This window comes from Pinus tabuliformis, chromosome 6 (assembly GCF_031772625.1).
Source record: "Pinus tabuliformis cultivar Carrire ecotype Pingquan chromosome 6, CPIR1, whole genome shotgun sequence".
Taxonomy (NCBI): Eukaryota; Viridiplantae; Streptophyta; class Pinopsida; order Pinales; family Pinaceae; genus Pinus; species Pinus tabuliformis.
This window is the reverse complement of record NC_142292.1, coordinates 102,785,215-103,073,572: the sequence shown is the minus strand read 5'-3', so window position 1 is coordinate 103,073,572 and position 288,358 is coordinate 102,785,215. Positions and strand designations below refer to the sequence as shown.

Below are 288,358 nucleotides of genomic sequence, written 5' to 3'. Positions count from 1 at the left end.
GTATCCTGTTAGAGAACTTCAGGAGCAGGGCCATTGTGGGACATTGGTACCCAGTAGTGTCCATTGATTTCCATGAGCATGCTATGACCGGTATGATGGTTTTAAGGCAGGGATATGCCTTGGTTTTTGTATCTTCCAATGCTAGGAAGCCTTGCCAAGGGATGGATGGCTCGAGATGGGGGTACCAACGGAACTTGGAAGGTGAGTAACTACACAGAAGGGGTTCAATGGATTGCCTGAGGGACTGTGTAGCAGAGAAGGGAAGACCGAGAAAGGATTTGTTTTGGTCATTATCATTTCCAGATGGAATCAGATACACATTGGGAGTGGCCATGGAACAATGAGTTGATAACTGTTTGCTGAGAGGAAAAGTGGCACTGGATTGTAGCGTTGCACACTGGATGTAGATTTGACTTTGCAGTGGATTCTAGACTTCCTGGGAAGGAGGTGAATCCTGGCATTACTTTGAGGGTGGAGGTGTGATCCTTTGGATTCTCTTATTGCGGATGCAAACATCGTATCCTTTTATTTGTTGGTTGAGAAAATTTGCATATGTGTATATGTGTGTATTATTGTAAATATTGTATCAAGCTGGTTTATAAAGCTCCACAGACAGTATGGTTATTTGTTGGTTAAAGAAAATTTGTATGTGTATATGTGGTTATTATTGTAAAATATCGTAATGAGTTGTGTTATAAAGCTCCAGTAAATGGTATGATTGTCATTTTTCAGCAGTGGTCATTGTAAATATTGCAACAAGCTGTGTTTTAAAGCTCCATGAGTAGTATGTTTTGTTTTCAGCAGTCTTGTTGGTTATAGGTGTCATTGAACACCAAGGACGGTGTTCCCCCAAGGGGGATGGTTCTATAACAACCCTGGTGAAAATTCCATGTAAAAATATATAAGGCCACAGATGATGGGACACGTATTCCAAGTTGAATGGTGGGGAAACATCCTAGTGGGTGTTGATTTGGTTTATTATGGCTAAGGAAATTGGAAAAGGAAATGGCTAAGGCTTTGGAAAGGCATGAGACATTAATTGGCATTTTATTTATGAAAATAATGGAAATTAGGAGAAAAGGAAGGTGAAAGGTCACAGGTTGCATGTGAGGAGCAAATTGAAGGAAAATGATGGAAAATGAAGAAAACATAGGCCTCATTGATAAAAGGGCTTCTGAGGATCAGTGAGTGAGCTTTTGACAGGTTTTGGTGGAGCTCTCTTTTATGCTCTCTCTCTCATATTATTGGAGACTTAGAGTTTCATTGGAACACTCTTGGAGGGTGTGGCATACTTGGATTCTTGGAGAAAAAAGGCAAAGGAAGAGAAGGAAAGCACAAGAGTACATCGGGATTAGCAGTTACAGAGGGATTTACTTGCAGGTACTGAGTTTCATGTATCTTTCCCTCACTAGTTTCGACATGCATGGAACATGCATGTGGTTTCTTGGTTATGATCTGTCATTGGCATGGAGGATTGCCTAGATTGACATTGGATTTCCTAGCCTTACCATTTCCTGGATAGCCATGGAGTTTGTGGGTTTATTTCCTTGTTTTGTTTTGGTTGGTTCTCATGATTCCATAGCTTGGGTTGACTTACTAGTCCTAGAAGTCTTGGTTGGATAAACGCTTTGGAAGCCCTGTAACAATTTGGGTTGAGTTACTAGTCCTGGAAGCCCTATAACAACTTGGATTGAGTTACTAGTCCTAGAAGCTCTGGTTGGAAAAAATCTCTGGAAGCCTTGTAACATCTTGGGTTGAGTTACTAGTCTTGGAAGCCTTGGTTGCACAAACGCTCTCAAAGCCCTTGGTGGGTTGAGTTACTAGTCCTGGAAGCCCTAGTTGGAGAAATTCTCTGGAAGCCCAGAAAATGTTATGGGTTAGGCAACTAGTCTTGGAAGCCTTGATTGGACAAACGCTCTGGAGCCCGGCGGCAGTTGTGGGTTAGGTTACTAGTCCTGGGAGTCGAGTTGGCACAAACACTCTGGAAGCCCTAGAAGGCTTGGATGGAGACCACTCTGACGATGGTTTTGTGATGTCTGACCGTGAGGTGGAATCACTATTTGATGGGTTGAGGTGGATGGCCTCTAGAAGCCCTAGATGAGTTTTGATTGATGTGTTCTATAAGATCCCACATTCATGCTTGGAATATGGCACGAGGGTGAATGGTTGAAGAGAGATTTGGCTCGACCAATCTACGGTCGGGTGGAATGTGGAAGTCTCATATCGGGTTTGGATTTTGCATCATTAATGAAAGGTTATTTCTCATTGTATTTCTATGAGTATTATACTAGATTATATGGCTATGATTTCATGGGTACTTTTGTCCCTATTATGTTGGTTATGTATGTGTTTTATGACAATAACTATGTATGGCTCTCATTACAATTTCACTTGTAAATGAATGTGTTATCACTCAGTAATTTCCCAAGGTTAAAGAAAGAAGTCACTGACGTAACCACAAACCACTTTTGGAGATCAGGACCTAGCCTTCTTGATGCTCAGAGAGGGCTCTCTCTATATGATTTAGCTTTGTTTGTTGAGATTTTAGGCTAGTTCTAAATGTTCAAGGGGTTTTTGATTTGTATTGAAGATTGGGTGGTGGGATTCTTTAAACATATGGATAGAATGATGTCTCTAGACCATTGGGATATGGAGTCAACAGAAGGGCAGCAGAACTGGATCAACTCACTAAAGGGAATGTTCAAAGGGCAAGATAGCAGAGTAGAGTGCAGGTCTTTGGGCCAGAGGGGTGAAATGGTTTGAACCGGGGTGAGAGAGCAATTAAGAATTCTCAGACCGGGATTTAAACAAGGAACAGAGGGTAAAACAAAGGGCAATTAAGAATCCTTTGCTATAGATTATAAAGAGACAACCTAAACTGAGGAGCAATTAAGAATTCCTTAACTTAGATATCAGTAGAAAACATGTATTTGCCTAGCTGTTAAAACAGAGTGTACTTAAACAAATTCTGAGATAATACTCCAGTTATAGCATTCAAATCTAGATATACATTGTGGAAAAACTTTAAGAAAGATAACAACCACGTGAGAAAATACTTGTCTTCACTTCGCTCAGCACATGAATCCTTTGAAATATCTGGTCTTTATTCATCAATCTAGCTTGGTGGCTCAGTCAGTGCTCCAATGGCTTTACAGTCTTTTGATCAAGAAGTCTATAGAAATGTCTAAGAATCCACCCTACATACTTCGAATTGTGAAGTATTTATACTAAGGTTTTATTACAAAATATCCCAAACTAACTTGAGATTTAATCTAGGAAATACAAATATCTTCTTGCAGGAGGATAGAGAAACCTAGTGAACTACTTTCATGTTGTCCCATTTATTGTGGTATTGTTGGCCTTTATGGTTTGGTTTTAGCTCTTTATGCTCTTTCTGTTTGAATTATCACGTTGGAGGCTTTATTTACTTTAGGCTTTCATCTGATACTCTCTGTCACTGATACTCTTTCACCTTGATGACCTTTCTTTATCCTTCACTGTGATTTTACTTTACTGTACATTTTAAATGTTTACTGTGTGTTTCAATGGTAAATTATTCAGTTTTTTATGTGTATCATCATCTAGTAGTGGATATTGGTCAAGTTTATGTGTGTTTTATCTGTTTGTCTTCTAACTGTATACTCTGTCTGGTTCCTCTGTTTTGACAGTCAATGCTCTGTGTGAATGTTTTCTTCTCGGCTCTGTGTGTAATTATCTTCTTCTCTGTTCCTTGGGTAATGGTCTTATTTTTCTAAATATAGGCTTTTTAATAGGTTTCTTGTCGAGTCTTGGAGTAAACAAGTTTCGTGACTAGTATCAAAATTGCTTATCTAAGCTCTAGTCTTCTACCAATTACCTGCAAAATTCAACAATTATTAAGAAAACACCGGTCAGCAGGAAAGGCAATTGATAGCTTTTATGGCACAGGGATGTCCGGGGAAGGAGTTGTGGCAGTGTTTTGAACGTAATCGGAGGTCGAATTACATTGCATAGGTTCAGGGTGGCGACGAAGGGTTTAATGGGTTTATACAGTGAAACGTGCAAAAGGAACGAAAACGAGGATTTTCAGTTTTTTAAGCTTTAACGGGAAATTTTGTAAACTTGGCATGGAAATTCATATTTATGAATAGTAGGCGGTTTATCGGGTTGGCGGGGAGGCGGTATTAGAGGTCGTCACACCGCTTGTGAGGTGAAGGTAGTATTTAGGAGGGGTCACCTGATATACTCCAGTGCTTGACACGTATCCTTCGGGGGGCCAGAGAAAACCACTTTATCAGGCAGGTAACGTTCGGCCATCGGGCGCGACCGATATGGTTGTGGACCGTTGGATGAGGGGGATGTTGATCTAACGATAGTCGGGCAAAGGAAGCACGCGGGTGATAAAAGCATGGGCATAGGGGGGGCCCAAAGCGTTAATCCTCGACGGTATGGGTTTATTTAAGAGGTTAATGACGGGTTAAAACAATCGGGCGGGGCTTAATGAAGGTTTAACTTCACCTTGGGTAAAGTTCGGGCATCGAGTGAGCCCGATATAGCTGCGCATCGTAGGATTTGGGCACAAATGATCGGACAGTGGTCAGGTGGTGAAATAGCACGGATGAAATGAACTAAGGTTTAGGGGGGGCTCGATGCTTTAATCATAAGTGATTTGCAGTTATTTAAGGTTAATGTGGGTTGCTTGTTTTGTCGGGATAAGGGGTAAATGAATAGTTTTCATTAAAACTAAGGGTTGGGGGTATTTACATAGGGATTTAATAAATATATGGGAAAAAGTTTTATCGGGGAATTATATAATAAAATTAGAAATTAATATGAAATGTGATGGGCGGAGTGGATATTCCCCTAAGTAAAAGGTAAAGTATAATAATATTTGCGCACTTCGCTTTATACTTAGGATAAAGTGTTTTTTGTGGGTTTTTGAGTGAAATAGGATTTACATGGGGATTTTTGCTTTTTCTAGGCAAATGGTGTTTAACCTTAGGAAAAGGGGTTTTATTGGGGTAATGAAGGGGGAATGGATTTTATGAAGGGGATTCCAGCACTTGATGTCCATAAGTCATTAAGCCGAGGGTCTGGTCCCACCAAAATTCAGAGAAATGTTCTAAGCCTCTTTGACTTGTAGGTTTTAAAGTACTGAACATGCTTGTAGATAGGAAATTAGTAAGTAAGGGGAAAATGAATGAGGGGAAGTTAATCACATTAACTTGTACACCTTTGCTTTTGCTTCCATAGTTGATCATACATATTGAAATGTGTCTAAGCATGATGCATGCGTTTTGATCCAATCAACTTTGTAGTTCGGCAGCCTTTCTTCTACTTACCCATTTCTTACCCTAACATGTTTTCTTCATTTCTTTGGGAGCATTTAGGCTAGCAAACCCTTATCTTATCTTTTCTTTTGTAAAAAAAAACTAACTATTTCTAACCTTATATCATCCAAGGGCTCAGATTAAGCTTATGAGCTCCTTTATTTCTCTACCTGTCTAATGATCTGCCAAGATTAAATTGTTTGATCAGATTTTATTATCTAACTATAAACATTAAATTCAAAGCATGAAATAACCAAGTTAAACAGTTTGATTACCATGGATTATGGCATGAATAATAAGTTGCACACATTCATTATTATGCATGAAAGTAAATAGTATTGGCAGTTAGACTTGCACACTTTCATGGTCTCTTTTTGTTTTTGGGGTTCATATATTTTCATTTTTTGACCTTCTCTTATTCTTTTGTCCTTTGATTTTTTTTTTAGGACATACCCTCTTTACATTTTTTTCTTTGTTAATATGGAAAACATTTGCAGAAAGCAAAGGTATGTACAATATTACAAGGCTTAACATTAGTCATTCAAAATTATGACTCCTATTGGTATAGGAACCTATCAGTGGCTCCACATGGGGAAGGCATCTCCTTGTGAGATGTCAAGAACATCGTCGACTAGTAGCCTGATCCATTGGGCCAATCCCAAACATTTATATGCTTTGTTGTATAATCTCTGTGACTAAAACTCTTGAACTGAAAATACACCTTTTTCTGCAAACTGAAATCTGATCTAACATAAACTTGCTATTGAAAAACTGAACTTATTCAAACTGAAATCCTACCTACTTACTCTAATCAGCTTTCCAACTGCTGGTTAGGTAAAATGAAACAGCGAATGCAACCATTCATGCATCATATACATTGGTGGATTTTGCTGCTTGGGCTTGTTTGTGATTAAAACTGAGATTCTAAAGCCAGTTGTAACCTTGTCAACCAATGAGGAGATAAGGAAATACTTGATTTCCTTTGAGGACTCTAAAAACTGTACAAAAGGATCGTCCAAAATATATACACTATTGTTCAACTGATTTAAGCAACTGTACAATTATTTTGGATGGCCTTCATGCCATGAAACTTAAATGTCATTTTTATCTTTAAAACCCTGCAGATTTTGTGATGATATTTCTATTGATTGAAATGTCTGTCTGGTGAAACCTTTATCATCTTGATTTTGACTCTCATAGTTGGTTAATGTAGAAAATTTTTGATTGCATTCATTATCCAACCTATCAGTTATTTGATCATAAACAACTTGAAAGGATTGTTGCAACTTATTGCATACAGGTTTGGATGGAACTTCATAGATTTCTAGAAGCTGCTCATCCTTTTCTTTAGAGATTTTATACCACATTTCCTTTAAAAACTGAAATGGTTCAAAATAAAGAGGTAAAGAAGCTCCACTTATTTCCAAATTTTCTGCACTTTCTTCCTCACTTTCATAGCTGATATGGATAGGATGATCATTATTTTCAAGTTTCTGAAACTGAATTTCCTTATTCCCCAAACTAGCTTCTGATTGCTCTGTACAGTTAGTTTGGATTTGAAGAACATAACTATCATCATACTGATCATATTTAGGCAAATCATTAAAAGAAGTAATGTCATCAAACATACACATTAGATCAGGAGATTGCTCCTCCACATATTGCTCTATGAATCTATTTTCTGATCTATGGTAGTTGGAATTAGCAGGAATTTGTTCATGGCTATCAAATTCTTCTTTTTGTGAAATAAATGTGTCATGGTGATTTTGAGCAAAAAAATTATCTTTCATGGTGATCTTTTGTATCCTTTCCTCTATTTTTCTTACCAAAATGTCGAGTTTTACCTCTGCGATGTTGTTTTCCTCTGCTTCTGCTTTCAACTTTTCTCTTCTAATTTGCAGATTAACTTCTACATCTACTGCAATGTTCTGCGTTTGTTCCAGTGTTGAAGGGTTTCTTTCTCTTAGTTGAAATTCTATCTCTAGATCAAATGCTTTTGGATAATGCAAGAGAGTTGAATCAGGAGGAGGTCTCATATTTGATGGCATTGAAAAATAGACTTGATAAAATCTGTCAGAAATTTGTTGTATTGTTTCATTTGGCTGTCTTTTCAGCTGATTATATTCTTCTATGATCACAAGAAGATTGATTTTGATTATCCATCTATCAAGGAAAATTTTGACAAATTGTTGGAAATTTGAGATGCTTGCAATAGGTAAATTATTGAACCAACTCTTTACTTTACTTTGCAAAGAAAGAGAAAAAAGCCTGATAATAACACCATCTTCATCAATTTCAAATAAGTCTAGATAATTCTCAAAACCTTGAATATGTTTTTGCGCAGTAATACCATTCTATCCATCAAACCTAGGGAGATACTTGTAATAATTGTTAGGGAAAGCATGGAATGTAGAAGGTAAGATGAGTGGCTTATATCCATCAGGAACTTTACAAGGTACAGGAATATGTACAGGGATTGTATGATAGGTCTTGATTGTTTGATGCTCCTCAATTGGAAAATGATCTTCATAAGAGTTAGAAGAATGCTGCTCAAATGTGTAAGGAGACTTTATATCTACAATTTTCAAAGGGAAATAATCTAAAATTAATGTAAAATCTTCTCTAAAATACAATATACATTGAAAAACTTTATTGATGAGAAAGAACATAATGTCTTGGATAACAATCCAAGTTAAAAGTCTGATCTTTTAATATTTTTCTTTCAGGTTCATTCCTCCAGTGAAGTCTTGATTGTGAGATTGATTTGGAGTCACTAGGTGGATGATTTTAACCTTTGTGTGTCTGATCATTGTACACCATCATAGATCAGATCTAAACCTATAAAAGATTTCTGAAGAAAATGTTAGTCTTCCCCAGCAGAGTCGCCACTATGTTATCACTCAGTAATTTCCCAAGGTTAAAGAAAGAAGTCACCGAGGTAACCACAAACCACTTTTGGAGATCAAGACCTAGCCTTCCTGATGCTCAGAGAGGGCTCTCTATATGATTTAGCTTTGTTTGTTGAGATTTTAGGCTAGTTATGAATGTTCAAGGGGTTTTTGATTTGTATTGAACATTGGGTGGTGGGATTCTTTAAACAGATGGATAGAATGATGTCTCTATACCATTGGGATATGGAGTCAACAGAAGGGTAGCAAAACTAGATCAACTCACTAAAGGGAATGTTCAAAGAGCAAGATAGCATAGTAGAGTGCACGTCTTTGGGCCAGAGGGGTGAAATGGTTTGAACCATGGTGAGAGAGCAATTAAGAATTCTCAGACCGGGATTTAAACGTGGAACAGAGGGTAATCAGAAACAAAGGGCAAATAAAAATCCTTTGCTATAGATTATAAAGAGACAACCTAAACTAAGGAGCAATTAAGAATTCCTTAACTTAGATATCAGTAGAAAACATGTATTTTCCTAACTGTTAAAACAGAGTGTAATTAAACAAATTCTGAGATAATACTCCAGTTATAGCATTCAGATTTAGATATACATTGTGGAAAAACTTTAAGAAAGATAACAACAACGTGAGAAAATACTTTTCTGCACTTCGCTCAACACATGAATCCTTTGAAATATCTGGTCTTTATTCATCAATCCATCTTGTTGGCTCAGTTAGTGCTCCAATGGCTTTACAGTCTTTTGATCAAGAAGTCTATAGAAATGTCTAAGAATCCACCCTACATACTTCGAATTGTGAAGTATTTATACTAAGGTTTTATTACAAAATATCCCAAACTAACTTGAGATTTAATCTATGAAATACAAATATCTTCTTGCAGGAAGATAGAGACAACTAGTGAATTGCTTTCATGTTGTCCCATTTATTGTGGTATTGTTGGCCTTTATGGTTTGGTTTTCACTCTTTATGCTCTTAGTTGTTTGAATTATCACATTGGAGGCTTTATTTACTTCAGGCTTTCATCTGATACCCTCTGCCACTGATACTCTTTCACCTTAATGACCTATCTTTAACCTTCACAGTGATTTTACTTTTACTATACATTTTAACTATTTACTGTGTGTTTCAACAGTAAATTATTCATTTTTTATGTGTATTATCATCTGGTAGTGGATATTGGTCAAGTTTCTTTGTGTTTTATCTGTTTGACTTCTTACTATATGCTCTGTCTGGTTCCTCTGTTTTTACAGTCAATGCTCTGTGTGAATGTTTTCTTCTCGGCTCTGTGTGTAATTGTCTTCTTCTTTGTTCCTTGGGTAATGGTCTTCTTCTTCGTATTATAGGATTTTTAATAGGTTTCTTGTCGAGTCTTGGAGTAAACAAGTTTCGTGACTAGTATTGAAATTTCTTATCTAAGCTCTAGTCTTCTGCCAATTACCTGCAAAATTCAACAATTATTAAGAAAACATCGGTCGGCAGGAAAGGCGATTGATAGCTTTTATGGCACAGGGATGTCTGGGGAAGGAGTCGTGGTAGTGTTTTAAATGTAATTGTAGGTCGAATTACGTTGCAGAGGTTCAGGGTGGCGCCGAAGGGTTTAATGGGTTTATACTGTGAAACGGGCAAAAGGAACGAAAAAGAGGGTTTTCGGTTTTCAAGCTTTAACAAGCAATTTCTTAAACTTGGTGCGGAAATTCATATTTATGAATAGTAGGCAGTTTATCGGGTTGGCGAGGAGGTAGTATTAGAGGTCGTCGCACCGCTTGTGAGGTGAAGGCAGTATTTAGGAGGGGTCACTCGATATATTCCAACACTTGACACGTAGCCTTCGGGGGGTCGGGGAAAACCACTTTATCGGGTGGGTAACGTTCGGATATTGGGAGCGGCCAATATGGCTGTGGACCATTGGATGAGGGGGATGTTGATCGGATGGTAGTCGAGCAAAGGAAGCGCGCGGGTGATAAAAGCATGGGCTTAGGGGAGGGCCATAGCTTTAATCCTCGGCGGTATGGGTTTATTTAAAAGGTTAATGATGGGTTAAAACAATCGGGCGGGGCTTAATGAAGGTTTAACTTCACTTTGGGTAAAGGTCGGGCATCGAGTGAGCCCGATATAGCTGCACATCGTAGGATTTGGACGCAAATGATCAGACGGTGGTCGAGTGCTGAAATAACACGGATGAAATGAACTGAGGTTTAGGGGGGCTCGATGCTTTAATCATAAGTGATTTGCAGTTATTTAAGGTTAATGAGGGGATTTGCTTGTTTTGTTGGGATAAGGGGTAAACATATAGTTTTCATTAAAACTAAGGGTTGGAGGTATTTACATAGGGATTTAATAAATATATGGGAAAAGTTTTTATCAAGTAATTATATAATAAAATTAGAAATTAATATGAAATGTGATGGGCGGAGTGGATATTCCCCTAAGTAAAAGGTAAAGTGTAATATTTGCGCACTTTGCTTTATACTTAGGATAAAGTGTTTTTTTGTGGTTTTTTGGGTAAAATAGGATTTACATGGGGATTTTCGCTTTTTCTAGGCAAATGGTGTTTAACCTTAGCAAAAGGGGTTTTATTAGGGTAATGAAGGGGGAATGGATTTTATGAAGGGGATTCCAACACTTGACGTCCATAAGTCATTAAGCCGAGGGTCCGGTCCCACCAAAAGTCAAAGAAATGCTTTGAGCCTCTTTGACTTGTAGGTTTTAAAGTATTAGAACATGATCGTAGATAGGAAATTAGTAAGTAAGGGGAAAATGAATGAGGGGTAGTTAATCACATTAACTTGTACACCTTTGCTTTTGCTTCCATAGTTGATCATACATATTGAAATATGTGTCTAAGCATGATGCATGTGTTTTGATCCAATCAACTTTGTAGTTCAGCAACCTTTCTTCTACTTACCCTAACATGTTTTCTTCATTTCTTTGGGTGCATTTAGGCTAGCAAACCCTTATCTTATCTTTTCTTTTGTAAAACAAACTAACTATTTCTAACCTTATATCATCTAAGGGCTCAGATTAAGCTTATGAGCTCCTTTATTTCTCTACCTATCTAATGATCTTCCAAGATTAAATTGTTTGGTCATATTTTATTATCTAATTATAAACATAAAATTCAAAGCATGAAATAACCAAGATTAAACAGTTTGATTACCATGGATTGTGGCATGAATAACAAGTTACACACAATCATTATTATGCATAAAAGTAAATAGTAGTGGCATTTAGACTTGCACACTTTCATTGTCTCTTTTTGTTTTTGGGGTTCATATATTTTAATTTTTTGACCTTCTCTTACTTTTGTCCTTTGATTTTTGTTTTAGGACACACCCTCTTTACATTTTTTACTTTTTTAATATGGAAAACATTTGCAGAAAGCAAAGGTATGTACAATATTACAAGGCTTAACCTTAGTCATTCAAAATTATGACTCCTATTGGTATACGAACCTAACAGAATGAACAATGTATCTATGGTCCAATGGATGGAATGACAGTTAATGTGTTGAGGGATCAATGCTTCATGGCAAATCTCAGATAAGGATGAGACTCCTATGCTCATATCTGTTATTTTTTTAGGTCCATATACTACTAGTGTAGCCCCTTATTGTTATTAGTGCAACCACATTATTATATTTTTTTTGTCCATGTAGTCCCTATATTGTTATTATTACAACCAATTATTGTAGTGTTGTGCCCATGTAGTCCCCATATTGTTATTATTGTGCACCATAGAAGCCCACTATTGTTATTGTTGTGCCCTTACATTATTATTGTCATGTCGGCTTTGATTATATTGTGACCCCTTAGACTCCTATATATAGAAAGGAGGTCTTGTTATTTGTATCATCCAAGAACTGTTCATTTGTGTAATGTAAAGGAGGTCATGTTATTTGTATCATCCAAGAACTGTTCATTTGTTTAATGTAAAGGAGGTTTCCCCCTTGAATAGTCTTGTTTTGAAGTTGTTTATCTATCTCTTATTATATTTTGTGAGTTGGTTTCATAACATTTGGTATCAGAGCTTTGGATTCCAGGGTTTTTCTGCTTCAAACATGTCATCATGGAATTTTCCCTATAACTTTTTTTCTACGAAGTTTCAGAAGCAGAAATTAAAACCCATTTGAACAAAATCTTTATAAGCCTCATGTCCAATTTTTAGATCTTGCATCACTATATTTTTGGATATATAAGTTGAGGAAGTTAGGGTTTTTGCAGGATCCAAAATTCTGTCTCAAACAAGTGATCCTGGAATTTTCGCTATAAACTTTTTTCAACAAAAATTCAGAAGCAGAAATTAAAACCCATTTGAGAAGAAATCATTATGAACCTTTTTTACAAATTTCAGATCTTGATTCGCTATATTTTCAGATATAGGATCCAAGGAAGTTAGGGTTTGTGCAGGATCCTGAATTTAATCGTAAACAGACGACCTTGGAAAAATCGTCATAACTTTCTCTTTGAGCATCGGATTCAAATTTTGTAAAAAGTGATAGAAAGAGGATGGACTTTAGTTTTCTAGATATCATTTTTAGGGCTGAAATTCGAAACAGTGAGACGTGGCACTTCGTACAAGTTCGCTCTACTGAACCGTCTATAATCAAGTCATCGTGGGAGATTGGGCATAACTCTTTTTTGAAGAATCCAATTTCAATAAGAACTATGGGGATGGAAAGAGGACTCAGAGGGATACCTTAGAACATAAGTTCTAAACTTGGAGATCCCAAATTACATAGTTGCAATCATTTCAAAATTGAGCTCCTAAAAGCAAGAAAAAGAGATATGAGGAAGTTTGATGGAAAGGATCTAGTAACTTGGATACTACAGATGGAACAATATGTTGATCTACATGATGTGAAACTATTACAAAAGTTACATATTGCATATTTATATTTAAAACTGAATCATTTTATATGGTATAGAGGGCTTTGTTCTTGTAAACCACTTGTCACTTGGTCAATTTCCACGAAGGAAATGATAGCACATTATGAGGATACAAATAACAACACCTTCTTTAGCTAATTGTATAGAAATTCCCACTGTAGATCAACAGATTATGCAATATACTAAAGCAAAATACAATATCTACTTCTACAACAAACTTTGCGAAAGCTTAATCGAATATGAGCAAGATCAATGAGAACACATATAACTGAGAATGAGAAATCAATCACACATAACACAGAAGAAAACTTGCTACTACCCTACGTGGTATGAGACCAGCACTTAGCACCATTTTTTGTATAATCATGGTGACAAAAGGATGTATTATCTCACAGACATGGCTACAAGCCAATACTGCATATGCTTCTAGCATCTACTATATGTAATTTTTCAAATATTAATGAAAGATTATGATTTTTCTTGGGGGAAAAACACAGAAGAAATAACCCAGGGAAAGCCTCGGCCTAAAACCCCAATCTCTGTATTATCATACAAGTGGAAATATGTTCGAGTTACAAAAAGAATCATTTCACAAACTATCTTTCTCTCTCTGCAATCAAACAATACAACTCACAGACTGAATAGACACAGTATATGTCCTCCTCAAGCCCTCTAAGCCTCCTATTTCCTTGCGCAGTTTTTCTTAGCGTCCAGTGATGCCACATGTGTGAATTGGCCTCATCACACTCATAAAAACTGAAGAAGTAACTAAGCAATCCTCAAGGAAAGAATTCCTTCTGCATGCAAGATATATTCACAATGGAATATTCTAGCAACTGATAGTACACTGTCCCTCCATCTTATCTCAAATGGGTCTCTGTCTGAACTGACATGCATGAGTTATTTATGAGAGAATATTAGTTTATATGAAGTGCAACAGTTACATGCATGCATGCATTATTTTGAATTAATCTAACTGGACTTGACTCTGTTAACTGAGCCAACTAATTACAACTCATCCTTATCTCTTTAACTGATGGATAAATTCCTCAATTAATGGAGAAATTGTTGCATGTCCCCACATAGACTTCATGTTTGATTTTCTACAACTAATTAACTCATGGTGAATTAATTAATTATTTTAAAAACAGCTGCTAAGATCAAATTCAAATTTTTACTTCTCTATTTTAGTTCAGGGACTAACTAAAATAGGAAGGTATCCCGAAATGCTATTTATAGTAGTACTAAATTTAGCACTTCTATATTTAGCATTTCTTGTTGATATTTTCAACACTCCCTCTCAACAAGAAAGGGATTATCAGTAACCCCAATCCTGTCTCTGTGGAACTCGAACTTGCATTTTGACAATGCCTTAGTCAAAATATTTGCATCATGTTCCTCGGTCGAAACATACAGCAACAACATGATCCTCTTGACCACACAGTCTCGAAGATGGTGATACCGGATATCAATGTGCTTGGACCTGTCATGAAAAACTGGATTCTCAGAGAGTTTGATACAACTCTGGTTATCGCAGTAGATCACGGTTGGATCCATCCTCTGACCAAACAATCCCACTAGAATCTTCCGCATCCAAATGGCCTCACATGCAGCCTGACTAGCAGCCATGTATTCAGCCTCTGCTGAGCTAAGTGCAACTGATCTATGTTTCCTGTTGTACCAGGAAACTGCAACTGAACCAAGGTTGAAGATTCCTCCAGAAGTTCTCTTCCGGTCTGATGGACTCCCTGCCCAATCCACATCTGTGAAGCCTTGAAGCTTCACTCCCTCTGTCCATCTGTACCACAATCCGAACTAAGATGTGCCTCTAAGGTATCTCAACACATGCTTCACTGCCTTCCAAAACAGCTTGGTAGGTTGAACCATAGCTTGACTCAGCTGGTTCACCGTAAAGCATAAGTCAGGTCATGTGTTCACCAGATACATAAGTGAACCCACCAGCTACCGATAAACAGTAATAGCTACTACCTCACCTGAAGTAGCATCCTCCTTCCTCCAGTTCCCAGCTAGAGGAGTTTGCATGGGCTTGCACTTCTCCATGTGAAAGCACCTGAGTATCTCATTGGCATACTTGCCTTGAGACACAAATACTTCACCATATTTTTGCCACACCTCCATGCCTAGAAAGTAGTTCATAAAACCCATGTCTTTCATTTCGAACACTCTTGCAAGGTCCTCCTTGCAACACTGTATCAGCTGATCATCACCTGTCAAAATCAGATCATCGACATAAAGAACAATGATCAATGGTCTACCTTCTACCATGATGTGGTAAAGGTTCGCATTTGCTTCACTCTTGGTGAAGCCCAACCCGGTGAAATAGTTGTCGATCCTAGTGTACCAAGCACGAGGTGCTTGCTTCAGCCCATACAAAGCCCTCTTGAGACGGCACACATGTGACTCACGATCGAAGGTCTAGAAACCCTCTGGTTGTTTAATGTACACCTCCTCCCCAATCTTCCCATTGAGGAATGTTGTCTTCACGTCCATGTGGTGGATCTTCCACCCCATCTGAGCTGATAGTTCCAACATTGATCTAATCGATGAGTACCTTGCTACGAGAGCAAAAGTATCATCGTAGTCGATCCCCTTGACCTGTGAGAAACCACGGGCAATAAACCTTGCCTTATGTTTCTCAACACTGCCATCAGCTGCCTGCTTTACTTTGTAAAGCCATTTGGAACTCACCACTGATTTACCCTGAGGTCTTGGGACAACATCCCACGCACTGTTCCGAATGATAGAGTCGTACTCCTCTACCATTGCATCAACCCAGACTAGTTGCTGCATTGCCTCCTCAAATGAAGAAGATTCAGTATCTACACACTCCCCAACCAGGGCCATGTACCCAGTGTACTGCTCGGGCGACCTCCTCTATCTGCACTGAGAAGATGGTTGTCCCACATTCTCTCGCACATCCAGCATCAACCTGTCAGCTTCCCTTGAGCATTTCCGCCCATCTCTGGAAGTCTCAGAATGAGTGGATGTCTCGACTCTCGGCTCCTTTGCATTCAGCTGCTCTGCATCAATCTAAGGCTCCTCCTCCTTAGGAACTGAAAGTTCCTCCTCTGCATGTAACTTGAGCTCCCTCTCAAGTGATAATCGCATGGCTTTCTACTCGTCGAACTTCAAATCCCTGTGTACCACTATCCTCTGACTGGTAGGCAGGTACACTCGATAGTTGTGGAATGTATCTGCGTACCCCACAAGTATTCCCAACTCAGTTGCTGGATCCAGCTTCTTTTGGGCATCTTTGGTCACATGACAGTAAACTGATGATCCAAAGATTCGGAAGTGACTCACATCTAGTCGCTTCCCGGAAAAGGCCTCCATAGGTGTCTTCATTCCCAGTATATGGTGCGAGCTTCTGTTCTGCAAGTATACTATTGTATTGCATGCCTCAGCCCACAAATGCAGTGGTAGGCTTTAGTCATGCAACATCGCTCGAGCTTCTCCCACAATCGATCTGTTCTTCCTTTCGGCCACCCCATTCTGCTGTGGGTTATGGGGTGCCGTCAATTCCCGTTTAATTCTTTATGCAGCGCAGAAGTCTCTAAACTATTGGGAGACATACTCTCCACCATTGTCACTATGCAAGGTTTTTATTTTATTTCCAGATTCTTTCTCTGCCAAGGCTTTAAACTCACAAAACCTCAAGAAGGTTTGATCCTTCTTTTGGATAAAGTAGATCCAACATCTATGAGAAAAATCATCAATAAAAATAACATAATACCTTTGTTTAGCGGTGGAGGTTGTAGAGAAGGTTCCACAAACATCTGAGTGAACTCGCTCTAGGATTGCTCCAGCTCTGTTGTCTCGATCCGGAAAGGAAGATTTCGCATATTTGCCCAAGGTACAACCTTTGCATGTATTCGTCTGCTCCAGTTTTTCCTTGGGAAGTCCGGTAGAAATCTACTGCATGATCTTCAGGGCTCCATGGTGCAAGTGGCCCAGTCTTTTATGCCATAGCTCACTAACATCTTGGCTCTGCACCATCACAGCTTTGGAACTCAATGCAGCACAGTCGTCTACCTCCAGCTGGTAGAGATTATTTACTCGAATCCCAATTCACTTTGTCTGTCTAGTACCGATATGCCTCAGGACTACCTTTCCTTTACTAAAGACTACATCATAGCCTTTATCTTATAGCATAGCGACAGACACAAGATTCTTCTTCAGACCTAGTACATAATTTACATTAGTCAGGGTGAGGGGAGCTCCATGCTCCCTCTGAAACACAACCGTACCTTCACCTGAAACATGATACTTTCCATCATCGCCCATCTCGATCCGCATCTAGAGATCCTTCTCCTCCAAGGTACTGAAATGATTCCTGTCACCTGACATGTGGAATGAAGCTCCACTGTCCAGGTACCACACACATCCCACCATGGATGAAACCATGCATGCGATAAGCAAGAAATCAAACTCAAACTGTGAGGCAAATGCCTCACCATCAGCTCCCTTCGAGGAACCCTTCTTGGATTTCTTCTATGGACAATTCATAGCATAATGGCTCACTTCATGACAATGAAAGCATCGCACTTTTGATTTGTCAAACTTCTTCCCACCTGTTGAAGCCCCGAAAATCGGGTCTACAATAAGGGGGATACCCACCCAGTCTGGACCTTGAAAGCAGCTCCTTTTCCGTTTGGGATGGTGGGTCCGACTGGGGATAATGGGACCAGTTTCCCAATTTGTGTGTGTTGATTAATATTTCTGTTTTCTAAAGATTTCTAATTAAAATGCTTTTAATCTAAGTCTAATTTAAAACATGCAATTGTATTCTAATGAACAGAAATATTTAAGTCTAAAACTAACCCGAGATTCAAATTTTTACTTATGCGATCTAAAATAATTTCTAATAGCAATTGGTAATAAAGATCATTCAATTGCTACAAGAAAAGAATTCGATAAAAATGAATTGTTTCGTATAAAAAGTTAGCCGAAACAATTGTGAAAAGCATATCGCATAATAAGTCATTCATATATTGAGCATAAACAGAATAGTCATTACCGTACAAAAGTGCCAAATAATAACTCAAACATTCAAGCTTTCATATATAAATAACTGAGCATAAAATATTACTTGGGCACATAAGCAGAAATCATTAAGAGATAAAAGTACCATTGATAACAAGTCCTACTCATGAGCTTCAGTAATATAGATTTATCTCTTTCTAATTCAACATCTACTAAGAGTACAAAAGTGCATTTCAGTAGCAGATATTAAACACAGATATCGATAAATCTTGTTCCATTCATTCATCAAAACCTCCTTTGAGGGTGCAGAAGTGTATGTTCTGAGGAAATGTTTTTGACAAATTTCAGGACCCTTCTTTAAATGCATGAGAGGGGTTAAAATACTAGTTCCTAAATACTAAAAATAGTTTATTACAAAAAATATAGGAGGGGGTTTAAATGACTGTCCTCATCTAAGGAAAAAATAAATCAAAACTAAAACTAAAACTAAATCTGGAAATAACTATCTATGTATCTGTTCTCTGTGGTCACACGCATTCAGCATCGGCTTAAGGAGCGTCGGTTGGCCGACCTCCGATTTTAGTTGCCCTGTGAAAACAGAATCGGCAAGTGCTGGTGCTATCTTCTCGGCAGAGTTCGTAAGGCATTTGAGAGTCATGCATTGACTGTGCGGTTTAACCAAGTACTGCCAGTAAGTTTCCCAATTTAACTTGGTTAACTTCTTGATGGACTCTGCCCTTTCCTCAGCTTTCTGTCTCCAGCTTGTCTGTAGTTGTTGTGCCTTTGGGAGAAATCCTGGTGCGGTCTCTGAAATGAGATTTGCTCTGTGCAGGTTTTCATTGACACAGTCAATGACGTTGTTTTCCACTGTAGCTGCTTCTGCTGCCACACGTCGGGCACTGAATGGAATAGCTAGGTTCATTCAAATCCGCTTACCGCCCAAAGGTGCACCCGATAAATACCGTCGGTTTTGGAGCGTGGGTCCCGCCTTTAGCCTTTAGCGCTTTTTCCTCGTGGTTTTCCGGCTTACATACGACCGAATGCTTGCGGGCTTTCCTTCTCGAGGGGTTTTGCCCAGCGATTGCTAATCGCGCATCAGAAACTGCTTCCTTTTTCTGATCCGGGCTTCCCAGGTACTATTTTCGCCTCCTGCGCATTCTTGATGGGCCTTGGTTAGTGCGTTTTGCCTTTTTTCAATGGTTCTTCCCTTACCGACTAGTTTTTGGTGCGTTCCGCCAAATCTTCGTTTTCCTTGGCAAACTTTTCTACGAACTGCTTGTTGTAGGTTGCTTGCAATTCTGGTAGATGATACATAAACCTTAAATCTTGTGCAGTGAATGACCCAATGAGGTCTTGGCTTCGAGACTTGAATTGTCTATCTGTTATATCGGCACTGTCCAGTACCCACTTGACCATGTCTGTGTATGGAAGAATCTTCGGTCTTGTCGCTATTCGGTGCAAGGACGAACACGCAAATTTAGTGATTGATGCCTCAGACGACCCGTGTGAGTCTATTGTTGCTTTAACCTCCATAACTCTCGGCCTTTCTTCTTCGAGCAGACTGTACATGCCTTTCCAAGTAGTTATGCCGACATCTTTGTCACAGGTGGTGTCTGTGTATAAGGGCGTCATCTCTTTGTAATCTGCAACCGTAGCTTTTCCCTTCTTTCCCATTACGTTCTGCACACTGCTGTGTATATTACTTTGCTTGCCACTCCTGCAAATTTACAAGTAAGGAAAGAATAATGATAAGAGATAAAGTGACAGGAAAGCTCTTTAATTTTGAAATCATATCAAATATACCACCCTACGTGAAATAACCTTTCAATCAAATTTAAATCTTATCTCATAAGTTACCATCAACTAACCATTAAATTGACATTAATGCCCATAACTTGGTATCGGATTACAAGAAAAACTTTATTGAACGATGAGCCCTACAGATCTGCGATAAAACGATTTTGCGATTTGCTTCGCAATATCGCTATCCGTTTTGTCAACAATCATTTATCACCTTATGTGTCTGCGAGATGCGATTTGCGAGATGCCTTATCGCATATCGCCAAATCGGGATATTTTATCTTAGGTGATACTTGCGGCATATGAAAGCTGCGATGCGTGATGGGTCTTTAAGGCGCGCGATCTCGCATCACGTTTTCTCAATTTCGGAAGTTTTTTTATATGATTTCCTCCATTATCCTTTATGATGCGATGTTTTTTTGTTAAGAGAACGATTTTATTCGGAACTTATCATAAAACTTAAGTTTTTGGGTTTAGCGGGTGTTTTCCTAAGTTTATGATAGCATGTTTTATTCAAAGGGAAACATAAGTGCAAGTTTTTTATTTTTTAGAAGGGTCCCCATTTATTTAGCTTTATTACTAAAAATAAATAAAAGGGGGGTTGCTGCTGGCCACAAAAATTGGCAATTCACTAGGAAGAACCAGTTATCTCTGATTATCTTTTGAATTTTCTAAACTTCCAAAACAGAAATGTTTTCTGGAAAATCAAAATTTATTATAGAAATATAAAGTGCATCATGCTTTCAGCTGTCAATTGTAGTTTGTTTCTCCTATGTTAACTTTGATTATTTACTTCCCAAAGCTAGTCATTGTATTTACATCAGCCACTACTTAGTTTATAAAGATAAAAACAAAGACTTCTCTGTAGATCAGTTTTAAGTATGCTCATTTGTCATAGGTAGAGCCTCGTGCTAGTTTTTTATTTTTTAGAAGGGTCCCCATTTATTTAGCTTTATTACTAAAACTAAATAAAAGGGGGGTTGTTGCTGGCCACAAAAATTGGCGATTCACTAGGAAGAACCAGTTATCTCTTATTATTTTTTGAATTTTCTAAACTTCCAAAACAGAAATGTTTTATGGAAAATCAAACTTTATTATAGAAATATAAAGTGCATCATGCTTTCAGCTGTCAATGGTAGTTTGCTTCTCCTGTGTTAACTTTGATTATTTACTTCCCAAAGCTAGTCATTGTATTTACATCAGCCACTACTTAGCTTATAAAGATAAAAACAAAGACTTTTTTGTATATCAATTTTAAGTATGCTCATTTGTCATAGGTAGAGCCTCTACTTCCAGCAGTCGTTCATAGCCTCGATAGGTTACCTGTTACCCAGCAATGATCCTGTATCCTACTTAGAGAAATATACAATTTTCAAAGATAAATCCATATCCACACGTGTTGTTTTTTGTTTTCTTTTAATTCTTAGAGAACAATGTCTTGGTTTGGTAGCCAAATTATGACAGTGTCATTCACTTGATTTATAACTTTGCTAAACAAGTTGGCTCATGATGAGACCCCTTGTCTTTTGATTGCAACAATCTTGAGTCATTGCCCTGTTTTGGTATACAGTTTTTGGCAATGTCAGCAAGTCATAATATCTATGATCATGATAAGTCGGCTTGTGATGAGACCTCTTATTCTTTAAGCTTAGAGTGTATCATTGGATTATTCCTTGAAACTCGTAATTCCCTAGGTGGGGAGGAAGTCATTGGTTCCTTAAGAATAGCTCTGGACGACAATTATAGAGTTTTTGGAAACAACTTTTCTACAGAGAACCTTTGTTTTGTTATTGATGCTTTTCATTGACTGATATAAAACAAATTCCCACTAAAGGTTGTTTTTCATCAAAATTCGTAAGATGGAAACTAGTAACATTTTCAGGTTTGTGGAATTTGACTGTATCTTTCAATAATAATGATCGATTTTCCAAATCAGTTCTATTTATACAAGCGAAAAACAAAATCTAAAAGAAACACTAATCTTTTTTGTGAATTCCCAAAGTTAACCATTTACAACCTGTTTTATTATCAAAATAAAACTATAAACAATAATTTACAAAAATAGGAGAGTTCATCTTCTATGGAAAGTATTTTTTAAGGATCTGCCCATTAACAGGCAAAGATTCTTTTTTCCCTACTAAATCTTGCAACATGAAAGTGGATGGACCTATGATTTCAACAATTTGGAATGGGTTGAGCCACATTCGTTGGAATTTAGAATGTTTGCCTTTTTCCTCATGAGCCTTATCCCATTTCAAAACTAAATCTCCAATTTGAAAATCCTTCCTAGATACCATGCTTGAATCGAAGGAAGTCTTTACTAATGCTTGATGATGAGCGTGTGTGATTTTAGCCTATTCTCATTGCTCTTCTAGCTTAAGGATCTGCAATTGTCTTAGTTGTAAAGATGAAGTTGGTGTTTCGTCAATAAATTGAACTAAGGCAAAAGAAGGAATTGCTAGATGAGTTGGGAGAACTACTTCTTTCCCATAAACTAAATTAAAGGGAGAAGTGTCAATGGAAGCCTTTTGGGTTATTCGGTCTACCCATAAAGCATACATCAAAGATTTGTGCCAATTTTTATGATTTTGATCAATGGTTCGCTTAATGATTCTGATTAAGCTTTTATTTGTTAATTCGGCCAACCCGTTCCTTTGTGGGTAATAATTGGCAGATTATTTAAGCTTAAAACCTCTTTTAAGTGCAAATTCAATCATAGCATTGCCAAAAAAATATGATGCATTATCAAACATTAAAGCGGAGGGTAAACCAAACCTGGTGATTATGAACTGATCTATGAAATCAATGATATGTTCAGCATTGGCTGTCTTGAGTGGAACTGCTTCTACCCATTTAGTAAAATAATATGTAGCAGTAAGGATATACCTATGCTGTTTAGAAGTGTGAGGAACAATCTCACCTATTATATCCAATCCCCATTGATCAAAAGGTTGATCGATATTGACTGGTTGCAAAGGCAATGATGGTTTCTTTTGTCTTCCGGCAGCAGTTTGACAAACTTGACATTTCCTTACATAGCTATGCGCATCTTTAAATAGTGTAGGCTAATAGTATCCTGCGCGCAAGATTTTATGCGCTGTAGCGTCTTCCGCATAATGTCCACCTGCTGGTCCATCATGGAGTTCCTGCAACACCTTTTCAGCTTCAGATTTCTCAAGACATCGAAGGAGAACAGAATCATAATTCATCCTAAAAAGTACATCATTTACGAGTTGATACTGCTTAGCCTTCAATCTTAAAGCTCTTTTCTTTGTATAATCCAGATTTGAAGGAGCATACCTGTTCTTTAGATAAAATATGATATTAGCATATCTCGATTCAATATCATTTAGGCTTACCTCATACATTTGCACCTCTTGATTTGAAGATGATATTTCAGAAATAAGCAATCCTCCAGCCAACATCTTGCAAAAGCCTTGACCTTTTACAATATTTGTTGGCCTGATTTCAGCGTCATATTCTTGTAAGGCAGTGACCCAATTTGCTCTCTTTTCACCCACATCTTTCTGTACTAAAAGATTTCTTACCGCTGGAAACGGTACTATGATCTTTGTATGGGTTTTAAGAAGAAAGGGTCTAAAATATTTGATCGCTTTGAAAACAGCATAAGCTTGTTTCTCAATGTCAAAATAATTTAATTCGGCCCCTTACAGATTTTAACTAAAAAAGGAAATTGGAGCTTCCGCCTTGTCTTGATTGGCTTGAGTGAGTATCGCAGCATATGACTTATCAAAGGCAAATGTGTACAAAATAAAAGGATCGGAAAAATTTGGAGTCGCTAAGGATGGGGCATTAATAATCACTTGCTTAATCAGATTGAACGCTTCATATTCTTCTTGGCCCCATTTGAAAAGTGAATTCTTTTTTATCATTGCTTGTAATGGTGACACAATCCTTGAGAAGTCTGGAACAAATCTTTTAACAAAATTAATCTGGCCAAGGAAGGATTGCATGGCTTTCTTATTATGTGGCAAGGATATTTCGGAAATTTCCTTAATTCTATCAGGATCAATATGGATTCCAGATTTTGACACTATAAATCGAAGAAGTTTTCCTTCACTTAATGCAAAAAATGACTTTTTTGGGTTAAGTGAAATCCCATACCTTTGGCAACATTGGAAGATTTGCTTTAAGTCTCTAAGGTGATTACTGTGTTTTTTAGAATATATTGTTATGTCATCGAAGTAAATCACCACTGATTTGTTTATTAATCCCTTAAATGTGATATCCATGGCTCTTTGAAATGTGGCGCCAGCGTTGATCAGACCCAACGGCATTTTTTGATATGCATAAGTACCCCATTTGGTTCTAAACGTGGTTTTTAACTGATCCTCAAGATGGACTAGAACCTGGTTGTAGCTGGAGAAACCATCTAAAAAGGACATTAATTCTAATCCTGCAACTACTTGCAATATTTGTTCCATAGGAGGCAGGGGAAAATTATCCTTTTGGCAGGCTTTGTTAAGATTTCGAAAGTCAATACAAATCCTAATATCTCCATTTTTCTTTCTAACTGGGACCATATTGGAAACCCACCTAGAATGTCGAACGGGAAAAATAATTTTGGCTTTCAATAATTTATTAAGCTCAGACTTAATTTGACTTTCGAGATTAGGATGGATTTTTCTCAGCTTTTGCTAGACAGGTTTTTCATCAGCTATCATTGGGATAGTATGCTGAATAATCGAAGTGTCGTAAGTCTTAAGGTCATCGTAGTTCTAGGCAAAGACGTTTTTGTATTGTTTCAGGAGCCGAACATAGGCTAATTTTTCTTCTAGGGCTAGGCCAAGACCTAGGTTGATATTCTGTGGCTTGGTATCTGTTCCTACATTTACTAATTCATAGTTTAGAGTTGAACTCTGAAGTTTTGAATTGGTAGATCTTTAAAAACGGTCTTTCAAATCATATAGGTCTTCCAACTTGACTACAGATTTTAGTATAGCATTATTAGTGCCTTCTTGTTGTAACTACTAGTCATGTTGGTCCTCATCAATTATCTGATTAGTGTAAGATCCTTCTGATGTCAGGAAACTCACAATATCAGGATCATCGTTGAAAATTCTCCAGTTTGTAACACTATCAAGGATGGAAGGCCTAAAGATCAATTCGATTAAGAATTTATCTGGGCTATAGTCTTCTGATGGAATGAGCTTGGAAGCTACATTAGCCAGGAGGTCAGCACTAGCATTTTGGAGTTTGGGAATAGGTGAAATATTAAATTCTATAAAATGTTCAGTCAGATCTTGCACTAAAGATTGATAATGCTTCAAATGACCTGATACACAATGTATAGTATTTCGTACCTGTTTAATAACAATCTCAGAGTCTCTGAAGACTTGTAGATACTTGATATCTAATCTGATTGCCTTGTATAGTCCTTGGACTAGAGCTTTGTATTCTGCAGTGTTGTTTGTGCAATCAAACTCGAGTCTACATGTTAGCATAGTTTTGTTTCCCTCTGGACTAACTAATACACATCCTGCTCCTACTCCATCATTAGACTTAGAACCATCAAAAAATAATTTCCAAAATAAAGATTTATTTACAGGACTATCTATAAAATTAACACATTTAGAACTATTTGTTTGAGAAAAAATTTCCACTTGAGACAGAACAGAATGTTCTAGGTAAGGCGAAGTATGAGCATTAAAATTTCCTAAGAAAGAGTCAACAGAATAGTTGCCAATTATATTGTTGTTGTAGGATACAGGTTCATTTTCTCCTTCCAATTCCGTCACTATGTATTTTTGGTGTCTTTCTTGCTCAACCTTTATCTGATTTGGTTTACCATTGTAAGGGAGCCACATATGTGACCAGTCAGTCGCAAAGTATCCATGAAGATTTTCAGACCAATCCCTACTAAGAATTAAACCATAAAATTCGGGAATGTTTGCAACTAGAATATCAATAACTTGGCATACCTTTGGATTAGAAGACAGCCTTATGGTAACCTGATTTAGTTCACTGATTACCTTAACCTGCAATCAGTCCAGTTGAACTGTGTGTACTGCAGATTTTTGAGGTTGGACGTTTAACTTTGCACATATTGTTTTAGGTAGAATAATAGATGAAGCTCCTGAATCTACCAAACAATTATGCAAGTTTTTATTGAAGATTTCGTAAGTAAGAAGGAATGGTGGAGTATGGGATCTTGACCTACCTCCAATTAAAGCAATATCATTCGGATCAAATTTATTTGCCATATTATTTGGAGGTCTTCCCATTTCATGAGAAGCTTGCAAAATTACAGCGGCAGGGAGAGGCGCAACAGGAATTGCAAGTAACTCTTTCAAAAGTATCTTTTGTTGATGTTTCAATTTGCTCAATTGATGAAAAGTAATGTTAGCCCTAGTCTTCTTCATATCTTCAACGATATTATACTCCATCTCATCATAAACAATTAGTCTTTTTGATAGAGTTGAGGGATCGGATTGGACTCGGCTTGTTTGAGTCACTTTTGGTGATGATTTCTTACCTGTGACTTTATCTTTAGATGTCGAGCTTGCGCTCTTCTGTTTAGGACTAGGTTGTGGAGGATCGAGTTGATTTCTACTTCTTGTACTAACTGGTAATACCTCTTGATCCTCTTCGTCTGGAAGAATGAAGTCCCACATTCCATGTACTTCTACAACTTCATCTTCATCAGTAGGTTCTTCATTAGAAACTTCCTCTTCTTATTCTTCTGATTGTGTGTTTGTTATAGCGTTGGGAGGCTTTGAATCAGTTGAGGGATTTTTGCTATAAGGCTTGTAGGGCTTTTTCGAAGAAGTCTTTGCTACTTGTTTCTTAATGTCAACCATTTCGTTAGACATGGTTTTTAAGACTTTCTGTAATCCTTCTAAAGCAAATGGGTCTTTTGATTGGTTTTTCTTAGGATCATCTCTAAAAGTAACCTTCTTAGATTTTCTTTCATCGACAGCGTTTTTCTTTTCTAAAGCTAAGATACGTTTCTCTACCGTTATCGCTTCCTTCATGTTTTCAACTAATGTTGTCTTAGCAGCCCTATCAACGAAGATCGCTATGTTTGATGGTAAAGCAGATATGTACCATTCACTTCGAACTTCTTCGCTAGGCTTGGAAGCGGTCGAAATTTTGTTCAAAAGCTTGTTGAAACGCAAGTTAAAATCTTTGATAGGTTCGAGATTCGATAGATCATTGATCAATGCTGCTATAGATCTATCATCGCCAAACTTAGTCAAGAATTTCTCTTGGAAAATGTCCCAACTAGTGATGGATACTGATGGTAATGAAAAATACCAGGATCCGGCTGCTCCTTGTAAAGTGTAAGGGAAAATCTGAACAACAACATCTTCATTAGTAACACCATTTAAATTTATCGATAACATAAAGTTGTTTATGTGTTCTTCTGCTAGCATGCCTACTTCAGGATTAAACTTAGGTAGTCATTTTCCAGGATGGGCCGGTAATTGACTCAAGGGCGCAGGCATTAAGACTGCCCCTAGGTTATTACATGGGGTTTGGGCCATCGTTGAACTACTAACAGAGGAAAGCGCAGACGAAGTCGCTTGTGGAAGAGATGAGGATGTTAAAGTTCCAGTACTCTGATGGACAACAATCTGAAGTGGAGGGGTGGATGGTTGACTTTGCAATGGAGAAGTTGGAATCGATGTTGATGATGAAAGAGTCTCACTATCAGATCCTTGAGGTGATTTCCTTGCTCTTTTCCTTTTAGGTAGAGGTAATTCGATTGGTTTGATACCAAACTTTTCACTCTGCAATCTGGTTAAAGGATGAGAAGGATTGTATTGCGAAGTCACACTACCTTGAGATATTTCAGACTTTTGTGGTGATATGGAAAATCCTTGAAGTTTATGAATCAAAGATTCAACTTCAGGAGGTTCAATAGTAGATTTCTCTGAAATGTTTTGGTTTGTGGCAGTGGTTGTTGTTTTCTCAACTTCTCGCTTAGGATTTAAAGATTTGGAATGCGATGGAGAAGTCGGGGGCAATGTTGAGGGCGATTTACTCTCAGAATGGTATCTAGATTTGGATTTACAAGCCATTCACAGTTCGGAGCCCTCCTTCTAGCGCCAAATATGTTGAAGCCCCGAAAATCGGGTCTACAACAAAGGGGATACCCACCCGGTCCAGACCTTGAAAGCAGCTCCCTTTCCATTTGGGATGGTGGGTTCGACTGGGGATAATGGGACCAGTTTCCCAATTTGTGTGTGTTGATTAATATTTCTGTTTTCTAAAGATTTCTAAGTAAAATGCTTTTAATCTAAGTCTAATTTAAAACATGTAATTGTATTCTAATGAACAGAAATATTTAAGTCTAAAACTAACCCGGGATTCAACTTTTTACTTATGCGATCTAAAATAATTTCTAATAGCAATAGGTAATAAAGATCATTCAATCACTACAAGAAAAGAATTCGATAAAAATGAATTGTTTCGTATAAAAATTTATCCGAAACAATTGTGAAAAGCATATCGCATAATAAGTCATTCATATATTGAGCATAAACAGAATAGTCATGACTGTACAAAAGTGCCAAATAATAACTCAAACGTTCAAGCTTTCATATATAAATAACTGAGCATAAAATATTACTTGGACACATAAGCAGAAATCATTAAGAGATAAAAGTACCATTGATAACAAGTCCTATTCATGAGCTTCAGCAATATAGGTTTATCTCTTTCTAATTCAACATCTACTAAGAGTACAAAAGTGCATTTCAGTAGCATATATTAAACACAGATATCAATAAATCTTGTTCCATTCATTCATCAAAACCTCCTCTGAGGGTGCAGAAGTGCATGTTCTGAGGAAATGTTTTTGACAAATTTCAGGACCCTTCTCTAAATGCATGAGAGGGGTTAAAATACTAGTTCCTAAATACTAAAAATAGTTTATTACAAAAATATAGGAAGGGGTTTAAATGACTGTCCTCATCTAAGGAAAAAAAAATCAAAACTAAAACTAAAACTGAATCTGGAAATAACTATCTATGTATCTGTTCTCTGTGGTCGCACGCATTCAACATCGGCTTGAGGAGCGTCGGTTGGCCGACCTCCAGTTTTAGTTGCCCTGTAAAAACAGAATCGGCAAGTGCAAGTGCTGGTGCTATCTTCTCGGCAGAGTTCGTAAGGCATTTGAGAGTCATGCATTGATTGTGCGGTTTAACCAAGTACTGCTAGTAAGTTTTCCACTTTAACTTGGTTAACTTCTTGATGGACTCTACCATTTCCTTAGCTTTCTGTCTCCAGCTTGTCTGCAGTTGCTATGCCTTTGGGAGAAATCCTGGTGCGGTCTCTGAAATGAGATTTGCTCTGTGCAAGTTTTCATTGACACAGTCAATGACATTGTTTGCCGATGTAGCTACTTCTTTCGCTTCCACGCGTCGGGCGCTGAATGGAATCGCTAGGTTTCAGTAAAATCCACTTACCGCCCAAGAGTGCACCCGATAAATACCGTCAATTTTGGAGCGTGGGTCCCGCCTTTAGCCTTTAGCTCTTTTTCCCCGTGGTTTTCTAGCTTACATACGACCAAACACTCGAGAGCTTTCCTTCTCGAGGGGTTTTTCCAAGCGTTGCGCGATTAGCGCTCAGAAACTGCTTCTTTTTTCCGATCTAGGCTTCCCAGGTGCTATTTTCTCCTCCTACGTGTTCTTGATGGGCCTTGGTCAGCGCGCTTTGCCTTTTTTCAATGGTTCTTCCCTTACCGACCAATTATTGGTGCACTCCGCCAAATCTTCGTTTTCCTTAGCAAACTTTTCTACGAACTACTTGTTGTAGGTTGCCTGCAGTTCTGGTAGATGATACATAAGCCTTAAATCTTGTGCAGTGAATGACCCAATGAGGTCTTGGCTTCGAGACTTGAATTGTCTATCTGTTATATCAGCACTGTCCAGTACCCACTTGACCATGTCTGTGTATGGAAGAATCTTCAGTCTTGTCGCTATTCGATGCAAGAACAAACATGCAAGTTCAGTGATTGATGCCTCAGACGACCCGCGTGAGTCTGTTGTTGCTTTAACCTCCATAAATCTTGGATTTTCTTCTTCGAGCAGACTGTACATGCCTTCCCAAGTAATTATGCCAGCATCTTTGTTACAGGTGGTGTCTGTGTATAAGGGCGTCATCTCTTTGTACTCTGCAACCGGAGCTTTTCCCTTCTTTCCCATTACGTTCTGCACACTATTGTGTATATTACTCTGCTTCCTGCTCCTGCAAATTTTCAAGTAAGGAAAGAATAATGATAAGAGATAAAGTGACGAGAAAGCTCTTTAATTCTGAAATCATCTCAAATATACCACCTTATGTGAAATAACCTTTCGACCAGATTTAAATCTTATCTCATAAATGATCATCAACTAACCATTAAATTGACATTAATGCCCATAACTTGGTATCGGATTACGAGAAAAAATTTATTGAACGATGAGCCCTACAGAGCTACGATAAAGCGATTTTGCGATTTGCTTTGCAATATCTCAAATCGCAATATCGCTAATCCGTTTTGTCAACAATCATTTATCACCTTATGTGTCTACGAGATGTGATTTGCAAGATGCCTTATCACATATCGCCAGATTGGGATATTTTATCGTAGGTGATACTTGCGGCATATGAAAGCTGCGATGTGTGATGAGTCTTTAAGGCGCGCGATCTCGCATCACGTTTTCTCAATTTCAGAAGTTTGTTTATATGATGTCCTCCATTATCCTTTGCGATGCGATGTTTTGTTGTTAAGAGAACGATTTTATTTGGAACTTATCATAAAATTTATGTTTTTGGGTTTAGCGGGTATTTTCCTAAGTTTATGATAGCATGTTTTATTCAAAGGGAAACATAAGTGCTAGTTTTTTATTTTTTAGAAGGGTCCCCATTTATTTAGCTTTATTACTAAAACTAAATAAAAGGGGGTTGTTGTTGGCCACAACACCACCATGGGACGCCTTCCCTTTCCCTTTCCTTGCCTTAGTCGCTAAGGATAGATTTTCCTCATCATCTTGCTTCGATGAGGATCCATCTCTGGTGATTCTTCTTATCTCCTCCTGCATCAGATCCGACCAAAGTCATTCCCAATCTGGCAGTTTTTCTCTTCCATTAACCGAGTCTTTGTAGCTATTCCATCTCTTAGGAAGACCGAGGAGTGCAAGACTCACAATGTCATCATCAACAGTCGTGATCCCTACACTTGCAAGCTCATCCCTGCATGTGGTGAGCTTGTTCAGATATGTAGAGATCGTGTCGACCTTTTCACACTTGATTTTTCGAAGCTTGTCTTTCAACGCCAGCTTCCTCTTATCGTTGCTATTCTGATATACATCTTTCAATGTTTTCCACATCGAAAAGGGTGTCTCCTTCCCTTGGAGACTCGAGACTATGTGGTCTCAAACTCCCTCCAAAAGGATTCTCCTTGCTCTAGCCACACATTTCTTCCATTCCGCCAATTGAGTAGCATCAGTCGGCTTGGGGACTTCTTGATCAATGAAGTCCTTTAGATCGTTATCCTCTAATACTGCTTCCATGTGATCCTTCCAGGCTATATAATTCGAGCTGCCATCAAGGGCATACTCGAGTCTTAAACCGTTGAATGCCATTGGTGAAATTGAGATGTGATAAGAACTCGATTTCTATATTCAGGAACCTCAAACTTCAAACTTCTCCCTTCTTGTATACTATTCTTCACCTTGATCACCTTTGCTCTGATACCATGTAGAAATTCCCACTGTAGATCAATAGATTATGCAATATACTAAAGCAAAATACAAGATCTACTTCTACAACAAACTTTGCAGAAGCTTAATCGAATATGAGCAAGATCAATGAGAACACATATAACTGAGAATGAGAAATCAATCACACATAACACAGAAGAAATAACCCGGGAAAGCCTCAGCCTAAAACCCCAATCTCTGTATTATCATACAAGTGGAAATATGTTCGAGTTACAAAAAGAATCAGCTCACAAGCTATCATGCTCTCTCTACAATCAAACAATACAGCTCACAGACTGAATAGACACAGTATATGTCCTCCTCAAGCCCTCCAAGCCTCCTATTTCCTTGCACAGTTTTTCTTGGGGTCCAGTGATGCCACATGTGTGAATTGGCCTCATCACACTCACAAAAACTGAAGAAGTAACTGCGCAATCCTCAAGGAAAGAATTCCTTCTGCATGCAAGAGATATTCATAATGGAATATTCTAGCAACTAATATTACATTGTCCCTCCATCTAATCTCAAATGGGTCTCTATCTGAACTGACATGCATGAGTTATTTATGAGAGAATATTCAGTTATCTGAAGTGCAACAGCTACATGCATGCATGCATTAACTAACTGAACTGACAATTAATTCAACAAATTGTTTGAATTAATCTAACTGGACTTGACTCAATTAACTGAGCCAACTAATTACAACTCAATATTACAACTCATCCTTATCTCTTTAATTAATGGATAAATTCCTCAATTAATGGAGAAATTGTTGCATGTCCCCACATAGACTTCATGTTTGATTTTCTACAACTAATTAACTCATGGTGAATTAATTAATTATTTTACAAACAGCTGCTAAGATCAAATTCGAATTTTTACTTCTCTATTTTAGTTCAGGGACTAACTAAAATAGGAAGGTATCCCGAAATGCTATTTATAGCAGTACTAAATTTATCATTTCTTGTTGTTATTTTCAACAAATTGATAAATTCAAACAAAAGGGTTCAATGGCAGAGCACATTGAGGACATCCAAAAATTGAATATATGGGTAAATGATATTCCAGATAAGCAGAGGATTGATGTCTTCATAGTGACTTTAAGCGATAACATTCAACATGAGGTTCGTCTTTGGGAACCTGATTCATTGGAGAAGGCATTCAAGCTGGCAAGAAAAATTGAAAGAAAAATTATGGCAACAAGGCATCCTACCACTCACAACTATAAATATGGAAGTTTTGTTTCTCCTAGCCTTCCACAACCTACAAGGTTGACACCACAACAATTGGAAGAAAAAGGAGAAAAAGGGCTTTGTTACAATTGTGATAGAAAATACACTAAAGGTCATAAGTGTGCTGAGAAAAAATTATTTTACATAGATTGTGAACATGAGGAATAAAAGGATCAAGAAACATCAAAAGAATATGATATACACCAGGAAGCAGCCCCATAGAAAGAAGAAATGTATCTAAGCATATCTTGTAGTGCATTGGCAAGAATTACCACTCCTCAAACTCTCAAGATAGATGGACAAACGGAGATAGTGAAAAAATGTTTGGAAGGATATCTTCGTTGCTTTGTATCTGATAAACAAACACAATGGGTCAAGTGGTTACCTCTGGTTGAATGGTGGTATAACGCTTCAACAAAAATGACCCCATTTATGGCACTTTATGGATATCATACACCATCCATCACATCATCTTTAAGAGAAAATTATAATGTTCAAGAAATGGAAGATCACATCAAGCATCAACAACAAGTTCTCCAACTCTTAAAGGGTAACCTCGCTTTGGCGCAGAATCAAATGAAACAACATGCATATCAACATCGCAAAGAAAGAAGCTTTGACGTAGGTGACTGGGTAATTTTATGGCTACAACCATATAAACAAATGTCCCTCAAGCAAGCTAAGAAGGACAGTAAATTATCACCATAGTACTATGTTCCTTACAAGGTGTTGCAAAAGATTGGTACTATGGCATACAAATTGGAGCTTCTTGCATCTTCCCAAGTGCACCCAATTTTCCATGTTTCATGCTTAAAGAAGGTTATAAGTGATAAGCTCCCAGTTCAAACAATATTGTTGGAACTTTACGAGGAAGGAAAAATCATATTGGAATCTGAAGCAGTAATGGAAATAAGAACCTGATAGCTACGAAATTGATCAATTTTAGAGTATCTCATCAAGTGGAAGAACTTAACCGTTTTAGATTCCGCATGGGAGGATGAGAATTTTATACAGAAGCATACATAACTACTCAAGCGTTAAGAACAACACTTTTTGAAGGAGAGGGTAATGTTAGGTCCCTATACTACTAGTATAACCCCTTATTGGTATTAGTGCAACCCTGTTATTGTATTGTTGTGCCCATGTAGTCCCCATATTTTTATTGTTATGCCCCATAGAAGCCCACTATTGTTATTTGTTGTGACCTTACATTATTATTGTTATGTCGGCTCTGATTATATTGTGACCTCTTAAACTTCTATATATGGAAAGGAGGTCTTGTTATTTGTATCATCCAAGAATTGTTCATTTGTGTAATGTAAAGGAGGTTGCCCCCTCGAAGAGGCTTATTTTGAAGTCATTGATATATATCTTTTTCTATTTTGTGAGTTGGTTTCATAACATATTTACACCTATAGTTTACATATTCGTGATATGTTTGACAAAATGCTTGTCATGGCTAGTAGGGGTCCAGTCAAGGTCTTAAACAAGTATTTGCTTTAGTACTGTCATTTCCATGTTATTTTACTGTTCTGAAGGTATCATGAAATTTTAGGCAGTGAACTAGGCTCTGGGCCTGAAAAAGTGGCTCAAATCTCGAGGACGTTGGCATAACACTAAATTGGGTCTCTAGACACTAGCAAGCGAGCCTATGAGAGCGATTATGGATTTTTGGACATTGTCATTCCTATAGAATGAGAGTGAATGAGGCTTAAGTTATCCAAATGCTTAGTGGAACCCAAAAGCAAGTTATCTGAAGTGTTGGATTGGTTCCTAAGGGTCCTGAAGCTGATGTTGAATGTTTGTGTGGTGTGTTTCCATCAGTTCCACTTCATTAACGTGACTTAGGAGGTTGAGTCATATCATAGTGGCCTTTCGTCGCATGTTTACCCTGGCTAGCCAGTTGCTTGGGTAGATATGGGAAGAGGGTGTTACAGTGGGAATATTTTTTAATGCTAGGAAAAGTTGTGCCTTTGACTAAGTTTTTAATGAGCTATCACTAGTTCGATTTTAGGTTTGGTAGACTCATCCACTGATTGTGGTATGAATGATAAGTCTACTACTTTCCCTCTAGCAGCTTGAAGATTCAAGGCACGCTTATGAAGTCACCATAAGCAAGCAGTACCTTCTCGACTGAGCCAAGAGACACAAAGGGCGGTGGTACTTAGTTATATATGCAGGAAATGGGAGATACCAGGGGTATCACATTCATTTTTTCTTGCCCTAGTTTAGACAACAACATTGTGATCATACCAGTTCCTACTAAGAGCATTGGAATTACCTCAAGAGCTCATTCACAACTCAAACCCATTCACATTTCATTAACCCCTTTTTCCATCACACCAAGTTCTCTCATAATCTATAGTTATTCATGTTAGTTTCTAGACACAAGTTCATTGACTAGAGAATTATCACTCCATCTCTACTAGGAATATAGAGTTTGATTTCAAATCACTAGATTGAGTATTGATTATCGGGTGCTTTTCATTTTTCATTAAAACTACTTGTAGATTCCTTAGACCTTAGAGCCGACTTGGGGGTGGTCAATTACAAGAGAAAATGATGGTATAGCTAACCTATGATTGAGAGAGTGTCGAAGTCCCTCCCTTAATTTCTCATGAAACCATTCAGATAAGTAACTTGTTTCATTTTCCTTTATTTATGAACATCTAATGATGCCCATCTCTGATAACTAGCTTAGGTTTATACTTATGTAAGATTTACAATTAAATGCACATTCACGGTAGAAATTATTATGGTTATTTATGTGACACAAGCATGACAACTTATTGAGGCATATGTGAATAATTGACTATAAATGTTCTTGATGTTGATTATGTATATTCTCGTTAACTCGTTGTATGTGTTTGCTTAACTATACGTGAATTATGCCTCCTAATTTTTCAATTTTAGTTTGAAATATGTATTGGATAAAGGATGGGACTATATCAATTGTACTCAGTGTGACTAGGTGAAATTTTCATGGACAACTTACATACGTGTTACATACATATAACTTAAGTGTTTCACTCCCGGGTTAAAACTTGAATGGTTTGTGTAAATAACCACCATAGTTGGGAAACATTTCATGGGAAACCTACACCTATATACCTTAACAAAACTTATTATGACATGCCCTCTTCTCTAGTCTTGTTACTCTGTGTGTGTGTGTGTGTGTGTGTGTTTATACATACGCATATAGAGAGAGAGATCCACCCATATGAACAAGCACCATCTAGTGGAAAATTACAAAAACAGTTAAAATATGTATACAAATTACTTGGAACTGTGTCCCTTTCTCCTGTCTCAACAACTTGGTAGGGTGAATATCGTCACCTATTCACTTATGCACCATCGAATTGAAGAGATAGAGTCGGTCATGAATTTGAAATGAATAAATAACAATGTATGTTAACCTCAATCCATTTTAATTGTAGTATCAATTTATCAAAATAAATAGCTTCATTACATGCAAAACTCACTAAGTTTAATTATGTGTGTGTGTGTGTGTGTGTGTTTGGGGGTTTCACCTTTAGGTGGCTTCGATATTAATGTTTGGATGTTTACATCATTAAAAAAAAATCATGTATGATTGTGTTATGTATTGCTCGATAGTTGTACTTTGGCAAGATTGGATGGATCTGATCGATTATCAAGCATCTCTTAGTAGATATATTCTTCTTCCTCAAATATATTTTTGATAATTTTGTATCTGAGACATTTCTTCTTTATAAATAATTTGATGGTTGGCATTTTTAACAATGAGCTCTAGGTTTGGTTTGTGTAATAAATATTTTATGGTTGCTCTTGTGATGTGAGAGAGCATAATTTGGTGCCATTTATCTCAAGTTTCAAGACTTGATGTTTGATGTCATAACCTCACGCATCATGTTGTACTCATCTAGAGCTAATTTGAGTTTTTATTTGCAAATTTAATTAAGTAGCATGGGTGGGCGAATGTATGTGTGTGTGTGTGTGTTAATTTGGCATTAGGCCACTTATAATTTGTACATCACATTCAACACTAGCATCCCACGTGACTCCCATCAACACATTATGGACTGAGAAAATCGATATGCCAAAATAATATCTGATTATGCAAGTTTTTAGAAAATAATATTTTTGTAACCCGATTCATTGTTAGACATTAAGGAATTGAAGTTAAAATGTCAATAACACCTTTCATAACCCATATTATTACAAGGGGTTGGTAGGTAAAATTACAAAATCATATTAATTGATTTTATGAGATTGTGATTTCCCCCATGACTTTTTTTTATGGTCAAATAAGAGTGGATCTATCTATTAACCGAAACAATTACATTACATATTTTACAAGGTAAACCAAACTTCCTTGCGTTTACTAAAAAATGGCCCACATGACCGAACTAAAGCAAAATTGGATTGAACCTTTAACACTTGGAACCAACCCCACAATCAGTATATATGGCTAACCTAGGTAAAAAAATATAAAAAACACCCGACCCCGCTACCTAAAAGTTCGAAATTCAAAATAATTACATTTGCGACCATAAAAAGGCGGGTCCGCACTCTCGGTGCATTCGAACCTCGACCGTTGATCATCCCTTCGTGGATCCAATGGTCTACATATATTTCAGGTGGACATGTAGCTCGAGGAATACCCGCTCGGAAAGCGGTATCCTCTTCCTTCCCGCTGCTACATGTCGCTTGCCGAGTGGAATAGGAAGCCATCCTCTGAATACCAGTTCCCACTTATTTCCCTTCTGAAATACCACTTGTGGTATAAGAAACCACTTCCTCGCGAAAGGACTTTCGCGCTTTACCGCCAAGCGATGACCGTCGATCCCCCCTTCGGATGCTTCCTACTCCTTGGATGGATTTACGATGGATTTATGCTTAAACCCCATTTTCTCTACTTTTCACTGAATCACTGTGTATCCATTGATCCATTGAATTACTGTGACGAGCCTACCACACTTCCAGGATCTGTCCTTACGCCCCTGCTTCCTTCATTTTCCTCCTCTGATCTCGACCTTTCCCATTGTTCCATATCTTTGGCAGCCTGACCTAGGCAGTCCTCTAATAGTTTGTTTGGGGGTATCAGCTCCCAAACGTATTGGGTGTGCCTTTCCTTTTTAATCACACATTCGTTTGCCAAACGATCTGCTACCATGTTAGCTTTTCTTTTACCATAAGTAGACCTTTGTTATCTGTGTCATTCTTGAGAGCTGCTAATTCATCCTTGTACAAGTTGGGTTCCTGCTGCCAGTTATCCTCCCAAAATCATGCTAGGTTCCCAGCTCGAATTTCCCAGAAACTATGTTGCTGAACAATACTTTTATTGTCCCAGGCAAGGTTCCAAATGTGGGAGCCCTTTATGTGCCCAGACATTATGATGTGATCTTTCTCCTGCCAATTCTTTGCATATTTTTCCTTCCATAGCTTAGCCCAGGGAGTAGCCAATTCCTTGATCCATCTCCACCAAAGTTTGGCTCCCGAGACCTTGCTGATGGTTTCTGGATCATGAAGCCCCAAGCCACCGTGGCTCTTGGGTTTACAGATCTTGTCCCATGCTACTAAAGCCCATTTCTTTTTTACCTCTCCTTTGCCCCATAGAAAGTCCCTTTGTATGCTCCTGATCTACTGCTTGACTCCTTTAGGAGCAGGAAGAGTTGAGAACATAAATATGGGAATGGCCTACAGTACAGCTTGTGTGAGCACAAGGCGCCCCGCCAAATTTAAAGACCTGCATGTCCATTTTCGGATCTTGTCCTGCAATTTATTTACAATTGGCTCCCACACTTCCTTGCTGAGAGGTTTATCTGTGAGAGGTATGCCCAGATACTTCGAAGGTAGCTGGTCCCTTTGAAACCCAAGAATTCTGGTGATATTACGTTGAATAGCAATGTCAGTGTTAAAGAAAAAAACTTTTGATTTGTTGAGGCTTACCTCTGTGCCAGCAGCCATAGAAAAATCGTTCAAAATTTGTTTGATCGTTCTAGCTTCCCTGACAGTGGGTAAGCCCTGTAGCATTGTGTCATCCACAAATTGTTGATGTGTATTTGCCGCTCCATCCAAGGTGAGTTTGATGCCCTAGATTCTTCCTTCAGCATTAGTTGTTTTGAATGCTCTACCAAGCCCTTCCATCATGAGAACAAAGAGGAAGGCTGAGAGCGGATCCCCTTGCCTGAGACCTCTGGAGGGTGTGAAGAATCTTGAAGGAGCATCATTAAGCAGTATGGAGAAACTAGTCGTGGTGACTAGTGCCATAACTCATCTTATCCAATTGTGGTCGAAGCCATAGGATTTTAGAACTGCCCTTATATAAGACCAGCTTAGCTTGTCATAAGCTTTCGCTAGATCTAATTGAATGATCATACCAGCTTGTTTGTTGCTTTTGAGAGAGTGTACCACCTCATGAGCTTGGATAATATTATTGAGGATTTGTCTTCCTTCCACATCCTGTTTGCTCCTCTAAGATGAGAGCTGGTGAAAGTGGCTTGAGTCTATTGGCTATCACCTTGGAAATAATTTTATACACCACATTACATAAGGCTATGGGTCTAAATCCATCTGGAGTCATGGAATTTTCCTTTTTTGGGATCAAAGCTATGAAGGAAACATTAAACGCCCTCAGTACCTTCTTAGATCTTCTTGAGTCTTCCACCACCTCAAGGATATCCTATTTGACTTTTTTCCAACATGCCTTGAAGAAGTCTACATTAAACCCATCCAGGCCTGGAGATTTTCCATTTCACATTTCATTGATCACCTCATTGACCTCCTCTTTCGACACTGGCCTGTTAAGATTGTGGTTATCAACTCTGGTGTGTGAAATGGTTGATGAACCTGGATCTATCCTCCAAGGGCTCCTCTGCAATACTGAGGAAGTGTTGTACAAGGAGAGATTCCATGTCTTTGTGAGAGAAAATTTCTCTCCCTTGAGAGTCTTTGAGCTTTGTAATTCTGTTGTGTGCCCTGTGATCCATGGTGGATTTGTGGAAGAACTTTGTGTTTCTTTCTCCCTCTTTTATCCACTGTATCCTTGACTTCTGCCTCCAGAAAATCTCCTCTTGTAAGCACCGATCTTCCCATTCTTCCTGCAAAGTTTCAGCTAGCTTTTTCCGCTCCTCGGTAAAGCCCTCTACAATGTTGATCCTATTGATTTCCTGGAGTTTCTGCTCAGCTTCTCTTTTGGCTTTGAAGATATTTTGAAATTCCTTTTTGTTCCATATTTTAAGCTTGGCTTTGATATGTTTAAGTTTCTGTTGGAGCATGAACATTTTTGTGCCTTGAATGTTTAGATCCTCTTTCCACCATTTGTCAATATTACTGTTGAATTCAGGATGAGAGAGCCAGGCATTCTCAAACCTGAAAGGTCTGTTTTTTGGTATGCCCATAAAAGTGGCTTCTAGCTGAACAAGCCAATGATCTGAACCTCCAAAGGGAAGAATAGAAGTTGTCATGGCTGGGCCTGAGAGAAAGAGTTCCTCTGAGATAATAAATCTGTCTAATTTAGAGGCGACTTGTGAAGCCCCTCCCCTCTTGTTGTTCTAGGTGAAGGTCCCATTTATTGTTTCCATGTCCACTAACCCCATATTCATTATGAAGTTCTGGAAAGCCGTGGAGTCTCTACTTAGCTGCCTGTTGCCCCCTTTTTTCTCTGTAAGAGATTTTATCATATTGAAGTCTCCTGCAATGATCCAGGGCATATTAGGGTATCTTGCTCTTAGTTCCTCAAGGGAGGTAAGAAGCTTGAATTTATCTTCTTGCTTTTGAGGGCCATATACATTTGTGATCATGTATATCTCCTTATCCCCTAAAGGTTGACATACCAAAGAAAGATAGTTCCTAGATGCCTCAGCATCTAGTATTCCAAATTTTTGTGGATCCCACAGCGTGAGAATCCCCCCCACTGAGTTTTTTGCTTTAACCTCTAGATATTCATACTTGATTAGCCATTTATTATGTATTTCTCTAATCTTATCCATCCAGCGTTTTGTCTTCTGAATAAACACCATATCTGGTTTTTCTTCTTTCATTCTATTACTGAGATTTCTTTGTTTCCTTCTACTTCCTAAGCCTCTAATATTCCAAGTTGTGAGCTTCATTAAGAAATATTAGTAAAGGAGTAGCTGGTAAGCTCTTTCATCTTACCTAAGTTAATCAATAGTTTTCCACATTCGTTCAACAGCTCCTTCTGTCTTTTTCTTCCTCTTTTCCTGCCTGGGTTCTTCAGAGATAGTGCCTATGTCTCCTCCATCATTTTGACCCCTCTGTATTCCTGGCTTTCATGATTTCTTTTGATTCCATTTCCTTTCGATTGTGATCTCCATAGGAATAGTTGTTGAACCCTGTCATATTCCTCATTTGGCAGGGAGACCACTCCTTTGGTCATTCCTTGTTCCAGAAATTTTTCTAGATCTATATTTTCCCTCTCTAGAATCTCCCGCAGTTCATGGTCCTCGGTTCCCGCCTCACTTGGAGTCATCTCATGGTTCTTATTTATCTCCATCATGGTTTCTATGATTCCTTCCATGCTTTCATCTCTTTCCTTCTCAGTGATAGTGTTCTCCATTTCCTGGTTCGTTTCTTTGTTTCCTTCTTCTTCTTCTAGGATCTTAAAGCTATTGTGGCTCGGTTGTTTTTCCTCATTGATCTTCTTTTGCGGCCTCTTTCCGCCTTTCCCTTTACCCCCAACCTTGGTAAAACCCTCAGTATTTTTATCCATAGTGGTTTTCACATTTCTTTTGATGTTGTTTGTTGGGCAATCTCTATATAGATGCCCATGCTAATGGCATTTGAGGCACCTAAATGGGATGTTCTCATTGTCCACTACCTGTACCCATTCTTCATCATATACTTCTAAAATTATCGCGTCCAGGAGTGCTCCAGATAAGTCCATTTCCACACAGATCCGGGCGAAGGAGGTGTATTTTCCTTTCAGAGTCACATCTGAGATCTTTAGAAAATGCCCCAGTTTGTTGCCTATTGTTTTCAGTGATTCTGGTAACCAATAATCTAGAGGAAGGGAGTATAGTCTGATCCATACCAGTACCGATGAAAATGTCTCGCATTCCGGAACAAAGTTCATTATCTAAGGCCACATGTAGAGGCCTGCAGCAACGTAGAAATATGGTCCTCCTTCAAATACTATGTCTTTATCCTCTAGGCTTGTGAATACTACTGTGAAAAATCCCTTGGATCCCAGATGAAGGGTTATTTCCCCCTTTGGCTTCCAGTGGCTCCTTATCCAGACATGCAGTGCCCTCTCCGTCGGCCATATTCCCATGAATTTGCAGATAATCGCATGTTCCGTCATATGATCCCTATGCGCTTGTAGCGCAGGGTCACTCAAGATGACCCGAGGGATGGTGTTCGACTTAGGTTTGCAGACCCCAGATGTTCTTACAGAAGTAGGTTTTTGACTGCTATCCCCTTTCTCCTTTTCCTTCCTAGCTTCCTGCTACTCCTCTTCTTGTTCATGAGGTCTGTTTCCTCCCAACGTGTTCGTATTACTTGCTCATGTTGCCTTCTCTAGAGGCTTCTTGAAACGCTGCTTTCCCACGTCTTTGCTTCTATCTGTAACTACTTGACTGTAGGAGGGAGAAACACTCCCCCCTGCGCGTCCCACCATGGTGTCCAACGTCAAACCCTAACCCTAGTTCAAGTTGCAGAGCTGTTATGCAAAACCTTGGAAATCGCATGCTCTATTTTCCCTTTATAATTGCTTCCCCCCCCTGACTTTTATTAGTTTAGCTTCTTTATATAGTAAAAAGGAACATATAATGCCAAAATAGATAGCTCTACCAAGCCTCTTAATAACATTTTTGTTATGGCTACAAAGACATGACCATGTAAATCATAATTTGAATAATTCGTTTCTTATGAATTTGTCATGATTATAATCTAAGATTGGCCTTGACGACATTCTAGATTGTTTTCTAAACATAAAGCATTCGGATAAATGGCATGCATTCTTTTTCATCTTGTGTATTATTATGTTGAGATGCCCATAAATAAGATAGTGGGCTTCATAGAGTTCATTTGCCACCCATTTACGTAAGCAAGCCCTCTCTTCAACATCATTGGAGGATAAGCCTAACACATGCTCATCCAAATTCAACATAATCCACACCCACCTCTATGAAGGAACCATATCCTAGTCCATAATAAAAGAAGCACACCAAGGTGACAATAATCTCACCATCTCACCCTCCTTTGTGAACACAACCCAACATTTCTCCCTTCCCATAAACTCAAAAAACAAGATTCCAAATTGTTATCCTAGTCTTTCAAACCATGATTTTTCCAGAGGGGACAATGATGTCATTACCATTCCATAATGGCACCTTCAGTAAGAAATGGTAATGACGGTATCCATATTATCTACATTAATAATCTCTCCCAACATGGGCATGAGTTTGGATGCTGTCAAAGTAAATGGCATGTTTAGCGGATGCTTATAATAATCTTCCATTGTGTAAACCTTAGTATTTCTTTGGGTCTCCTCATGGAATCTTGGGGGTACTAATAACACAGGGACTATGCCCTCCTATTAACACCTTTAGATAAAGTGTTTTAGGAGGGGTGGACCACCTTCTCCCTAATGACCAATATTGTGGCTTATTTGGACTTGATATGCTAAATGCCATTTACTTGTTGGACAAAGACTTTTGGATTATATTTGGGTTATTATCTCATAAATCATTATGAACTACATAAACTTGACCATCATTAGAGTCATCAAATGGGGCATGAAGTGGGTTTGGCTTAATCATTAACAAAAAATCATAGATCTTATCTTTTGAGCTTTGACATTTAAAGCAAGTATTCAACTTATTGATATACTAAACTAGTTGTTTAATTATGCTATTCTTCGTCCACTACAGGATGCACTTCTTTAAATCTTTGGATGAGTCAATCTCAAGGAAAAATCCATAATGGGGTGGAGGGTTAAATACCCTATTTGATTAATGACATATGAAGCTTCCCAAAGGCTTATAAATGTGTTTGATGAAGGGCCAAAACTACATGGGAAGGTTGGGAAATTCTATCCACATAAGCTAACATAGTTGATTGCTTTGCTCTATAGAAATATCCTTGAATTGGTCGGAAAAATGACGAATGAATTTAAATAAGCCCACATAAGGTCACATAGTTTAGTTCTTTTCTCATCAAGAATGTCCATTGCCAACACCTCATAACAAACTTTTAGGGTGAACTTTTGGGGTTTCTTTGGGAATACCATGGTTCTCCTTATCTTCAATGATAATGATGTTGTGAATTATTAGATCTATATTTAGATTGAACAATCCATCATTAAATCATAACTGAGTTGAAAATGGCTATTAGAGCCCTTATGGTGGGAGGTGCACATAAAATCCCATGCATGCCAACTAATCAAATGTGATGGGAATTAACATCAACAAAAATAACATTGGACAAAAAAGTACATGCACATCAATTTCAAACACAAACACGAACTCGAGCAAAGCACTTCATTTGTAATTTGATCATACTAAATAATACTATACTTATATATCAATATGGTATTTTGCACAATAATTTCTTTTCCACCAAGGTTGATTTCCTCATCTCTATTTGACGTCTTTATTATCGTGATGCATGCTTTCTTCATTATTTAATTCTTTGTGAAAATGAAAAGAAGCCACCTTGACTATGTTAAAAGAAGAATTAGGTGGTGATCAAATTATTGTAAGATCAAAATTAACTTAAAGAAATATATTTTCTTCTTATAGATTATGTTCCTTGGCTTAGTGATGCAATCAACATGTCTTTACCAAGTTTTAAACTTCTAAAGATATGTTTACCATTTTGGGTTGTTTTGTTTGCGTAAATGGGTTATTAAGTTTGTTCCCTCGTGGGAAAACTAAGTGGTTGGCACAATGGGATGTTATCCCTTCCCCGCTATTTCAAATGTTGTGTGGGGACATCTTTGGCATGTTATGATGAGGCTCATGGAGTCTTGGCTCTTGCTAAGTCATAAATTCATGGTATATTTGGCTTATGGGTTGTTGTATATTATACTATTGGTGTTATAGTGACAACCACTAAATTTGATCTTGGGCCACACCCATATTACTCCAACGAGTTAATAATTCACCATGATTAAAAAAATAAAAATAAAATGGATTATTAAGTTAATATACATAAACCATTCTTTATCAACAAAGTTAAGTATAAATTATGAAAAATATTTGCAAAATAAAACACCAAATTGTGACGTTTCAACTAGAATACATTCTAACATGTAGAAAGTTCCTATCATATGATGACTACAATCCATTATAATGTTTTCACTGTGAAAAGGGCATGCCATGGTTATCTTCAAAAGCGTCCATGCAAGTGTTAATAGAATACAAAATAGATTTCAAAACTCAATGTTTTTAAGAAATAAATATTCCAAATTACAATGTTTCATTAAAATTCTTTTATATATAAAGAATGTTAAATATTATTAGTTTTTTCCATAGCAGAGAGTATAGAAATTGACTTTCAGACACAATGTTTTGACTTTTAATTGTGACAAAAAAATTATCTATTGTTTCAAATATATATATATATTGAAATTTAAAAATATTTTTCAAAAAAAAAAAATTGATTGGTTACAAAGTTTGATTGGACTAAAATTTGTGGTTGGTTGTGATATTTAGTAAAAATAATAATAATAATAAAATGGAATAAAAATAAAAATTTGACACCTAGCGTGACAACATTTTAGTACCAATCGTGCGCCTATCTAATTATCTTATCTCTTATATGCTACAATTGATGGTATACTATACTTGTGGACCCTCATATATGTCATTCGCGGGGGGATTACACAAAATTGGGCTATGAACCTAGCATGACACCATTCGAGTATCAACTGTGCACTTATCAAATATGGCATATTGTACATGTGGGCCCTCGTATACATAATTGGTGAATGGCTTAGACAAAATTGTATTGTGAATGAATTAGAGTTGGAGCAACAATTTTAGAAATTAGTGTTATTTTAAGCAACAACCTCTAAACTGGAGAAGCATTTCAAGTCATTATATTTTCAAGGGTTTTTAGTGCAATGGTAATTCAGGTCAAATTCCAATGAAACAAACAATCATTTATTACCTCTTCTTAATTGATTCGCTACAACTTTATTATTTATCATGTACACCTAAGTCTAAATACCCGGGTCGCTTTCCCAACACAATTATAAATTAAATATTTCCTTTTAGCCCCACCTTGTGCAAAGTAGTGGAACTTACCCTTTTACCTCCGCACATACTTTAATTTCGCACAAACTTTAGCTCTGCACATACCTTGCTTCCACAAACACTTTAGCTCTGCACATGCCTTGTCTCCACACATGAATCACTTCCACCAATTTTAGATGTAGTAAGATTTTTCAAGCGGGAAGATTTATGACGCATACCTATAAACATTAACATATGCACATACATATTTTCATTAATGGAATTAATAAATCTTGTTTCTAGAAATTAAAAGTTTATCTAGTAAGTATAGATTCATCTCCAATTCTTACCAAGTAAAAACACAAAAATTACATTTGGATGTAACATCTTCTTTCGTACAGGAAATAACTCTAGCCCACCAAAACTATAGGGGGGAAACGAAAGATTTCCACCAAATGAGGGAGAGTGTCATTACTCACTTTATGTTTGATTTTCATATAAATAACATTAGATATATTTCTGCATGGACTGTATCAAATTTAATAAATTCTTCCAATTTAACTAATTAATGTGAATTTAAACTAAATTTATGACTTTAAGCCCAATATTTGTATTCCATGTATGGAAGTAGCTTCCTTTATCTCCACATAACCAAAAAATGAATTCTACGACTAGAGAAATCATATAACCATGATATTTATTAATGCATTAACATATTCATAATATGTTTTAACTTCTTCTAATATAATAGTTGTGAGACCAAATCAAGTAAAATAAAACATTAAATATCTTGACTTCTTCATGCTTCTGGAATATTAAGAAATGAGTTAAATGATACACTTTTACCTCTGCAAATACTTTATCTCAACACATGCCTTGATTTTGCACAATCTTTAACTCCACATATGCCTTATCCCACTAGTTTTAGACTTAGTAAGATTTTTCAAGCAAACAAAGTTATCACACAGGCCTATAGATATTAGTTTGTGCACATACGTAATTTTGTTAATGGAATTAAATTAGAATTTTATCTCGTGTTTAAATTCCTCTTCAACTCTTACCAAGTAAAAACATGAAGATTACATTTTGGGCATACTATTTTCTTTCACACACAGAATAACTCTATCTCACCAAAAATATAGCAGAAAAAAGGAAATATTTCCACCAAATTAGGGAGAGTGTCATTATTCACTTTATACTTAGTATATAAACACCATTGGAAATCTTTTTGCATGGACTATATCAAATTTAATAAATTATTCTAATTAAATAATTAATGTGAAATTAAATCAAATTTATTACTTTAGGCTATATATTTATCTTCCATGCATCGAAGTAGTTTCATTTCTCTCCACTTAACCTAAAAAAGAATTTTGTAACTAGAGAAAGCATATAACCATGATATTATTAATTCCTTAACATATCCATAATATGCATTAACTTCTCTCAATATATTAGGTGTGAGACCAAATCAAGTAAAATAAAACTTAAAATATTATGATTTCTTAATGCTTCTGAAATATAATGGAATGAGTCAAATGATACTTACCCTTTTATCTATGCACATGCTTTACTCCACACATACTTTACTTCTACATAGACTTTAGCTCCACACATGTCTTACTTCTGCATAGTCTTTAACTCCACACATACCTTACTTCCACGAGTTTTAGAATTAGTAAAAATTTTCAACTTTAACTCCACACATGCCTTACTTCCTCGAGTTTTAGACTTAGTAAATTTTTTCAAGCATAAGGTTTGTTGAGATTAATATATGTACACACACATTTTCATTAATGGAATTCTAGAAATCAAAAGTTTACCTCTTGAATATAAATTCCTCTCTAATTCTTACCAAGTAAAAACGCCAAAATTACATTTTTTTTTTAGTATTTCATGTTTTTCATCCATATGTTATGTTTCTTTTTCCATGTTTTTAGGTGCATGAACTCTATAAATAAATTTCTAACTAGTCCATAGTGTTACGTGTCTTTGCTTGTGCAATGTATTTTTGTGTATTGTCTTACTCTTCTATCAAATTTTGAAATCTTATGATTGGTTTAACAAATTGTAACATCATTTTTTTCCCTCTTATTAAATTTAAAAACAAAATTATAAATCATGATCTAAAAACAGGAACTAGTTGCTTTGCAGCACTATTACCCTTATTTTCATATAATCACTATTATTCATTGTAATATTCCACCATGGAAAACATACCACAATTATATTTCGAAACCATATAACAAAAAATCTATAAATAATCAATAACAAAATTTGTTGGAAATCACAACTCAACATTATTAAAGAAGGTTCAATATTTTTGCTCATTGAAGAGGAGAATCCCCAATGGGTGAGGTGTTCAGAAGATGACAAAGTTAGCAATCATTTTGGAGAGGAGTTTCTTACACTATGTGGGGCTTTCAACTTATTTATTTGCAATGGTCTAGATAGATGGAAAAGGTCTAGGAACTTCACTTGCAACACATACAATGCGGCAAGTGTCATTGACTATGTGATGTGTTCACAAAGCTGGATAGAAAAGATAGACAAAGTTAATATTGGAGAGCATATTTGGGACTTAAAATCAGACCATAACCCAATTTATATAAGGTTATCATGGTTAGAAGAAAGGCAACATAGGAGGAAAACCCAATGCTCTCGACAATCACTATCAAGGGGCAAAATTCTTTTAACACAAGAAAATTGTACTATCTTCAAGGCAATGTTAGAGAGATTAATTCAGAATGAGAAAACTGGTTTCAAAAGCTTCAACGGGCATGAGTTAACAAATATAATTCAAAGTGCACTTAAGAAGTGCAAAAGAGAAAAAAAATAGGAAATCGGAATCAAATTGTTTTCTGTAAATGCTTGGTTTGATGAGGAATGCAAAATGGCAAGGAGAACCTTGAAAAAGGTAGGAAATGAGAAGATAAATGTAAAGTTATATAAGCAGATACTAAAAAGGAAAAAAATGAGTTCATGCAAACAAGGAGAGAAGAGTTAATATATTTAAGCAAGAATAATCCAAAGCTTTTCTGGCGGGAACTGCAACCAAGGAAGAAACAAATTGAAAATAATATTACAACCAATAAATGGTTCGAATATGCAAGGCAATTCTATGAGAAAGAATTTGAGGCAGAACCCCCCCTAGGATCAACACAACTTCAAAGCTCTTCACATTACAGGAGGTGGAGAAAGGAATTAAGAAGCTGAAATTCAGAAAGGCAAAGGACTTGGTTGAACTTCAAGTAGAGTATCTAATGGGGAATGAACACTCTTGCACTGCACATCATGGAAATATTCAACAACATCATTCAACAAGGATTCCCAAGAGACTCGACAACTAGCCTATCAATGCCCTTTTTTAAAAGTGGAGACATTAATAATCCATCCAACTATAGAACAATTATGATCAATCCTTTGTTTGCAAAGCTTTTCAACAACATGGTAGAAAACAGAATTAGTAAGTGGACAAAAGTAAAAGAAAAGAGGGCAAGAGGACAAGCGGGTTTTAAGCTGAAGCATTTTACAGTGGATCATGGTATCACGTTGAGACACATTATTGAAAAGGTTTGGGAGGAGAAAGAAGTATTTTGTTGCTTTGTTGACTTCAAAAAAGCATTTGACATAGTCCCTAGGGATAAGTTGTGGCGTACAATGGAAGAACTTGAAATTCCTGTGCATTATAGAGTCGTTGTCCATAGAATTTATAAAGAAATGAAAGTCAAAATTAGAACCTCATCAGGTATTTTAGAAAGCTTTAGAAGTGACATTAGAGTCAAGCAAGGTTGCCCTCTATCCCCTACTCTTTTTGGTTTATATATTGATAAATTGGAAGAGTGGCTAAATCTGCAAGGTGGAGATGGTGTTTGGTTGGGGGAGTTTGTGATAAATCTTCTTTTATATGTTGATGATATTGTATTGATTTCTAAATCAGTCCATGGATTGCAAATGCACTTATATTCCCTTGAGCATTTTTGTAGAGCAGTGGGGATGCAAGTCAATACTAGCAAGACCAAAATAATGATTTTCTCTAATAAAAGGAAGCAGAGCCAGCATACTTTCTTCTTTGAAGACAACATTCTTGAAGAAGTAAATGAGTACAAGTACCTTGGGATTGATTTCAACAACAAACTCAATTGGGAGGACTGCAGAAAGAAGAGAATTTTAGGAGGGTGGAAAGCATTATATGCTTTTCAAAACAGATGTAGAGAGGCAGATTTATGGGATTGGAAAACGATTAAAGTGATTTTTGGACTCCTAGTTTGTCCAGTGTTTGGGTGTGAATTGTGGGCTAGCAGCACCTCAGTCTCAAAATGGAAACAAATTGAGAAAATCCAAAAATGCTTGATCATGAGCAAGTTCAAAATAAAAAGTTCAGTACCTTATGAGATAATGTTGAGTGAAAAAGGAGCAACTCCCATTGAAGCAATTGCTATGGCGCGGCTCATAAGATATCTAAGAAGAATTGAGCAAATGAGAGTAGGTAGATGGCCTAATGATATCTTCAATGAAGGCATGAGTGAAAGAAAGAAAACATGGATGAAACAAAACTACACATGGATGCAAAAATGGAATATCTATCTCAATGCATGTCTCACAAATAACAAGGAGCTAAAGGATTTTGTTATGGAGAAGTTTCGTAAAAAAGTATGGGGAAAAGAGTTGGGTAGAAAGAAGAAATATTACATTGAGGAATTCAACCCTACATATGATTTATAACAAAAAGATTTCATTGGAGCTAGCATTTCGTGGAGGGCAAAGGTTCTTATTGCTCAATTAAGGACCAACTCGCATCAACTTCGGTGTGAAACAGGATAGTGGAAAAGGCCTAAAGAAGCTTGGGAAGAACGGGTGTGTACAATTTTCACGTCTGGGACTGTGGAATCGGAAAATATTTCATTTTGGAATGAGATGCACTCAAAGACATCAGAGAAAGTTATGAGAACATGTTAGCATCAATTCCTTGGTATTGTCTTTTTAGCGAGGGGATTGTCGGAAGGTTGGGCCAGCTCATCATCAATTTAAATTGAAAAAAGATTGAATTGCAAAAAAGGAAAAACAAGAAACTAATAGTCTCATAAACTATTTTTAATCTCATGAACCTTAAAATATCATTTCATTTCATTTTACAATCCGATACAATATTTTCAACCTTTAAAAACATTTTACAATTGTAAAATATATCATCACCATAATTCAATATAATATTTCCATCGAAAAAAAAGGCTATGGCATATTTCCATCGAGAAAAGAGATGGCATGGCAGGACATGATTATACTTTAAAAGCATCAATTCATTGTAACATTTCCATCACGAAAAGGGCATGACATGATTATACTTTAAAAGCAAATGCTAAATATGTTGATGGAATATAAAATAAATTCCACAATTCAACATTATTTGAGAGAATAAATACGAAAACAATGCTATGGTAAGAACGCTTTAAAAAATAAAGATAATGAATGTTACATATTTATGTCATATCACAACGATAATACTCGACAATAATTTGATTTAAAAAGAGTTAAAAATAATGTTTACTTGGTAAATTATAAAGTATGTTTTAATTACGATAAATACATCTAATTACAATATTTTACTGAAAAATAATAATAAATATTCATATTTATAAATTATATAATAATAATTAAGTGTATAGATATTTATAAACCAGCCTAGATTTATTTTAAGTTTAGATTTTGATGCAGGAGCATTAGCCCAAGAGAAAATCATTGTAAATAAGTAGACATAGGGGTCATGTATTTTTAGGAAATAGTTTTCCTAAGTCTCAAATCAATCTAATATCTAGACCTTTAAGTGATTTAATTAGATATGTGAAAGGAAATTGTAAGTACCCTCAAACAAATGAGGACATGAGTGGCAATAATAACAAAAGAGCCTAAAGTCAATTAGGACTCTTAGAACAATTCATGATTCTAGAAGCGAGAGAGAGTTTTTAGGCATTAAATGGAGAATAGACGTGGACCATTGAGTTGAATAAGGGGACTTTTCTATTTTAAAACAGAGAAAAAGATGGAATGGATAAGTCTCTCGAAGACTTATTAATCTGCCACATATGTATTTTGTAGCGAGCTTTAGGGCTTTAGTTGAGTGATTCAAGGAAAGGATTGATCAGATCCCTTCAGTGATCTGATCCAATGTATTCTTATAAATAGTGAACCTGTGCGTTCAATTAGAATATAGAGAGAGGGACAGATAGAATATATGTAAGCCTACGGGCAGAGTCAAAAGGGAGAGGCCACAACATTGAAGAACTGGCCTGTGCGAGACTCAGAGTCTCTGATATGTAAATTGTTGTTTATATTAATATATGGAGATGTTATTTCCTGACTGTGTCAGTATGTGAAGAGTATTTCATAAATGATTTACTGTGAATTCGTAGGTTCTGTAACTATGATTGTAGGCAGAATTCTGAAGGATGCAGAGGAACGGAGTTGAGCCAGAGGGATCGTAGAAGGGTCATTGAATCCAGCTGAAGGATCAGAGAATTCACTAAGGAGTTCAGCTCAAAGGAAGCTGAACAGTGGAAGCAGAAGGCAGAGTTTGAAGGATGTGCAGAGAAGAAGAACGATTTGGAGAAATCGTATTGATCCACTTGAAGGGCCAAGAGTTGCTTTGAAGTGACAGCAATTAGAGGGGCATGCGAAATGAAGCCAAGAGGAAGAGTCACAGCGAAACAACGAAGGAGGAAGAACCTCTAAAGAACCCAAAAGAACTGCAAAAACGATGGAAATGGCGTAAAAACTAAGAAAAGGGACAAGCGGAGAAGTGAAGTGTTAATCACTCAAGAGCCGCCGTTAGATCTGTGAGATCAATGGTCACGATTGAAATCGCAATCGCATTTCGGTGAAGATAAATGACAACGACAATGGAATAGAGCATAGCGATATCGCCGATAAGTGTCAGTCGGCGATCGAAGATATCATCTAATCGGAGATCGGGCCTTAATGTAGTGTCGCACTGTGGAGCGACTAAAGGAAGCGGACCCGACGCATTTATAAACGCGGGTTCAATGAATTTGAAGTCCGATATATATGTTTGGCAGAGTTTCCCTTTGTAAACAAAAAAGGTATGAATTAAGCGCGATAGTGTATTTCCTGATCCTAGAGGGAAATCGCGTATCGGGGAACAGGAGGTATATATATATATATGTATATGTATATGTATGTATATGTATATGTATATGTATGTATATGTATATGTATATGTATGCATGACTAAGGAAAGATGTGATGATCGATTGCGATGAGGTTTAACCTCAGGGACTGTGCAGAAGTCTGTACGGAAGGTGGAAAGAAGGTATGTTTGCGGGCATTTTCTTTGTAAATGGGTTTTATAAGTAAAAGCGTTGATAAAGCATTTATGCGATAGATATATATATGAAACAAAGGTTTGATATTTGATATAAGTCCCGATACGAGATTTGGCGGGGTGATTGGTTCCGATAACAAAGGAACTATGCATACTGTGGGTATGTGCAGGTGTTACCCTACACCATGTATGGTTAATGAAGATTTGACTCCATTGAAGAGTTAAATACCTGGGACAGTGGTGTTTATGCATATTGATGCATACTGTGGGAATGTGCAGGTGTTACTGTGCACCAGATTTATCAAGCAGAGAGGGATCAAATTTCTTTTCACTCTAAAAGAGGTATGTATCTCATAATATTTGACCCTCTCGACGCTTGGTAGATCTATAGTTAAGATGGACCTAGGCCAGTTTTATTATTAATTATAATTATAATTACAATTATTAATTTTATATTTTATTTTTATTTTTATTTTATTTTAACCAAGTCAAAATGTTTACCAAACATTATAACATCTCTACATATTGGGTTGGGTTGGAGAGCGTCTTTCTTGGCAATTACTTTTAACCTTTTATTATTTTTTAATTGACACCTTTATTATTTTTTAATTGACCCCACATGTAATACACCACTACAACATCTCTCCCATAACTTTTTTCTTTTAGATTTAATTTAAAAAATCTTATAAAATAAAATTAAAATAAAATATTTTGATTTTGAAATGATTTATTGTTATTGGTAAAGTGGTACTCATAAACCATGTTATTAGCCCATGGTATTGTAACAAGGTTTATTTACAAGTTAATAATATCTATGGTAAAATTGGGTTGAATATCCATGGTTAAGAATCTTGTTATATTGTATGTTTATTGTAAGTACCAAGTTTTAATATATATATATATATATATATATATATATATATATATATATATTTATTTATTTATTTATTTATTTATTTATTTGTAACTTTTTTTAAATGAATTATGGTTTTTGAGAATATGGTATTGATAAACCATGGTATTGACCCAAATCTTACTTAGAAGTTAATAATATTCATGGTAAAATGGGGGCGAATATTCATGGTTAATAATCTTGTTATATTGTAGATATTAATTCTTTATGTGCTTATTAGTTAATTTTAAATATGGTTATAGAATCATTATTATAATTTATATGATAAAATGGATATTAATTTATAGCCACCATTTATATATTATGTATTTTAATGTCATTTGTGTATTATGATTTTTTTTTTGTAATTTTATTAATAAAAACAAAATTACAATTAAAAAAATTAAATTTAAAAGATATTTATATCTAATGTTTAACATCTCACATCACACACCTACACATATACCCTATACTGGGTTGTTACATAATGATTATTTTAAAATAAAAAAGTGTATAAACATGTGTTAACATTTACCAAATGTATGTCTGTGTCGTATGTTTATTTTGGAATAAGGTTTTCAAAATTCTAATTTAGTTATCAATAATTATTAGGTGGATACTAAAAATATGAACTCTACCATACTAGGCTTGAGAGAACCAACACAACAAGTGCCATATGAAATAAGTTATGATTTTTTGGACATCTTATATTTATAAGCCATTGTATTGTAACAAAGTCTATATACAGATCAAGAATCGATAATAATAAAAAAGTTAAATTTCTATAATTAAAAAATAGTGTTATATATATATATATATGAATAAGCCATTGTATTGTAACAAAGTCTATATACAGATCAAGAATCGATAATAATAAAAAAATTAAATTTCTATAATTAAAAAATAGTGTTTATATATATATATATATAAAATGAGTTAGAAAGTAATTCTTATATTATTATTTTTATTTATATAATATTTAATAGTTATTTTTCAAAAAATTTACAATTTCCCAAACCAAGGAAATTGTTGTATTATAGCATTTTTATTACCTATTCGAGACTATGACTCAATTCGTATATTTGGTATAGAATTTTTAAGAGAACATCCTTATTCTGGTTATCTCTTTAATTTTTAAGAGAACATCCTTATTCTGGTTATCTCTTTAACGATTTATATATGTACTCTGTTCTTTTGATCGAATAGTATCAATTTTTATTTTAATAGGAAACAATCATTATTATCTTAATGAACCTTCACATAGAAACTTTTCTAAATTTTTTTACATTTTTACTTCAAAGGCTTTTATAGCATGACTAGTTATTATATTCTCACATGCTTTTGTTCTAGAGTTTTTCTTTTTCATTATTCTCTTAAAATACTAGAAGCAACTGCACCTTAGAATTATTATTCTTTTTCATTATTCTCTTAAAATACTAGAGGCAACTGCACCTTAGAATTATTATTCTCAGTAATATAGTTTGTAAATTGTACTTGAATTATTATTCTCAATAATATAATTTGTAAATTATACTTGAATTATTATTCTCAATAATATAGTTTGTAAATTGCACTAGAATTATTATTCTTAATAATATAGTTTATAAATTGTACTTAACCATATATGCAGGTATATATAATTGAAGATGAAATTTACCATGAGTTTATTTATAAAAAAAACTCTTATATGGTTATTATATCTTCGTATATTTCTTCGTATTATATATATATATATTCACAATTATAACCTGTTCTTTCCTTACATATATTAACAATTATAACATGCTCCTTCCTTAAGTGGAATTTATCAATATTTATTTACTGCGTTTAAAACAGTGTTCGTGTAATAAGCATTTTTTTTTTAACCGAAAAGTAAATAGTTACATATATTAACAATTATAACATGCTCCTTCCTTAAGTGGAATTTATCTATATTTATTTACTGCGTTTAAAACAGTGTTCGTGTAATAAGCATTAATTTTTTTAACGAAAAGTAAATATTTGGTTTGTTGTTTCTCACTAAAATTATTTCCACGAGCCAAGAGTTATAAATTTTTTAATTTGGCTTTTGGAACTCAAATCTGTCTTATTCAATTTACATGGAAGTTCACATCCTTTTCCAAGGCTCATAACTATTTCTTGACTCGTTTATTGAGAACTCATTACTGAGTCTTTTCTCGGTTTTGTCTCAATTTTATTTTGTTGGAGTAGAGATAGTTTATATGTTTAGGTTTTTAAAAAAAATTTATAAGGCTTCAAACCCACTGTAAAAATCTAAAGCTTTATTAATTAAAAATACATAATTTTTCTTAAATTAGTACACAAAGATTGTTTTTTCTCACTTTAATGTAATGCATTTTCAATCATTTCAGTTCTTCCATTTATTTATTTTCTTTGTAATTATTGATATCAATACTTTATTCTGCAATCAAATTATACAATTAGAATAGATATCATTTCTCTCTTTCACAAAAACATTAAAATCCATTCATAAAATATTATAGTTGAAATAGTCTTTTCAAAACACACTAAATTGTAAAGTGACAAAGAAGTAGAGAATTAGAAACAGACTTTTGTTCCTAACATAAAATAAAACAAAGTTAGAGAACACCGACTTGATAATAATTTTGGGAAATATATGGCTAATTACTTGGCTCCTCTCAACCTTGACATAACAAACAATGCTTGTCCCCCGAGCAAACCAGACCTGCAATTTCTTGTTGTTTATTCTTCTTTGCCTCTCTTCATTCTCTCACATTCTGTTCTCGGAATGATTGAGACAAAAGCAAGAGAATTCTCATACAATTTCCATCTATCACTCTTTGGGTGGTTCTTAACTGCCTCCGCCTCATCAACAGGTGGCAGTAGTTAACTTCTCATTAATGAGCTCTTGTTTCCCACTTTTGAAGACAACTCATTGCCTTCTATGAGACATTTAATTGGTCAATATCATCTAATCACCCATATTAGATGCCTAGGACTTACTGATGGATAATAATATTTTCTGTTGCAGTTTTTTTCCTCTTTTAGTCATCTATATTTAGCCATTTATTTCTCAGTTTGTCTCTATTCATAAAAAAAAAACATAATTACAATTTATCATAATTTAGAAATAAATCTAATCACCCAGATTAGATGCCTAGGACTTGTTGATGGATAATAATATTTTCTGTTGTTGTAGTCTTTTTCCTCTTTTAGTCATCTATATTTAGCCATTAATTTCTCAGTTTGTCTCTATTCATAAAATAAAAACATAATTACAATTTTGCAACAACAACTTTACATTAGGTATTATCAGCAAAGTCTATCTATCTTTTAGTGTACATACTAAATCAAAATTAAACTTATGCATATTTAAGTACATTGAATTCCTTAAGCCCAGTGATATCACAATATGATATTTATAAGCCATGATATTGTAACAAAGTCTATTTATAGATCAAGAATCTCCATGATATATATATATATATATATATATATATATATATATATATATATATATATATATATATATCTATATATATATATATATATATTATCAATAATAATAATAATACAATTATAATTTTATTTTTACCAACTTGGCTTTTTTTTCTTTTTTTGGTAAGTTAGAAGATTTTGTATTACAAGTATTGTACAAAAATTACATGCAACAAATCTCTTTGGCCCGACAAATACCAACCATAGTTAGGGGCCAAGAGACTGTAAGTCAAGAGAGTGAAAAAACAAGAGGAAACATCTGCCCAAAAAGGAGAAACGAGATGTCCTCCAAGAAAGTTCTTTGCATCATTACATAAAATATCGTAGGGAAAGGAACTCAAAAAGCATTGAGACATTATGTGGTGGTTGCATGAAAAACTACCTCGAGCTGCATGCCTCACCCAACTAGCGCTTTGGAGGGTCCTCCCAAAGCATTGGGGTAGGCTTGTACTGGTCTTCATCGTCGGGGAGGGGGTGCCCCATAGAGGGAGCTTGACTGGACATTGTTGGTTGCACTATCTACTGAGGGGTTTGTGCAGTACCATGGTTTTTGACGTGGGAACCCTTGCTGCTAAAGGGATCCAAGTCAACAGGAGAGGTCTTCATGTCTCCACGTGGTTGTTAATGCTTGGGAAATGGACTGCAAAGCCTCACATGGTGTGCGGCCATATGAATAGGGGAGTGTGAGGGACATTCGTTCACTATATCAATTGAAGGGGAAGAATAGATCTTAAGTTGCATTCCCAAGGTACCAACAACTCTTTGTACCGCAACTTTAACGTGATGCAAATGAAATTCGATATCCAGATCATTGCCCTCTAGCAAAAAATTCATGCCCTCTTGGTCCCTGAAGTGGCAGCCAAGAAGATTGCGCACAACTTGAAGGCTGTCTCCCGTGAATTGAAGCTCCTAAGCTTATGCATCAGCTATCATTCGAAAATGATGATAGGCGATGCTACTATCAAAATGCTTATCACCTTGTTCATGCTAGGGTGGGAGGGAAGGCTTGACCCTACCCCTACCACCTTTATAGGGGCGCCCATGATCACGCACTATGTTTGCAATAATTCCTACCACAATTCATGTTAACCCAATTCTACCACCATCTGTGAGCTGTTGTTTTGCCTAGAGCTATGCCTTTTATCATGGTACCCAACTCACTATGTTGCAGGACATGTGTGCCAGGCCATAAATGCTCAGGGAGGGTGGGCTTGCCACTGACTCCCTGTCTCGGACAATGAGCACGGTGGAGGGCATGCCAATGGTGTCGCCTGATAGAAATACTAAGGGGGTGAATTAGTATTTCCTTTCAATCAATTAACTTTTTATCTTCAAAGCATTAAATTAATGTTATCAATAGATCAAACATAAATCACATCACATGACCAATAAAAAAACACCATTCAACAATTCACGACATCAAGAAAGTACACAAGATATTTTTTAGGTGGAAACCCTTCTGGGAGAAAAACCACCAAATGCTTCTTAATATAGGTCTTCAAATTTTACATCAACAGGAAGCTCCAACTTCCAAATTTTTTAGCATCGACTGAAGGAGGCTCCAATCCCCTGGTTTACAAGCTCCAACCTGAAGAAGACTCCACTCTCCTGCATTGTACCACCCTGCCACCCTACTCAACAAGTTGTCACTTTCCCTGAAGGCTCCAACCTTCAGCTCACCATGGCAGACCACATTTGAAATATTTTCAAACTAGATCCTCCTCTGCTCCATATCAATACAAAATAAATTGCAATATAATCTCTACTAAATCAAATCTACTTCTACTTAATATGCATATTAATAACAAACCCTAAGAACTTACATCAATAGGAAATTCATTGCCCATCTCTATAATGGTCTTAATCATACATGTTAGCCAAGTAATTTGTCCTTTCAACAATACCCTCATATATACATCAACTTATGCATAAACCTTAGCATCTATGATCAACAAATCTTAATCTCAAGTCACATCGGCTTGTTAAACCCTAGCATCAACTTGTCAAACATTGTCATCCTTAATACATCAATCATACCAGCCTCTAAATATCAATAACGGTCTCAATAGTTTTGCTCACATTATATATGCCTTTGTCAGACAACTTTGTTCAAGGCTCAACCCTAGAACTTTTGGTCATATGTTGCAACAAACTCTAACTACCCAAACTGACATCATTAGCCATTACATTGTACTTTGTAGCCAAGTCTCCAAGTAGCAATATAACAACAAGCCTTATGGAAACCCTAGTTAGCAACAAAATGTTTTCAACAAGACATTATATGGATAACAACACTATAAATCCTAATACCATTAACCCATCAAATAACTGCATCAACACTTTAGATTATTTCTATCATGGACCTTTGTTGCTTCAACATTAATAATTTCAACAACTTCATTGTTTTTGTTCGATCATTTAATGTAGTCCTTCTCGAGACAATAAGAAACCATAATTCTGATGCAATGATGTCTTCAATTCGTTGATGCAAATTATATGAAACAAAAGATATTTTAGGATTACTACTACTTGTATACACTAATGTCTCTTCTCTCTGCTAAAGATGAGAACCCCTCATAATTTTTGAAGATTGACAGTGATGCAAATGCACAAATATACTAAAGTTGTTGATGTCATAAGTTTGTACTTAATGATTATATGCCTCCTTCAAAAACTTTCAATGTCAATATTGTACCCTTTAGGTCAAGGCTACTTTTGTCATATATGAAGGCACCTTTGTTCATTGTTGTTTATTGTAACATGCTTTAGAATACAATAAGTTCAAGATTGCTACTACCAATCAATCCTTCCACAAGTCTTTCTAGGACCGATATTCAGGGTGAATAACATGATTTAACACTTAGTGCATGCCTTCATAATTGATGTAATACACACATGGTAATTTCCTTTCCCTTATGTCAAATGGGATTGCACGTTCAACTATGATTCTGGTCTCAACAATTTATAGTGGCAAAACCCTAGTGTACACTTTAATCACTGGAAACTCCTTCAAAACTTGAAATTTCTTGAATTGATTATGCCACAAAATTGCTTAGGATCACAAGTTAAGGACAAATAAGTCACTAGATGCTCTTCCACAGTTCTCAATTTGACCATTGTAGTATTCAGTCTTAAGTTTCAGATCAAGGACAAAAGTGTTGAAAACTTGCTTTAGATTGAGGGCTAATTATACCCTTGAAAAAGGCCAAGTATAGATAAACAATTTAGGAATATTTGTGTTGGGCCAAAAATTATCCAATAGTTTCCTTTAACCTGTTTAGACTATGCTCGCAAAGAATCTCAAGAGAGTGTTGTAGGTGTGTGATTGATTGAGGGCCAAGTACACCCCATAACTGCCAATACAAGAGCCACCAAAATATGCCCTATGAGGGTCGAGTCAAGCTGCTCAAGAGTGATGTTTTACATAGAGTTTTAGTCTTAAATTACACCATAGATCAATGCCCTTGGAGGGACATATTGGCATAGAACTTTAGGCAACACACCAGTGCTCAAAACAACATTATTTGGAGCGTTGATGTTGAGCCTCCAAAATTGCCTTCTTTTGACAGTTTACCTCCCATTTTTCACCCATTTTGTCACTTATTCTCATATCATTATATCTCTACCATGATTTAAGAGTAATCTAAGCCATGAAAATACATTAATCAATTAAACTTCCATTGTTATCTCAAATTTCTATGTTGTGTTTTATAAAATTGGTTTGATTAGACATAAGCTATCGAATTGTGTACATTCTACAACTCCTCTAACATTCTGCAGCTGATTTGAATGTTCTTTATGATTTCATGAGTTGTAAATTAGCTGGAGCATATCCACATTTGCCAAAATATTGTCAAGATGGTGATCCACCTATTAGTTACATATGGAAGTCCTCATATTGATCATAGTATCAAGTTCAAACGCACAATCAATGTAATTATGAGTACACCTTTTGGAAAGCAGAATATCAAGTGAGTGAGATTTTGAACGAGATATAATGATCTGAGGGAAGTGTTGTGAACTAAAATTTGATGATATATTTTTTTTCATGATTCGCTTCTCTCATAGTGAATCATGAAAAGGAGGACTCCTATTTAAATTGAATGACATGAGATGTCAATTTAGTTTCCAAATGATTAGCCAATAGACTCAAAGTTGTTAATTAGAAACTCTATATAAATGCTTCACTTGGAAGCGAATGATACTTTGGAAGTTGATTTATATTTACAAACTTGTTGTATTTGAAACTTTGTTTTACACACTTCAATAATATAGTCTTTGTTATGGTGTTGTTATAATCTTTGGTGGTAGTTTTAAGTTCGTGATCTGAAGTTTGCACTCACTCATACATCTCAGAAGGGCCTCCTGTAGAAGTGCGAGCTAAATAATATAGTTGTCATTGGATTTCTTACTCTTTGTTTCATGTACAGGCTTTAGATTAATGCTTCATTCTAATTCAAGATTAGATGTTATGTTTCCTAGCTAGATTAATCATGTTTTTCACTCATTGGTTTATGTTTATTTTCTACAGGTCAAGTGCTTGAGTAAAACTAAAAACAACAAAAAATATTCGTATAATTGCTTCTTAAATTGCTTAATCTCATATTTATAATCATGTATGGCTCTAATTTGATATGCACACATCAATAATCTCATTACATTCATTTAATTCCTTATTGCTCTAAGAATAGGTTGCCTTTACATTTCATAGTATAGAATTCATTTCTTTTATGCTGTAGAATTTATTGCTTTGCTAGGAAAAGAATTTACTGTTTCGTGCTAATTGAATACTCATAGAATAGAACTTAGCATAAAATCACAATTATCTTTCCTAGAATAGACTCTCACTACTTTCTAGATTATTTGATTTTTCATAGAGTAAATTTGCTTTCATGATTCATAGGATATATTTACTTTCATTCTCAATAGAGTAGTTTTACTTTCATGTTCAATATAATAAGAATTAGATTTAAGGAATTTAAAAGGTTTTCATAGTGTAGAATTAGAATGGCATTGTCATTTCAATTCAATAGACTAAATGTTACTTTCCAAGTTCATAATTTGATGCTTTTTATTACCTTTTGAGAAAGAAAGTGTGTGCATACTCATCTTGGATATTTTCATGGATAGGTTTCATTCTAGCCTTGCAATCATTTTAATAGGTTAACTTCCTTTGAAATTGAGAGTCAAATCCCTAACATATATAGTGCAAGTGTGCTTCAAATGAATATGAATCTTGGATTGATATTTTAATGCACGTAGTTTAACCAACTAAAAAAATTACCCAGTAGCCAAAACAAGTAGAATTTTGGGCTTATACCAGACCTTGGAGGGACGAGAAAAGCACAGAGCTTAAGCCTCAGAACTAGTGTGAAATGCCTTAGTGAAAGTGCACAGAGAAGCCTCAGGGAGGTCGAATGAGAATCCCAATAAGGAGTTAATTTTACCCATAGTGAGTAGCCCAGAACCCAAGGACAAAACAAAAAATATGTGCCAAAAACCCACTTGAATAGCCTCAGACCAGTCCATAACACAATGACAAATGAACCTTTTATGCTTCAGCAAATACCACAGATAACTTGTGCCTTCGACAAGTAACTTGACAGAAGACAAGTAAAAATTTGCCATTGTAATTCAAGCCACGTGGCCAAATTTCTTATCTTAGATAATCACATAAGAAATAAACTAGATCAACGCTTGATGTGTTACATTGAGGACAAGGTGTGTCTTCTTTTTATATAAGTCAATAGGCCTTTAGGAGAGAGATTGACGTGGCCTTTTGGAGGGAGTCGACTTGGAGGGAAAAACATTTTAAATTTTAATTTGAAACTTCATTTTGGAGCCAAAAACCTCAAGCTATTTAAGGCCGACATTAATCAAAATATTTGATAATAAGATTATATTTTGACCTTGACTAAGATAGGCACATTTTAATTTAATTTACTTAGACAACCAAAAATTGCCTGCAACACCCTTTGGGGTTCCTTGACTACCAAATGGGGTTCGAACCTTTAAGAAGCCATATCTCCTCAACTAAGAAGGGTTACAAGACATGCCATATACCGTTAGAATCGACACAACGAGGAGCATTAATTGATGAAGGTATCCAAAGAAAATTCATTGATCTTCATCCTCAGAAACTTCAACAAGTGCATGGCTTCTAGGGTTTCCTTGATTCCTTCTAGGGCTTCTTGTCTATTGGAGTTTCCAACTGATGTAATCCATGACGTATATTAAGAGTGTTCAAGAACTGTCATTGGCATGAATGACAACACTATTCAACATTGATAAAATTATGGTTCATTCATTCTGGGGGTGGCATTCATGGAGGTAGTTAATGCCTTGTGTTGTCGTCCATTACCTAGATTCGGGGACCAAGTTGAGATGTATTAATTTTAAATAAATTTATAATTTACTTAAGTTATCGTTGTTTTTACCAAATCATGAATGATGAAATATGTGTTTTGATGCTTATTATGGATTGGTGCCTATCGACATTTACTAGTCATTTAATTTATATGGATACACTAATTTACAATTATATGAACAACATAGTATACACCCTAATATAATAGATACACAATAATAACCAATACATATCCATCTCAACTATAATCTACCAAGCGCCAAGAGGGATCAAATCTCTCGATATGCAAACTTCTTTTAGAGTGCAAAACTTGAAAAATGGTTTGCACCTCAAGAGATTTAATACCGCTTGACACTTAATAAGTCTCTCTCTATCTCTCTCTCTCTCCACACACACACAATGTGTAATTTTTTATTGTTTATTTTTTTTAATGCATAAATGGATACAATGCCTTAAATGTCCCCTTGAGCACTTTGATTGTGTACACAACTTAAATTTGCAATTCCAACAATTTTTTGCTAGATTTTAGACAAAATTAACTAAAAGATATACCAAGGCCAAAATATAAAAGAGTGAGAATATTGAAATGTTTTAGCGAAAACAATTTAAAATTTTTAATTGTTTTATATAATATATACATATATGCATAGTTGACATTGAAATATTTTACTTAATATGGACATTGACATATTTCATTTATAAATCACATTCTCCATATTAAAATATTATTCTTTTATTAATATCTTTTTAAATACATGGAAATATTATTTAACCTTCTTTTTTTCAGCATGAAAAAAACTTTATGTTGATATTATCAGCAAGGTGCCAAAACATAGACAGTAGTGCTATATTTTCCACACTATAAACATGGCAGAAGATATGAAGAGAATTCTGTGTGAACAGAGTAATGATGGAGATCAGCAAGGTGCCAAAACATAGAAATACAGTTTTCTCTGCTCGCTAGGAATACAGTTTTGTTTAACAGTTGAAGCTAATATGCTTCCAATCTCCATCATTACTATGTACACACAGAACTCTCTTCATATCTTCCGCCATGTTTATAGTGTGGAAAACATAGCACAACTGTCTATGTTTTGGCACCTTGCTGATTTCCATCATTACTCTGTTCACACAGAACTCTCTTCATATCTTCCGCCATGTTTATAGTGTGGAAAATATCGCACAACTGTCTATTATTTAACCTTACATGATGAATTTTTTAATTTATAGCTTACATTGAATATTTTTATTATCAGTACTATCTTTTTTAATTCCACATATCAATTTTATATTAAAAATTGAATGCATTACACATATCCTTTTATAAATAAAGAAACTAAATTATTTTGATTTTGATTTTTTTAGGCATTGAAATATTTTAATATATATATATATATGAATGAGAAGTTACTATGACAATGTATTAGTTAACATGAATATTCAAAATTGTTGAGCCGAGAGGCTCATTCTACAGCCCAGTATGATGTGTAACATTGTTTGTCCGTCATCAAAGTTAAAATTTTGCTCATGTGGGCCATTTTTTTTTTTAATCTAAAAATAATTTTTTTAAATAACTATACAAAACATTTAAATAATGTGGGATCATAAAAAAATTGTACGTGAATAAATTGGATCCCTCTCGGCTCATGTTAGATCCTTATTTAAAATGGATCTTATTTAAGTTTTATATTAAAATATTTATAAGGTAATTCTAATTTTATCTTCTTCTTTTTTTCTGGACGCAAGAGCGAAAGCCTGAGCCATGGCCGACTAGGCCGAGGGCCTAGACCCCTGCAGGTATGGGTACAGAGAATGATGACGGAGACTTTTCGGTACGTAACAGGACAGCGTGGTTGTTAACGAGGCAAGTGGCAGGCAAAAGGTATTGATGGAGACAGCTGGGAGGAAATACAAGGCAGTTTTTGGAAAGACGGTTTACCACTGTGAAGAAAATGTGAAAGAGAATGTTTTCTTGTTGAAAGCTAATGCGCTGGCACCAGATCCGGAATACCCGAGTTGCTACACCGTTCTGCGTTGGAGGAATCAAGCCGTTTGCGGTTTCTTTTGTCCCTGCCTGCAAAAATACTAACCATGGTTAATTCGAGAGAAGTTGTTGACCTGGATCCAGCTCCGAAGGACATCTTATCGGTGTGGGGAAAAGAACTAACCGCCCAGAACATCGAATGGTATTTTGGGCTTTCTGGCAGTCAAGGGAATGAGAAATGTCCATCGGGAGGGGTAGGGAGCAGCAGGTTTTCCAAAGGCTTGTTAGAAAGTAATACTGATCTGGCCGGTTTGAACAGCTACAGCACTAAGGGACTCCAGGAGGCGCGATTACAGGAGGAGAGTTTTCACCTAGCAGGAATCCCCCTCCATTCCCAGGCAGGCAAGGGGAAGCCATTTGCATCGGGTTCCCTCTTATCAGGAGGACTTGAAGACATCGTCAACTATGGATCGATTCGAGGGTTTCGGAATGGAGATGAGACAGAGAGGCCGCCGGCAGTCACTAGGGCAATCTCCGCCAAAAACCTGGTAAGCCCTAGTCGGATCTCAGGACCGGTTGACCTCGAAGTAGGAGGGACCTTGGAATCGAATAAAATAAATAACGAATCTGGAAAGGGGAGGCAGGAAGTGGTCTTTGATACCACTGAAGGGATAATCAAAGACCCAGGTAGTAAAACATGTTCAGATTCAATCGCTCCAAGGAACCCTATTTCGGATAAACAAGTGCATGAGCAGCAAGAGGAGGCAATTAAGAATGTCGCGAGCATTCAAACCAGGGAGGAGGGTTTTGAGATAAGGAGGACAGGGGAAAAAAGGAAAAAACTGAAATCAATCAAGAAGAAAGACATCGAAGCAAACTTAGTGTTGGGAATGGATGTACAGGTGGAAGAAGCCTTAGAAGTGGCTGAATGCACCCTGGTTGGAAGAGCGAGGGGTAAGAAACACACAACCCAATTCATTAAATCCTGGGGAGAGCAGCAATGGCAGACGGAACTAGTAAAAAGCTTCAAGGTCTCGGTCCTTGCCAGAGGATGGTTCATGGTGAGATTTGAAAACAAGGAAGCAGCGGACTGGGTAGTAGAGAGAAACTGGGCTTTTGGGAATTTCCCTGTGTTGTTTAAACGTTGGAGCCCGCTGTTTGATGCGTTGCATGAAAGGACCGATGAGTTTCCAGTATGGGTTCGGGCACCGGGACTGCCCTCTTTCCTTTGGGTGGAATCAGTGTTTAGATCCATAGGAAATTTTCTGGGCACTTATCTGGAGGCGGACATGTCATTCATCCAAACTCAGAACAAAGCGATGGCTAGAATCTTGGTCAATCTAAACCCTAGAGGCGGCCTTGCGGAGAACATAAAAATTCAGTACAGAGAATACGTATTCGAGCAGCCATTAGACTATGAACACCTCCCCTTCAGGTGTCATAGATGTCACGTCTACGGACATCTGGCTAAGGAATGCCCATTGGGGAAGCGTCGGAGAAGATACCAGAAGACAGTTGAATAGGAGGGGAAGGAAGCAGAACAGAATCATCCCATTCAGTCTTCAGGGACAGAGGAGATACAGGAGGAGGAGGCCATGGATGTGGACAAAATTTAGGAAGGGAAGCCAGTGGATCAGAACACACATATCTCTCCAGGCAGAAAGGGAGCGGCCGAAATCTCGCCCGGGAATGGAAGCTTGACCCAGGATCCAGCCATAGAACCAACATCTACGTCCACTGCACAACCCATCGAAGACCAAAAGGGTATGAAACTAGACTCAAGTAACCCATCTTTATCCCCTTCTGAAATTAAAGATGATTGCTTGATTGCTGGTTAATATGGCAAAAAATGTATGCTTTTTGATCAATCTCTTATTGAAAACCTCACGGCTGTTATCCCCTCATTAGACCTGAACCGTGGAACTGACCAAAATGAGGAAGTTAAAACTGATATCTCCCCTCCTACATGTCACTATAATCTTCGATCTTTAGACAAAAAACCTGTGACTTTAGAATCGGTTGGCGGAATAGGCTTGACCTCCCCTCAGAGCTTGAAAAGGAAAGTGAGGGGTAGGAAGTCTAACTTGTCAAAATCACAGGTAAAAGCGAAGTTTGATGTGGCAGAAGGCAAATAAATGTCAATCCTTGGGGTGCTTAGAGCAGTGCATCCCCATGAGAATGTGATAAAATGATCTTTGCATCCTGGAATTGCAGGGGTTTAGCCAGTAAACCCAAAAAACTGGCCCTAAAGGAGATGATTATGAGTTCTAATCCTGATATCCTTCTGCTACAAGAGACCCTAGGAAAGAGTATAGAAGTGGAATCAACCTTAAAATCTCTATTTCCGGGCTGGCATTTCACAGCAGTGGATTCAGTTGGCCATTCGGGAGGCCTGGCAATTGGTTTTAGAGAAGGGAGAGTGAAAATAGTAAACCAATGGGGTATGGATCATGCAATAGGAATGGAGATTCAATCTACAGAATTTGGTTTCCCTTTAACGATTATAAACATCTACGGGCCATGTCAGGGGAGAATGAATTTCTGGAATGATTTCCTGTCCAAATCAATTTTGAAAAGTCAAAATATGGTTATGGGTGGAGATTTAAATTTCTCTATTGGAACAGCCGAGGCCTGGGGACCTGCAGCCAGGGAGGATCCTCTATCAGATTTTTTCCTAAACTCATTAAACTCCCACAATCTGATAGATGTAGATCTCCTCAAGCTAAAACCCACTTGGAGGAATCGAAGAGCTGGTGAAGCTAGAATCGCTAAAAGATTGGATCGATTTCTCCTAAGCGAAGACCTGACTTCTAGAATCCCTATGTCTCGGCAATGGGTAGGAGAGGGAGGAAACTCAAACCATTTCCCAATATTCCTAGAACTCTCTAAACCTCCTCGGAAACCGACATCTCCTTTCAAGTTTAACGCTTCTTGGTTGCAAGACGAATCCTACAATAAACTGTTTAGAGAGACCTAGATTCACTCAGGCGGAAGCTCAACAAAAGGGAAAGGCTTCCTGTTCATGGAAAATTTTAAAAGGCTAAAGAAAGAAACCATGGAATGGGCAAAGATCAGGAAGCAAAAACAGAACGAGGAGTTAACCCAAATCAATGAAGAGCTCTGGGGGATGGAAAGCACTAAGTCGGATGGCTATGCAACTCAGGACTCGAAGGAGAGAATCTTACTGCTCGAAAAACACAGGGATCAAATCTTATTCGCTAGAGAAGAGGAATGGAGGTTGAAAAGCAGAGCGATATGGCTCAAATCTGGGGACGAAAACACGAAATTTTTCCATACCTATGTAAAAGGGAGGAAGAACGTGAATACAATATGGAAATTAAAGAATGAGGAGGGAAGGGAGGTCAATACATTTGAAGCTCTTTCGAACCTGGGGAGAAATCACTTTCAGAATTTGTTTGTTGATCAAGGTGAGATCACAATAGCAGAAGTAATCAGGACTGCCCAATGTTTCCCTCGGTATGTGGAGGAGGATGAAGTGGAGAACTTAATGAGCGAAGTCTCAAAGGAGGAAGTTGAGAGTTTTATTAAATCAATGGCAAAAGATAAGAGCCCAGGTCCGGATGGGTGGACCATAGAACTCTTTCAACATTTCTTTGACCAGATTGGAGCAGAATTAACAGAGGTGGTGGAAGAGTCCAGGAGAAAAGGAGAGGTGTACAGTCCTTTCAATGCAACATTCATAGCCCTCATCCCTAAGAAGGAAGCCCCCGAATCTTTTGAAGACTTCAGGCCAATTTCCCTTTGTAATTGTATATATAAAATCATTGCAAAAGTGGTTGTTGTCCGATTAAAACCGATCCTGTCAAGATGCATAACTAATGAACAATTCGGTTTTTTGGATGGTCGTTAGATCCACGAAGCTATAGGAGTGGCACAGGAAACAATTCATAGTGTCAAGCAGATGAACAGGAAGGGAGAAGTGATTAAAATAGACTTGTCAAAAGCGTATGATAGAATCAACTGGATTTATTTAAGGATGCTCCTAACTCACTTAGGCTTTAAACCTGATTTCATCAGCTGGATAATGGGATGCATCACCAGTGTCAGCTTTGCCATTCTTATAAACGGTGCAGCCTCACCTTTCTTCAAAGGGCGCAGGGGTTTAAGACAAGGATGCCCTCTGTCACCCCTGCTCTTCCTGCTGGTGGCAGAAGGACTGAGCCAACTGATACGGAAGGCCAAAAGGGAGGGTACTGTAAAAGGAATAGAAGTTGCAGTCAACTTGTTCATATCCCATCTTCTCTTTGTAGATGACATCTTACTGTTTTCCAATGGAAATTTGAATGAAATCAAGGAATTAAAAAATATTCTTGACCTCTTCATGAAAGCGACAGGGATGCAAATAAACTATAGGAAATCTCAGCTAATCATGGAAGGATTTGATAGGCACGAGAAAACCCTGATCACCTCAATCCTCCCTTTTGATGTGTTCAATATGGAGAATCCTTTCAAATATCTAGGATTTTGGCTGAAACCTAATGCATACAGGAAACAAGATTGGAATTGGCTGATTGCAAAGATAGAAGCCAGAATCTCACACTGGAGCTATAAATGGCTATCTAGAGCAGGGAGATTGACCTTAATCAAATCTGTGTTATTAGCCATGCCGGTATATTGGGCAGCATTAACATGGGTTCCAAAAGGGATTCTGGACAAAATAAGAAGAATCTGCAACAGATTTCTCTGGGCGGGATCAAAGGAGGACTCTGTACTTCCGTGGGTAGCTTGGGAAAAATTGGCAAGGCCAAAAGAATGGGGAGGATGGGGGATAAAAAACCTCATTGACTTCAGTCTCTCTTTAGCAGCCAAATCAAGATGGAGAATCATCAAGATGGAAAATCTTTGGATGAGAGTGGTGAAGAGGAAATACATAGACCCTGTACCTTTAGAAGATTGGATCAGGAACCCAATAAAGGAAAAAAAAAATGCTTCGGTGGTGTGGAAAGCAACTGTGGAGGCTTTCAAGGTAATTGAACAAGGTTTGGCATGGAAGATTGGTAACGGGGAAAAGCTGAAGGTAGGAAAAGATCCCTGGGTTGGATGTAATGAAAAATTTGCCCTTTCCCCTAGCTTAATTAGACATCTTGAATCTAAAGGCATTCTCCTTTTAAGTCAGGTTGAGAAAATTGGTTTCTCTACTATATGGGGTCAAGCATGGAAATCCGGAGAAGAGCTAGGCCTACGGCCTGTCTGGTGGAATGAGTGGAAAGTATACACCGAAGAACTAGCCAGATCCAACGTAAGACTAAAAGACAGATAGGATCAGCTGGTGTGGGCACATGTGGAATCTGGATCTTACTCTCCAAAATTCGGGTATAAATTCCTAATGACAAAAAAAGGATGGGGAGACCCGGAATGGTGGGAAAAGCTGCTATGGAAACTCAAATGCCCGGCAAAAGCCAGACTTTTCTTTTGGTGTATTCTAAAAAGGAAAATTCCTACCTGGGATACTCTCCAATCCAGGTATAAGCAGGGTCCGGGGAGATGTCCACTATGCAAATCTGATTCTGAAACCATTAACCATCTGTTTATAGATTGTCCATCTGTGAAAATAGTATGGGTGGAGGTCGGGAAACTCATCAACAAACAGGTAGTTTGGGAAGGGGAAAATTTTCATGATGTCTGGGACAAATGGTGGCGACAGTACCCTGAGGGGAACATGCGGAATCTACCTCCCATCATCTGTTGGGGGGTCTGGATCGCAAGGAATAGGTGTATATTCATGGAAAAGGAAACCTCAGTTGAATCAATAGTGATTCAATGCACTTCCATTCTCTCAAATATTCCTGAAGCAGAGGAAAGAAGAACTACCAGGCAGATAAGGGAAGAACAAATTAAAGAAGGAGTCCCATGGGCCTACATTGATGGCGCTTCTCAGAACAACAAAGCAGGAGTAGGGATGATAATCCATCTAAACGAAAACCAGTCTTTAAAAGCTTCAGTGGGTCTAGGCACGGGGTCAAATAACTTTGCAGAATTATCAGCTTTAAAACTTCTTCTTTGCTGGCTCATACGCGGGAACATTCACACGGTTCAGATCTTCGGAGACTCCTTAATTGTCATAAAATGGGTCAATGGTCAGAGTAGATGTCTAAATTATATGTTGAGACCTTTATTAGAAGAAATACAGGCTTTAAAACTCTCTTTTAATGTTTTCTCACTATTCCATATATACAGGGAGCGAAATGTTTCAGCAAACAGGCTTTCTAAGGAAGGTTTGCAGCAGGTTTTGGGCAGCTGGAAAGTAGCAGAAGAGACTCATGGACAGATCCGTGTGTCGGATCAGCCTCCCCACTTCTAGCTTTCTTGCATTTTGATGAAATTTTTACAACTGTTTTGGTCTTTTTACAATGTGTTTTATCATATTTGGACTACTGTTGTAAATTTAAAAACTAGCTTTTTAAAGTTTTGAATAGCACCTATTTCCTTTTGGGTTGTTTTCCTCCTAAGAGGAGACCCCGGAAATAGATCATGGAACTGATATCTCTTAGTGGATAATGTTTTTGGACTGATACTATTTGTTTTGATGCTGAAAACTTAAATTGTTTCATGAGGTCTACGTTTTCAGAGGATATACCTTTCAGCTGTTTGCACAGAAAAGACTGTCACTTTTCTGTTGTAGCTTTATGTTATCAGCGCACTGCAAAAGGAATGCCTGGGCATATGCAATGTAACTTTTTATACTGCTTATAAAAAGTTCACTTTTTTTCTTTGGAAAAAAAATTCTAATATTTATTTTTATTTTTTAATTTCAATTTTAATTTCTAATTACCTTATTTTTTTTAGAGTTGATATAAAATATAGACATCAAAATATTTTATTCGCGACTAAAAGTGACAATGAAATATTTTTACATCTCCTTCACACTAGATTGGAAAATAAACAACCAATCGAGTCAACACAATAAGAGTGAGATTATTAATGTATTATATTGTTTTTAATTAAATCTAACTAAACATGTATATTCACTCATGTTTTTATTAGTCTTTGTCTCGCCAGGGCCTATAACATTCGCCTTGTGATCCAAGTGCATTGACTCTACATTATTTCAATGTTTTTTTCAATTTTTAACCAAAGTTTCGAGAAAATGCTCAATATTTCTATTTTCCGTAAATTCAAAAATAATTTCCTAATTTTCTAGAAATCTTATTTCTAATTTGTGATTGGCTCAGCGAGCTCTAATGGGACATAATTCCCTTGGTGGAGGGCATTTTATTTTTGGTATTTGTCAGTGCCTGACAATTCATTAAAAAAAGAAGAAGTAAATTTGTGAGTGGTCATCCTATTGGTGAGTGCTCTATGACTGACACTGACATTGTTCGATGCCCTAACCAAAATTTAATACCCTAACCACAATTAAATCTTGTAAATTCTACTTAAATTTAAGAGATGTAATTTTAAACAGGAATTTATCAATTTGATACATAGATACATATATGGCTTCCGAGTTTGAAGTCAATCCCGCGTTGTTGTAGCAATCAATTTTCTCATGTTACGAAAAGACCAAAACCTCTCTGCCAAACTCGCACAATCTCGATACCTAGCTCCAACATACTTCAAAATTTGAAGTAATCTGGCCCCCATGCCCAAAACCTTAAAAAGAACTGCTCAAATTTCCTCTTTGTCTATGACTTTCTTCGTATTTCCTTCCCTGTTTCTGTAGGAAAAAAAGAACTCCCACTTTCTCTCTTCCTCTATTCTCTTATAACATCTCCTCTTTCATTGCCCTCCTCCACCATCTCCATATCCTAGTTTAAAATAAAGTTTTATGGCTTTGATTTGGTCACAGGTGGAGCGAACTCTTGCATCCAAGGGGCTCCTTCTGAATTTTAAAGTAAGATATTTATTTTATAAAGTGGCATTATAAATATTAAGTTCACACATTACTACCAATGCATTATTACTTTTGTTATGTTTTTAATTTAACTCATATTTCATAGTTTAATTTAATTTTATACTTTAATTAAAATACTTTAATTTAATTCTTATTTATTTATTAATTTAATAAATTTAATTCATTTATAAGTTTAATTTAATTTATATTTATATTTTAGTACCTTTATTATATCTATGTTTTTTATTTAAATGATATATATAGGTATATAAGAGTGGTACACATATCAAGGCCTTACTTTATTATTATTTTTTTCTAAGTTAGGCTAATTCTATTACTGAAAAAATATTGTACACTGAGGTCGTAGCCTGTGCCTAGCCATGCTTGAGAGTTGGCAGAAAACAGCAGAAATAGAGTCCAGACTGCCCAAAATGGGAAACCAGTCCAAATCAAAAAACGAGTGCATAGTTAACTTGCTGCCCACGCAGGGGAAACCAGCAATTGTGCATAATTGTTTAGTAGCTTTTTCAAAGTTAAACAAAAACCATCCAGGGAATCTGAAACTATCAGATTTTCCTAAACCCCATTAACAAAGCTAGAAAGCAAAATACCAATGAAAAACCTGAGAAGAAGCAAACACGTGGCAAGCAAGTGGCGGACCACGTGGCGAACACGTGGCAAGCAAAGTGGCTAACTAGGAGCGAGGCGGAGTGTTGAAAATGCAACAAGATGATGGAGCTTAGTTAAAAGAAGTCGCCTTCACTAAGTGGGCCCACAAGCTATTTTTGGTGCAAAGTCTATTTTTAGACTATGTCTATTTTTAGACATATGGATCATGGTCTATGAGTTGCAGGATGTTGTTTATGGATGATTGTTCATGTTGGTAAAAATAGATGGACTTCTATTTTTAGACATATGGGCAAAGTCCATTTTTAGACTGCCAAGCTAAAAATAGAACAGTCAAATATTATTAGCTCTTAATAATATTTGGACTATAAACATTATCTTATCCTCTTGGAGCACTTCAGTTCGAGCTACGGATGTGGCACATGCAACTGCCAGAAGGAAATATGCTTTTCTTATGGGTCAGTTGAGCTATTGCATGAAGGACTTCAGTTAGAACTCAAGTGGTTGAGTTTGGTGGAGTTGATTGAGGAGTTGATGGAGTTGTGTTCAATTTGACTTAGTTGAACTAGTTGTATTTAGTCTAACTGCAGAATACACTAGTGATGAGTGATGTGAATTAATTGTTAATTAATTCACTAATTATTAACTCATAAATCAACTAAAGAATACATCAGTTAACTCAGTGCATGGACAGTTCAGTGAGACAAGTGTTAAAGGTGAGTGAAAGGGCAAGACAGGTGTCAGTTGTGACTATAGTTGTGCATGAGATTTGCACAATCAATGGATTGAGCATTGCCAATGAGGATTGCGTGGTTTAGCCAAGGGAAATATGAGTTTGGTTCAGCCATTCTCATCATTCTCATGCAGGATTGCGCAGTAGAGGCAGGCAGACAGTGGAGGAGATTTGAACCTGTGATTGATTCAGATCTGAGCTAGTTTGTGTGTAACAGGTGGAGATAGTGCTGGGTACTTGTGAGGAGTATTGTACTATGTATTGTTACATATTCTCAATCAATATAATGTACAGATAGTTGGGGGTTTTCAGCTGTATGCTTTCCCCGGTTACATACTGTGTTGATATGTGTTATTGATGTGTTCCAATGTGCGCATGCGAATGTTTTGATTCTGCAAATTGATGATCAACGTAGAGGAGGTTATGTATTATGCATGCATTCCGAAAATAGTGTATAATCAGGATAATATCTGTGAATAAGTGTCATATTATTCAAAATTTCTACATGGTATCAGAGCAAAGTTGATCATCAGATCTATTATTCAGAAAGTGTTTACATTTTATTTCTTCAGGCAGAGTCTGTAATCGGGCCAGGTAGCCTCTGGATTCATCCTTCTTTTGGAAGGTGAGATATCCGGTGAATGCCCATACAGTCAATCTCTGTACGAGAAATACCTTGTTCTAACGAATTTTAGATCAGAAGCGGTTGAGTTTTGAGCTGGTGGAATTCGAATTTGCAGCAGTGTTTTCTTGGTGTCAAAGTTGAAATGTCTTGCAACAGATTGCGATTGGAGTATGCTCTTGAAGGCAGCTCGAATTATATTGCGTGGAAAGAAGGATGGAGGCAGTGTTAGATGACAATGGGTTGAAGGAGTTCATAGATGTTGAGGTCCCAAAGCCTACTGATGTTGCTCACGTTGAGGTTTGGCAAAAGAAGACAGCAAAGTGTCGAAGGATTCTGTTGGAGGGTGTGAAGGATCACATTGTGTCCAGCCTGCATGGAAAGGCTTCTCCATACTTGATGTGGAAAGAATTGACAGATCTATTCCAAAGCAAGAGCGACCAGAGGAAGTTGGCGCTCAAGGATACACTCAGAAACATTAAGTGTGAGAATGGAGACAACATGCCCAAGTATCTCACGAGGTTCACCCAATGCCGGGATGAGCTGGGAAGTGTGGGGGTGACTGTCGATGATGAGGACTTGGTGAGCTTGGCTCTTCTTGGTCTTCCGAAGAGTTGGCATTCCTATCAAGACTCTGTCAATGCTCAGGAGAAATTGCCAGGATGGGAGAGACTTTGGTCAGATCTTGTGCAAGAGGAGATCAAAAGGAATACCAGGGACGGATCTTCATCAAAGGAATCTGATGAAGAAAATTGCGCTTTGACTGCCAAAGCAAAGAAGGAGAAGGATAAGGTTTCTCTTTCCGAATCCAGTTCTTCCAATGATGGGAAGAAGGTTGACAAATCGAAAGTGCGATGCTTTCGTTGTCATGAGGTGGGCCATTATGCTGCAAATTGTCCACGGAGAAAATCCAAGAAGGGATCCGGGGAAGGATCTGAAGGAGAAGCACTTGCTTCACAGTTCGAGTTGGATTTCACACTCTTCGCATGCATGGTTTCATCCATGGTGGGAAGTGGTTGGTTTCTTGACAGTGGAGCTTCTTTCCAAATGACCGGTGACAAGAGTTTGTTCAATACTTTGGAGGAGAATGATCTCCAGATACTCATAGCGATGGGTAATGATGAGAAGTATAGTGTCTCAGGTGTAGGCACGGTTATTTTTCAGAGGGAGCATGGAGCTTGCCTTACCCTGGCCGATGTCAAGTATGTACCAGGACTGAAGAGAAACTTGGTGTTGATCGCGATGCTGGAAGACAGAGGCTATGATGTAGTCTTCAGTAAGGGAAAGGTTTTCCTTAGACACATCATCACTAGACAGGTGAAGCAGATTGGTTCACGGGTCAAGAACCTGTATGCTCTTGAGGTTCAAGATGCATGCAAAGCCTTGAGCTACGAGGCAACTGATGGAGACTTGGTGGTTGAGAGGGAGCGTATATTACCTCTCAACATGCAGAGCTAGAAGAAGTCTCAGACGATTGTGGAGGAGCCACGATTGGCGCAGCAGCTTCAGGAGGTTGTGGAGCAGCCACAACAGGGGAAGCTGAGAGGAGATCGAGTAGAGACATCTACTCATGCAGAGACCTCCAGTAGGGGGAAACTTCGATCCAGGTGGGCAGAGGGATCGCATGCAGCCATACCTCCAGGTAGGAGGTGGGGTGATGTGGATTGATCGTCCCAAGGAGGAGGGGCAGGATCCTTGAGGTACCCAACCTCTTGGATGAGACCTTGCTACAGGAGCCCCAATGTGGAGTAGCAAGAACTGGCTGATTGGGTAGAGACAGATGTGGATGGAGCGGCAGAGAGAGCGACAATGCAGGGAATCCCAGGACAGCGCATAGCTAGCAGGCTGCAGCAATGCGAGAGGCACAAGTGTTTTGCACAGTGCTAGGTGGCACAGAGAGGTGTGCAATGGTGCGAGATGCATGGAGATGTTGCAGTAGCGCAGATGTCAGAGAGGGAGCGCTTGTCAGTAGCAGGTAGAGCTTCAACATCAGAGTATGTTCCTAGCCCAACGGAGTGGTCAGTTGGGAGTGTTTTTTGTTCCAAGTGTTGTTGGAGCAAGTGGACCGGGCAAATGTGTTGCATGCAGAATATTCCAGAGTTTCAGGATAGGGGTTGTAGATAATCCATATCTTGTTGAGAGGGAGTGTTGAAAATGCAACAAGATGATGGAGCTTAGTGAAAAGAAGTCGCCTTCATCAAGTGGGCCCGCAGGCTATTTTTGGTGCAAAGTCTATTTTTAGACTATGTCTATTTTTAGACATATGGATCATGGTCTATGAGTTGCAGGATGATGTTTATGGATGATTGGTCATGTTGGTAAAAATAGATGGACTTCTATTTTTAGACATATGGGCGGAGTCTCTTTTTACACTGCCAGGCTAAAAATAGAACAGTTGAATATTATTAGCTCTTAATAATATTTGGACTATAAACATTATCTTATCCTCTTGGAGCACTTCAGTTCGAGCTACGGATGTGGCACATGCAACTGCCAGAAGGAAATACGCTTTTCTTATGGGTCAGTTGAGCTATTGCATGAAGGACTTCAGTTAGAGCTCAAGTGGTTGAGTTTGGTGGAGTTGATTGAGGAGTTGATGGAGTTGTGTTCAGTTTGACTTAGTTGAACTAGCTGTATTTAGTCTAACTGCAGAATACACTAGTGATGAGTGATGTGAATTAATTGTTAATTAATTCACTAATTATTAACTCATAAATCAACTAAAGAATACATCAGTTAACTCAATGCATGGACAGTTCAGTGGAGACAAGTGTTAGAGGTGAGTGAAAGGGCAAGACAGCTGTCAGTTGTGACTATAGTTGTGCATGAGATTTGCACAATCAATGGATTGAGTATTGCCAATGAGGATTGCGTGGTTCAGCCAAGGGAAATACTAGTTTGGATCAGCCGTTCTCATCATTCTCATGCAGGATTGCGCAGTAGAGGCAGGCAGACAGCGAAGGAGATTTGAACCGGTGATTGATTCAGATCTGAGCTAGTTTGTGTATAACAGGTGGAGATAGTGCTGAGTACTTGTGAGGAGTATTGTACTATGTATTGTTACATGTTTTCAATCAATATAATATACAGATAGTTTGGGTTTTTTAGTTGGGGGTTTTCAGTTGTATGCTTTCCCCAGTTACATACTATGTTGATATGTGTTATTGATGTGTTTCAATGTGCGCATGCGAATGTTTTGATTCTGCAAATTGATGATCAACGTAGAGGAGGTTATGTATTATGCATGCATTCCGCAAATAGTGTATAATCAGGATAATCTTTGTGAATAAGTGTCATATTCTTCAAAATTTCTACACAGAGGTGACGGGTGTTCCTCCACAATGAAGCACCTGTACTCCTCCATGTCGACATCTACTTGGTGGAAAGCCTCCGTTTCGTCAGGTTGCTGCGCCGATTATTCTTCCTCAATGAAACAGCTGTAAGGTTCCACCTCTTCTTCGGCCTTCTAGTCCTGGTGCGCCTCCTTCCCTGGTTGTCCCGTGCCCTTCTCACTTTTCCGCATCCTTGCTCCTTGAGTGCTTGTCTGAGCCATGTCCAAAGCTGCTCTGTTGTGGCCACCGCCAACCATGGCCGACTCCTTAATTTTGCTGGTTTGGCCACCACCTGCAACTGTCTGTCCTTCAATTGTGAATTATGTCTCATGAAAGCTAATGGAGATAGTGACAATAATGAGGGGCCTGTTCATGGAAGAACGGAAGGTGAATTGAGTGGTCTGGAGATGCGTTTGAGGATTTGAAGGGGTGGCCATGGGAGGTGAAGCAGGATTGGATGGACTATTGCTGGGAGGCGAGGCAGGGGGCGTCGGATGGTAGCTGTGAGGATGAGATTGGCCTCTGCCACTGCGGGTGTTTGGGTAGCCCCCTGTAAATTGTTGGGCTAGAGAAGAGGTAGACTCAGAGACCGGGGAGGGTGGGGGACGAGCCAAGCTTCCTCTACTTCCGCCCCGACGACTGCGCATACGATGACACGTTCTCATCATGTTGGCTTCAGAAATTTGTGAATTTCTTCAGGAATTGGGCTCAGGGTAATGCAGAGGCTCAATGAGATTTACTAGCGGCTCTGAGGAGGGACTAGCTGCAAAGGCCGAGTGAAAAACGTAATGGCAGGCCAAGCTCTGGGAGAAGTGAACTCCTAGGCCGAGTTCAATACAACAGAGGAGATGGTAGCACCTCCCGATGGAAGTGCAATGGCTAGGAGGAGCAGCAGCTTGAGGGCAGAGGCATTGCAGTGGCAGATGATGCTGAACAGGTGCAGTGGTAAGAGCATCACCGGTATTCATTTTCGCATGGAGCCAAGGTTGGTGGTTGCTGTCATGTTGGAGACGGCGTCCCCTTAATTGCCATTTATGGCTGTATTTAATGTCATGTTTAGACCAGTGTGCCAGATTACGGAGGTCCATGTGGTTTAGCAACATGCCATTCCGTTCGGCCGCCACCGCATTATCCCTACTGAGCACCCGCATCCGGGGGATATATTTATTATATTATGGTGAGTTAGGAATTTATTTTGATAATGGATTCGTCAACCTAAACTTAGACATTTTCCATATTAGTCAGTATGTATATTAGTGCAATACATGTGGTTTATGCTATCATATGGATGCGTCATTTGTATGCTAATATTTACATTATGTTTGTAATTGTAGGTGGGTCATTACACATTGATATTGTTATGCTACCGTTATGTCCAATGATATCAAAACGGACACAGTTGCAGGTCCTTTACGTAGGCGAAGGCAGTGAACAAATCTCTATTCAACTATTGCACAATCAACTTTTGAGTTGGTTGCAGGTCCTTTACGTAGGTGAGGGCAGTGAACAAATATCTAATCAACTTTTGCACAATCAACTTCTGAGTTGCAGGTCCTTTACGTAGATAGATGGATGAACAGTTCTCCAATCAACTTCCACACAAAGACCTCTGCACAATGAACATCTACATAATGATTTGGGGATTTGAATCTAAAATGTCAAAATGGCATTTATTAAGGGGTTTCATGGCAGTTTCTACCCCTAACATAAAGCATGAAACATGGTTTTTCTAGATTCTGATCATGTAAAGACATTCTGCTAGGTAAAATCAAGTTGATTGCTTGCAATTATGCACATGTATCATAAAGAAAGTATTATTTGCAATGATCGTGGAAAGGAAAAGAAATGTGTAAATTTTATTTACCATTTTGCATTCTTCCCATCACTATCCTTTGTAGCTTTCGATGTTGGTCGATCTTTGCCCGAGCAATCTAACTCATGGAAAATCAATTGTTTAGCTATAATAATCAATGAAGACATTTTCTGCGAAGGGACAATGTTGGTAGATACAGACAGGACAAGGCCAATATGATGGCCTAACTACAACCGTTATGGACGAGCGTTATCTTTGATAGTATATGCCCAACATTGTCGATAGCATATGCCCAACCTTATCGAGTCGTATGATTACATAAGGACAAAGGAGTTTAGTTCGAAGTCCCCATTAATTCAATAATGAATTAGAATTTTAGATTTTCAAGGAATGATAAAACAAATATTTATGATGATTCATTGAGAAATTGTCTTCCCTATCCTCAGGCCATGAGTCGCAAATGCCCACCGCTCATTTGATTTTAACAGTCCTTGAGGCAAGCACTTTTATCGCTTCCTTTCCATTATCAACCATTATGAATTCTCACAGCTTGCAGAAAAGAAGTTACACGGAAAACACCAACTCCGAAGCCATCGTGCGCTCGCTTTTTCACTGAAGTTTGACTCGTGGAGCACTTACAACTGCGTCAAACAAAATTGGCTTATGGCACTTCGAATCTAACGATCCCCAAAATTATCGAATAATGGATAGTTTGAATGCATTTTGTGATCTGTTGATTTGGGGTAGCTTCGGATGTGCTCTAGCCATGAAAATTGGTGGAGAGGCTAAAGCACATGAGATCTCCAATACCCAGAAATGGTTTGGGTAGAAGCTAACCAGTTTGGGAGATATTAAAATAATTAATATTTTTAATGGAATCCCTAAGTTTAAACTTAGGGAAAATAAAATACTAATGTGAATTAATATAAAACTGAGTTACAATGGTCCAAAATTCATGGATCAAACTAGATCTAATCTTAGTCGTTGATTAGGGACTTAGTATCAGCTCTTGAATTGTCAACAAGAAAAGTATAAGAGGAGGCTTAAGGGTCACTTGGAGAATACACCAAGAGATAAAGATTTCGACTTTCTGGGGCTAGGTTTACTAAGAAAGTTGAGAGAGTGATCAGAGTTGCAGCTAAGGGGCAATGAATAGAGAAGAAGAGAGGCAGAGATAGTACTGGGAGGATCAGCGCAGTAGCCGAAGAGAGGGACGCAGAACCAGCCAAGGGTTCATGGAGAGCCAGCCAGGGCTCATGCAGAGGCAACCAAGAGTTGCGCAGTGCCTCAGAGGGCCAGCATGAGTGACGCAGAGGGCCAGAGGACTAATGTGGTGCCTCCAGAGGCTGATGCAAGCCAAGCTAGAGTGACGTTGGGCCAAAGAGAGTTGACGCAGTCCCTGGAGGCTGACGCTAGGGTTTTGTGGGGCATATTGGAGCTGTGGAGCTGCCAGAGTGTTTATCCGAGGTTTCAGCCAGAATATCTGCTTCCAAGTAGAGAGGTACTTCTTCCGAGATTTTTCTCTGTTGGGTGAGCCAGATTTGGCACCCAGATTGTATTCTGAAACTGCTTAATAAATCAAACCCTCATATAGCTGCACCGGTTTTCCCGCATTAGGTTTTTCTGGGGACATTAATCCAAAAACAATGGTGTCACTTGTGTGCTTGTTTATGTTTCCTTCAGTTGATGATCTGTAATGTGTTGAGCATGTAATTATATTTATTTCCAGTATTTACATGGTAAATAACTTGTTAATTAACAGAACAAGTAGGTGGGAATAAATCAGTAAAATACATGAAGGGTTTCTAACGGGTTAGACTTAGAAATTCCAACATGGTATCAGAGTGTGGTTGTAGATCACAAGAGAACTGAGGACATCAACCGAGTAGAGCAACAACAGCAGAAAACAGTTGTCCTGAGTGACAGAAGTTGTTCCTAGCAGAGAAGCAGCAAGGAAAGGGTGACACAGTGCCTGCGTCATCAAGTTCGAGCCAAGAAGAGGCAGCGCAGAGGCTGAGGGAGGTAAAGACAGGCTCACGTAGAGCCACGCAGAGGCCAGGAGGGTTGACGTAGTTGCCTAAGGAAGTTGATTTGCCAATGTCAGGATTGCGCAAAGCCTAGGAGCTCTAACCTTCAGTTTGTTGGGGTTTAGGACGTTGTGGGTAAGTTGCAGAGTGGAGCTGGTGGGGTATTGTAATCAGAACAATACCTAACATGGCAAGGCCAAGGAAGAGGGAGTTGCTACCAAGGATTTCTAGCCGATAAATCTGGATCAATGGTGCAGCTTCAGTGACGATCGAAGTGGGGGCATCTCGACATTGGCAGAAGGGTTTCTAGGAGGGAAATCGAGGCTGAGAGGGAGTCTCACCAAGAACTTATAGGAGGGAAGTAGAGGAGCAGGGAGATGGCAGTGAACAGGGTAAGGGACCAGGACAGACTGGACGGAGCCTCAAACTTCGTAGTTTAGAAGGCCAGAATCCTATCCGTTCTAGACAGGAATCGTGTCAAGCACTTCGCCTTGAGGACGATAGCTATCCTAGTTGACCCAGCTGATAACGACAAGTATGAGGAGGCAAAGGCGAGGGCCAACAGCATCATTCTTGACGGGGTCAAGGACCATGTAGTACCACATATTGTAGAAAAGGACGCGCAAATGAGATGTGGGAGGCCCTAAAGAAATTGTACCAGCATACTTCTATGTAGAGAAGGATGTTACTAGAAAATCAACTGCGGTCATATCATATGCAAAAGGGAGAACAGATCGACCCCTTCCTCGGTCGATTGAAGGAGATCCGAGATCAACTAACTTCCATAGGGGCCACGCGTATCAAGAGTTGATGGTGAGAACATCCCTGAACGTAGTCTCAGAAGTCTGGGAGGTGTTTTTCCATAGCATATTGGGCAGGGCAACCCTTCCAGATTGGGAGGAAATGTGGGCGGCACTTTGCCAAGAAGATATTAGAAGGCTGAGCAAGGTGGGAAGCAGCAGCAATGGAATCAGAATCAAGAAGGAGGAGGAGGTGGATGTTACCCTAGCATCTGAGGGAAAACAGGAGAAACGGAAGAAGAATGACCTCTCCAAGGTCAAATGCTTCCACTGTGGGGAGCTAGGTCATTATGCGACCCAGTGTCCAAGGAAGAAGAGCAAGGGAGAGGCCTTTGATACCAAGGTTGCGCCAACAAGGGCAGAGAAGGAAGTGGAGACAAACGATGACTATGCCATGAGTACACACACACCACTTGAGCAGAAATGGGGAGACATCGAGCTGTAGTTAGACGAGCTACAGGTGATGAGGGGCAGGATCCTCAAGGTACCCAGCCTCTTGGATTAGACCTTGCTACAGGAGCCCCTAAAAGGAGTAACAGTTATGGCGGATGTCAGTATAGATGGATGCGGATGGAGCGATAGAGGGAGCTATAGTGCATGATTCTGAGGACAACGTGAGGCAGCAATGCAAGAAGCACGGGAGTGTTGCACTAGTACAGAATAGCACAGAGAGGTGTGCAACGGCGCGAGATGCAGGGAGTTGTTGCAGCAACGCAAAGGTCATAGAGGGAGCACTTGTCAGCGAGAGAAGGAGCTTCAACATCATGGTGTCTCTAGCTTGACAGAGATGTCAAAGTTGGGACATCAGTTACTTCTTAGTAACTCGGTTGCAGTGTAGCAGTTAGCAGTGACAGTGCTATAGTCAACACGTTGTAACAGGATGAGAGGGAGTTGCAGTACGGATGCAGCAGTGGCAGTGGCAGGGCAATGGGTAGCAGTGCAGGATGCAAAAGTGCAGATGATGAGCAGTAGGCTTAGCATCAGCACAGGGACTGATGGCAGATGATCAAGGTGATACTCAGTAAGGAGTATTACTAGAGCACAGTCCTTACTAAGAGGGAGTGTTGATTTGGGGTAGCATCGGATGTGTTCTAGCCACAAAAATTGGTGGATAGGCTAAAGCACATGAGATATCCAATACCCAGAAATGGTTTGGGCAGAATATAACCAGTTTGGGAGATATTAAAATAATTAATATTTTTAATGGAGTCCCTAAGTCTAAACTTAGGGAAAATAAAATATTAATGTGAATTAATATAAAACTGAGTTAGAATGGTCCAAAATTCATGGATCAAGCCAGATCTAATCTTAGACGTTGATTAGGGACTTAATCCCGGTAGTTGAATTGTCAACGAGAAAAGTATAAGAGGAGGCTTGAGGGTCACTTGGAGAACACACCAAGAGATCAAGATTTCGACTTTCTAGGGCTAGGTTTGCTGAGAAAATTGAGAAAGTGATCAGAGTTGCGGCTAAGGGGTCGTGAATAGAGAAGCAGAGAGACAGAGATAATACCGAGAGGATCAGTGCAGTAGCCGGAGAGAGGGACAGAGAACCAGCCAAGGGTTCACGCAGAGCCAGCCATTGCTCACACAAACACAGCCAAGAGCTACGCAGTGCCTCAAATGGCTAGCGTGAGTGACGCAGAGGGCCAGAGGACTGACGCAGGCCAAGCCAGAGTGACGTTGGGCTAATGTTGGGCCAGAGAGAGATGACGTAGTCCCTAGAGGCTGACGTTGGGGTTTTGTGGGGCAGATTACAGTTGTGGAGTTGCTGGAGTGTTTATCCGGGGTTTCAGCCAGAATATCTTCTTTCGAGTAGAGAGGTACTACTGCCGAGATTGTTTTCTATTAGGTGGGCCGAATTTGGCACCCAGATTGTATTCTGAAACTGCTTAATAAATCAAACCCTCAGATAGCTGCATTGGTTTTCTCGCATTGGGTTTTTCCGGGGACATTAGTCCAAAAACAACAGTGTCATTTGTGTGCTTATTTCTGTTTCCTTCAATTGATGATCTGTAATGTGTTAAGCATGTACTTGTATTTATTTCCAGTATTTACATGGTAAATAACTTGTTAATTAACATAACAAGTAGGTAGGAATAAATCAGTAAAGTACATCAAGGGTTTCTAACGAGTTAGACTTAGAAATTCCAACATGATCTGTGGGTACCATGGTGATGAGCATCATGCAAAGTGACAAAAACTCCTATACCATTGAGTAAATTAAGCTATTGATCTACTATTAGGTTATCAAGCCACTATCTCCAAGCATTTGCATATAGATCAAGGTGAACTTTGAAACGGGAATTGATAGCAAAAAAGTGACTTGATTTTGAAAATGGGTGATGCAGAACACACATGTTTTTTTTAGAGCATAGTTTTTGGCACTTTAATTTTTTTATGTACATTATGTTTTAGAATGGTAGTGATTCTCATGCTGATTTAAAAAAGTGGGTATTCTGCATCACACCCTTTTTTTAAAAGACCTATTTTTTTACTTTAAATTTTCTAATGTATGAAATGTAAATAATTATTTTGTAAATTTAATAATTTTTGAAATGGTCGCTTTCTTCATATTTTCTTGTTTTTTATTTTAATTTTAATTTTTTTTGTAATGAGGTTTTTATTGTTTTGCATTTTTAAATTAGAAGGTCGATATTTTGAATTTTCGATATTCCACATATTTATACATCCTTAATTAATAATTCAATCCATATGAAATAATTGTTTCTAAAAAACAATATTTTTTAACAATGGACATAAAAATAACCATTTTAAACATAAATATAACTAAAAAACTACACGTTTTGATAATTTTTTGCTAGAATTGACATGTCAAAATCACAGTTTTTATACAAAAATTTAACTAAAAATGGTTTAATAATAGTTTTTTTATGAATTTCATGTCAAAAAAATAATAATAATCATTTTTTTTTCAAAACATAATGATTAACTTAAAAATTAATGTGAAAATCACATATTATAAATATTGAACGCATAACAAACTTAATTGAGTGTTTATTCTTCTTATAAAATGTCAAAGTCAAAACATTGCAAAGCTTGATTTCCAATCATAACTTAAATTTAATCAACAATGTCACGTAATCCAAACTCTTCGTCCTCTAGAGTTTCATCATTGTCTTCTTCCACAATATTTTATGCTTCCTTTTACTCATTTTCCTCTTCTAATGGATCTTTGGTGTCTGCGAACTCTCCCAATGTATGTATTTCCAAACATTCTATGTAATGGTGGTTGGGGTTCCTTTGCCTTTTTTGCCACACATGATTCACTAAAGTCCCATTTCTTCAACCCAATTTCTTGCATTGCATCTGGAAGAAATTGAAGAGCATTAATTCTTTGTTGAATGGAATTGCACTGTATTGGATATTTTTCAATTGCAATGCAATTTTTTCCTTTTTGAAGGCAACACGCTAGTGTTGTACCTAATTATCAAGCACAAAAGAAATAATGAAGTAAATTAGTACAATGACATATAAATTAATAAATAACATATTGAAATTCAATTCGCTATAATAAAACTTACTTGAGCTAGAAAATAGATCCAAAACCCAATCTCCTTCATTTGACTGCCACAAAGACATGGCCAAATCAGGCTCCTAAATAACATTGGGTTACATTGTTTAAGTGCTCAAACGGCTCGATCGATCGCTTAAAAAGGGCTTAATTGAGCAATCATTTTTTCCACCCAAACATGCCATCTCTTGCCAAAAAGTGTAACCCAGCTCCATGCTTTCACCCTTACAGATTATGAATTTCTAACAATTTATATCCTAATTCTTATTATTATCCAATTTTAAGGTCATAGCCAAGCCAGACACCAAATTGGTGTATGAAACCCCCTTGTTTGTGGGACAAAAGACCCACCTCCATGCAACGATTTGATTATTGTCTACGAAGGCATACCTACTCTAACCCCTTCTGGTTTTTGAACCTATGACCTCTTAGGAGGAAACACATGCTCTTAACCATTAGGCACTTGACCTGAGATGCCTCATGTTTAACTCTAATGTTATAGGAGCATTTTCTCAAGAACTCTATCCAATAATTGGACCTCACACACTCTATTGACCTCTAATTTTAGTTCTATGGCATTTCAAAGTTTACCCTCCAAAACTCATTTAAGGCCATAAATCACACTTAATATTGGTTTACTATATTTGTGAAATTTCTAATTCTTTATAACTAATCATTTAGTTTGGGTTGTTGTTTCTAAAAGGGTATGGCCCAAAATAGTGACAATGCCTCTCATCAGCTAGTTGGAAAACATTGTTTACCTAAAAGTTGTCTATAGCCTTCATATTTCTATCTGAAACTAGGGTACTTACAATTCAAATTCCAGCAAAAAAAAATTAAGTGGATTTGGGTTGTTTTGGTGTTTCTTTTCAATTTTGTTTCCATTACCATATAGCATAAAATATAGAGCAGTACCATGTGTTACACTTTTCATGTGGGTTCTTTCAATTTGTGGTAGTTTGTATCTGAAGATATAAATATAGCATAAAAAGGAAACTAAACTTTTGTATTTGAAGGAAATACAAACTGAAATCTAAGGCCATCAGTTGTATTGATTTATATACCGATTGATGTTCATGTTTCAGGTTTCTAGCTGAGCTAAATCATTTGTATGGAATAAGGGTTCATCGCTTTTCTACTCCTATGATGTCCAAATGCAAGGTTCATAAGTTCAGCGTCATGCTTTCTAGCAGACAGTCTCTTTGTAAACAGTTTGAAGATGAGCCAATGGGATGCTCGTTTGGAACTATTAACCGATTGAAGGGGTGTCTAAAACTTTAGAGAGACACAGAATTGGATTATTTGGGAAGTGTTACACATCAATAGCTAAGCTATTATCCAGAGTACTTACTTTTCACCATTGTTTATTTCACACATTTTGAGATAAGCATTACGACTCCACTTTGGTGTCTAGATAGTTAATTGCTAGCAGGGACATATCCTAAACAATGACGGTAAAGAGATTTCATTGCATACACTCAGGCTCTTGTATTTGCAGTGCCAATGGCCACCTTAGCGAAACAGTGTTGCTGCTTGTATTTAAATCTCTTAATTGGAACCCTAGGGTCCTTTGTTCTATAGCTTGTGTTTGCAAATGGTTTGAAGACATAGCCAAACGGGTTCTCTGGAAGGAGTTTTGTAAGTCCCAGGCACCAAAAATGGTAGCTGATCTCCTTGATGGAGGTAGTCATGGCACCATTGATGGGAATTGGAGTGCTCTCAGAAAGCTTATGATCTATTGTTCAGGATGCTCTGATAGTAGCAATGTTTTCCAGTTGAAGCCTATAACAGGACACTTTGTATATAGAACAAGATTTTCACGGACATCTGGCAGGAGTTTTCTTGTACCACAGTGCAGAAGCGATACTCTGTATGCGACAGATCCTTGTGAGCATCTAGACCAAGGAGAGGACGGTGACGTGGGATTATTTCAAGGAGTATTTAAAGCTTTTGGGAAATCAAAGGTAAGGAAGACACTGATTTAAAAACATGTAGAATTGCATCCAAAAGAAATTTGCCCATATTGTCGTGCCAAGGTATGGAGCATGCTTCAAGCCAAAATGATCCCTAAAAGTGCGCACAAAAGATTGTGATCTTATGAAGACCAGATTGAGTATTTTGTATGCCTTAATGGGCACTTGCTTGGCGTCTGCACACTTTTACCACTCTTAGATTCTGAGATTGCATCAGAAGAAGATTAATGTCTGAAACAGATTCTCTCCAAACTTTTGCCTTTTGCTAGTAGTTGAATTTCTCCATTGGACATTTTCAACATATGACAGTTCCCGCTCTATTTGTTTCTCCATAGGCATCCTTCACATCATTGTATTCTGATAAGAGGGATCTAAAAATTTTCTGTTATCATCACATAGTGAAGAAGCAACTCACAAGGCATTGTGGAATTGGGAGGAGGCCTCCAAAACAGAAGAAAACTAAATTGAACATACTCATCTATTCTTGTATGGATGTAAGATGGTTGGCTTGAAGGGATGAATGGCATCGGACATCTTATGTTGACCCATATATTGATGTGGCCTGCAGCCCACCAGTTTATAAATAATTGAGGTAGTATTTAGCAGAGGGCATTTAAGGCCTATGGTCTCATCTAGATATTTGGATTTGTGGACATAACTGTACTAATAATTAGCTTCGTGAATCCTTTTTCAATTCAATAATATTTTCAAAAAATATTTTATGTGATGTTCATCGGAATATTTTCTAATTCATGAATGCTGGACAGAATTATGCTTGGTTCTGTAGATCTGGAATATGTTATGGCCCGTGTGATAAAAAGCAATTGGCCTGTAGCAGCTAATCTAATACGTAATTGCATACCCTAATTCTCTTTGCTGGATTAAAGTCAATGCTTAACTCTGGATATAATCCAATTCCATCTCAACTTTAAAAAATGAAAATTGGCTGTATAACTTACATGCATGAGTACACCAATCCGTAGTGTTCTCAGGAATCAAAAAATCATTTTTCGTTTACACAATGAAAATGCTATTGACATACGAACTCTTCACAGATATTTATATGAATGCTTTATCCGTGACACTATCATTTTCGTCAATGTCTTGAGTCCATTTCTACACTGAAGATAAATTAATTCCTTTTAATATTTTAAAATCTAAAAGATAGAGGGGATGAAGATTTCTGTCTAGCTGGACACATTAAGGACGATCACACTTTCCATTCAATCAGCATGACACCCACTTACTTTCACTAATTATAAAGTCGAGCTCGACAGAACCTTGGGATTTCACATTATTTGTTGTATAATCTGTCTATTCATCCTCGAGATTTGGCCACAGAGCCGGCACTAGCCATGATGATTCCAATTTACGTAAAACCTCAACAATTTTGACAAGTCACTAAACTCTGTAATGGTCCTAATTACTACATATCTCCAGCACAGGACATCGCGCAATACTATTCAGAGTAAGTATTTTTGTGCCCACAGAGCTCAGGATAGTTAAACTGAGAAACCAACGTCAAGGTATATGCCAGCGCTGGAAATTTAGCCGGTAGAATATTAGAACATATGCCCACTTGATGCCAATGAGAACACTATTGACATATGAACTCTTCACAGATATTTATATGAAGAGGGGAGATTCAAGGAATCGCCGAGAATCGCCTCGCCACTGGTGGTGGTGGTGGCGAGGCGATTCTGGGAATCGCCCCTCCACTCGGGGAGAATCGCCCTGCCACCGCCCCGCCACCGGTGGCGGTGGTGACGGGGCGGTGGCAGGGCGATTCTGGGAATCGCCCCTCCACCCGGGGATTCTCAAAATCGCCCCATGTGCGCATGACGTAGCAGCTTTTGCTCTGAAAGGTCGACAAGAAATAATCCATGTCCGAGATCTTATTACAGATGTACTATGGCACCCAGCGGCCCAGTTAAAAAACAGATTTGATCTCGTCCTTTTTCACAAAGAAATCTACTCCGAATACTTTCATTGGCTATGAAATACATGCAGCAAGCCTGCTTGCTAATATAAATATGTTAAAATGATGGCGGATCATACGCAGGTTCAGAGATGCGCCCAAGAACCCACAATTGGAGTATTCGCTAACATTGATTTGAGTGTATTGATTCGCAGATAAGCGTGTTGACCGGGATCTTTGTACCTGCAAATGAGCATAAAATTAAACAAAAATCGCGTTTAAAATAATTGTGATAACGCTGCTATTCATTACATTGATGGTCGATTTTGCAAGGATACAAAATTAAATGAAAATTGAAGCTGGCATGTGTTTTCCCACGGTAGAGGTAACCGAATCCATAATTGTGTGAATATTGATTTGGCACGTCATTCTGCAATTTCGGCGTTAAAATACGTAATGAGGTTTGCTGATGTGAAAACTTTAAATCAGGCATTGATCAAAAACGTTTTTTGGTTTTTCTTTGGCAATGCGCTCGGTCATGAGAGGTTTGAATATGTATTTGGGATCATTAAATAACATTTTATACAACAACTTTTTAATATTACAATGTTAAATGTTTAGTCTTACACTATAATGGTTTTTACAATGTTATTTTATTTTGTTTTTGTTTTAATTGTTAATGTGGAATGTTTTAATATGTATAGATTTTAACAATAACTTTGTTATTTTCTTTTTTATATTAAATTTGATTTAATATATATATTATATTACAACAAATTTAATTTATATTATTTACAAAAATCTCTAATTTATTTTATATTATATTTACAATTAAAAAAAAATTGTTTTTTGTTTTTTTTAGTTTTTGGATTTTGATATTTTAAATAAAGAAAAATATAATTAATCTAATGTTTTTACAAATCATTAAAGTTATGAAATTATTTATTTATTTATTTTTTAGGTTGTTATTATAATTGTGGGGTCTTGGGCGCATCTCTGAACTTGCGTATAATCCGCCATCATTTTAACATATTTATATTAGCAGGCAGGCTTGTTGCATGTATTTCATAGCTAATGAAAGTATTCGGATCAGATTTCTTTGTGAAAAAGGACGAGATCAAACTTGTTTTTTAACTGGGTAGCTGGACGCCATAGCACCTCTGTAATAAGATCTCGGACATGGATTATTTCTCGTCAACTTTTCAAAGCAAAAGCTGCTACGTCATGTGCACATGGGGCGATTCTGAGAATCACCGGGTGGAGGGGCGACTCTCAGAATCGCCCCACCACCAGTGGTGGGGTGATTCTGAGAATCGCCCTGCCACGTGGCGATTCTCAGAATCTCCCCATCTGCTACGAATCGCCCCAAACAATGCTTATTGGGCATCCAATACGGTATTAAGCGAAGAAATCCCAGAACAAGAATTCCTCTTCGTGAGGTAAAATTTGCAGCAATGCATGAAAATAAGATATTTATTAGGGTTTGATGCAAATAGAAATGCCGCACAAGAAATAAATAGGGTTTGATTTAAGCACTATTTTCACAACCCAAAGATCACTTACCTGATTGTTGAATCCAACACCGACGCCGAGAAGAATGCGGCCGACTATAAGCATGGCGAGATTCGCAGCTCCAACATTCAAGATCGCTCCTAGGAGGAAACTGAGGCCTCCGACGATTATGCTTACTCTTCGCCCCTTGCTTCGCGTTACATGTGAGGCCCCAAATGTGGCAACCAGGCCTGCAAGATAAAGAGACGAAGTGAACAGAGTGAGCAGTTGGTTGTCGTATTTGCACTATCAACCACCAACACTGCATATAAACATGACAAGTATCGAAAGGATTGGAGAGTTCCATTGCCTCCACGATGCCCCAAACGCGTTCTTCTTCGCAATGTAAAAGAAAATTGGGGAAGTTAAAGGCACCAACAAAGATGTCATGCCGAATGGATATATAACATTGCTTTTCTGACCATAATTCGAAAGGAAAATTGTCATTCTTTCGAACAATATAACGATGAGACTATTAGCATTATATTCAAATGCATTACCATTGTACCACCTGAATGCCTTGCAGACTTTGATACAATTGAAAGATTATTTAAATATGATGCTAGGGATCAGATGGGTGAACGAGCTCAGATGGCTTTGTTTGTTGGTAGAATAGCAATAAATGACCATGTAAGGACCATTTTAGCACTGAATTGGGGTGAAAGAAATTCCTAGGACATGGGAAAAATTAACAAAACGATTATATTCTCCGTCTGAGGATGTCTAAGAAAAATATCCATAGTGTTTGGAAATTTTAGCATCACGACATGTGCAATTGATACTAACCATCATTTTTCCTATTTCTTCAGGCCTCCAAATCCACGGAGAGAATAAACAACGTCGATGATTGTGTTTCCTGTTCGGTTGTTGGAATCGAATGTGGAAATGAGCGCCAACACCCTCATGCGATGAATGAAAAATGGTGCGATGTATTAGAAATGTTACAATAGAGAAATGCGCAGAGTGTAAGCAATAAAATAATATCAATGTCATCCATATATCATCACTGCCACTTTATATAACACTGATATGTTGAATGAATATAAATGTTGTTTCCACAATTGTATTGTCCATAGTATGTTTTGATTCTCGCACAAATTCAAAAGCGTTCTTGAAAGTTGTTTCCACAGACGACCCTATCAACGCATTGTAATGTATATACCACCGTACGATATATATCAAAGTTATAATGTCAACAAAACAACTCCAAAAACGTGAAGTTGCACTAAATATGAGAATATATAATGTATACCATAGTTACCAAATACGTCCGAATCAGGGAAAAAAATTCGGAAATTCGTCAATTCGATTCAGAGAGCGAATTATTCGAGGAAATTCGAGTCGGTTCATTTGCGGTTTTATTCATTTGAGCCTTCTCAAAGAAAGCAATACTTCATTGTGAGGAGAACTGGCTTCCGAAACGTTAGTGCTTTTTAAGGAGTCAAGAGTTAGTGTTAGTTTCTAGACGTTAGGATGGCTTTGCTCAAGATTCTTGGACATATACATATAATGTTAAGGTCTAAAGTTTGAATACATAATTGTGTTTATTTAAAAAAAAAAAAAAAAGGAAATGGAAAAAAATGTGTAAATTGGAAAAGTTTTTCTTTTCAATTTCAATCTGTTTTGTAGTGTTGGAAAAATAAGAAAAAAAACTTAGAGCTTGTTACTATTTATTTTCTAAATATATTTATATTTTGAAAGATTTTAAATAAATAAGTTTAGAATAGTGATTTTCTAAATATGTATTTATCTATTAGACTTTTTGGATTTAAGTTCTTATTGGGAAGAGGAAGTATGGGTATTTTATTTTTAATTGTATCTTAAAAGTGGTTAGATAATCTAGAATTATTCAAAATTATTTAAAATCTAAGATGAATTAGAAAAAAATAGTGGAAATATCTTATTATTACAAAAAATAAAGTATATATATTTAAATTTTTATGATGTATACTATCGAATTTTTTCCGAATTAGAAAATTTGCATTCAAATTTATATCGTATCGAATTCGAACTTGGTAACTATGATTTGCAGTAGTTTGTTTCACGCAGGTGACGCTGCTTTCGTCGGTAGACATGTGGAAAAAACTTCTCGAGGAAATCGTCCATGGATGTTACACCGCCTATTACACATTCAAAAACCCCTAATTAGTTTTCAAAATGTCAGCAAATTTATATATTTTTAAGCTCCACCTACATCCTAAAGCTACTTCTGCAGACATAAATCACAGTGAAATGTTTGTAGAGACAGTGAGATCTTTTGGAAGGAAGTAATTGTGCAAATATTGAGTCATTAAACATGAAATTGCCAGATTGAAATGTTCAAATTTTGAATCATTTCGCCTGAATTAAAATATTTGTGTTTGTCTCATCATAATCCAACAATTGTTGAAAGAAATTGCATGTACATTTAATACATAATGGGTACATTTAATACAGAATGGGGAATTCTGAGAATAGCAGACTTCCCTTTCAGAGCAAAAGTTGCTACGTCATGCGCACATGGGGCAATTCTCAAAATCGCCCCATTTGCTACGAATTGCCCCAAACAATGCTTATTGGACATCCAATACGATATTAAGCGGAGAAATCCCAGAACAGGAGTTCCTCTTCCTCCTCAGAGACTAATACCTATATATCGAACTGTGCATATAGATCAAAATCTATATTCATAATCGAACTGGTAATTAATAGCTGTTTGTTGCTGAGAGTGTTTTTACTAGTTGGTAGATCAAAATCTATATCCATAAGTGGGCTGCCAGAGCCCACAATAAGCTGACCTTCCTTCTCGCTCATTTTCAAGGTAGCTGAGCCATGTGGCTGCCTCCCAACATATTTATGTTGGCGTTAGCTCATCAGACAATATGGAGCCACCAAATTGTCCCGTTTGATGAAAATTTGCAGCAATGCATGAATCTAATCGTGAGGTAAACGCTCTAATTGTGGGCAGAATCTAATCGCAAGGCAAATTCGATTTTAAATTGGAGGAAGAGGCATCTCAAGTTTAGTGCGGCCACCTTTACCATGGTATGGAAGGTGTGGGTTTGATAATTGATGGTATGGACTAGAAGAAAACACTTTTACCACATTTTGTTCGCACACCCAAAAATTTACAGGAGGAAAATTTTATTCAGTTTCACTTGGTCGATTGTATGGTCTTCAATGGGAAAATCTTGCCAAGGGTGTACTTCACAGCTCCAAATATTCATAATGATGCAAATCTGACCATAACCATAATTCATGATGTGATTTCTCATTGGTCTGGTAATCTTCCTGAAGTTTTGTATCTATAATTGGGCCACAACACTTGTCGTGAAAACAAAAATCAGGTTGTTTTTGGATATCTAAACATGCTTGTTGAATTGAGAATTTTTCAAAAGGTAAAGGTTGGTTTCCTTCTTGTTGGGCACACTCATGACCATATTGATCAGATTTTCAGTCGTTTTTCAGTCACATTGAGGAGGAAGGAAGTTGGGATCTTGCCATCACTAATTGAATGTATTAAGAAATCATACATGCCAGAGCCTACTTTTGATGTGTTGGAAGAAACTGTTGACATGCGAAGGTTTATTCTGGGATCATATGGTGAAGGGAAATGCATTGAACAAATTAATGACATTAGCTTCCAACACTAATTTCGTATCAAAAAAATTGATGGGAAAATACTAATATGGGGCAAGAAGTATTCAACTACTGCAGAATGGGCACCGTCATCAGGTTTGCAATTTTTGAAGTTCATTCCAGATCATCATGTCATGGTTTTTTAATTTTATAGTTGAAAAAATTTCAATTTCTTTTGTATCTAGCATGTTATGGTTGAGAACATGTTGAATTTATACTTAGGAAAGAAAAATGATATTCTACCAAAAACATTAATGTGTTTTTTTCCTCATAAACAACTTTGTTTGGCACATAAAAATTTGGTTTTACTAGCATTTTTTAAAAAGTTTGAAAATTGACCCTAAAAAAAAATCATCATTCCAGTATCATCACTTTTTCGTTTTGAAGCTATATTTTACACGAAAATTTCGCAGTCACTGCCATTTTTAAAACATGTTCAAAATTAACCCCTAAAAAATAAAATCATCGTTCCAGTATACACACTTTTCGTTTTTAGCATTGTTTTTGATGTTTTTTCAAGGTTTTTTGGCCAGAGTTCCCGTTTTGAGTTTATAGTTCCCGTTTCAAAGTTTACATTGATATAGATTATATGAAATGTCAACATGATCCAGGTGGATGTTGGTGGCCACCCACCTATCCCACTTGGACCCCCACAACTGTCTCTTTCAGTTTTTCAGTTTCCGTAATTGTAGCACAATTTACTATTTTTAGCAGTTTTTTGGGTCCTAAACTTCTACAGCCATTTTGAGGCCCTAAACGACGTTTTTTGGGAAATCTTGGAGCAACATGGACCAATGTTGCTCTTCCCAAAGTTGTAGTACTCGGATAGATTTTTCTAACGAGCTATTGCATGCGTCAAACGAAGATCGGGTGCCAAAGTTACGACCCCGAGAAGTTGATGTACCAACTTACCCAAAAGGGGCCCACAATTTGGTGTTTCATCTTCTAGGGTTAGGTTTTGGGATGTTAAGGGTTTTCCATTGTTTCTCAACAATAAATAGGTCTTCGAGCTTCATTGTAACACAGTTCAGAGGCATGTAGCCACCACATCTCTTCTCAGAGATAGGTTACCATTGCCCTAGCTGGTTTATTTCCATTTATGTTTGTAAGCATATTTTAGTATTTTACATTAATGAAATGAAGTATTATTTCCGCTGCATCTCTGTGTTTATGGTTATCTCTGTAATTTGTTGCATTCCTATTTAAATCCTGATCACAACATAAGCTCATCTAACTAAAAAATGATTAAATATAAGGTCTATTAAATCCAACAGTGCAAGTAGACCTTCTTTACCAAACAATGCATGAAAAACTATAATCGGGTAATTCTTCTTCTCAGTAGACTGAAATTTTTCTAAATTGCAGCGATATTGTTTTCCTCAAATTCGAGTTAAATTCAGTTTCTCAAGTAGGTATCACTACCTGTTAGGTCTGCTAAAACAATATTTATAATAAAATCATACGTACACCATAAGAAACATATGAAGCTCCACAAGCACACATAAAAAAGAGCAATGAAAAAAAATGCTTTGAACTTTTTGCCTTTGATATAAGGGATGCAAGAAACATATTGCATGTGTTGTTGCTTCAACTGCAAGAAATATGTACATTGATTTGTTTTCATGGAGAATTTGACCTCAAGTTGCAAAAAGATATCTCTTGTCAAATATTTATCTTGTATTTCTATTGGACTGTAGTTTTAAGTCATTCTTGAACATTGAAATAATTTTGAGAAAATTTCGGCTATGTTTATCTTATCCCTCCTTTCTTTAGTGGATGCACAAACTAATGACATCAAGCAATTTGTAGCTCTTTTCCACACAAAGCGAGGGCCTTTTATGTTAGCCTTAACTTTCTCTAACTGAGCTACAAACGCTTTTGGAGAGGATATGGTAGGAACTATGATTCATGTTTGTGCTCCTCAATGCACTTTATAATAACCCTGTAAGCAGATAGGTCTTTTGTGTTTGCTTCATTTTGTACAACAATAGAGTTATTCCTACTTTTCAAACTTGATTGAGAAGATTTCTCAGCATCGTTTAGATATTCCTTCAATAAAGGAACAAGTGGAAACCTCTATGACAACCCGAATGCATGACCAAATTTGATTGCCTCAATTTGTCTTCCACTATTGATCGAGATTTTTACAACATCTAGCATTTTGTGTTCATGTCCAAGGGAACAACATAATTTAGGTGTCTCTTGTGACATGAAACTGCAAGAACAAGTTGTCATCCTTATCAAACTTTAACGCAATGCCAAAAGTGTCTAAAAATTGCAAGAAGACATCGGCCTCCAACGAATTTCCTGTAAGAATAATAATTTTCATCCTTTCATTGAGAAATAATCTCATCTCAATAGCAAATTAATATGCTTATAGCCTAAATGTGTAGAGCTTAAGATCTACTTGGCCTATACTTAGATACACATCAATACAGCACGAAATGAATTCGATTTTATGAACAAATAAATATAAAAACAATAATAAATAACTTAGTTGTTATCCCTATCGATTTCAATGTTGCGCATCCAATTATCTAGGTAAGTTTTATGCCTCGTATGCTTTGTAGGGACCACCACTCTGAAGTTCATTATGTGAAGGCCCTTGTGCACAATGAACTTCCGCACGAGGAACTTCCACACATAAATTCAATTAACGTAGACTTGTATGCTTTGTAGGGACCACCACTCTGAAGTTCATTGTGCGGAGGTCCTTGTGCACAATGAATTTGCGCACATCAATTCAATTAATGTGAACATGTATGTTTTGTAGGGACCACCACTTTGAAGTTCATTATGCCTAAGTCCTTATGCATAATGAACTTCCGCACATAAATTCAATTAACATGGACATGATCTCATCTAGATGCCTTGTTTGTTGATGGAGGCGTCTTACCTATTTGTGGACCAATTTATTTCTAGTTATTACATTTTAAATACGATTGAAATTGTTTTATTTGGTCCAGCTAAAGATATGCTAACCTCTAGTAAATATTTAAGATGTCCTTTGTCAAAACCATTCTCATTGACCGACATTTTTTTTCGCAAATGCAACTGTGATCCATCCATTTCTTTCTCTTTTGCAGTGCGCTTGCTCAAGTAAGGTGTTTTAAGACATTAAATCTGGTTGCAAACATGATATATTATGCTATATATGCTTTATCTTTGAGCCGAGTGGCTCATTCTATAACCCAGCATGACGTGTAACTCTGTCTGTCCGTCATTAACGCTGAAATTTTGCTCATGTCGGCCCAAAAAAAATAAATAATAATAATAAATAAATAACTATACAAATATTTAAATAATGTCGGTTCATAAAAAAATTTACACGTGAAAAAATTGGATCCCTCTCAGCTCATGTTAGATCCGTATTTAAGATGGATCTATGCTAGTATACAATGAAGCCAATATTTTTAGCTTATGGTCTATTAATCGCCAAAACCTAAACAATTCCTAATAACCATTTTGGGTAACATTTCTATGTTACCAATGTCGGAGCCCACTTCGTAGCCATCACGGTTACCAGAACTAGTGACATTCTATTAATCTTTCAGAGCGTCCACTGTAAGCTCCATTGCTTTCTGATCGTCCATCGTAGTTGCCATTACTTTCGAATCGTCCATTGTAGCCTAAAGTGTATTGATCACCACCTTGCCCATAACCACCGTTAGAGCCATGCCAGTCAGAGTCAGATCTAGATCCAGATTTCAAACCATAAGTGTGTCGCGGTAGCTAGAGTCTGTGCCCATTGTCAAAATTCTCTTTATATGCAACACTAATGACTTTACCGACATTGTTTTGTGAATAGTACTCAACAACTCTAATAGAATTAGAATGATAGCCACTCTCAGCTTCTCCATAGCGGACTCTCAACTAAACACATAATTTAAGGTTAAATGTCTAGTAAATGTAAGCTTCTCCATAGCTACCTACAAAAATACCTCTATAAAATGATGCCAATACAACCTTCTCCTGGTGCAAAACAATGCCAGTTATGGCTTGAGAAAGTGAACCCAAATGGTTATTGTTGTCATCTTTCATTGTTCTAATATATCCTTTGCTATTTAGACGAAATATCCATACAACATCATAAAAAAACCCTCCCACCAAATGGTTCAGCGACAATGTGAGGCACCTGCACGTTGTGTCGTTACCCTTGTTGTTGGAATCGCTGGAAACATCGTATTCAATTGCAATTTATAACCAAATATTATAATACTTGTATATTATAACTATATCCATTAACTTATAAATTAACCTAACCTAATAGGTATAATAGTTTTATATAAAATAAAGATCCGAGTTCTTATACTATATCTTTCATTCACAACTTAGGATTAACACAATGATTACTATGGCTTTTTATAAAACATACGATATGATTGGAATTGTTAAAATAGCTAATTACTCTCGCATGAAGAGTTAACTAAAATTAGAGATCCAGTTATTTGAGTCAAGTCGAATTTAGTGTGTGGTTGCATGTCAAGTTACTTTAGGCGAGTCTCTAGTCGGAAAAAGTTTACCGGGTTCATTGTAATCAACAAGTATTTGTGTGATCAATAGAAAAGACGAAGCTCATGTTATTGTGTGTGAATTATTTATGTTATTTTGTGCCTTACCTCCTCTGCCTTTTCAACAAATTGGTATCAGAGTCGAGGAAGGATCACAAGATCCGTGGAGCCAAAGAGCTAGTGAAGAAGAGGGCTAAGTGAAAAAAATCGATGATTTTCAGATTACAGAATTATCGAATAATCAAGATACGTTGGAGATTTGTTGCTTAATTAAATAAAGTTGACCACCACACTTCCTCTCTGTCGTAACCTGCGTTGTTTAAGGAAAACTTACGCGATTTTTAGAGCCTCAATGCTGCCGAAGCCTATAGAAAGGTGCACTGCGTCGATGGTTGAGTATTAATTCAAGTGGTTCGACGGGGAAAAGTCACGTGGGGAGTCGAAAGTCAAAGTTTTTGTTTGAAAATGTCACATAGAACCCGTGGGTCACTTATTAAGGCAGGCAAGTATTACGCATTCAATATGCGTTGACATTATATTAAACAAGTCAAACATTTTAAATATTTTTGAAATAACTAAAGTGAAACTTTAGGAAGTTATTTTTTTATTTTTCGTGAATTATTTAACTCGTATTTATCTTTGATGTTATTGGCTATTCATATGCAGATGCTATTGGAAAATACTTCGATTCGCACACCCTATGAGTACATAGTGCCAATCTCGTACTGTCCTATCTGACTTATCGGTCTTGTTTGACCCAGATCTTATGTCATTTCCTTTCTGCTTCTCTCTACTCAACATTTTCACAACTCTCTACTTAACGTCGACCTTTGGCTCATCCATATTGTATATTTTTTTAATATTATTTTCCCCATATATCTGTTAATATGCATTGCAACCTTCTCTACTCAACATTTTCACAACTCTCTACTTAACGTCGACCTTTGGCTCATCCATATTGTATATTTTTTTAATATTATTTTCCCCATATATCTCTTAATATGCATTGCAATCTTATGGTTTTTCTCATATATCTATACTAATTATCAAGCACTCTTATGGTTTTTCTCATATATCTATACTAATTATCAAACACCCTATATATGTTACAACCTTTTTAATAGAATTTTGTGTCAGTGGTAATTCTATACCTTCTTGGTTGTCTATAGTTTAATGGCCAATACAATTCAATCCTATGATAAGTATTATGTATTGATATTTTCTCTTCTAAATAAATAATGATTTTTTATAATTACCAATGTCTCTTGTAGTTTTGTCTTTATTTTATCTAGTATTTTGAAAATTCTTTGAATTAAGGTTGTATAATTTTTATTTCAAAAGTTATACCTTTAGAATCATTTACTTACTCTAAAATTTATGTTAAATATTAATTAATTGATATTTATATTTATGCCTAATATAATGGTTAATTAAACTATTTTAAATATTTTTTAACATAAATATTTATTTTTTATTTTTTATTTTTTAAATAATAAATATTATTATTTTTAATATTAACAAATTTAATTAAAATAAAATTTACAATAAATTAAATAATATAGCATTAATTTTCTCAAATGAATTTTGGTAGAGAATATCAACATGCCATTTGGCCAATCTCCGTATCTCAAATGCACCTTTCTTGGTGCAATTTATTATTGACTTATGTTTTAACAAACATAACTCTAATTGTGAAATTGACCATACTTATTTCTGCAAAGAACATACTCAATTATTTGCATGGAATAGCATTGATTCTCAACAAAAAAATTCTAAGTTAATGACCAGTTCAAGTGCTTTTATTATTTTGCTTTCTTGAAATCTGTAATATACCCACTCTCACTAAATTTACAACTACATTTACAAAGCATAGTAACTAATTCTTTTAATATATAACAACAATGATAAGATAATTTTTCTATTTTTTTACTAAGCGGCAAGGAAAAGCTACTATGTATAGAAAATTCTGTAGATTCACAAGCTAATGCAATTTGCTAAAGCAAGAGACAAGAATCTACTTCTACTCTTTACAGCGGAAGCCCATAAACATCGAGCAAACAATAATCAATAGAAGAAGAGAATCAAAAGTGCATAACACAATAAATATCCAAGGAAAGCCACAACTCAAAACCCCACTATCTGTTTTGCATTAATCCGGAAAATCAAGATGAAATTACAATGCTTTTTCTCTCTAGAACAATCCCAGCACTCAGCAAATTCCATCTCCAACTCATAAGCAAGATCAAGGCCAAAGCTTAGCCTCTTCACAAGCTCTCCAAGTCTCTATTCCAATGTGCAATTCCTATGGAGGATAACTTGTATTTAAAGGGAAATAAAGCCTCTAAATACTGCACAATCCCTCAAGGATCAATTCTTGGATGCATACACTATCAGTGCAACTCAGAAAAATCTAAAACAAATAGCACAATGTTCCTGCACTCTAGTCTCAATTGGGCCTTTCTGAGAATCGACATGCATGATTTTTTGATGAGTAAATATTCAGTTAACTAGAGTAGCACTCGTGGAGTTCATTAGTGACACCACTGACTCTTAACTCACTATTAGTTCTTTGACAACTAATTTATCTGAACTGACTCATGAAATAAAGTCTTCTATTTTACAACTCACAATTAACTCACACTGGACTCCTACAAAGTAGGGAGAACATACACATGACGACAAAAAGACTTCCAACTTGAATTTCCTAACTTAATTAACTAATTTTAAGTTTCTATGATAATATAATTCGAATTTAATTCACAGATTAATTCAAGGACAAATTAAACTGGAATTTCTTGTCGTCATTTCTCAACACTCCCTCTCAACAAGAAAGGGATTATCAACTACCCCGATCTTGCCTCTGTGAAACTCGAATTTACATCTTGACAATGCCTTTGTCAAAATGTCAGCATCTTGCTCCTCCGAGGGAATGTAATCTAACAACATGATCTGCCTCAATACACAATCTTTGAGATGATGATACTGGATATCAATATGCTTGGACCGATCACGAAAGACTGGATTTTCAGAGAGTTTGATACAACTTTGGTTATCACAATAAATTACTATTAGATCCATCTGCTGACCAAACAAACCAACCAGGATATTCCTCATTCAGATAGCCTCACATGCTGCCTAACTTGCAGCCATGTACTCTACCTCTACCGAACTGAGTGCAACTGATCTTTGTTTTTTGTTGTACTAAGAAACTATCGCTGACCCAATACTAAAGATCCCTCTTGATGTGCTCTTCTTGTCGGATGGACTCCCTGCCAAATCTGCATCGGTGAAGCCTTGAAGCTTCACTCCCTTTATTTGTTTGTACCATAACCCAAACTGAGTAGTGCCTCTAAGGTATCTCAATACATGCTTTGTCGCCTTCCAATACAGCTTGGTAGGCCTAACCATCGCTTGACTAAGTTGGTTAACTACATAGCACATATCCGGTCGTGTGTTCACCAAGTACATGAGTGAACCCACAAGCTACCTATAAATAGTAGCTTCCACTACTTCCCCTGAAGTAGCATCCTCCTTCCTCCAGTTACCAGCTAGAGGAGTCTCCATGGGTTTACTGCTCTCTGTGCGAAATCTCCTGAGTATCTCATTGAAATACTTGCCTTGAGATACAAACAACTCCCCATCTCTCAGCCATAACTCCATGCCAAGAAAGCAATGCATGAGCCCCATGTCCTTCATCTTAAACTCTCTTGCAAGGTCAGCCTTGCAAGATTTGATGAGCTTCTCATCACCCATCAGTATGAGATCATCTACATAAAGTACAATGATCAACATCTTACCTTCCAACACTATGTGATACAGGTTCACATCAACTTCACTCTTCGTGAAGCCCAACCCAGTGAAGTAGCTATTTATCCTGGTGTACCAAGCACAAGATGCTTGCTTCAGCCCATAAAATTCTCTCTTGAGTCGGCACACATACGACTCATAGTCCAAGGTTTCAAAACCTTTAGGCTGCTCTATGTACACCTCTTCCTCAATCATGCTATTGAGGAAGGCAGTCTTCACATCCATTTGATGGATCTTCCAACCCATCTGTGATGGTAGTGCCAAAATAGATTTGATTGATGAGTACCTTGCAACAGGAGCAAAGGTCTCATCATAGGCAATCCCCTCTACCTGTGAAAAGCCACGGGCCGCAAATCTGGCCTTATGCTTCTCCACACTACCATCTACAGCTTGGTTTACCTTGTAAAGCCAATAAGAGCTCATAATTGACTTGTCCTCCAGTCTCGGGACCACATCCCAAACATTGTTTCGAACTATGGAGTCATACTCCTCCACCATCGCACCAACCCAAACCGGCTACTGCACTGCTTCCTGAAAGGAAGATGGCTCTGTCACAATGTCTGTGCTGAGAAGAGGGTGCTCCCACATTCTCCCATGCATCATCCAACAATTTTTCAGCCTTTTTAGTGCGTTTTCTTCCCTCTCGGAAAGACTCTTCCTAAGTGGATGTCTCCACTCTCTGAACCTTTGCATGTGGTTGCTCCACATCAATCTAAGGCCACTTAACCTTAGGAGCTAAAAGCTCCTCATCCACATGCATCTCAAGCTCCCTCTCAAGGGATACTCGAATGGCCTTCTCCTCATCAAACCTGATATCCCTGCGAATCACTGTCATCTGACTGGTCGTCATGTACCCTCGATAGTTGTGGGGTGTATCAGCGTACCCCACAAATATCCCCAACTTTGTTGTTGGCTCAAGCTTCTTCAGTGCATCTTTGGTCACATGGCAATAAACCAATGATCCAAAAATCCTGAAGTGACCAACATCTAGCCTCTTACCGGAATAAGCCTCCTCTGGTGTCTTTATCTCAAGTATCCGATGTGGGCTACAATTATGAACATAAATCGTTGTGTTGCATGCCTCAACCCACAAGTGTAGTGGTAGGCCCTGATCATGCAACATTGCCCTTGTTGCCCCTACTATGCTTTTAATCTTCCTCTCGGCAACCCCATTCTGTTGAGGGTTATGGGGAGCCATTAATTCTTGTTTAATCCCTTCTGCTGCATAGAAGTTCTTAAACTCATTCGATACATACTCACCACCGCTATCACTCCGTAGAGCTTTAACCTTCTTGCCAAACTCTTTCTCTACCAATGTTTTGAACTCACAAAACTTTGTGAAAGTTTGACCATTTTTATAAATAAAAAATATCGAGCATTTACGAGAATAGTCGTCAACAAATATAACATAATACCTGTGTTTGGCCGTGGATGCTGTCGAGAATGGTCCACACACATCTGAATGGACTCTCTCTGTTGGCATTATGATTCTGGTATGGCTCTATGATACAGGTGTTGTACTTGATGGCAACTCACTCAAGTGGCAAAACTCTGTTCAGACTCTCAAAATGATGGAAATTAAGAGGTTCGCAGGTGAATGGTTCAAAAGGTGCGGACCCGCAGGTTCTCCTTCCAGGAAGTGCGGTCATACCCGCAGTTTATCCGTTCAGAAAGTGCGGTCCCCTAGTTCACTCACTTCAAGGCAGAGAAGTGCGCTCACGTGGGGTTTCTTATGTTTGGCCCGTGGTATTTAGCCCGTCGTTCATGATCCTATGGTTTTGGCCCGTGGTATAGGATCTAATTTAGCCCCGGTTTGGATCCCTTGTATTGGTTATTGATGGTTTTGTCCCATGGTGTGAATAAGGGCTTGACTATAAATAGGGAAGGAGATCACTTGGCTTTGACAGCTTTGAAATTTGAATATCATAAGAACTGAATTTTGGGTTATCAATTTTAAAAGCCAGATCTAAATCAAGGTAAAATTTAAAGGCGAATCTATTGTTGAGTCGTGCTTTCTCGGGCGCATGATCAGATCTGTGGATCTGACTGTCTGTGATACATTGGAGGACTGTTAATTTGGCCCTAATCAGAGGTTCGCAGGCGATTTGAAGGCGCAGTGCGGGGGTACGCAGTACAGAGGAAGGCACAGTGTGGGTATACGCAACATAGTTAAGGCGCAGTGTGGGGTACGCAGTACAGAGGAAGGCATAGTGCGGGTATACACAACGCAGCTGAAGGAGTAGTGCGGGGTATGCAGTACAAAGGAAGGCACAGTGCGGGTATACGCAGCGCAGCTGAAGGCGCAGTGCGGGGTACGCAGTACAGAAGAAGGCGCAGTGCGGGTATACGCAGTGCAGCTGAAGGTGAAGTGCGGGTATCCGCAGGTGTATATTGGTGAAGTTACGGACCTGTTTTGAAATATTTGTTGGCTGCCTGTTTTCTATTTGCTGCTGTGTTCTGGATTTAGGTTACTGGTGTTGTTTTTTCTGTTTACAGCATTCTGAGAAGTTTGGGTGGCTCATTGGATTGATTGTATAAGGAGATTGGTTGATTCACATGTACTTGATGTTTATTTAATGTTCTTGGATCCAGTCTGAAAATTAATGAAAAGCGGTCCTTGAAAGAAAAGAAGTAGGGGGTTGTAACTCCCTTCCAGGAGAGACTGGAAAACGAGAGAGAGTTGTAGCTCTCTGCAGGTTGTAGCCTGCGTACTGGTAAAGGACTGCACCAGTACAAAATCATTGTAAAAGGAGTTTCTAATTGAAATAAGATAGAGACATATTGCAGCAGGTGGTTTTCACCCACATTGGGTTTCCACCTTATATCTGGTGTTCTTTGGTGTGACTATCTGTTTTTCTTGTTCATGCTCATTATTTTATGGTACTGACATACAATAATTCAAAGTATAAATATATTGAAAAAGAATTTGATAATACTGATTCACCCCCCCCTCTCAGTATTATTTCCAACAATTGGTATCAGAGCAGGTCCTTCTGAAGGAGCTTGATCGCTTGAAGGAAGATCCATCATGAGCAACTACGAGAGGGAAGCATCAATCAGGCCACCGATTTTTGATGGGACAAACTTCGTGTATTGGAAGGTAAGAGTTACTGCCTATCTTCAATCTTTGGGTACAGAAGTCTGGGACATCATAGAAACAGGGTATACTTTTCCATCAGCTACTCCTACAGATCCAGCTGAGAAGAAGAAATATGAAACAAATGCAAAGGCAGTCAATACTCTTCTAGGATGTCTATCTCAATCAGAATTTATGAAAGATATGCAGTATAAATCCGCAAAAGAAATATGGGATAAGATTGTTCTGAGCTATGAAGGAGATGATCAGGTAAAACGTGCAAAACTTCAAACCCTCAGGATTCAATATGAAAATCTCAAGATGTATAATGATGAAAGTGTGGCTAACTATTTTCTTCGTGTGGATGAGATTGTTAATTGTATGAAAAATTTGGGTGAAGAAATAAAAGAGGCTGTTGTGGTTGAAAATGTTCTAAGATCCTTGTCACCTAGGTTTGAATCTAAAGTTTCTGCTATAGAAGAAAAGGAGAATCTACAACATCTTAAAATGTCACAACTGCTTGGAATTCTAACTGCTTATGAAATGAGGAAAGGAGGTCCATTTGACAGGAGAGAAGCTGCCTTCAAGGCTTCAGGCAAAGGAGAGTACTATGAATCAGGACGTGGGTCAGAAGAAGAAGAAGAATCAAATTTTGTCAGAAATATTCAACGGGGTGCTGGACGGTTCAGAGGTAAGTTACCCTTCAAATGCTTTGCTTGTGGAAGAGTAGGTCACTATGCTGCCAAATGTCCTCATAAGGATAAGATCGACAAGGGAAAGGAACCTATTAGATGGAACAAGAAACAAAATGCAAACAAGAAAAGCTACTACACTCATGAAGACAGTGATGGTCTATCAAATAGTGATGAAGATGAACGAGGTAATGACTATGAACTTTTAATGGCCTTTGAAGATGATGATTACATGGATGCTATAGATGTGGATAGCTTTTATGAAGAGATTTCTAGACTCAAGACATGTATAGAAGAAAAGAATGTGATCATTGGTACTCTACAATTTCAAATTGATGAAAAAGAAAAATTTCTTGAAAAGTTAGAATGTGAAATTGTTGGCCTTAGAAAAGAAATTGAGAAAACAAAGGCTATTAATCTTAAGTTTGTCAAAGGATCTGAAACTCTGGATAAGATCATCAATGTACAACGTTCTCCGCTAAACAAGACAAGTCTGGGGTATAATGGAGAAACATCTCAAGCATCCACCTCAAAGAGTTATCTTGATGCAGCAAGAAGGAATGAGCAAAAGCACAATGGAGATCACTAGGTAAAGCAGGGACGAATTACATCAAGAACAACAAAGACTACCAGGTAAACCAGGGGCAATCTGTATTAAGGGTGAACAAAAGCTACAACTAGCCACAGGTAAAATCTTCTCAATTTGCTTCAAGAATGGATGACAATAGAAATTACAATCATTTGGCTGGTAGATTTGATAACCGCAGAAGTTTCTTCAATGGCCAATGTTTCTCTTGCCATAACTTTGGTCACAAAGCAGCTCAATGTGTTGCATATAAAACAATCATGACTAGAGAAGCTCAAAAACAAAGAAGTATGACTGGTATTACAAAAAGGACCTATAACAACTTTTCGGCTCTTGAAAATGAAATTGAATGTTCTATTTGTAATAACTTCGGTCATGAAGATTCTGAATGCAGGAGCAGGTTTCAGCAGGCAAAGGAACAAGCCTCAAGCACCAGAACATGGAGAATAAAAGAACCACAATCAGAAAGATGTGGGATAGCCTTTTATGCAGAGGGACGGGAAAATCTATGGTACATCGATAGTGGATGTTCGAAGCATATGACAGGTGATAAAGAAAAACTTGAATCATATTCTGCTTTAGAAAAGGGAAAGAAAGTTTCTTTTGGAAATGATACTCCAGCAGCTATAAAAGGAAAAGGCACAGCTCAGTTGAAAGAAAAGGTCAAAGATGGAAATGTTTTGTATGTTGATGGCTTGAAGCATAATCTTCTGAGTGTCAGTCATATGTGCGATCAAGGAACCGAGGTAATATTTCGATCAAATGGATGTAGTGTTCGTGATCTTGATACAGGGAAAATAGTGATCAAAGGTAGAAGAACTCCAAATAATCTATACATATTTGAATAAGGACAACAACAATGCTATTTGAGCAAGGATGATGAACATTGGTTATGGCACCGGAGGTTGGGGCATCTAAGCTTTTCACAAATAAGGAAGGCATGCAAATATCAGGCAGTTTGTGGTCTTCCAGATATCAAAATTCCAGACAACACTATATGCAAATCATGTCAATTTGGTAAGCAAACCAGAACCAACTTCCCGGAGAAGGAAGGATCAGCCAGCAGGCCTCTTGAACTAGTCCATACAGATGTATGTGGTCCTTTCAGGACAAGGTCACCTCGAGGAGAAGAATACTTGATATTATTCATTGACGATTTCTCCAGGTTTGTTTGGTTAGGACTTTTGAAGCACAAAGATGAAGCATTCGAAAAATTCAAATCCTTCAAAGCCTTGGTTGAAAATGAATCAGGTTACAAAATTAAGTGCCTCAGGTCTAACAGAGGTGGGGAGTTTACCTCAAATGAATTTTTCGATTTCTGTGAAGAACATAGGATAAGAAGGGAATTCTCTACAGCTAGAACTCCTCAGCAAAATGGAGTGGTGGAAAGGATGAACAGAACAGTCCAGCAAATGGCTCGTGCTATGCTTGATGAGTCTGGAACTCCCGCAACTTTCTGGGGTGAAGCTGCATATGCTGCGGTTGTTATTCTCAACAAAACAAATGTCCGAGTGAACAGCACTCAAACTCCTCATGAGCTCTAGTATGGTGAGACTCCTTTGGTAAAACATTTCAAAATTTTTGGGAGCAAATGCTATATTGAGAATACTGATGGGCAACTTGGCAAACTTGAACCTAGAGCAGATGAAGGCATTCTTCTTGGTTATTCTCCACACAGCAAAGCATATAAGTGCTACAATAAAAGACTTGGAAAAATTGTTGACAGCATTGATGTAGTGGTTGATGAAAAAGGATACATTCCTAGGCAAGTAAATCATGAAAATATCGAAGAAAATGAAGACTACCCTCAAAGACAGAATGATGAAGAAGAAGAACCTCAAGGAGCACCAGAGGAACAGATAAGGATAGAAGAGAAGACTCCATCAAGGTATGTTCAGAAGAATCATCCAGAATCTCAGATTTTGAGGCAGAAAGAAGTAGGTGTACAAACAAGAAGAACGATTGTAGAAGCTTCAAGCTATTTGGCATTACTCTCCTCCACTGAACCACAAAATGTAAGAGAAGCATGCAAAGATGAATGTTGGGTCAAAGCAATGAATGAAGAACTTGAGCAGATCGAAAAGAATAACACTTGGAAGTTGGTTCCTAGACCAAAGGATAAGAATGTTATAAGGACAAAATGGATCTTCAAGAATAAGTTGAATGAAAATGGGGAAGTAATTAGAAACAAGGCCAGACTTGTTTGTAAAGGATATGCCCAGCAAGAAGGAATAGATTTTGAAGAAACTTTTGCTCCTGTTGCAAGACTTGAGGCCATTCGAATGTTCCTTGCTCTCTCAAGCTTTCAAAAGTTCAAAGTATTTCAAATGGACGTGAAATTAGCCTTTCTGAATGGAGACTTAGAAGAAGAAGTATACATTGAGCAGCCAGATGGTTTCATTCTTGGAAATCATCCAAATCTTGTATGCAGACTGAAAAAGGCTCTCTATGGTCTTAAACAAGCTCCAAGGGCTTGGTACTATCGTTTGGACAAATATCTTCATCAACAAGGTTTTTCAAAAGGATCAACAAATAGCAATCTTTATATAAAAATTGAAAATGACAAATTGCTAATACTTGTTGTGTATGTAGATGATATTATCCTTGGCAGCAATGAAGAAGCTATGAGTCAAAGCTTTGCCTTGGTGATGCAGAAAGAATTCGAAATGTCTTTTCTTGGAGAACTGACATATTTTCTTGGATTGCAAATCCAACAAAATGAAGGAGGGATCTTCTTGTCTCAAACCAAGTATCTCAAGCAGATTTTGAAGAAATATGGTATGGAAGAAGCAAAACCAGTATGTACACCCATGGTCACAGGATGTAACCTCAGTGCAAATGATGAATCAGCAGCAGTGCATCAACCAACCTACAGATCTATGATTGGAAGTCTACTTTATTTGACAGGTACCCGACCAGACATCATGCATGCAGTGGGAATAGTTGGAAGATTTTAGGCAAATCCAAAGGAAACTCATCTTCAGGCAGTGAAGAGAATTTTCAAATATCTTCGAGGGACTCAAAACTATGGCTTATGGTATCCTAGAGATAGAGATCTCACACTTCATGCTTATACAGATGCAGATTGGGCCAGAAGCGTGGATGACAGGAAGAGCACAAGTGGTGGTGCATTCTTTATGGGTTCTCGATTAGTATCTTGGTTCAGCAAGAAATAGAGTTCAATTGCTTTGTCTACAGCTGAAGCGGAATATGTGGCTGCTGCATCTTGCTGCACTCAACTCCTTTGGATGATGCAGACATTGCAGGATTTTCAAATCACTTGTACACCACCTATCTCCATCTTATGTGATAATACAAGTGCAATCAACATTTCAAAGAACCCAGTCATGCATTCAAAGACCAAGCACATACCAATCAAGTATCACTTTCTCCGAGAACAAGTGCTTGAACAAAAGGTCAAGTTGGAGTATGTTCCTTCTAAGGAACAAGTTGCTGATATACTCACCAAACCATTGCCTAAGGAGACCTTTGAATACCTCAGGCAAAAGCTGGGGGTTGTTGATGCATCATCTTGTTGTTGACTCTCTTCTGATTGTTGGTTGTACGCAAGGTTCATCTGGGGTATATGCGTACATTTGCTGAGTTGCGGATTGGTCGAAGATCGAATGGCACAGGTTCAGGGGGAGCATATAATGGATTGTTGGCATTATGGAGGAAGTACAGAAGAAATATTGTTGCGATATGTCTCTATCTCTTTCATGGTCATTTATGGTGTTTGGTGGATTATGGTTCTTCTTTGCAGATCTGGTTTATAGTCAGGGGGAGCATGGTCTTAGGGGGAGCATAACCCTTTGCCCTTGATGTCAAAGGGGGAGAATGACGTTGAGGATCTTGAGGTTGCCATCAAGTCCAAAGGGGGAGATTGTTGGCATTATGATTCTGGTATGGCTCTATGATACAGGTGTTTTACTTGATGGCAACTCACTCAAGTGGCAAAACACTATTCAAACTCTCAAAATGATGGAAATTAAAAGGTTCGCAGGTGAATGGTTCAAAAGGTGCGGACCCGCAGGTTCTCCTTCCAGGAAGTGCGGTCATACCCGCAGTTTATCCGTTCAGAAAGTGCGGTCCCCTAGTTCACTCACTTCAAGGCAGAGAAGTGTGCTCACATGGGGTTTCTTATGTTTGGCCCGTGGTATTTAGCCCGTCGTTCATGATCCTATGGTTTTGGCCCGTGGTATAGGATCTAATTTAGCCCCGGTTTGGATTCCTTGTATTGGTTATTGATGGTTTTGTCCCATGGTGTGAATAAGGGCTTGACTATAAATAGGGAAGGAGATCACTTGGCTTTAACAGCTTTGAAATTTGAATATCATAAGAACTGAATTTTGGGTTATCAATTTTAAAAGCCAGATCTAAATCAAGGTAAAATTTAAAGGCGAATCTATTACTGAGTCGTGATCTCTCGGGCGCATGATCAGATCTGTGGATCTGACTGTCTGTGGTACATTGGAGGACTGTTAATTTGGCCCTAATCAGAGGTTTACAGTCGATCTGATCGCGCAGTGCGGGGGTACGCAGTACAGAGGAAGGCACAGTGCGGGTATACGCAGCACCGCTGAAGGCGCAGTGCGGGGTACGCAGTACAGAGGAAGGCACAGTGCGGGTATACGCAGCGCAGCTGAAGGCGCAGTGCGGGGTACGCAATACAGAGGAAGGCACAGTGCGGGTATACGCAGCGCAGCTGAAGGCGCAGTGCGGGGTACGCAGTATAGAGGAAGGCACATTGCGGGTATACGCAGCGCAACTAAAGGCGCAGTGCGGGGTACGCAGTACGGAAGAAGGCGCAGTGCGGGTATACGCAGTGCAACTAAAGGTGAAGTGCGGGTATCCGCAGGTGTATATTGGTGAAGTTGCGAACCTGTTTTGAAATATTTGTTGGCTGCCTGTTTTCTATTTGCTGCTGTGTTCTGGGTTTAGGTTACTGGTGTTTTTTTTTTTTTTCTGTTTACAGCATTCTGAGAAGTTTGGGTGGCTCATTGGATTGATTGTATAAGGAGATTGGTTGATTCACATGTACTTGATGTTTATTTAATGTTCTTGGATCCAGTCTGAAAATTAATGAAAAGTGGTCCTTGAAAGAAAAGAAGTAGGGGGTTGTAACTCCCTTCCAAGAGAGATTGGAAAACGAGAGAGAGTTGTAGCTCTCTGCAGGTTGCAGCCTGTGTACTGGTAAAGGACTGCACCAGTACAAAATCATTGTAAAAGGAATTTCTAATTGAAAGAAGATAGAGACATATTGCAGCAGGTGGTTTTCACCCACATTGGGTTTCCACCTTATATCTGGTGTTCTTTGGTGTGACTATCTGTTTTTCTTGTTCATGCTCATTATTTTATGGTACTGACATACAATAATTCAAAGTATAAATATATTGAAAAAGAATTTGATAATACTGATTCACCCCCCCCTCTCAATATTATTTCCAACACTCTCCAGAATAGACTTTGCTCGATTGTCTCTGTCTCCAAAGGAAGACTTGGTGTATTTTTCCAAAGTACAACCCTTGCATGTATCAACTTGCTCAAACGTACCTTTGGGAAGACTGGTAGAGATTTGTTACAAATCTTCAAAGCCACATGATGCAAGTGGCCCAATTTCCTATGCCACAACTCACCGACGTCTGGACTCAACATCTTTTCTGCTTTTGAACTCAAAGAAACACAATCCCTTGCCTCTATCTTATAGAGATTCTGAACTTGAATCCCTATCTTCTTTACTTGACCCGTGGCTATGTGTCGAAGGAACGCATTTCCTTTCAAAAATATCACATCATAGCCTCTATCCTCAAGCATGGCAATAGATAGCAAGTTCTTAGTCGATCCAGGCATAACATCCTTCAAGGTGAGTCGAGCTGCATGCTCCCTCTGAAAAGTAATAGTACCCACACCAATAACACTATACCTACCATCATCACCCATCTCGATATGCATCTTAAGATCTTTCTCCTCCAATTCACTAAATAACTCTTTGTTGTCAGTCATGTGGAATGAAGCTCCACTGTTTAAGTACCAGACACTTCCCATCGTTGAAGACATCATGCATGCAATGAGGGAAAAGTCCAATTCGAATTGGGAGGCAAAAGCCTCACCTGCCGCTGCTCCTGAGGACTTCTTCAATGGACAATTTGTAGCAAAGTGTCCCATCTTGTGACAATGAAAGCATTTAACTTTCGTCATGTCCTTCTTCTTACCTCCATGATAAGAATCTAATTTGGAATGGGAAAGTTTACCTTTCCCCTTCCTCGCCTTAATCGCTAAGGCACAATTCTCTTCATCATCAGTCTTTGATGAAGAGCCATCCCTAGTGTTCCTCCTGATCTCATCCTGCATCAAATCCAACCATAGTCGTTCCCAGTATGGCAGATTCTCCTGACCATTGACAGAGTCCTAATAACTATGCAACTTTTTGGGAGTCCAAGAAGAGCAAGGCTCACCATAGCCTCCTCGACAACCGTGATTCCAACACTTCCAAGTTCATCCCGACATTGAGTGAACTTGGTTAAGTACTATGGAATCATCTCGCCTTTCTCCATCTTGATTTTATGAAGTTTATCTTTTAGTTCCAACTTCCTTTGATCATTTCTATTCTGATATAAGTTCATCAATGTTTTCCACGTAGCATGCGGGCTTTCCTTTCCATGGAGACTCGAGACAATATGATCTCGAACTCCCTCAAGGATTATCTGCCTTGCCTTCACCGCACACTTCTTCCACTCAGCCAAGTTCTATGCATCAGTAGTTGGCTTAAGAATTGCTTGTTCAACAAATTCCTTCAAGCCATTTTCCTCTAGCACAGCCTCCATCCTATCCCTCCAAGCAATGGAATTCGAGTTGCCTTCCAAGGCATACTCAAGCCTCAACCCATGGAATGCCATCTGTTGATCCTGAAGTATGTATTGCAAATTCGACTTTCACCTGTAACCCAGAAACTCAAAACTTTGAAATCTCCTCTAGTATATTGTTCTCAGCTCCAATAATATGTAGAAAATCATGTAGATTCACAAGCTAATGCAATTTGCTAAAGAAAGAGACAAGAATCTACTTCTACTCTTTATAGCGGAAGCCCATAAACATCGAGCAAACAATAATCAATAGAGGAAGAGAATCAAAGGCAGATAACACAGTAAATATCTGGGGAAATACACAACTCAAAACCCCACTATCTGTTTTCCAGAAAATCAAGATGAAATTACAATGCATGTTCTCTCTAGAACAATCCCAACACTTAGCGAATTCAATCTCCAACTCATAAGCAAGCTCAAGGCCAAACCTTAGCCTCTTCACAAGCTCTCCAAGTCTCTATTCCAATGTGTAGTTCCTATGGAGGATAGCTTGTATTTAAAGGGAAATAAAGCCTCTAAAAACTACGCAATCCCTCAAGGATTAGTTCCTAAATGCATGCACTATCAGTGCAACTCAAAAAAAATTAAAGCAAATAACACATTGTCTCTGCACTCTAGTCTCAACTGGGTCTTTCTCAGAATCGACATGCATGAGCTTCTGATGAGTAAAATTCAGTTAACTAGAGCAGCACTAGTGGAGTTCATTAGTGACACCACTGACTGTTGACTCACTATTTGTTCTCTCAATCAGTTTGAGAACTAATTTAACTGAACTGATTCATGAAACTGAGTCTTCTATTTTACAACTCACAATTAAATCACACCAGACTCCTACAAAGTAGGGAGAACATACACATGACGATAGAAAGACTTCCAACTCGAATTTCCTAAGTTAAGTAAGTTTAATAAACTTAATTAACTAATTTTAAGTTGCTATGAGAATAGAATTCGAATTTAATTTACAGTTTAATTGAAGGACAATTAAACTGGAATTTCTTGTTGCCATTTCTCAACACTACGTAGCACTTGTTTCTTACATCACCATTATTTTAACAAGGAACCTCTTATATGCAAGGAGGGTTTTCATAAAGTTTTTTAAAAAGGATTTTGGTTTTATGAAAACATTTTTTTAAAACCTTTTTATAATAACAGGGTTTTTTTATATAAAGAAACTTATGTAATTTTTTTATAAAAACTAATAAAGGAGTTTTGCAAAGTTTAAAAGGCAATTTTTTAAAGAATATTTTTTAGAGATGGCTTCATCTAGTTTCCAGCCCTAATTTCTTTCATTCACAGGGAAGGATTATGATGTGTGGGTCATTAAGATGGAGACAATGTTAAAGAATCATGATGTTTGAGATCTTGTCCAGTTTGGGTTTTCGAAACCTAAGGATGAAGCAGAAGAACAAGCTCTCACTAATGAAGAGAGGGAACTATGGAAGAAATACATAAAGAAGAATGCACAAGCGTTGCAACTTATTCAACAAGGAGTGGACAGAGCAGTGTTCTAGAAAATTATGATCACGTCATCAACAAAGACAACATGGGAGACCTTGGCAATAAGCTATAAATATATGGTCAAAGTCAATATTTTAAGTTGTAGAATACTAGGAGATATTTTGAAAGTCTGCAGATGAAAGAGACAAAGGACATTGATTCATTCATGAATCAGGTCATGACTGTCGTAAATCAATTAAAAATTTATGATGAAGATATTAAAGATCAAAAAATGGTTGAGAAGGTCCTAAGATCATTTTCTACCAAATTTGACGTTGTGGTGGCAACCATAACATAAGCCAAGGATTTGGAAACGCTAACAATTGATGAGTTCATGTGATCACTTCTATCCCATGAGGCAAGGATAGACATAAATACAGATTCCACTTTAGAAACCGCTTTCAAAATTCGGGTTTCTATTTCAAGAGACAGAGGTTGAGGCAGAAGTAGATCAAGAGGCAGAGGACAAGGAAGAAGACATGGTGGTCAGAGAGATGGCCGAGAAGAGCATGAACATGAAAGTGGAAGCAACAACAGAAGCTTCAACAATAATCAAAGAGTTCACAAATCAAAGGTGAGATGTTATTATTGCAATAAATTTGGTCACTATTCCCATGATTGCAGGAAGAGGATAATTGCTCAAGGAAACCAAAGAGATAATGCCACTACAGAGAATACGAACTCCATGTTCCTAGCTAGTCATACCATGCATGAACCTTCTGATAAAGTGTGGCTATTAAACAATGGTTGCAGTAACCACATGAAAGGAAACAAGAATTTGGTTGCAAATTTGGATCAATCTGTGAAGACAAAGGTAAAGTTGGGGATTGAAAAGACTGTGGATGTAGATGGAAAAGGAGTGGTCAACATTATGACCAAGCAGGGGGAGCTAAATACAATCTTAGAGTTATATTATATCCCTAGTATCAAACATAATATGATAAGTGTTGGTCAATTGATGCATAAAGGATACATAGTTACTTTTCAAGGACAAGAGTGTGTTATATATGACAAGCCCCCAAGCAAGCAGTTGATAGAAAAGGTGCAGATAACTAGGAACAAAATCTTTCCTCCATCATGAATTATAACGATCAGGTGAGTTCGTTTACAGTTGCATGTTCTAATGATTATTGGTTATGGGACTTTCGGTTTGGACACTTGCACTTCTCTGGTTTAAGATTGTTGCAACAGAAACAGATGGTTAGAGGATTACCTCCCATCAAAGAACCTACTAGTACTTGTGAGTGTTGCACCTTGGGAAAGCAACACTGTGAAAGTTTTCCAAAGGGAGTTGCAAACAGAGCACAACAATCTCTTGAGCTAGTGCATACAAACCCGTGTGGACCTATGAGGACATAATCAATTGGTGGAAGTTGTTAATTCCTCACTTTCATTGATGATTATAACAAAAATACTTGGGTTTACTTCTTGACGGAAAAGTCTGAAACTTCTGCAAAGTTCAAAGAATTTAAAGCGTTAGCAGATAACCATAGTGATCGTCAAATCAAGGTATTGAGGTCAGATCATGGTGGAGAATATGATTTGAATGCATTCCATGATTATTGCAAACAACATGGAATCAGAAGACATTTTACAACCAAGTACACACTGCAGCAGAATGGTGTAGTAGAGAGAAAGAACAAGACAATTATGAACATGGCAAGGAGCATGTTGAAAGGAAGAAATTTGTCTTATGAGTATTGGGCAGAAGTAGTTGCATGTGTTGTTTGTGTTGAAGAATCTAGGGCAAAGTAGTGTAGTGTGATTCTTCGTTAACTTGATAAAAATTTGTGGAGTCGTTTTACTTTTCTTGTTAGCTTTTTCTTCTTCTTCTTCTAATTAGTGTGTACTTCATCAAAATGCTATCAAAACATAAAAACAAGAACACAAGATATTGGATCTCTGCCAGGGCCAAAACCTCTCTTCTCTTGAGAGGAAAACCCTTTAGTGAATTACTCTTATTGAAGCTTCTATTGACCAATGCCAAATCCTAGACCCCTAACAAGAGTATCCTCCAAGCACAATTCAAGTCCTTCCTTCTTTCTGCACCCTATTCCCTGACACTTCTTCTGGAACTTTGTTCTCCAACACTTCATTCTCTTACGAATCTTGTCTACAGATAGACCTTCTTGAGTGAGTCTTCTAGGTGAGGTGTTCCTCTTCTATCCCTTGCACAAGTAGACTTCAATGTTGACCAATCGAGATCCTTATTGAGATATGAGAGTATGACAGTGTTGTTGTTCTGCTGCCCTAGTTTTTTTGCACGTGTGGGAGGATTGCTAGTTGTTATATGCTCTTCTCTCCTTCGCTTGAGTGTCTTCCTTCCACGTTGAGGTAGGAGGCCTTTGCAGGCATAGTTACTAGCCCAAACAATGAAGAATATATAACTTTGACCTCATTGTTGTTATAGTTGTAGACTATCCTTCATTTCCTCGCACATGTGACTATGTATACCCTAGAAAATAGTCATTTTCCTTCGCTATCCTTTTTCCTAACTTCGCTGTACTAGCAGACCCTTTTCCTCGACTTCCTTCGTTCTTCTTATCCTCTCCTTTTCTTGCGGATTTCAGAGCTTGAGTAGTGTGTTTTATTTGGAGTGGACAACCTTTATAAATAGAGGATTGTCCCTCCAATTAGGCCGACTTGATTGACTATTTGTAGGCCAACTTATCCTCTTAATTGTAGGCCAACTTTGAGGGCAGTTTGGTGGCTGATTTGTTGAGCAGACTTCAGATAGTTTCCCTGGTGGTGTAGCACGCTTGAAGGAGCTTCTTGATGGTCCCATAACATAGGAGTGGACTTGAATTTTCTTGGAGGTTTTCCCTTTGACTTTAATACATATTTATACATGGTGTAACATGCCCTTAAGGCCTTCAATATTTTCTCTTGACAATTTGACTCACCTATAACACTTTGACATGTGCTAGACCTACTTCCATGAGCAATAAACTCATTGACATATATTATAAAATAATATTTCTTTTCTTGAATAAGTACAAGTATGAAAAGTACATTTATGAAGACCGAACTTAGTTACACTTTCCTTCAACAGTTTATGTGATAAACCAATCCCCTACGAAGAGTGTGATGAACATAGCACCGAAAGAAGCATGGTCAGGTATGTCTTGCAGTGTATCTCATCTCAAAGTGTTTGAATGTGTAGCCTATGCACATGTGTCTAAAGAGCTAAGAGGTAAGTTGGATGATAAAAGTGAAAAATACATATTTACTGGTTATAGTGAGCAATCAAAAGTTTACAAATTGTATAACCTTGTCACCAAGAAGACCATAATTAGCAGAGATGATGTGTTCAAAGAACAAGAGTCATGGACTAGGAGTATAGACAAAAAATTTGATGCACACATGTCAGTAATGGAAGAAGATGATGTAGAAGAAAAGGAGCAACAAGAATCACAGGAGAAGACAGCAAACAAAGCCATGCCAGCAAGGGCTCCAAGATATTTTGAACAACTTGGATCTTCAAGCAGATCAATAGATCGAAATTCTCCTAGCAGTTAATCAGGTGATGAATCAAGCAATGGTAAGAGAAATATGAGAAGTTTGAAAGATATTTATGATGATTTATATGCTAGTTCAAATTTTGCATTGTTGTCATTCCAACCTTCTTTTTTTGAAGAAGCAATCAGAGATAAAAATTGGGTGCAAGCCATGGATGAAGAAGAAGCTACTGAAAAGAAGGATACATAGGATTTAGTTAATTTTCCAAAGTACAAAAATCTCATTGGTGTGAAATGGGTGTACAAGCCAAAGTTGAAAGAGAAAGGTGAAATTGATAGATTTAAAGTAAGACTTGTTGCAAAAGGATTCTCGCAACAACCAAGAATAGACTATGGAGAAACGTTTGCTCCCGTAGCCAGATTGGATACTGTAAGAGCAATTATAGCCACAATATCTTAGAACAAATGGAAAGTATATCAGATGGATGTGAAATCAAGCTTGTTGAATGAAATTTTAGAAGAAGAAATTTATGTGCAACAACCTCCAGATTATGAAGTTGAAGGTAAAGAAGATAAAGTTTACATGTTGAAGAAAGCGCTCTATGGACTCAAGCAAGTGCCTACAACTTGGTATAGCAGAATCAATAACTACATGATCAAGACTGGATTTTGCAGAAGTAGCATTAAGCCTACCTTGTACACAAAGGTTAATGAGCATGGACAAATTTTGATTGTTTTCTTATATGTTGATGACATGATTTATACTGGTGATCTTGAGTTAGATGAATTTAAAGCAACCATGATGAAAGAATTTGAGATGACAGATCTTGGTCTCATGAAACATTTTCTTGGCATATAAGTTGAGCAATCTGAAAAATGATTTTTTTATTTGCCAAAATAAATATGCTAGAGATTTGCTGAAAAGATTCAAGATGGATAATTGCAAAACTGTCCCTACACCAGTTGCAATAGGTACAAAGTAAAGCAAGGATGATGAAGGATTAGATGTCAATCCAACTCTATTCAAAAGATTGGTTGGAAACCTCATGTATCTCACAACTACAAGACAAGATATTATGTAAGGAGTGAGTTTGATTTCTAGATTTGTGGAGATTCCAAAAGACACACATTCGAGAGCAGGAAAAACAATTCTGAGATACATAGCAGGAACTAGAGATTGTGGCATAATGTAGGCAAGCACAGAGAAGAAGGATTTGATTGGATGATTTTGTAGGCAATTTGGACGATAGGACGAGCACTTCTATCTATGTGTTCCATCTTGGTTCAGGCGTGATTTCATGGGCATCTAAGAAGCATCCTATTGTGACACTTTCGTCAATAGAAGCAAAATATGTAGCAACAACATCAACAACATGTCAAGCAGTGTGGTTAAGAAGAGTATTGGATGGAATCAAGCAGAGTCAACAACAATATATTGTGACAACACCTCAACGATTACACTATCCAATAATAATGTGTTTCATCAAAAGAGAAAACATATTGATACTAGATATCACTTTATTAGAGAACTCGTGATCAATGGAGAAGTCCACTTGAAGCCTTATAAATCAAGTGATCAACTGGTTGATATATTTACTAAATCATTAGCAAAAGATGTGTTTGAGTTTCATAAAAGAAACTTGGGTGTTGTAAGCCTATCTAAGACATAGACCAACATGCATGTTTGAGTTGTCATGAGTCATGTCCTAGTTTAGTGGTCGCAATTAAGGGGGAGTGTTAAAATAACTAATTACTCCTGCATGAAGAGTCAGCTAAAATTAGAGAGTCAGCTAAAATTAGAGAGTCAACTAAGTGAGTCAAGTTGAGTTAAGTCAAAGACGAATTTAGTGTGTGGTTGCATGTCAAGTTATTTTAGCTGAGTCGCTAGTAGGAAAAAGTTTAAATACCCCTCACTGGGTTCATTGTAATCATCAAGTTTTTGTGTGATCAATAGAAGAGCCACAACTCGTGTTATTGTGTGTGAATTATTTGTGTTATTTTGTGCCTTACCTCCTCTGCCTTTATAACATGAATTTCATATTTTAACTTTGTTTTTCACTATTTTTTTTAAGACACCATGTTTTATATGGCATATGCTCATAACAACTCAACTATATCTGTAAAAGTGATTATATAAGACGTGTGTCAAGTTTTTACAACATGCTACATTGCTCTAGCATCGTTAACCATGAACAACCAGTCGTCCAACTCCGGAAGCAATTCCTCTTCCACCTCGACCACCTTTGTGCAACATCATCGCAATAACGGGACAACCCCAAAAGGAGCATATGAGATGTGGTGCGTTGTTAATTCCAAGTTAGATTTTAGTAAGCTCTAGGCGTCATTTGCAAGAGATTCAGCCCACGGTGCCTTGCTACAACCCTAACACCCTAAAATCCCATGCTTAATATGGTTTTAATAGCTTTTATCAAAAGAACCACAAGAACTTTTGTTCGAGCAACAATAATATTAATGTGATTTTTCTGTACGCATATACTAAATTTTTTGCTTGTAACGTAAATGACAAGCCATTTAAATACATAGGTTTACATATAACATCTTGTAGAGGTATCAACAGTAAAGCTCTGCGTAGACTAAGTACTGCAGTAGTGGCCATGTTTCTTCCTTTTAACGGTTGTAATTTTCGGTTATGAAGACGACTTTCAAATTTAGAAATACATAAAACTATATTTAATAAGACCTGTCACGAAAATTATATTATTATTAAATTTTCCAATGTGCAAAAACTTGTGCGAAACTTTCAGTATACATAAAGCTATACACAAACAAACCTCCACACATCGCTGATTCACACACGCAAAGCTCCACACTTACTATTGCCATACTCAAAACTAATCCTTCTAGAATGTTATGCACATCGACGGCTACCACCAATATACAAATTATACCTTAACCATTTAAATTCACTAATCAAATAATTTTTAATTAATTTTGACCAAAACTTGTAAAAAATACACCGAAGGCAAAACAAAAAAAACATTAAAAGTACACTTTAGATAATTATCTCAACATTGTTTTGAGAATGGGCGTTGGAACATTGAAAGTACGCTTTAGAGCGGTAAATAAAGCGTTGCACCATGATTGTGCAGAGATTTTGACATAATGAAAGCTCCGCAAATGTCTAGTTAAAGTTTCCAAAATCCGACACACCCAACTTCTCCACACTTCGGGTTTGATTTTACGTGCATTAAACTAATATTTCTATGTGTAAATGTGTCAGAGCCCAGTCAACAAATACCCCTACTTCTAAATTGTAAAACATTACGACGATAAGCAAATGTGTTAACTGATATGCTGCAAGCTAGTGTTGAACTTCCCAATAAGTGTTTTTTATAACCAATATCTGTTGTTGTTGTTTTTTGAAAGGATATGCGGAGAAGTTGATTGTGCATATGTGGTTGTGTAGAGAATAAATGTTTGTGTGGAGAGATTACAATGCGCTGAAAGATTTGTGTGGAGAGAAAAATAATTAATTAATTAATGATAAAGACAAATAATTATGTTGCATCACAATTATTAATTTTGTTATAATTATTTTTTAAGTTAGATTTTTTTTTTTCAAAAAATATAGTTAGCTCAAACAAAATAACACATCACCTTTCTACTGAGCTATAAAATGCATCTCTTGACGCAATGATTAAGCCAAAATATTTTAAATAAATATAAAACATATTTTGTAATTCAATCCAAAAACTTTAATAACAATATTTAAACAAAAAATCCAAAATATTTTGATAAATACCACACATATTGTAACTCAATGATTAAGCCAAAATATTTTAAATAAATATAAAACATATTTTATAATTCAATCCAAAAACCTTAATAACAATATTTAAACAAAAAATCCAAAATATTTTGATAAATATCACATATATTGTAACTCAATTCGAAATCGTTGGAAAAATTTGAAGTGATTGGAAAAATTTGAGGTGAAATCTTGATTCGTGTTATTTAAACTGGTTTTTCACTGTATATATGGATTCAACAACCTGAAAAACCCTTAACACACTTTGATTGTGCAGGGGTTACTCATCAAGCTTGTGATTTCAATAAATTCTTGCCAGATTTTAGAGAAATTAGACCAAAAAAACTTCCAAAATATTTAATTAAAAATAACTCAAATACCAAACATATTTTCCAACTCAACATAAACCCTAATAACAATGTTTAAGCCCGAACCCAATGTGAACCCAAAAATAAGTCGAAATTGTCGTATCCAAATCATACGCGTCCTTGCAATATTCCCATCGTAAAATGAACATGTGCAAAACATAATTCACAAAATTCATATGTGGCATGAGCCTATACCTTATTCCAATGGTGGACCCCAATATTTGACTATGCATGTAAGAGGGATTTCAATTCAATTCCATGAACCATGCGTTCAAGCATTCGACGATTATAGTCTAATTTAGCTATTTTAATATTTCAAGTGTCCAATCCATTGCGATCCATATCCCGTAGCTGGTTGCCAGTTGCTTAGCCGCCTCGTTTGTTGACCTTTCGTGTTTGTGCAGTCTGCTCAATCTACTTGCAAGACTGTTGATCAACCTAACTTATATTGGAAACGATTAGCCCTATCCCTACTATACATTTTTATACATCAAAATCTACGAAGCTATTCACAATTTTTTCCATAAATTTAAGGGGTACCCAAACTTCCATTTAGGAAAAAGCTCATTCGTTCTCTTCTGTCACAAATACAGACATGGAGACGCTCACTCCATGCTCAAGGCTTTTCGCTTCCTCGTCTGCAGCTGCCCAATCCTCTTTCAATGGTGTATTTGTACCAGATAACAACATACACCCAAACACATTCAGTGCCTGGTCTCTTCGTAGACATAGAACAATCATCAGAGCCTCTGCTGCGACACCTGAAAACAGGGCATTCCAGCAAGATCGAAATGTTCCATCCAAATCAACTGGTATTCCAAATAGGAGATTGGAGGAGAGCAGGGCTGTTGCCGATGGAGTTGGTTTTGGGGTTCTTGACGAAACATCGGACTCTGCAACAACCACTTCATCCAGGAACCCCATGCCATTGATGAAGGTATCGACAGAGTCTCTGCAATATGAACCAGGGTACCTTGGGGCCATTTCAGACAAGACGAATCCCCACAGCGATACCAACGGGAATGGAGGGCCAACCAATGTGTCTTATCTTACGAGTATTTTGTCCTCCAAAGTTTACGAGGTGGCCATTGAATCCCCACTGCAGTATGCACCCAAGATAAGTCAGAGGTCCGGGGTGAGGATTTTACTGAAGCGCGAGGATTTGCAGCCTGTAAGTATATGCGTTATGAATGAACATGTCATCTCGGTTTGTTTTTTGGTAATTGTCGAATGTGGATTTGTGGGTCTGTTTACTTTTAAATTTTTATGAAAAATGTTGACATACGAGTCAGTCTACATGTACATGTGTCTCGGCTGTGCAAAATAGTGATTATGCGTATGGGCTATGCATATTGGTGAAAGATGGACAAGAAACAGTTCTGTATTGCCCAGCACACAACAACATTTGTTCGAAGGGTACTGCGAAACTCTGGGTTCAAACTTAACTAATGTTTATTAGACACCCACGTTTTTATTGTGCCTTGGGAGATCCACCCTGGCTGCTCATAGTGGCCCTAGTGGCCCCAAAAGCAATCTCATCAGCCTTCCGAAGAAAATCCAACTAATTTGATCAAAAGAATGTGGGTTAAGTGAATAATAAAAACCCATTAGTCTGTCTTTGAGAGCCCTGAAAAGAGGGCAGGTCCTACCCATGTAACGTTATTACATAGAGAGTAACTGATTCATGTAAGCTCGTAGCAGAAACCATAGATGAAACAGCTTAAATTCAAAACCAGGAATGGATTGTAAGACCATCTCATAGATCCATGTAGCCTGAGTTGATGGTAAAATGAAGTAAAACCATGTGATATCATATTCTCTTTTATATATTCTCAGGAGGGAAGGTAAGCTCTTCTAGTTTACACTTAGAATGTTATAAAAATGCTAATAAATGATTCACATTCAAAGTGATAGGGTCAATTGCAAATTGGAAATGATTCATCAGAATAGGCAGAGGAGTTAATGGTGGCATGCCAGGTTGGTAGAAGCAGGGTGTTGTTATTGCCTTCTACCAGGGTTAAAGTCTATTCAATGATATGTGCTCTGTCTGTACTTCGTGCTTGTGATAGTGTCCGTGTTTGCAAAATTGGTTGGGGCCAAGGATAAGTCCTGAATGTCTTTGGCAGATTAGATATCCCCCACCTGCCACTTCGAGGCAAAGGAGCTTGAGTAGTTGAATGCTGTAAGCAGACTTTGCTCCATTCACCTGCCACTTCGAGGCAAAGGAGCTTGAGTAGTTGAATGTTGTAAGCAGACTTTGCTCCATTGAATATATCTTCATATTCGGAAGGTTCAGATTTGCCGCAGTGTTTCTAACTCTATTTCTCTCTTGTTTTTATACATCGTTTTAAATATGAGACTCATACCTTACCATGGCATCATAGCTAAATGCTTTTTGTTTAAAATTAACAGGTTTGCTTTTTTTAACTAATATTTTGTGTTTCCATCAAAACATAATTGCCCTCTAAAAATTAGGTATGTGAAAGAAAGTTGGTCTTTCAAACCCATTTGTCCAATGCGCTATTCGGGATGAAGTAAACCTCGATTGTGTTAAGTAAGATTTCTTTTTGGAAATATCTGCCAAATCACTATTTTTGATGCTAACTTAATCTTTTAAGCCATGATGAGTAAGCATTGAGATTAAATGTTTACGACCATGTTTGTAATAACATGTATAATCAATAATGATAACAATTAGTGTTAATGTAGGTTACTTGGTTAGACCACCTCAATCATCTTAGGGTACCATAAATGATGTAATACATGAGAGAGCGGTACATGTATTCTATATGTGGTTAGCCTACCTCGGATTAAACTTGTGGTGTTTTGCTGAAACATTATTATTGTTTTTTAAATAAAATGCTTCCTTTTGACAATTAATATAGACAAGTACACATTGAGCATTTTATACAAAAAAGAAGTGGGCTGCATAGCAACCACCACTAGCTAACTCAAAATTGGATAGGACTCGCTTATCAAAATTGCCTTAGAGCACTTTAATAATCAAAACTGCCAGTTGTACTTAAATTAATGTTATAAGCAGTCCAACTTTCATAAATCCATATACCATAATAAATTCCAACATTTTGTTCCACGTATCCAAAAGCACACATAACAAAGTTAATAACTTAGGCAGTCATAGTGATGAGGTTTGCATTAGCTGGGCGATTGTCATTGTCCTTAGAGGTGTGTCCCCAACCATCGTTAGTTGGTTTTGGATATGGGATTATGGGTACCCCATCCTGCATTCTCTTGTATAGGTTCCTCGAGAGGTTTCTCAACCTCGGAAATGGCAGAGTGAGCTGCAATAATTTATCATTTGTAGTGGTGTGGTAGATGGACCCAATGATGGTCGTGTTCTGTTTTCTAACAAATAACTCTACCAACTCTATATCATGGCTTTCCTTCAAACCTGTGCAATTGCTTGGATTCGGCCGAATGGGTTAGAGAGGCGGCAGGGGACTCTAGCAGGTGATTCTCTACTCATAGTGCAGGAAGCACCACCTATTATTCCAACAACTGGCATAGGTGCACCACATCTAGCTTAACTTTTTACACTGACACAATTTTTTGCATGTACAAATTGGCATAAATTAACGAAGTTTCATATTAGGAAAAATATTTAATAGGTTGTGCCTATTTAATCTTAACATCATTCAATTTATCCCAATTGAAATGATGCAAAGCACTTCAATTTTGATTTATCTACCATAATATGTAGAATTCAATGTCCAAAAGAAGCTTATCTCCATGAGGGTGAATTTCTGGAAGTAGGGAGGTTTTGAAGACATATTTATGGGAAAGTCAAAGCTAATGAATTCACCCCTTTAAAAGAAATGTGTGGCCAGCCCTTTGACTTGTAAGTAGGCTATGCCAAGCTGCATGTCAAGTTGCAAGGGTGATCTAGGTGGATATTGGTGGCCACCCACCAAGTCCACTTGGACCCTCACCATTATTTCTTTCATCTTTTCAGTTTCCTTAATTGTAGCACAATTTACTATTTTAGCGGTTTTTTGGGTCCTAAACTTCCAGAGTCGTTTTGAGGCCCTAAACAATGTTTTTTGGGAAAACTGGGAGCAACATGGGTCCATGGACCGAAGTTGCTCTTCCCAAAGTTGTGGTTCTCAGATAGATCTTTCTAACAAGATATTGTGCGTGTCAAACAGAGATCGTATGCCAAAGTTACGACCCCAAGAAGTTGATGTACCAATTTACCCAAACGGGGTCCACAGTTTGGCATTTCATCTTCTAGGGTTAGGTTTTTGGATGTTTAGGGTTTTCCATTGTTTCTCAACAATAAAATAGGCCTTCGAGCCTCATTGTAAGACAGTTTAGAGGCATGTAGCCGCCATATATCTTCTCAGAGATAAGCTACCATCACCCTAGCTGGTTTGTTTCCATTTCTGTTTGTAAGCATATTTCAGTATTTTACAGTAATGAAATGACGTATTATTTCTGCTGCATTCTGTATTTGTGGTTATCTCTGTAATTTGTTGCGTTCCTGTTTAAATCCGGATCAGTGGTATCAGAGCAGTTTGCTTTTTCTATGTTTTTCTTTGCATGTCCCCAACGAGGTCGAGATTTAAGGAGTTAGGGCTTGAACTGGTCGAACATTTGCAAGACCAGCCTCGCAAATCCCGATGGCCTCCCATGGTGGATGAAAAGAAATATGAGGGGACAGGAGATCCTATCAAAATCTTGCTCGAAGAAGCCCTCGAGTGGCAAAGGAACGCGATGATGGACAACTTTGCCCAGATCTTTTAGCGGCTACCCAGAGGTGACACATCGGCTTCCAATAGCTACTCTGGAAACGCCACACCCTTCAAGGTACAAGTTAATTTTGAAATCCCCATCTTCAAGGGTCAAATAGACGCAAATGCCGTAGATAAATGGTTAAATCTGTTAGGAGGGTATTTTTCTGTTCATGATTTTTCGAGTCGGGAAAAGATTATTTTCGCCCTTCTCAAAGTAGCCCCCCACGTCAAGAACTGGTGGGAAACCTACTGCGAGCAGAAGGATGAAAGTACGGGCTCACTATTTTCCGCCGCACCCACTTGAAATTAATTCTGGATTGCCATCAAGGAGCAGTACTACCCTGTCGGAAGCTATGAGGATCAATACATAAAGTGGACTACGCTACAACAGGGAAGGGACCAAGACGTGCCGGAGTTTATCAATATCTTCCATACCCTTCGCACAAAGTTGGGTATCAAGGATTCAGAGCAGCATTTGGTACTCAAATACCGCGGCTGCCTGCACAAGTACATCTAGGAAGAAATAGAATTCCTGAACATCTCCTCGCTCGTCATGGTATACCGATATGCCATCAAGGTCGAGCAAAAGTTTAAACAGAAGAAGCGAGACTTTAGATTTGCAAATCCGAAGTAAGGGAAAGGTGCCCCCAAACTGTAGAAAAAACGACAAAGCCAAGGCAGGGCGGCCCAAGACAACCTGCCAACGCTGCAAGCAAAGAACAATGTCGCGAAGCTGGAAAAGGACACGGGAAAGTGGTGTGAGTTCCATAAGAGCTCCACTCACAACACAAGTGAGTGTCGAGCCAAACAGTCACTGGTGGCCAGCTAAGGGTTTCAGAATCAGAGGCATGTTCCGACTCTGAGTCAGAACCCGACAAGGGGAATGACAAAGGGAAGCAGATTATCGATGCGGAGCCCAACGCCACCGTTACCACCACGAAGATCTAGAAGGAGGAAACCGAAGATCCAGAGGAGGAGGAACGTCTCTTCCACTCCCAGATGTGAGTAAAGGGGTCCCTGCTACAGTTCATTGTCGACAGCGGGAGCCAAAAGAACCTCATTTCGGCAGAGATCGTGAAGCGGCTGGGCTTGATGTTTGTGATGTATTATTAGGACAACCATACTTGTGGAAGCAACATGCTGTGTATGAATCAAGGCCCAGTGCTGTTATTGTTACTTTGGGAAATAAGTTGTACAGGATACCGAAGGTTGCACCGCCTACCGCCATCTCTTTGGTTACTGCAAAACAATGCAGTAAGCTCATTTCCAAAACCGGGAAATTTGTTTTCCTGATGATACGCCCTTAAGGAAAGAAGAAGACGGTGGCCATGAACTTCAGATAGGGCCCCTCCGCACGACAACTATAGATGGACAAGGTTGTGGAGGAGTACGAAGACATCTTCACCTCCCCCGCAGGGGTTACTCTGCACTGTCAGGTCAAGCACTCCATCGATCTGACCCCAGGTGCGCCGCTCCCCAATGGACCAATCTATCGGTGCTCCGTTTTGGAGAACGATGAAATCAAGAGGCAGATTCAGGAGTTGTTGTAGAAAGGTCACATCCGTCCGAGTTCATCGCCTTGTGGGAGCCCGATCGTGTTGGTACAGAAGAAGGATGGGACTTGGAGACTCTGTATTGACTATCGGGCGCTGAACAAGATCACTGTCCGTAATAGGTACCCGATCCCACAGATTGATGACCTCCTGGACCAACTGAAGGGGGCAAAATATTTCAGCAAGATCGATTTGAAGTCAGGATATCACTTGGTACCGATCGAACCCTCCGATGTGTGGAAGACTTCCTTTAAAGCTAAGGAGGGCCTTTTTGAATGGTTGGTTATGCCTTTTGGATTGGCGAATGCTCTTGCAACCTTCATGAGGCTAATGGATGACATCTTGCGACTATTCACCAACTCATTTGTAGTGGTATACTTGGATGACATTATGATCTTTAGCCAGAGTTGGGAAGAGCACCTCCATCACATCCGACAGGTTCTCCAAACATTGCGGCAACACAAGTTATGTGCCAATTTGGAGAAATGCACTTTTGGCATGACCCAGGTTCAGTATCTGGGATACATTATTGATGAACGGGGGGTGCATGTGGATCCAGCCAAGATCCAAGTCATTCGGGATTGGCCATCTCCAACCACTCTGACTGAGCTCCGCAACTTTCTAGGTCTTGCCAACTTCTACCGCATGTTCGTGTTGGGATTTTCTCATATCACTTGGCCCTTGAGTCAAGTCACCAAGGGAGGAGAGAAAACAAAATTCTTTTGGTCCAAGTTGAAAGATCGCCTCTACTTGGCACCAATGCTCGCATTACCAGACTTGCAACAACCATTGAGGTCGAGACAGATGCTTCTGTCTATGCTATTGGGGCAGTCCTTACTCAACATGGGCATCCAGTGGCATATCACAGTGAGACGCTTTCAGACACAGTTCGAAAGTATCCCACTTATGACAAAGAGATGTATTCCATTGTGCAGGCTTGCCGACAATGGAAGCATTACATTTTGGGGAAGGAAACGGTTATCCACACAGACCACCGACCCCTGCAGTTCATACAGACCCAAGGGAAATTGCAGAATGATCGCCATCAGAAGTGGTTCACATAGCTGCAACAGTTCCATTTAAATATCAAGTATAAGAAGGGCAGCACCAATAATGTTGCAGATTGCCTCAGTCGACCACTGATCATGGCATTAACCATCGTGCTCAACTCTTGTAGGCACGAGACTTCTGGTTGGCCACTTCTTTACAAAAGCGACCTAGAATTCGGCCACACATACCAGACACTCTTGGAGGGTCAGCATGTTCCAGATTTTCACCTCTAGGATGCCCTGTTATGCCACTTGGGTCACCTTTGTGTTCCTTCAAGCGAGCCTGCCAAGATGATTTGGGAAGCACACTACAGTTGGGCTGCTGGGCATTTTGGGGTCGAGAAAATGGTGGCAGTATTACAAAAGTATTTCTATTGGCCGAATCTTCGATAGGATGGCGGGAAGTACATCAGATCATGCACTGCCTGTGCCATTGCCAAACCGGCCATCAAGAAGCAAGGCCTTTATACCCCGCTGCCTACCCCTAGTCGACCTTGGGAATCCATCTCCATGGATTACATGTCGGGCCTTCCTTCTATTAAGCATGGAAACGACTGTCTTTGTGGTCGTTGACAGGTTCTCGAAGATGGCCATTATGGTGGCCTGCAAGAAGACTATCATAGCAGAAGCCATTGTTAAACTCTTCTTTGAACGAGTGTGGGTACACTTTGGGATCCCACAGTCTATCATCTCAGATCGGGACAACAGGTTCCTTAGTACATTTTGGTCCAGCCTCTGGTCGATGCTCGACACCAAACTCACTAAGTCCACAACCTTCCATCCTCAAACTGATGGCCAGACAGAGGTTGTGAACAGGATGATCGTACACATTTTGCACATGTACAACTCAAAGCATCCACGCACATGGGATGAGAGCCTCCCCTATGTTCAACACAGCTACAACCGGCTCTCCACAACTCGACTGGCCACAGCCCTTTTCAAGTGGGCTTGGGATTCCAGCCACTATGTCCCATTGATGTGGCCATGCCATTTGCAGCTACTCACGCAGATTCGGCTCATGTCCAGTCCGAAACAGATAAGGCAAACAACTTCATTGAGCACATCCAACATATTCGCCAGCAGGTCCACGACATTCTGGAGAAATCAAATGCCAAGTACAAGCAACGACATGATCAACATCGGGTGCCACACAAGTTTCAGGTGGGCGACAAAGTCTGGTTGCATTTGCAAAATGAATGCCTTACCAGAGCCTATCGAAAACTCAGACCACTCCGATATGGTCCTTACACCATTACCAAGGCTGTGGGAGACAATGCATTTGAGCTCAGCATTCCCCCATTCCTTGGCCTGCACCCAGTGTTCAATGTGGATAGCCTTCGGCCATACTTTCCACCATTGCTAGACACATCTGACATTGCAGAATAGTTCACACCCACCGAGTTAAATCCAAATTGCATGGAATAAGCTGCAACTAATCGGATCATGGACACACAGATCAAGCACACTCGCTAGCAGAATATCCAACTGTATCGAATTGTCAAAGCAAACCAGCTTTTTCACCAGGGCAAGTGGCTCACCAGGGACCAAGTTCAACAGAAGTTTCCTCATCTTATGGGGGAACTCAACGCAATGGGGACCATTGCTTTCTAAGGGGGGAGGAATGATCCAAGTGGATATTGGTGGCCACCCGCCAAGTCCACTTGGACCCCCACCATTGTTTCTTTCATCTTTTCAGTTTCCTTAATTGTAGCACAGTTTATTATTTTTAGCAGTTTTTTGGGTCCTGAACTTCCGGAGCCGTTTTGAGGCCCTAAACGACGTTTTTTGGGAAAACTGGGAGCAACATGGGTCCATGAACTGATGTTGCTCTTCCCAAAGTTGTGGTTCTCAGATAGATCTTTCTAACGAGATATTGTGCACGTCAAATGACTATCGTATGCCAAAGTTACAACCCGAGGAAGTTGATGTACCAATTTACCCAAACGGGGCCCACAGTTTGGCGTTTCATCTTTTAGGGTTAGGTTTTTGGATGTTTAGGGTTTTCCATTGTTTGTCAACAATAAAATAGGCCTTCGAGCCTCATTGTAAGACAGTTCAGAGGCATGTAGCCGCCACATATCTTCTCAGAGATAAGCTACCATCGCCCTAGCTGGTTTGTTTTCATTTCTGTTTGTAAGCATATTTAAGTATTTTATAGTAATGAAATGAAGTATTATTTCTGTTGCATTTTGTATTTGTGGCTATCTCTGTAATTTGTTGCGTTCCTGTTTAAATCCGGATCAAAGGGATCTACAAAGGAAGGGAAGTAAATCTCCTAGATTTCCGAAGGAAGGGAAGTAAATCTTCCATGTGGTTTGGGGTAATCTAGTTTTAAACTCATCAATTTGTGGTTTGGGGTAATTTGGTTCAATATTCTTCATAGTTACTTTGGGGTCTTAACATTTAGGGTTACCTTGGAGCATTCATGCGTTGGAGCCTTCCTTGTTGGACAACATCACCTTGGAGCTTGACATGTGTCTTTTGTAGTGGAGCGCTGCACCTTGGAGACAGGTTGTTTGTAAGGGTTTAAGCTCACTTCATATTGTTGACCTTGCTTACCTCTCATATCAATAAAGGAACGAGAGAGTCCTTTCATTGATTATTCATCATCATCGTGTGTAGAAGATGTTACAAGTGTTGCACACATGCCCGCCTCCCCCCTCTCCTTGTACTCTTCATTGTGTCATCTCTCTCTGTCTTGGGGTGCTATGGTTCTTGGAGAAGTTCAAGGTTTTTATAGGGTTAGGGTTTCACCATAAGGAGATAAAGAACCTAGGGCTTGTGATAAATTCTAGAGGAGCTTGATTGAGGAGGAGGAGAGTGAAAGTTTAAAACGTTTACAGTAAGCAATGCATACACATATTCTTTATAAAACGGAAAAGTAAACAATGGCAATCACACATAAGTATTGATGTTAGTTTGTTTTGGATCTTTGGTGGTGGCTAGGATTTTCATGATTTTCCCTCGCTAGGGTTTGAAGAGCTAGAGGTTGTACCAGCTTTGATATAAAGCTGTGTTATGTGCATGTGCTTCATTCTTCCATAAATATATTAAGTTTTGAGCTGTCCAAAACTTGTGTAATTACAGATTTGAATTTCAGCGTGCATTGTCTTTTTGATCTAGTAATTTCCAGCACTTGGTTATGCTGATTTGACATGGCATAGGGATGAAATTGTGAAGTAATTTAACATATAACTGGAAGGTAAGAGTGCAAATTCTCAGCTGTAATAAAATGTTTTAAAGGTCTGGTATATGCTTGTAAAAGTGTGCCCTGTTAACCTTACATGATGACATGAGTGGTGAATGCATATTTCAGGCATAACTTGTAGGGGCTAAGGGCCTACTGACACACACACACTCATTTTTTTGCTCGAGGATAGTGCATGATTAGATTGGGTGTGTTAATTCCTGTTGTTTTCTTCAGGATGACATGTGATGGATAGTGGTGAACATGTTGGTCTTTCTTGGTGAATCATATGGTTGGTTGTCTTGGTTGCTTGTTTGGTGGATTAGTTTTCTCTTCGTGATGCTTGAATTGTATGGTTCTGATGCTCCTTAGTGCTCCCTTTATGACTTTGCTCCTTGTACATTTGTATGAATCAATGAAATTGCAGAGCACCTTCCCCTTTTGCAATGATGTGTTCACCCAAGGTTTTGGATAGTGGATGATTTATTTTGAGCATTTGATTTAGGGATCAGCTGATAAATATGTCGGCTGAGAGTACACCTACCATAAGCCAGTTTTACAATTATGCTGTCCATGTATTGCCTGACCTCATTTTATCTCCAGATATAAGATGGTGACAACAAATTATTATTAGAATAATATTAATTAGTGTTTAATGCTTATTCTTATCAGCTGTTGCTATTTTTATCTTTTTAGCTGTTTCTTAGATGAAACTGGTTGTTTCTATTTCCTAATAGAAACTTGATGTTTCTATTACTGTAAATATCTCTGTATTATTATTGAGCTTCATTTTGCTCATTAATTCAATTCATTCATTGGAAATCCATATGCGTGTTTCGCACTGTTTTATGGTATCAGAGCACAGGTATCTTTCGAAATAATTTTTCATTACTTGAAAAATTCTGTAGTTCATTTCGAAATTGCTCTTGGAATCTGAATTTTTTTTGGCATCACCAATTTGCTGCTGCGGGTATAGCCTGTGGATCTGTCTGCACGCCGAGCGGCTGCATTCTATGCTGCGTGCTTAGGTTTCTTAAGCGCATCGCTGTTCTCTGCGTAAAACTTTTCTCTACGGCTGGGAGTCAACGTGGCAGCGAAAGCTGTTCCGGCTATCTTCAGTTCAGGCACGGAGGACATCATTGCGACTTTTCTCACCAGATCCGCACTCGTCAATTTTTCTTCCCTGTCCATTTAATTTGAAAATACTCAGGTAATAAAATATTATTACACAGTTGCATCTTTTAATCAGTTTGATGAGAGACGCGGGGAAGCGCTATTAAAGAAAGGCTGTTAAGGGGAAGACTCCCGAAGAGGTTTGGTCTGGCCGTAAGCCTAAGATCAGTCACCTCAAAGTATTTGGCTCAGTTGCATATGTTTGGATTCCAGCTGCTAAGCGCTCTAAGTTGGATTCCAAAAGCCAGAAACTCATGATGACAGGTTACAGTGATCATCACAAGGCCTATAGGCTGATAGATATAGTCACTGGTCGTCTTAGCTTCAGCCGGGATGTAGTATTTGATGAAGACAGAGGATTCTTTCAGTCTTCTCCTTCTGAGCAGTGTTCTGAGGATCAGCCTCACAGTGTTCTTCTTCCGGTAGGTCCACCTAATGGGAGGGATGATGCAGCATCAGTGTTTGATAATACACTACCTGAGCTTCCTCCGGAAAATAACCCTCCTCTTGCTGCTCCTATTGTTCTTGAGCCTTCTCCACCTCCTCCTGATATTGGTTCCTCTACTCTTCGGCCAAAATGGTGGGCTAAAACCATTGGTGATCTCCGGGATGATGAGCTCCTTGAAGGTAGAACTTCTAGACATAAGAGCAAACAGCAATCTACAGTAAATTTTGCTCTTATGGCTAACCTACACAGTATTTTTGAGCCTCAAACCTATTTAGAGGCTAAAGGTACATCTGAGTGGGAACAGGCTATGGAAGCTGAATTCCAGAGTCTTCAGAAGAATCACACGTGGACCCTTTCTGATCTTCCTGCAGAAAAAAAGCCCATCAGCTGCAAATGGGTGTATAAAGTGAAATACAAAGCTGACGGAACCCTAGATAAGTATAAAGCTCGTCTTGTGGCTCGAGGGTTCTCACAGAAGGAAGGCATCGACTATGAGGAGACTTTTGCTCCTACAGCCAAGATGAGTACCATACGGCTTGTCCTTGCCCTAGCAGCTCAGTTCAATTGGAAAGTTCATCAGATGGATGTAAAGAGTGCTTTCCTAAATGGTGACTTACAGGAAGAAGTCTACATGACGCAGCCTCCAGGATTCAAGGTTGCCGGTCAAGAACAGAAAGTGTGTAGATTAGCTAAAGCACTCTATGGATTGAAACAAGCTCCTTGGGCTTGGTACATGAAAATTGATCAGTACCTGACAGATCATGGCTTTCAGCGGAGCCCATCTGATGCAAACCTGTATATCAAGCATACTGGTGATGATATTTTGTTTGTGGTTGTCTATGTGGATGACCTTATCATTACTGGCAGCTCTGCACACTTGATCCATGGGATCAAACAAGACTTATGCAGCACCTTTGATATGACAGACTTGGGACTTCTTCATTACTGTCTGGGGGTTGAAGTCTGGCAGACTGAGAACAACATCTTTCTCTCTCAGTCCAAGTATGCCAAAAATCTTGTGGACAGGTTCAGAATGCAGGATTGCAAACCGGCCACGACTCCTATGGAACCAGGGCTCAAACTTTCAGCTCAGTCATCCTCCCCCCTTGTGGATGAAACTTTATTCAGGCAATTAGTGGGCAGCCTCATCTACCTTACTGCCACTAGACCTGACATCAGTTTTGCAGTGAGCTACATTTTCCGCTTCATGTCAGATCCTAAGGCTGATCATTGGATAGCAGCAAATCTTGTGCTACGATATGTGCGTGGCACTCCTGATTATGGACTCCTCTATACTCGAAGTTTCGATCCTATACTTAGTGGTTACACAGATTCTGACTGGGCCGGTTCGGTTGATGACAGTAAATCTACACTGTTTTAATTATGTATGGGTTTCAGAACTAAAATTTGTTACAACCAGACTTGCACAGTAGATCTGAACCTATCAAACCTTTAAAATGATCTCTACTGCTATAAGATGAGATTTTGAGTTAGAAAAATGTTTTCAAGACAAGACAAAGTGGCTCAAGCTGCTGCTTATTTCGGATTTCCTACTAAACCAAGAAATAATACATGTACCTAAACTGAAACAGTAATTGGAAGTGCTCATTTATGTTACATGTTACTGCATTTCCTACCTAATCTGAATCCACAAAACGATGAAGTAAAAGCTCATCATCTCCTGCATACCACATGCCATAATTAATAGTGCCCTTCAAATATCAGAGCACATGCTTAGGGGCTTTCCAATGTGACTGCTTGGGCTTCATCACGAGGAGATGACATTATATATATATGTGTGTGTGTATTTTTTACCCAGGAGAATATATTTATATTCCATATGAGGAATAAACATGTTTTGGTCCTCTAGTGAAGGCTCAAAGCCATTACAACAAAGCTCATCATGTCATTTGCAGAATTGAATCTAGGTGGGGAGGATAACAATCATTTGTCCCAACCATTCGAGATAAACCCAAATACATACACACACACATATATAGGTACATATATATTGTGTATGTGTGAAATGACAAATAGCAAATGCAAAAATAAAATATAGGCATAAAGATCCATTTTTTTTGGAAAATAGAACATTTACAAAATATTGACACTAGTTACTTCATCAATGATGATCTAACATGAGAAATTAGAGTTCAATACATGTAAGTTTAGAAATTAGAACCATAAACTATAATTTTCTCATCAAGTCATTTGTTGTCATCAAAATCAAAATGTATTACATAGATACTAAGCCACTAATACTATGAATGGCAATGGCAAATACAAAATAGAGTAGATACTAGAACCTAGATGGAAGAATCTCATAGCTCGTCATTGTCAGTGGTCTTCTTGTTAATTTTAGGCAACAATGGTATGTTCTATGCTGTAGAGCAATTTTATTTCAATTTCTTTATTAGCCCAGTATCAATATTCAGATTAGCAATCACATCAACATGATAGTAAAATGCAGATAGATCATAAACATAAACAGTAGAAGACAAGCCAAGACAAGAGGACACAAGATGTGGCACCAGCCTGGGTCAAACCCCAATGTGGGGAAACCCTTGACCAAATCTTCTTTTAGGCTTCAATAGTTCAGCAGAGAGAGATAATACAATTTACAAATCTGATAATTTATAACTGCAGCAAAAGAGCCCTAACCAGCAAGTCAATGTTGGTCAACAGGGCAGATTTGACCCTTAGCAAATCGGTCAACTTCAATCAACTTTCTCCTCCAAACAACAAGATAAAACAACCCTCAAAACAGTCAAATTCAACCCAGTCAAAGTCTGGTCAAACAACCCACCTGCGGTCAGCCCTAGCTGCAGTGAACGTTTAGCCTCGATTTCTGTGCCCATAAATACGACTTGCCCAAACAGAGATAGCCCTCACAAAAAAGAAGTCAAAGGAGGTCAATGCATGCCGGTCAACGCTTGGTCAAACTCTCCATAAATTTGGTCCCCTGAAATTTCAGCCTCCTAAAATTTTGTTCTCTTGAAATTTCGGCCTCCTGAAATTTCTCTATCCTGAAATTTTGCTCTCCTGAAATTTCAGACGTGTGTAGAGAGACAGGCTCAGAAATCCGTACTCAATCAATGAGGAGAGAGAGAGAGAAGTGTGAAGACGAGTGTGTCCAAATGAGGCTAAGTCACCTTCTATTTATATGCATCATTGAGGATGAATAGACGTGACTGTTGGGCTTCTGAGCCTACATAAGTTTGCTGGCCAACCTTGACAATTTGAACATAATCAAAATAAATTCATAACTTCATTTGTACATGTTAGAATCGGATGATCTTTGGATCAATCCTACACCTCTCGGAGAGAGGAATCCAAGAAAAATACCAGCTGTCGTAAATAAGATGACCCATGTGGAGTTTGGCACTAGTTGCGAATTTTAACACTCCCTCTCAACTAGGGAGAACTCCATTTGTTAATCCATTTGCCAATTTGTACTATCTCTGCCATCAATGCACTGCTCTGCTCTGCTGAACTATGAAGAAGAAGAAGTGATCGAGAATGTATCATACCATTCTCTACTGACCCGAAGTCAGTCCCAATCAAAGGAGAGTGTGTCATACCACTCTTACTGACCCGAAGTCAGTTCCAATCAAAAGAGAGTGTCTCATACCACTCTTACTGACCCGAAGTCAGTTCCAATTGATCCCAGATCAATATTGGTCATCCTAGCATAGGGAGTATGGTAGTACACGATGCGTCCATCGATAGTACTATGGTCCCTATCCTCATTTCCCTACTCATTGGCCAGATGAGAGGTACTTCCCATGAGTCCCATACTGCATGGGTAGGATGTGAAGGATGAACCACTCATCCTGCCCACATGTCGCCAAGGGGTATCGCAGGGGAAGCTTGAACCACTCACCTTGTACACAACAAACCACTAGGGGAAGGCTGAACCACTCACCCTGTACACAGCAAACCACTAGGGGAAGGCTGAACCACTCACCCTATTGTTGCTCATTGCTCCAAGAAGTTACCCAAGCCCCTCGGAGCTCCCAGAGCTCAATGTCCATCTCATACAGGACCCTCATAAGAGGGTCTCTCCACGACTCCAAGTCGTTCTTGGAAGGCCAAGAACTTAACCTTCTCAGGGGCTTTGTCAGAATATCGACGACCTGCTCATCAGTCCCAATGTGGTGGAGCCTTATTGCTCCTCGTTATACCATATCCCGGATAAAGTGGTACTTGATATTCATAATATATATGCTTGGAGCAATCATGAAACTTGGGATTCTCTCATAATTGGATCCCACTATAGTTGTAGCAGAGGATCACGGTGGTATCCAACACATGTCCAAACAACTCACTGAGGAGCTTCCTCAACTAGACAACTTCGCAGGAGGCCATACTAGTAGCTATGTATTCGGCCTCGGCATTGCTCAAGCCAACCGATTTCTGCTTCCTGCTCATCTAGGATATCGAAGCAGAACCCTAAGAAAAACAACATCCAGAAGTGCTCTTGTGATCCACCACACTGCCAGCCCAATCAACATCAGAATAACCATGCGGCCTCACATCTCCTACAATGTATCTCTGTCCATGAGTGATTGAGCCCCGAAGATATCTTAGAAGGTTCTTGGCACCAATCCAATGTATATGATGAGGCTCAACCATATATTGGCTCAATGTGTTAACTGCAAAACATATGTTCTGACAAGAGTTCACCAAGAACATCACTGCTAGTAGCATTTCCCAATTCAGTTCTAGTAGCACTACCACATAACTTCTTAAAGTTAAGTTCCATTGGAGTAGTCACAGGCTTGTAGTCCACCATCCCAAATCTTTCCAATATCTTCACAATATATTTTCCTTGAGAGAGGAAAATTTCACCTGGCTTTTGCCAGACCTCCAACCCTAGGAAATAGTGCATTGGTCCTAGGTCCTTCATCTCAAATTCAGAAGCCAACTCCCTCTTACATTTGTGAATGAGAGGGTCTGCACCTGTCAGAAAGAGGTCGTCCACATAAAGTACTAGATTGAGAGGTTTAGCTTTTTCAACCTTAAAGTAAAGGTTCGGATCGACTTCACTTTTAGTGAATCCCAGCTTCATCAGATAGCTATAGATCCTCTCATACCAAGCCCGAGGTGCTTGCTTCAATCTATAAAGAGCTTTCTTCAACTTGCATACATGAGATTCCCGATCATGAACCTCAAACCCCTCGGGTTGTTCCACATAGACTTCCTCTTTGATTGAACCATGCAAGAAAGCGGTCTTGACATCCATCTGATGTAGGTTCCATCCTTGCGAGGCAGCAAGGGCTATGATCGAGCAGATGGTGGTGTATCGGGCAACAGGTGCAAATATCTCATCGTAATCTACACCTTCCTTTTGAGAGAAGCCTCGAGCAACAAAGCGAGCCTTGAACTTTTCTGCACTTCCATCAACTCCATGCTTGATTTTGTAGAGCCACTTAGAGGTGACAACTAATTTGTCTTGGGGTCTAGGGACCACATCCCAAACATCATTCTTCATAATTGACTCGTATTCTTCGAATGATGAAGGTTCATTTTGAATGATAGTGCTCATGGCGGTCAAATATCCGTGATACCTGTTTGGCTTCTTGCTTTCACGGAAAGTCCCCATTGGTGCAATGTGTCTCTTGGCATCTTCGAGTCTCCCTAAGCCATGAGGGTCTCCTTTTGGAGGAGGAGGGCTCATGAGGAGGAGGATCAATAGGATCCATAGGTTCATCAACATCAAGCATGGTTTCGTCTTCTTTTGCACCCTAATTTTTAGTGTCAGCTTCTTTGTCCTTCCTTAGGATAAGAAGTTTGTTTATCTTCCTGAGGGCCATATATTCGTCGAAGGTGACATCATGACTTATCTCAAATTCCTTTTGACCAGCCACATAAATTCTATATCCCTTAGAATTTTCACTATAGCCCACAAAGATTCCTTCCTAGATGCACCCAATTTGCTTCTTTTCTCTTTTGGCACATGAAAATATACGAGACTTCCAAAAATTCTAAAATGAGAGACATCGGGTTTCTTACTAGTGAACATTTCTTCGGGAGTGTTGGAGTCTAATGCTTGATTAGGGCATTGGTTTTGAACATACACGACGGTATTTGCAGCTTTAGCCCATAGGAACTTCGAAAGGCCTTGATCACGAAGCATGGCATGTACTGCTTCTACAATAAAGCGATTCTTCCTTTCAGCCACACCATTATGCTTAGGAGTGTATGGCGTTGTAGTCTCCCTCTTAATGCCAACTTCTCTGCAACAATCTTGAAATTCATTGGATTCGTACTTGGTCCCATTATCAGTCCTCAATATCTTGATTTTCTTCTCGGATTGGTTTTCGATTAAGGCTTTGAAGTGTCGGAACCAGGTGAACACTTCATCCTTCTTCTTTAAGAAGTAGATCCAGCTCTTGTGAGAATAATCATACATAAAGGTGGAATAATATAAGTATCCTCCCAAAGAGTTTACGGGCATCATACCAGATATGTCGGAGTGGATCAATTGCAATATATCTGTGGTCTGGCTAGTACTTGAGGGGAATGGTCCCCTTGTAAGTTTTCCTTCGACACATCCCGGAGATACACCTTCATGCTCTACTTTGAACTCGGGCATACCTGTCACCATCTGTCTCACATCGGGTAGGGCCTAATAATTAAGATGGGCAAATCTCTGGTGCCATAGTTAAGATTGTAGAGATGTGTCGCAAGACATGGCTCCCAATGGACTTCCTCCAACTTGATACAAAATGTCAACCCTGAATCCAAGAGTAAAAGCATCTTTAAAATTTCTTTTCCAAACATGTACCTTTCCATCGATGAATGCCACCTTGAATCCTTTGTCCTCCATGGCTGAAATGGACACCAGGTTCTTCTTGAGATCAAGTACATATAGTACTTCTTGCAAATGAATAGTGTTACCTTGATTTAATTGAAGGGTAACATTCCCTACTCCCTTCACAGGATAGGTGGCATCGTCTCCAACGATGATCTCCAAGTTTGTCTCCTTTTCTATCTGATTAAAGAGGGTTTCCTTGTATTCGGTGAAGTGCCTTGAGGCACCACTATCAATTAGCCAATTTCCCAAAGTGTCTGGAGGAGAGGCAGTGGAGAGGGCCAATATAAGATAGTACTCTTTTTGCTTATTGTTAACAACATTTGATTCTTCATACCTGGAGTTCCTTGATTTCTTGGAGGGTCGACCATTTCCTTGATGTCCCGCATTCCTTTTTCCTTTGCCATTGGACTTGCCATTCCTTTGATCATTGTTGTTGAAGTTGCCCCTGGAATGATTGTGATCATCATCACGCGATGTGTCCCTGACTCCCTACTATTTGGACACTCCCTTGCATAGTGGCCAAACTTATTGCAAACAAAACACCTGCCCTTCCTTTCTCCCTTAGATCCAGGCTTTCCATGGAAATGACCTTTAGACCCTGCATTATTTCTCCTTTTGGCATGAGCGGAGAATGTAGTGGGGTTGCTTCTATTAGAAGGCATTTCTTGCTCCACAATTCTTGATTCTTCTTGAATGCATCTTGACATCAATTCTTCAAACCTTGGAATTCAATCATTATTGAGGACAGTGGTTCTAAATACATACCACTCAGGTGGGACTCTTCCAAGGGTGGTGAGAGTAAGTTCCCTGTTAGGAATGACTTCACCAATCGAGGGTAGATCATTCTTGATCTCAGTAATCCTCAAGAAATAGGATTGAATATCCTCGTCCTTTCCCTTCTTAATATCCTTCAATTTATTCTTGAGAAATAGAATTTGATTAGCATTACTAACCTTGAACATGTCGACCAACCTGTCGTAGATCTCCTTGGAGGTCTTCAATTCGAAGATGTAGGCCACCAAATGCTTGTGAATGGAATCCTTGATAATCTTTTTTGCTTTGACTTCAATCCTATTGTACTTGGTCTTTGCAGCAGCCGATGCATTTGAAGGAGGTTCAGGGATTTTACCCTGCACATAGTCCATCACTTCTTTTTCTTCCAAGGTCAAATCAAGAGACATCTTCCATCCATGATAGTTAGATTTATCATGGAGCTTGTCTTTAGCTGGGAAGTAGGATGAGGAACCCATTGAACCTTTTGTCCTTGTCCAACTGTCTTTGGTGATTGCTCTTTCACTCTTGCTTGGGCTTTGTCTTCACCTCACCTCTGATACCATGTTAATTTTAGGCAACAATGGTATGTTCTATGCTTTAGAGCAATTTTACTTCAATTTCTTTATTAGCCCAGTATCAATATTCAGATTAGCAATCACATCAACATGATAGTAAAATGTAGATAGAACATAAACATAAACAGTAGAAGACAAGCCAAGACAAGAGGACACAAGATGTGGCACCAGCCAGGGACAAACCCCAATGTGGGGAAACCCTTGATCAAATCTTCTTTTAGTCTTCAATAGTTCAACAGAGAGAGATAGTACAATTTACAAATCTGATAATTTATAACAGCAGCAAAAGAGCCCTAACCAAAAAAGTCAACATTGGTCAACAAGGCAGATTTGACCCTCAACAAATCTTCAACTTCGACCTCCAAACAACAAGATAAAACAACCCTCAAAACAGACAAATTCAACCCAGTCAAAGTCTGGTCAAATAGCCCACCTGCGGTCAGCCCTAGCTGCAGCCAACGCTAGTCAACAGTCAACGAATGCTGGTCAACGCTTGGTCAAACTATCCAGAAATTCGGTCTCCTGAAATTTCGGATGTGTGGAGAGAGAGAGGCCCAGAAATCCGTACCCAATCAATGAGGAGAGAGAGAGAGAAGTGTGAAGATGATTGTGTCCAAATGAGGCTAAGTATCCTTCTATTTGTATGCAACGTTGAGGATGAATAGACGTGACTGTTGGGCTTCTGAGTCTACATAAGTTTGCTTGCCGATCTTGACAATTTGACCATATTCAAAATAAATTCATAACTTCATTTGTACATGTCAGAATCAGATGATCTTTAGATAAATCCTACACCTCTCGAAGAGAGGAATCCAAGAAAAATATCAGCTGTCGTAAATAAGATGACCCATGTGGATTTTGGCCCTAGTTGCCAATTTTAACACCTCCTCCATGTCAAAATTATCCAATTCACCACCATTTCCGTTGCTTCCTCCTCCTCCTTTATATCCAATCCAAGATCTACATTTTTTGGTGTGGAGGATGACTCCAAGAGGATCAATATGAACTAGGGTACCTTGGGGCCATTTCAGACAAGACGAATCCCCATAGCGATACCAACGGGAATGGAGGGCCAACCAATGTGTCTTATCTTATGAGTATTTTGTCCTCCAAAGTTTACGAGGTGGCCAATGAATCCCCACTGCAGTATGCACCCAAGACAATTCAGAGGTCCGGGGTGAGGATTTTACTGAAGCGCGAGGGTTTGCAGCATGTAAGTATATTCGTTATGAATGAACATGTCATCTCGGTTTGTGTCTTGGTAATTGTCAAATGTGGATTTGTGGGTTTGTTTACTTTTGAATTTTTTTTACATACGAGCCATGTTGAAAATTTAATTCATGGATACATGGATCTGATTCCAAAGACTTAAACTTAAAAATTGAAACAATAAAGATGCTGAAACACCAATCAAAGCTTCATATTTAAAAACATAAAACCATAGGCTGATAGATTAGGGAAAGAGGATCTGCACATATAAACTTGAGATCAATGCAGCAAGTGCCAAGTAGTAGATTTGAGAAATGCACTTTCAGAAATTACAAATTGACAAACAAAAAATATGCAATAACACTCATGAAACTTCGATTAACTTTGAGAAGAATGACTACAAAACGGTCAAAGACAAGAGAGAAGCACTCTAGGTAGTTGGGTGCCCTCCTTACTTGTGTTCTCTTCAATTGACTTGCCCTCTAACCCACAAGCATGAATGTGGAAGATGAATGCAAATCAATAGATAAGATGGCAAAGGCTTGTTTTTAACTCTCCTTATGTAAATACTAACTACTCTAAGGAGGGCACACAACTTAGAAAAGAGACATACTAAATTTATGCTAACATGTATGGAGAGATCTTGAGTATATTTGAGTTTCTCTATAGGTGGAATGCACTAGTCTACATGAGAGGGTGCACTAAGAATTATGATTCTTTTCTGAAATAAAACACAGTCGTCCTTATTCATGCAAGCAACCATTGCTTAGTGCCGACTCTACTGACTAATCACTAGTTTACTTGTAGTGTAAAATCAGAAAAACCCTAAAAATTTAGGGAATTCCTAGAATATAGGAAGTGACATAAATGATGACTAATAACTACTTCATTGTCCATGTAAATATAGAAGCTCCTAAAATTTAGGAAACTCCTAAAATTTAAGAAGTGGAGAAAATGATTTGGAGAACATGCTTAGAGCAACAAACTTAAATTTTCGTGGTGGTTTGGGAGGACATTTAGATTACTGGATCAATTAAAGCTACAACTACTTCACCTACTTTGTATCCTTTGGTTGCGTTATCCATGATCAACTATATGAGTTTTTCCTTGATTTGGAATTGCAAATGGAGAGAGCATCTCTCTTGTGGTCAATACAATCTTTAGCCATGAGGGTCATTGAAGGATTGGAGTTGGGATCACAGACATCAGATTTTTGTTACTATTGAACAATGTCAGGTTCCTCGATTGCCTATTGTAGTGCAATAAGGAAAGCCTTGGCCCTTTTGTCCTATAAAACACAACATCATCATGGGAGTGACCATACCGCTTGTGTAAGAGAAAAAGTTTCTTATTCCCTCAACTATTGAGGCTAGTTCTCTCTTAATCAAAATGAAATGTGTTTCGGAGAGAAGCGAAAGACAGGTCCCTTCTTCCCAAGGGTTGTGAAAACTGCATAGCAAGCTGATTAGCCTTAGGCTACTTAGCCTCGATCTTGGAAGATGGTTGACAGGTGTGATCCCATGAAGAATTGGCAAGTGTTTTAGCTTTGTTTTTATAGAGAAAAGCAATCAAGGAATGAATTGAATGTGAAGGGTATTTTTAGGATCCCTTATCTCAAGTTTGATGGACAATTTGTTGAAGACCTCAATACACTATAAATTGCTCAAGGATCTGTCGAAGTTGCAATCACCTTGCCAACATCTCATCTGTTAAATCTCTTTATACCAACCCAGATTTATTTTATCGCAACAATTATTTTTCCCATCCATTTATTTTATTAACCATATAAATTTTGAATTATTGAAAAATAAATCATTGGTATTTAAACATCTAGAAATTTATGTGCAGTGGAAATAAAATCAAAGAGAGATCAATTACACATTGCACTAGATAAACACCCACACCAATTCTCTTTCATTAATTTAATATGGAAAATTAGGGTTTCGACCCACACAAAATTTACAAAGAAAAATATAGTGATTGGAACCTGCAACTCGGCCCCACTGGAATAATTTGGCCAACCAGAAACTAGCCACCAAAGAAATTCGGCCTGAAGAAAATCGACTCACCTCTAAATTTGGCCTGAAGAAAATCGACCCACCTCTAAATAGTAAATTGGCCCCTGCGCTTTGCCCTCGCTCAACCTCTACACACTCACAACTCGGCCCTGGCAAATCGACCACCCCAACAACTGCGCCTCGTCCTCGCTTCACTAAATCGACTTTTCCAATCTCCAACAAATCGATCTCCTAGAAACACTCCCTAAATTATCCCTATATTCTCCTTTCGTCTCCTTTGTCTAACTGAGCCTCCCACTCTAGAGAATTCACCCTCTCCTTGAGAAAATCACTTTACCAAAAATGTTGCAACTGCCTCTCTTCTTTATCTATGTCTTGACGTCTCCCTTAGGATTTCATTTATAATCTTCATTAAGCCCAGATCTCTAACCCTAATCTCCATTCTATAAGATCTAGGAGATCAATGGTTGAGATTATTTCTAAGTCACTAAAACAATTTTATTATTTATCCTTAGAAAATGACTTAATAGTCCACAATAATTAATTGACTTTAATTATTGTACTTTTCCTAAGTAGACTTAGGAAAGTAGACATAAATACCTAAAGAGGCAATAAATCTTCTCCTACATGCCAAGACACCAGGCCTATGCAAAAGGCATTCCGAAGCTATTACAAGCTTCAACATCATCCTTGTCCCTAATGCATTGAACTACTTGTAGATAATCAACCTTAAAGTCATCCTTATTGATAGTGTGATTGCAAGGCATTGAATGTGTACTAGGTGAGGCATTCTTGTTCATGTATACCTCAACTGTCAATTGATTCCTAGACTCTTTCACATTAGATAGGTCTTGAAGTAGGCCTCTAGATTATAGAGTTAAGAGCCATAGGTTGTCACTATTCAAGACTTTGTCAAATTTGAGGATGGAAAGGTTTGTGTACAACTTGAAGGGTTGATGGCCAATAGCAATACCTATAGGTATATTGGGTTGTCATTGGATAGCTTCCCATCAATACTTGGCTTGGATGCTGTTGGATGGCAAGTGTTTCCCTGATGCTACTACTCTAGCATGTGTTCGTCCTTGGGTGTTAGCTTTTGGGGTTCTCTGAAAGTGTTTACACCATGTTTAGGGGTATTTTATGAGATTCAAATTTTAGGGTACATGGTGTATGATCAGCCCCTTGATGATCCATAATGGATTTGCAAATGGGAGATGTGCTGTGATGGTTTGCAGCGTGCACATTATAGATAGCTTATTTAGTGATTGCTTGACCTCAAGTGGGTGATTGCATGATTTTTTTCCCTAGGGCATTGGAGATCTTTAGACAACTTGGTGATGTTCTACATGATGACCACATGGAGATAGTTGCTTGGAGAAAACCCTACATAGGAGGAGAAGGACTTCACATCTTGGAGGAGGGCATTGGGCCCTAGATAGCATCGGTAGCTTGGATGCATGTGTGGAGTCTTGGAGTTGACTCGGTGACACTTGGGTTGCTGTTGTGTTCATGCAAGGGGTGTGGACCCAATGAAGTACATGGGTTAGGAGGTTCATTAGACTCATGAAAGGCTTGTAGGAGGTTTGACACACCTCATGGAGCGCCCTTGCATTTGGAGCCTTGCTTATGGATGACATAACCTTGGAGCTCGACATGTGTACCCTTGGAGTGTAGCACTCTAATTGTGCGAGCCTATAGGTGTTATTATAGGTTTCTTTTAGGGACATAGTCCCACATATGCACTGTTGGCCTCCATTAACTCACTCATCATTCTTGTTCACACTTGTGTTAGGGATGTCGTCAAGAGGAGCCCACTACTGCTCTCTCTCCTAGATCTTCTTTTTCATTTTCTCTCTCTCTTGGAGTGGCCAGGGTTTCTTAAACTTCTTGGAGCATCTTGAAGATTAGGATTAGGGTTTCATCCCTTGGAGACTTAAGGATGATTTTTTAAAGTGATTTAACATTATAATTGTAGTAAGGGCAGATTTTCTGCTGTATTTACAGCTGTCCTAAGTGATTTTCAGATCAATTATATGCATAATAAGATTGCTCAAGAGGGCTGAAACTTAACAGAACAGTTGGTATCTTATCTCTTGAATTGCCTATTGAATTGGGGTTGTTAAGAGTTTAAACACTGTCCACTGTTGCGATATTTATATTTGATAAAACCCCTAGGGTAGAAAATTCAAGGGTTAAGATCTGGAAACCTTCAGTTAATAGGTGAAGTTTCTATTTTACATTAATTGGTGTTTATCAAGAAATTTCTACAAGAGTGAGGGTAGAGTCTTGAGAGCATTCTATGTCTCCAGAAGAGTTTCAGTGATCCATGTATTGAAGTTGACTTATGCAGATTTGGAACTTTCAAATAGAAAACTGTGGGTACCAGTCATGGCATGGGTCCCCCAATTAAAAAATTGCAATTGTGTTTTGAAGCTTTAGTTTAATTCATGGTTTTACAAGGCTATTACTTTTCAGCAGGTTGAACAACTGCATAGAGAGTTGTGGAACAAGTATTCTGGAAGTTGTGGTAAGGCATACAACTTATGGTACTATGAGTCACAAATAGATGGGAATCACAAATGTAGGAAAATTGCAGAATTTTGTCGAAAAATGTGGAAATGAGGAAAATCAATGAGAGAAGTCCAAGTGATAATGAGTTTCGTATTTTCTGATGGCTTGAAATCAGGAAAGGTTTGTGTCGATGTGCTTCTAAATCACCAACCATTGAGAGTTGAGAGCTTTATGGGAATTTTAGGCAGGAAAATTCCCCTAGAACTATCAATTCTTTGCATAGCGCTAAAGAAACCCTGATTTTTAGGCTCTGATACCAGTTGATATGAGCACAGTAACAACAGTTTGAAATACTCACATACAAGAAACCAAACAATAGAGCAAGTAGGCGAGTAAAAGAGGATATTGCTGAACTGTACACTCTATATTGCATTAGGTTATATGGGAGCACAAAACTTATGGTGTATGATCATCTTTGACCAAGTCCCCATAAAATACAATAAAGTAGGTAAGTAGAAATTTCGGATGAAATCGCCCGAAAAAGACATGACAATTGTACTAAAGTGCAGAGGAGATAAAGTACAAATACAGTACACGTGTGAACACATCCACTAGACTACACCTCATCAAGGACTGCAGCACTGCCTCTATAATGTGCAGACCATTGCAAAGCTTCCCAACATCACTGACAGCACAGAATGAATGATCTTCGGCACTTCAAGAATTTTCTTTTTAGATACATAATTAAAACCCTCCTTTGTGCAACAGTTGAGGAATTTTCCTAGTGGACACTGACTTCTCATCCTAGAGTGGTTTATTTATCTGAGCACTTTCTTATATTATTATATAAATATAGGTTATATTTGTTAAAAACATTATTACAACTTTTAGAATTAAAGCTGAAAAAGGGGGAAATATTGTTAATTTCTTATGGAAGTGATATTATTTATGCTTTTATTATTCTTTGTTCCTTTGTAGAACTCTCTGTTAACCTTTATATTGGACTAGAATCAGGTAACTACATCTACTCAGAGGCTGCCTTTCGTGATATTCTTTATGCTTTATTATTCTTTCCTCCATTGTAGAACTCACTGTTAACCTTTATATTGGACTAGAATCAGGTTACTACATCTACTGAAGCTGCCTTTTGGGCCTATGGGTGTTCAATATTGCAGGAATTCATATCTCGTACTTCACCAGTCTTTGCATTTCATGCAGGTTAAACTAATGTTGAAAATGGAAATGTTTGATACCTACACTGATTACTGTCAAGTAATCTGATCCTCTGCTGGCAATTCTTTGGTTCTTGAATACTGCATGAGAGTTATATGGAGATAATCATCTGAAATAATGTTGTAACTATTTATGCACAGGTTTTTTCATTCAAGTTGCGTGGGGCATACAACATGATGGCAAAACTACCAAAAGAGCTGCTAGAAAAAGGAGTTATTTGCTCATCAGCAGGTAACCATGCTCAAGGAGTCGCATTGGCAGCAGAAAGACTCAAGTGTAATGCAGTGATTGTAATGCCTGTAACTACACCTGAAATCAAGGTTCTAGTTGTTTCTTGCTTTACTTGGCGGGCCAAAGCATCTTTATGGTTGATAACTTTATTTTCTAGCCTTCTAATCAAGATCATTTCTTTGCTTAAATGGTTGGTCTGTCACTTAATTTTTTACCTGAATGAATTATTCAGCCCTCTGTTAGAGCATATAGGCCAGATATGGAATAACCAAAACTTGTAGAAGTTTTTATTTGGCCATTGGAATGGTTGACGTCGAAGTCATGTTAGTTGTTCAGCATCTTAGAGTAGACATTCACTAGTGTGGTTTTTTGCAGTGGAAATCAGTTGAACGTCTAGGTGCAACTGTAGTACTTATTGGAGATTCCTATGATGAAGCCCAAACTTATGCGAAGCGACGAAGTGAAGAAGAGGGCCGCATTTTTATACCTCCTTTTGATCATCCGGATGTCATCATAGGCCAAGGGACGATTGGAATGGAAATTGTACACCAAAATCCAGGCCCACTACATGCTGTATTTGTCCCTGTAGGTGGGGGCGGTCTAATTGCCGGTATTGCTGCTTATATGAAGCAAGTTCGACCAGAGGTCAGTCCAGATCCACTACTTCACATTTAACCACCCAGTGCAGAAAAATTGATGAAATGACATAACAAATAATATAGATAGATGCATCTTCTTTCTGTTGTTTCTTTAACTCTGGCATGTTTTTGTTTTTTATTGGTAGGGTATGGTGTAGGAGTTCTATGAGGTAAAAAGACATTAAGTGGGTAGACTGCAGTCTTTTGGTTTTTAATAGATATGGAAACTTAGATCATTAGAACCAGAGCCATCCTTTTTTACTAGGTTCTTTTTGTTTGCAACCTTTATACAACTCAGAGGTGTGAATCGAGATACGTCCCCGAGTATTGAACTTGTCTATTGGCTGAGGTGTGAACCTGTACTCATCACTTGATCAACTGATGACACTTTGTTTCTACAAGTCGTTATGTGAGAATTGAAATATAACTTGCTTGGGTTAGTATCTTGGCTCGGCATAGATATAAATTCAAACACGATTAAGGTTACTTGATTTGTTTCACATAAAAGGACAATGTTTTGAGATCACCTTTATTTTTATGCTTTATCTTCACACTATAAATGAGATTCGGAGATATTACATTATGGATTGGGCTCTTTGTCATCGTCTAACCACAACTTCATCAAAATGAGCATCTATATTGGAGTGCAATGCAACCTGCTTGGACTCTAGAGGTAGGTGGTGACCCATAAAACTGTATGAGTAAGGGGAGGAAACATGGCCAAACCAGACCTCCAAGATGGCAAAAGTTACACAGGGTCCATGCTTACTAATTTGTTCCTTCATTCAGTAACCGTTATCAATTGTAATCTAGGTAATAAAATAATATAGCACCTTAAGGTGAAAATGGCATCTGAAGGTGAAGAATAACATTCAGAGGTGGAACATACCCCTGAAAGTGGACAAAAGTTATCAGAGTTAATGTGGTGTCAAAGCTAGTATAAAGTTTAAACTTACTGTCATCTATCCTAAAGCCAAGTCTATGGCTCATGATTATGCAACCTAGTATAATTAATGTGTTTGTGTGTGTGTGTGAGAGAGAGAGAGAGAGGCAATCGTTTCATGTATAAACATACCTAGATTAAGGAGGAATTACCAAGTTACCAAGATACAGATGCAAAGAGGGATACAAATAACTATGCAGATATGGCATGCATTTTTTTGTAAGTAAAAAATTATTACTTCCATTAATAGTACAATATAATACAAAAATGGAGAAGTGAACTTGCTCCCCAGAAACTGATATGGCTTGTTAATTATTTTGATAGTTTCTGGTCATTACTTATTTTCCTTAGAAAGAAGTAATAATTTCTATTTAAGTTGAACAGAAAATACATACAGCAGATGCTTATAGCATTCGAGAAAAATATTGAAAATTTTACCAAAAATATATGAAGGTGGTCATGGTCTTGTATGGGGATGATAATAATTTTTTTTGTGATACTTTGATAATTAGACAATTTCTTCGTACTCTGCAGAGTTTTTTTGTCTACTCTGAAGAGCTTAATCTGTTTTATTAACAAAACCAAGAAACTGGAAAGGTCTCCTTCAGCAACTGAGTAAAACAAGGCTGTAAAAAGCTATAAGCATATGGACTGTGATGTTCTGAGTTTCAAAACCCAAACACTGAAACGATGCTTTCAGTCAGAACTTATCCATCCTTGATTTCCTTTACATGATACAAACTAAGTGTCAGCGGCTAACTGGATCCATCCTTGATTTCCTTTACATGATACAAACTAAGTGTCAGCGGCTAACTGGATGCCCTCCTTTGAAAGGGAATTGGCCTCAGAATTGACGCCTTTATAGACATGAAAGATAGAAATATTGTTAAAAGCTGAAACCATTTTATTCCCCGTTCAAATATAGGAATCAGTAACAGATTGACCATCTTGGATTTCCCATTTATTCAATTAATAAGCACCAAGGAATGTCCAAAAACCTGAAGCTTGGACAAACTGTTATCTCCTATCAATTTCAAAAGCAACTTTAGAAATTTTGAGAATTGGGCAATCAATGTATCTCTGAAATTTTACCCCATTTAGTTCAGGTTTCCCAGATCTAATCCCTGTGAACTTTCAGCCTTAGGGATTCTCTGAAATATTGAATTACAGCAGTAATATTTCACTTACCTTAAAGGCAAATTTTCTCGGCAGTTGAAGAGAATAAATATCTTAGAAGAGTACTTCAATGATACAGTGTTACGGTGCTTAGGGCACACTTTTCAAGGCATATAACTGATCTCAAATATCTCATTACAGAAGATTATAACAGCAGCAAATCTACTCCTTTATTTTCAAGATATGTATGAAATCACTTAACCAACTCAGCTATATGTTATGTGAAATCAATATGAACAGAAAACAATAAATTCTACTCACATTAAGATAACATATGCTGAAAATGAAATCTGCAAGTACATAATATTTGGACAGCTGGAACCTTATATATATATATATATATACATGAAAGATGAAGGACAAATACATACCCCAGTTTTATGACGAAGTTGGTACAAGTCAAATTTCCAAACCCTAGATAGGGGAACCTTAAGAAAACCCTAGCCACCAACTCCTAGTGAGGAATCACTCCAAACCAAAGTTGTTTATTCCACCAAAGATCGCCTACATGCACCATCAAGAGTGTCAAGTCCTCCTTGGCACATATAACAAGCTTGTGTCACACAAACTCTCTACACTAGCATCTTTGTCTGCCTTGTGGTTTACAAACCTTAGCCATTTTACATCACACAATTACATGTTAAGACAATTCTAGTCTAGCTGCCAAGTCTACATGTCCATCCCAGGGTTTGAGTTCTCAAACCCTAAGCCTTTAGTTTTTGCATCAACACAAGCACCAAAATCTCCATGGAATATCGAGAAGACAATAGTCTAGTTTTCTTCCAAGCAAGGGGCATCACGCCAAACTCAAGACTCATGAAGCTAGTCTTTACATGATCTTGCCATAGCCTCACATCCCAAAAGAACAAGGCTCCAAAACCATGCAAGGCATGAGCTCCACTCTCCATGCCTTCTATCGGAGCAGAAACCATAACACTACAAAAAGAACAATAATAACCTATTTATGGTCACTCGTTGGACATTAATAAAATTATCTTATCTTATTTGTGATTTACATGCTTGGCATAAACCCTAGCATCACACAAGAGCAACCTCTCCAAGAACATCCGAGACGTCTTTCACTTTCCTTGTCTTCTTGTAGGGTTTCCTCATGAACTCTAATGTCATGCTCCTAGGGTTTACTCATGAATCCTAGCATCTTGCTCCTTAAATACTTCAAGACAATACAAAGAGTAGAGTAAAATGATGACAATGAATACATGAGTCCTCCACTTATACATAAAGTTGGTGAAGGAGGACATAAAACAAGTCTATACAAAAGCAACAAGGCAACCCCACATGGAGCACTTTACAATACAAGGATGACATGTGTCAAATGAGCTCTTGCTGTACTAGGTATGTACCTCCCCTAATCATGCAATCGACTTACCCATTGTGTGCATCCAATGGGTTAGTGATCGTGTTGATTATGGTAACTTCTTCTTAGGTAAGAACACCATCCTAGCACAAAAGCTAAGGTCAAGCATCCACCCAAACTAAGCCATCCATATGTTTGTGAAACATTGCCAAGGGGCTAGGAGACATAGTGCTCTCTTGGTAAGGTGAAAACACTTTTGGAGTAACCCAAAAAGCAAACCAAAACTTCAACATTAACAATTAACATACTTGTTTGATCCCCCTCCTACTCTTCCTTTGAAGCTTATGGAATGTGCTTCATTTAAGAAAATGATGCCTCCAACCCAAAAAATAGGTGTAGTGTGAGGCACCATCAAAGTACCTCCATGCTCCTATTTTATCAATAGGCTAATGAATCCACTATGTTAGAGGCTTAAACTTTCTACTGGCCTTAGAAATTTCAAATATTGTTCTTGTTTGAGAAGCACATTGAAATGGATGAATGAATCTATCCTCAAAGATGTTAGCATGTTTGGCAGGCTAGATGCCCTAAGATACAACTAGAGGAAGTGCATTGTACTTTTTTAACTCTTGTTTATGTTGCTAAATCTTAAACATTACACAATAGTTTTGCCTTTCTAACTTCCTTTTGACTCCTATCATTGCATCCATCTTTGCCCATGCGCTACAAGTGTATGTATTGGATATTAACAAGTGATTGATAGTTTCTACCTCCACTTTACATAGGTTACATTTGTTAGGGCCTTGATGATTCCTTTTTTGTAGAACTTCCCACATCAAGATTTAATTCATAATGGCCAACCACATAAAGACCTCGACTTCAAAGGAAACCTCGTCTTTGATTCAAAACAAGGTTTACGAAACGGGTACGAGTTTCTGAAACGAGAAGCGATACGAAACGTGACCTCCCCAAATTTTGGAAATGGGGAAACATGAATATATATATATATATATATATATATAGATATTAGGACATTTAAGAAATATGTGCGATCATAAAGCATATATGATACATTCTAATTTATTACATTATGATAAAATTGTCAATTGTCAATGCATAAACTATAAGTCTCTAAATTTACATCACATTTACTCATGAATGATCACATAATGAAAATAGAAATATCCAAAATCAGCCACGAGAAATTTCTAATTTCTTGTCTCGTGCTTGATTGGGAGTCCCCTCCTACATAGTCGAATGACCTTAGTGCTCTTGATTAAATACAAGTTTCATACCTTAGTACCCTACATGCTCTTGATTATTGGGAGTCTCCCCTGCATAGATGGCTTGGTTCTCTTGATTAAATACAAGTTCCATACCCTAGTACATGATAAAATCCAATGGAAACATTGCAATCCCTCCAATCCTGAAATCCTGAAAAACAGATAAGTCTGCTGGATTTTGAGTGAGATCTAAAATTCTACTTTCTCCGTATGAAATCTAATGAGGGCGAAACCACTCTCAAACATCCTGAGTCATTTCATGGTAATGTTAAAAATTTAAGCAAATGAAAAATAAAGGAGAATATCACTTTTACTTTAAGAATTTAACGTTACCATGAACTGCATATGCCTCAAACTACCTGATGAACTGCACATCAACACTAGGGCAAAAGTTCACTTTTATAACTTTAGACAGGGATCTAGAAGCAACTAGAAGTCACTAGGATAACCTAACAACAAAAAAAAAACATAAGTAAAACGCTGAAACGTGAGTCGTACGGCCGTGAAACGCGTTTCACAGCCGTACCACACGCGTTTCAGCGTTTTATACTCGTTTCCGTACGGAAACGGCCTCCTGCCCTACGTTTCCTGCAACTTAGATTCAAAATGATTCATTATATAAATTATCATCTATTTTGATACTTTCCAGGTGAAAAACTTGGAGTTATTGGCTTGTAGGGCCCATTTTAGGGCAAGTCTTTTGGGTTCAATTTGAGGCCTTAAACGATTATTTTTGTGGTCAAAACATTATGAAAAAAGTTCCTAGCCTCTTGACGCTATTCTACACATTGAGACCTTTCCAACGATGCAAGAATCACTTCAATTAATGTTTGTATGCATAAGTTATGCCTCCCACAAGTTGACCTATCTTGTTGATCACCATGATATCGAATGGGTACCATGTCAACTCACATTACTCTACATGGAGCTAGTCATGCATGGACTTTCAAAAGGATTCTAAAGGGTCAAACCCTAACATTTATTGGGGGTTGAGGCATGCAAAAACCTTAAACCTAACCCTAGAAAACTATCATTTTTGTTAAGGACTATGCCCCTAGGAAAGGAAGGGTTTGCATTCTTATTTTACTATTTGTTGTTCTATGGTTGAGCAAAGTATCCAGGAGTAGGATATTGAAGGATAATAGAGGAATTGAGAGATCCTGTAGTTTCCATTTAGGCCACAATGTCGATGGCAACTCCATAGTGAGTGCACTTTCTTTGTACTTGAATTTTATAATTGAGAAGATAAGAGCAAGAGCATAGGCCTCACCTTCTAGCTCTAATTCAATAGCTCTCAGTTATGGTTGAACCATGCAAAACCCCCAAACCTAGCCCTAGAAGGCTATCAACCAATGTTAAATACTGGGTCACTGGGAAAGGAAGAGGGTTCCATTCTCATTGTACTCTCTATTGTCCCAGAGTTGAGTAGAGCATCTAGGAGTGGGATATTGAAGCATAACAAAGAAAGTAGAAAATATTGTAGCAGCCATTTAGGGCATAGTGTCCATGATAACTCCATAATGAATGCCGTTTCTTTGTACTTGCATTTCATAACTGAGAAGAAACGTGTCATGTTTTTGTTTTGATCTCCTGACAAATTATAATTAATTCTATTTTGCAATGTATTATTTTGGCACAAATACTTCATTGTTGTGCCAAGTTGAACTAGATAAGTCACAAAGATTGTATATGTTACTTTATTTTTATTAATGATTAATAGATACATGAGCACCTACAGGGACCATGATACTACGAGTGTTGTTAGGGGGCCAAGAAGGGGTTCAATATGCCTAATAATTCCTAGCCAACCTTGCCACATTTCCCTTGCTAACTTGGCAAGCCAATCATTGTATGCAGTGGGTGGTGTTGAAAAGTGTAGCGAGAGAAGGTCTTCTCTGGCTTGTGCCTTAGCCAGAAACACTGAGTTTGTCTTTCCTTTGACCATGGATGAGTTCCTGGTGATGGTGAATTCATGCATATAGTGTTGGAGGACTAGTTACGTGGACCTTCTTCAGTTTGATTGTAGACGAGTGGCAATTATAAATTTAGAATAGGATGAGTGGACCTTCAGTCCTTGAATGAAGGAAACACAAGTTGTAACAATAAGTTATGATTGGAGAGGGAAGAACCAGTTCGACTCAGTTAACTTGTTAACCATAAATTCTAAATTTGTAACTTACCACCAATTTTAGCATGGATCGAATCAATAAAAGGAGGGCGAAGGCACATGTATTCACAAGTTTTTTTGTGCACAAGGTTGCGAGACAAAGCAAGCCTCAGGAGTTAGTGAGAGAGAGAGGTCTTTGCTTGTGGTGTGTGTGGGCTTGAGGAGCAAGAATGCATAGGTTATTGAGCTGATTTGCGCATAGATTTAGGAGCTGCATCCTATATAATAGGAGAGCCCTGGTGTGCACAGAAATAGGGTCCTGTTGTGCTACAAAATAGGAGTTTTTGTGCACACAGATTTAGGCCCTAATGCGCTAGGAAATAGGGCTGCTGATGTGCAAGGTTTAGGAGTGGATTCAAGTGTTTTGCAGGGAGTTTAAGCTAGTACAACAAAGAACAAGGTTGTTCTCAGATTATGTTGTAAGAGATTTCATTGCTCAAGTTTTATCAATAAAATACTACAACAAAGAATAGGGTTTTCCCAAGAAAAATTATTGTGTAAATTGTGTGACTGTTTTTATTTCTGTGTTTATTTTGCTGCTTAAAAGTGTTAAGAAATTCTTCATCTTGGTGAAAGAAAGTAGTTTCAGATTATTCATCTGAGCAGTTGTAGAATATCATGGAAAATTAACAGGTGGAAGAACCACCTTCCACAACTATGAGAAGAATGGGCTAAGTATCATGATGAGAGGATGTTAAATTTATGAACCCAACACCTCCCAATTTATTACCTAGCAGGGTATCTGAGATCTACTAAATAAAAGCACAAATGGTTTTTTAACGTAATTAAAAATATTCAACAAAAGCACAATAAATCAACCAATCTCAATCACATGAGCACATGCACAAACATTTTGCCCAATCAAATCAATTCTTCAATAATAATGATTAGAACCTACTTGGGCTCCCTGACTAGGATAATGGACCAAACCAAGGAAAATACATACAACAAATTTGGATCTGATCCCAACTGTTCAAGCCCTACTCTAGGCTGATCTCGATCTTCTTGCTTCACCCTAGCACCTTCCTTGGACCCAACACACTTGAGTAGAAGTCCTTCTCCACCCACCACTGAGATGCCTCTCTCAATACCTTGTGTGTGTTATGTCTTCTCCATTGGAAAAGCCTTTCTTTTATGAGCTTGAGTTATGACCTAATCTCTAACCCTAATCTCCAAAGCGATAAATGACTAAGATTAGATCTCACCTCACTTGAGATTGATGGTTGAGATTCATTTTATTCACTAAGGTGATAACCTTTGTAGTTCATTAGATTAACTCACTCTATCTTACAAAAAGAAATTACCTTAATTACAAAAATAATTGCTAAGGTATAAGGGTGTATTGGGCGACTTTTGTAGATTTGCACACCTAGACACTTCGACCTGTGCAAAAGTACTTGCTCGAGCTACAAACGTCAACACTCCCTCTTAGTGAGGGAGGTACTTCCACCATATGCAACTGTGTTTACCTTCGGTCTTGGTACAATGTACCACACCTCATCCGATCCATGGCTTCTCCCTTTCAACTCGAAGCCTTCCTTGCCACCTCGTTCAAAATCTTCTTCAAAGGCTTGCTCCCTTTGAACTTGCTCCTAGAATCCTCCTGCTCCTAAACATCTTGCAAAATCATCTCATACCATGAGACCTTCTTGACAAACTTGGAAAGATTTACTTACTGCTCCTACCCACCTGAACTTGAAGGATGACTCCCTTTACTTTGTCATTGTCTTGTTGCTTGCCATTTCTCGAATAGGTTGAACCTTTAGCATATATAAGCTTCCCTTTCTAATTCGAATGACTTGACCATCATTAAAGCTAGATGCCATGGGTCTAATTAATGCCCGTCCATCTTGCAATGCTGCAACAAACCCCTTATTCTATGTCAAAGACACTGAGAGAAAACTTCTCTTGAGTTATGGCACCCATAACACATCCTTTACTTTCAACATGCCTTTTGACTCAAGTTAGAATAACACTATACCTACTCCCTTTACTACATGTTTGGTATCAACACCAAACTCCATATGCATCTTTGAGTCCCACTCTGTTAGGCTGTTAAATAACTGCCATGCTCTTGTCATGTGATGGCACCCATAACACATCCTTTACTTTCAACATGCCTTTTGACTTAAGTTAGAATAACACTATACCTACTCCATTTACCGCATGTCTGGTATCAACACCAAACTCCATATGCATCTTTGAGTCCCACTCTGCTAGGCTGTTAAATAACTGCCATGCTCTTGTCATGTGATGGCTGGTTCCACTATCCAGTAACCATGCACCAACTGGTATGGTGCTCGAGGAAATATAGGAAGCAAGTGTGAATTCCATCTCAAATTTCCTAGCAAACTCTTTTTCCTGAGATTCTATCGACACAACTACAATGAGATGTGTACCTTTTCTACCCTTCTTCTTCTCTGGACATTGTGATTCATAGTGCCCATTCTACAGGGAATTGAAGCACTTGATTGTACTCAAGTCCTTCTTCCCTGTTTGAGAGGCTGCCTTGTGACTTTGACCTTTGGAACCCTTCCCTATGCCATTCTTGGCCATAATGGCCAAGGCCAAGTTCTCCTCTTCATCTTATTGTTTGCTTAACCGATTCCTCTCGAGTCTCTTCTTGGATGCAGTCTTCCCAAAGTCTCTCCTAATTTGGAAGGTGCTTCCGAGCACAAATTCCTTTGAGAAATAGTTCCCATGACTTGGGACGCACATTCAATATCACATGCATGAGCTCTGCATCTTCTACCTTCTCCCTAATGGTTGCAAGTTGATCCTGTGTTTGGGTGATCCTCATGAAGAAATTGATAACATTATTAGATTTTGACATCTGAATGGGTTTGAGTTTATTCTTTAAGATCATCTTCTTGTTCATGTTGTTGTTCTAGAACAAGTCCACTAGAGCCTTGTACATCTCCTTAGCTGTCTTTGTTTTTGCCAAGTGAGGAATTAGGTGATCCTTCATGGCATCCATGATGACATGATGAGCTCTAATGTCCTTTACGTGGGCTGCAAATTATGGTCGATCTGTTGGACATTGGGTCTCCTTATCCACAATCTGTCGAACGTCATTCTCCCTAAGTAGCAAGGTGACCCTTGCCTTCTGGGACAGACAATTTGATGTTCCATCTAACTGCCCCTCAAATTTGAGACTAGTCGATGCAATATTTGATAATTAGCCCTGTGCTTAGTCCTTTAAACACCCATAAGGAAACTATTGGTTTATAGGTATGCAAATATCTTCCTTGTGGATCTTCCTTGGTCCTTTGAGACACCCACTGGAATTAACTTGCTGCCAATCCCCTACTTATTATTGTCTCCCTCTCTCCCTTTGAAGGTTGACTTCTGCCAATCCTATTGGCAAATATAGTACTGCTTCTTTTGTAGAACCGTATGGACTCTTGTAATGGCTCGGATCCTTGTTTTTTCACCTAGCACCTAACACCTTTGGCTGCGATTTCTTGTAGATACTTTGCAACTAGCTTCTGTGCGTTGGCCTGATCTGTCCTCAGAGCTTGTTCCTCTTGCATGAGTGGCTTTGTCTTAGCGGTTGGGCTATTTCTCTGCTATGCACTGTTAACATTGACAACTTCAGTAGCTTCCTCACCTTTCCTTAGGTTTTGATCCCATCCACCCACAACACCTTACAACCTAGCTGCGGCTTGATTGACAGTTGGTGACTCCTTTCTGTGGTTGGTTTGCTTGCCACGACTGTGAGTCATTGTTAGTGGCTGCGGCTATGACTGTATCCTGTGGCGTGTTGGTTTCTCTTGCTTGTGCCCTTGCCTACAACGCTGCTCTTGCCTGTGCCCCTTCCTATGGCCCTATGGCTAGTGTTTGTGGGCTTTGTTTTGCTGCTCCCTGCCTATGCCCCTGGTGGGCTACCTTGTTTGGTTGCCACTGCAAAGTCCCTGGATGACTCTGTGTTTGATGGTGACAACTCAATTTTTTTTGTTTGAAATATTATACTTAGCTAATTTTTTTTTATGTTGGCTATATTGTTCTATACAACCATTCCTTCTTTATCCGTTTTTGCAGCTTGCAATATCTTTATTGATTTCCACCTCATATGATCATTGGTCAAACTTGGCCCTTGTAATGCCTGTACTATCCTGGCACCTATGCCCAATATTTGAGATCCTTTGTCAGAGTTTATGCTCTTATACCAATTTTAAATTTCTGAACCCATCACCTAACAATTTTTTAACCTAGCAAAATATCTCAGATCTATTGAATAAAAGTATGATTGGGTTTTTAATGTAAATAAAAATATTTTGCAGAAGCACAAAAATCAACCAATCTCAATCACATAATGTTGATTTTCCACGACCGTGGGTCTAGGTTAGAGTCTTAAAATCACTGACTGTACCAAACCAGGAATCTCAACCATAAGCTACTTTGCACAATGGAAATATACACGGTGTTTAACAAAATTATACAATATTGTACGATCCCAACCTTTGTTATATTAAACCAAATCTGAATAATACAACAGTCTATGGTATACAAGATACAATGACAAACTTCGTTGCAACTTCGATGTCATATCTTGTCCTGCCGGTCCTTCACTTTCGTACTGCTCACTAGTAGTGCCTTAGTCCATCAAGGCCACTACACATCGAGACTCCAAGAGGGCTGCCACCTAACAATGTTGCATGTCACTTCTGCTGCATGTACACGGGCTCATAAATCTGCTCTTTGGGTAGGCCTAATTCCCGAGCTCCAATCTGCCTTCTAGTAACCTCTTTCGTCCATCAAAGAGCTACTCATTAGGCTGCAAACTTCACCCAATCACACACCATCCAATGTCCTTCTTGTATGCTGCTCTAGGGCAACTTTGGGTAGCCAACACACTGCCCTCCAATCAGATCAATGGCACCCAATCCTTCACTATAAGTTCTGCTCCTAATTGAGGTTTCCAACTGCTCACGTTGACCTCAATACATGGCACTTATAGACTGCAATAATTCTGTCCACTCTAGGACTGATCCTCTAGCACCCAAATCAACATAAATACATACCTCTGCTTCTTCAAGGGCTGGTGATTATTCTCTGCACTTAGGTCACTTGTTAGGGCTTCCTTGCTGCCTGTTACAACCCACTTTTCTTGACTTCCAGACCTCCCAAATAGTGCGGCCTTCTCCCACACATATATCTTCTCCTATGCCGTTGTTAAGTCCACCTTCTAGGCCTCCAAACGCTGCCCTACAGCCTCCTGTTCACACAGCAACCTGTCTGTGTCTTTCTGCTATACTTTGGCCTCCTGAACAGTGCCTTTTAGGCCTGCGGCTGAGCTGTAGCAGCTCCTCCTAGCTATGGATCACTTGTGGGAGGAAGATACCACAAGGAGAAGCTTATCCACCACCCAGAACTACCCTGCATGGCTGCGGCCTCCTGCTGTTGAATTCTGTGGCCTTGTAAGGGACAAATTAACCCAAAAACAGTCCCCTACAAGCTTCTCCTTCTCTCTTAGCAAATTCGGCTATTTCATATGTGTATTACTCATGAATGGATGCACTTTTATATGCATAAGTGGGCTCCATGAATTAGTGAAGAGACACATCTATTGGAGTAATTTACATCAAGCCTACATGACTTGAAAACCAATAATTAATTTGTCAACTTCAAAAATTCATTTCTCCACTTCTACAACTTGGAATTCGACGATTCTCGAAGCGTTAGATTCATCTTTCCACCCTCTATCGTCTCATGCCATCACATGTAGAAATGTGCTTCCGGAATTTCCCCAAACATGATTGGGTGCAAAACCCCATCCTTGGGTTCCAAGCCCACAAGTGACCCTTGTGGTGCTTTTTCCTCCAAACCTTGAACCCTAGGGCTTGGAGCTACACAAATCAACACTCCCTCTTAGCGAGGGAGGTACTTCCAAGACTAGGAAGTCTCTCGTCATCATCATCACTGCTCGCAACACTTGCCCAACTCCTGGCGCTCACAATCACAACAATCCCTATATGGTGAACTACGCCCTTCTCGGAAGTGTCGCTGTCACTGCTGGAAGCACCCTACTTCTTCTTCTTATCTTGTAACGTCTTCCACTCTCTCCATGATTCCTTCTTGCCAGTTGTAGAAGCACCCTTGCTCCCCACTGACCACACGCTCTTCTTGGGCTGCAGAGTCTCCCTCTGAATTTGCAAGCTCCCTCTCGAACTAGACTCCTTCTGAGTCTCTGGAACCTAGACCTTCTCAGGAAGGTGTACCTTCTTCTCAGGAACTTGTACTTGCTCCTCTGAAGCCTGCACTTGCACTTGCTCCTGCTTCTTTGGAACTTGCACCTGCTCCACTTGCTTCTTTCCATGATCCACATGCTTGCCTGTCAACCTGTAGAGACCATGCTCTATAACTTTGAGTACAATCCCATCGGACTTAGAGCCTCTAGGCCTGAGTCTTGCCTTCCCATCCTAGAACAAGACCTCAAACCCCTTCCTCTCGATCATTGAGACGAAAATCACGCTATATCTGAGTTCTGGTACAAACAATACATCCTGGACCCACATCACACGTCTTGTCTCCATCCTGAATGGCACAACACTCGACCCTCATATCTCCAACTAACTCTTGTCGCCCAATACCATGTGCAACTTTGAGTCCCATTCAGTTAGAGCCTCAAAAACTTGTTGTGACCCTGTCATATGCTTCGTCACACCACTGTCCACGTACCATCCATCCTCATTGACAATACCTTGCGAGAAATGAGAAATCATAGCAAAGTCCTCCTCTTCCAATCTCCTGGAGAGATCATCTATCTTAGCTGAAGTGGAAACACCAACGACCTACTTTCCTTTCATCTTCTCATCATCTCCCTTCTTCTTCATTGGACACCTCGACGGATAATGACCCATCTCGCCACAATGGAAACACTTGACTTTACCCAAGTCCTTCTTTTGCTTATCCTTCATTCGCGATGCAAGTGCCTTGTCATCATTTGAAGCCTTCTTCTTTAGATGAAGATCCTTGTCTTGCAACTCTTCCTGAATGAAGTCATCCCATAACCTATCCCAGTCTGGCAGCTTCTCCCTGGCAACGATTCCTTTGATGAAGGGCTTCCAATCCTCGGTGAACCCTTTCAAGGCAATCCTTACCATATCTCCATCTGAGGTAGACACATCGATCACAACAAGCTCATCTTTGACCTGAGATAATCTCGTCAGATACGAGGTCACACTTTCACCCTTTATCATCTTGGTGGACTTCAACTTATACTCCAATACCATTACTTGGTTCTCGTTCGTACTTTGGAACAAATTTTGAAGAGCCATCCACATCTCATGTGCATTGTTCTTCCCAGACAAATGAGGTATTAGGGCATCCTTCACACCATCTAGGATGATCAATCTCGTCCTCGCATCCAAATCTTCATATATTTCCAGCTCCTTAGGGTCGGTTGGCTTCTTGATCTCTTTCTCGGCGAACTCCCAGAGCCTGTTGACTTGTAAGACCAACTTGATCCTTTCCTTCCAAGGACTATAATTGGACAACTCCTCCAACCTGTCCTCATATCGGAGGCCTGCTTGCAACTTCGACATTGTAGTGAGCCCTTCACTTACAATGTGATCAACTCCCTCTCACGCTGTACTTCGCTGCGCACAACTTTGATTTAGTTACTTCCAAAGTAGCTCAGACACGCTCTGATACCATGTTGATTTTCCACGACCTTGAGTCTAGGTTAGAGTCTTAAAATCACTGATGCTACCAAACCAAGAATCTCAACCATAAACTACTTTGCACAGCGGAAATATAAAGCAGTAAATCACATATGCACAAATATACACGGTTCTTAACAAAATTGTACAATCCCAATCTTTGTTATATTAAACCACATCTGAATAATACAAGATACAATGACAAACTTCGTTGCAACTTTGATGTCGTATCTTGTTCTGTCGGTCTTTCGCTCCTGTACTGCTCACTAGTAGTGCCTTAGTCCATCAAGGCCACTACACATTGAGACTCCAAGAGGGCTGCTACCTAACAATGTTGCATGTCACTTCTGCTGCATGTACACAGGCTTATAAATATTCTCTTTGGGTAGGCCTAATTCCCGAGCTCCAATCTGCCTTCTAGTAGCCTCTTTTGTCCATCAAAGAGCTACTCATTAGACTGCAAACTTCACCCAATCACGCACCGTCCAACGTCCTTTTTGTGTGTTGCTCTAGGGCTACTTTGGGTACCCAACACACTGCCCTCCAATTAGATCAATGGTATCCAAGATTCCAAACCTTCACTATAAATTCTGCTCCTAATTGAGGTCTTCAACTGCCCACGTTGACATCAATACATGGCACTTATAGGCTGCAATAATTCTGTCCACTCTAGGATTGATACTCTGGCACCCAAATCAACATAAATACATACCTCTGCTTCTTCAAGGGCTGGTGATTATTCTTTGCACTTAGGTCACTGGTTATGGCTTCCTTGCTGCCTGCTACAACCCACTTTTCTTCACTTCCAGACCTCCCAAATAGTGCGGCCTTCTCCCAAATATATATCTTCTACTACGCTGCTGTTAAGTCCACCTTCTAGGCCTCCAAACGCTGCCCTACAACCTCCTGTTCACAGAACAACCTGCCTGTGTCTTTCTGCTATACTTTGGCCTCTTGAACAGTGCCTTTTAGGCCTGTGGCTGAGCTGTAGTAACTCCTCATAGCTACGACTCACTTGTGGGAGGAAGATACCACAAGGAGTTATCCACCACCCAGAACTACCCTACAGGGCTGCGGCCCCCTGCTGTTGAGATCTGTGGCCTTGTAAGGGACAAATTAACCCAAAAACAGTCTCCTATAAGCTTATCTTTCTCCCTTAGCAAATTCAGGTATTTTATTGGTGTATTACTCATGAATGGATGCACTTTGGATGAGAGAAATGACTCTCACACACCTCTTATTTACACACATAAGTGGGCTCCATGAATTAGTGAAGAGACACATCTATTGGAGTAATTTACATCAAGCCTAGATGACTTGAAAACTAATAATTAATTTGTCAACTTCAAAAATTCATTTCTCCACTTCTACAACTCGAAATTCGACGATTCTTGAAGCATTAGATTCGTCTTTCCGCCCTCTATCGTCGCATGTAGAAATGTGCTTCCGGAATTGCCCCAAACATGATTGGGTGCAAAACCCCATCCTTGGGTTCCAAGCCCACAAGTGACCCTTGTGGCACTTTGTACTCCAAACCTTGAACCCTAGGGCTTGGAGTACCTCCCAAGCTACACAAATCAACACATAAGTGCACACAAATTTTCTGCCCAATCAAATCAATTCTTCATTATTAATGATCATAACCTACTTGGGCTCCCTTACTGGCATAATGGCTCAAACTGAATAAAATAGTTACAACAAATTTGGATCTAATCTAGCTGATCAAGCCCTTGTCTTGGCTAATTTAGATCTCCTTACTTCACCCTAACACCTTCCTTAGATCTGACATACTTTAGTAGAAGTCCTTTTCTACCCACCACTGAGATGACTCTCTCAATGCCTTGTGCCCTTATGTGTCGTGTCTTCTCCCTTGGCCTAGCCTTTCTTTTAGAAGATCGAATTATGAGCAAATCCTTAACCCTAACCTCTAAAGTGATTGACTATTGAGATTAGATCTCATCTCACTTGATATTCATTTCATTCTCTAATGCAAGAACCATTGCATTTCATTATATTAAGTCACTTTATCTATAAAAATAAATTACTTTAATTACTAAAGTAATTGCCAAGGTCTAAAGGTGTATTAGGCAACTTATGTACATGTAGACACATAAGCCTATGCAAAAGTACCTGCTCGTGCTACAAACCTCAATAGAGGATTGTTGAAAGGAAGGGTCAAATTACTTTCTAGAGTTTCTCCCTTGGAAAATGTGTCGACCATTGAAAAGGGTGAATTGCATGAGAGGTGGGTGTTCATTTGATGTGAAAGAGCCCTGCACATGTATGTGCATGAGCAGGGGAGCACTGGAGAAGATTGTGCATGAACAAGGGTGTGCACGAGCTAAGCAATATTCCATTGGCATGTAAAGTGAGCATAAAAATGAGAGGGAGCACAAATAGGGTGATTGCTAGTGAGGAGACTAGTCAAAATTCCTTGGTTTGACACCTTGAATCACATGGGGAAATCCTTTGCGAGTGTTGGAGCAAGGGAAAGCGATTTATTAGGGCCTTGTTGGGAACATGAGAAGGGACTAGGAGGAGGAGCTGCTTAAGGGGCTTGTAACAATGAAGAGGGTTTGCTCTTGTGTTGTGTAGAACCAACATAGTGGCGCATAGAATTCATGGGGGCCTTGGAAGTTCAACAAGGGGTTTCCTTACAATGTTACCCTCTGAGAAGTTGTTATTTGCCAAAAAATATATCTAAGAATGTTCAAAGTTTTCCCTTGTGGTATCATGGTTTGGCTAGGGAGTGTCTAGTTGTAGAAAGATGAGGTGCAATTGGGCCTATGGTTGGGTGGAAAATTGCTCACACACTCAACTAGTCAGCTTGGTCAACACTTTTGAATTAGATAAGTCTTGTCTTTGTTTGTAGCTAGCAAATGAACTTGTATTCCCACTTCTGAAATGATGGCATGCATGTATTGCTAAATTAGGAAGTTTTGTTGTCTATGAGATATCCTTGAGAACGAATAATTATAGGGAAGTTCTTGAAAAAAATTACAGTAAGGAACAAGCCTTTCAATTTATTGCATTTAGGAATTTTAGTGTAATTTCCTAAGCTTGTACTCTGAGGAATATTGTCCTAGGTAGTACTATATTATGTTTTCTCTAAGAGATATAAGTTCAACTTTTGTGGTAATACTTATCATTTGAACGATCAATATGTTGCCTGATAGTGATAGACTATATGGTCATTACAAATAAAGTAAGTAAAGTCAATAGTGAAAGGTACAAGATTCTAGTGATGTTGTAGTTAAAATTCGAATATATAAAGTGAGTCAAGTTTAGTTCATTGTGTAAAGCTTGAAAATGCTTAGGGTGGGTTGTTGCAAGTTTAAGACTTGAAGGAATTAAGTTTGGTTACTATCATAATTGACATCTGAGAAACTAAGGTTGGAGGGCATTTAAGTCTTTGAAATCCATTGTAAGCTAAGTGCCTAATTTGGTTGTTTGCTGGATGATTGTGACTAGGCTTGAGAGCCAGTCTAAGAATATTTATGTTATAAGATAGAGATCGTAATTTAAATATTTGTAAAGAAGATATAAGACTCAAGAAGGCTCCTTGGGTCTGGGGAGCCTTGGCATTCTAGGCCTGCCTTAGAACGATATCTATATCTATGCTTATAGAGTTAGATCCTTGGAGCAAGGCCACACTCTTCTTAAATGCAAATCCATAGCATGGTCTTAGCCCTTTACTCCTAATGTTGAGTAAGTATAAAGTTGAAATTTTAGGGCCTCTTTCCCTACATTGGAGAAGCCAAAAGAGGGTTTCAAGGGAGTGTTTTGTCCTTGTGGAACTGTTACCACCAAACTAGCAAGGTTGCCAAGGTCCTTATGAACTTTTAATATGGTACACGGAGGACAATTGTCCATTGTCAACTTGACACAAGTCCCCACTCTTTAAGCCCAATTCTTGCTAGAATGGCTCTGGGAGGATTATTCGAAAACAAGTGCTTCAACCCAAAATTAGAAGACTATTGCCTTGAATGGGGTCTTGGGTGAAGAGTGGAGTTAGTTATGATTGTAGAAAATCCATGAAATTTTGCAACTGCTCTAATGAACAATCCAAAAAGTAGTTTCTTTTCAATACGACACGTAATTTTTGTACTTTTTTGCAGCGGAATAGGAACATAATAAACACAATCACACAATGAAAAAAACACAATATTTTCTAGGGAAGCCAACTGAGAAAATCCTCTGCTTGTTTGAGAATTTTATTGATAGAGTTTTGAGCAATAGATCTCTTACAATACAACCTTGTTTCAATAGAAAAATAGTCCTGTTCTCCCTGCTTGTCCTAAGCTGAAACAACTTGCAAGAACCCTGATCTTGCTTCCCTATTTCCTTGCACAAGCCCTATGGAAAAACTCCTCTATCAACTATGCACATGTTTCTCCTTAGTATGCCCTTCTCACACACAAGCTTCTGCACACAAACTCGTGCTCTCTATTGCCATGGCTCACCAACTCGTGCTGACAAAACATTGATACAATGAGTGCCTTCGTCCTCCTTATAAGCAAATTGAATAGGCTAAATCTGGCTAGTTTTATTTTTGGAAGTCAAACTAGTGATCGATTAGTTAACTGAGTCAAACTGACTCATGTAACTCGTCTAGTCTCAATTTAGAACTGAGACTCTTCACATGTCAGTTCCCAAAACTAACTCGCACTATGAGACAACAAACTAAGGCTCCCACTTCAGTGCATCAGTGAAACTGCTTCATGAACTGTCCTGATTTATAGGAACTCGCCCTAACTTTTAGGAACTCGTGCATGCTAAGGAAAAAGTACTTGCGGTCTCTTTGATTGAGGCACAAGTCAAAAAAGGACTTTTCTTGCTACTATTTTCAACAATGATTGATAAAATTGGTCTAGAAATGTGATTTGTGCAATAAATAAATGCAGAACAACAATACAATTCACTGAAAATTTAAGATAGTCAACATGTAAATAGCCCAACAGATTGAAAATTTAATATGATTACCAAATCTATAAATGTTTATAATATATAGTTTTGGTAAGAGGGGTTTGTGTGTAAATTTGCTTGCTATCTTGTGACTGCAGATGTGAAATCTCTATAGAAAAATGCCGAAGACAACAAATTCCCCTTTAGAACACAACCCAGTAGTGCCCACACACTCTAGATTGATAATCTAGGGGTGGAGAAGCTAGGACAACAAATATAAATCACTTTAGACCCTTCCTAAGTTTCCAACCTTCAACATAAATGAATTTTGGAAACTCTGTTGCAGAGGTTTTGGGATCCAATCCCACTGGGTAGCAACCCAAAAAATTATTCCAGCCTATAAATAAGACTCCTAACTTCTGGAATGGGCTAAAGATCGTATCAAATTGAAGATATAACAATGAGGAATAGATTTGGTAGCTATTACAAGGGCTTATGAGATGAAACGTTTTTGTATAGCATCGGTGTACCTCTATATTTGCAAAATCTGAAATGTGCGGCTGTAATAAAACACAAATCTGCAAAGACAACTCAATATACCCGGGAAAAAATGTGTATTTGAAATTTCAAAACATAGGTATATTGATCCCTTGAATAGATATTAAATTTGATTGTCAAAACCCCAAGGTTTACTAGCTAATCTTGAGATGGAACTTTAAAAATGCAACATAGTAAATGTTTAATTAAACAGAAAATAAAAATAATTTTGGATTTTTATATATATAGTGGTTATTGACAATTGCTTTGGCCCCAATTTTAAATACTGGGTTGCAATCACATTCTGTTATGATCCTTGTGCCTTACAAATGATAAGAAACCAATAATTACAGTCTTCTTCAAGGGGGAAACCTCCTTTTACAATAAATACAATGAACAAAACAATAATTGATGATCCTAAGATTAGGTGTGTTTGTATATATATAGGAGACAATGGGTACAATTATAATAAAATGGAACCATGAGGGGTTCTTTCCTACATAACAATATAACAATAGAAATGTAATCACTCAATATCTAGGGCTCAATAAGGGGTTTTTGGGTTAACATGGGGCTGATATAGGGCTTAAGACCCCTCCCATTCAAAGAAGTGTTGTCCTCAACGCTTGACTATTTGTGGGTGTTTTTGCATGAACAACTCATCTTCCCATGTTGCTTCTTCCACTGTTAGGTTCTTCCATTTGGTGAGGTACTTTGTAATTTCTCTATTTGTAAGCCATACTTCCAATCCTCTGCAACACCTTGTAGGGGCCATAATACGTAGAGTTAATTTATTGTCCTTCTTTTGTTGCTCAAGGTACATTTGTTTATATGGTTGTAGTCTCACAAATACTCAGTCCCCCACTTCAAATTCCCTTTGATGGTGATGTTGATCTGCTTCTTGTTTCATCATATTTTGTGCTTGTCACCCACGAAAATGGGTAACCCCATAAGAGGAAAATTTTCTCCTACATTTGACACCTAGCCAACAACCAACGCCCCATGCTAGCCACCTTTAGACGATGATATGCCATGTGCCTCCACCACTTGTATCAACCATGTACTTCTCACCCATATGGCATTAGCACTTGGATGAAGGTGGTATACTATTCAAAAGGTACATTGATCATTTTGCAATCAGGTGCTTATACTTGTTTGTTTTGGGCATTTAGTATGGATAACCGGGGGATTTGGAAGATTGACAGACCTTGACCGTAATTTTGTTCTCTCACCTTACCATGATGGTTAATCTTTGAACCTAGTCCATTGGGACCTCCCTTAAGGCCCTTTGGGTTATAAGAGGGGCACTACTTGGAAAGCCATGATTGAGATAGTGTGTTCCATCTTCCCTATGCGATACTTTCCATGCCACATTACAAGCCCTATTACTCACAATCATTCTTTGTGTTCAACGTGTCATTGGTTCTTGGGGATTCAACACTCGTATATTTACATATCTTGAGTGGGTATACCTTGAAACTTTGTCTTGGGAGGTTGATGCAACTAAAAGAAAAGAAAAAAAACATATCATGGCCAAAATAAAACAGAAGAAAGAAAAATCAGAATGCAAAAGATGGCCAGGGACATAAAATTAACACGTGAGCAAAAACCTAGCATGAGCTCTACCTATCTCATATGGTCATCACTTGGTTCTCGAGCACATGATGCTCCACTACATCAAAAAGGAATGCTTGCATGTCCTAACCTTGATGAGTGATAAATTGACTTATCTTAAAGGGGTAATACAACTGCTACATCATACAAAGCAAGTTTTGACCCTTAAGCTATAAGCAGTAATACAAGGAAAAATCAAGGCCGAGCTGGTAACTCATGCATCCACAAATGCTCCCTCCTCACATTGATGTGGACACCATCATTAGTTGGTCCATTTGACCATGAAGTCTTCTCCTCATCGTTACCATATTATCATTCACTAACACCTATCAATCTGTGTTGCACGGGTACCTGCACCCGGGGGTGGGGTTCTCGAACCCGTCCCGGGTTCCCGCACCCAAGTACCGGATTCGGGTACGGGTTCTTCCCAGACGAACCCAGAAGAACCGGGTTCTTCAAAAAAAAATTTGGGTTCTTTTCCTTTAACGGGTTCTTGGGTTCTTCGGGTGCTTGGGTTCTTGGGTTCTTTGGGTTCTTCAGGTTCTTCGGGTTCTTTGGGTTCTTCATAAAAAACTATATTTAAAATTTAATTTTCAAATAATTTTTTTTATTGAAATTTAAAAAATGATATGCCATAAACGAATGATATGCCATAGAATATAGAATATATGCCATAAACGAATGATATCATTTTTGGAGTCATTGATGGTCATTGGTCTGGATTGTTCTTCAGAGATGGTTGTAAGGTCTTCTGAATGTTTCTCAAGGAAATTTTCTGCCATCATTTCCAAAGATTACAGTTTCCAAAGACTGTCTTTGTTCACATGCCTTAGCATTGCTCTGTGGGCATGACGTGCTGCTCAAGGGTAATGAATCATTGTAAAAATTTATCAACAGTGATAAGTTTTTCAAAACTTATGAGCGACACAGTATTCTAAAATCATATATGATTATGATGTCTCAATATTATAAAAGGAACATTATGGGTGTACAATCCCACAAGCAGAATATCATATCATATTGGCTGTAGCTTTGTGGAAATATTTAATAAGGTGATGACCATAGTTGGAAAAAAAAGGGTAGCTGTTTGCGCATTCATGAGTCCCTTCCTACCGCAGGAGACTCTTATGATCAGTCTCTCCATTAGTCTTATGCTATAAATTTATAAAAACAATTTCAAAACTTATGCCCAAGGTTTGTTAGAGTCTCAATGTAAATTATGAATCTCCTGTATTTGTGGATCTTCAATGCCTTTAATATTATATGGCATCGAAACCAGAACTGGAAAAGAGACCTCTTACTCTGTAATTTGAGCCTGCAGATTCTTGTAAATCAATTTGGAATGAATTTATGAAACATTCATTCCCGAGCCAAATAAGTTAATAACCATCAAATTATAAACTGTAAATTCACACATACAAGTTCAGACATTTTCGGTCAAATAGAAAGTAGGATTGAGACCAGCCATAAGCTGTAATCAGCTGATGCTGTTAAATGGCGAAGGGCTATTTTGGAAAATGGCTAAATTAAGTATCAAAATCTGCCAATTTCTCACAGCATTCTGATAACATCATGTTAAGATTAAAACTAGGAAAATATGCCTAAAAGAATAAGCGTGTTTTGTGGAAGGGTAAGGCTGCCACTGTTTTAACTTTTTGGGATTGCTTTACCACAGAGCACACCATGCATGGGGCAGGTGGATGATTAGACATCAAGAAAAGTCTAGACCACTATCAGGTTGAGAAGAATCTCCTATGAAAAAATTGTGTTTTTATATGGGAGAGACTAAACATGTTTAAATGATTATCATTAAAGTTTTCTTGTTTAAAGTTGAAAAAATATACAAATTCAAATTTAATATATATTATTAATTATAAATTTATAATTTATAAAATATAATTATTAAAATTTAATATTATTATATTACCCGACGAACCCACGCACCCTGTTTCCAAAAATGTCGTCCCCGTCCCCGCACCCACGTTCCCTGGCAACATAGCTATCAATTGAAGGGTGGACTAGGGAATTGTACTTCCCCTTAGGGGCTAAAAGCACCTAATAGGGTTGACCTTTAGCCACCCCTACCTAGGGAGGAAACACCTTTTTCGAGATCTTGGTCCTCATTTTGGAAAGATATCCTTGTTTGAAGTATTAAATTGCCCTTAACATTCAAGTTTTGTTCACTTAGATGCATTATTGGTCTTAGTCTTTGATGGATGGTTGCTTTCACTAGAATCCTTGCTGTTTTCTGTCAGATGGTTTAGCAGCCCATGCCTTGGGCACCCACTCCACAGGTACCCAAGCCCTTTAGACAAGTACATTGGTTAAAGAAGGTGCAACATTGAGAGACTAGAGCCTCCTAGCAACACTAGCATATGACACATGCTCCAGAGTACCTCTAGGAACCGGGACGTTGGTCACCTTTGACCTAGTTTTGAGGATTCTTCAGGATGACACCATTAGACCTAGTATGCACCCAGGTTGGCTTTGACACAACTTGATGGGAAGGCGCTGATTCAGAGCCCAAAGGAGGATGGTCTCCCATTGAGAGACTAGCGAGAGATTATTGGACTATAGGAAGCCCTAATGCTGGAGAGGAAGAGGCCATATTTGACAGATGGAGACCCATGGAGACCACTTTATGGCACCCTGGCGGGATCTTAGGACCCAACATGAGATATTGTGGTGAATTTGAGGACCATCCCTCCAATTTTAGACCTACCAAGCATCTACATTTTCTCTGACACCTCATCACCCTTGGACATGGCGTTTGGAGCATGTATTATGGATGACATCATCTTTATAGTGTCCTAGGGTAATTTATTTTTTTCCTAGGGTTTCAATTCAATTTAGTGCCGTCAATAAAATAGCAATAGAAACTATGTATTCATACAATAACAATTTCATCTACACATAAGATTAGTAAACAATAGACATGTAAGGTTGATAATAGACGATACCACCACAAAACAATATGTGTTGTCCAAATTTCAACGCTGTTCACAACCAATACTTCATCATAGACAAATAATGGATGTTACTAATCCACTATCCAACAATTCCACTGAATCCTGTTAATAGCTAATTCTATTCTTCTACAAAACTTGGCAATGACTCAACTTGGAAAGATCTTTGTAACAGTATGTGAATAGATCTATTTTATATGTAACAGACTGAACTTCTGTCTTGGAAGAACCAAATCTATGGTAGGCCGCAACCCTAGAGGTGAGGGCTGAATCTCTTGCACCAAAAAGTCTCGATTTACTGCCTCAAAAAATCATAGAAATCATCCATAGGAACCCCCGAACTCTGCTTCAGGATGCGTTAGATACCACCAAAATTATTCCTCAGGAACCATTGAATTTTGATTTAGGATGCCACAGAGACCATCCAAATTATTCCTTAGAAACCACTAGAAATTTGCCTAGAGACTAGGCTGCAGGGCCGAACTATGCTTCAATGAATTTTCCTTAGAGTAACCGATCTTGCCTCAGAAATGGGCTGCAATGCTTAAAAAATGGGTTACAGTGCCTTAGGAATGGGCCGCAGTGCCTTAGGATGTGCCGCAGTGCCTCAGAGGTGCTGAGTTTGCCTTAGAGGTGGCTCCAGTTGTTTCAGGGGTGGCCCAAAATTGCCTCAGAATTTAGAAATGCTGAGTTTGCTTTAGAAATGTCACGATCTTCCCCAAAATTTTCCAAGATTAGTGTTTGATCAGCAGATGTCAGTGCCACGATTTCTAAACAAAGAGTAACAAAGATAAACGAAAAAAGATTACTAACTAGGGTGGAATCTTTTACCACTGCAATTAGTAGAAGAAATGGGGTCTTAAAACCCTTAGAGCTACAATTCAAGAAATCATATGTATTTGATCCAAATTGATGATGATGATTTGATTTCAACTCTTCCCTATTTATAGATTTCACCATTGGCTCCAAAATGTAAGGGGTTGTGGGTGCAACCCCTAATTTTGGGTTTTTTGTCCCAATTGACCCAACTTTTGCATAATGTTGTCCCGACTTTGGAAAAATTAGGATTTTACCCCTTATCAAGACTATAGTTTACGAGGTCGGATAGGGTATTTCATCTTCCTTAGCCCATCAATTTGGAGTGGACATTACAAGCTTTTTGGAGGCTACGACTCACACGTGTGGGCAAAATGTTGATTTTTGTGTAGCATTGGGAGTTATTGCCGAATGCCAAAAGGTCTCCCAAGTTTTTGTGTAGCATCGGGAGTTATTGCCGCATGCCAAAAGGTCTCCCAAGTCGGCCAAAGAAAATTATGGAAATGAAATATTAAAATTATGTATTTTTGAACTTCATGTAGGCCCCGAATGGTTAAGTCAGTCCCACCATGAAGGTGTGTGACTTTGATCAAAAGGGCACCCTTTGAAAAATATAAATACTTAAGTTGACTTCCTCATTTGACCAATTCGAAACAAAATTCTTTTATTTTCTGATCCACACGTGCAAAGTCACGAGGAGGAGATTTGAAGTTTGATCGAGATAAAGAAGCCACCATTTGGCTGAATTTGATCTGTTGTGTTTGACCGAGAAGCTGCTGTGTTTGATCGAGAGTTTGATTGAATTGACCGCAGAGAAAGGGGTAAGTTTGACTGCAAAAGAGGAAGAATTTGACCACAGTCAACCACAGTTGACCACAGACCCTTTGACCAAATGACTGAGCCTAACCTCACACAAAAATTTAGACTGTTGACTAGAATTGATTTGTCTGATTTTACAGAGGCTAGAGAGATATTAAGTTGTTTTGCAAAGGACAACTCAAGGATCCATATTGAGCTTAACAATGTTGCCAAGTATGCAGTGAAGGGATGAGACAATTCAGTTCCAACTTGAGTCTGGAGGGTCCTTTGATGCACAGAGGTACTTTATGTACCTAGCCTAAAGAAGAACCTTTTGTCTATCTCAGTCACGGAGGACAAAGATTATGAGGTTAACTTCCAGATGGGGCAAGTGTTCAACTGCCCATAGGGAGCCAATCTAGAGACTGCAGTGAGGATTGCAGTTCAAGAGGGGAACTTGTATAGACTTTAGGGTTAGCTTTCTTAGGCACTAGTGCACACGAGTGAGAGCATGTGCGAGCTTTGGTACTGTTACCACTCAAACTAGCAGGGGACCTAAAGGGGATCCCTAAAGGGTAAGTGCTAGACCAAGGGTAACAAATGGAGACTTAACCCATTGTCACCTTTAGCTAAGGCTCCCTACTATTTACGAACTTTCACTGATGGAAGGAGACCCGGTATATTATGGAGTCACCAATGAAGGATAAATCAATGAGTAGATGTGGAGTGACCCCAAATGATCCCTTTCCAGAAGAGGTTGAAGGATAGAGCTTGCTTGCTTTCTTAACAAGGTACAATGTCTTCTAGGAGAGGAATGAGAGGATTTGAGGGTTAGGTTTAGGGGATATGATTTGTGAATGAGTTTCCTAATCCCTAAAATCCTTATTGAAATTGGTATCTTGGATTGTTCTTGAAGAATTGTCTTTTTCAAAGGAATGAGACCACACGGGACCAAGTGGACCCAACTTAGGTTCTTAGGTGAGAGATTAGCAACCAATGATATACTTAACCGAGACAAGGTGGGGGAAAGGATCAAAGAAAGAATATTCACTCAAAGGTGTTGAATTGATCCGATGAGGCACTGGCCTTAGGGATCCTAGGGCAAAGTTTGATCTCGGAGCTAGGGCTTGTATTTTCTCACAACTCCATAATCAGAATGGCTTTAAAATTGGAGATGGCCTTGAGGGGTCACCAACACAAGAGGGGTTAGGAGATCAAACTTTTTGGAGGGCTATCTTGTCAGCAAAACTGATGCCCTAGGTGACCCAACTGGGCTAGACCTAGGTAAAGGTGACAAAGAGTTGATTTTAGGTGACAACCTCTTGGTATATCAGTGCCTTAGTCTTGGGAGAATGGAGTTTATGATAAATATGAATGAGGACCTTTGGTTCTTGGTCAAGGAGGCCTGAAGACCACTTCGCTAGTCTTCTGGGTCAAAGGGATGCAATCTCGCAACTTTTATACGTCGATGTGCAAATGGTGATGGCTTATCAAGATGAATTTGTTGATAGAATTACCCCTAGGAGATTTCATTTAAATTACATGGCCTATACATTGGGAGATGCTATATAGAAACAAAATTCCACAATTTAAGCAGTGAATGCATGCAACGATTAGCTCTAAAAATAGCCAAAATCCCAGTACAATGTATATGACAAAGTAAAACAAGAATAACATTATAAGAATGTACTTGCATGTAATAGAGTATATCCAACCATCCACAATTTGAAAATAGAGAAGCTCCAACACAAGATAAACCAAATCCACACATCAAAATTCATCCATAAAGCTCTAATTCATCCTCCAAGAAAAAGTGCAAAATTCTCAAGAGAGAGAAGAGATCCAGTCCAAAGTGATGATGAGCAAATGAACTCATCTCACTTGTATTTATACACTAATGAAGAGTTTGAATTAGTCTCCTTGGCCTACATAAGCCCCAAAATTAAAACAATGTGCTAATAATCTAACTTTTGGTGACAAGCCCACCAAATTAGCTTACAAATGAAAGAATAAGCCTCTCAAGAGGTCAAATAATAATCTATGCATGTCGTAGAGCCCTCTAAGAGGCCTGATGAAGTCCATGGGTGCCATAATGAAGAGTAGGACCCTCAAAAGTGATGGCTAAGGGGTTGGCCCCTTGTTCTCCAAACAATAAACATGTGGTGCTCCCAATGGGTGTGGGGGCACAATAATAACCTCATGGGTCTCCAAATGAGTCAAAGATGCCTGTAGATCATCTGCAAGGGCTCTGATGATGGTGTAGGGGATGCCACATCGTCCTACAAGTCCTGGGTCAGTTGCCAAGTGCATGGTACATCTGTGGGGCTGACTGGGCATAGGTGAACCAGGTGCATCTTCCTCATCCAATGGGAGTATCTCGAGCATCTTTGACCATTTTTGGGGATCCATGGTGTGCTGTCTACTGCTGTGGAGGCCCATGGCTCTCAACACACACACTCTACATGTGCCAATGTAGCCCTCTGGAGGATTAGGACCCTGTATAGGGAGACCAAACCCAAGGTGGAGACCATCTACAATCCTGCATAAGATCCAATGCGTCTCCTTGTCTTCCAGTACAACAAGTCATTAGGGAAATTGAGTAAATGTGCTTACCAACCATGGACCGCAGGTGGGGACTTCATAATGGCCTGCCCTTCCATAATGGCTTTCGTCATGTGCCAATGTCTCTTAAACTCCAAATGGGGTTAACCTAGTATCCTATTAGGTGGTTTCTACTTCTAAAGGGGGTAACATGTTCCAGGTACATCCTTCAAAAGGTGGTGGCATGTGACAAATAGGTGAATGGAGTAGGGGATGAGAAGGGACAACCCTGGGCCACATGCTGGGGTACAAGGGTAACTAATAACAATGAAGCCCACACTTGGGTTTATAATGTATAGGAGGGAACAATCGTGGTACATGAGGTGCCCCGACCTTGATTTTTCCGCCCTTCTTTATATGCCTTTTGCCTTTTTATGATTTTTGTTGATTAATTGCTCGGGCCTCAAGGGGTAAGAGCATGATGCATAAGATATAGCAGTGGATACCCCCTTTCAAGGTAGGGCGGTTCATTTCTCACGAGGAGTTGGGACAATCATGGGTTCTTATATGATGAAGGAGGCTCATAGAACCTGTAGGAACCAGGGTGATGGCCATGATGATGGGGTAGAGGTCATGTATTGGATTTTTTCCACGTGCTAAATGTGTTTGTCCTGACCATCTTTTGCATTTTCTGGTACATTTTTCTGTTGAATGTGGCCAACTATGTTGTTGTCTTTCTTTTTAGCTACATCAACCTCTAGGCATCATTCCAGGCCTAACCCAAGGTGTGGGCAAGGGGAAGGGGCGAGCTAACCTTATGTGGACCCAATGGAGGAATGTGGACCCAAGTGGGAGAAATGATGAATGGGGTAATAATGTGTGAAAAGGGGGGTAATATAAGCAGATAAGGGAGCGGGACCACACAACCAAAATCGAGGTTTCCTGTGAAATACCATCCCTAAAGCCAAATGGTCAGTAAAAGAGATCCCACAGGACTAGAATCCAAGGTTAATATCCAAAAGGGGTCTAGGGAAGAAGAGCACAGACCTAACCCATTCTTTTCGATGAATCCCCCCATTAATCCATGCTTAGAAGTGTCTATGATAAGCAAACTACAATACTCAATTACCAAATGACAAGGCATACCTTTAGGTTCGGGAGGCCCAACCAGTGTTGCAGGAACCCCCCCCCCCCCAAAGGATCCAAAGGCAGATCTGCGCCCCGTACAGATCTGCCATCGATCCTTCGGCGGAACCGCGGATGGGAAAATTGGATCCGCGGTTCCTCTATTTTTTGGCGATTCCTGCAAATTTGGATTCGTGGGGGCCCGATTCGCGACTCCTATTGCTTGATCCGCAGTTCCTATTTCCCGATCCGTGGATCCGAAAAGGATCAAGTGCGGATCTGAGGAGGTTCGGGCGTGTATCCACCGCGGATTGCGAGCAGATCCAAGAGAAGGTGGATGGTTCCGCGGGGTTTTTTTTGTTTTTTGTTTTTGGAAATTTTGAATTGTTCTGTGAGGAACTACACTTTCCAAATACTCCCAAGGTACCCCTTGATGCTCCTTAGATGCTTCCTAGATGCTCCCTAATGGTAATGTTAAATTCTTAAAGTAAAAGTGACATTCTCCTTTATCTTTCATTTCCATCCTTTTACTTAAATTTTTAACATTACCATGAAATGACTCGGGATGTTTGAGAGTGGTTCCAACCTCATCAGACTTCATATGGAGAAAATAGAATTTCATATCCCATTCAAAATTCAACAGACTTAATAGTTTTCAGGATCAATGGGATTGTGGCGTTTCATTGGATTATATCATGTATGAGGGCATGTGATTGGCATTTAATCAAGAGCAACAAGCCCTATATGTACCCCAGTGTTGGTGTTATTGATTGTTGAACTCCTTTGTCATGGCCTTATCAATTATGTACCCTTCACTCAAGTCAAAATCATTGATCAGGCATGTAAGCTTTCTGTACCATATTATAAAGCTTGGATTAGGCTGTTTGATCAAAATTAGGCAATGTTGACTAAAATCCCTATAGAATTGAAGTAGAGGCAAAGGCTAGACAAGAGAAGAGGAATCTAGATTGTAGATGGTTGATGCTGGAATAATTAATCATTGATGTACAATGGATGCCATATCTATCTTGATTTATGTAAAAATATGCATGTTTTCATGTCTTCTACAACTAATTTGGTATTTTGGATTTTTTTTAATATAAATGCAAAAAAATATAAAAAATTATATATATATATATATATAGTAGATGCTTCTGAGACGCTTCGCTTCCAAGATTTTTGGAAAATGACGCTTCCACGTCCCTGCTTCCAAAAAACGTCCTCATTTCGTCCCCGCTTCGTGCAACATTGGGCCCAACTTCAAACATACGATCATGGCAAATGAGTGAGGGACCACATCACTGGCTCAGGTTGTGGATAAATGGCACAATGAGCTAGCTAGTGGCTGCAAGGGGCTGCCAGCTGAGGACGATCTTGGAGATTTTTTTTTCTCCTAGGGATATAACCCACAAAATAGTGGTTAACATCTGGCACCAACTAGGACATGATCTCTCTCGAAGTGGGCGAAGCTACTCGAATGTGAGGTCACGAGAACTCTAGCAATTTCTTGGTTACCGTAGACCTATCACCTGCACATATAATAGATAGAAAACCACGAGGCAGCATGCTTTTGTGACGTCTCATGATCACACATGCTCTATGTTAGACCATAAAATCAACAGAAAAATAAAACATGCAGATATGCACCTATCTACCATGAGAAATATCATATGACGTTAATTCTAATGCAAAAATCATCATGCAATGCATCCTACTCTACCATGCATATGATACAATGTCAAGTCTCAAGGAAGGAGGTGATACGACTTAATTTGACTGGCTCAGGCCAAAGTTCGTCGTTAAGTTTGGCAATGTAGTAATAATCATCCCCAACCTTTCCATGAATCCTGACAGGTATGGGATCTTTATCAACCAAGACTAAATCCCCAACCTTATATTCTTTCTTAGGCTTCCACTTTTTACTCGTTTGAGAGATTGGTCGCTTGAGGATACAAACTTCTTGAGTTGGGAGAATAGGGGAAGGCTTCTCGATCTCACATGTCTCATAGTAAGGTCCAGGCTTGATCACATGAGGTAAGTAGGTTCCCTATAAAGGATAAAAGGGGTGCCATCGGATTGCAGAATGGTTGCATATGATAAGTCCATTTGAACATGCCCCCCAATGGTAGCTCCCCATTTCCTAGATAATAGCATCCCCCACACATCAGGAATATCAATAACAATAACATCCATGAGGAGGGATATATCGAGATTCCTAGCTAAAGAAACCTTAAGGTCTTTGACGATACCTTCGACTTCCACAGGTTTGGAATTAAAAACACACACCTTTTTGTACGGTTGACTGATGCTAAGACCCAATTGCTTCATAACAGTCAAAGGCATGATATTTGCAGAAGCCCCTGAGTTTGACATACAATTGTGTAAGAAGAGGCCATTGATAGCCAAAGTAAGCAAGAAAGGTTCATGCCTAGGGTTTCTGTCAGGGATATGAATGTTTTGTAATTCATCAGGGAGTTCTTTTTCCTGAATTCCCAGGGACTTCTTAATTTGTTGTTGTTGTTCAGGAAGCTTAGCGATCTCTTTTAGAGGAACGAGTATAGTCATCCTTCCTATGACAGTCCCTATGTCGATGTCAAGTTTAATCTCTTTCCCCTTTTCTTTCTTCTTGATGTATTCTTTCCTTGGCGGATCCTTCTTGTGATGAATTTTGGGGATGGATTCTTTGAGAGGGGCTTGCTTAGGTAATGGATCTTCTTTAGGTGGTTCCTCAGGAGTCGAGGGGTCTTTGCCCTTTTCTTTTCGTGAATATTGGACCCCTTTGAATCTTCCTTTGCTATCATAGTTAAGAATGGATTCTTCCTTTTCCTCTTTAAGGGTGACCTCGCTAATGGGAGGATGTGTGTATGACCCCCCCAACAAAATGTTGAAGATGTCAGATTCCACAAGGTTGGCTTGCTCACCAGTTTGTTCATCCTCACTTTCTTCCCCTTCACTTTCCTCATCCTCGGATGAAGAGTCTGGCTCAACGACATTAGTTGGAGCCAAAGTGTTTGGGATTTGGGAAGAGCTTGGCCTATCTTCTTCACTTTTCTTTTTGGGAAAAGGCTTTCCTTTAGGGATATAACTTGATTTTTGGGCCCTTTCCAAGGCGGTGATTTTGTTCATGATAACCCTGTCACATGCATTGGCTTCTTCGGTGAACTTTTCCATCCTTTTGAGAATGGTAAGGATAGTTTCCTCATGTTGATCTTTGGACTTCTTCTTCTTGATATCAACTTTAGCTCTAGGGTGGTCATTGATATCAACCTTCGAGATTCATATGTTTTCTTCAACTTCCATTGCCATCTCTTTGGCTTCGAACAAAGTGGAAGGTTTCGTATCCCTTAACACATAGGTGAGATAGCCACCCACCGCCTTTATGAATTTATCAAGGATGTTGGCTTTAGATGGCTTCAAATGTTTAGGTATGTCTTTGACTACCCTATTGAACTTTTGAATGAACTCTCGCACATCCTCCCTTCCCTTGGTTTTTTCCCAAGGAAAAATCGTAATTTTATTAATGAAAACAAAATTACTTGTTGTAGATGCTTGCAAGAATTCCATCATCCAGTCAAATACTGATGATCATAAGTTCATACAAAATAATCAACTAACAGATGAAGAGAAAAGGTTAACCTTTTCTCCATTTCTTCTTTTCAACCTTCCGCCATTCTCCTTGAGTTGGCGTGGATGAGACAATAGCTAGTTGATTTCCTTCTTCTATTCTTGTAATTTCCTTGTCTGAATTAGAATTATCTGAGACATGGTGACGTTTGTATCCGCCAGAGTCCTTTGCTTCAGGTATCCTCACCAGGGACCTGTATTTCTGTCGCTTCTTGAGAGGCTTTCCCCTTTCCTTCTTTTTCTTGTGTATTCTGGTTTTCCACATTGGAAATGGGATCCTTTTCTGCTTCATCCTCTTCCTCTGCTGGCATATTAGAGGGAAATTGCCATCCTTTGGGTTGCTTTCCTGGTTTCTTCTTCCTTCGCAACTCTTTCTTGGTATCGGGGCACGTGTTTTGTAGATGTCCTGTCTGTCGGCATATTCGACATCTGAAGGCTGTGTTCTCAAAATCTAGGAACTGAGTCCAGCTCTACTTGTGTGACAAGTGAATGCGATCTGGCAAGCCTTTATTGAGGTCCACCTCCACACATATTCATGCAAATGTATAGATTCGTTCTTCCATTCTTTGTGTGTCTGTCTTTATGAATCGTCCTAAGAGATTCCCAATGCCTTCTAGAGCTTGGGGATGCCAAAAATGAAGGGGAAGGTTATGTAGCCTAACCCAAACCGACATTCTTGATACAATCATGGTGTTTGCATCAAAATCTGGGAACCATGGGGTAATGAAAAGTCCCGTCGATCCCCAAAACCATGGACCTTCCTGAAGGACAAATTCTCGATCCTCCGATGATGCAAACTTTACTATGAAGAATCCCTTGGAGCAGAGGTGTATTTCATAGTTTGTTGTCCAATTTGAGAAGATCCAATGGAAGAGGTCCATTGGTTTTGGCCAAAAACTATTAAATCTGCAGATGATGGCTTGAGCTTCATAAGTTGTGCAGAGATCGTTTGTTTCCGGAAGATCTATAATCAGTTCTAGGACATGATTCAGTTGCTCCACTATATAGGGACTGGGGATATTGTGTGTTTGTTCTGGGTTTGTTGTAGCTGTTGGTTCCCCTTGGAGGATGTCTTTGAAGGAGAGACCACCATTTATATGTTCTTGATTCGGTTCTGTACCTTTGGGTAAGCTAGAGCCAGCAACACCTCCTGCTCCCTTTGATTTACTTGATCCAGCTGCTCCGCCTCTCAATCTCAGATTTAGGATGATGGTGGTTGCATGAAGAATGTTGTATTCATGTAGACTTTGATCATCCTGCATAGATTTGCCACCACAGGTCAGGTTTTGCTGATGTGAGATTTTGCACGATACTTTGCTTCATTTGAGAAACCTTATCAGATGTCGACACGCAAACTAATGATGATTTACCATCAGGGGTTTTTAATTTTTTTTTGGAAAAAGTTTTGTTCTTCCTGATCCAAGGAGTCATGCGATTCGGACTTCGGTTCAGTGCCATATGACGATTCTGTTGCCTATAGTGGACACTGATATGAGGGCATAATTGTCGATTGCGAGTTCCTTAATACTTTGGGATCTATTATGTATGAGAGTAGATCTGAAGAAAAGGGTTCCAAAAACCTCGGTTTTGATCTCGATCTGTCTTGACTGATACTTATTGCTCATAAGATGGGTGGAGATCCTAGATCCAACAAGGGTGATTCAAGATTTATTGGATACACCGCCTCAGTGATGGAGATCGATGCGCTGATTTCGGTCCATCGATTGAGTTCTTTTGGCAGATCTTCTGTGACAAGAGACAGAGGCAGAGAGGATCTATTCCATCTTGCCTCTTATGTGAATCCAGATCTGGCTTGTACCTGCACACCCTTGAACAGACTTTCCGTCCTTCTTGTAAGGTATGGGCAATTTGGGGCTCAGCTTCCAAAATCTGTGCACCCCCAACATTTTGTTCAGAGCTCCTGAAGTGTGATATCACTGATGCGGAGATCCACCCACATAGATCACTGTAGGAATGTCCATAGGAGTGCTTTTGCGTTTCTGCTGGTGCAGATTTGGCCCAAAACAATAAATCATAAAAAGAAAAAGACTCCCATCCCTTTCGCAATCGGTAGATGATTCAGAACTGGGTATCGAATGTGATCGAAGAGAGATCCCAAAGAGTTGTATCCCATTCGACACAGTACAGTGGTTCTGGAGCTGTCCTCCAATGCAGTGGTCGAGTAATGCAACCCCAACTTTGGTCGTTGTGTCGACGATCTCTTCAACAACAGAGAACAAAGAAACCCTAGTGCACACCACGTTCCTTCGCTCCCTTCCCATGGTTATTTGGTAGAATTTTTCGATATTGAAGGGTCCTTGTGCATTGCATGACCACCTTTTCATGAATAAGTCTTCAAATTCATTGGAGTCTTGTATGCATGCAGGGGGAAGGCTAAGGTACCAATCCCTTACTTGTACCTCAAGTGATAAAGCGAAAAGCATCATGAGCCTATCTTCATCAAAGATCATTCTGGGGGACATTTGTGGATAAAATCCTTCAATAAAACCATGGGCAGTCCAAGTAGCATCCCCTTTGAATTTGGGTAACCATTGGTTATATTTTTCAGGTAGTGGCTTGGGATCGTCACTTAATTTCAAAGGGGCAAAGACACTAACCAAGTGTCTTTTACTCTTGGTCATCTTGGGTTGATCTTGCGTGGGGTCAGTGTTTGAACTAGATGGAATCTTTGGAGATGGATCATTGACCTTCTCAAATTCAGGGAAAAGGGCGGTTCCAACAGGTGATGGAGTTCTCTCTCCCCTTTTTGTCGCAACGCTAGTTAAAGGAGGAATGTTGTCGCCTTCAAGTAAACTAGGGGTTTGGACAATGAGTGGAGTCGCTAGAGGAATGCTTTATAGATGTCGTCAATGAATCAATTCCTCAATGATTCACTAGGGAGGTAGACTTGCTTCCTTCCCGACAACGACGCCAAAATGTTACCACTCAAACTAGCAGGGGACCTAAAGGGAAAATGCTAGACCAAAGGCAACAAGTGGAGACTTAGCCCACTGTCACCTCAGCCCACTGTCACCTCAGCTAAGGCTCCCTACTGTTTATGGACTTTAACCGATGGGAGGAGTCTCGATATATTATGGAGTCACCAATGAAGGATAAATTAATGAGTGGATGTGGGGTGACCCCAAATGATCCCTTTCCAGAAGAGGTTGAAGGATAGAGCTTGCTTGCTTTCTAAGCAAGGTACAATGTCTTCTAGGAAAGGAATGGGAGGGTTAGGTTTAGGGGAGATGATTTGTGAACGAGTTTCCTAATACCTAAAATCCTTATTAAAATTGGTATCCCAGATGGTTCTTGAAGAATTCCTTTTTAAAGGAATGGGACCACATGGGACCAAGTGGACTTAGCCTAGGTTAGGAGGTAAGAGTTTAGCAACCAATGATGTTCTTAACCTAGACAAGGTGGGGGAAAGGATCAAAGAAAGAATATTCACTCAAAGGTGTTGAATTGATCCTATGAGGCACTAGCCTTGGGGATACTAGGGCAAAGTTTGATCTCGGAGCTAGGGCTTGGCTTTTCTCACAACTCCACTGTCGGAATGGCTTCAAAATTGGAGGAGGCCTTGAGGGGACTCCAGCGCAGGAGGGCCTAGGAGATCGAAATTTTTGGAGGGATATCTTGTCGGGAAAATGATGCCCTAGGTGACCCAATTTGGCTAGATCTAGGAAAAAGTGAAAAAGAGTTGATTTTAGGTGCTCACCTCTTGGTAGATCAGTGCCTTAGTCTTGGGAGAATGGAGTTTATGATAAATATGAATGAGGACCTTTGGTTCTTGGTTAAGGAGGCCTGAAGACCACTTTGCTAGTCTTACCCGTTAGAAATTTCCTAGTCTTACCCTTTAGAAATTTTCCTGCACTATTTGGTTTATTTCTCCTACTTGTTTAATTACTTAACAAGTTATTTAACCATATAAATACTGAAATAAACACAATGCAGTCTCAACCATCTACAGATCATCAACTGAAAGAAATAGACAAACACACAAGGGACACTGTTATTTTTGGACAAACGTCCCTGGAAAAACCCAACTTGGGAAAACCGGTGCAACAGTTTTGAGGGTTTTATTATTAAGCAAATTTTCTTGAGTACAATTGGGTGCCAAACTGGCTCACCTGACAGAGAAATCTATCTGGCAGTAATACCTCTCTTCAGAAGCAGATATTCTAAAAGTCTGCTCCACGAAACTCTCTCCAGCACCTCTCTAAGGCTCAGTGTTAGCCCTCCTGGCCTCTGCGTCAGCCTGAAACCCTCTACGTCAGCCCTCTGAGTTTTTGCGCAGCCTCTATGGCCCTCTGTGTCACTTCTGTAGCCTCTGCGTCACTCACGCAGGCCCTCTGGCTCTCTGCGCAATCACTGCTGGCCTTTGTGTGGCTCCTTTTGGCTCTGCGTCTGCCTCTCTGCCTTTGCGTTGGTCTTCCGACACTATCTCTGCCTCTCTACTATGCACTCACTGCCCCTCGTTGCAACTCTGATCACTGGTTCGATTTCTCTTAGCAAACCCCACTCTAGAAAATCGAACTGATTGATCACTCTGGTGTATCTCCAACTGACCCTCAAGCCTCCTCTTATACTTTTTCTGTTGAGTCTTCAACGACCGAGATTACATCTCTAATCAACGACTAAGATTAGATTTGGCTTGATCCATGTCATTTAGAACCTTCTAACCCAATTTTATATTAATACCCATTAATATTTTTATTTTCCTAAGTTTAGACTTAGGAACCCATTAAAAATATTAATTATTTTAATATCTGCTTCATCAGGCAGAAGTTCCCCAAACCATTTTTGGGTCTTAGAGATCTCATGTACTTTAGCCTCTCCACCAATTTTCATGGCTAGAGCACATCTGATGCTACCCCAAATCAACATCTTGGTTCTGCCTTACATTACCAGATCCGACAAAGGGAGGGGCAAGATCTGCAGACCTAATCCGAATTCGGATCCGCCGAAATACAGTGAAAATACAATAGGTGGCGTTTCTGATTTTTTGGGAAATAGACCCTGGTCACAAGAGACGGATCCAATGAATTTTATCGGAACCCGCAGAAATTAAAAGCCCTTTGCCGAAACCGCGAAAGTGAAAAGCTTGGAAATTTAGGGTTTTGACTATTCGATAAAGTTAAAAGCCCGGTGGTCCCTCTTTGTCGACAGTGCACCCTACACAAGCAAAATTCACAAGGAATTGTTTAGCGTTATTCGGTGTTCGACGTTATTCAATGTTTAGCTCACTGCTCGACAACCTACATAGCTCGCTGCTCGACTGTTCGGCGTTCGGACCAAGGTATAACCCTGTCGTATTATTACCATTATTTTCAGATTTCCACGGATACGAATATGTGTGCCATCGTTAACCTCTCGTGGGCCGTGTGCCGTCATTAACCTCTCGGTGCTCACTTGTTGGTTGTTCCTTCTTTCGCCGCACCTGCCTTTCGCAAAGTTTGAAATGGTCACTATCGAAATGGTCATTGCCATGGCATTCCATTGCCTCTCGAGTTTGTCTCTATTGCCGCTACTTAATATATATTATAAAATGGTCACTATAATAGTGTAATTTGCGTATGGCATATGATCCTAAATAGTAAAATGTGTGTGTATATCGAGACATAGCAAACTTTTGTAAATGGTATTATGTATATTTACAAATACATTTAAATATATATTTTCAACATTTAAATTTACCAATTAAATTTATGAACATTTAAGTATATTGACAATGTTATGTATGAACCCTTGTCTAAACCTTGGCTAACCCTATTTTTATTAAGTATCAAACCCTATGTGAAACTCCTATTCTTATTAAGTATCACACTCTATTTTTATTAAGTTTCATTGTATCAATTTGGACTCCTATTAGACATTCCCAACAGTGACAGATACATCGTGGTTTTTCATCATAAATGCAGAGAACGTTTTGTGTATTAGATGAAGTGTATTTTAATTTTTAAATGTGTATTGATAATATATTATAATTTGAATTTTATATGCAGTAAGGTAACCTATAGACCATTATCATTATGGAACCATCACAACATGAGTAGAGTAAAGGGGGAATCATCAAAACAAACCCAAAATCTCCTCTATCGCAGAATGTGGAGATTATTGGAAAAAATCCTAGAGGTGGTTCATTTAAATGTAAGTGCAATGAATGCCAAGATATCAAAAATGGCTCATATACTAGAGTGAAGGCCCATCTCACTGGTCAAACTGACACAGGGGTGCAAGCATGCATCGGGCAAAAGATGCAAATGGAAAACTTGGCCAAGGTTTGAGTCTGGGAAAAATGAAATTCTATGCATCTTTGCAAGAAGCTGCTGATAGGAAGCTTGCAAAGGGAAAACACCCTGTGCAAAACTCTACAACTAGGTCTCCATTGCCATCTAAGCCTGTTGCTACAACTAATAAAAGACCCACTCTAGGCCCTCTTGAAGAAACTTTCAATAATCAAGGTAGATGCATAGCCGATGAACATGTAGCTCGTTGTATCTGTGCAAATGGGCTAGCATTCAATTTGGTGCATTCTCCTTATTGGCAACAAATGATTAAGGCAATTAATGAAGGGCTGAAAGGGTACAAAAGCCCTGGATATGAAAAGGTCTGCACTTCTTTGTTGGCATCAGAGAGACAATCTGTGGATAGTCAGCTATAGGCAATCCAGGATACATGGGCAGAAAGTTGAAATAGGGTGTCCATCATTTTTGATGGATGGAGAGACCAAAGAAACTGTCTATTAATTAATGTTGTTGCAGTATGCCCCTAAGGGGCAATGTTTTTGAAGGTTGTTGATTGCGGTGGAATAGAGAAAGATGCATCTTTCATATCCACAATTCTTATTGATGCAATAGAAAGTGTGGGGTCACAAAATGTTGTCCAAGTCATTACGGACAACGCACAAGTTTATAAAGTTGTAGGTTTGATTGTGAAAGGTTGATATGATCACATCTTTTGGACTCCATGTGCAGTGCATTCATTGAACCTTATGCTTGCCAAGATTGGTGAGATTGAATGGATTAATGAAATATATGTAACAAAAAAAGAAATCCAAATGTTCATAACCAATCATTCAATGTCCCAGGCCATATATCAAGGTTTTGCAAAGTTGGAGCTACTGAAGATACTCTTTTTTTAATCAATATTATTTGTATTGGAAATTCTTAATTTTAATTACAAATTTATATATGATTTCTCATTTGAGATTTGACTTTTTGAAACTTGTAGGTTACTGAAACTCGTTTTGCCTCCCACACTCTTGTCATAAAGAGGCTTGTGGAGGTGACATAAGCATTACAAGCAATGGTCATTGACCCTCTTTGGGAATCATGGAAGACTTCCACTTCTGATAGAGGGCAAAAAATCAAGTCCATCATTCTTGATGATGCATGGTGGGACAAGGTCCAATACCTTGTGCGGTTTACTGAACCAATTTTGACATTGATCAGGGCATTTGGCACAGATACACCTTGCTTGGGGGAAGTTTATGAAAACATTGATAGTATGTTGGAGAGGGTAAGGGAAATTATCAGGGCAAGTGAAATTATCAGGGCCTATGCATTGCACCCTAAATATTATCATTCTAAAATTTTGTCTTTACCCAGTAGAACAATGCCAAAGAATGATTCTAAAGTCGTACAAGGATACAAGACAACTTTGAGGAAAATTTATAGAGATATGGGAGTTGCAATGGAAGTACGCCAAGAATTTGGAGGATTTGTACAATCTACTGGTAGCTTTGCAGATCCAGTAGCTATGGATGATCGAGGGCATCTTGATCCTATTACATGGTGGGGCTTCCATGGTGGGGATAACATTCATCTTTCCAGTCTAGCCACCAGGTTGTTATCACAGGTTGCTAGTTCCTCATTAGTTGAGAGGAATTGGAGTTCATATGGCTTCATCCATTCAGTGAAGCGAAACAGGCTAGGAGCGGCAAAGGCTGAGGATCTTGTGTATGTTCATTCCAACCTTTGTCTTCTATCACATGTTGAACCAGAGTATAAAAAAGGTCCGGGCAGGATGTGGGATGTGGAGCCTGAGATCTCTGACTTGAACCTGACACTGAACGCCATGACTCACCTCAACCTACTTGAGGATATTGTTTTACCACCAGTCCAACCTAATGATGCAACTTCCTACATTCCAGGACCCCCATCAGCTATTCGTGATGTAGAGTTGCAATATGCAAAAGATATGCAAATCCATTTGAGGATATGTAAATGTATTTACTATTATCATTTATGATATTATGTTTTTTGATACTTTGTATGAGGGAGGTTGCATCATTTCAGTGTTTAAGTGTTTCATATTTATAATATATCTAATGGTTTCAGTTCTAAAAGTGTTTGATGGTTCCAAGGAGTAATTGATTTTTGAACTCTAAAGTATTTTTAAAAAATTAAAAAAATTATTATATTTTAATTTTTTTGTACTTGGACATATCCGGATCCCGTATTTTCAAAAAACTAGCAGATCAGGATCGGGATCAGGATCTGTATCCGAATCCTGGTAACTTAGGTTTTGCCTCAGTTGTGGGGTTTCGGTGCTTAAGGGGTCTTGGCTGTAACAGGTTTGAACTTACAATATTTTGGCCTTAGGAAGTTCACTGTCCAATGCCATCATTTGGCCACAATAACTCTGTCTAGTCCAGGCATCCTTTGCTCTTATTAACCACAAAGGGTGCGCTCTGCTTCAAACGAGTTTCCACAGGGGATCTGACCACCAATACAACAAATCATCCAGTAATTAGCTTCTGAGGAATACGTCTAACCTTGGCCTTGAGATACCTTGCTGTTCCTTAGGCGAAAAATTTCCCTGTGCCAAAACAAGTAGAAAAGGAGGAAAAATAAAGTGAATATAAGTTTATCAACCAGGGTGGAATCTTTCACCACTGAAATTTATAGGAGAAAAAGGAGTTTTAAAACCCTCAGAGCCTCAGGCTCAAGAAAAACAGAGATAAATGATCCAATCCAATGGTGATCCAAATGAATTCAACCCTCTTGTATTTATAGATTTCCTTGAGGGGATTCCTTCCTCAATTAATTGAGTGAAATTCACATCAAACCCCAACTTTGTGTTTTCTGCCTCAGGTTCTCCATACTTGCCCAAACATAGGGTATTTTTGGGTTCCCCCCCCGTCCTTTATCAAGGATTATAGCCTACGGGGATTGATAGACTACTTTGTCTCTTGGATAATTAATTTCTCCGGAACATTACAGAATGCAAGTAAAACGGCATCAAAACTTAATTTTCCCCAGAGCCAAAACCCCCTTATTTCCATATTTCTCTAATGATTACCTTTAACTGCCAAATTATACATTAAAAATGTAAAAGGAGTGAGAAGACTGCATTCCATCTGTGTGCAGATTTAGTTCTTTCCGTTTTGTATATGTTCTCTCAGAGAATAAAGACAGACGTCTAACTTTTTCCTCTTGGTCTATGCTAATAAGTTTGAAGATTCTTCAAAATCTTTTGTAAAATCTGGAACATCTGAAGATTTCAAAATGTCTCAAGGTTGCAAAACAAAAGTTTACAAAATTTCAGAACTGCAGCAATGACTATTTTTATTAAACTTTGTACGTTGTATTTAGCACTTGCATATGTGTGTGATAATTAGCAGTTTACAAAATTTTAGGACTGAAGCAATGACTATTTGTATTAATCTTTGTACGTATATATTTAGCACTTACATACGTATGTGACAAATACACTATTCATTCCTTCATTTTTTAATTTGGTCACAGGAAAATTGGCAGCATGTATAAGTTTCTGTGCACTGTCTTCCTTGGTCAAAACTATTTTCTAGCTGTAAATCAGAGATATCTTTAGAGCAATTTTGGCTTGTTATCAGGCTGCTTAAGAATGGGTCAAGGATTTTCAAAGTTCAGTGTTGCTTGAGTTTTATAATGTATCTGAATCATTTATTGAGGAATGAAATATTAGGTTTCATTCAGGCATGTACTTATCTTATATGAGCTTGTTCAGGTCTCATATGATCTTGTTTTCTTGAGATTTTTCACGATATCTTCTAAGAGAGGCAACATGGACTTCCCTCTTTATTATCTGGCTTCAGTTTGAGTTTGTCATTTATCCTTAAACATATGGACCTAAGGGCGCTGAACTTATCTTGTAGACATAGCAAGGAAGATTACATGCTACTCAAGGAGAAGCAGTTCAGTTGTAATCAGAGTGATTAATTCATTACCTTTCCTGATGGTATGGGAACATTTTCTACAAATATCAAAATAAAAAACTAATTGTTTCAAAATACTGGCCAATTCTATCTGCTACTCTAACAAACTATGCCTCCACTAGGCTGTAGCACTTACCGTTGCTTTCTTCTTCAAAAGCTTCAAGGTTAAAGTAGTTTTATGCATGAAAATCTTATGACATATTTATGTTGCTCTATTCTACTATAATAAGAAATGCAATTTTGTTTGCAGGTACGGATTATTGGTGTGGAGCCAGCAGATGCAAATGCGATGGCACTTTCTTTGTATCATGGGCAGCGAGTAATGTTGGATCAGGTCGGAGGTTTTGCGGATGGGGTAGCAGTGAAGGTAATAGGAGAAGAAACATTTCGGTTGTGCAGGGAGCTGGTGGATGGGATAGTTCTTGTCACTCGTGATGCTATCTGTGCATCAATAAAGGTGAGAAAACTCCTAGTGCTAAGGACAAATATGAGGCTTACAATTCCAGTCAGTAGTTACAATTTTCCTTTTTTTGCTTAATGTATGGTTGAAACTTACTTTCTGGCAATACTTAAATGTCACAACCTTCATACATTTGTATAGATGGGTCCATTGGAAAATAAAGTTTGAAGGTTTGAAAATATTTAATAACATGCATTTCATCACAATGATAAATATAAATGTTTTCAATATCAGAGGTCATACCATAATAATAATGCAGAAGGGCTTCTTGATGCATCCTCTCATAACAAGGGCAGATAGGTCCAGGACAAAGGAAGGAATAGCCACTGAATATGCCTTTGGTACTGCAGGAAGTATGATAGGCTCAGCATGGAATAGAGGCTTTCTAACCAGTTTATTTCCTTGTTACATTACAATCATTGTTGTAAACATTGGCATCAGGATAAAACCGTAAGTGTCCAGAAAACCAAAAAATTGTAAAAATGGGAAAATGTCGGTAAAAATCGGCAAACATCGGCAAAATTAAGATACCACCAAAATACCGATAAAATTTGACAAACGTTGGCTAGGCCAAATGTTGGATTTTTGTAGCTATGGCCGGTCTTCATATTTAATAATTTAGCCCTTGAAATAGATGAAACAATAAATATGAGACATGTTCTTCATGTTGCCTTCAAAAGAGAAAAAAATTGAATATTTGGCTCCGAATGTTTAGTTGTCCCTCCAAAAGATGAAGTCAGCCTGACCCTTCAGTGACACCAATTCGGGCCCTTGAATGACTATATAAAGTCATTTCATCCTCCTCTTCTAACAAGAGATTCGGATCACTTGTATTCTCTATTCACACATGGGAATTTATCTTGGGTAGAAGGCCGAATCTGGGTAGATCATCTCTGAGGCACAGCAAATCGAGTTTATGGGCAGACTATCTCTGGCAGACCAAACCCTGGCAGAATGAATCTCTTCTGAGCAGACCGAATTTGTGAGACTACTTAACTCTGTTTGACCAGGCTTGACCTGGATTTGTTTATGGTCAGTTTGACCTTGGTTTTTGACTGAAAATATTAGATGTATCTCTTGTTGAACTGAATAATTTATCTGAGGAAAAGGTTGTTGGGCTTTTCCTCCATGTGGGTTTTCCCAGGGTAAAATATTTGCGTCTCTTGTTTGGCTGTCTCTTTTTGATCCTACTGTCATGAATGTTTCTACTGTTGATGTCTTCTGTATAATCGCTTAATGATGAATGAAGATATGAAAAATGATTAAATCATTAGAAGTAATTATCAGTTTAGAAGACCTTTGAAAAATCAACATAGTATAAAAGCCAAGGATGATAGAACAACCATGGGAAAAAGAAGCCCTAGACATAATTCTATAGCCCTAATCTAAACTTTGTCTATGATTGAATGAAGGCTGTTACGAATAAATATATAAAATAATATAAATATAAATATTGAGGATAATTGTAATAACGACTAGTTAATTAGTATAATTAATACTGAAGAGGCATGTCTAAATGGGATATGACCTTCCATGAAGAGGCACCGCCTAGTATATAAGCAGATCCCTTACTTTCATTTGTATCATCATTTTTATTCATATTTTCTAATATATATTCTTGTATCTCAAAGGAGATCTTTATATTCCAAGTTTTCTGGAGTATTCACGGGAAGTACATACTTTGTTCGTTCCATTTGGTATTAGAGCAGTTCGATCCTTTGGTTGCTTCACGGCAACACAGAGCTCGTTCTCCAACCAAGGTCTTTGGCCATAAAAATTGTCAACCTTGTTGCCGTCATGATTGAAGCATTCGCTACACAAGTTGGAGTTTTGCCATTTTCACTAATAGGCCCTTGGCCATAAATGAAAAAAAAATTAAAAATAATAATAATAATAAGAAAATTAAAAATAATGAAAAAAAGAAAGACCATAGAAAAAAAAGAGACAAATAAAAAGATTATATATATATATATATATTGTAAGAAAAAATTGTAAAAAAATAAAAATAAAAATAAAACATAATAAAAAAAAGAGTTGAAGAAAATACATAAAAAAAGGGAATTAAAAAAAATTTAAATTAAATAAAAAAATTATTAATTTTTTTTTAAAAACAAATATAAATTATAAATTATTAAAAAAATTCAAACTACCTAAGGCCACAACCGCCACTGCCCTACCGTCAGGCCTCACGCCGTCGCTGACTATCCGTTGGCCACCCTCTTGTATGCAGCTCCAATGGCTCTCCCTTGCTCAATCTGTGACCAACCATTAATACGTTCTGCCTTCCACAATCTTCTGCCCATCTGCAACCAACCATTAATCCGTCGAACGTCCCGATCCTTCAGGCTCTCCTCTACCCTTCCGCTCTATAGTACCGTGCCACAATCCTTCATTACACTGTAACACAATACCGCCGCCTTTCAACGTCCAACGCCGCCAAAGAATTTGCAGCCACCACATTTTTCTATCGCTATCCCTGTGCACGTGGTCGACTGTTTCCACGCCACCACCAGATCGACAACCAAGTTCAACTTCCTACCACCGCTAGCGCTATGTACTAAGCCGCTGCCTTGCATCACTGCCAACACCAACAATTTGAAGTTGCCAACACTGCAACCCATTCAGTTAGCCACCACGTCTGACTTGGAAAAAAAAAGAAAAAAAGCAATAATCATTTGCCATCTACTGCCCCTGCCAACAGTCGGATGTCTGTCAAAACTCAACACAGAACCCAACAACAACCAATGTTGCACGAAGCGGGGATGAAACGGGGCATTTTTTGGAAGCGGGAACGTGGAAGCGTCATTTTCCAAAAATCTTGGAAGCGAAGCGTCTCGGAAGCGTCTACTATATATATATATATATATATAATTTTTTTATATTTTTTTGCATTTATATTAAAAAAATCCAAAATACCAAATTAGTTGTAGAAGACATGAAAACATGCATATTTTTACATAAATCGAGATAGATATGGCATCCATTGTACATCAATGGTTAATTATTCCAGCATCAACCATCTACAATCTCGATTCCTCTACTCTTGTCTAGCCTTTGCCCCTACTTCAATTCTATAGGGATTTTAGTCAACATTGCCTAATTTTGATCAAACAGCTTAATCCAAGCCTTATAATATGGTAGAGAAAGCTTAACATGCCTGATCAATGATTTTGACTTGAGTGAAGGGTACATAATTACTAAGGCCATGACAAAGCAGTTCAACAATCAATAACACCAACACTGGGGTACATATAGGGCTTGCTGCTCTTGATTAAATGCCAATCACATGCCCTCATACATGATATAATCCAATGAAATGCCACAATCCCATCGATCCTGAAAACTGTTAAATCTGCTGAATTTTGAATGGGATATGAAATTCTATTTTCTCCATATGAAGTCTGATGAGGTTGGAACCAGTCTCAAACATCCCGAGTCATTTCATGGTAATGTTAAAAATTTAAGTAAAAGGATGGAAATGAAAGATAAAGGAGAATGCCACTTTTACTTTAAGAATTTAACATTACCATTATGGAGCATCTAGTAAGTGTCTGGGGAGCATCAAGGGGTACCGTGGGAGTATTCGGAAAGTGTAGTTCCTCACAGAACAGTTCAAAATTTCCAAAAACAAAAAACAAAAAAAAACCCCTCGGAACCATCCACCTTCTCTCGGATTTGCTCGCGATCCGGGGTGGATACACGCCTGAACCTCCTCGGATCCGCACCCGATCCTTTTTGGATCCGCGGATCGGGCCCCCACGAATCCAAATTTGCAGGAATCGCCAAAAAATAGAGGAACCGCGGATCCGTTTTTCCGATCCGCGGTTCCGCTGAAGGATTGAAACGGGATCCATACGGGACGCGGATCTGCCTTTGGATCCTTGGGGGGGGAGACGATTCCTGCAACACTGACAACAACACAATCAAACTAACAAATTGTTGTAATCACCAGACCCTGTAGACGTCGACACACTTATCACAAGTGCCGCTAAGATCATTTCTTAAAACGTGCTCATCAAAAAGACGTGACCATACAGGGAAATACCTCCATAGTATAATTATCACTCATATTAAAGGACTGTTCTGAACAACCACTTATTTGGTTATGATAGGATAGTTGACTCTTCCACGTAGAGTTGGGGTATTTCTCAAAAGGTTAAAATTAATATATTACTTTAAAAATAAAAAATATATAGTAGTAAATTTTAAAATTTATAAGGGGTTATTTAAAAAGGAGAGTAAAGAAGTTAATACTTTAAAGGATTAAAAAAGGGGAAATATATTATAAAAGTCTAAGTTCACCTCGATAAACGCAAATGGTGTCTAATTTAGGATTGAAGGAAGGAAGATTTCCCGAAACTAAATATAACTATGCCTCAGTGTTATTTAGAATTAAAGGGTCTATTGCAGGAAAAGATGTTACTATTGCTATCTTGCTAGCAGAAAATAAAAATTATATAAAGCCTAAAATCGCCAACCAATTAGTGATTCCTGAGTCAAATATAATTGAAAAAATTGATTGTTTTAACAACAAAATACATGACAACCAATTTACAATTAAACGTTGGAGATTATACATTCGTATCACAATTCTTAGTTCAAACTCTATGGAGCGATCAAGGTGACATTATTTTAGGTTCACCCTGGATGGAAACCTTTGGTTCCTTTTTCTTGAATACGAAAAATAAGTTTTTGATATTTTCTTACAGAAAGAAAAAAATAATATTACAGGATGTCACCGTGAAGCCAAATTTAGTAACACCAGAAGGCATCCAAGATATTTCAAAAGTAATTTTTCAAGAAGGTAAAAAAGTATTACAAAATATGCAAAATGAAATTGACAAAATCATTGCCGATAGAAATGAAGAAGTCTTGTGACTTAAGGATCATAATGAAAAATTACTAACACAAATTAAAAAGCTTAAGAAGGACAAGAAGTCGTTAAAAGACAAGTTAGAACATTGTATTCAAGAGGAAGTATCAAAGTCGCCAGTGGTAACATCCCCAGTGGAAGATAAAGAAACAAATACTGAACCAGTCAATAGTAGAAATCAAGAAGAAGATCTATAAGTTGAAGGAAAAACACACTCACATGTTACAATCAAGATGATGAAAAATTTGAATGAAGATTGTGTACCTAACTCAACAACCGTAGTACCAGAAGGAAATCAAAAAATTTCCACACACCTAATAAGGGAAAGTCAAACCAAAAAGGCTCCCTATCGGCATCTGAATTATGAGAGTAGAGAACTCAACCAAGCTACGTATCGGGACCATCCAGAACAAAAACAACAAACTGATGTTCCAAAGAATATTGATGTACGCTCAATCGAGTCCTATGATGACAATTTGTTACAAAATTCTGTTGATTTTTAATGTACCTTGGACAAGTGGTTTCCCATGGGTTAGTCTCTACCTAGGGAAAAGTGTCCAAAATAATTCTTTTCCTAAGTGTGACTTTATAAAGTGAAAGTGACTTTAGAAGTGGTAAAGTCAATGTTAAATTATAAAGTGAAAAGTGACTTTAGACATAAAGTACAATGTGGGTACTTTATTTAATGGGTGAGTTAAAAAATAGAAAGTGAGAATTAAATGCACATTTATTCTCATCCCTTGATCTAAATGAATCTAAGCCATTAGATCTTAGGGTTGCCCAAAAGTCATTTAGGGAAACAAAAGGGGGAAAAAGAGAGACTGCATTCATTTTTCATGAGCAGATTAGAGAAAGGAGGCTGAGCGCTGAAGAAAAGTTATGAAGGAGAAATTTGTTGCAGCAAGCTGAAGGAGTGATTTCTGGGCAAAGATGGGCATGGAAATCAAGGTTTAGAAGACAACATAAGGTATAGTACGAACAATGTTGAATGCTGTGAGCAGCGCGCCGATCGACAGAAGTTTCGATTTTTTTTTTTGAAAAAAATCCGTACAATGGTACGAAAATCTGTACAGTCAGTACGGTAAAATTCGTACAGTCATATTCGTACAATACATATTTTCAGCATCAAGTGGGCATAGAAATCGAGGCAAAGTGGGCATAGTTATCATGGAGTTTTGGGCTGAAGAAATAAGTTGTATTTTGCCGTTTTGTTTTGTCTTGAGATGTATTTCTCCTGAACTTGGAAGATAAATAAATTTGAAGATCTCTCTAACAGGTTTTCCCTGGAGAAGATTGAAGGGGTTTTGCCTGGGTCTAAGTTGACCAAAAATCTGCGTGTATTTTTATGTGTTGCTGGTCTGGTTATGCCCATATTTATTTCTAGCATGTGTTGACAGTCCCATGTGTTTTAATCTGAAAATTTCATTTCTAGAATTCAATATGTTGAATGTATGTTTATGGGAAAAGACATTTAACCTAAGTTGTAGGAAACATGGGTTTAGGGTCCGTTTCCGGTCGGTAAAGAAACGGAAACGAGGAAACTCGTACCGTACGGCCCGGAAACTCGTTTCCGACTGTACTGCCCTGTTTCTCTAGTCGGAAACGTGGGCAGTACGGCCGGAAACGAGTTTCCGGGCCGTACGACGAAGTTTCCTCATGCAACTTGACTTTTTCTTGTTTTTTTATTATTATTTTGTCTTCTAATTTTTTATTAAGTGACTAAAGTGACTTCTAGTTGCTTCTAGATGCCTCTCTCAAGTTGTAAAAGTGACCTTCGTCTCATTCTCTCATCACACAATTGAGCAAGTCGTTTCTCTTGGAGACTGGCGATTTTAGCAAAGGAGAAGAGAGGAAGAGAGCAGTGGTTTCAGCTAGGGCGTTTTTCAACAATGAGCAAAGGAGATTTCAGTGGTAGATTTGGAGTGCAAAATTTCTGACTACGGCATTCTTGTCTTTTGGCTCAGCTACAACCATATTTCTTGTCTTTTCTGGCATTTTGGGGTAGCTTCAGCTACAGAAAATTAATTTGGGTAAGCAACATTCATTTTCATAGTTTTTTCCTACCATTTCTTCAATTTTTCGAGGGTTTATGTTGCCAAAAATATGAAAAACGTTTTTTATTTACAGATTTGTTTTATTTATTTATTTTTGCAGCAATGGCTTCCAACCAAAGTGCAGCTGCAAGTTCAAGGCCCAAGGCCAACCGAAGGGCTGAATATTATCCTCTTTGGAGGCATGTTCAAAAGTTTAAAAAATGTGGAGGTGGTGGCTCATGGGAATGGCGATGTAATCTTTGTAATAATTCGTACAAGGGCTCCTACCCAAGAGTGAAGGCACATCTTTTGCATGGAGGAGAACAGGGGGTTGTGGGTTTCAAAAAACAATAGACCCATTGGCAAGGGGGGCATATCAAAGAGAGTAAGATGAGGCGGATGTTATTAAGAGAAGGCATGATGAGCTTAGTCAAGCTACTCTTCAAGCTCCATCTAACATTGAGCCAAGGATTGTAGTTGAAGCAAGAAAGAGGAGAGCCGGTGCCACTCAACAACATGAACAACCAACACCCAAAAATACCAGAGGGGCATCCCCTTCAGTTTAGGATAGCATAATTGCTAAATTGGTGAATGTGCAAGTGAGAGAAGAAATTGATTCTAGAGTGACTAGGTGCATTTATGCATGTGGTATCCCATTCAATGTTGTTCGCTCTCCTTACTGGCAAGATATGATAAGGGCAATCAACAAAGCTCCTCAAGGGTACAAGGAGCCCAAGTATGAGAAAGTCAAAACTCAGCTTCTCAAAAATGAGAAGGAGCTTGCGGAGGATATTTTATCACCAATTCGTTCTTCCTAGAGTAGCTTTGGGGTTACCATAGTCTTAGATGGATGGACAGATACAAGGCGCAGACCATTGATAAATATCATTGCCACTTCCCCCAAAGGAGCAATGTTTATCATGGCGGAAGACTGCTCAGGAGAGGTGAAAGTTGCACAGTTCATTGCTGATGTTATTATAAAAGCTATTGAACAAATAGGGCCTAAAAAGGTGGTGCAAGTTGTCACGGATAATGCACTAGTTTGCAAAGCTGCAGGTTTAATTACTGAGGGGAGGTATGACCACATCTTTTTGGTGCAAGGTTACCCCACACATACCCACAATATGCATAAATATGTATAAATACCTCTCTCTCAGGTAATTGATTCTCAAAGGAGTCAAATCTTCAAAATATCAATGGTTAAGGACCTCTTATCATCAGTTCCTCTGTATCGGAACCAATCACCCTGCCTAAACCTCCTATCGGGACTATTCACCTTCTTATAACATTCATTATCCCTTTTATTAAAGCCTTTCTCAAATCTTTCTTATCGGAACTCTAAAAACCTTTAAGAACCTTTATATAACCCCTTAAGCCGCATATATATATATATATATATAACTGCCCTCTTGACCTTTGGTTAATATATATTTAACACATAAAATTCCTTTATCGGCGCTATTTTCCTTAAAATCCTTTTACAAAGGAAAATGCTCGCAAACATACCTTTTTCCGCCTTCTGTACGACTTCGGCATAGATTCTGAGGCTGTATCTCTATCGCAATCGGCTGTCGGCACTTTCTCCACGGGTCTTCATCGCCCCTTCCCTTCCGATATGCGACTATCGGAACGTAACATATATGTTTTAGTCTTAAAAGACTTGGCTCCACACTTTACGCAAATACATGGAATACATAGGAAATCCGCTCCAAATTACATATAGCAGATCTCAAATATTATAGATTTGCCACTATATATGTCGTCGGGTCCGCCTTCTATGTTAACCTTCCCTTGCGTCAATCCTCCAAACTTCGATAAGCGATCATGCCGATCTTCGACCGTCGATCGGCTTTATCACTATCGGCGTATCGACATATACACTGTCCGACATCTTCCTCTTGAAACCGCCAACCCGATATGGGTCTAAACTACTCTTTATAGGATTTCAAGTCCGTAACTCAATTTCAACTATGTTTTGCGCTGTTTCTTAGTATAAACTGGGTTTTACACTTGTGGGACTTAATCTTTATAAATAAATCTGCCGATGCAATATTTCGCCTTGCTCTTCAGTGATATCGTCTAGACCGTTGATCTTTACTTTGTAGATCCGACGGTTCACACTTGATTTCGGGTTGATAATCCCCACGGTGTTTAATCGCCCGATGAAGCAGTTTCTCCACTCCGCTCGCTGCTACATGGCACACACTTAGTGGAATTGGATGTGACGCGCTCAATACCGCTTATGGTTTTGAGGCCGCCCGAAATCCGCTTCACTACTACAAAACCACCCTTCGTCGATTGTTCTCCGCTACTCCTTTTTACTTAGCTTTACACTGTTTTCTAGTGTTAATATGGTTCTCGGGTTTCTTCGAAAGCTTCACCTTACGCTCTTCTGTTGCTCAATTCGTTCCCGCTTGAGCCTAACTCCACATACTCCATTAACCAATGTCCTTTTAGAGCATTACTCGACCCTTCAAATGGATGCAACAATCCATTACGATTCCTTCGAATCGTTTTTCTCTTTTGCGCAGTTCTTTAGCACTCTGCCTTCTGCTTCCGCTGCTCAACTTCCTCTGAGCTTAACTATGATATTCTATTGGATTCTAAGGCCAGTAATGATTCCTCTGAATCACTCCGTTCCTCTACGTTCTTCAGAATTCTGCCTGCAACTTGTTGCAGAGCCTACGAATTCAAGTAATTCATTCATGAAAATACTCTTCAAACACTGACATAGTCAGGGACAAACTCTGTATATATATATGCAAAAACAAAGATTACATTCGAGACTTTTGTGTCTCGCACAGGCCTGATCTTCTGCTATCAGTGGCCTCCCTTTTCACTCTGCCCGTAAGCTTACATATATGCCAGACAATTCCGTTGAACTAATCCTGGTTTGACTCCTAAATCTATTGAACTGCCTCCTAAATCCTCTCGGTCCTCTATGTCCACTTCTATGTTCAATTAATTCCTAAAGGCTCTCCTTAGTTCCTCGAATCATGGAACTGTTTAAGAGTTATATTTGATTTTGAACTCTTTTGTCATTACTCCCATTCATGTCCTCCTTATTCGAGAGCATTTACAAGATATCTCAGACTATTCGATTTATTCCTATTCTATGCACTTAAAAGCCTAAATTACATCAATTTATCACTTAGGAATCCAACTTCCTAAAAATACATGACCCCCTATGTCTACTTAATTACAATGGTTTATCTCTTGGGTGAATGCTCCTGCATCAGACTCCCAAAGTAGAAAATATTTATGATCTTCTGATCATGTGTCTTCTGGTCTTTGTCTTCCTGGATCCAACACTTTGTTTCGTAACTGCCCAAATGTCTTGTTCCTTTGCAGCTGCTGCACTTTTGCTGTCTTTTGCTCCATTTTCTTCTCTTTGTCAATCAGGTTCAAGTTCTGATTGATCTTTCTTTATGTTGCTACCATTTTCTTCCATTTGGACTGCTTCATCATTAGTTGGCACATTTCTTCAATCTTGTTTCCCAGTACATCTTTGGTCTGGTCCATATTCTGCTTCTTACTTCTGCCTCTTTCTGCTATGTTGACTCCTTTGTTGACTCTTATGCTGACTTTTGCTGTGACTCTTATGCTGGCTGCCTTCCTATCATCCTTACCCTCTTTCATGATTGAATCATGACTGTCTAGCACTCTCTCCAGCAATTTAACATCTTTGTTCCATGGATTGAATTCTTCCACATAATCTTCTTCACTCATCTTTATTTGGCTGTTCAACTGTGCCAAATCTCCTTCAATATTTGCAATTAAACTTGCATTCACAAAACACTTGTTAACATAAAAAACATAAGGCTTTTGTGCCTTATCTTCCTTTGACAACAATTCAGTTTGCTGCTTTATTTCTTTCCCCTCTGTCAGCACATCAATATGCTATTTTGAATTCTCAAAAGAACTCATGAGACTGTCCATTAGTCTCTCTTCCACACCATTTGTCCTAATGATGTCTTCTTTCTCCTGTTCACCATAGTGAACTTCTTCCTTTGTAATCACACAGTCATACTCTGAATTTCTCAGCAAATATTCCAGCAATGCAATCTCTTTGTGACACTTCATAAGTATTTCATCATCACTTATGTTTCTTGCATTTATACACAATATGCAGAGAGCTAAATAGATTGGTGTTTATCGAGCGAGAAAGCGATGGCGGCCTTATAAGTCGAGCCTGCTTACGCATCCTAAGAAGGGTGAGCAATATAGTGCCTTTTGTTTGGAAATCATAAGGTTCAACAGTCTCAACTGTTGCTTCACATATCAGTGCTTCAGATTGAACTTCATCTCCTTCTTCCACAAGAAATTCTTCCTGTGTTGTCACAGTTTCAAATATCAAGGCATTATTAAGTTCTTTCTGCTGCAATAATTCACTGCTTCTCTCATTTAAGAGATATTCTTCATCCTCCTTTACTTTAGAGTTTTTATCTTCTAAAAGATACTTCTTCATATTTCTAACAGCTTCAACAGATTGCTCATCCTCTGCAAAACACTCCTTTATTAGTGTTCTTTCTCCCTTTGCTAAGTCTTTTGCATAGACTTCTTCCTTCTTAACATCTTTCAGTAGATGTCCTTTTTTCTTACTGACTGTCTCAATAGCTTCCATGGCTATTTCCACTGTGCCTATCATCATGGTGAATTGATGATCCTTTACTATGTTTTCAGCTAACATAGTCTCTTCTTCAAGTTTGCCTTTAATCTCTTGTTGTTTACCTCCTCCAAGAGCTATCCTTGTCTCACCATCTGCATTAACATTCTCTTGTATTTGTTTTTCATCAATAACATTAATCAAACTCATTTGATTACCTTTCTGAGACAATATTCCTTCATTTTTTATCAGAATAAGATCCTGATTCCTCATCTCCATGACAGCGTCTATAGACTCATCCATAGACTTTTTCTTCTGTATGCAGTCAATTTCCTCTTCTTCTGAAAAGTTTCCTTTGTCACCTTTTATTTCTAGATCTTCATCTCCTCTGAAGATATCTTGAAAAGGCTGCTTTTCTCCTGCAATATCTGCCATCATACACAAACTATCAGTTTTAAAAACATAAGAATCTGTGGTCTCACTTGATGGTTCAACCATCATATCTCCTTGCTGTTCTAAATCCTTCATATGATTCAGAAATTCTTCGATTGTCTCCTCTTCAATCTCTTCAAGCCCTTCGCTTGGTTGCTTGATATCTTTCTCCAACTGCGTATGAGACCTATCTATCTCATCTTCTTCCAAAACAGAATTTAGATTCTGCTTGTCTTCTTTCTCTTTTATGACAATATCAGCAAATTGTATTTCTTTACATGTTTCACCTGCAAACATACACAAATTGTCAGATTTAAAACCATCAGACCTTTTGGCCTCACTTGAAGTTTTAGTCTTCAAGTTTTGATCTTTAGTTTCTCCCAGAATTTTTCCTTGTTCTGGTTCACAAATGGACTCTTCCGTTTCCAACTCAACTTCCTTGAGTTTTCCCCTCAGCCACTTTACTTGCTTTTGCTGTAGCTTTCTCTGCATCTCATGCCATTCCACTGGCTTCTTCCTTAAGACCCAACCTAGTCTCAGGCTTTCCTCCAGTATCCTCCTTAATGCATCGAGTTGTTCTTTTAACTCTGCAATCTCTTTGTCAATTTCCTCTTGACTCATCCTCTTGTTGTTTGCCTTGGCATCTTCTTTGTTCATTTTTCTTCTGCTGTGGCTTCTCTCTGAACCTCTGCTATGACTATCAGTAGTCATCTTCTTCTCCTCTTTCTTCATGAGCTCCTCACTTATCTGCAACAAGCCTCTGCAACAGCTAGTCCTCCTCACTGCAATCTTACCTCACTAAGCTCTCCTCACTCAATCTTTTGGTAAGCACGGTCCTCTATCTGGAACCTCCTCTTGAGCAACACCTTTGCTCCTTCTAGGCTTTTGCAATCTCTCACTCTCTCTTGAGAACACTTCAGCTGTCCTCTCTGTCCAATCTCTTGTTGGATTCTTCAGGTTCACTGCCACTTCTCTATCAGAGTGTTTTCCTTACTCTGTCTTCAAGAACACATCTGGTTCTCCTCTCACAGCTTCTCTTGTTGTCACCTGTGCATTAGTATAAAAACACACATTCTCAATTTAAAACAGAACATATTACCTCACCTTCAAGATCTCAGCATGATCTTGTTTCACCATTCCACCTGTACTTTGAATGGATTTCCTCTGTCTCTTGCATCTGCAAGTTCTGCTACACATCACCTCTGTGTGCCTTCCTTTTGTCATATTAGAATCTGATCCTTCCTCTTGCCTGCATAAACACCTTAACACATTCTGTTTTCAATTCTTTCTTGTAGAATTTCTTTGTTTTGTTTAACCCCAACGGTTTTAATTACAACCTTCTCTAATTACAAATCTGCTATTAAACCACTAATGGTGCAAGGTTACCCCGCACATACCCACATTATGCATAAATACCTCTGTCTCAGGTAATTGATTCTCAAAGGAGTCAAATCTTCAAAATATCAATGGTTAAGGCCCTCTTATCATCAGTTCCTTTGTATCAGAACCAATCACCCCGCCTAAACCTCCTGTCGGGACTATTCACCTTCTTATAACATTCATTATCCTTTTTATTAAAGCCTTTCTCAAATCTTTCTTATTGGAACTCTAAAAACCCTTCAGAACCTTTATATAACCCCTTAAGCCGAATATCTATATATATATATATATATATATATATATATATATATATATATATATATATATATATACCGCCCTCTTGACCTTTGGTGAATATATATTTAACACATAAAATTCCTTTATTGGCGCTATTTTCCTTAAAATCCTTTTACAAAGGAAAATACCCGCAAACATACCTTTTTCCGCCTTCCGTATGACTTCGACATAGATTCCGAGGCTGTACCTCTATCGCAATCGGCTGTCGGCACTTTCTCCACGGGTCCTCATCGCCCCTTCCCTTTTGATATGCGACTATCGGAATGTAGCATATATGTTTTAGTCTTAAAAGATCCGGCCCCACACTTTACGTAAATACATGGAATACATAGGAAATCCGCTCCAAATTACATATATCGGATCTCAAATATTAGAGATTTGCCACTTTATATGTTGTCGGGTCTGCCTTCTATGTTAACCTTCCGCTGCGTCAATCCTCCGAACTCCGATAAGCGATCACACCGATCTCTGACCGCCGATCGACTTTATCGCCATCGGTGTATCAGCATATACACTGTCTGACCTCTTCCTCTTGAAACCGTCGACCCGATATGCCTCGCGGATCCGATATGGGTCTAAACTGCTCTTTATAGGATTTCAAGTGCGGAACTCAATTCCGACTATGTTTTGCGCCGTTTCTTAGTATAAAATGGGTTTTACACTTGCGGGACTTAATCTTTATAAATAAATCCGCCGATGCAATATTTTGCCTCACTCTTCAGTGACATCATCTGGACCGTTGATCTTTACTTTGTAGATTTGACGGTTCACACTTGATTTCGGGTTGATAATCCCCACGGCGTTTAATCATCCGATGAAGTAGTTTCTCCACTCTGCTCGATGCTATGTGGCACACACTCAGTGGAATCGGATGCACCGCGCTCAATACCGCTTACGGTTTTGAGGCCGCCCGAAATCCGCTTTCACTATTACAAAACCACCCTTCGCCGATTGTTCTCCGCTACTCCTTTTTACTTAGCTTTACACTATTTTCCAGTGTTAATATGGTTCTCGAGTTTCTTTGAAAGCTTCACCTTACGCTCTTCTGTTGCTCAATTCATTCCCGCTTGAGCCTAACTCCACATACTCCATTAACTAATGTCCTTTTAGAGCATTACTCGACCCTTCAAATGGATGCAACAATCCATTACGATTCCTTCGAATCGTTTTTCTCTTCTGTGCAGTTCTTTAGCACTCTGCCTTCTGCTTCCGCTGCTCAACTTCCTCTGAGCTTAACTCTGATCTTCTATTGGATTCTAAGGCCAGTAATGATTCCTCTGAATCACTTCGTTCCTCTGCGTCCTTTAGAATTCTGCTTGCAACCTGTTGCAGAGCCTACGAATTCAAGTAATTCATTCATGAAAATACTCTTCAAACACTGACATAGTCAGGAACAAACTCTGTATCTATATCTATATATATATATATATATATATATATATATATATATATGCAAAAACAAAGATTACATTCGAGACTTCTCTGTCTCGCACAGGCCTGATCTTCTGCTATTAGTGGCCTCCGTTTTCACTCTGCCCGTAAGCTTACATATATGCCAGACAGTTCCGTTGAACTGATCCTGGTTCGACTCCTAAATCTATTGAACTGCCTCCTAAATCCTCTCGGTCCTCTATGTCCATTTCTAGGTTCAATTAATTCCTAAAGGCTCTCCTTAGTTCCTTGAATCATGGAACTGTTTAAGAGTTATATTTGATTTTGAACTCTTTTGTCATTACTCCCACTGCTGTCATCCTTATTCGAGAGCATTTACAAGATATCTCACACTATCCTTTTTATTCCTATTCTATGCACTTAAAAGCCTAAATTACATCAATTTATCACTTAGGAATCCAACTTCCTAAAAATACATGACCCCCTATGTCTACTTAATTACAATGGTTTTTCTCTTGGGTGAATGCTCTTGCATCAGACTCCCAAAGTAGAAAATATTCATGATCTCCTGATCATGTGTCTTCTGGTCTTTGTCTTCCTGGATCCCACACTTTGTTTTGTAACTGCCCAAATGTCTTGTTCCTTTGCTGCTGCTGCACTTCTGCTGTCTTTTGCTCCATTTTCTTCTCTTTGTCAATCAGGTTCAAGTTCTGATTGATCTTTCTTCCTGTTGCTGCCATTTTCTTCCATTTGAACTGCTTCATCATCAGTTGCCACATTTCTTCAATCTCTTTTCCCAGTACATCTTTGGTCTGGTCCATATTCTGCTTCTTACTTCTGCCTCTTTCTCTTTGCTTCAGGTTGTTGCTGCTGTCCATTAGTTCTTCAATCTGCTGTTCTTCTTCTTGTTCTGTTATTCTTGCTATGCTGACTTCTATGTTGACTCTTATGCTGACTTTTGTTGTGACTCCTATGTTGGCTGCCTCCCTATTATCCTTACCCTCTTTCATGATTGAATCATGACTGTCCAATGCTCTCTCTAGCGATTTAACATCTTTGTTCCATGGATTGAATTCTTCCACATAATCTTCTTCTCTCATCTTTATTTGGCTGTTCAGCGGTGCCAAATCTCCTTCAGTATCTGCAACTAAACCTGCATTCACAAAACACTTGTTAAAATAAAAAACATAAGGCTTCTGTGCGTTATCTTTGACAACAATTCAGTTTGCTTCTCTGTTTCTTTCCCCTCTGTCAGCACATCAATATGCTGTTTTGAATTCTCAAAAGAACTCATGAGACTGTCCATTAGTCTCTCTTCCACACCATCTGTCCTAATGATGTCTTCTCTTGTTCACCATAGTGAACTCCTTCCTTTGTAATCACACTGTCATACTCTGAATTTCTCAGCAAATATTCCAGCAATGCAATCTCTTTGTGACACTTCATAAGTATTTCATCATCACTTATGTTTCCTGCATTTATACACAAATTATTAGTTTGGAAATCATAAGGTTCAACAGTCTCAACTGTTGCTTCACATATCAGTTGTTCAGACTGAACTTCATCTTCTTCTTGCACAAGAAATTCTTCCTGTGTTGTCACAGTTTCAAATATCAAGGCATTATTAAGTTCTTTCTGCTGCAATAATTCATTGCTTCTCTCATTTAAGAGACATTCTTCATCCTCCTTTACTTTAGAGTTTTTATCTTGTAAAAGATACTTCTTCATATTTCTGACAGCTTCAATAGATTGCTCATCCTCTGCAAAACACTCCTTTATTAGTGTTCTTTTTCCCTTTGCTAAGTCTTTGGCATAGACTTCTTCCTTCTTAACATCTTTCAGTAGATGTCTTTTTTTCTTACTAACTGTCTCAACGGCTTCCATGGCTATTTCCATTGTGCCTATCATCATGGTGATTTGATGATCCTTTACTATGTTTTCAGCTAACATAGTCTCTTCTTCAAGTTTGCCTTTAATCTCTTGTTGTTTACCTCCTCCAAGAGCTATCCTTGTCTCACCATCTACATTAACATTCTCTTGTATTTGTTTTTCATCAATAACATTAATCAAACTCATTTGATTACCTTTCTGAGACAATATTCCTTCATTTTTTATCAGAATAAGACCCTGATTCCTCATCTCCATGACAACTTCTATAGACTCATCCATAGACTTTTTCTTCTGTATGCAGTCAATTTCCTCCTCTTTTGAAAAGTTTTCTTTGTCACCTTTTATTTCTAGATCTTCATTTCCTCTGAAGATATCTTCAAAAGGCTGTTTTTCTCCTGCAATATCTGACATCATACACAAACTATCAGTTTTAAAAACATAAGAATCTGTGGTCTCACTTGATGGTTCAGCCATCATATCTCCTTGCTGTTCTAATCCTTAATATGATTCAGAAATTCCTCGATGGTCTCCTCTTCAATCTTTTCAAGCCCTTCAGTTGGTTGCTTGATATCTTTCTCCAACTACATATGAGACTTATCTATCTCATCTTCTTCCAAAACAAAGTTTAGATTTTGCTTGTCTTCTTTCTCTTTTATGACAATATCAACAAATTGTCATTTTTTACATATTTCACCTGCAAACATACACAAATTGTCAGATTTAAAACCATTGGACCTTTTGGCCTCACTCGAAGTTTTAGTCTTCATCTTCAGTTTCTCCCAGAATTTCTCCTTGTTGTGGTTCACAAATGGACTCTTCTATTTCCAACTCAACTTCCTTGAGTTTTCCCCTCAGCCACTTTACTTGCTTTTGTTGTAGCCTTCTCTGCATCTCATGCCATTCCACTGGCTTCTTCCTTAAGACCCAACCTAGTCTCTGGCTTTCCTCCAGTATCCTCCTTAATGCATCGAGTTGTTCTTTTAACTCTGCAATCTCTTTGTCAATTTTCTCTTGACTCATCCTCTTGCGATTTGCCTTGGCATCCTCTTTCTTCATTTTTCTTTTGATGTGGCTTCTCTCTGAACCTCTGCTATGACTATTAGTAATTATCTTCTTCTCCTCTTTCTTCACGAGCTCTTCACTTATCTGCAACAAGCCTCTGCAACAATTAGTCCTCCTCACTGCAATCTTACCTCGCTAAGCTCTCCTCACTCAGTGTTTTGGTAAGCACGGTCCTCTATCTGGAACCTCCTCTTGATCAACACCTTTGCTCCTTGTAGGCTTCTGCAATCTCTCACTCTCCTGAGAACACTTCAGCGGTCCTCTCTGTCTAATCTCTTGTTGGATTCTTCAGGTTCACTGCCACTTCTCTATCAGAGTGTTTTCCTTACTCTATCTTCAAGAACACATCTGGTTCTCCTCTCACAGCTTCTCTTGCTGTCACCTGTGCATTAGTATAAAAACACACATTCTCAATTTAAAACAGAACATATTACCTCACCTTCAAGATCTCAGCATGATCTTGTTTCACCATTCCACCTGTACTTTGAATGGATTTCCTCTGTCTCTTGCATCTGCAAGTTCTGCTACACATCACCTCTGTGTGCCTTCCTTCTGTCAGATTAGAATATGATCCTTCCTCCTGCCTGCATAAACACCTTAACACATATTCTGTTTTCAATTCTTTCTCATAGAATTTCTTTGTTCTGTTTAACCCCAACGGTTTTAATTACAACCTGCTCTGATTACAAATCTGCTATGATACCACTAATGGTGCAGGGTTACCCTGCACATACCCACAATATGCATAAATACTCTGTCTCAGGTAATTGATTCTCAAAGGAGTCAAATCTTCAAAATATCAATGGTTAAGGCCCCCTTATCATCAGTTCCTTTGTATCGGAACCAATCACCCCGCCTAAACCTCCTATCGGGACTATTCACCTTCTTATAACATTCATTATCCCTTTTATTAAAGCCTTTCTCAAATCTTTCTTATTGGAACTCTAAAAACCCTTCAGAACCTTTATATAACCCCTTAAGCTGCATATATATATATATATATATATATATATATATATTACCGCCCTCTTGACCTTTGGTTAATATATATTTAACACATAAAATTCCTTTATCGGCGCTATTTTCCTTAAAATCCTTTTACGAAGGAAAATGCCCGCAAACATACCTTTTTCCGCTGTCCGTACGGCTTCGGTACAGATTCCGAGGCTGTACCTCTATCGCAATTGGCTATCAGCACTTTCTCCATGGGTCCTCATCGCCCCTTCCCTTCCGATATGCGACTATCGGAACGTAATATATATGTTTTAGTCTTAAAAGACTCGGCCCCACACTTTACGCAAATACATGGAATACATAGGAAATCCACTCCAAATCACATATAGCGGATCTCAAATATTATAGATTTGCCACTATATATGTCGTCGGGTCTGCCTTCTATGTTAACCTTCCGCTGCGTCAATCCTCCGAACTCCGATAAGCGATCACGCCGATCTCTGATCGCTGATCGGCTTTATCGCTATCGGCGTATCGGCATATACACTGTCCGACCTCTTCCTCTTGAAACCGCCGACCCGATATGCCTCACGGACCCGATATGGATATAAACTGCTCTTTATAGGATTTCAAGTCCGAAACTCAATTCCGACTATGTTTTGTGCTGTTTCTTAGTATAAACTGGGTTTTACACTTGCGGGACTTAATCTTTATAAATAAATCTGCCGATGCAATATTTTGCCTCGCTCTTCAGTGACATCATCTGGACCGTTGATCTTTACTTTGTAGATCCGACGGTTCACACTTGATTTCGGGTTGATAATCCCCACGGCGTTTAATCGCCCGATGAAGCGGTTTCTCCACTCCGCTCACTGCTACGTGGCACACACTCAGTGGAATCAGATGCGCCGCGCTCAATACCGCTTACGGTTTTGAGGCCGCCCGAAATCCGCTTTCACTATTACAAAACCACCCTTCGCCGATTGTTCTCTGCTACTCCTTTTTACTTAGCTTTACGCTGTTTTCCAGTGTTAATATGGTTCTCGGGTTTCTTCGAAAGCTTCACCTTACGCTCTTCTGTTGCTCAATTCATTCCCGCTTGAGCCTAACTCCACATACTCCATTAACCAATGTCCTTTTAGAGCATTACTTGACCCTTCAAATGAATGCAACAATCCATTATGATTCCTTCGAATCGTTTTTCTCTTCTGTGCAGTTCTTCAGCACTCTGCCTTCTGCTTCCGCTGCTCAACTTCCTCTGAGCTTAACTCTGATCTTCTATTGGATTCTAAGGCTAGTAATGATTCTTTTGAATCACTCCGTTCCTTTGCGTTCTTCAAAATTCTGCCTGCAACCTGTTGCAGAGCCTACGAATTCAAGTAATTCATTCATGAAAATACTCTTCAAACACTGACACAGTCAGGAACAAACTCTGTATATATATATATATATATATATATATATATATGCAAAAACAAAGATTACATTTGAGACTTTTCTGTCTCGCACATGCCTGATATTCTGCTATCAGTGGCCTCTCTTTTCACTCTGCCCGTAGGCTTACACCATGCATTGTTATGAAACCAGCGCAAGAAAAAGATAGAAAAGATAGATCAACGCCTTAAAATTCAGCCTCTTTGAGGGGGCAACCTCCTTTACAGTACATAAATGAACAATTCTTTGATGATTCAAATGACAAAACCTCCTTTCTATATATAGGAGTCTAAGGAGTCACAATATAACCCAGCCGACCTAACAATAATAATATAAAGCCACAAAAATAACAATAGAGGGACTCTATGGGGCACAGTAATAACAATATGGGGGCAATAGGGGCACAACAATATTAATAAGGGGTACAACTACAATAGTAATGGGGTAATCACTAGTATTATACGGACCCAACATGCCCCTCTCCTTCAAAAAAGTGTTGTCCTCAATGCTTGAGTAGTTTTGGATACTTCTGTATAAAATTCTCATCCTCCCATGTGGAATCTTCAGCGGATAAGTTCTTCCACTTGATAAGATACTCCGAAATCTTTTTGATCTTAGAGGAGATCGACAACAAAGTTTCATGGATAAAGGAAATCACAGGGGAAGCAAGGGAGATTGTCAAATTCATCACCAACCACCACCAATCTCAGGCCATATTTTGAGAGTACTCCAAATTGGAGTTGTTAAAATTTGCTGAGACAAGATATGCCTCAAACTTCTTGATGTTGCGCCGCCTTGTTGAGGTTAAGCGTGCATTAGTTTCTATGGTGGTGAGTGAACTTTGGATTGAGTGGAGGCAAGTAGATTTAGAGCCGGGATATATTGTGCGTAGATTGTGCCTTGATGAGGATTGGCGGAACAAGATAGATTTCTTGCTAAAGTTCACAACCCCTGCATTTGAGCTTCTTCGGAGTGCTGACACTGACCAACCTTTCTTAGGAGAGGTATATGATGGCATGGATTCCATGGTTGAGAAAGCTATGGAAATCATTTCGCAAGAGTCTCCACAACTTTTGTTTGTTGATGATCATTTTGCTGGTTTAGTCAAGAAAATCATTGTTGATAGGTGGAACAATTTCAATACTCCATTGCACACTTTAGCACATGCCTTGAACCCCAAATTTTATGATGAGGAGCTTATTGCTCAAAGCAATGGGAAGAGGAAGGCACTCCATAAGGATAGAGAGGTGGCTAATGGGGTGAGAAAAGCCATTATGAGAATGTTTCCAGCACATCTACACAGGGAGGTAAAGGAAGAATTTGCCAGTTTTGCTGCAGGAATAGATGATTATGCAGATATATCAACTTTGGAGGAGAGAAGCACCATGAATGCAGTTAGGTGGTGGATTTGTCATGGAGCAAATGGTGTACATTTGCAAAACCTTGCCATTCGTATTCTTTCACAAGTGGCAAGCTCTTCATCAACAGAAAGGAATTGGAGCACTTATGGTTTTATTCATTCTGTGAAGTGCAATAGGTTGGGCTCACAGAAGGTAGAGGATCTTGTTTATGTGCACTCCAACCTTCGCCTTGCATCTCGTAGGGTTCCAGAATACAACAATGGCCCTTCTAAAGAATGGGATGTGGATGCAGAAAGTTTTGATTTGGATCTCTCTCTTGTTGCCCTGAATATTGAGGTCCAGCCTCGAAGTGGAATTGGCCCATCATCTTCTTCAACACCACCATCGACTATTGAGCATGCTTTTGCTTCTATTTTTGATGATGAGTTAGCCTTTTGTCTCTATAGTTCTTGCTGAATTATAGTTTTTATTGTACTTGCAACCTCATATATATAATAAAGGCTGATTTTGAGTTTTGGATATATAATAAAGGTTGATTTTGGATATTCCGATATTGTTATTTTCATGATGTGATCATTCATGAGTAAATGTGATGTAAATTAAATCATAATGTTTAAACTTTAAATGTAATAAATTATAATGTATAATGTATGCTTTATGATTGCACATACATTTCTTAAATGTCCTAAATTCTAATATATATATTCGCGTTAACCTGTTTCCAAAATTTGGGGGGTCGCGTTTCGTACCTGTGCCCATTTCGGAAATTCCTACCTGTTTCCCCGTTTCGTGCAACTTAGCATTTAACTGAATGGGAGTGATAAGGTGAAATTAAAACCGGGTTGGGATTGTTGGAAACTTTTTTTAGTCATCCGATAAGGTGAAATTAAAACCGGGTTGGGATTGTTGGAAACTTTTTTTAGTCATCCCCAGTGGAAGATAAAGAAACAAATACCGAACCAGTCAATAGTAGAACTCAAGAAGAAGTTCTATCAGTTGAAGGAAAAACACTCACATGTTATAATCAAGATGATGAAAATTCCAAACGAAGATTGTGTACCTAACTCAACAACCGTAGTACCAGAGGGAAATCAAAAAATTTCCACACACCTAATAAGGGAAAGTCAAACCAAAAAAGTTCCCTATCGACATCCGAATCATGAGAGTAGACAACTCAACCAAGCTATGTATCGGGACCATTCAGAACAAAAACAACAAATTGATGTTCCAAAGAATATTGATGTACCCTCAATCGAGTCCTATGATGACAATTCATTACAAAATTATGTTGATTTTTAATGTACTTTGGACAAGTGGTTTTCCATGGGTTAGTCTCTACCTAGGGAAAAGTGTCCAAAATAATTCTTTTCCTAAGTGTGACTTTATAAAGTGAAAGTGATTTTATAAGTGGTAAAGTCAATGTTAAATTATAAAGTGAAAAGTGACTTTAGACATAAAGTGCAATGTGGGTACTCTATTTAATGGGTGAGTTAAAAAATAGAAAGTGAGAATTAAATGCACATTTATTCTCATCCCTTGATTTAAATGAATATGAGCCATTAGATCTTAGGGTTGCCCAAAAGTAATTTAGGGAAACAAAAGGGGGAAAAGAAAAGAGAGACTGCATTCATTCTTCATGAGCAGATTGGAGAAAGGAGGCTGAGAGCTGGAGAAAAGTTCTGAAAGAGAAATTTGTTGCAGCAAGTTGAAAGAGTGATTTTTGGGCAAAGCTGGGCATGGAAATCAAGGTTTAGAAGACAACAAAAGGTATAGTACTAACAACGTTGAATGCTGTGAGCAACACACCGATCGAGAGAAGTTTTGAATTTTTTTTGTTTGAAAAAACGCCGTATAGTGGTACGGAAATCCGTACAGTCAGTACGGTAAAGTCCGTACAGTGGTATTCATATAGTACATATTTTCAGCATCAATTGGGCATGGAAATTGAGGCAAAGTGGGCACGGTTTTCAAGGAGTTTTGGGCTGAAGAGATAAGTTGTATTTTGCTGTTTTGTTTTGTCTGCAAATGTATTTTTCTTGAACTTGAAAGACAAATAAATTTGAAGAGCTCTCTAATAGGTTTTCCCCGGAGAAGATTGAAGGGGTTTTGCATGGGTCTAAGTTGACCAAAAATTTGTGTGTATATTTATGTGTTGCTGGTCTGGCTATGTCCATATTTATTTTCAGCATGTGTTGACAGTCCCATGTGTTTTAATATGAAAATTTCATTTATAGAATTCTATATGTTGAATGTATGTTTATGGGAAAAGACATTTAACTGAATGAGAGTGATAAGGTGAAATTAAAACTGGGTTGGGATTGTTGGAAACTTTTTTTAGTCATCCTCAGTGGAAGATAAAGAAACAAATACCGAACTAGTCAATAGTAGAACTCAAGAAGAAGATCTATTAGTTGAAGGAAAAACACACTCACATGTTACAATCAAGATGATGAAAATTCCAAACGAAGATTGTGTACCTAACTCAACAACCGTAGTACCAGAAGGAAATCAAAAAATTTCCGCACACCTAATAAGGGAAAGTCAAACCAAAAAAGTTCCCTATCGACATCCGAATCACGAGAGTAAACAACTCAACCAAGCTACGTATTGGGACCATTCAGAACAGAAACAAAAAACTGATGTTCCAAAGAATATTGATGTACACTCAATCCAGTCCTATGATGACAATTCGTTACAAAATTCCAGTGATCAGAATATTCCACAAAAGATTAATCTAGGATGGTTTGATCCCTTCTCAGTACGACAATTTTGTTTGTCACTTAGAAAATCATATCAACTTGTATCAACGAATATGACAGTGCCGAGACGAGAAGATATTTGAAACCGAAAAGAGATCAAGCCTTTTGCATCGACAAGCTTTGAGGACAAAGCTTTTTTGAGGAGGAAGACAATGTTACGAATAAATATATAAAATAATATAAATATAGATAATGAGGATAATTGTAATAACGATTAGTTAATTAGTAATTAATACTGAAGATGCATGTCTAAATGGGAATGACCTTCCATGTGGAGGCACTGCCTAGTATATAAACAGTCCTCTTACTCTCATTTGTATCATGATTCTTATTCATATTTTCTAATATATATTGTTGTATCTCAATGGAGATCTTTATATTCCAAATTTTCTGGAGAATTTAACGGGAAGTACGAACTTTGTTCTTTCCGAAGGTTCTCATCCTGGCCCTGTTCTGATTAAAAGAAGTTCAAATTGCATTCCAAAAGAAACCGAGATCTGCTGATTGTAAGAAAGGGTTTGTTCTGGACAAATTTATGAGGGCCGAAATGCCTCAGGAGTAGGCTGCAGAACTGCAGGAAGAAGCCTCAGATCTGAGGAGGCCGAGAAACTCCAGTCGCAGAAGGCTGAAAGGCCTCAGGGCTAAATGACAACACGAAAACCGATATGTGGTGCAGTGCGATGATATGGTGGCAAGGCAGATCTGATCAATCGTGTGCACTGTGTAAGCAGAGTAGTGGTATGCTATAATCAATGTGAAGTTTGAACAATAATCTGAGTAAGGAATATTAAACTGAGTGATAATGGAAATATATGTTCCAAGCAATGCTGATAAGGTAGATTTGAGAAATCACGTGCATTGTGAAATCAGTGTGACAATGTGTGTGTGTACTATTCTCATGGATTAATCAGAATGTTCTAATCTGTGGAACAAAGATCAAACCATGTGTAGTGCGCGCAAATTTTATCTCTGATCTGGTGCAATTGTCAAGTGCATTGGTATGATCTGCGTACAAGGATTCGATTGGTGTGATAGTGGATCTGTGATCTACATGATTTGAGTGATATCTCTGATCTGCAGTACGATGGTCTGCGATAGTAATGGTCTGGGTCCAGTATGAATATGTAACAAGTGTAATGGCAGCAAACGTGGTGTGTCAGAATGAATGTAATCTGTTGAATCCTTTAGTGCGATGGAGAAGCCTTGAATTAGTATATGGTGATCTGCTTTGTGTATAGTAATGGTATGCTTTGATGGTGTACTGTTCAAATCTATGGAATAAGTCAAGCTCAAAGCAAAGTATGCATAATGGAGCAAACAAAGGGTTCGTGCGATAGTGAATCTCACTGCAACTGTGAACAAAGTGTGAAGCTCTAAATAAAGCAATGGGAGGAAAAGTAAACCATTGATCAAATAGACAGAGATTGGTAACCTATGGTAATCATAAAGCATTGATGGACTGTCTACAAAGAAAGTATGAGAGTTGCTCCAAGCCAGCGGGACCCCCTTCACCCATTTGAGTAAGGCAATGAACTTCCTGTGATGGGGTTCACCTACAATCTTCAAAGGTTTGATATGATGGCATGTATATTGTATGTACTTTTGCATAATGCTTCAAAGTTCAAACAGTTACTTTATTCTAGCAATCCAAGCACACTTCAATGCTGGGTTATCTGGGTGCTGTAAATGATTAAAAAGGGACCTATATTGTGACATAGCCCAGAATGAGGGATTCTATTCTTTGCACATCAAAGCAGTCAAAATTGAAATGAAGAATGGAATCATTATCAATATATTTATATTTTTTTTGAAGAAAGCACACTTTGATGGTGTGAGTTCGTGCAAAGCTATGGAGACATATTATCTTCATGGAATATTTTTTACATGACAAACTTACATTGCAGAAAAGGTTGAGTTCCGAGACCGAAGTTTTCTTGTGAAGGCTGAGTCATTTTGGTGTTTGTCAAGGACAAATTTGTTGCTACAATGATTTTTATCCCACAATGAACATCTGAAAGAAGCCCCTGTATAAAAACTGGAGGATAGTCTTATGGCATTGCATACAATGGAAAGGTGCTGCATATGGCTGAATCATATATGTGTTGACTAAGCCAGAGTCAGCATCCATTAGTGCTTATTACTGTTTGTCTTAATTTCAAGCCCTTAATTTAACCTGTTTTTTCTGATAACAGAAAATGCTGAGAGTCTACTCTTATTAATCAAAATTTTGCATTGCCATATTCCCTGCCATATAAATATTGCTTGACCTACAGTGCTAGAGGCAAAACTGGTATAAAGAGGGAACACCCTTGATTGTTTTTGACATGATGGATTTCATGACATATGTGGAGGCATGGGGTTTTGGATATGGAAAGATAATTTGTAGGTGAGATCTGCAGTAAGTGACTACTTTCTATAGTGTTGAAAGCTATACTTGTTGCTACTGTTACCAGAAGCCTAGAATAAATTCTCAATGTTACAAGGGTTGCTGAAGAGTGTGTGGAACTGCTGAGCCATGTTAGCCGTCTCTACCAAGGCATTTCGATTGCATGGTGATGTTATGTCTGAAGATAAATATGATGAAACTTCAATACTTATTCCTCTTGTGGATATGTGTAACCATAATTTCCTTTCTAATGATCGAATTGTAGAAGAGGCTGATGTTGACTGTGATAAAGGTTTTGTCAAAAGGAAAGTATTACAATATTAATGAAGAGCTATCGAGCAAGATGAAAAAGGACTGCGTGTGATGCCCACAACATAATCTAATGATGTTATTTGTCTTGGGGTTTGTAAACCCTAGATAATTCTTGAAGGATATGATTAAGAAAGCTCTAGGGTTTGTAAACAAAATCCTAGACCCTCCTCACATCTTTGATTATTCTTGTGGAACCCTAAAGAGGTTCTCCATAAAACCCTAACTTAAGGGTATATCGATGATAATGTGTGAAACCCTAGCCTACTTAGGGTTATTGATGAAGTCTAAAGAAAATGTTTGAGTCTTTGATGATGTCATGTTTGGGGTTTTGGAATGGTTTTGAAAAACCTTAACTTGTTAGGGTTGAAAGGTGATATCTGAAATCCCAAACCTTTGAAGTTTTGGTAATTTAGGGTTTGCTATGTTATGTATTGAAACCCTAGATCTTTAGGGTTTATGAGCAAGACCATTATGACCTAGAAATGAATCCTAGGTATATGTTTGTTCCTCTGATCAAGTTTGTTATATCTCTGACTTTAATGTGTTTGTCATTGGGTTTGCCTAACATATGTTGTTATGATATGCTTATGCATGATGATGAAATCCTAGATATGAATATGTGTTGACATAATTATTGATAGTCATAAGTCCTAGGGTTTGGAACTAAGCCCTAGTCGAAGTTTGATATTGTTTGTGAATTCTAGGGTTTTGTAGCTAAACCTTAGTAGAAGTTAAATTCTCTAGTATATGATTTGACAAATTTGGGATTTGTTAGCGCTTGGAGTTCACCTAGGCTGAGATAGACAAACTCTCAAGGCTACATCAAACCATTTCACCTCGTAGCTAGCCCTACGAGGTATGAGAAGGCTCTCTCGGGTCAGATTCGATAGATCTTTCAATATGATTAGGCTGACCAATTAATAATAAAGATTTTAGGCTAGTAAATTGATAAGGGGGGTTGATTTAATGATTTTTGAGGTTTTTGGTGGCAATTGGTGGAAGTGCAATTCAGGGTGCGGGGAATGAGCACAGTTTTTGCAGGGTGATCTTAGGGGCAAGGTAGGAGTGAGTGATGATGCCTTAATCTGAGGTGGATGATCAGGAATGATAGAGGAGGAGCTAAAGAGGGCAAACAACCAATTTGAATCCTCTCTAGACAGTAGAAAACATAAATATTGAACAAACTAAAAAGCTGAGCATGTCAAAGCATGAATTCAAACTTTACCACTTCATCTGTCCAATTAGAAGCAAAAGAGAGATGTGGAATACATAAAAAAAACTTACAAGAACATGTAGAGAACACACCATCAACACAACAATCCACAAGAATCCACAATGATGTCTGCAAAACCCTGGCCTTCCTTTTCCTTAAATTGCAGAGATAGATGTACAATATACAATGAAAGCTTTCTTCCACAAGAGTCCAACCATGAAAATGAGAAGGAGAGAGCATAATATAGACCATCTAACTCCTTTCCCCACCTCTAGGGGTCGAGCTCAGCTTCCTAGGAGCAGTTTGAACTAATTCTAAACTAAGCACTAGATAATAGGCAGTCCAACAACTCGCCTCTATTACTTAGCTAACTCATCCATGCATTAATTTTTCACTTTTTACATCATGGAAGCTTCTAGAAGGGTAAAGAGAGATAAAATCTATCAAAGTGCCATGAAAATATTACATTTATCCATCATCTACAAGTAAAAATGGTCAACCATAGTCAAAACAGTTTTTTTTGACCGAAAAAGTCAATTCTGGCAAAACTGGAACTTATGGTCGCGCCCCCTGAACTTATGGTCGCGCCCCTTTGCAGCTGTTTTTGAGTGGGTTCCACTGATCCAAATCAGGTGCAAGATGGCTCATTGGAAAGCTTGGTCTGTCTACTTTCCATCCCAAGTGGAATTTCTGGATTTGGAGTTGATTTGACCCCTCAAAAGTTGATTCTCCCAAGGTCACTTTCTGCAACTCAAAAAGTGGGCAGAAAGTCATTTTTTTGATGTATTTTGAGCTTTTGGAGGCTCAAATCTCAAAATTAGGCTGCTCCCAAGTACTGGTAATTTTTCTTTTTTCATGCCCTTTCCAAAAATGCCAAGTTTTCAAAATTCCGAGCAGTCCTCCAAAATGGTCTCACCCGGGGTGAGACCAAACCGTGGGCAAAACCTGTAATTTTACCAAAAATTTCCAAAATGCTCCAAAATTCTCAAAATTTTCACATTTTGATGCTAGATCAAGGCTGATCAGTACCATGATGAGTGAGGGAGGCCTCAGCCAAGATGCGGAGTGGATTTGTCCTTTTCTTCCTCTTCCGGGCCTCCGATAGCTTTCTTTGGAGAATTTTCATTCTCGCCTTGCAAACATGTAATCTGGCCCAGTAATGTGTCCTCATGTTTCGGAGCAGCTCTTTGTCATGGTTTGCCTTCTCCAACAATCTCTCCAAACGAGTAATCTCATGAATGTACCAAGTCTCCCGGTCACCGGGCAATGGGTCACTAGGCCTCCTGCGGTTTAAGCCTCTGTTACCGCGGATTCTCCATAGTTCATCCAGCTCTTTCTCCGTCTCTAGCTGTCGGTTGCGCTGCTCTAAATAAGTGATGGTCCACTGAGCCATCTCAAGCTTCCGCTGCAACACAAGGTTCTCCTCATCTCTCCGCCGGATGATCTCATCAAAATCTGAAGAGGGAGAGTGGGCATCGCGACCAGTGAAATCATCATGTGCCTCTCCAACTGCCTCATCCTCAACCATGGGCTGCTTGCCCTCTCGTACTCCCTGTGCCGATGAAGAAAGCGAGGCCCCTTCCACCTGGTGTGGAGATAACACTCGCTGCTCTGAAAATGATGAAGACGAGACCCCTTCCACTGGCTGTGGAGAAAGTACTCGTCGGGCTGCTGCAAATAAGGTCCTATGACCTCTCTGATAAGTGACCCGAGGAGAAGAAACCACATGTCTCGGAATACTAACCTCGGGCTGATGTGATGGCCCTCCCTCCTCATGAACTGCCTCTGGCTCTGGCTGTGGCTGTGTGAAGAACTCACGGGAGATAAAATCTGCCCAAGAAATGCCCTGCTGGCTCAGCTGATGAGAAACAACCAGCTGGATAAGACCATGATGACATAGGCTCCGAAGCTGCTGTGCTGGGGTCTGTCTCCGAAAGATAGAGACCATCCTCTGAGTGTCATGAAATAAGTATGCCGAGATGTTCATCATCCTCACTCTGGTGAAGTGCATCAGCATGCGGATATGACAAGAAAATACCCGTGAGAATCTCCCCTCGCATGTGAGGTAGTGCATAATGAGTCTCATGATATCTATATACTCTGCTCGGAGGAACTTGATAGGAAAGTTCCTTGACAAGTTATGCACATAGATAGGCCTGACATATGGCTCATAGTATACTAGGTCCAGCCACTTACGCTTCGGCCACACCTCACCCACATTGGGTATCCCGGTAGCCTCTGTGATAGCCTCTGGAGAAAACACAAAATTCACCCCTGCAAGGGTGACCTGCCTGTCATGGAGATGTAGGACAAACAACCGGGCCAACTCTCTGTGATGTTGAATGTGTGACAGCCTCTCACAAAACTGATAACAAGCCATATGCTGAAAACAAGACACTGCCAATGGGCAAGCCTGCAACTCTGTCAATGATGTGGGCTCTTCCCTCCTGTGGTGACCACCCTTGCCTCCCCTACGAGGCCTCTGCTGTATCTCAATCTCAGTAGATGATGACCGGTCATCACCTTGCTCATTAGTCTCGGTGGTTGACATGGTGTTATTGAGCAAGGTGGAATAAACAAGTCAAAATGACCGCTGCCCTGCCTGCAAAATGCTGTGAAGTATGCTGTTTTCAAGGGGAAACATCATGAGGGATATGTTAGGGGAGGGAATTTACATATAGGAAAGGGAAAAAATATATATATAAGCAGGGAATTCTGAAGGAAAACATCACATAATGCTAAACATGTCATTCCATCTTTCATCATTTGCAAATGAATACTGTATTAGGGAAATATGTTTTATGATCACCAAGGGAAAGGACAATATAGATTTTCATCATGGAGGGAATGAGGGCATAAGTATAAGGGAATAGGGTAGCATCAATCATAAACATTTAACAGGCTGCTGCTTTTATATTTTGTCTTCAAATATCTTTCATGAGCATACTCTGTTTTTTCCACATTTTGAAATGACCATTTGATGCTAATATGAAACAGGGATTTTGGGTATTAGATTGTAAGAAGAAGGGAAGGGGATTGCTGTGATTATGTTACAATGGAAGGGAGAGGGAATTGGTAACTTGGGAATTAGGGAAAAGAGAGGATATTAGGAATTAGGTTTGGGGGGACAGTGAAACCCTTTTAATAATCACTGCCAACTAATTTTCGTAACAGCAATTCATTTAGGACAGTGGCAGCTTCATCATGCTTTTACCATGGGGAATTAGGGTTTGACTGTGTGCTTTGATCATAGGGAGGGACATTCAATTGCCTAGGGAGTTTAACTGAAGGGACAAGCAATTGAATTGGGGTTTACATAGGGAAATAGGTAGGGAAAAACAGAGTTTTGAGAAAGGGGATGAAAACCATGCTAATACAAAACCCTAACACAGCAAGACTGCTTCTTTTGATAACTATGCAACTGTACATTTAAATGAATTTTGTCATGACTTTATTCAGCTTTCAAGTCCTTGACATCATACAGCAAGATGACATTTTCTTTATTTTTTTTCTAAGGCTATGCAAGTAACAATTTTTACTGTTTTTACAATTCTTGTGTGCATGCCTTGTCATCACTTTTCTTTTTGTTTTTTTTTTTACATTGTTTTCTTTTCATTCTTTTGCTGTGCATTTCATATATAATTTGCTGTGTATACTAGTGTTTAGGGTTTGATCATTATACATGGGGAAAAGGTAGGGTTTGTAGGGTTAGAAGGGACTAGGGTTTGAGAAGTTTTGGGGATAGGGTTTATATAATTGACTTGCAAATGAGATCAATAAGTTTGACATGTTAACACATGTAATTTGTATGGGAAAATAAATGGAGGGATAAAGGAAAAATTGCCTTGAAAAATAACAAACTGTCACACATATTGCTTGCAAAAAACAACTATCATTTAACCTATCTTTTTATGGATTTCTTGCATATAACCATGGCCATAATCTTCTTTTGCAACCCTAACACCATCACCAAACATGCGAAATAGGCATACCTTAACAATTTGAGAGAATTTGAGGGTGATTTTGGCGTTTGAATGAGTTTTACGGCAGACAGAGTTTTTGGTCGCGCACGCTCTGAGAATGGTCGCGCTCCTCCGTTTGGTCGCGCCCGTGTTATTTAACACTGTGCGTTGGCCTCCGTTTGGTCGCGCCCACCCAGGTGGTCGCGCACACCTGTGGTTTGGTCGCGCACCAGTTTAACCCTTGTAATTTGCAGAAACTTGCCCGAATTGCCTCCTCTTGCCTCTAACACGAATTTTTGACTTTCATTTGCACAATAAGAGTGACTAGAGAGGGAAAATAGCTTTTATAGGTTCATTTAAAAAAAAAAATAACTTTAGAACCCACTTTCTAATGTTTTGAACTTGCTTTTCTCTTTAACACTGTTTAGAGTCTTTTTGTCCTGAAATAAGCTCTTTGGATGCGTTTGACTCCGTTCTTTTTGCAGGTTGACCGCCCGATGGACTGTAGTGAAGGAACTAGGGTTGTTGCCGGCACTTTTACAAATTTTTGAAAATTTCTTTATTTTTTCAAATTCCACATGGCCTTGGACTTAAAAACAGGGTTTTTAAATCCAAGGCATAAAATGAGCTGTAGCTGAAGAAAATGATAATGAAACATATGTACAAAACTCCTTCCGGCTTGCTGGGCACTTGCTGACCATGACTCATGACCTTGAAATGATTTTGACTCAAAACCCTAGACCTAATACCATGGGACCTCAAGACAAAAACAAGAACAAGCATGACTCAATTACATTGTTGTATGACCTGATCCAGCAAAGTCAAGAAGGGAACAAAGACCGGCTCCTCCATTCAGTGTTATGGCATGCCTAATGAGATGCAAAATTGACACTGAATGAGACACCTAACTATGCATATGCAAAGAGCTATTGATCACTGATGGAGGGCTCAAGACCGACACTAACAGGATTTATGGAAGGTTGATAAAAACTTGAAATTATATTATGATCAGTTTGATTGTTGATAATTAGTAAATGAAAATCTAGGGTTTAGATCAAACCCTAGTAGAAGCTAGTCATGTTGTTGATTGAGCTGTGATTGGTTTTGATTGTTGAATCTCATGTATGAAATCTAGGGTTTGTATGAAATCCTAGTAGGAAGTCTAACACATGAATTTTGAAAGTTGTTAGATGCATTGCTATACTGGTCTCTAGGGTTTGCTATATGTTATAAAAGAGTTTGTCATATCTCTGAAAAAAATATTGAAGCCCTAGATATAATGAGATTGATATCTTGAGTTGTTGACGTGATTTAGGGTATGTAACAAGACCTGGGCAAGAAGTTGAAGTATAGAAGTAAAGTCTCTTGCTGATTATGTTTTTATAAAGTTTAATACTTCCATTATTGTATAATTTTGATGAAGTTAACTTCATGCTTCTATAGATTTGGTTGTACTTGCTATCTACGTTGTGCAGGTACATAATCTTCAAGATGGTGAAGATGTTCGTAAGTAAAGTTGATATGATGAGCATGATGAAGAAAGTTGTATGGATGATGATGGTCATGATAACTTTGATGAGAAGGATGGAAGCCATGAAAGATTCTCTGATTCTCCATACTATTGTTGAAGTATAGTTGTCAGATAATTATTTGAAGTTCAAAAAAACAAGAAAATATTTACTCATTTGAAGTTCCAAAAAACAAGAAAATTTTTACCTGTACTGCACTATATATGAATTTCTAACACAAGGTGTGTTCTTTGTGGCAACGCTCAGAGAAGGGGTTGTCACCTAATCCCAACTCACTCCGTCTAGGCTTTCTCCTAACTAAGCCAAGGGGCGTAGACCCTAAGGAATATTTCTAAGGAAGGCTTGTTAAAATCTAACAAGTTCTAGGAGATAGTTAGTAAACCAATTAGACATTCAACATTCAAATAAGTAGAAATATAACTTTGAAAAGCAATAAAATTGATTAGCAAGTACATACTACAAATATCTATGAGCATATAAACATCAAAGCTGTAAATAGATTAAATGATTTAATCACATATCCTGCAAGGCAAATTGTAAGTAGACCAGTGCCGATAAATATAAACTTGCAAGAAATAATAGGAAGTATGCTCAAAGATAAATGATAACACTTGTGAAATGGGAATGCTTTCAAGATACACAATTACAATAGAATGGAGAAGCTACAAAACAAATGTTAGTGAGTCAAGACAAAACCACAATAGCAAAGATTATATACAACTTTGAAAGATGAGCAACTAAATGGAAATACAGCTTGCAAGTGAACAAAAATGGTATTTGAAAGTGAAATTGCTCAAATATGATATAGTGACATCAAAGGAAATTTATAAAGTCGTAGGTGAGTGTGTGAAGTAAAGTGGTCTAGGTTAATTTTATTAATGCCTATTGTAGGGTGTTACTTCTTCCCAATTCCTTTAACTTGGTAAGGACTCGAGGTGGTTGCAAGAAGGCTAGAATGGAGAAGCCAAGACTTCATTAACGATATCCACCTAGTTCTTCAAAACAACCCGCATGCCTTCGTTCCTACAAGGGACTTGGCCACGCAAGAGAACTGCGAGGTCACACGTTTTACCTTTCCTCCAAACTCAAATCTTGGGAAATTTGAAGAAGATTTCCTAAAAGTCTATCAACTAAGATTATGCTTAGAGGTAAATTTTAGAGAAGGAAAATTGTAAAATGTAAGTGAGATGTAAGCTTAAAACAAGTGCCTAATGACAAGATTGTTTATGAGTTGATAGTGCCAATTATAGCTCAATAAAATGTCACACTTGCATAAAATTGTAAGATGTGGAATGCAAACAAAAACGAACAATGAAATAAGCGATATACCAACAATAAAATGAATAAATTCAGCAGTGAATAATTCAGATCTAAGCAAGTAAATGAGCTATGGAAATGAGTGTACTTCAATGTGCTAAATAGCCCAATAAAAAATGTAAATTAGAGATGAGATCTAGCATGTGAATGAGCAATTAGATGATGAAATGAGCAAAGTGAATAAACTAAACTGGCAAAGCAAATGAAACAAGTTAGTCACCAATCACCTAAAGACCCTCCTTCCAAGTGAGGAGATCGGGATGCCAAGGGGAAATCCCCAAGCTCCGTCAAAAGAAAAAAATCTTTTATTAATACTAGAAATGTGCCCTCGTATAGAGAAATGAGGGACTTACATCTTGAGGAGAGTTTACAACAAAGGGTTCAAAGAGTGAATACTCCTCAAAATACAAGATGTGAATGAGAAAAATATCACAATGCTTCAATAACACAATGGAAGAGTTCCTCAAGTGAGGTTAACTTGATATTCCTCGAAGCGATCTAGCTTTGACGGCTCAACTTCCAAAACTTCAAGAAGAAAATTTGCGGAAAGAGAGGGATAGAAGGTGTTTTGTTTTTTATCCACGAACAAGGGTAGGAAAAGGTCTTCTATATATATATATCTTGATTATTCAAGCCTCCACCTATGAATCCCTCCAAGATACCTTCAAAACCCACTCCTCAAGCCTCCACAAGAAACTACACAAGCATAGAAGGAGGTCAGGTCACATGCAAGAGAACTTAATCATAAAATAGTGAGAATATACACTTTAGAAATACAAATGTAGGACACAAGAGGTTGAGGACACCTTCGCTTTTGTGCAAGGAAGAAGGGGCTAGCCCTTTGACTAAGCTCTATAAAGCTAGATCATTCAATGAAAGTGCATAAAACAGGCAAGTAGATTTCAATTTAATAATAAAATTTCTTAGACAGCTAGGGTAGAAGCTTCCTTTCAATTTTGTCAATCAAATCTTTGAGAGAAGTAACTCAATGTGGGTTTTTACTCCTTTTGACTTGGGAGTGGGTTCGTTAAACCAAAAATTCACCCCATGCTCAAGCTTTGCTTCAAGAAACATTTCTACATACTTGATAAAAAATTGTTAGATCCACAAAGAACTAGACTACACAATGAAAAAGAAGGCTAGGGGTTCAATCAAAAACCCTCTAGTGCTTCTCCCTCTAGAGTGGTCCTCTAGCTCAAAAATTAACGCAAAATGGAAATAACGAATCAGTTCAACACATGTAGAGGATTAAGCATAAAATGAAACAATTATATCTCAAAAGCAGAAGAATAACACCACATAAGATAACACTCAAAGTCTTTTGCTTTAATAGGTCATGAAAGAATAGAGTACAAAAATTTGCCAGAGATTTGCTAGCCCAGTAGCTCGTCTAAGCATGATTACAAATGAGGAGTCATTGGCTCAATTTATAGAGAAAATGGGATGAGATTCCAATGATAAAACTCATCTCCAAGCAGCAAAGTGGTGATCCCAATGTAATTTGTCTTGATCCCTTCAAGCAATTCGAAACCCTTTTAGAGGCCTTGCGCAATCCTCAAGGAGCTGGCCGTTTACAACAAATGGTAAACTGGGTGGAGTGGTATGGGACCACTTTAGACGATTTCTCTTAGTTAATCTTGATCAGGTCCTAGTCAAATCAATTAACTTGAACCACCTCCTCAAAAAGTGTGAATTTGCTGGGAAAGTCGTAGTGGCTAGGGACCCCAAAATTTTCTTGTGGTTAACTTCCTTGATTAATGGGATAAGTGGAGTCTGTTGGCGCCCGGATTGTACAGTTACCGTGACAACTGCACAGGGTAGGGGCTGTCACTTTGATCCCCTCCCACTCCATTCTAGTTGTCTCCCAACAATAGGCTATGGTCGGTAGTCCCTATGGAATGAGGTGAAGGAAAACAAGTTGGGAACCAACTTGTTTGGGAGACACGGATGAGTGACCTAGTTACTTGGTTAAATTGAGCAAGATTAATGATTAGATTAGATTTTATGAGATCAGTTCCTTAATGGAGTCACGATTCTTGCTTATGGTAAATTGAAACCAAGTGACTGGATGGACCCCCGTTGCTTGAATGATTGACTAACCTATATGATGTGCAAGTCCCAGGACCTATGTGAGATGCAGTGATCATGGTTAGTTTTAATTATATGCCTAATCTAAGTTTGGCCTTCCCTTAATTATTTTGAAGCTGGGCTCCAGGGTAGGTTGTGGGAAGGAGGCCAATAGAAAGCAAGCTAGGGCCTGATTAACGATACCTTTTGTTGTACTCCTATTACCCGATGCCTCTGGCGCTGCAGAGACTGTGGCTCTGATGACTGCAAGGTCACCGTGTTAACCACCGAAGAGTTGCCAAGCCCCTCAAGCTAAGTGAGAAGGGTTGCCCTAGATCTCTATCAACCTAGCTTATGCTAAGAGGTAAGTTTTAGTGCAAGCTAAATCTAGGATGCTTGTATAAGATGATGAGTGAAATTATCTTGAATTAAGATTGTTTGTGTTACTTGAAGTACTTAATGTGAATACTCTTAAAGCCAGAGAACTTTTAATAGTATTGAGATAACAATCTTAACAAGATAAATGCCGAAAGATAAAAGTGCAAACTTCACGAAATATTTCTTAGGATGTTAGATTACTTAACAATTGACCACAAAAATATAAGATGCCAATATTCAACAATATTCAATACTTAAGATGAGTCAAATATCGCTATTGAAATAAACAATGGAAACTTAGATGCCCAAAACAAGATTAGGAATGATCTTATCAGTTCAATGACAATTATTAAGAGGAATTCAATCACATTAACAAGATACCAATATGATCAAGAGACTTATTGCCAAGTGCTTTTAGGTGAGTGAGCTTATTAAATGTGAAGTGTAAATTCTTTTAACATAAATTCACAAGAACAACATAATGTTAGGAACAAGTAACAACAAGATATAGAACTGTGAAGACACTTATGTACTTTATGTTCATATGATCCTTTTATGAGCAGCAAATGATTATTATGACAACAGTAAGAAGTATATGACAACAGTGAGTAAATGACAAATTCCAAGTCTATATGCTTGCCCAATGTTATAAGAAGCAACCCAATTGCCAAGCAAACTTAGCTAACTGAAAAATTAGGTGAATTAGCCCCTTTAAAAAATGTTTTTCAGAGATGTTTCAGATCTGATTTATTATTTACAGTGGTAAATAAACCACAGATCAACGAGCTAATGAGGCTAAAAACAATGCCAAAATTCCCTAAAAATAGGAAAATTTACCGGAAACTGAAAATTTCAAGTTTTTAGGCCCTTATTAAGTGTATGCTTCAAAAATTTCAGATCTGAAAACTTCTGTTATGCAGTAAATTCCAGCGAGCATAAAAATTAGATCTACGCTAGATCTAGGGTGCCCAAGTGGTCAAAATTTAGGAAAATCAATATTTTGCAATTTTAAACAATTTTGACCATTTAACATGTGATTTTAGGGCTTAATTATTACTAATCTAACTGCTGCAATAAAATAGAGATAAAATTAGGGTTCAAAGGTCAAACCCTAGGCCCAAGGCCTTGTAGACGCACTTGCCTAAGTGACCCAATTTTTTTTGATGAAGAGGCCACTTGAAAAATAGAATTTTTGAGCCCCAAAACCTGCAAAACCACCAAGTGCTTTAGTCTAGAAAAATCAGAGAAGAATCTAGGGCAAGCTAGGGCCAAGGAGGGCCAACACCAAGCCCAATAGGGCTAGCGTTGGGCTGGAAAGTGCCAAGGAGGGTCAGCGTTAGAGGGGAAAGGCCTTAGAAGGCCTAACGACTAAGGGAGAGGCCCTAAAAGGGCTGCTGTGGGCCTACAAGGGACACGACGTAGGGTGAGAAGGAGGTTGAGGGCCTTGGGAGGGCCCTAAGGCCTATGGCCTAGAAGGGCAACCACAAGCCCTTAGAGGGCTGTGGCTAAGGGAAGGGAGGGGAGAAGGAGAAGAGGAGGGGCCGAGGAGGGCTAGAGGAGGAGAGTCGAGGGAAGGAGGGCCAAGAGGAGGGGAGGCTTGCAACAAGCCTAGGAGGAAAGGCCACAACCCCTAGGGCTCACAACTAGCCTTAGAAAGGCTAGAAACCTTGACGCAGAGGGCCAAAGGAGAGACATTGAGAGTTTGGAGGGGAAAACCGGGGCTAGAAGCCCTGAAAACCTTGAAACCCTTGCTCAATTTTTTTTTTTATGCTTTAGCTTTTAAATTTTTTGAAAATTCTTCCGTGGGTAACCTTGCAAATTTTCCAAGAGACTGGATCTTATCCTCAAGGGCCTAGAGCTAGTTCTTCTTCCACTTGATTCCTTGATCCAACCTGCAAAATGAAAAATACAACACCCAAACCCCAAATATATACAAAATACTTTAAAACCCCAAAACCCAAGTTAGAAAAAATAATTTACAAGTTAGATTTACAAAATTATTCACAATATCTACAAATATACAAGGGCTTTAAAAATTTTAAATTTTTGAAAAAAATATTTTTATGGAGTGTTTTCCTTTGAAGAATGGCTAAAAGTACTTTAGAAACCCCAATGTATACTATAGCCTTAGCGAAGATTTAATTCACCATACAAATATTTGGGATCCAAGCCACAGTGGTTCCTGCCCAAGTTTGTGAACTTGGAGGCCAAAGACTGAAGTACCTGCAAAAACTATGTATTTATTTAAAAAATAATCTGTTAGATCCAGTGTTGCGGGGGAGCGCCCCCCCCCGAACCCGCTCCCGAAGCGCGCTCCGGGCGGGAGCGGCTCGGGAGCGCGCTCCCAAAATCGCTCCCGGACGGGAGCGATTTTCGGGAGCGCGCTCCCTTAAAAAAATTTGCGCTCCCTGGTCTGTTAGGGAGCGACACAGGGAGCGATCGCTCCGGCGCTCCCGGAGCGATTTTTAATGCCCGGGAGCGATCGCTCCCTGATCGCTCCCGGACATTAAAAATCGCTCCGGGAGCGATTCGAGCTGGGCTGGGAGCGGTTCGGCGGAAAAAAAATCCGCCGGACCCGAAAAAAAAAATTTTAGAAATTTTTTTTAGTTTTATAAGCCCAATGGGCCAAACAAAATTCATTATAACTTCATTGAGCTTGAGTTTGGAGCTGGAGCAAGAGCAAAGGAGCGAAGAGCAGAGGAGCAAGCCTGCAGAGGTAAGTAACTTAGTAATTTAGTTAGTTTAGTTGGTTAGGTAGTTAATTTAGTTAATTTAATTTAGTTGTTTGAGTTTAAAGATCATGTATTTAAATTAAATTAATAAATTAAATTAATTAATCCCAATAAATTAAATTAATTTGCAGATTCAAGAATCAAAACCCTACAAACATCAAACACCATGGACCTGGCGATATTTATTGGCATTTTCCTCTTCCTGGTCCCTTTTATGGTTATTATGGTGCGGGAGAGTAGGAAATGGAGGGGGCCCCAAACTGAAGAGGGGGATGAAGAAGCCGGAGAAAGTCAAATGGGTGAGAACCCCAGTGAGGAGGAGGTGGAGGAGGGTGAACATGACCCTCAAAAAACTAAACAAGACCAAACTCCATTGTGGAAATATGTTCACAGGGCTGAAACAGGGAGAGGGGGTGGAACCACTAAATTTCATTGCCCCCATTGCAACACTGATTACACAGGTTCATACACCCGTGCTAGAAGACACCTCTGCGGGAAAAGGCCATGGGATGGAGAGAAACAAATAGGAATCAAAACTTGTGCAGCGGTGTCAACAGCAGATAGAGCCAAATACATAAGGGAAGAGGAAGAAGCCCAATACAGAACAAAAAAATCAAGGGGTTTCTTTGAACCAAGCTCACAATCACAAAGAACTCCTTCAGCATCCTCCCAAGGCAGTGGATATGGACATGGAGGCACAGGGTCATCATCTTTAAGGCGTAGAACCATATCAGATTTCCTTGATGAGGGGTGTAGGAATGATGTGGATTCAAAAGTTTACAGGTTTCTCTATGCATGTGGGATACCATTCAATGTTCTAGGCTCACCTTATTGGCACGAAATGGTTTCTGCCATAAATGATGCCCCTAAAGGATACAAGAGCCCTGGGTATGACAAGGCAAGAACTGTTGGCCTTGATCATGAAAAAGCAAAAATATCACATTCTTTGAATAAAATGACAAGTTCTTGGACTGACAATGGGGTGTCCATTGTATCTGATGGATGGACAAATGTAAAAGGCAAGCCATTGATAAGTGTTCTTGCTGTGTCTGTTAGTGGTCCCATCTTTCTAGCTGCACATGATTACTCAGACAAGTTCAAGACCGCCATCAACATTGCAGAAGCATTACTTGAAACAATTGAGCGTATTGGCCCATACAATGTCATCCAAGTCATCACTGATAATGCTCCTAATTGTAAGGCAGCGGGAGCAATTATTGAGGATAAATACCCGAACATATTTTGGTCTGGATGTTTGGTTCACACATTGAACCTTTTGTTGCATGATATTGTCAAAAACAAAAATGAACAATACCAATGGATTGGTAATTTGTACAAGAAAGGAAAACAAATGATAAAATTTATTACAAATCATAGCAATACCCATGGCCTTTTCCGCAGTCACTCGAGATTGGAGTTGCTGAAGATTGCGAGGACTAGATTTGGTAGCTATTACCTCACCTTCAGGCGCCTTTTGAAGGTAAGAGAGGCATTAGCTAGCATGGTATCAAGTCCACATTGGCAGGTGTTAAAGGAAAGGGCTACAAATGTAGCTGACATGGCAGGTTTTGAAATGGTGGAGGAGGCCGCTCTTGATGGGCAGTTTTGGACAACTGTGAGGCATGTATTGGATTTCACCAAGCCAATTTATCACATGATTCGATTTGCAGATACAGACAAACCAGTGATTGGCGAGGTGTATGAGCAAATGGATACCATGTTGGGGGAAATAAAAGACATTGTCCATAATAGAGATCCCAACTTGTACAAACTGATTCATGATTGTGTGTGTGAATGGTGGAATAGGCTTAACCTTCCACTACATTGCTTGGCGTATATCCTTACGCCAAAATACTACTCTACATCTTGGTTGGGCCAACCTGCAGCAGGGGGTGGGGTTAGGACCAAACCCCATTTAGATCAAGAGGTAACTAAAGGATATCTGGAAGCATTAGAAAAGTTGGTACCTGACAGGGAGGAATGTGCAGCTGTGCGCCTTGAAATAGGCAGATACTTCAGTGGCACTGGTTTGTATGGTAACTTCCATGCAATGGACGACAAAGATAAATTTGATTCTCTCACATGGTGGGAAACATATGGCAGCCACGGACTTTTGCCAAAATTGGCAAAAAAAGTTCTTTCACAGGTTGTAAATTCTTCTTCTGCACAGAGGTGTTGGAGCACCTACAGTTATATACATAATGTGAAAAGAAACAGACTCAATGAAAACCGAGCAGAAAGCTTGGTTTATGTGCACTACAACTTGAGGTTGTTGAGTCATTACTGTGATCGGGCTAATGAGGATCCCACATATAAAATTTGGGACAATCACCCAGAGGATGACAATTTGGAGGATGGCATTGTACATATTGAAGAACTAGAAGAGGAACTTGTAAGGGATGAAAATGAAGCAGTAGCCATGCCACCTCCACCTCCACCTCCACCATCCAGTAGCAGTGCTCGAGGTCCGAGTCTTATTCCTTTGCTGTCGCCACCTCCATCTACACCCTCGCGTGGAGGTTCTAGTTCTGGTCGTCGGTCTGTGTGGGAGACTCCTAGAAGACCACCACGACCTGCTTATACTCCTGGAGACTCTCGTGGCAAGGGCCACATGTAGATTTACAGTGTACTTGTCTTTTTTAGTTTCTATTAGACTTTAGTTTTCATAATTGTTGAGTTTTGAGTCCTTGACTCTTGACTCTTTCATATCATTATGATATTTTTTGTAAACATTATATCATTGTGACAATGAAAATTTGAAGTTTGAAGTTGGGCCTTGGCAATTATAACTCATTGGTAATGATTGTGAATTATGAATATGATGCTTTGTGAAAGACTAAAGTTGTTTCATTTCATCTCATTATTCATGTTTCATTTTATAAATTTTTAACATTTCATATCATGTTAACAGTTAGAAGTTAGGACTTAGAAATATCTTCGATATTACTTCTTGTAATGGTTAAACTTAGCTTACAAGTACAACTTTGGTGATCAATGATGATAAATGTTATTGAATTTTCAATTCTGAAAGCTTGAAGTTGAAACTTTAATATTGAATTTGATGAATCATGATTTATAAGACTCAATATGTTGCAGTTGTAATATGTATTTTACTAACTTGTGGACATGGTTGATGACGATTATAATTTCTAGATGATTGATGTGATATGGTTCAATGATCAATCTATGTTTTTTTATGTTTTTTATGTCAAATTCATCATTCTACATGTTTTTGTTGACATATATGTATCAAAAATTAAAAAATATAAAAAATATATATATTTTTAAAAAATCGCTCCCGGATTCGCTCCCAAACCGAGAGCTTCTGAAAATGGTCGCTCCCGCTCCCGTTTTCGCTCCCGCTCCCGCTCCCAAGTAACATGGGTTAGATCACATGGGTAATCAAACCACATAAGATTATCCCAAAACTATCAATAGCATGATTTTATCTCCATCTAATGAAAAAATAGATCTTACCAATGTTCAACACAACATAGAGATGCTCGTAGTCAACGCATGCCACAAATCAATAAGAAATAATACCTTGAATTACACCTAAAAGTCTTTATTATGATAGAAAAAATAGTTCCCAGTGGGACAATAGTTACAAAGGTGCTTTAGCAACAATTTTCTAGCCAGACATCAAGATGCTAGAGACTCAAATGACTCTCTATTTATAGATTTATCTTCCAAATGGAAAAATAATAACTAGTTTCTTTGATCCTTGTCAATATAATTTTGGCCGTTGATAAACACTTCAAGATCTTTTAATCTTGGCCCTTGATTTTTTATTTTTGAGGAATTTACGAATGTATCTTTTAATTCCATTTTTATTAGCTCAAAATTAATTATTTTGTGCTAATTTTCTCAAAAAATTGACTTTGACTTAACTGCCAAGGTCGAAGGGTCCAAGTTTTCTTGAAATATACAATATTCCCTTCATGAAGGACCTTTAAAAATTGATTTCTTTAGGACCCAAGAATTTTCCCACTTGGAGAATTATTTTTTCTAAGACAATTTAATTTTGACTCTTAATTAATTTTTTGGCTTAGGATTTAATTTTATTTGGCCAAAAAAATTAATTAATTTACACATGAAGGGATTTAATTATTTTTCCACTCTTTAATACATAAGATTTTACATTTAGAACCCTCAAAGGGGGAATACACATTTGGCCTATGTTGAAATATGTTCAGTCCTCATAATGATATATGTAATCATGATTTTGAGTATTTAATGAAAAGAGAAAAATAAATTTATTATTGTTATTCTTGAGGCATGGGTTTCATGCTCGAGGGAAATTTATTTTTCAGTCAAACATCCATTGAGTGCTTCTAGGTTTGTCATAAATTCTATTGAGTCATTGTCATGTATTGAAGACCCATTTGGGCATGTTACATATTGTAAAGAAAATTTATTTGAGTCAAAATAGAGTCAAAAGATCCTCCAAGACCTCGTCATGGTACAAAGATCAAGTCAACCTACAGGAAAGGACAAGCCGACTTAAAGAGAGCAATTTGTACCCCTAACAAGCCTATAAATAAGAAGGAACTCAACCTCATTTGAACACTCACTCAAGCAAGTTTGATCTTCTCAAGATAGAAGTTGGAAAAGGACGAAAAATAAAGAGAAGAACTAGATCGAAGTTTTTGGGCCTCTCTCTCTCTCTCATGTTAAGGTTTCTATATTTGCTGGGTAGAAGAATTTGTTGGACAAAAAAATTTGCTGGGCAGGTCGAAGTTGCAAAAGAATTTGCTAGGCAGGTCGAAGTTGTAGAAAAATTTGCTGGGCAGGTCGAAGTTGGAGAAGAGTTTGCTGGGCATATCGACGTTGCAAAAGAATGTGTTAGGCAGGTTGATGTTCCAGAAGGATTTGCTGGGCAATGCGAAATTGCATAATTTTTTGGAATCAAGGTTTGACTTGGTCTTGGAGGGTCTTGGTCAAGGGTCATAGGTCTTGGAATTCGTCAATTGAAGTTCAATAAGAAGTGAAAAATTCTTGTGGGTTTTCCTCTTAGTTGGAGAGGTTTTGGCCTTGGTTGATTGCCTACATCTTGTGTTCTATTGTCTCATTGATTTTATTGTTTGGTAGCTATTTGATGATAAAGAACACTAATAATAATCAAGTGTAAGAAGAAACTAATCAACTTAAGTAAAAATACATCGCAAGAAGTTATCAAAGTAAGAGAAATCACCTAATCTAGCTGCCCCTATCTTTCTCAACATGGTCTCAGAGTTAAGGTGTCAAGACAAGGAAAGACAACTCAAAGAAAGACACTCAAGGGCCGAAGCACTAGAAAATTATGTAAGAAGCATCAAGAAGAGTTCGATCAAGAAAGAGAAAGAAGCCTTATACCCAGCGAAGGAAGAATAAAGAAGAGCGAAGCATTTCCTGCTCTGTTTTGGGCTAATTATCCTCCACACGTGCAAAGGATAGGGCATCATCCTGCAGCAGTAGAAGCCAAAAACTGCAGTCACTCAAAGGAGCCAAAGTTTGGGTTAAAGGACTATTTAGCAAGCCGAATTGTCAACAGAAGGAGGTAAGGTCAAACGAAGTCAAAAGGAGGCAAGTCTGTCCATATTCTAGCCACACGTGTGACCTAGGGTTTCTGCAAGAGAAGCCGAAATTGCAGTCTTGCAACAACAAGCCTAAAATATGAAAAAGGGTTGAAATCTGAAGTTGTAAGAAGCCTTGAAAACCCTAGCTCATCAATAGAAGGACTACACATTGAAGCATCTAAAAGTCTCTACATTCTAGAGAAGCAGGAAGAAGCATAATCATCATCATCATCATCAAGGAATCAAAGTGATCTCCCGCTCATTGAAGGATCACTTTTGAGGGAAGATATCTTCATCAAGAAGACATCTTTTATCATCATCAAAATCAATAAGGCATCAAGTTGAAGATATTAACATCAAGGAGCATCTTCACTTGACAAGTAAGTATCTTTATGTCTGTTTTTGAATCCATCAAAATGACTTCATTTTGCAAGGAGAGCAACAAATTGGTTGGGTTGTCAAACTTTCTTACGTGGAAGAAGAGGATAGATTTGATCCTCATAGAAAATGAAGGCGTTGATCATGTTAAGGGTTCTGTCACTAAACCTCCAAAGAAAGAAGCTCAAGCTCTAGTTGAATACATGAAAAAGGAAATAAGGGCTTAAAGAATCCTTATGTAGCAAAATTGGAAAAGTGAAAAGACATCTATGACAAACTGGTGGAATTATCCTCTGCAAGTTTTGCAGGAGAACTCATTAAGAACCAAGCTCTACAAGATGATGATATCAAAGGAAGAAGGAATGATACTTTATGAGGGTGTCTGAAATAAGGAACCAACTGCAAGAGTTGGGAGACATAATGTCTGACAAGGAAACAACTACTGTAGTACTTAATGCACTACTAGTGGAATGGGGTAACTTTACATCAAGCATTTATGGGAAGAAGGAAGCTACTTCATTCAATGAGCTGTGGTCACTATGCAAAATTGAAGAAACTAGGGTGAAGGCAAAAAGTGATGTAGGATCAATCGAGAAAACTCAATCATACGCTGCCATGGCGAAGAGGAAAGGAAAGTTTTGGAAATTTGGTTTTCAGAAAGGAAGAAGAATATGGTGAAGGTTCAATGCTATGGATATGGTCACTATAAGAGAGATTGTCCTAAGCTCAATAAGTACGACAACAAAAGAGGAAGGGACATAGCCCATATCATTGAAGAAGTGGAAGAAGCTGAAAAGAAGAAATCCAAGAAGGAGGAGGTAAAAGATCTCTACTATGATCGAGATAGTCTTCCTCACCTAATTCTTATCAAGTTTCTGTTGTAAAGTATAACTATCATGAGAAGCATGATAGGATGCATCATGTTAAGAGATGGCATCGTAGAAGCATACGATTGAAAGCAAGAGCTCGTGACGTCATCATAAAGAAGCTTGAAATATTGCTGAAATAGAAGTCTATGGCTGTCACCTATAGAAGGATGTAGCTCTTGGTAACCTCATTCAAAGCATAAGTAGTACTTATGGGTAGAATTGAGTCATCTAGTATAGAACTCATTATACTGCTGAAGATTAACTAATGTTCTTAAAAATATTAATTAAGTGCTAATTGCTAAGAAATACTGATTCACCCCCCTCTTAGTATTTCCAACACCCTTCCTCCCGGGATCAAGTCTCTGGAGGCATGCTTTAGCCTATATTGATTAGGGTTGTTGCCACACAATATAGCAGGGGTCCTAGGAAGGGTAACAAAGGGAGAACTACTAGACTCAATGACAACAATGGGACAAGGACCCACTATCACCTTAGTCAATGCCCCTTGCTTTTTTACGGACTTTCACCAATGCGAGGAGTCTTGATATGAATGACATCACTAGGATAATAAGATTAATAGCAAAGTACAGGGTGATTTCCAAAACCCATTCAAAGGAGATACTTAGATAACGGCTTGGTTGCTTCAAGAGAAAGGTAAAGGATCTCCAAGAAAGGCTTGCAAGGAGGCCTAAACCTAGGAGGAAGGGGTGTTCAATGAAAGGGATATACCTAGCTCAAAGCCCATTAACAACCAAGAGATGGCATTCCATGCATTAGACATTTAGTAAAATCAGAAAAATAGCATTAGATAACACTTACAAGACATTGAAGAACATATCCATCCATTAACATGTTAAAAAGAAGCTCCAAGAGAGATAGCAAGATAACCAAACAACAAAATTCATCAATTTGTCCAAATTTCATCCTCTAATTGTAGGTCTTATTGACCATGTACATATGAACAGTCCAGGATGCAGGGTATACAACAACAAACAAATTTGTTTGGGTCATGTCATCATTGTAATCCCAAATTCTGCAAGTTTATTGTCAAAATGATTCTAGTATGACTATTAAGCCATGTAACAACACCTAGGTAAGCTTATGATTCTTCTTTAAAGGGTTTCAATCTAGGGAGTTTTTTAACCTTATTAAATTATGTGTGTTTGTAAACATGGATAATTGGCAGAGTTTTTATCCCATATATATATATCCCGAAAGCTAGGGTGAAGCTCATTGATGAGGTCTTAGGTGAGTCCTAGTGTTTATTGAGTCTATGTATTTTTCATACTAGATCATGTGTCTTGTCACAAAATTTGGTGAACTCTCAAGAGTGTATGTTTATGTGTATTTCCCCTTATATAAGGGTTGATATTATAATATTTTGATGTAAAAATGTTATCTAGGAATTATTTTTGGTGAATGGTTCTCCATAATTAGAAGACCATTACCAAAATATTTTTAGATACACTTAAAGGGTGGAAAAATGATTAATCCCCTCGAGTCTTTTTTATTTTAATTTTTGGCAAAAATAAAAATTAAATTAGCTAGAAATTATCTAAAAAATAAAATGAAGGGAAAATTAATTACCCTCCAAGTGGAAAATTCAAGTAAAAAATTTAATGCACCATTTCCAAGGTAGAAGGACCCATTCTAGAAATTTGTTGGGGCATAAAAGACTATTTTCCTAGCAATTTGATTTTTTTCGGTCAAGTAGAGAATTATTTTGCACAAGTAACAATAATTCTATTTTTTGGAGGTCCTATATGGTCCAAAAGTCAAAGTTTGACCCCTCCAATATAGTGAACAAGGAAAATTGATTTTTTTTTGGAAGATTTGTGCCAGATAATCAAGGGTTTGAATTTTTTCCTCCATGGTCAAGCCATGGATCGATGCAACTAGCCATTATTTCCACTTGGAGGGGTTATTCCCTCTCATCTTTTTTATATAAGGAATCTCTCAAGCTCCTCTTGGTATCTTGATCTCCTTAGATCGATTTTTTTGTTTGTACTAAGCTAAGCTTTGCTGGAATTTCTGCATTAACAAAGGCTTTGGGGTTTAAATTCAAGGTGTATTCTCGCTTGATGATTCATGGTATGTGTTGAATTAAGTTTAATGCTCTAATTGTTTGATTGAAGATGATTGTTCCATAGCGAGTGGTTGGATTATCTATTAACACATGTATCTTGCTTTAGGTACTGGGTTAGAAGAAACACAGTGAACCTAGTAGATCTAGCAGGTATCGCTAGGTCTCTAGACTTCTTGTGTGAATCGAGACCCTTTGGAACTAATAATTTATCTTATGTGTAGAGATCTTCATAAATTCAACCCTTGGGTGTGACCCAAGTACATGGACTTCAAGGTGATTGCATTTTGTTTGGACCCTGAGCTTATCTAACGAATCTGTTTTGCAGAGTTTGGGTTTGTGCATTAAAATTAAAATTATTTCCATCAAATTATCTTGCAAAATTTATTCTTGGGCTATTAATGAATTATTTGCTAATTATATCATATATTCTTTTGTAAATTATTATAGATAATTTGTAAATATTTTGTAAATTATTTGTAACCTTTGTAAATTATTTTTCTCATTTTGTAAATAATAATTTTGGGGTTTTATTTTAGATTTTTCTAGATCTTGTGTCTTGGGCTCTATTTATTCATCTTGCAGGTGCCAGAGGACTAAAATTTTGAAGACAAACTCAAGTGTGAAGGTCTTAACCCTCACCTAGCCTAGACGGCTAGGGTTTGGAGGGGTATTCAGCCTAAAGAGGAGTCGTCCAACCCAAAGAAGCAAGTCGTTCACCTTTTGAGGGTTGATCTAGGGTCTGGAGACCAAGATCTACAAGACCCAAGTCCCATTTTTGCAATATCTAGCCTCCTTGAGGAAGCCGCTAGCCTTAGAGGGCTTTTCTGCTGCTGCAACTAGGGTTTTTCTTGAGCATTTATCTTCTGAAGTTGTTTTGCAGGTGGATTCTCAAGGATAAGGTCATTTAGGGCATTTTCAGGGTCTAGAGGCTAGATTGGCCTAGCCTCAAGGGCTGGAGGCCATTTTTGAACTAGCCAGTTGGATTATAGGGCTAAAAGCCCTAGCCGCAACCTCTTGGAGGCCCTTCCTGGTAGGCCGCAACCATAATTAGGCCTCTAAGCCTAGGCCGCAGCCCTAAAAGGGCCTAAAATTGTCTTTTCAATTGATTTTAAGGGCTAGTTCTTTGTTTTGCAGGGTTGAAACAATTTTTGGCAAAGGTTTGCAGTGATTTCTCATTGTATTTTTGTCATCTAGTGGAATAATCTTGGTTTTGAAGGATTCTCATCTGTTCAAGAATGGTTTCAAGGGCCAAAATTTCATTTGCCACATCATTTAGCCCTTGGAAGCCTAGCCACTAGCCCTAAGGCCACTTCTAGGCATGGCCGCAAGGATTAGAGGGCTTGGAAGCCCTAGTTGCATGCTCTAAAAGGGTTGATCAGTCATCAAACTTGCTTTTTATGCTTATACATTTAAGTTGCAGGTCTATACAAGGGAAAATTTTCAAGTTTTGGGGCTTGCACTTCCCATAATTGCTCAACTAGCCTAGCTGCAGGCCTAGAAGGCCTACACTTGCCTTAGTCGTGGGGTTTTGAATGCATCTCCTTGTTTTCCAAGCTAATCATTGGTGGTTGCAGGTATCCAAAGGCTCAATTATGGCCAAATTACTTCATTTGGTGCCTCAAGCTTGGCTCAATTTGGCAAACTTTCTAGTGAAGCAAGGCTTAGGGCGTTAAGGTTTTGATCCTCATCCCTTTTTCTATTTCCTTGATTATCATGACATATCAGATCTGAAGCTAATCTATTGCAGTGGCATAGTCAAGTAATAATCACTCTAAAGAACCCTAAAAACAATTCTAAATAAGTCTAATTACTATAAGAAGTAACATTCATCTTTTAAGGGCTTAAATCTCTTTTGGTTTTTGTCATTTTTGGGACTGCTTCACAAATTTAGCTTGCTGATCTGATTTATTCAAGTCTGGCTCATTTTTAAAGTGATGACATTGTGGGAGATCCATTGGTGAATTGGCCATATAAGTCTTGCGTTAATTTGTCTATTGCATCTTGCATCTTTGCATTGTTTCTCTTTGGCATCCATTGTTAATTAGATGCACTTGTTGACTTCATATCAATGTTAGCAATCTCATCCCTCATTGTGGTTATCTCTATTTTGCTATTACTTTATGCCTAATTAATTGATGATCTAAGTGGCAAATAGATGTTGTGATATAAAGTTGTTTCTTGTGCCTTTTTGCTAATCAAATTTTGACATAAGTTATACTTTTAGAACATCTAATAAGCATCTTGAATATTTGAAGTTACTAGCCTTATTTCATTGTGATTAAGTGCTCCAAAGTTTGTTCTTGAGTTAATCTTATTAATAATTGGAATTGCTAATCTTGTCTCATTGGAATTTCTAGTTTAATGTTGCTTCATTGAGGTAATTGCTAAGTTGCTCTAAAGTGCTTAATTTACTTTCTCTTGTTATCTTGTGTTGAATATCATTGTGAGCATTTTGATTTCGAGTTGAAGTACTTCATTCTCTTAATAACCTCATTGAAGCTACCACTTACATCTTGCATTTCATCCTAAGTTAGAAGTGCATTTCTAAAACACACCTCCAAGCATAAGCTTGGTTGTAAGAAGATAGGAACACCTTCTTCAAACAATTTGAGGACTCTAGACCCTCATTCATAGTTAACATAGGTGACCTTGTAGTTCTCTTTGGGGCAATCCCTTGTAGGAACAGAGACACCTAGGTGGTTAGAATCCCACGGGAGGTATCGTTAATGAGGCCCATAGCATCATTCTCTTGGGCTTCTCACTACAACTTGCGTTTGTGATTATTTCCGAAAGAATTGAGGAGAAGGAATCACTTAGAGTAGGCATATAATTAAAAGTAACCAAGAGCTTGCATCTCACATAGTTTTAGGTCCTACACTTCATATAGGATAGAATTTGCATATTGCAAAAAATTGTTCATCCTGTAGCTTGGAAATTCAATCCTAATCGTGCAAGTAATTAATCTCCTAAGGCACTGGTCTCTAACTTAAAATCTTGAGGAATCTAATTAGTGTCATTGATAATCATACTTGCCTCTTATTTCCATCCAAGTTTCTAGGCCATTCAGTTGTGTCTCTTTAACTTGGTTCCCAACAGGTTGTTCAACATCTTATCCATAGGGACTAGCCCCCTTAGTCTGCAGTTAGGAGACAACTTAAACAGAGAGGGAAAGGATCAGAGTGACAACCCCTACCTTGAGCGTTGTCTCATTCTGGTGTACAATTTGAGCGACAACATTTTTTGGCGCTGTTGCCAAGAATTAGTCTCTTGTTCTTGACACTTTGACATTTTCTTTTCATCCTTGACCCGATATCGTCGCAACATTTTTTGGTACTAGGGTATAATCTTTTCATCCTTGGTTTCACTCATCTTTTCATCTTCACTATCACATCTGTTTCTAGCATCTAGACATTTGGGTTAGTATCCTATTTGGGTGGGGACTCCACTTATTCATCCATTCACAAGAGCGTTTACTAGAAGGAATCTTGGTCACTTGGTTAACCCCACACTTGATCCTGAAAAGGCTCTTAGAGCTTGGTTAAACAAATTACATTCTAGTAAGCTCCTATTTTTCCTCGGACACGAAGCCCTCCCTGATATCCATTTTCTTTCCCTGACTCCGTCGAGCAAGACATCATGGACTTGTTCGCTCCTTGCAACTTTGGCAACATTCAAGGTCAGACTCATGATCTGCTAGAGCCCGGTTTGGATAAGATGCCTACCTTTTAGGGGAATAATGCAGTTAGTGCTGAGGCCCATCTCAAAGCATTCACAATCACATGGATATCAAAATGAAGCTATTTGTTCTTTCTCTAGAAGAAGATGCAATGTACTGGTTCTTGGATAAGCCTGATAACTCCTTTGATTCTCTGCAAGCTATCATTAATGCTTTCAAAGACAAGTATGGGGATAAAAAGGAAGGAAGATATTTGCTTAGAACCATCAACAATATAAAGAAAAATGAAAATGAGACCGTTGATGAATTTAATAAGAAGTTTAATGGTATTGTCAAGGAAATGCATCAAGACTATAAACCTCCTGATAAATCTCTGCGCGAGTATTATCTGGATGCATTCATGGTTGATACTTCTTATGAATTAAGATGTTCTAAGCCAAATGATTTAAAAGCTGCTCAAACTTTAGCTGAAGAGTTGGAAAAGGATAAGAAAGCATCTGGGAAGTCTGAAATTCCTGGTTTTGAAAGAGGTCCAACTAAGGCTAAAGCAAAATAAATCAAAGAAGTAGACCATGATCCCATCAAGGAGTTAACTCAGTTGATTAAAGATATGAAGATTGAACATGCCAAAGAAATGAATGTTATGCAAGTTAGGCTAATTCAGATGGAAAGATCCCAAGCTCAGAATATGTAGCCTAGAAATAATAATAACAAAGGTAATAATAATGCATGGCCAAAGAAGAATCCCTCGAATGACTAGAGGCCTCCTAATCCATTGGAATCTACCAATATGGTTGATCAACCATTACCATTTTGTAGACCTTGTGAAAGTTTCCATGAAGAAAACTCTTGTTCTTTTTCTAGAAGAATCTTGGATGAAGGAACAAGTGAACAAATAAATATAATTAGTCAAGATTCTCATTTGTCTACTAAGGAAGAAAATCGTGATGCAAAAATGATCACTTCATCCTTTACCATCAATAATTTCAGCTATGAAAAGGATCCAATTACGCATATATATGGAGAAAATCCATCTCAGGAGCATATTTTTGAAATTGCTCGAAGTAAAGGATATACTTATCAAAAGAAAAGTAAAGATCAAAATAAACAATAGGTTGCCTCTAAAACTTATCAGTTAGGATTGAAGATTGATTGGGTCACATGGATAAATAATGCAAAAATCTCTGCCCCCGTCCTTGAACTCTTAAAGTTTCCATCTCAAAGGTCAATGTTTCTAAAAGCCATAGGCATCTCTTAACAGGGTCAGATTTGTTGGCATTATGATACATGTGTTGTACTTGATGGCAACCCACTTGTAGCAGAACAACTCACTTGTATATGGTAACTAGATGAATCTACGTAACTAGATGAATCTATAGGAGAGATATCAGATGTGACAAAATGCATGGTAGTTGTGTTTATAGATGTGACAAAATGCATGGTAGTTGTGTTTATAGATGTAACAAAATGTAGGGCAGTTCAAAGGAATCAATTAAGAAGTAATGTACAATGGCAAATCACATTATAATAGGTCTATTTAGAGGGAACAAAGTAATGGTACAAAAGAATAGGATGAAGGAACAAAGGACTACAGATCAGAATTAAGAAGTTGAAGAAAAAGGACATTTTCAGGTATGTTAAGTTGTATACGTGGGTTCACTGTGCAAAAAGAGTGTGTACACGCGGGTTCATTGTACAAAAAGAGCGTATGCATATGCACGCACTTTCATAGAAGAAAAATCGCGTATAGGTTGGAAAATCAAGGAATTTCAAGAGTAGAAAATACCAGGGGTCAATACCATGGTATTAGCCCACAATATTGAGCAGAGCAACGACTATTTGTTCCCGTCCAAGAGTACCACAGATCGTAAGTGTGTTTTTGGTCCGAGGTATTGGTCCGAGGTTTTTGGTTCGGGGTATTGGTCCGAGGTTTTCGGTCCGAGGTATTGGTCCAAGGTTTTGGTTCGAGGTTTTAGTCCGAGGTATTGGTCTGAGGTATTGGCAAAGGATCTAAGTATATAAGGAGGAGAAGATCAAAGGGCTATGTACACAAGTAATGAATATCTTATGAAGTGTTAGATCAAAAGCAAATATGCATGTTATGGGTTTTTGATGCTTTGCTTGATCTGAACTAAGTATGCACCTGAGTGTTTGATTATGGATGAGATCTAATGATAGATCAGGATCATAATGACTTATCATTATGTGATCTGATAATGGATAGGCTAGATTTGATTGCTAACGCACATTTTATCCTATATATGTGATGATTTGGGTATGTCTGAAGTTTAGAATTGCAGCGAAGTTATAAGTAAGTATTTGCAGATTTATACGCTGGTTCACTTTGGTGAAGGTGCGTATACACACTGGTTCAACTCTTCCAAGTAGCGTATGCAAAAGAAAAGCTTGATGTTCAGAAATGACTGATCTATCAGATCAATGTTGCTGTTTTACTGCTGTCTGTCAATGAAGTCTTCTTAGATCTGAAAGTAAAACTGAATAAAGAGTTTGTGTTTGATTGATTAATTGAATGAGTAAGAAGGGTGATCCTTGCTGCTATTTGTTTAGAACGCTGTAAATTGACAGTAGATCTTCAGAATGTTACTTATTGGTACATTTTTTGGTTCAGAGGTCTTATGATTTAGTATCTTTAGAGGTATACACAGGTTGGGCTAAGGGAAGTTGCGTATACACGCAGGTTGGCTTCATTGAAGGAGCGTATACATTCTGACACATGATTTTTGAGGTTACAGTTGGTTCTAGTTGTTGATGCAGTGTTCTGGGTTCAGATTTGTGTACTGGTTACAGTGATCTGTCTGTTCCAGTTGATTGGTTGAATTTGATTATGTTTGAATGAATGGTTGATTCAGTTGTGTCAGAAGTTTAGTGTTCGGTGATTGTTTGATTCAGTATGTCAGAGGTTTCAGTGATTGGTTGATGCAGAGGTATTTGATGGTTGTATTGCAGTGGTGATTGATTTTGAACTTCAATGTTACTAATGGGTCAAGTGTGAAAATTTGATGAAACGCAGCCTTCATATTGTAGTGTTGTGTACCAGGAGTATCCAGTCTGAAAATTCATGAAACGTGGTCACTGGAGGATACTAAGGGTTGGAGCTTTCAGTGAGGACGTCGAAGCTTCCTAACAGTAGTGGCTGGTGATTTGATCAGGGGTTTGGAGCTCCCTTCCAGTAGCAGCTGGAGAACGAGTGAAGGTTGTAGCCTTTTGTAGGTTAGATCCTACGTACTAGTAAACATATCGGCTAGTACAAGAACTAGGGGGTTGTACCTCCCTTCCAGTAGAAGTTGGAGAACGAGAGAAGGTTGTAGCCTTCTGCAGGTGGGTGCCTGCGTACTGGTATGAGTCTGCACCAGTATAAGATTGTAAATAGATTTTCTTATTATTAAAAGAAGACAGAGATGACAACAACAAGTGATTTTCACTCACATTGGATTTCCACCTTAAATCTTGGTGTTCATGTGTGTTGCTTATGTGTGATGGTTTATTCTGTTATTACTGCACATGGTTACTATTTAATGTTTAATAAAGTACTGATGCATTGATTAAAGATCAACATATGATGAATTAACTGAATCATAAGTTCACTGGATATATGCTGGTTTTTTTAAGTACAGTTGTGTGCACACGTGAGTTCCCTTCATTGAAGTAGCGTATATAAATCTGATTATGGAAATGAAAAAGTTATTGATTTGTAAATACTGATTCACCCCCCCTCTCAGTATTATTTCCAACAAGATTGATGACCACCATAAGGATGAAGAATTCAAATTAAGGGACTCAAATTGTTACATGATGAATGAGGATCATCAACCTTTCTTCTTAACTTTAATGGTAAATGATCGAGTGTTGCATAATTGTATGTTAGATTCCGGGGCTTCAACCAATGTCATGACTAAAAAGGTCATGGACCAATTGAATTTGAGAATATCAAGGCCTTATAATAACACCTCTTCCATGGATTCAAAGAAGATTTGGGTTCTTAGTGTGATTAAGGATTTACAAGTTTGTTTGGAAAATTTTCCGTACATGATAATTACCATCGATATTGCTGTTATAGATGTACCTGATGTATGGGGAATGCTGTTATCAAGAAAGTTTGTAGCTGATCTTGGAGGGTGCATTCAGTTAGGCTTATCTTATGATACTATTCCTGTAGCTGAGGGTGGTACGGTAATGATTATACAGAGAGGTTGAAAGAAGGCATCATCTTGAGAACCCTAGGAGGCTTAACAATGCAGAGGTTGAAGGGCATCATGCAGAATATAATGCAGTATGGACTGATTTCTTTGAGCCCATGGAAAAGCAAGTCTGAGACTCCACTTCGTCCTATCTCGTGAACAAAAATGGAAAGAGGAAGAGATTTGATGCGAGTATGCCATATGATATTGAAAGCCTTCATCAGCTTAAGAGAATCAAGATTCAACAGGGAATATTAGATAAGCAACTAATGGATCCACTTGTGAATAGACAGGTTCTCCAGATCGGACTACAAAGATGACATTTGATGCCATAGGGCATCCTTTGTATTGTATCTCTAACCCTACTCTCTTAAATAGGTTCATTTCTGTTATCTAAATAAAATTTTATTTCTATTATTAGATAGTTTTAAGTTTCATTGTTAGAATATGATTTCTATTCTCGCAGATGATATATATATATATATATATATATATATATATATATATGATTTTGATTTAGAGCGGGTATCTGCCTGATGTTACTTTGTTTTCTTGGATACATGATTCTAGATTCTCACATTCCTTTGTCATAGCAATGTGTCCCAAGTAGAGCCAAATGTTGACCATATACATGTTAATAGTCCAGGAAGCAAGGTATATAGCAACAAACAATTTTTTTTGGGTCATGTCATCATTGTAATCCCAAATTCTGCAAGTTTATTGTAAAAATGATTCTAGTATGACTATTAACCCATGTAACAACGCTTAGGTAAGCCTATGATTCTTCTCAAAGGGTTTCACTCTAGGGAGTTTCTTAACCTCACCAAATTATGTGTGTTTGTAAATACGAATAATTGGCAGATTTTTTCTCCCAGATATACCCCAAAGATAGGGTGAAGCTCATTGATGAGGTCTTAGGTGACTCATAGTGTTTATCGAGACTATGTATTTTTCATACTAGATCACGTGTCTTGTCGCAGAATTTGGTTAAGTCTCAAGAGTGTATGTCTGTGTATTTCCCCTTTTGAGGGTTGATATTGTAATATTTTGATGTAAAAGTGTTATTTAGGAAATATTTTTGGTGAATGGTTCCTCATAATTAGAACACAATTACCGAAATATTTTTAGCTACACTTAGAGGGTAGAAAGATAATTAATCCCCTCTTGAGTCTTTTTATTCAAATTTTTGGCAAAACTAAAAATTAAATTAGCGAAAAATTATCCAAAAAAAATGAAGGGAAAATTAATTACACTCCAAGTGGAAAATTCATCAAAAAATTATTTGAGGTTATTTGCAAAGGAAAAATTCGAGTAAAAAATAACATGCCTCATTTCCAAGGCAGAAGGACCCAGTCCAAAAATTCGTTGGGGTAGAAAAGACTATTTTCCTAGCAATTCGAATTTTTTGGGCCAAGCAGAGAATTATTTTGCACAAGTAACGATAATTCTATTTTTTCTAGGTCCTCTATGGTCCAAAAGTCAAAGTTTGACTCCTCCAACACAGTGAACAAGGAAAATCAATTTTTTTTGGAGATTTGTGCCAACCAATCAAGGATTTGAATTTTCTCCTCTAGGATCAAGCCATGGATCAATGCAACTTGCCGTTATTTCCACTTGGATGGGTTATTCCCTCTCATCTTTTCTATATAAGGAAGCGCTCAAGCTCCTCTTGGTATCTTGATCTCCTTAGATCGATTTTTTTTGTTTGTACTGAGCTAAGCTTTGCTAGAATTTCTGCATTAATAAAGACTTTGGGGTTTCAATTCATGGTGTATTCTCACTTGATGATTCATGGTGTGTGTTGAACTAAGTTTAATGCTCTAATCGTTTAACTGAAGATTATTGTTCCATAGCCAATGGTTGGATTATCTATTAGTACAGGTATCTTGCTTTAGGTACTGGGTTAGAATAAGCACATTGAACCTAGTAGATCTAGCAGGTATCTCTAGGTCTCTAGACTTCTTGTGTGAATCGAGCCCGTTTGGAACTAATAATCTATCTTATGTGTAGAGATCTTTAGATATTTTGCCCTTGGGTGTGACCCAAGCACATGGACTTCAAGGTGATTGCATTTTGTTTCGACCTTGAGCTTATCTAATGAATCTGTTTTGCAGAGTTTGGGTTTGTGCATTAAAATTAAAATTATTTCTATCAAATTATCTTGCAAAATTTATCGTTGGGCTATTAATGAATTATTTGCTAATTAGAGCATATATTCTTTTATAAATTATTGTAGATCTTTTGTAAATAATTTGTAAATTATTTCTAACTCGTATAAATTATTTTTCTCATTTTGTAAATAATAATTTTGGGGTTTTATTTTATATTTTTCTAGATCTTGTGTCTCGGGCTCTATTTATTGATTTTGCAGGTGCCAAAGGACTAAAACTTTCAAGACAAACTCAAGTGTGAAGGTCCTAACCCTCACCTAGCCTAGACGACTAGGGCTTGGAGGGGTATTAGACCTAAAGAAGCAAGTCGTTCACCTTTTGAGGGTTGATCTAGGGTCTAGATACCAAGTTCTACAAGACCCAAGTCCCATTGTTGCAACATTTAGCCTCCTTTAGGAAGGTGCTAGCCTTACAGGGCTTTTGTACTACTGCAACTGGGGTTTTTCTGTAGCGTTTATCTTCTGAAGTTGTTTTGTAGGTGGATTCTCAAGGATGAGAGCATTTTTGGGCATTTCTCAGGGTTAGTGGCTAGATTGGCCTAGCCGCAAGGGCTAGAGGCCATTCTTGGCCTAGCTGCTAGGATTAGAGGGCTAAAATCCCTAGCGGAAGCCTCTTGGAGGTCCTCTTGGCAAGCTCCAACCATAATTAGGACTCTAAGCTGAGGTTGCAACCCGAGGAGGGCCTAAAATTGTCTTTTGAAGTGATTTTAAGAGCTAATTCTTTGTTTTGCAGGGTTGGAACATTTTCTGGCAAGGGTTTGCAGTGATTTCTCATTGTGTTTTTGTCATCTAGTGGACTAATCTTGGTTTTGCAGGCTTCTCATCCATTGAAGAAGGGTTTCAAGGGCCAAAATTTCATTTGCCACATCATTTTAGCCCTACGAGGCCTAGCCGCTAACCCTAAGGCCACTTCTAGGCATGGCCGCAAGGATTAGAGGGCTTGGAAGCCCTAGCCGCATGCTCTAAAAGGGTTGATCAGTCATCAAACTTGCTTTTTATGCTAATACATTTAAGTTGCAGATCTATACAAGGGAAAATTTTCATGTTTTGGCGCTTGCACTTCCCATAATTGCTCAACTAGTCTAGCCGCAGGCCTAGAAGGCCTACACTTGCCTTAGCTGTAGGGTTTTGAGAGCATCTTGTTGTTTTCCAAGCTAATCATTGGTGGTTGCAGGTGTTCAAAGGCTTAACTGTTGCCAAATCACTTCCTTTGGCGCCTCAAGCTGGGCTGAATTTGGCAAAATTGCTGGTGAAGCAAGGCTTAGGGCGTTAAGGGTTTGATCCTTTATCCCTATCTCTCTTTCGTTGACTGTCATGACATATCAGATCTGAAGCTAATCTATTGCAGTGGCATAATCACATAATAATCACTTTAAAGAACCCTAAAAACAATTCTAAATAAGCCTAATTACTATAAGAAGTAACATTCATCTTTTAAGGGCTTAAATCTCTATTGTTTTTTGTCATTTTTGGGACTGCTTCACAAATATAGCTTGCTGATCTGTTTTATTAAAGTCTTGTTCATTTTTAAAGTGATGACATTGTGGGAGATCCATTGGTGAATTGACCATATAAGTCTTGCATTAACTTGTCTATTGCATCTTGCATCTTTGCGTTGTTTCTCTTTGGCATCCATTGTTAATTTGATGCACTTGTTGACATCATATCACTATATCACTGTTAGCAATCTCATCCTCATTGTGCTTGTATCTATTTTGCTATTACTTTATGCCTAATTAATTGATGATCTAAGTGGCAAATAGATGTTGTGATATAAAGTTGTTTCTTCTGCCTTTTTGCTAATCAAATTTTGACATAAGTTATGTGTTGAGAACTTCTAATAAGCATCTTGAGTGTTTGAAATTACTAGCCTTATTTCATTGTGATTAAGTGCTCCAAAGTTTGTTCTCGAGTCAATCTTATTAATAATTGGAATTGCTAACTTGTCTCATTGGAATTTCTAGTTTCATGTTGCTTCATTGAGATAATTGCTAAGTTGCTCTAAAGTGCTTCATTTACTTGATCTTGTTACCTTGTGTTGAATATCATTGTGAGCATTTTGATTTCAAGTTGAAGTACTAAATTCTCTTAATTATCTCATTGAAGCTACCACTCACATCTTGCATTTCATCCTAAGTTAGAAGTGCATTTCTAAAACACACCTCCAAGCATAAGCTTAGTTGTAAGAAGATAGGAACACCTTTTTCAAACAATTTGAGGACTCTAGACCCTCATTCATAGTTAACATAGGTGACCTTGCAGTTCTCTTTGGGGCAATCCCTTGTAGGAACGAAGACACCTAGGTGTTTAGAACCCCACGAGAGGTATCGTTAATGAGGCCATAGCCTCCTTTTGGGATTCTCTCTACAACTTGCGTTTGTGATTATTTCCGAAAGAACTGAGGAGAAGGAATGACTTAAAATAAGCATATAATTAAAAGTAACCAATAGCTTGCATCTCACGTAGTTTTAGGTCCTGCACTTCATATACGATAGAATTTGCATATTGCAACAACTGTTCATCTAGTAGCTTTGAAATTTAATCCTAATCGTGCAAGTAATTAATCTCTTGAGACACTTTTTGTTATGGATAAAATATATATAAAATAATACATAATGTAAACAATAGTAATAATACATAATGATTAATTAACTAGTAATTAATTAATGAAGAGGTATGCCCCCAAGGACATGATCGTTGGTGAAGAGGTATCTCTGTAGGTATATAAGTAGGCCCTAACCCGCATTTGTAATCATTTCATTAATTCTTCTATATAAATATTGAATATACAATTACTTGTCCTATTATGGATGTTTACATCATGCAAGTGTTTTGAAGATTACTTTGCTGCGTATACGAACTTTGTTCGTTACACTGGCCTCTAACTTAAAATTTCAAGGAATCTAATTAGAGTGTCCTTGATAATCATACTTGCCTCTTATTTCCATCCAAGTTGCTAGGCCATTTAATTGTGTCTCCTTAACTTGTTGGTTCCCAACATGTTGTTCATCATCTTATCCATGGGGATTACCCCGCTTAGTTTGCAGTGAGGAGACAACTTAAACAGAGAGGGCCAAGGATCAAAGTGACAACCCCTAACTTGAGCATTGTCGCATTCTGGTGTACAATTTGAGTGACAACAGGTCCGAAATCTTCAAAGAGAGCTAGCAAAAATCCAAGCGACAATGAGGAGTACAAATGAGGTCTTACAAGAGTTCCCGAGAGTTCTTTCTTATTAAATTTTTTCCAGCAAATATATGTTTCTTCTAACTTGTCTTCACTCAAAATGAAGAGAATTGCATTGTAGTGTATTCGATTTTTAATTTGAAAGGAATATAATGCATTATTATGGGGAAATGCTAATTAAATATTCACAAACAATTTCGATCAGTAAGATTACCATGATCCTTCAAATCTTCTCACTTGGACATTGGCTTTTACACTTGGAAATTCGTTTGTTGTTTTAAAGGTATTTGTTATATAAACATATTATATGGGATTTTCTTAGATTAAATGCCTATATAACTAGATGATTTATCGTGTGATTTAGGACATGTTTGAGGAAAAGAGAAGTATCTTAGAACCTGCTGGTGCACTGGCCTTAGCAGGAGCAAATGCATATTGCAAATATTATGGATTAAAGGATGAAACTGTAGTAGCTATAACCAGTGGTGCAAATATGAACTTTGAACGCCTGAGGCTGGTAACTCAACTTGCTGATGTGGGTGCCAAAAGGGAGGCTGTTCTTGCGACATTTCTTCAAGAGGAGCATGGTTCTTTCAAAAACTTTTGCCAACTGGTATGTAATAATATGTAGTGATGAAAGAGCTCCATGTCAATCCTTTGAAAATTCAAAACATTGAACGTTTTTGATCGTTTTTCTGAATTGGCAGGTGGGGCCCATTAATATAACAGAATTCAAATATCGGTATGATGTTGGTAAAGACAAAGCGCTTGTTTTATATAGGTATACCATATCTTCTTATGAGTTTTATCTCTATCTTTTCTCGTTTAGCTCTCGGTTGGAGCAATAAAGGTTGTTTCCCCTCTTTGCATTTTTGGTGTATTAATAAATAGAATTTTAAATCCATTTTAACAACTCCAGAAATTGTTTAGTATTATTCATTGACTTGTCATTGCTATGGCTATCGTATTGGCTTGGCTAATGATATAGTAACTGTCATGATGAAAGCAAATAGTTGTAGCTATGTTGGAGACACTGGCATTTTGTCAAGCTTTGATGTTTCATTCTGAAAGAAATAGATATGCACATCTTTGAAAAACAGTATTTATTCATTCTGATATTCGCTTTCATTTAGTGTTGGCGTTCACAAGGCTGAGGAGCTGATAGCAATGAAGGATCGCCTGGAATCTTCTGGTCTGAAGACATTAGATCTGACAGACAATGACTTGGCTAAAGATCATCTGCGGCATCTAGTAATTATCTATCCTACCTACCTTATTTTTTAGCTGTAGCTTACATTTTGAATACATATGTTATAAACATGTCACTATTCTCACCCATGTCTATCCTCACCTACTGTTCATCTATAGAGACACTACATCTCGGTATTTATGTAAGCTACAATAGCGTGTATTTCTCTGAGGATGGCATATTTGCATATTTGGAGTTTAAATGAGTTAAAGATTTAACATATTTAGGGAGCTTGAAGGGACTAAGGGATTACAACTGACTTTATTTGCCAGTGTTTGACCTGATAGCTAAGAAATTCTAATGTTCCGCATATTTTAAGCAAGACCAATTCAAATTTCAGACTAACCTTTATTTCATGGCACAAGGGAAGAACAAGACTAACAAACTTTCGGTGGCTTTATGTCCCAGCAATAGCTACAACTTATGATTCCCAACCATAGTTAAATTTTTTTTTTGAGAACTGTAACTCCTGTCAAGTGGTATACTTCTATAATACAGAGATGAATGAATATCAATAACAGTGTTATCAGTACCAGTTCAGTAAAGCCGCGTACAATGCATCACGTGGGGCCTTTTTTTTTGTATATTGTAATTTTAATTTTGTCTTAGCTGGGTACTGGCCCACAATAGGTGCCTAATATTCAAGCCTATGACCTTACTATTGCTATGCAATTCATGATAATGTTACATTCTTAAAGTAAAAGGAGGATGAAAATGAAAGATATAGGAGAATGACATTCTCCTTTATCTTTCATTTTCATCCTCCTTTTACTTAAATTTTTAACATTACCATGAAGTGACACAAGATGTTTGAGAGTGGTTCCGACCTCATTGGATTTCATATGTAGAAAGTAGAATTTTAGATCTCACTCAAAATCCAGAAGACTTAATAGTGTTTCAAGATTTCAGGATCAGGGGGATTGCAATGTTTCCATTGGATTTTGTCATGGACGAGGGTATGAAACTAGTATTCAATCAAGAGCAACAAACCCTCCATGTACCTTGATCATAGTGGCATTGATTGTTGAACTCATCTATCGTTATCCTACTAAAAATGTACCCATCACTCAAACAAAATCTTGAATTGACATGCTAAACATTTTTTTATCTTATTTTAATGCTTAGAGGGTGATATTGAGCATGGAGATCCCAATATAGGCAAAGATTTTAATGATATGTAGGTATTTGTTGTAGCATGATATTTTTTTGGATCCTAGAGGCCTTCTAGGACCTGTTTATTTGTTTGTTTTTTTTTTGTTTTGGTTCTATGTATTTTTGGTTCAAAAATGGATTGCACTCTATGTTATTTTGGTTATGTGCGCTGTTACATGCTCTATAAATGAGAACTTTTCCTTATTTGTGTATAAATGGTTTGGATTCATATAGATGCACATGAATATATGTGTTTTTCTTTAAAAATTGAATATTTTATGTGTTTTTGGTTGACTGGTTTTTGGGTTCAGTGCTTTTACCGGTTTCGGTCCTGTTCCCAGTCTGGGGGGTCTACCGGTTCGATGACCAGTCTGGTCCTGATAACATTGATCAATAAAGATATGCCTTTTTTTATGAAAGTTATTATCTTCTAGGAATCCTATTGGGTTTCATTCACCTAGTTCATTATGGCTGAATTTATTTGCAGATGGGTCTAGAGGCCTTCTAGGACCTGTTTTTTTTATTTTTTATTTGTTTTTGTTTCTATGTATTTTAAGTTCAAAGATGGATTGCACTCTATGTTATTTTGGTTATGTGTGCTATTACATGCTCTATAAATGTGAACTTTTCCTTATTTGTGTATAAATGGTTTGGATTCATATAGATGCACATGAATATATGTGTTTTTCTTTAAAACTTGAATATTTTATGTGTTTTTGGTTGACTGGTTTTTTGGTTCAGTTTTTTTACCGGTTTTGGTCCTGTTCCCTGTCTGGGGGCTCTACTGGTTCGATGACCAGTCTGGTCCTGATAACATTGATCAATAAAAATATGCCATTTTTTTATGAAAGTTATTATCTTCTAGGAATCCTATTGGGTTTCATTAACCTAGTTCATTATGGCTGAATTTATTTGCAGATGGGTGGGCGTTCAAATTTGGAAAATGAATTGCTTTACAGATTTGTGTTTCCTGAGAGGCCAGGTGCATTGATGAAATTTCTAGATGCATTCAGTCCTCGCTGGAACATAAGTCTATTTCATTACCGTGCACAGGTGCATATCTGCCTCTACATGTCTGTGGATTTCATTTTATTGCTTTGTTATATGTTCGCACTATAAGTGATAGTGTTATTTTAATAAGGTCTCTGTCTGTGAGAAGTATTTTGATTTTCTGTCACACTGATATGCAGGGTGAAATGGGTGCAAATGTACTGGTTGGCATACAAGTTCCTAAAGAGGATGAAGAACAATTTATAGAAAAAGCAGAAACTCTTGGTTATGAATACAAAGATGAAAGGCAGAATAAGGCTTATCGCCTTCTGATGCATTAAGACAATATAGAAATTGATTTTTGAGTTTTACCCTCTGAAAAGGACCATTATGTGCAGAGAGATGGCGTACTGTTCCATTGTAGTAAGGTATGATCTAAGAATGTATGTTATGAATGAATAAGAAAAGATTGCTTCCCTGTAAATGAAACTATTTCAAACAAAATAATGAAAGGCTTGAGGTTCAGAGGTTTTAGTAACTTCTATATGCAACGTTATTGACAGGAGGAAAATTTAGTGGTTTTCCATCATCTACTGATCTAGTGTACTTGAACTAAATTAAATCTAAAAGACTAATGGGAAAAGGCTTCTCAATGCCTATGTATATAATTGATGGGATGAAAGAAAGGACTTTCTGTTTAGTTTTCATGCTGTACAAAGTTCACGGTAGGATCTTGTTTTGGTTCTGTAACTTTGATAGATTATTCTACTTATTTTCTCGTGTTCTGAAGTTCAACATATCTGTATTCTTGTATAATTTTATACTGAATGTTGTTGTGTCACATAGTCCAAGGTGGTTCCATCTAGTCCATGGAACATCTAGCACTGCGTTAATGTCAATGCAAAGGCAGGCTGTTTCCATTGGGAATCGGAAGTCTTTCTTGGACTTAGAAAAATAATTGTTTTTACTGTGCTGGTTATGATTTGTGTAACCACTTGGTCTACCGTTGGGCACTAAGAAGTCACTTCGAGAATTTTTGCACAGTGCACTTCTTTCAAGATTAAATGCCTTTAAACAAAACAACAAATATATATGTTAATTCTTTTGGAAAAAAAGGGGGAAGATTTGTCATATCAATTTATCCTGGAATTGGTTTCCGTCTGTGATCAAAGGTACTTAGCAGTTCTGACGAACCATGGTTCAAGTGGTCCTTAATATGATACTATATACTTTTCTATCTTTAAATTGCAAATTCATCTGCTATTTATTAAAGTTGGAGAAGGAAAAATGATTAATCATATCCATGTTGAGTATCCAAAAACGTATTATAGTCACAACACTCGTCCATATTTTAGGCCTTTGTAAACCGCACCATTGAATTATGTTTTGTGTGTGTTCAAAGTATCGGATATTTTATTTATTTTCAAAAAGGAGGCTACAATCTATAAGGTCATCTCAAAATGACCCTAAAAAGGGTCATAGGATTACCATGGATATCTATGGTTGCCCGTATCTACACAGCTAAGCGTGAACTCACTTCTAGAGTGTGGATTTTGATTGTCATAGTGGTATAGGGGATTTTTCCTTGGACAATCTTTGCTTTGGTTGTTATTTGTCTAATGATAAGTCACTTTTGTTTGCAGACCTATATACGGCCTGATTGTTATTTATCTAATGATATGTCTCTTTAACTAGTTGCAGATTTATATAGTGTAATATCCCAAATATAAAATTTTGCAGATATTGCTTTAGAAAATTTAGCCGTCAATTTAAATAAACCATGAACACAATTTTGAACCACAAAATCAACAATAAATTGGAAATATATTTTGCAATTGAAGAATAAACAAGTCAAATGTGCAGAAGAACTCAACCTTATTTTATTAAATAAAGAGTACATATAATGCTGGAAAAATGATTGAGAGAATGGCCTCAAAAGATCTGCAACAATGGCATAATTGGCCACCAAAATACATTGAAAATCAAGAAGCTGCAACTCAGTGTTACTTGGGAGCGGGAGCGACATTTTCAAAAGCTTCCGATTTGGGAGCGAATCCCGGAGCATCTTTTATATATATATATATTTTGATACATATATGTCAACAAAAACATGTAGAATGATGAATTAGATATAAAAAACATAAAAAAAACATAGATTGATCATTGAACCATATAATAACAATCATCTAGAAGTTATAATCTTCATCAACCACGTCCACAAGTTAGTAACATACAACATATTGAGTCTCATGAATCATGATTCATCAATCTTAAAGTTTCAACTTCAAGCTTTCAAAATTGAAAATTCAATATATAACATTTATCATCATTGATCACCAAAGTTGTACTTGTAAGCTAAGTTTAACCATTACAAGAAATAATATCTAACATGAAATGAAATGTTATAAAATGAAATGAAATGAAACAACTTTCACGAAGCATCATATTCATAATTCATTACCAATGAGTTATAATTGCCAACTTCAAACTTAAATTGTCATATATTGTTTACAAAAAATATCATAATAAATATGAAAGAGTCAACAGTTATGAAAACTACTAGAAACTAGAAAAGACAAGTAAACTGTAAATCTATTATCTACTACTTCATGTGGCCCTTGCCACGAGAAGTGTTTGATGTATGAGCAGGTCGTGGTGGTCTTCTAGGAGTCTCCTCCCGCACAGAGGAACAAGACTCGGAACTCTAGCACTGCTACTAGATGGTGGAGGTCGCATGGTTGTTGCTTCATTTTCCTCTCTCATAAGTTCCGCTTCCAATTCTTCAAGATGTATAGTGCCATCTTCCAAATTATCATCATCTGGGTGGTTGTCCCAAATTTTATATGTTGGATCCTCATAAGCCCGATCACAGTAATGATTCAACAACCTCAAGTTGTAGTGCACATAAACCAAAATTTCTGCCCAGTTTTCATTGAGTCTGTTTCTTTTCACATTATGTATGAAGTTGTAGGTGCTCCAACACCTCTATGCAGAAGAAGTATTTACAACTTGTGAGAGAATTTTGTTTTGCCAATTTTGGCAATAGTCCCTGGCCGCCATATGCTTCCCATCATGTGAGAGCATCATAGCTGTCTTTATCTTCCATTGCATGGAAGGTACCAAACAAACCAGTGCAATTGAAGTATCTGCCTAATTCAAGACGCAGACTAGCACATTCCTCCCTGTTAGGTATCAAATTGTTTAATGCTTGCAAATATCCTGTAGATACCTCTTCATCTATATGGGGTTTGACCCTAACCCCACCTCCTGGTGTAGGTTGGCCCAACTAAGATGCAGAGTAGTATTTTGGCGTAATGATATACACCGAGGCATGTAGTGGAACATTAAGTTTATCCCACCGTGTACACACACAATTGTGAATTAGTGTATAGAAGTTGGGATCATTTTTATGAACAATATCTTTTATTTGCCCCAACATGGTATTCATCTGCTCATACACTTCCCCAATCACTGGTTTATTTGTATCTGCAAACCGAATCATGTGATAAATGGGCTTGGTGAATTCCAATACTTACTTCACACGTGCCCAAAAGATACCATCAAGAGCGGTCTCCTCCACTTATTCAAAACCTTGCTTGTCCGCTGCATTTGTAGCCCTTTCCTTCAATACTTGCCAGTGTGGACTTTGTTAGAGTCGGTCTAGTAGCCCTCCATCAGCGATCAAAGCTCTTTGCATTTGCATAAGTAGGTGTCTCATCAGTGTCTTGCATTCCATTAGGCATGCCATAACCCTGATGGAGGAGCTGGTGTCTTTATTCCCCTCTTGGCACCGCTGGATCAAGTTGTTTCAGTCATTAAACTTTTTCAAGGTTACTTGTCTTGTCTTGAGGTCAAAATTTCTAGGTTTAGGGTTTAGGTCAAATTTGTCTTCAAGGTCATGTCTCTGAAGGTCAATAAGTGCCTAGCAAGCCAGAGGGATGATTTTCAAAGTGTTTCTTCGAAAATTTCATCTTGTGCAGCTAATTTTCGCCTTGGATTTAAGAACCCTGTTTTTAAAGCCAAGGTCATTTCTCAAAATTTTGTAAAAATTGTAAAACTTCAAAAATTCTTTGAAAGGCAACACGCAACCCTGGCTCCCTTGCCAAGACCCCTCAGATGCTATCCCTGCAAAAAGCATCAAAGAAAAGCATCAAATCAGTCAATTTCAGGACAAAGGAAACCAAAAAAGTCAAATTTATAAAGTGTCAAAGAAAAACATTATAAAGTGGGTTTGGGCATGAAATCAATTCAAATCAAAGTTATAAGATCCCAAATCTCCCTCCATAGACCCTCATTGTGTATCTAAGTCACTTACAAGAGAGATTGGGTGAGAAATTGGCCGAATTTGTGAGCTTGACAGGCGCGCGACCCGTCAGACCAGGCGCGCGACCCGTCAGAGGCGCGCGACCCGTCAGTGCCATTCCAGCAGTGTAAATTTATAACGGGCGCGAACCGTCAAAGGCGCGCAACCCGTCAGCGCCCTCCTTACAAAATTGCCTGTAAATTCATCCAAGGAGCCAACAAATCGCTAAATTGCCTAAGGTAGGCCCTCCAACTTATAAATTGCTGCTTATTATGGTTAAAGACATCATGAATACATTTTTTTTTAAAGATCTCATTGTGCAAGAGAAAAAGCTCCATGTTGCTGTGGTTTAAAATTGTAAAAATGGCTAGGGTTGATATGTTGTTTTAAGGTATCCCCTTGTTACCATGTTTTCCCCATGTCCCATTTCTTTTTCCTTGTTTTCCTATGTAAATTTCCCTTGCAAAATTGGTAAAAAGCCCTAAACCCTACCCCTCTTCCCTAAAAATAAAAAATCAAGCCCTCACCCTTCCTCTCATTATACCCATGTAAACAAATGTATATAATGATGCATATGCAATGATTTTTGCAATGTTTTTTTCCCTTAAATCCCTGTTTTATATGTTTATTCCCATTTTCCCTTTAAAAGTGTCCCTCCCCTAACATTCCCTTCATGCTCCTTGTCCCCCTTGAAACAGCATACAAATCAGCATTTTACAAGGCAGAAACAGCAGTACATTTTGGCCACTTTGCTCCTTAAACAATGTCAGAAACCGAAACCTATGCGCAGAGTGATGACCAGACATCAGCTTCAGAGATTGAGGTACAGAGGAGGCCACATAAAGGTGGAAAAGGTGGACATCACAGGCGAGAGGAGCCCACATCTTTAGCAGAATTACAGGCCTGTCCTATGGCAGTCTCTTGCTTTCAGTATATGTCATGTTATGAGTTCTGTGAGAGGATCTCTCGTATTCAGCACCACAGAGAGTTGGATCGCCTGTTTGTTTTACACTTGCATGATAGACATGTCAACCTTGCCGGGGTAGATTTCACATTGACACCTGAGGTGATTGCACAGGCCACAGGGATACCTAATGTTGGAGAGGTATGGAATAAACGCAAGGTGCTGGACAGTGTTCATTTTGAGCCTTTTGTCAGACCAGCACTCATGAGACACTTGACAGGAGTGTTTCCTTTCAGATTTCTCAGGAGTGAATATGCTCCCATCATGAGGCTCATTATGCATTATTTTACTTGTGAGGGCAGATTTTCACAAGTATATTCATATCATATTCGCCTCTTGATGCACTTCACCCGAGTGAGGATGATGAACATCCCTGTTTTCTTCTACCAGAACATTGAGAAGATGGTGTCCATGATGCAGAGGAAGAGCCCGGCACCGCAGTACAAGAGCCTTTATCATTATGGTTTGATTCAGCTAGTGGTATTGCATCAGTTGACTCAGCAGGGCATCTCTTGGGAGGAGTTCATTTCTCGAGAGTTTTTCACAGCACCACCTTCACCACATCATGGGGTTGTTCACGAGGAGGGAGGATCATCACAATAGCATGACATCCCTGCCACTAGACATGTCAGCTCCTCACCTCTGGTTACTTATCAGAAAGGCCCGAGGGCCTTATTTGCAGCAGCTAGGCAAGTACTATCTCCATAGCACGTGGAAGGGGTCTCGCCTTCATCATCGGCTCAGCGAGTGTTATCTCCACATCAGGTGGAAGGGGTCTCGCTTTCTTCACCAGCACAGGTACCAGAGAGGGGCAAACAACCCATGATTGATGAGGATCCATCAGGAGTTCCCGATATTGAGTTTGTTGATCTTGAGGTCAGTTCTCCTAGCCAAGAGGCAAAGGAGATCATCCAGCATCTCAGAGCTGAGAATGATGCCTTGCAGAGGAGATTAGAGGGGGCACAGTGGACCATCACATACCTTGAGCAGCACAATAAACAGTTGGAAGATGAGCAGGCACTTGATGAGTTGTGGAGGATTCGTAGTGACCGAGTCCTGAACCGAAGAAGACCCGGTGATCCATTGCCCGCTGACCGAGAGTCCATGCTCATCCAGGTCAATGCACACTTGGAGAAGCTGTTGGCTAAGGCCAACCAAGAGAAGAGATTGCTGAGGAACATGAAGAACCATTACTGGGCAAGAATGCATGTGTGCAAGGCAAAGATGAAAATGTTTCAAAGGCGGTTGACCGAGGCACTGAAATGGAGAAAGAGGCCCAATCCCCTCCGTATCTTGGCCGAGGCTTCACTGAAGGACCAAGGCACTAAATAGCCTAGCCACAGCACAAATCCCAAGAAATTTTGAGCATTTTGGGTAAATTTTGGTTTTTCAGGCAATTTACAGGTTTTTCCCCATTAACGGGTCTCACCCCCCGCGCGACCCTACATCATGGCAACTCCATTTTGCAAAAACTCAGCATTTCCAGATTTGTCATGAGAAGTTACATATGCTCATCAATGGACTTGAGATTTTATGAAGTTTTGGGCCTCCAGAAAGTCAAAAAACAAGCAAAAATTGACTTTCTGCCACATTTTTGAGTTGCAGAAAGCAGTCTTGGGAGATTGCAATTTTGGAGGGGCAAATGACCACCAAATTCAGAAATTCCAGCTGGGTTGGAAAGTAGACTCATAGACCTTTCCAACAAGCCTACTCTTGCTCAATTTGGCCACCTGCAAGTGCCCCAAACATGGCTTCAAAGGCGCGCGACCTGTCAGGCAGGGGCGCGCGACCTATCAGACAGTTTTGACCAGAAATGCATTGTACAGCTCGGAAAAGCACAGTTTGACCCAGTTTGACTTTTTGGGGTGAATTATGATTATCTTTGATGTAATTATTGTACTTGAAAGACACTTTTACACTTATGTACCTCTTCTAGAAGATTCATTCATGAAAAGGATAAATTTTAAATGAATGAATTGGTTTCCTAGCTTATAGAGGCAAGTTGTTTTGACTGCCTAGTTTGTAGTGCTTAGTTTAGAAGTGGTTGAAACAGCTCCTAGGATAGTGAACTCGACCCATGGAGGTAGGGAAAGAGGTTAGATCATCTATATTATGTACTTTCTTGCTCATTTTCATGGTTGGACTCTTGAGGGAGAAACTATCATTGTATTATGCACTGTATCTCTGCAATTTTTGGCTAAGGAAGACCAGGGTTTTGCAGTCTTTTTTGGGATTCTTGTGGACTCATGTGTTGATGGTGTGTTTCTCAATGTACTTGTAAGCTTGTTATGTGATTCATTTCCTTTCTTTTACTTCTGCACATTAAACAAATGAAGTGATAAAGTAAGAATTCATGCCTGCCATGCTCTGTTTTTAAGTTTGTTTAATTTCAATGTTTTCTTCTGTCTGAAGAGAATTCAAAGTTATTGTTTGCTCTCTTTAGCTCTTCATCTTTCATTCCTGACCATCCACCTCAGTTAAAGGCATCAACACTGTCTCCTACCTCGCCCCAAGGGACCCCCTGCAGAAACTGTGTCCAATCCCCGCACCCGAAATTGCCCTCTCCTCAATTTGCCACCAAAAACCCAAAAAACCCCAAAACAAACTCTTTGATTAGTTTACTAGCCTAATATCAGTGTTACCTTGTTGGTCATCTCATCCATTGAAGATTTTACCGAGATAGACCGGAGAGAGCCTTCTCCTGCCCCGTAGGGCTAGCTACGAGGCTAAATGGTTTGATGTTGCCTTGAGGTTTACCTTTCTCAGCCTGAGGTGAAATTTCGAGCGCTAACATACTGGCGACCATACTGGGGAGAACAACCTTGTCTGTGGATTGATGTGTTTGTTTCATAAGTCTTAGACGGAGCCTGAAGTTACGCCAGGTAGCCTTCGAAAACGCTCTTGTTTTACATTAGCGCTAGTAGATAAACGCTGCTTCAGTCAATCTCCGTGAGCTTGTGAATACAGCACTTCACTTGCATTTTACCCCAGTACATGTATCAAGGTCAGATCTGATTGTTGATAATGGACAACGATCAGACACTTGAAAGGCTGAAATCATTCACTTGGCGACTCTAAATCATTTTTGAGATCAGATCCAAAGACTCCACTGGAGGATGATCCCGACCAGCAAAAACATGAAAGGACAACATGGACAGGTCAGGTACTCAAGTTGGAATTTCATCCAAGATATTTTGTTCTTTGTTCTAAATTATTTCTCCTCTTTTCCTGAGAATGTAAAAAGGGCTTTGCAAAGTATACTGTATTTGAGAAGAGATCCTCAACCTACAGTTAATTCTTTTCCTTTGAAGATTGTGAATACCAAAGATTTGCATACCTTTGAGCTTGATCAAGACCTTTCTTCCGAATTTTGTGATGGCCATCTTCAAATTGATGAACCTCAAGTGACCAAAACTAATTCTATACCTATACCTTGTAAAATTCCAGATCGGTATAAACCTCTTGTTTTACCTTCTGTTCTCCATGCTTTCCCCAATAACTATGATCTATACTTGCCGAGGTTTGATGGCGAAAGTAAGAATGTCAACGCTGAGCAACATGTTTAGAATGTTGAGAATTTTCTAGATCTTTTTGAAGTTGATGAAGAAGATGTTAGTATAAGGCTTTTTGCTCTTTCTTTGCAAGCTAAAGTGAAGAGTTGGTTCAAAACCCTGCCTGATGCAAGCATCTCAGATTTCCGACAGTTCGTCAAAGTATTTCTTGACAAGTGGATGATCGGGCAGAACCTTTTCTTGATTGTAGAAGAGTATAACTAGCTGAAAAGATTGCCAGAGGAGACAGTACAATAGTTTTCGGCCAGATTTAACCAAGTTTATTATTCAATGCCAGTTGATATAAGACCTTCTCCTAGATCTGCTCTCTTGCACTATCCGGGTGCCTTTGATCCGGAGATGGAGTTTCAGCTGAGAGAAATGGATATTGCAACACTTCACGAGATGCAGAACAGTGCAGTAAATGTAGAGGCTCATCTGCTGATCCGAAGGGCAAGAATGAAGGAAGAAGAGATGAGAAACATAGATCCGGAAAACTCAACATCTCTAGAGGTGAAGCTTGACATTTTGGTAAGTGCAGTGGAAAAGATGATGGACAAGATCAACGATGATGTTCAAGCCCATGGCTCGTTGATTGAAGAAGAACAAGTTGCTGATCCAAAACATTTTGCTTCTTATCCTAGTTGTCATAGATCTGATAATGATTGTTTCGTAGATCACCTAGGCGAAGAAAGAACTGTTGATATGACCTGCATGCTTGATGATATGTTTTATACCGATGATTTGCCTCATTTTGATCAGTATGATGATGATTATGTTCTCCAAACAGAAGCTAATCTTGCAGACGAAACAACAGCTAGTTTGTGGAAGGAAAAAGTTCATTTTCAGCAGCTTGAAAACAATGTTCAGCCATCACATATCAGCTATGACATTGACGAGGAAAGTGCAACAAAGTTTGAAGTAAGTGAAGGATCTTTGCCTTTTTGTTTTGATTCATTTCAGTTCATCAGAGAGAACTACCATGCAATCAGGAATCAAATCTCAACAAGTTTTGATTTGGACCATCTTGAGAGCAATGGAAATTTTGTTCAAGACTTCTCATATTCAGATTTGCAACCCCCGAAAGCCATTGATTGTCAAGTTGCAGCTGAAGACTTGGAAGTGGACACACATGGTTTAATGATTCAAGGTGACTCCGTACCATTCTGTTTTGAATCATTTCAGTTTTTGAAGGGTAGATTGCATAATATATCTTCAAATGAACAGCTTGTAACAAATCAGCAATCTCTCAGTGTTAATGTTGAGGATGAGACGGATAACAAAATTCTTGAGCAGCCTGTAGCATCAGATTTACAGCCACCAAATGAAATTGAAGGACGGATTACAGATGAAGTTGTGGAAAACGAAATACATGATATGATGATGCAGGAAGATTCTATACCCTTTTGTTTCGAAACATTTCAGTTTATAAGGCAGAATCTTCGTAAAATCTCTCAAGAAAAAGATGAACAGCTAGAAGGATGTCATGCATTTTCAATGCATACATTACAGCAGTCTTTTCAAGTTTTTCATGATCCAATAGCTGATATTTTGGATGAGGTTTGCAGTCAAAGTCTATTTCCATTGATTACAGGTGAGCTTGAAACGTGTATTGATACAAATTTGATCCGGCAGCCGATTTCTTTGTCATTTTCAGCAGAGGTCTCGTCACAAGGCTCAGATCAAAGGTTGCATTCATGGTATGAGGAAAAGAGAAGTAATCCATTGGATGAGCTAAATCCCAGTGTGCTTGAATTTCAAGATCCTTATGCAGTGTTTTTGGAGGCAGATAGAGAATTCATATCATTCAACGGATCTGTTTCTAAGTTGTCATGGGAGTTGCCTTTCAGTAGTTCTCTCTTGTTGTTAATAAGTGAGCACTTGTGGAGAATTCGAATAGCAGATGGACTACTTACTTGGTTGCATTGGTTGTTTCATTTCACTTGATCAGGTGATGAATGAAACTGTTAGAGTAGGTTGTGATGAATAAGCTCCACTTTGAGCATCATTTTCAGTTTGTCGGTTGTGTTTAAGTATTGAGTCAGTTTTTAGTTGAGTGAGAGTCAATTTGTGTTGTCAAGTCATCAGTGTTCAGTCATGCCTTTCAGTTTGAGTTTTTGACTCCATTGCCCAATGATTATAAAGCACTGGTCTGCTCACCCAGAGATCTGTGGTTCTTGGTATCTCCAAGGAGCTACCATCCCCATTGGAGCGAATGTTAGAGTCGGTCTAGTAGCCCTCCATCAGCGATCAAAGTTCTTTGCATTTGCATAAGTAGGTGTCTCATCAGTGTCTTGCATTCGATTAGGCATGCCATAACCCTGATGGAGGAGCTGGTGTCTTTATTCCCCTCTTGGCACTGCTGGATCAAGTTGTTTCAGTCATTAAACTTTTTCAAGGTTACTTGTCTTGTCTTGAGGTCAAAATTTCTAGGTCTAGGGTTTAGGTCAAATTTGTCTTCAAGGTCATGTCTCTGAAGGTTAATAAGTGCCCAACAAGCCAGAGGGATGATTTTCAAAGTGTTTCTTCGAAAATTTCATCTTGTGCAGCTAATTTTCGCCTTGGATTTAAGAACCCTGTTTTTAAAGCCAAGGTCATTTCTCAAAATTTTGTAAAAATTGTAAAACTTCAAAAATTCTTTGAAAGGCAACACGCAACCCTGGCTCCCTTGCCAAGACCCCTCAGATGCTATCCCTGCAAAAAGCATCAAAGAAAAGCATCAAATCAGTCAATTTCAGGACAAAGGAAACCAAAGAAGTCAAATTTATAAAGTGTCAAAGAAAAACATTATAAAGTGGGTTTGGGCATGAAATCAATTCAAATCAAAGTTATAAGAGCCCAAATCTCCCTCCATAGACCCTCATTGTGTATCTAAGTCACTTACAAGAGAGATTGGGTGAGAAATTGGCCGAATTTGTGAGCTTGACAGGCGCGCGACCCGTCAGACCAGGCGCGCGACCCGTCAGAGGCGCGCGACCCGTCAGCGCCATTCCAGCAGTGTAAATTTATAACGGGCGCGACCCGTCAGAGGCGCGCGACCCGTTGGGTGAGGCGCGCGACCCGTCAGCGCCCTCCTTACAAAATTGCCTGTAAATTCATCCAAGGAGCCAACAAATCGCTAAATTGCCTAAGGTAGGTCCTCCAACTTATAAATTGCTGCTTATTATGGTTAAAGGCCCTCCAACTTATAAATTGCTGCTTATTATGGTTAAAGACATCATGAATACATTTTTTTTTAAAGATCTCATTGTGCAAGAGAAAAAGCTCCATGTTGCTGTGGTTTAAAATTGTAAAAATGGCTAGGGTTGATATGTTGTTTTAAGGTATCCCCTTGTTACCATGTTTTCCCCCATGTCCCATTTCTTTTTCCTTGTTTTCCTATATAAATTTCCCTTGCAAAATTGGTAAAAAGCCCTAAACCCTACCCCTCTTCCCTAAAAATAAAAAATCAAGCCCTCACCCTTCCTCTCATTATACCCATGTAAACAAATGTATATAATGATGCATATGCAATGATTTTTGCAATGTTTTTTCCCTTAAATCCCTGTTTTATATGTTTATTCCCATTTTCCCTTTAAAAGTGTCCCTCCCCTAACATTCCCTTCATGCTCCTTGTCCCCCTTGAAACAGCATACAAATCAGCATTTTACAAGGCAGAAACAGCAGTACATTTTGGCCACTTTGCTCCTTAAACAATGTCAGAAACCGAAACCTATGAGCAGAGTGATGACCAGGCATCAGCTTCAGAGATTGAGGTACAGAGGAGGCCACATAAAGGTGGAAAAGGTGGACATCATAGGCGAGAGGAGCCCACATCTTTAGCAGAATTACAGGCCTGTCCTATGGCAGTCTCTTGCTTTCAGTATATGTCATGTTATGAGCTCTGTGAGAGGATCTCTCGTATTCAGCGCCACAGAGAGTTGGCTCGCCTGTTTGTTTTACACTTGCATGATAGACATGTCAACCTTGCCGGGGTAGATTTCACATTGACACCTGAGGTGATTGCACAGGCCATAGGGATACCTAATGTTGGAGAGGTATGGAATAAACGCAAGGTGCTGGACAATGTTCATTTTGAGCCTTTTGTCAGACCAGCACTCATGAGACACTTGACAGGAGTGTTTCCTTTCAGATTTCTCAGGAGTGAATATGCTCCCATCATGAGGCTCATTATGCATTATTTTACTTGTGAGGGCAGATTTTCACAAGTATATTCATATCATATTCGCCTCTTGATGCACTTCCCCCGAGTGAGGATGATGAACATCCCTGTTTTCTTCTACCAGAACATTGAGAAGATGGTGTCCATGATGCAGAGGAAGAGCCCGGCACAGCAGTACAGGAGCCTCTATCATTATGGTTTGATTCAGCTAGTGGTATTGCATCAGTTGACTCAGCAGGGAATCTCTTGGGAGGAGTTCATTTCTCGAGAGTTTTTCACAGCACCACCTTCACCACATCATGGGGTTGTTCACGAGGAGGGAGGATCATCACAGCATCATGACATCCCTGCCACTAGACATGTCAACTCCTCACCTCTGGTTACTTATCAGAAAGGCCCGAGGGCCTTATTTGCAGCTGCTAGGCGAGTACTATCTCCACAGCACGTGGAAGGGGTCTCGCCTTCATCATCGGCTCAGCGAGTGTTATCTCCACATCAGGTGGAAGGGGTCTCGCTTTCTTCACCAGCACAGGTACCAGAGAGGGGCAAACAACCCATGATTGATGAGGATCCATCAGGAGTTCCCGATTTTGAGTTTGTTGATCTTGAGGTCAGTTCTCCTAGCCAAGAGGCAAAGGAGATCATCCAGCATCTCAGAGCTGAGAATGATGCCTTGCAGAGGAGATTAGAGGGGGCACAGTGGACCATCACATACCTTGAGCAGCGCAATAAACAATTGGAAGATGAGCAGGCACTTGATGAGTTGTGGAGGATTCGTAGTGACCGGTCCTGAACCGAAGAAGACCCGGTGATCCATTGCCCGCTGACCGAGAGTCCATGCTCATCCAGGTCAATGCACACTTGGAGAGGCTGTTGGCTAAGGCCAACCAAGAGAAGAGATTTCTGAGGAACATGAAGAACCATTACTGGGCAAGAATGCATGTGTGCAAGGCAAAGATGAAAATGTTTCAAAGGCGGTTGACCGAGGCACTGAAACGGAGAAAGAGGCCCAATCCCCTCCGTATCTTGGCCGAGGCTTCACTGAAGGACCAAGGCACTAAATAGCCCAGCCACAGCACAAATCCCAAGAAATTTTGAGCATTTTGGGTAAATTTTGGTTTTTCAGGCAATTTACAGGTTTTTCCCCATTAACGGGTCTCACCCCTCGCGCGACCCTACATCATGGCAACTCCATTTTGCAAAAAATCAGCATTTCCAGATTTGTCATGAGAAGTTACATATGCTCATCAATGGACTTGAGATTTTATGAAGTTTTGGGCCTCTAGAAAGTCAAAAAAAAGCAAAAATTGACTTTCTGCCACATTTTTGAGTTGCAGAAAGCAGTCTTGGGAGATTGCAATTTTGGAGGGGAAAATGACCACCAAAGTCAGAAATTCCAGTTGGGTTGGAAAGTAGACTCATAGACCTTTCCAACAAGCCTACTCTTGCTCAATTTGGCCACCTGCAAGTGCCCCAAACATGGCTTCAAAGGCGCGCGACCCGTCAGGCAGGGGCGCGCGACTTGTCAGGCAGTTTTGTCCAGAAATGCATTGTACAGCTCAGAAAAGCACAGTTTGACCCAGTTTGACTTTTTGGGGTGAATTATGATTATCTTTGATGTAATTATTGTACTTGAAAGACACTTTTACACTTATGTACCTCTTCTAGAAGATTCATTCATGAAAAGGGTAAATATTAAATGAATGAATTGGTTTCCTAGCTTATAGAGGCAAGTTGTTTTGACTACCTAGTTTGTAGTGCTTAGTTTAGAAGTGTTTGAAACAGCTCCTAGGATAGTGAGCTCGACCCATGGAGGCAGGGAAAGAGGTTAGATCATCTATATTATGTACTTTCTTGCTCATTTTCATGGTTGGACTCTTGAGGGAGAAACTATCATTGTATTATTCACTGTATCTCTGCAATTTTTGGCTAAGGAAGACCAGGGTTTTGCAGTCTTTTTTGGGATTCTTGTGGACTCATGTGTTGATGGTGTGTTTCTCAATGTACTTGTAAGCTTGTTATGTGATTCATTTCCTTTCTTTTACTTCTGCACATTAAACAAATGAAGTGATAAAGTAAGAATTCATGCCTGCCATGCTCTGCTTTTAAGTTTGTTTAATTTCAATGTTTTCTTCTGTCTGAAGAGAATTCAAAGTTATTGTTTGCTCTCTTTAGCTCTTCATCTTTCATTCCTGACCATCCACCTCAGTTAAAGGCATCAACACTGTCTCCTACCTCGCCCCAAGGAACCCCCTGCAGAAACTGTGTCCAATCCCCGCACCCGAAATTGCCCTCTCCTCAATTTGCCACCAAAAACCCAAAAAACCCCAAAACAAACTCTTTGATTAGTTTACTAGCCTAATATCAGTGTTACCTTGTTGGTCATCTCATCCATTGAAGATTTTACCGAGATAGACCGGAGAGAGCCTTCTCCTGCCTCGTAGGGCTAGCTACGAGGCTAAATGGTTTGATGTTGCCTTGAGGTTTACCTTTCTCAGCCTGAGGTGAAATTTCAAGCGCTAATAGACTTGATACCATGCTAGCCAATGACTCTCTTACTTTCAAAAGGCTCCTGAAGGTGAGGTAATAGCTACCAAATCTAGTCCTCGCAATCTTCAACAACTCCAATCTTGAGTGACCGCGGAAAAGGCCTTGGGTATTGCTATGATTTGTAATAAATTTTATCATTTCTTTGCCTTTCTTGTACAAATCATCAATCCATTTGTATTGTTGGTTTTTGTTCTTAACAATATCATGCATCAAAAGGTTCATTGTGTGAACCAAACACCCAGACCAAAATATGTTGGGGTATTTATCCTCAATAATTGCTCTTGCTGCCTTACAATTAGGAGCATTATTAGTGATGACTTGGATGACATTGTATGGCCTGATACGGTCAATTGTTTCAAGTAATGGTTTTGCAATGTTGATGCCGATCTTGAACTTGTCTTATAAATGTCCCTTCACTGTTCTAAGCACTAAGCTACTTTAGTTCTACAATTCCAAGCTTGAGACTGTCCACACACCACAGTTCCAAGCCTAAACAAGTGGACGTTCTCTGCTTCGAGTCCTCCAAATGTAACAATCCTTGATACAGGCTTGTTTAGCACTGACCCTTCACAAGTGATTATCCGGGCTTCATAAAACATAGGTTTACCACCGGTTTGAGATGTACTCCCTTCAATGCTAAGACTGCTGGTCCGAGCTCCAAATGAGATTCTACAGGTGTCTCCATAGATCCAAAGTCTTGTTACCCTTCACACAAGTCCGAGCCACTTGTATAAGTAACTGTCCACTGCTCCGAGGTGTAATAGGTTGATTTACCAAAGGATTAATCCTCCACAAGAGATCTGGTCCTTGTTCTAGTATTTGATGATTGTTTCACTAGTCCAGGCCCTCCACCAAATCTGAGGAGTAGCCTCCTTGCAAATCTGAGCCTTTGAAAGTCTATAACAAGGCTTTTCTGTTAACTGTTCTGCACTAGACTACTCACCATATCACTGAGATACCATAGACATGTCTAAGGTAATTATGTTGAGCCCTTATCCACAGGTCTGAGCCTCCAAGTTTGCAATCCGAGCTATTAAAACATGTGACAGTACAAATCTGTGCTTTTATTAGGTTTGTCTGAGCTACTACAGGTAGACAAACTTCGAGTGATTGTCCATTGCAATCCGTGCTTCACTGTTAGAACTGTCACAAATCTGAGCTACAGACAAGTGTACAGTTCCACAGGTCAACAACCTTCAAGTCCTTAGATCCTCCATAGTCAGCGGATTGAGTTTCTTCCACAAGTAGATTGTCCACTGGTCCGAGGTCTGATACAGTGGTTATAAGCTTTGGATGACTGTTCTTTAGCTTTGAAAGATAACCCAAAAATTAGCCCAAACAGAGATATCAAAGTCCTCCTCAGCTTCCTTGATGCTTTTATGCATTCTCTTTGAATTCTTGTGATCTTCCCCGATTTTTTGATGCTTAGAATGACGAATTCAAACTTACATTTATACTAATTTTGACCTTAAACGAGTAGACAAGTCCTTTGGAGGTGACGCTGACTTGCTCATGTTGGCTCATGTCGGCTAGCATAAAAAATATAATATTTCATCATTGAAAAATCATTTTCTCTAGGTCTATGAGGAGTTAGAGGGCGAGTGATAGCTCGTTAGAAAGGGAAAAATGTCCTCTACAAGCTGGTGCCATTTTCATCCTTAACTGAGGTCATTTTTCCATCAATAAAATTATATTTTGTGAAACTATCATCATGACAACCTTTAATATTTTATGTCTGGCATTCAAGGTAAATGCTCCTTTTTTAAGGCATCATTCAACAATTCTAGGGTGCCATTTCAATATGCTTTCATGGGCATCTTTAATCAAGGCTAAGGCTTAGGGCATCCTATTTGCCAATCATTTATCCATGCATCATTATCACATAAGGACAAGGGTGTATTACATGCATGTGCCTAGAAGAGTTTTATGGTAAGGGCTTCTTCATTCATCATCATGCATTATTAGATCATTCAAGATAGATCATGGGCATCTAAGGTTTCATTGTTCACCATTAGATCATTCAAGATAGAGATATAAATGTAGCTAGGAAATTTAGTATATGCATCATCTTCATGCTTAGGGTTTTCTCCTAGGGTTTGCATGAGGTTAGGGTTATTCATGTATCATAATAATATTTTCCATCTCCAACAATGCCATATTGACGTCAATGACAACCTTGATCAATAACCTTTAGAAGCATCTGATTTTATTATTATTTTAGAAGTTCTCACTCCATCCAAGTGACTTTTAATTTTAATTTACTGAAGTCACTTTTATTCCTTTTCCCAATTTATCATTTTCTTCTTTTATTTTTAGTTAATTAAGTGACTAATTAATGTCACTTTTAATCTCGGAAAATGTTATATTACCCACCATACTCTCCCTAGCCACTGAAAGTGACTCATCATCATCCCATTATGTAGATCTCTTCGTTCCAGTTCTAATGAGCTATTACACTGAGGTATTCCATCAAATATTCCTCTTGGAATGCCACGTCAAGCGTAATTAATTAAATCAGGCCTATTAATAACTCCGTTTTTTTTTGTATAGTTGTCGGAATGTAATGGAACGAAAGACAAACTATGTGGATGATGGTATATGCCAAGTGAATACCATGGGATCCCATAAAAATCTCTCAAAACTCTTCGGAGACCCTTCATGACATAATCCCGCTCTTGCGGCCTCACCGTCACATACTCTGGAAACCAATCCTGACTGTACTATAGAGTAAAATAAAAATGGAGACATGACAAGTCCTCCCGCCCCAAGATTGCTTGCACTCAATCAATCCGTATATGTCCACTGTAGAGGCATCTATAAATTGATACCATAATCCCAAATGAACCATTGTACCATGCAATGCTTCCAAACTAACCAAACATGAATGGGTCCCTCAATACCCGAATCTCAAATAATTTGTTAACTAAATACGCCATCCATGGATCCACCCGGAGCCCAAAACCATCGTAACCAATCATCCTCGTCTACCCCCCATGGCTTGAGCTATGTTATGTCTCTGACCGTAGATGTTGCTCCACCAGTAGAATACAAGCTCATCACCTCTCTCCAATCCAGCCTCTGGCATAGGTTGGGGACTAGCCCATTCCGCTGATGCTGGGCTCGTGCTACTAGAATACTGATGGATTGTCGATCCACATCCCACTAGCCACTGAAACATGTAGTAACCCTCTCATCTAAGGGCTCCTACTGTACTATGCCCCTGACTAAGAATGATACTTCGTCAATAGAATAGCAATTCATGATCTCCCGCCAATCCAAAGCATGGACACTTGTGTATGGAACAAGTCTAGTATGTTGATGCCGGTCCACGATCAACTTAGGCTTCTTTGTCTGGTCAATTGATAATATCAACTGAGAGAACCCTGCCTCTCTCCCTATAATGGGTACAAGTGGCCAAACTGTGCACGCCCTGTCTATGTACTCCTGGAGAGGGTTGCTGCCTATAAACATTTTAGCTCTGCTGAATTCCACTACACCTATTTGCCCCTGATCAGTGGGTAGGCCCAAATATGGATGCACGACCATCTTCAGAGATCCTCTCTCATCTGTCCGGAAACTCCATGCTGCTCCAGTCTACTAACTTCCTGTAAAACTACCATGTCAGACTCCAACTCCCCTTGATGACACGTGTCTGCTAGTACTACAACCCTGCTCGTTGTTTGTGCATTTGTCCACTCCTCATCAATTGCTGGTCCAAAAGATGGATTCTCATCCTCCTTTATTAGGGGCTCAACATTAACCTCCAATTGGCTCTCCACAAAAGGCTCATCATGCATACTGTGCATATCATCCTCCTCAATTGACTCATGTTCCACCATATGCTGCTCATGCTGAATCGTCACTAGTGACTCATCAACCTGAATGTCTCCTATAGGATCCATTGAATGCTCACCATACACATCGAAATATAAATCTGACCTACTGTGAGCATCTCCACATGAATGCTCATGCTCCCCATAGGCATCCTCATATGCCCCCATGGTCTCATCCAAAGAAGAATCCACATCTTGAAAGTTAGAAGGAATCTCCCCCTGATCTACCCCTATCATCTCCTCTGTGTCACCCAAACATGAGTGGTTAGGTCTCCAAGGTTCTTTGCAAATCAAGCAAAGACCTTTTCTCCTCAACTCATTCTTTGCATGGTTGGTCACCACAAATCCTTTGCAACTCCTCCTGGGTTAGCTAGCTTCTGAAGAATCTCATGTTTTTCTCAACTACCCTTTTGGCTAGCTCATAGGTAGCTGGTGAGACAACCCGTGTCTTCCTCCAATTGGCTAACAATTTTGTCTACAACTGTTTGCGAATGATGTCACCTTCAACTAGTAATGAAGATAAGATATATTACATGTTGGCTTTTACCTCCTCAGGGTGATGCTCTATGATGTTGGTGAAGATGAATTGGCACATCCGAAGGATCAAATCATCTTTCTTTAGATCAAGCATGACTATGTACGATCTGATTTTGGCCATAGTGTCTAGGATCACATGCCTTCTATCAAAGTTGGAGCTCTGAGTGTCATGCAACTATGAATAACACTCTACAATCAATTAAAAGGCCCTCTTCATGATGTCATCATTGTAGGGAGGAAATGGTGCTACTATCTGTTATCACTCCGTAACTTCCCTAGGTTGAGGAGAGAAACCCAAAGGTAACCACAAAACTACTTGTAAATCTCGGATCTAGCCCTCAAAACTGAAGAGAGGCATCTCTCTTTCATATTTAGATTTCTGTTTTAAGATATTAGGCTTTTTTGAAAACTTGAGGTTGGTTTTTCAAAGGTTTGGTTGAAAAATGCAGGTAAAGTCCATTGGGCATGGAGTCATGAACCTTTGGGCAATCAATCACAAAATGACAGAGCAGTTGTAACAGGGCAGGATAAGCAAACTTTTGGAACTTATAGAGTGTTAGTGGAATGAATAGGATGAATATGATTTAAATTCAATTAAATATAGAGCATACTGAGATGAATTCTATACTCAACATCAGAATGAAAACCTTAAAGAGCAGAGTACACTTAAGAAAATTCGACCCTTAATATTCTTACAATAATAAAGAGCGAAAACATATGAAAAACTAAGAAAAAAACAATTTTACATAAGAAAGTACATCACCAATTGTTTGACATGGGAATCCTAGAATAAAACTCTTTGTAGTTCTGTAAATTGATCACTTTCAAAACAATGCACAACTTACATCAATATACAACTCCTTTCTTCATACAAGTTCCAATCCTTATTAAGTCTTATTACAATAGACTTATAGACTTCTTGCTAAACTAACCTCAGATTCTAAAAAGGAATTTCATTACAAAATAATATCTAACAAAATTACATATTTTTCTGAAACAAAACTAGAAATAGAAGATTTGGACAAATTCGACTGTTTCTTGAAAAATTGAAGGCAATCCGTTGCTGACTGTGGCAATTTTCCAGCTCCTCGTTTACATTTTGGTGCCAAAATTGTAGGTCTTATGTTTATGCTTACTCAACCAACTCTAGTAATTGGTCCCATCGTTCTTCACATGGGATCACTGTTTTAAGACTCGGTCGAATCGACTCCAAAACGACCGAGGCAATCCGGGTCAGATGGTGGCCGGGTTGAAACGACAAGTGAACTGGATCGGGCGGCTGAGTTGTTACTGAGTCGATCGAGTTGGTTGCTAACTCGGTCGGCTCGGTAACAACCTCGCCGGCTCAATAAGAGCGACCAATGAACAAATTTTAGCGGCATTTAAAAAAATGGTTTTTTGGGACCCCAAAGCCCACTGTCATGTGCCTTTGGGTTCTTTGGGGTCCATTCCCCTCTCCTAAACCCTATAAAACCCACCCAACCCCTCTCATTTCCTCACAACCATCTCATTACATTTGAGTGAGAGTTTATGAGGAGTTGTGGAGTTTGTTTTTAGAGCAGCAGTGAGGAGTCTTGGGCAATCATTATAGCAGGAGTGAGGAGCTTCTTGGGTAGCCATTGGAGCAACATTGGGGAGTTGGTTTGTTGGAGCAACTTTGAGGAGGCAGTTTGTGCTTAGAGGTATTTTTTTTTTTCACTTCTAAAAATCTGATTTTTCTTATTTATTTTTTTGTGCAAATCTAGAAATTGAAAAGAGTGTTTTTTGTGAAAGAAATGAACATTGAAGTAATGTTATTTTTTTTGCTTTCATTTTCAAATTTTTTTCCTTTGATTTCCAATTGAAAAAATGGCACCTAGAGTGAAAGATGCTGCTTGGGCATATGTTGAAATGGTTGATAGTCAAATGCATTGCAAAATTTTCCATAGAAAAATTAAGGTCATGGGGGCATTAATACGTTGAAACAACACTTGCCAGAGATTAGAGGCCAAATTAATCCATGTGAATCACCATAAATTGGGGAGATTAGGAAGGATTTGTTAAATAACTTTGAGAAGTTTAAAGAAGAAAAGGCTAGACAAAAAGAATTAGAGGTTGAAATTGGGAGGAATAGGAGTATACAAAAAATGATGGTGAACAACCCCCATTTTGATTTTGACGGTTCTTCTTCTATCCCTTGTACTGATGCATCCAACCCCTTCCGATATGGTCCTTCCTCTTTGGAGTCGATTCAAGAAAAGGGTAAGTGTAAAATGAAAAAGAAGGGTGATATGAATATCAAAAGTTATTTCATTGTCACACCCTCCTCTCCATCAGATGCACATGGTCTTCAAGCTAGAACTTTGCAACCCACTTTAGATGACCATTTGAAGAAAGAATTGAGGGAGACCGCTTGTGATTACATATGTAGATGGTGGTATGATGCTGATATCCCCTCCAATGCTTCCCTTTCACCATATTATGAGCCTATGTTTGATGCCATACATGCTGCTGGAAAAGGCTTCAAAGGCCCTACTATGCATGAGATAAGGGGTTATCATCTGCAGAATAACTATTTGAAAGATTTCAAAGACTCATGGGCAAGAACAGGATGTACCATCATGTCAGATGGATGGACTGATCAAAGGAATCGTACCATCATAAAATTTCTTATCGTCTAGCCACATGGAACCATGTTTCTAAAATCAGTGGATGCATCTGATAGGGTGAAAGATGGACAATTGTTGTTTCAGATATTGAATGAGGTTGTTGATGAGGTAGGGGTGGCTAATGTTGTTCAAGTCATCACAGATAATGCCTCTAACTATGTTCTTGTTGGTAAATTGTTAGAGGAAAAACACAACCATATTTTGGACCCCATGTGCTGCACATTGCATAGACCTCATGCTTGAGGATACTGGAAAATTAGATTGGGTCAAAACCACTGTAGATCAGGCCAAAAGAATAACAAAATTTATCTACAATCATTCATGGATTTTGAGCCTTATGAGGAGACACACAGGGGGCAGGGATATTATTAGGCCTGCGATCGCTAGATTTGCTACTCATTTTTTGACATTGCAATCTATGCTTTCACAACATAGAAACTTGCAAAAGATATTTTCCAGTGATGAATGGAATCAAAGCTAGTGGTCTCACAAACAGGAAGCAAATAAATTGAAAAATAAAGTTAATGAAGAAATATTTTGGAGAAAGGCAACAAAGATTGTGAAGGTTGATGAGCCACTTGTTAAGGTGTTGCAGGTTGGTGGATGGGGAAAGATTGGCTACGGGCTTCATTTATGAGGCTATGGATCAAGAAAAGGAGCAAATAAAGAGGGCATACAAGGATAAAGTGGCTAAGTATCGGCCCATTTGGGCAATCATTGGTGAAAGATGGAACAATCAACTCCATCGCCCTATACATGCACATGGGCATTTTTTGAACCCACGGTATCATTATAAATATCTGGCGGCGGGAGCTTTGAGGGGGGACGTTAGAGATGGATTGATTGACTGCATTGATCGCATGATCCCATTGGAGTGTGATCAGCTGGAGATACACCGATAGGTCACAACCTTCAACAAAGCCACAGGTACCTTTGGGAAGAACCTAGCAAAGATTGCAAGGGAAGCAAATGAGCCAGGTAAACAAAAATTTCAATTTTCAAATTCTTAATACTTATTTTGTTGCATCATTTATAATTTGAAAGTTGGATATAATTTGTAATTTTGTTGAGCTAACTCATTACACTCCTATGTTTTTTGTAGCACAATGGTGGGAGGATTTTGGTAGCCATTGTCCTCAATTGCAGAAGTTTGCAATTCGTATTTTGAGTCAAACTTGTAGTGCCACTGGGTGTGAGAACAATTGGTCTGTCTTTGAGAGTATTCACATGAAGAAGAGAAACAATTTGGATCAAAAATGATTAAATGATCCAGTCTATGTCCAATACAACCTTTGACTCAGACGCAACCAATTTCTGAACAAAAGACCTAATTCAGATCCCATTGTGTTGGAAGAAATTGATCCAACATCAGATTGGGTAGTGGAGAGTCATCTAGTAGAGTTTGATTATGATGAGGATCTTGATTTGGATTTATAGGTGGAGGCATCACTCGGACATAATGTTCAATTGAATGCAGTACACTTGTACCAGCCTTAGGGCTAGCCCCAAGTCCTCCAGTTGCAAGCACTTCCTCTACTCAACCACGACGGAAAGCGCATATCTCGTCTATCTTGGGAGCCACTAGATGCACAGCCTTCTAGTGCTACCACTTCTGTAGTTTTAGTTGGAGATGATGATGATGAGGAGTCATGGGCTTCGAGGTCTGACTCTGATTCAGAGGTTGAGCCAGATGATGTTGGCTCCTCTAGCAGTAGCCAGTAGTATTGGTCACAATTTACTTTTGTTGTAGAGGCCATTTCTAGCCTCCTTGGTTAAGTGTTTTTGTTTTGATCTCTATATCATCATCATGTATGTATTGGACAGTGCACTAGTTGCCATTTTAATATAATGGATATATTCATGAGCCTACTTTGATCATATGTTGTATTCTCTCTATATTCTAATGCTGTGTGTTTGGAAACATGAATGAAAATATTTAAAATTATGTTTTTTAATAAAAAATAAATAGTTAATGTATTTTTTACGACGACCGAGTCATTGAAATTGAGCCGGCTGAGTGGATACAGAGTTGGAGTCAAAGTCGGAGTCGACCCTCGTCCGAGTCAGAGTTAGAGTCGGAGTTTTAAAACATTGTCTGGGATAGAAAAATTCACCATGTTTCTAAGCCTTTCATCTACTTCAGTGTAAGTTTGAAAAGTTGGCTTATTAAAAAATAAATGATGAATTTCATGCTGTATGTTCAAATCAAACTGTAGGCCTTCTAGAAATTCTTCTCCACTGATAATTCCCTTTGCCTTTGAAAACTTAGACACATATACAATTATATTACACAATTTGTCCTCATAATTCTCTAATGGAATCAATTTTCCATTAGAGTTTCTGAGAGTGGGAAGTCCTTTTTCCTGCAACAAAGAAAAATTTCTGTTGAATCTCTTATCGTGCATCTCCAGCTCTTTGCACTTGTTATCCAATTGCACCATCAAATTCTTCTTAGTCAAAACTCTTTTGACTTCCATCACTGTCTCTGTTCTT

At 38.5% G+C, this 288,358-nt stretch overlaps 1 protein-coding gene and 1 pseudogene across 1 annotated transcript; both read left to right on the top strand.

Annotated features, from left to right (window-relative positions):
• Window positions 1-88,804: 88,804 nt before the first annotated feature.
• On the top strand, window positions 88,805-89,638 carry LOC149257463 (EID1-like F-box protein 2 pseudogene; annotated as a pseudogene).
• Window positions 89,639-125,473: 35,835 nt separating this feature from the next.
• LOC149257462 (threonine dehydratase 1 biosynthetic, chloroplastic-like) lies at window positions 125,474-264,022 on the top strand. The gene is made up of 9 exons (XM_089414326.1): window positions 125,474-126,295; window positions 152,569-152,748; window positions 153,035-153,304; window positions 197,226-197,432; window positions 260,291-260,539; window positions 260,634-260,707; window positions 261,060-261,177; window positions 263,246-263,380; window positions 263,518-264,022. Exons 1-9 carry the CDS (start codon window positions 125,720-125,722, stop codon window positions 263,656-263,658), a joined length of 1,950 nt encoding a protein of 649 aa, XP_089270452.1. The 5' UTR covers window positions 125,474-125,719; the 3' UTR covers window positions 263,659-264,022.
• The last annotated feature ends 24,336 nt before the right edge of the window (window positions 264,023-288,358 follow it).

Bases quoted from the DNA above. Each gene is read 5' to 3' on its own strand.
- LOC149257462 (XM_089414326.1), top strand. From the start codon at position 125,720: ATGGAGACGCTCACTCCATGCTCAAGGCTTTTCGCTTCCTCGTCTGCA. The intron at 197,433-260,290 runs GTGAGAAAACTC...CGTGTGATTTAG, and splicing joins CTATCTGTGCATCAATAAAG to GACATGTTTGAGGAAAAGAG. The intron at 260,708-261,059 runs GTATACCATATC...GCTTTCATTTAG, and splicing joins AAAGCGCTTGTTTTATATAG to TGTTGGCGTTCACAAGGCTG.